Raw genomic sequence first — 288,358 nt, forward strand, 5'->3', positions numbered from 1 at the left:
AGAAAGAGCTCGTTACACCCAATAAAAATAAAAAAAAAATGCTCCCGATTTCAAGAAGAACCTGTTGAATCCGAAAAAAAAGTTTAATAATCACGTATTTTATCAAGTTTCGAGGTAACACAATTATGCTAGTAAAATTGGTATCGGTTGAAAGGCGCCATATTAAGATTACTACGGTAAGGAGAGGTTAAAACCGCGTGACCTTTCTCTGCCTCGTGACGTACACGAGATGAATCTGCACAGGAGTGGCAATTGGCCGAAAGAAAAAGTTAATCCCGTTTTTTCGTGCGTTTCTTTGAGGATGCTTCCCTAAAGCGATGTCCCAGAGGCGTCGCCTGTTGCCTGATATATCACTTAGGAAGTAAACATTGGTTAGGTGTCAAAAAATTTTGGATTAAAACATTTCTATGGCAAATTTCTTGTCAATTGTGTGTGATGCGAGAAACATTCTTGCATCACAAACGCTTAGCGGTAACCTCCTCTCAGTTCCCCGACGGCAGACGCGTACGTTCACGGCGCTCTTTATCAAATAGTTTAGCGCGTACCTAGTGTACATTTGATAGATGTTTCTGGAATGAAGCAACGTTACCGCTAATCGGGCTGATAAACCTTGAGGTCTTCTAGAGCCTTCCAAACTGTCGAGCTTCTCTCCCTCAGTGCGCACAGGTGAACGAGCTCCTCCTGGCCTACCCGTCTTATCACATGACCTCCCCTTTAACCAATCAGCGTCGAGCACCTCACTCATCCTCTCCCACCCGATAAGGACGATAATCTGTGCTGAGTCTCGGCTAAGCTTTTATCGAGCATTCACTTTTATCTAGGTTTCACGAAAGGCCAAACACCAAGCCAGAAAACGTTTCACTTTAAAACGTGCAACATGGTGTCAAGTTGCTATCCGCCGGAAGCAAAGCGGCAGACCCGCAGGTCTTTCCCGCAAATGGCACCTCAACTCACGGCGATGTGTAGTGACGTGCTGGAAAGACTCTTCGCTTAATAATATACGTGGCCTGGGTTCTATCTCCGCCTTCCGCAAATGTTTCCCAAGTGGAACACACCACATACTGCCGAGGACAGTAAATGGGGAGTATACAGGCATGTTGTCGATGTAACGAATTGTTTTCGAACATACAGTGTGGTTCATAGTTTGGAAAACCATTTAACTTGGCAAGCTTCAAAAGGTTAGAAGTTTCAAGACGAAAAGACTTGAAAGACACAAATTTGCTGAATTCTTCCATATATGTCTATGCCCACATAAAACCGATTTGAAAATAAATAAATAAGTAGGCTTGTTGCTGACTTCCTCGGTGTAACAGGAGCCTAAGGTTAAAACGCCGAAACTTCGAATTACCGTTGGTCGACACCCAAACCTTGGGTCCGGGAAAAGTCCACCCAACCTTTCTGTGTGACAGCTGATCGGCGTTGGAAGAACAAAGAAATATTGTGGCGTAATCGTCCTTCATTAAGCGAGCTATCTGAAACATTTTTGGTTGCGAACCTTCCGCAGTAATCGGAGAACCAAATTACGCAATCCACGAAGAACCAAATTACGCAATCAACGAAGGCTTAATCACAAAACGTGATTGCCAGACAACGCTGAAGGAACAAACAAAATATATGAGTCGCGGTTCTCGGGGAAAACAACACGGAGTATAAAAAGCCGTCGCCTGACCGCTTCATACACATTTTGAAATTCCCGTCCTAATAAGTGCCAGTTGTCTGGAAATAATGGCTTCACAGCAATTACGCGCACGAAAGAGCGGCAAAACTTTATGCTCGTGGCGCGCATGCTTAACTGCGCTTCGAGAAAGGCAGGGCACCCTTCAACTTTTAATGGTTATAGCCGCTGTCACGAGCGCGCTAACTTGCTGACAAGTAAACCCTGTCTTGAATTTCAATACGAAACTTTAACAAAAAACGTAGCAGTGACAAATAAAGAATTGCTTCAATAATAATATTAATATTAAAAACATTGTTTGAGAGTACATTGAATTCTCTAAGCAGATACGTTTGGTTTTCCCGAGCCAAGCGATTATTCTGCTATTAGTGAGGCACGAGTCATTGCGTCTTCTTGTTTTTACAGCGGAGTTGTTAAGGGCTAGTTTTCCCAGTATCCTGTCCGTCAGCACACAAATAATGACACTAAACTCTGGACAGCTACCGCCATCTATAGGCGTCGGCGGCAACCAGACAACCGGCTTTCCGCTCGTCTGGTTACTGCCGTCGCTCACAGATGTACCTCTCCAGCCTTTCCACTCTGGCTTGACGGCTTGCGACCGGCCATTACTTCATTCCCACCATAGTACAGCTTCGCTGGTCTTCCTTTTTCACCAGAATGGAAAGGTTGAAAGTTTTTCTTTGTTCAGATACAAATGAGAGGAATCAGATATTTCTGGTTCTTATTTTGCAGTGTTGGCCATCTATAGATGACCAGCGGCACCCGTATTTGGACGAGGAGCCAACCGCAGTGCTTTCTGGTATCTCGGTTTCACTTATGCACACCAGAAATCTGTGACGGACATATCAAATCCTCCTTACGTTTCCTTCGGTGGCACCACGACAGCATCTTTAATTTTGTACTCCGCTTGTCGGGTTCCTCATAAGAACAGTTCGTCTCCCCGCAGGGGGCACCTTTGAAAGCAGGTGTTTGGAGAGTGGCGTCTCCGCGGACCCCGAGCCCCGCAGGGGGCGCCTGCACCTTAGGTGCTTGGTGCTTGGTGAGTAGCATCACCATGGACCCCAGCCACGTGGGCTACCATACCCGCACGAAGCGGGGCACCTACTTCATAGTTGGTGCTTGGTGAGTGGCGTCACTACGAACCCCAAGTCATGTGGGTTCGCCCACCCACGTTTCGCAGTGCGTGGCTCAACCCGTGTCCTTGGAAAAGGGGACCCTGGTGGTTGAGCTGAGCCCGGGTTATGTTTGGACCCTTCGGAGCCCCCCGGGCGAGGCAATACACCGCTTCGGCCCCTGCTTCTCGTGGACGGGTATCCGGGCTTGGCCCGACCAGGATGATTCAGTCAGTCGCCTGTTCTACCCTGCTCTTCCTTCTTTCACGTTTCCTTTCACCGCTTTTTTCTTTTCTTCTACACTCTCTTCCTTCCTTTTTCACCTGCTTAGATGGCAAGGGCTAACCTTGGGTGGCGACAGATACCTTTCTTGAAACACACTTGGTTATAGTTACTGGGTAGCACTGGTAGTGCAGCACACCCAGCCAAGCCATACTTGCTATGGGGCTCGGTGGTGGGCAGTGCGCCACAGTTTCTGAAAACCTCCCCCTTTCTATGGGTTCCAAGTCAAACCAACCTGATCGGCCTCCCAAAAGAGGCCGTACCGAAGTTATCATCCCAGACAAGACTCTATGTATTCATTCAAATTACCCAAAGTTTTTGGTTATTCACTCCGAAAGTGGGAAACAGCTCTCAAAATTATCACCCTTCCTCGTTGCAAAAGTACTTGAAAGTGTTGTGGGAAAGAGCTTCAAAGCCAAAAAATGTCTTCTGGCGACCTTCTGGTAGAAATTGAAACCAGCGAGCAGAGTACGGCACTCCTTGCACTGCGTTCAGTGTCCGACCATAAGGTGGCAGTCACGCCACATCGAACACTGAATACGATCCAGGGAGTAATCTCTGAGGAGGACCTTCTAGAGACAACAGACAATGAAATTGCTGAAGGTCTTTCTGACCAAGGAGTCGTTGCCGCAAGGCGTATCTGCATGCGACGTGACGGGCAGGAAATAAGAACGAAACACATTGTTCTAACATTTGAAGCCACCACACTTCCTGAAGCTGTCAAGGCCGGATACGTCCACTGCAGGGTTCGGCCGTATATCCCTAACCCCCGGAAATGCTTTCAGTGTCAGAGGTACGGACATGGCTCCCAGAACTGTCGCGGGAAAGCCACATGTGCGAAATGCAGTAAAACTGACCACAAGACAGACTCCTTTACAAACAGCGCACACTGCTCAAACTGCAACGAGGCCCACCCGGCATACTCCAGATCATGTCGAGTATCGAAAGATGAGAAAGAAGTACTGACTCTGAAAGTAAAAGGAAACTTTCATACCTAGAGGCACGCCGTCGTTTTGCTTTCTTGCGAAAGGGCGGCTACGCGCAGGTGGTGCAGCGGGGACATGCACCACTGAAGGTTGCTGTGCAACCCAGACGTCCTTTCTGGACTACCAGAAGCCACTGCAGTCCCCCACGCCCAAGCTTAAAATCGAGCTGCCCGGGCGTGCAGTATCGGCTGGGGGTCTACTGCCTCCTCCAGCCAGACGACCACCCCTCCCGCTCTCACAGGGCAGCAGTCTGTCCCAGTTAGTGTGGAGGGAGCACAGACGGCATCCCCTTCACAGGTTGTGTTGGCAACGGCCAAGCCTGTCCGTAGCCCGCGAGCCCGTTCAAGGGAGAGTTGCCCACGCTCTCAGGAGAAGACATCCTCATCCAAGGAGCGGCATAATTCCTGTGCCACTCCAACACCAAAAGGACAGGAACAGGAAGTCTCTGGCGCCTCCCTGCCTTGCACCTCCGCTGCCTCTTTGGCTGGAGGTGGTCGTGGCCGACGCCTGGCTCCTCGTGGACAGAGTCTTTCTATACCTTCTGGGAAGGTCTCGCCACAGAACCCAGAACCTATGGATGAGAGTACCCAGGCCTCCTCTCATGCGTGTGACACAGACGACATGGAGTGGCAGACTCCCAAGGCCCGCCGTAAAAGTAAAAAAACAAGTAACACTCCCGAAGTAAGAATCTCCAACACACGGCTGCAACATTTCTTCAATGAAATTGCAGGGGATTACTTACTAACCTCGACGACGTTGAATACCGTCTGCAGGAACACAAACCTGCAGCCCTGTGTTCACAAGAAACACATTTAAATGCCACTGTCATGATTTGGAAAAAGAAAAGGAAAGAAGAGAAGGGAAGAAAAAGAAGAGCGGTATCGCGGGTGCGGGGGATTCGAAGCTGGACCAAGAGCCGCGACGGTTGGCTGCTCCAACGGTGCGCTGCCCGGCTCCGTCCCGGCGTCAGTGTGGTGCGCTACCCGGCTCCGTCCCGGCCCCAACGCGCTGAGAATCAACGAGCCTGGCTCTGTCCAGGCTGCAGGGAAGCTCAATTTCAACGTAACCGGCTTCAGCACGGTGACCAGCAGCGCAACCGGCTCCGTCCCGGGATCAAGGCACCCGTACCCGAGATAACCAGCCCCCTCCCGACATCGCCGCCCGCTCTACTTCACCAACGATCAAGGGGGCGAACCATCAAGGCACCAGCGGCCCGGGCTACGACCCCAGGGGTGACTATACTGCCTACCGAACGTGCTTGGACGGTCGAATGGTTTCTTTTCTTTTGCCTTTCTAACGTTGCCTTTTTCTTTTTAATTTTACTTCCTGACTTGAATATATATATATTTGTTTTTCCTCACGCATTTGTCTCAGTCTCCCGATCCTTCCTCTCACCACCCCGGACGAACCTGACAGCCACACACACAAACTCCCTCCGAAATTTTATTGTCTTCCGGAAGGACCGCGTGAATGCTTCCATTTCATCTAGAGGAGTAGCTATAGTAGTTCCAAGGCTGGCTGCTTGTACAGCCATACCCTTACGCACTTCTTTAGAAGCAGTGGCAGTGCGTGTTCCAGTTCGGAAAGCCATTTTAGTTTGTTCACTATATTTATCACCCTCACAAGCTATATCAAGTACAGAACTTCACTCTCTTTTAGACCAACTTCCAAAACCCTTTCTTTTGATGGGGGATTTTAATGCCCACAATACCCTTTGGGTGGGAATCGAACTGATGTTTTGTTAAAAAATAATCGAATCAGTTTTAACTTCTCGAAGCCTTTGTCTTTTTAATACTGGTACTTCAACTTATTTTAGCGCCTCATCCTTATCATCGACTCCCATCGACCTCTCCATTGGTAGTGCTTCGTTGCTGCCTGACTTTTCGTGGAGTGTAGACCAGAATCCCTATGGTAGCGACCACTTTCCCATTGTTCTGCGAAGCACGGTCTCCTTTAAGTCATTACGAACTCGAACTCCGCGTTGGAAGTTGGAAAAGGCTGACTGGGCTACTTTTAAAAAGGAGTCAGAGTTACACTCAGACACACTAGCTAGCTTAGATGTTGATAAAGCCTGTGAAGTACTGACAAAGGTAATTGTCCAAGCAGCACAGTGCTCTGTTCTAAAAACGTCACGACGTTTACCATTCAAACCAAACCCTTGGTGGAATGAGGAGTGTAGCCTAGCTCGTAAGCGGCAAAACTGTGCATGGACAATTGTGCGCCGTTACCCAACTCTTGAAAATTTCATTAAGTTTAAAAAGCTACGTGCTAACCCCCGCAATGTAAGACGCCAATCTAAAAAAAACCACGTGGACGCCGTATGCTTCCTCAGCCAACAGTTCCACAGGCATAAAACTCGTATGGGACAGGGTTCATAGAATTAGAGGGGATTACCGTGCATTTACTATCTCTCCCTCCACATTAGATGGCAGCAGTGTTCCCACACTAAAAGAACAGGCAAATATTTTCGGTGAACACTTCAAGTCTGTCTCGGGATCTGAGCATTATTCAGACACCTTTCTGAAATACAAGGCTGCCAGAGAGAAAGTACCAATAAAATGTACCGGTGGTTCTAACGAGGCTTATAATCAACCGTTTACCCTTGTGGAACTGATGATTGCCCTTGACAAGGGAAAGAACTCGTCGCCGGGGCTAGACCTTATTCATTACAGTATGCTTCAGCATTTACATCCTCCAACATTAGATACCATCCTATTGTTTTTTAACTCTGTATAGAGCAGTGGAGCTTATCCTATTCTCTGGAAAAGGGCAAATGTGATTCTTTTGCTAAAGCCTGGAAAGGATCCATCATTACCCTCCAGCTACAGACCAATCGCACTCACCAGTTCCCTGGGAAAAACGTTTGAACGAATGGTGACCTCTAGATTGGTGTATTGTTTAGAGCCGGAAAACTTCTTCGACAAATTTCAATGTGAGTATCGGACAGGGTGATCAACTGTTTATCACCTCGTTCGCCTAGAAAAAAAAACGGTCAGGGATGCCTTCGTTAACGAACAGAATTGTGTATCGGTGTTTTTCGATATTGAGAAGGCATATGATACCACATGACAGTACAGAATTTTAAGTGATCTACCTTCAGCTGGAATTCGTGGGAAAATGCTAGCTCTTATCAAAAGCTTCCTCGAAGAGCGCAACGTTCCAAGTGAGGCTGGGCACGACACTTTCTGAAACGTTCGTACAGGAGAATGGTGTTCCCCAAAAGTTGGTGCTCAGTGTTATTCTGTTCCTGATCAAAATGAACTCTTTTAAACAGGCCCTTCCCCGATCTCTCTCCCATGCACTCTATGTTGATGATGTACGAATTTCCTGCTCCTCGTGTAATTTAGCTATTTGTGAACGCCAAGTCCAAATACGTATTAATGGAATGACGCGTTGGGCCGATGAGAATGGTTTTCGTTTTTCAGCAGAGAAAACTGTCTGTGTTCTGTTCTCTCTTCGAAGAGGCATCACTACAGGACCCACTTTAATTCTGGGAGGCCATACCCTAAATCTTCATTCTGAGCATAAATTCTTACGGGTTATTTTTGATAAGAAACTTAGCTTCCGTAGACACATCTTGCAACTAAAACAGAAACGCCTACTAGCATTGAATATTTTAAAACAGTTCTTTCGCAGAAGTCCTAGGGTAGTGACAGAAGGTGCCTGCTGCGTTTGTATCACTGCCTCGTTCGATCAAAATTAGATTACGGTTGCATGGTGTACGGCTCGGCACGGCCGTCTCTTCTTCGGATCTTAGATCCTGTCCACCACCTAGGATTACGACTTGCAACGGGGGCTTTCCTTACCTCTCCAATTTCCAGCCTCTACGCTGAATCTAATGAATACTCCCTTGGAAAAAGACGTCTGTTTTTGGGCCTTCAATATCCCTTAAGAGTTCGCTCCACGCTCCACGCCCCGACATCCCGCACTCGAAGTGTTTTTGGACACGCGGTATGAAAGGACATACCAGAACAAACCCTTTGTTGTACCTACTTTTCCTCTGCGCCTTAAATCTAAGGCCAAGAATTTCGCAATAGACTTATCAAGTCCGGTAGCAGCGTTGCCCAGCCCATTTACACCCTGGAACATCACATCTATTTCAATAATTTTTTTTCTTTCCAAGTAGGACAAGAAAAATGTACCAGTGGAAGATCTTAGGCAAGAGTTCTTCCAAATCACCGAAAACTACAAGAACCTTGTACAGTTTTACACGGATGGAACGAAGGGGAGCAGTAGTGTTGTATGCGCTGTAGTCGGGCTGTCATGCAGTATTGTAAAGCGGCTCAACAACGAAGCCACCATCTTTTCTGCAGAGTCATATGCCCTACTGGTAGCTGTGGATACTATCATCAAAAGGAATATCAAGGCCGCCGTAATTTTCTCAGACTCTCTCAGTGCACTCCGTGCACTTGCATCCCTAGATAGATCAAAAAATGCTTTTATTCTGCAAATACGTAGCAAGATTGTAACTGCCACAAACTCCAACATCACCACTAATTTTGTTGGGTCCCTAGACACATCGGTATAGTCGGAAATGAGGAGGCCGATAAAGCTGCTAGAACATGTCAGGACATGGACACAGAGGTTACCTGTATCTCATACTTAGATTACAGGTCATTATTGAAAAAAGTCGATTAAAAAGAAATGGCAGGAGGAATGGGATACTGAAGTTTATAATAAACTCCATCGCGTGAAACCTGTTCTTTCTGAAGGGCGAGTTGCCGAAGAAACGAGCGTTTTTATGAAATTGTTCTCTGTCGCCCGAGAATTGGTCACACTCAACTCACACATGGCTTCCTTCTGCGAGCAGATGATGCTCCAATGTGTGAAGGATGTGGTGAAACACTCTCCGTCTTCCACATTCTCATTCAATGTCCGAAATATCATGAGGAGCGTCGCACCAACTTCTCAAGGTTTTTTAGAGAACAGATCCCAGTCCACCCTGCCCTTTTGCTGGGAGAGGAGCCTCTTGTTCCTCATACCCAAGTTTTAACATCCTAATGAGCACTGGCCTACTACAGCACATTTAAGTTAGTGGATTTTCTTTGTATTCTCTGCATTTCATGAAAGATTTTAAACCCTCGTAGCATGCCTCACTTTTAACTAAATAGCACCTCAGTTTTTTCTTCTACCATTGTTCTGGCGCACTATATCCTTAACAGCCGCTGCGCCATTAAAACCCAAAATCAATCAATCAATCAATCAACACTTCGTCTTTGAACCGATCAAATATAGTACACATTGTTTCCTTTACACGCAAACAACACGCGAAAGTGAAACAGAAAGAAAAGCGGATGACGGATGGATTCGATCGCTTTTCTGTACATGTAACGAAAGTTGCCACTCACCGTTAAAAAAGAACCTGAAAGACGTATTCAGAATATAAGGAAAAGAAGAAAAGACGACGACGGCTGCAACACTAACGACACAACCAGCAGTAATACCGATGGACGAGGAACATCGACGAGGGACGGCCGACCTACATTAGTTGCCGGCGAACAAAACAGCCATTCACCCACCGAGAGTATATACTATATATATACTATATATATATATACTATATATATACACGAACACGCCAACGCACGCACGTGAATACTCCCAAGAAAAAAAAAAGAGGCGAGACGTATAAATTTCTGTCAGCTGAAACCCACATTTTAGGCGCTGCTTAGAAACGCTACATCCCTCTGCTTTTAGTTTCTCGGATATGTATTCTTTCGTATGTTCTTTAAAGCAGTGCTTCCCACGCCAGGTTCCGACCTGAAACTCGAGGCTGCCGCGAAGCTTGGAAAAGGAAGGCCAGTCTCCCATCGAGAACCACTCAGACAAAAGCAGAGCGGCAGGAAAACCGCGTTATCCATTTCGAGCAGGTGCCTTCATCCGACGCCGAAGCTTTCGTCAGCCGGGCCGCCACTCGGCGGTGGCCGCTCTGGATAGTAACAAGTCAAATGGCCGCCCCCGTCTCCATCCACTCCCTAGCCCCGACGTTTCTTTTTATTCTCCCTTTGTGCGTTTTCGTTTTCACACCGGTTGCGCGGGAGGGAGGTCGAGCACTCCGTCATCTTTACTGCTGCGCCAGATTTTTGCTATCGGCTGTCTCGTATGACGCGAGCCGGGGAAAACGAGCGCGGTATACCCGGCGTCGACCTGCCATTTTCTTTCTTCCGTATCTACGCGGCTCGAAACCTGCAACTGCTGCACTTCTTTCTCGGACAGCTTTACGAGTAAACAAAGAGAAGAAGGGACAAAAAGGGGGAAACGCGTGGGTTAGATTGGGGAGAAGAGGGACGGGTCAGTCAAAAGGGACTGAACTTCACTCGGCCAGCGTAAAAATGAAACTACAAAAAGGTGTATCAACAGTAGTACCGAATGCCCTAAAGCCGGTGTTGATAAAATGCGCCGAAGGCCTGTTCACACATACAACGCAGCGCTATAGGCACTTTTGCAGCAGGTGTGCATGTGCGGCGCCATGAGCAACCTTCAGTTTATGTTTCCTCTTTTTCGGTTCACCTTACCTCATAATCATCTTAGCAAGCCGGGTTATTGCCATCTTGGATTCTACTGTGTTCTTCTACCAAGGATTGGCCTTTGTGGACGCTCTTCAACGCCGGTTTCAGTGGCTCGGTACCTTGGTAAAGCAAGAGAAGGTCAGCAATGGCGGCTGTAATCTGGAGCGTGTATAAAGCCTTGCTTGCTGACGGGAGCGTTCAGTCGCGCACCGGTCACCTAGCAGTGTTTGAAAATTCGTGTTCGTCCTTTTTGCCCTACTTTCCCCTTCTCCGGGGATTATTATCGCTATTGCTTGTCCAGTTCGCTTTGATCTTTGCATTTCTTTTGCGTTATCATCATAACCTCAAAATACAGGCGTTCACTCTTGCGGGTGTGGTGGCAGCTGTTAAAACAGCAGGTGGCAACTGTTAAAACCCGTTTGCTCTACTGACGTCTAACTACTAGTTAGCTCAGTTGGTAGAGCGCTCCACTGGAAAGACAGAGGTCTCTGGTTCGATAGAAGGACCAGGCGTATTTTTTCAGCCTCGTTCCGGTCACCTAACTGGGTTTGGAGATTCGTGTTTGTCCTTTGTCCCCCTTGTTCCCCTTCTTCAGAAATTATTATCACCATATTTGTATCGTACCGTCAGTACTGTTGCTAATAGCAGACGATAAGTAGCTGACGACACGTGAACAGCGCTGTATAAGCGCTCCAGTGCATGGGGGAACCGGCCTTTAACGTAGCATTTGGACACGTAGGTTCTTGTAGCCTGTCGTTTCCCGTTTCCCATGACCTCCGAAAAGCGCTCGTTTCATGGTTCGGGAGCCGATCCGATATCAGTAACATATCGCTGTAGCACCAACTGCTACCTGGTGCCTGAGAACCACTTTGATAGCTGTATCTAAAATCATATGTCTTGTTTTAGGTAGAGTTATATTATTATAAAAAAAATGCTGTCGTTACGTTTCAGTTGACTCAAGTAGTCAATCGGCATGCCGCTAGGTCTATTGGTGACTCCAGCGAAATCGAAGGCACCAAGCGGCTAGAACAGAAAGCTGTGGCGGCAGGCTCACTTGCCAGCCTTCTCGAGAGAATCAGATATTCACAGTGCCTGGCGGTCTGAAGTCGAAGCCGTGTAAGGAGTCTCAAAAACACGCGGGGAAAATCACCTATAGTTTTCCAGTGGATATCGCATTGGAGTCAATGAGCATGAAGGCCTATGCCAGGAAAACATTCATGGACGTAAGGGATTATTCCGTTTCTTCCTCTTACTCATTATCACCTGTCGTGTTGGGTGTTTCCATAGTGTGCAATTATCTATAGTCGACGAGAGCATAACAAAAGCAGGGCGTGGCATGTGGCTTATGGCGTTCTTCGGAGTTCTCTTCGATGAATGCCGCACTCTGATTGGATAAGGAGCGATGAGAAGATGCTCGGGGCTTGTCGTGCTCTCAGTTTATTAGGCTGAAAGTGTCTACGATAACTCGTCTGATTGGGACATTTATGAACGCTCGCAGCGAGTGAACAGAAAGCGCGGCCCTCTACATGCTTGCGTTCTATCCTTGTCGGTGTCCTTCGGGAACTGTATCAGGTCAGATTTCGGCTTAGTTCGTTTTTTTAGCGCCTCTTTCTAAAGTCACTAGTTAGTGTGAAAAGAACAGCACCTTGTGTTGTGTAAGAGCTTGTCACGTGTTTTGCTCTCCTCACTTTTGAGGGCCTTTGCTTTCAGTTTTTCACCCTGTTTGTCAAGGACGAGAGCTCTGCACAACTGCAACAACGCAAACCGAGGCGGCTGCAGTTAAGTGTTCGCAGGTCGACTTAGTGGGGTTTGAGGAATCTCTCCCAAAGGTCATCCCCCGGATGGGAACCAGAGCGCCGAAGTCGGGGGACGCTGGTACTCATTCAGACGGTGGGTGTCGGACGGTGTGCTTTGAACCGACCACCTCCCGTAGCCGCGGCGGACACTCCGTGCCACTAGGCCGCGGTTGCGGAAGATGAAACTAACATCGAACAACAAATAAGAAAATATTGCGGAAATCTCTATCGGTTCTTATATGCAAAGTAAAGGAGAAAAAAAATAGAAGGATGTGAGGAAGACGGCTGGCTGGTATCGCATCTCTCTGTGAAGGAACTCCACACCTATAGTTGATGACACAATAAAAGTTATGGTAAACATTTCCTACTTCTTTTGACTTTAGCAGAGCGGACGCTAGAGAGGAGACGACCTCATTTTCAAAGTTCTCTGTGTTAAAATGGAAAGAGAAGGAGGAGTTTCCACTGTACACTTAGCCTGTCACTAACTATAGTTGTATCGAGACTTCTACACTTGGCTTGCATGTGACGTCATCATATCATGCTTGTATTTATCGCTACTTCTTCTCACGGAGAAAAGCAAATGATATAGTATTAATTGGATTCTGCAAAAGGCACGTGTTCAGCAGCAGCACCATCACGAAGGCAGGTAGGTGATATCGCGTCAGTGCATCTAGTTTATTAGGTATGTTCCTTTTATATGAACCTCAGTAATTATACAAACTTGTTAATACAAACTCTGTTAATATGAATACCCCCGTATATAAACAACATTCCCCGATATACGAACTGGGAAAATACGTGCAATTTTGTCTCCTCTCGAGAAGCCTTTCGCATTATGATTTTTTTTACTTAAGAGGGAAGGTGGTAGTACGGAGGTGTCTATATTGTCACGGACGGAAACGACTCGACGAGTGCAATGTGAAAATAAAGGTTTCATCGGCGAACCTGTGCCCTAACGAAAAAAGAGTAAGCGTCGGAAACAGGAGCAGCGAGCGTCGCGGCGTCGGCGTCATAGCTGGCTAGAGCGAGACTACGAGAGGGAGTGCCTCGTCGTCGGGAAAGTGTGACTCGGCGAGATTATGTTCGACTCCTTATCTGCTACATTCGGTATCTCGAATATTCGACCTAGTGTGTTGGGTCACGTTAGCCTCCTTATATTTTAGACTCGGGGTAAGGGTAAACTCGAATCTTCTAGAAGTACGGAGAAGCGTTAATTCTCGGACATGCATGCGGCAATATTAAGGAGAGATCCTTTGTAACCCACTAGAATGTCGGACCGCAAGATGATTATCAAGCGTGGGTTTCCAGTGACCGCTAGAAGCATCGATAGGGAAATAAAGCCGTCAGACAGCCCTAGGAACAACGAGGCGTTAAGATAGTCTGAAAAACTCGCCACGCCACCAAAAAGGCGGAGTCCTGTGGCCATGAAACGTGCGAGTGCGCAGTTCTGCGTAATGCCCTCTCTTCACGGCACTGTGTGCAAGGAAAGCCGCTCCTGATGGGGAATTTAGCAGGTCGATTAAAGCGATTCAGAAGCGATTCAAGTTGGCGCATTCGGGGCAGTAACTGTCCTTCGCTCTTTCTCGCGCGTGTTGAAACGTGGTGGCGCCAGTGTGCAGATAGCCCCAAACCATGTCCGGTTCTGAACTAGACGACGGGTTTCGCAGTGCTCGCGAAATCAACTATACACGCTATCTTCAAGAAATGGCCACTTATAGCACTGTCAGACTTAAATCACTCTTACGATAAAACGAATTGCGAGGACAAAAATTATACGTGAACCAGAAGTGTGCCGGGGCTATCCGATTGATGTTGCGACTGGTGTCCCATGTGTGCAAGCGGGTGAAGCGTACGCGTGAGCGTGGCTTTGGCAAGCTTGCATTTGCGCAGACTCGTTCGCACGACCAGAGACATGGCGGCGGCCTGTCGCCACACTTGCAATCGCCTACAGCGCGCGCATACAGGAGCATAGGAAAGGAGCACGCCCGCGGCGTCTCCTTTGTTCCCTATGCGCGCGAGAAAGTCGTCTGCTTCTTTTGCAGGGGTTGCGGTGACGTCAGAACGATGACGAGTTCTGATTGGTTCTGATTGAAGGATAGTGCGTAGAGCTCAAAGCAAGCTGCCTTGAGGTCTATTATCCTTCAATCAGAGCCAATCAGAACTCGGAATCGTTTTGACGTCACCACGACCTCGGCAAAAGAAGCAGACGGACTTGCGGTCCGCATTGTTTGTAGAGAGCCTAGATTGCAGAGCGTGTCCAGCTCAAACCATGGGGACCATTTTCAGTTTAATGGCGGACGCCTCCATTTGAGATTGGTCGCAAGTGCGCATGCGCAGCGTTATTGCGTGGCTATGAGGAAAGCAGGCGGAAAGGCGGAGACGCTCGCTACTGACCAACGAGTTCGTCACCTGTATAGCTCGTATTGCAAACGCGGTCCATGAACCACGTGACCGCGATCGAGCAGTTGGACACTCTCTGTAATCCAGGCTCTCTGATAGTTCGCTGCCACCTAGCGGTTGTCGCCGCCTACTTGTCGGGATGCAATTGTGACAAATTGCGCGGGACTAGTGTGCCCGTCATTATTACGACGGGACTTAAGGTTCTTAAAAAACTGCGCAAGGATTTTCTGTGGCTCAAAAGTTGATCAAACGTAATCTGACTGCATGTTTGTTTGTTTGTTTATTTTGGGGTGAAGAGAAAGGGGGGAGCTAGGAGATACGTGGGCCTCCAGTCAGGGGCAAGTCGCTACCTGGCTTTTTGGGAGATGGGCAAATAAAGAAAAGAGAAAGAAGAAATGGTTATGTACAAGTTTGATCATCCGATGAATTGTAGTCCGAAAGCCAACGGGCTTGTTTAGAATTGGGCTTGTGAGAAAATGAGTCAACAGCGAGCAGGAAGATAGCATCCGCTGTTATCGCAGTGCCGATCCGAGATGGCAAAGTCCGTTAATGTACCGCGGAGGTTCCCATATCGGCTCCGCAGACTGCAGTTGGACTTCCCCACTCCACTGCCCAAGAGCTTTTAAACCCCATTGGAACGCGGGGAACCGTTGAAAAGGCCTTTCGTGCTCTCCTCCAATAACTCCGGGACAGTGAGCTCTCGGATTGACTCTGATGTTTTCAGACATAATCTGACTGCACCGACTAAAAAGGAGCTTCCGATGAAATTTGTACGTTTGCCGCTACGAGCGCTCTGGTCGGGGCTCGAGTTATGTTCGTTTTTTTTTTTCTATAGAGGTACCAACAAGAAAGAGCTCCGACATTGTTACAAATTGATCCGCAGAATTCGCTATTTTAGGCGCTGTACTTACGCTCTGCCTCCCATAAGAATGCGGCTATCTTTTCCAGTTTGCCTCTCATAGTTTAGTAGCTCCAATAAAAACGAATTTCGCCGTGAAATTTGCTTATGCTGGACCAGGCACGTATCCAGGATTTTGTTTCGGGGAGGCGGGGGGGGGGGGGGGGGGGGGGGGGAGCGCCCGTGAAAATGCTGTACGAGGGGGAGGGGGGAGAGGAGGCCCCAGCAATATGAAAGTATGAAAGATTTCAGGGGGGGGGCGGGCATGCCCCCCCCCCCCCCTGGCTACGTGCCTGCGCTGGACACAATCCTAAACAGTAAAAGTCGGCGCTCCAGGCTAACATTGGCTACTCGCAACCTTCAGCGATGGTGGTACCGCGATGTGAGAATCGCGCCCCCTAGCGCCTGTGTAATGAGCCTCGGAATAAAAAGGAGCTCGCTTACGCCTCCCTGACGCGGAAGTATGATGGAAGACTCTCATATCGCTCGAATTTCACAATATTAGATTTACTTACGGGTCGGAGATCGAACTTCGTACTGCTGTTCTTCGACGATCATCCAGATGACAACCATTTTGATAGGAACTAGAACGGCCCCTTATATGCCACGAACGTTGGGAAAATCAGCTGACAGCACCACAAGAGAACGGCGTTTTTTTTTCGGATGCCCGACATCCAGCACGCGTTCGTTTCCTTCGTCGTGCTTGGGCTACGCCTGGACGCTCAAAGCTGACAAGAGGCCGGAGCGTTATCGAAGGTGGAAGCTCTTGCTGCAGGCGGGACAACCAAAATCCCCCCCCCCCCCCCTTTTTTCAGCCACTCTAATTCTGCCATCGACTAGAGGAGAATGCAAAGATAAAATCACTCGTACATTGTGCTCGTGAAATCTGCGTTTCTCGGACGTTTTTGTACGGCGTCGATGCGGCAAGCAATCAAGAATCGGCAAGAAACGCGGTAGTGTTCTTCTAGGTCGACGATTGGTTAGCACCAAGCGACATGACCGACAATTTCATTGTATGTGTGTGTTGGTTTCTAGTCGTTGTAAAACGCACGACTTCCGCACTGAATCGTCACTGGCACAGCCGCCAACGCGCATGTCTCAACAAGTCGAAATGCCGCAGTACCGCGACCCGAGGGGTACAAACGCTGCGACAACTGGAGAACCACTAACAATAACGGATATAACGTTCTCAAATTACCTAAACGATAAACAACAATTCCTGCGCAAGTTTTACAACCTCGCTTTTGACCTTTCTGCCGCGCAACGGTCCCCGATCGACGAACATGTCTGAAGTTTTTAATTACTACACTCTTCTCTCGCTGGTCTCCGGAGGAAGGCGATTTCTCAGTCCTCTCCAATAAACGGTCGTCAATCTAGAAGGCGTTGGTGCGTGTGTTTAAGGGAGGAACACCTCCACCGAGGGACATTACGATGCAGCAATAAGGTAAAATGTCAGAACCCCAATCTTGTGAAAAAAAGGTGAAAAAAAAAAAAAAGATGCACAACGGCAGTGCAGCGGTGGGGCTCCACGGAGCTGCCGTGTTGACACGCTCCACCAGAGCCGGCAGAGAAGGAAAGCGTATCGGCGAAGGAGAGGGGTCCTCGCGTGATTCCCGGAGCGTAGGAGCGATCAAAGTTTCATTCACGAAGCGAGGCTTGAATGAACGGAAGGAAGGCAGCAGCGGGGGCTGGCGTCAGCCACCATCGATCGCCAGGGGCCGTCAGCTGGCGCTAGTGTCCCGCCAGAATTTCTGGTCGGTCGGCAGCTCTTGCTTCGCCATTGCTTTCTTTCCCTTGTCTCCCGCGTTTCCTCTTATTGCTTGAGCTCCGTTTTGAAAGCTCAACTTGGGTTTGCGTCTTCGCTTTTTTTTTTTTTGCTTGTTGTGATTGTTTGCAGTCGCGTCGCCGCGTAGTAGAAAAGTGTTTCGATAACGCCGCACCTCGGCACTTTCGTTCACGGTTTCGTTTCTGACAGGTTCGTTCCCTTCAATGAACAAGAATGGCGCACGCGGGGCTTGGTTGACGAGTCTGTCGCATGGACCAGCGCCTCCTGAAGAATGAGGCCGTATAGTGCTGAATTTTCAACGTCACCTTAATAGGCAAACGCGGGGCGCGAGTTAGACACGAGTACGACGGAAGCGTTCGGACGAAACTCGTCTTTAAACAAGGAGGAAGCGAGTCTGAGCCCCCAACTGTAACGCTGGGCTCGTGTTCAATCCATGTCCTGCGTTTGCCTTGGTAAAGGGTCGACCCGTAGAACCGGCTTCTGCTGGGAAAAAAATCTGTTCTCAGTTTCCCTCTTTCCCTCCCCCCTCGCTCTCGTCTCTCCTCCTGTCAAAACAGGAGCGGGTCTCTGCAACTGCTCTCAGCTGAAAGGAGGAGGGTTTCCCCCTCTCTCGAATGAAAAGGAGGAATTGAGGAAAGTGTTAATCCATTCTGGTTGCTCGTCGGTCCCGAAAGCCGCGGTGCGGAATATTTAGCATCACTCAAAAGGCAAAACCTGGGACGTTGATTGGCCACGAGCTTGTGCTGTGACAGCGTTCGATTATGTCTCTTTTTTAGCCAGTGTGGACGTAAGTTTCAGCGGAACGCCAAGGCCATTCGTGGGCAATTCGTGCCCGGTGTTTTCCTGTTTAGAAGACAGTCCTCCGGTCTTGTTACGTAGGTTCCCGCGACCCGCCAATGGGGGAGAAGAGGAATCAAAGGGGAGGCAGCAGAGCGGTCTGCGTAGGCTCGCAAACAGGCGCCGCGTTGCAATCGCTCCCCTTTTCGCGTCATCATTAGAAGCGGCTGGCCCCAACCCGTTCTCGTCCCTCTTTGTCCTTGCGTGTCCGCTTGTGCCTGCCTTTGCTTTAACGAGCCGCTCGAACGCCCATCAGCGCCGCTTTTACGGTTGGGCCGTTCTTTTCTATCGCGCTCTCCGACATGTGACGCCGACGGCGATGGCTACGCAAAAAAAAACGCGACTTAAATTTTTTTTTTTTTTTAGCAGAAAGAAAACGCTGTGCAACTAAGCGTCGAGAGATTCCTTCGCAAAATCACTCCCGAAAGAAAAGCAGCACTGACGGCCTGGGCGCAAAGATTAGACGTCGCGCGCAATTGCATAGGGTGCGACAGCCCTCGCAGTGCCTCATCATCTCAGGCGAAATAGACTGAAGAAACTAAAAAAAAGATACCTTACAACCACCATCAGCCTGCTTGTGTTTTATACCTGCCGTGATTACTTTCCGCCAAACCGCTGTTATAAACACGAAAACAAATCTGCGTTTAATTTTATTTCAAATACACAGAAAAAAAATAGTGCGTCATGTTTCGAATATGCCTGAATACGTAGGGTTTCGCCGTAATGAAACATTTATGAATCTGCTGCTTGGCTAGCGCTGTAATAACCGACGTGAACAGCTTGATTAAAAGTATAGAAGCTGGGGAGATATTATTAAAAAACAACAAAAAAAAAAAACATACGACGAAATTGGAACAAAATCACTCGCTCGCAAATTTTTCTTTTTGGTTGTATATTTTTTATTCGAGCACTTATTCTTACTAGCTCGAATGTATATATATAGTTCCAGAAATTTTCAATTTTAAAAATAGTTGACGTCGCACAACTGGCTTGAGTGTATCGCTTATTTTCGTTCTTAAAGTTTCGTGTCATATGCCTCAAGCCATCAAAAATCCGTTTCGAGGATACGTCCTTATAACGATGCCAACGTCGGCACTCTCCGAGGCGGTTTGTTAAGATCATGATATCGTCACTCAAGACTGTCGTTCAATAGGTCCGACAGGCCTCTATCACTAAAATTGCAAGTGATTTCAAGGTATAGGGGGTATTCACTGGACGCCATATTTGAGGGCGATGCTTAGGGCGCATGCTCAGAACGAGCTTACATTAATAGCCTGCTAAGACCGGCAATTTTAATGGTGTGGAATGCACGTTGCAAAATATCTGTGGAAGCTCGCCGTCAGCACGCGCTCAGCAACCACGCACACAGATATGGCCGCCAGTGAATACTCCCTATTGGGTGCGCCTATTTAGAAACAGCCCCAGGCGAGCATGCAAAAAACTATCGTGATCTGTCTCCGGCACGCGAAATATGGTGGCGCAGAAAGGCTGATATGCAACAGGCCCATAACTAATTATGTTCACATTAATCGACGATTCAGTTCAAACTTTTCTTTTTTTCCCCACGGGTCTCTTTTAAACTTTTATAGGGGTTTCTTTTTTTGCTTGTTAATCCTGCAAAGTGTTAGGGAATGCTCCCCCCAGCCATTCAGGCGTCGTATAGCCGAACTGTACGACTACAGCGCCCGAAGCTGCATTTACACAGCGGTGGGAGGCAGCATACAGAGAACCGAAACTTGCAAAATCGAAGCGATCCCAGTGACGTGGTGCCACGAAAAGCATCTTGGGTACCTCTTGTCCACGGTGTTGATTTCGATTTGCCAACCTCAATCACGACCAAAATCCAGTGCATGCATTTTTGAAAGTGTGACTTTCCTTATATTTATGGAGTTGCCTACCGATACGGATCGAATGCTGGGGCACGTTTTTGGGGTTCTCGACGGACAAGAGTTGGTGCGAGGGTAATCAAAGAAAGAAGAATTGAACTGGGCCGATCATCCCCTCTTTCATCGTCTCAATGTGCTATACGCTTCTTAAATGATTCGTGACCCCGGAAGGTCACGTTACGTTCTGGAGCGCTAGCCAGGCCGCCAGAAAGGAATGGGACGCGGCAGGCCTTACTCCTACTCCCACTCTAAGTCTAGGCAGGTCCTTATTGCCGCTGGCGGTTCGCATTTCAAGGGGGCTCTCACGAAGATGAACGGCTGCAATGCAAGTGAGCGTCGACTTAATTTTCATGCAGTTCTGAGATGCACGAGTTCGTCAACGGGGCAATCGAAATGGAAACCGTGCCACTTCTTTCTATGGTCAGAAAGGTCCCATAATGCAACGCGCGCAGTGTGTTGCGTACAGGAATTTGTGGAATTTGTCTTTTCTACGATAGCGGAAGCAAGTCGACCCATCGACGTATGGTCGAGAACATAGGTTCTCGGGGTTGGAGAGTCACTTAATAACAGTAAAAAGCAAATAAAAAAAAAACTATTATATCTAGGCTCGCTAAAAAAATAATTGTTTATTCTCGTGCTTGATGCGCAAGACTCGCGTATGATGTCATATGACTTGCTGCGTAAGCCTTGCTTATTTTGCGCTCGGCACGGCCTATGACGGTGCAAGTTTATAGTGGGTAATGGGGTCACTATTCGCGTTTCCCAACAGGCGGTTTCGGACCCTCATTGTGGTCTCCAAGAATGCCAGTGGAAGAATTTCGGAGGTCATTTCAAAGACCAATAAAATGTGCTATCTACTTCCCAAGACTGGCGAACGCGGTACGTTATACGCACCCCAAAACGTGAAACGCACACCGAGTGAGGGAGCGGAACCTAAATGTTCTCATCTGGCAGAGAACTTCTGGGACGCTCATCGCTTGCTCGTTAGCTCCCATTGATCATTCGCTATCAAAGCGCTTCGGTTCAGTGTTGTTTGTTTGAAGTAAGGATATCGGCAATCAATGACCCTCTGTATTTGACCACTCGAAGTTCCTGTGAATTCGATCGTCCTTTAATCGATATTGTACTCTGGATCCGATTTTCTAAAGAGTAAATGAGCAACTCGACCGAAAAGTACACGTCTACCGCATTTATATATGCCTTGAGTAATAAACATACACGAACTTACACACATTATATAAGCAATATATCAGTTCTCATACTATATTACATATGCTTATAGTTTATTACGCACATTTATATTACTTTTTAAAACTTGGTTACTGAAGTAAACTAATATAGCAAAAACATTTTGCGTGACCTATCAATGCCTATCTAATGTTAATCCACCTGTCACCAAACGACCCTTGCATTTTATTATCCAGGCAACCAAACGAAAAGCAAGGTTGTTCGCCCGCATGACGAAAGCTGCTTCATAGCTTTTTGGCATACGAGATACCTTCAGTCGCAGTTTCTTTGATGCATAAGCATGCCCTTGAATTTTGGGGACACTGGAGCATAATTATCGTTATTCACTCGGAGTATTTAACGCAATGTCGAACAATATCATCGTCAATTGTATTTAGAGCAATATGCTAAATACCTACGTCATGATGTGTTTGGAATATTATTCTAACTACTTTAGATGAAAAGTATTTTGAGTCGAGTACACATACTTTGCAATGTATTTCAATTACTTTTGAGTATGCTCATTAAGCTAATTATTTCGCTAATGCTTTAAGGATGAAAATAGAAAACGTACACTTCATCGTCTCTTCGCTGTAAATCACGCCCTGTGGCGAACTTTATGGTTAAATATATATATAAAAAACGTTTAGATTGCCCAGTGAAAGCACTGGCTACGAAGGTGCATAAAAGGGGGACAACCACAACACGCGTACTTGGCCAAAACCACCGCAGTCATACAAAAAAAAAATGCTGCCATACAATAAAAAAATTAATTTATGAGAAAATGCGCCCATGAATTTTAATCAAAAGCAACTGCAACGCTTTAGTATTTTTGTTCTCGTAGTTATACTTTGATTCATCTGTTTACAAAAAGACGCAACGTGGCGAGGCTTCCGTTTTCGGGATTGCACATACCTTCCTTCACATTTTTCACCATGGCCTAAGTCCTAGTTCAACCCCAGAAGCTCATTAAAATAGCTCTATTTTGGACGACAATAGAAAGTTTTATCACCACCCTACCGTCTATAGCGGTGTTGCTACCGAAGATTTCCGGCAGGGGCTTGGAATCATGCTCTCAAGCGCGTGCCAGGAACGGTTTATCATGCCCGTGTAATCCAGCGGCAGCGCGGTGATAAATCTCCGCGCTTCCGCTGAATTAATATTTTTAGGCCTGTAATTTATCCCTTTATTCGTGTAACAAGCAGAGTTTGATGTCTGTGTTTCGCGTGGGCAGTTTGTGAGCGCAGTTTGCTCTTGCCGCCTGCTCTGTTGTAACGTCTGTCGCCATGAACCGATGAAATGCTCCGTTATTGTTTTGTTTTAGCGCAGAATATGCTAGGGTTGGGCTTCGCGAGAAAAGCATCACGCTTGACCGACTCACGGGTGACGTGACCTTGGGATGTCACGTGACTTGATGTCAAGTTCGGGTGTCATGTTCCGTAAGGGAGTGACGTCATGGGACAACGTGACGTTAAATTCGGATGCAATACGACACACAATCACCGCGTGTGCCCGGGGCGGTTGGGGACGTGTGCAAATTCCTGGGTCCCTGCAGGGGGCACCTGTGAAAGCAGGTGTTTGGACAGTGGCGTCTCCACGGACCCCGAGCCATGCGGGCTCGCCCGCCCACGTCTGGCTGTGCGTGGCTTTCCCGTGTCTGGGGAAAAGGGCATCCTGGTGGTTGAGCCGAGCCCGGGGTAGGTTTGGACCCTTTGGAGCCCCCCGGGTGAGGCAATACATCACTTCGGCCCCCGCTTCTCATAGACGGGAGTCCTGGTAAGGCCCGGCCAGGATGATTCAGTCTAGTCGCCACTTCTTCTACTATCCCCTCCCTTCTTTCATCTTTGTCTTCTCCTTCTTTTCACTCTTCTCATTTCTCTTCTTTCCTTTTCAACTCCTTTGGCGGCAAGGGCTAACCTTGGGTGGTGACAGATACTCTCGTCCAGATCCACACTTGGTTATAGTTTCTGGGTAGTGCTAATAGAGTAACGCTTCCAGCAAAGCCATATTTGTTATGGGGTATTACCTATTCCCTCGTTGGGCTCCGTGGTGGGCGGCGCGCCACAGATTCCGAAGACCTTTTGCCTTTTTATGGCGCCCCTCTCTTCTCAACCCCGAGCAGAGCGACCCCCGAAAAGGGTTCGCCCCGCTGCCCCTACTTTTGAAAAAGCTAACGAACCTGAAAAATATCCTCGATTTCTTGTAGTTCACTCTACAAGTGACGCTGTGCATCTGTCAAAAGTTTCTCCTTTTGTGATTGCAAAGCATTTAGAACAAGTGGTTGGAAAATGTTATAAGGCAAAGAAGCTTGCTGGAGACCTCCTTGTTGAGGTAGGAAATAAGCCACAAAGCACAGCACTCTTGAAGATGACAAGCCTGGGAGACTACCCGGTTACTGTCACCCCCCACCGTACCCTGAATACTGTTCGCGGTGTCACTCAGAAGGTGACCTTCTCGGATGCAGTGAAGACGAGATCATCGAAGGTCTGCGCAAGAGTGCTGTCGTTGCTGTTCGACGAATCACCTTAAAACGTGACGGACAAGAAAAACCAACCCGCCATCTGATACTCACATTTGAGCTCCATGCTCTTCCATCCACCGTAAAGGCAGGGTACTTGAACTGTAGAGTCCGCCCTTTCATCCCATATCCTCAGCGGTGTTTCCGCTGCCAACGTTTCGGGCATGGTTCCCGAAACTGCCGCGGCCGAGAAACGTGTGGAAAGTGCGGTGGTACTGACCATGTAGCAGACATCTGCGAAAATGAAGTCAAATGTGTGAACTGTAGCGGAGCTTACCCTGCTTTTTCTCGCTCCTGTCCAAAATGGAAAGAGGAAAAAGATGTCCTGACTTTTAAAGTAAACCATAACCTTAGCTACCAAGCAGCCAAAGAACAGCTTGCCTTTCAGGCAAGAGGTTCTTATGCCCAGGCAGTGTTGAGGGGACCCCCACTGTCTACGGCATCTGTGGAGACACAGACGTCTCCGGAAGACCTGTCCTCTCCTCAGGGGTCCCTTTCCGAACCTCTGAAGGTGACGCACACTCAGTGACCTGCATGTACTAAGGGTGCTGTACCCTCCAAGGAGGGTACCACTCCCTCCAAGGTACCAGAGGTGCCATCAGCGGCCCTAGCTGGCCCTTCTTGCAGGGGTCGAGGGCTCTCTCCTCATGCTTCCTGCAGCCACCTGAAGCCCATACGGACAGAGCAACCTCCTCCTCCGCCCAAGGGCCCAAAGCTCTCGCCGGATGAAAAAATGGACGAGAGCCTACCGCTCTCTGAAGACGACCAGTCTCTCCCTGAAATAGAGTCTCTTCCTCTGGTCTCCTCTGAGGTTGTAGGACGACCAAAGGACACTTCTAAGAAAAAAACAATCCCACGTGTTGAGGCACCAAAAGCCCCGTAAATTTATGTTCTAGCTTTCTCTGGTATGTATATATTGATTTGACTTCCTTTTTGGAATATCACTGTCTCTTTTTCTTCAGTGGAACTGTAGAGGCCTCCTTCCTAACTATGACGATGTGAGCCAGCTACTAGATGATCACGGCCCCATTGCATTTTGCTTGCAGGAAACACATCTAAAAGCGAGCCACACTAATATATTAAAGTACTTCCAGGTGTTTCGCAAGGACCGGTTACAAGCCGTTCATTCATCTGGAGGCGTTGCAGTGGTAGTGCAACGCTCAACCCCATGTAGCGAATTGACTCTGCAGACTTCGCTGGAGGCTGTGGCAGCCCGCATTTTGCTAGATCGTTTAATTATAGTTTGTTCCTTATATATACCCCCCAGTTATCAGCTAAAGATTGAAGAGCTTGAAGACCTTGTTAGTCAGCTCCCACCACCTTTTCTGCTTTTGGGAGATTTTAATGCACACAATCCTTTGTGGGGAAGTGGGAGACGAGATCCCCGAGGGGCTCTCATTGAACGCTTTCTTCTTTCTTCGGGATTGTGCCTAGTTAACAGATATGAAGCCACATATTTTAGTTCAACAACTCACACTTTCACTTCCATTGACCTATCTATTTGTCACCCATCATTATTCCCATTGTTTTCATGGATGATCATCCCGAATCCTCACGGAAGTGACCACTTTCCCATCATTTTAGAATTTAACCATCTTCCCATGACAATCCCCACGCGCTCTCCTCGTTGGAAATTCGAAAACGCCGACTGGTCAACTTTCAAAGAATCGTCTCTTTTGGCATGCACATCACTTGGCGATCTCGATATCGACAGAGCCACTGAACATATCACTCACCACATTTTACAGGCTGCCATTCTTTCCATCCCCATGACGTCCTCGCATCTACCCAGGAGACCTAAGCCCTGGTGGAACAAAGATTGCCGTTTGGCCAAAAAAGAACAAAATCGAGCTTGGGGTACTTTTAGGCGCTACCTTACAACGCACAATCTTGTTGAATTTAAAAGGAAAAGGGCCCAGGCGAGGTGGATTCGAAGGCAAGCAAAGAAAAAAAGTTTTAGAGGGTATGCTTCCTCAATTAACAGCACTATACCTGCGAAGGAAGTCAGGGATCGCATACATAAAATTGACGGCTCTTACCGGGCATTCACTGTCCCACTCCTGAGTCGAAATGGAGTGTGTCCTGCAAGTCTTGAAGAACAGGCCAACATCCTTGGCGAGCATTTCGAGTATGTCTCCAGTTCCCAACATTATACTCAGACGTTTCAGCGACACAAGATAAATGCAGAAAAAAAAGCTGTTAACATATCAGGTGGCACGCACGAACCCTATAATGCTCTATTTACATTATATGAACTTCAAATGACACTTCTTTGTCCCAAACAAACTGATCCTGGAACAGATGGTATTCATTATAAAATGCTTGAACATCTTCATCCATCCACTATGGAGCTAATTTTGCACGTTTTTAATCGAGTTTGGCTCGAGGGCCACTTTCCAGCCTCTTGGAAGATTGCTATCGTTGTACCAGTGCTGAAGCCCGGAAAAGATCCCTCTTGTGCATCTAGCTTCAGACCAATAGCTCTAACTAGCTGTCTTTCCAAGACACTAGAAAGGATGATTAACAAGAGACTGATGTTTTTTCTAGAACGAAACAACTGCCTTGATAAGTTCCAGTGTGGCTTTCGTTCATCACGGTCCACTGTCGATCACCTCGTCCGCTTTGAGACCTTCGTACGTGAGGCGTTTGTCAACAGGCAACAGTGTCTCCCCATCTTCTTTGATTTGGAGAAGGCATACGACACAGTCTGGCGTTAGGGCATACTGCAGGATTTGTTCGATCTTGGTTTCCGTGGCCGAATGTTGAGTGCTATACAGAGTTACCTGCAGGACCGTACTTTCCGCGTAAGACTGGGGAAAACTCTCTTTAAGGAATTTTTACAGGAGAATGGAGTCCCTCAGGGGGGTGTACTGAGTGTCACTCTTTTTATCGCCAAACTTAATTCCATTGGCCGTGCAATTCCTCCTTCGGTACAATATTCTTTATATGTTGATGATCTCCAGATCTCCGTTTCATCCTGTAATCCCTCAATTTGTGAACGTCGCGTCAACTCGCGTTCAATAATTTGGTCAGATGGGCCGATACGAATGGTTTTAAATTCTCTCCCGAAAAAAAAAACAGCTTGTGTCAGCTTTTCTCGTCGACGTGGTGTTCTTCAGGAACCGTCTTTGAACATGTATGGTTCTCCTATTGTTTTAAAAAAAGAACACACGTTTTCGGGCCTTGTGTTCGATTCCAAGTTGACTTTCGTTTCACACATTAAGAGCTTAAAACTCAAGTGCCTTAAATCTCTGAACATCCTTAAGGTCTTGTCACATGTATCATGGGGCTCCGACCGACTGTGTCTGTTGCGTATCTATCGCTCAGTCATTCGCTCCCAGCTTGATTATGGTTGTATTGTCTATAACTCTGCTCGGGCATCAGTTCTAAAGATGTTAGATCCTATTCATCATCAAGGACTGCGATTGGCTACAGGTGCATTTCGCACCTCCCCAGTGCTTAGCCTTTACGCGGAAGCAAACGAACTGTCCCTTGAGTATAGGAGGTTTTCCCTGGGTTTTATGTACTCTGTCAGGGTGCGCTCTGTCGCGGAGCACCCCGTTCGAGATAATATTGAGACTATCAAGTTCCAACGTACATTTGAAAACAAACCTTCCATAGTCCCCCCTCTTTCTATGAGGAATAATACTGCAGCACCATCTGTTGGGATTGATGCAAAGCCTCAGCTGGTCCAGTACCACCAGATATAGCTCCATGGAACAACTGCCACATTCATTGCGACCTTACACTGACCAAGTATAACAAAAAGAATGTTCCACAGGAAGTCATAAGGCAGGACTTCTTTGAACTTCAGACCAAATATCACGAGCATGCCAGTTTTTATACAGACGGGACAAAAAAAGACTCGGTAGTAGGCTGTGCTATGGTGGGACCATCGGTAAATCAGGTGAAGAGAATAAATTCAAAAGCCTCTATACTAACAGCTGAACTTTATGATTTGCTGCTGGCTTTGATTACATAATCAAAAAACGACTTTCTCACGCTGTAATCTACACCGACTCTTTAAGCTCTCTGAAGGCAGTCGCATCAATGAACCGTGTAAAAAACCCACTGGTTTCTGAGTTAAAGCACAAGATTATCCAGGCTGCTAAGAAAAATCTTGACATAGTCTTATGCTGGGTTCCTAGCCATGTTGGCATTCCTGGAAATGAAGCAGCTGATTGTGCAGCTAGCTCTGCTAATGATCGAGAAATTGGCACACACCAAATACCCTACAAAGATTACCACAACTCTCTGAAACGTTGCATCAAAGCAAAGTGGCAGCTGCAGTGGAACAGCGAAACCAGCAACCAACTAAACGCAATCAAACCTTTTCTAGGCGAGTGGGAGACTGCCCGACATCGGGAGCGCTTTTATGAAGTCATACTCTGTAGGTTACGAATCGGTCATACTCGTCTCACACATGGACACCTCTTGAGCGGGGAGGATGCCCCTTAATGTGTGCACTGTAACCTACCTCTAAGTATTATGCACATACTCATTGAATGCCCTATGTATGACCAATGCCGGTATAAACACTTCTCACTGCTTTATAAAGAACACATTCCACTACACCTCGCCCTACTACTAGGTGACGAACCGCTCATTCCATACAGTTGTGTTTTTAATTTACTCACAGATATCGGCCTTCTACACCGACTGTGATTTTACTTTCTATCCTAAATTCATTGTCATATTGTTTACACTTATACACATTCATGTTCATGGTTTTATCATATATTTCGCTACTATAGCTCTTTCCTCTTCTTAATCCCGAATTGCTATAGTCTAAGCTTGGCGCAATATAGCCTTAGTTGCTGATGCGCCATAAACCCCCAATCAATCAATCAATGAAATTCTGGGTCTGCAATCGTCACCGTTGGCCTGGAAGCAAATACTGCACGTAGCGGGATTAAGTAAAACAAAAGTACAGAAGTGGTGCATTTTTTCTCGGTGCCTTTTTCTCATCTCCGGCCTTTTTGAAACAAGCCGCGCACACAACGGGATGTTGTTTACACCATATACTATTACAAAAGTGCTAAGAAGGCTGTTCGACTGTGACGACTACTAGTTTTAGTGCATCCACCATGAGCTTGCGTTCGGTAAAGTGTCGTGTGTATTTCATTAAAAAAAAGAAGTCAGTAAAATGTATTCGATGCAATAAGTACAAGATACGGATAAATGTAATTAAGACGAAATCGCTCCTATGAATGCATTTTCACACGACTAAAACACAGGAAAATTTGTTTTTCTATTTAGACTAACTCAATTAGTGTAACTCAGATGAGCGTAGACGTCATCGTGGCTTTAAAGAACTGCGCATAGTTTGCCTAATCCTAGTCGGTCATAAACCGGCAGGGGCCGCGCAGACGAAAAGGGTTATTTTAAATGCAGAAAAAGTCCGAAAACTTTGATACAGTCAGTGTATACTGAGCGGTGTCTTTTCCGAACGCCCTGCCTCCAGCACGCGCTCATTGCCTTCCGCAGTGCTTTGGCTGCGCGCGTGCTCACAAGACGCCAAAGCGTTGTCGAGGGCGGGAAGCTCGTGCTGGAGGCGGGACAACAGAAGCTCCTCTTCCTTACCGTTCTCATCGTGTCGGTGACTACGCACAAACCTCCAGAATAAATACAAAAGACATGCCTAAGATAACGCACCATTCGTCTTGGTACTGGTCAGCTGATGGGTGCGAATGTGAAGGCACGCGAGCAATAACCTTGATTTCCATTACCGGCTTTTGAGACATAGTTCGCGATGTCACCTTTATAATTTACTCCCAGTGTCTGGTGTCTCATTACGCCTCTTCTTTTTTCTGGGATAGACAGATCAGTATTGATGCAGATCGACCTAATTGTTTCTTAAATCAAAAAAGCGCATCGATCTATTCCCATTTTGCTTTCTGAGCACGCGACAGCATTTGGGCCTTTGAATTAAGTATACTCTCCAATTCGGCCTGCCATTATATTGAAAACAAAATAAATATACCTTATGTGTAATTTGATCTCAAATCGTCCATAAAAAGAAAAAAGAAAATATATGTGTGATTTGATTTCAAATCGTGCATGGAAAAATGATAGGTCCTCATAAAATTGCGGAGAAAATATATGCGGGTGAAAAATGTGTGACTAGAACAAAACTGCACATTAGAACTACGGAAGACGTTTTGTTCTTGAGTTTTGGGCTTCTAAATGGCAGAAGGTATATCTTGACATTTTTGTTGTTTTCACGAGTGACACAAATTGGAGTCTCGGCACTGTTTGATTATTTTTTTTTCACAACAATGATAACTTTTTTTATTGCTTTAAGACTTCGAATAAAAAGGTTAAACTTCTCTAAAAGTGTGTTTTGTGTCTTATTTTTATAAAATAAAAGATCTTGAATCTTGCAGCTTTGACAATAATAGGCCAAGTTTGAATGGAGCTAGCTTTTGAATAACTATTCTTTAAGACACAAGAAACATATCAAATCAAAGCTAATATCTAAACCAGTTTAAATATATATATATATATATTGTTAATTTAGGTGTGGCGTATATTAAGATAGAAGCAACACTGTAAGCTTGACAAGAAATTCTAAAAACATAAAATTCAACGTATTTAAAAACAACAACGCATTTTTCTTTTTTTTCATATTTTGATATGTAAAGTTTTTTATGTGTTCTTATATATGCAGTAAATTTTCTTTGACATACTGTATATGATTTCGTGATATTAAGCAGTGCATTTGAAAAGAACCATATTTTACCTTCATTCAGAGATGAAAAGCTGTGGGCCGTTTCCTAATTTGTTTACGTAATTAATATATATATATATATATATATATATATATATATATATATATAATGTGACCGTAGTACATATGATAACTGTTGTACCATTTAATAAAAATAAGGCGTGACTGGTACGTTATAATTCAAAAGAAGTTCATGCACATGTCCAGTTCTCTTATAAAATCTTAACATTCACAACTTTTCTTTAAATAAACTCATTGAAACATCTTTTTATTTAACAAGCTTAAAAAAATTATGTTTCAGAAACTTCTATGTCAGGTAATGAAAGGGCGAAATAATTTATTTTCAGAAGCCTAGCGGGTCGAGCGGGAAATTTCGCTTCGTTCATGCGGCCGCATTTTCACGTATACTGGCGAGGCTCGTATGAATTTTTTTTTTTAAATTTGAGGCAATATTAATGACAACAGATAAAAAGGGAAAATCTATAACAGTACATAGCATTTTTCGTATTAAGAGCTTACAATGACGTGCATGGTGATAAAAGAAAAAGTGATTTTACGAGAAATTAACATTGCTCCTGAAGATTGTCTTTTTTATGTTTTATCGCAATCCTGAAAACCAGTCTATTTTGAGCCTCCGTCCATAGGTGGCAGGATTGAATGTTTTTCACAAGACTCAAAAAAATATCCATTTTTTTCTCGTTGTGTCAGAGTATTGAGTGAGGCAAGCTGCTTTACTTTTGAGGAGTACAATTCCAGGCACTTTCGAGGCGATTACACGAGAAAAATCAGCAGCAGTTCCAATGGTTTCCAGTTAAGACGATCTGAGGTAGTGCAAGGAGGCTTGGTGCTTGAGGACTCTCCCCACGCCATTACACGCACTTTTGGCGTGTCCCGTAGCTCAAAAATTCAATTTTGTCATCTCTTGTTCCTTTGCTCTCTTGTACATTTGACACATATTTTTGAAATGACTAGCCTACCCATCAGAGATGTGTACAAGTTTTGTAAATCTCAGAATATTTTCTTCCAGCCGGCTTTCAACTTTGCGCAGAGCGAACAGTTCGTGTGCTGTTTTGTGCACTATGTCGTTGCTGACAACTCCCAAGCTGTAGATTTTGCGCTTCTTTGTAGCGACGCAGATGAAGATAGACACAATTTGGTTGTTCCAACGAAAGCATTGTTTCGCTCGCGGAAGAATGACACTCCAGTTTTCCGCAAAATCCAAATGCAATACGATGTTACGAGACTTGAGATGCGACTGATCTGAGCATACAACAAACGGCTGAGCATGTTGGATGAATTAACGGGGGAAGTACTTTGTTACCCACTTTCTGAGCTCAATGATAAATGCGTTCCTTCCCATTTGTTTCTACAGATCGCTAGATCACCACAAAACTACTTAGATTTATCCGTCTTCCTTCACTGGCAACGATTCCAGTGTTGATTCACCTCTTTTTGAACACACCTTGCAGTCAGCGAAAAGCCCTTCTAATTGGGTTAGCACAAAGACAAAATCTCTTAATCATTTCCAAGACTGAAATCTTGGTCGCCCACGTTTAAAATTGCTGCCACACAAAGAGTAGTTGCTTCTTATCTCAGTTTTAGTTAATTAACTGTGCCTAACAAACTTAGATGAGAAACCAGATATGTGGACAGCATGGAACCTGCCAGCGAAGCAAAACGAAAGGGAAAGGCTGCCGCCTTGGAAGGCGGCGGCACATGACCTTTAGCTCCTGTAGCGCCTCCTCGTAACCACAGGTTGTCTATAGCTTCTTCGTTTCTATTCCCTGCATGGATAGTCATATGATAGTCGTTTCTAATGTTCATAGTGACCCTGTCCGTGTTAAATAAGCAATAACGATACCTATCTAAAAAGGGGATGCGGCACTCGGAGAGTTAAAAAAAGTAGCGGCCTTGTCTATGCCCCTTTCGTTCTCACCTTCCGTTGAAAAAAAAAAAAAAAGCCTTTGCAGTTTACGAGATATCTCAAGGTACTTATATCTTAACAAGAATAAAAATATAAAAAAGGCGGAATTAGGGAACAGGCGCACATTGTAGAATAGCGAAAGGAAGCGTCGAAGCAGCGCCATGATATCAGAAGTGATAATTTCACCTTACATCATTCTAAGAGATTTGGAACATATGTTTAGTTTTGGAAACATAGAACTGCCAATAGTAAAGACGGAGATTAGGAGGTTTCAACGAGCCTAGCTTAACTATCGCCCAAAGGAAGTTGTTTGAAGAAAGAAAACATCATGCACGCTTATTGACGTGCTGGGCGGGCCATCACTATGAAATGTTTTTCCCCACAAGGGCTCTATGAACTCACGGAATACCTTTGAAACGTCGTTAAATATGTTTGTTAGCCTCCTATGACCATGCTTAAACATTATTTACGACAATTTCGGTCTCTGTAGCTTACTAAGTACGCAAAGTAAATGTGGGGAAGAACCCCTTATCATTTTATGCTATAAATACTATCTATATGTAAGTTTTGCCGAACTGTGTGTGGACTCGAGAAACAATAAAAGCTATGATCATGTTACAAAAATAATTAATACTTAAGTTATAAATGGAATGAAAGAGATATTTGTCATAGAATGAAGGTACAGATGTCTCATTTTATAACGCACTACTTAATTTGTCGAAACCATATATGTCAAAGAAATTTTTTTTTTCGCATTTATAAGAGAACAAAAAAATTTTCATAAACAAAAATTGGAAAAAACGTATATTTTTCAAAATTACATTAATTTTATATTTCTAGCTCTTCTTCTCATGTTTACAGTTATGTTTTTTTTTGTAAGCTATACTTAAATGAACAATATTATAATTTTTAAATGGGCTTAGATACATGCTTTCATTTGATAATTCTTTTATGCCTTATTTATTGTGCGTCGAAAGCTGGCTCAATTCAAACTTGGCCCACTATTGTCAAATGTACAAGATTCAAGAATTTGTATTTAAAGAATAAAATCAAAAACGCACTTTTAGTTAACTATAGACGAAGGGCTATAGTTAACTATAGTTAACTATAGCCCTTATAGACGAAGTATTGAAGTAGTAAAAAAGTCATCAATGTTGTAGAAAATATAATCTAAACGTTGCGAGACTCCAAATGTGACTTCTGAAAACTGCGAAAATAGTAAGACATATACGTCTGCCCTTTCAAAGCCTAAAACCTAAGAAAAAAAATTGCCGTAGTTCTAATTTTTAGTTTTGTTCTGGGCACACATTTTTCACCAACATACATGTTTTTGTTTTTTTTCCTGAATTTTTCGAGGACCCATCATTTTGTTTTGCACAATTTGAGAGGAAATCACCCATATATATCTTTTCATCTTCCTGGCAGTCTATAGGTGTCTGGCGTCCAACAAGCTTCCCTTCATCATTGAAGGACCGACGTTTATTACTCTCTACAGTAGCCTCCCACTTCCACGAACGCACGTAAACACCTGGCTCCGTCATGTATGGGCAAGAAAAGAAACAGAAGTGAAGCTTTTATGACCAACCTGGACACCGCCATGTCGCCTTAGCCATCGACCTCAGAAGATGGACGCCGCGATGGCAACACAGTCATGTCGCTCTCTGCCGCCAAGAGAGAAAAAAAAAGCAAAGAAACGTAGCAACACGACCACGCCATTTCAGATCTCCGGTGCTCAGAGCATCGGAACGATCAACGTCACGTCACAAAATGCAAGCCGGAAGAAGAAAAAAAAGTGGAAATAAAATACAGCATGGCGGTGATCCTGGTAAGGTCTCGGAGGGTGCAGCTTTATCGGGTTGTTAGCGGGAACCGCAGAGATCGCAATGGCGCCTATAAATCCCCAAGAAGTCTGGTAGTGCCGTCGATTCGGCGGGTCGTTCGCAAAAAAAGCAATACGCGTCAAATGTAACAAAAAGAAAAAGAAAAGGAGGGAGGGAGAATGTTACTCTTACAATAAAGGCAGGAAACGGAACTCAAGGTCTCCCTAAACTCGCAACAACTCCCTACGTTCTGACACGTAGACTAACCGCTCTTGTTATGTTTTTGTGCCCTCCCTATCTCCCCAAGAGAACCCCAGAAGGAAGCGGCGCACACAAAAAGCAAACGGTACAGCATCGCTCTTCCGCGTTCATCTTAATGTCTTTGACCTTCCGTCCTGACAAGACAAGACAAAAAAATATACCTCGATAGTCCGAGCTATACCTTTATTTCCTCCTTTAGGGTGCCATGGGAGATGCATGCGACGGGAACACGCGAAAAAAAAGAAGGCCGGGATGGTGCTGGATAACTTTATACGCTGGTGTGATGTCTCGTTAATATAGACACCTCCGTTTCCATAGGAAAGCGTCTGAAACGTGAGTTATTCATAATAACGAGACAAGATTGAACGTATTTTCCCAGTTCGTACCCCGAAAATGATATCTATACATTGGTGTATCCACATCAATAGGGTCTGTATTAAAAATGAATGACTGTATTCGTTTATTGCCTCCCCGGTCTCCAGTGAGGAACACTGCCTAATAACATTGTCGTACGGTGGTGACATATTTACAAGCTGGGAAAGGATGCATGCGGCTTCATTTGGGGAGAACCTAGCACGGCTCTGTATATCGTTTGCCGGACGAGGGGTCTGGCAAACAAGCCAGATGCCCCCGTCGGGTGACCTTCCGTGACAGGTTCTCCCGGAAGCGGTACCCGAACTGATGAAGGGAGCGCTGTCAGTACCGTCTTGGGGGAGGCGTATGTCTATATCTGTATGCTATATAGTATGCGACGGAGACACTGGTGGAGCGGCACTCGAAGTCTGCCAAGCTGGACGTTTTGGTTGTTTTGTGAGATGATCCTCTGGGTCCTACCTCATCATATTGAGTTACCTTGTCTGTGGAGTGCCGGATTTGTCCCTTACGCTTTCAGAGATAGGAATGTCAACGACAAAAAGGAAATCTTGGGTCAGAGTGAGGTGAGTGTCCGCGGGACACTAGCAACAAAAAAAGAAGTAAAAAAAAAGGTGGAACAGATTTGTCGGTGCGCAGGGAGTGCACATGTATCAAACATTGGGCAAACAAATTGGAAGCGATTTTTATCTCTAGTCTTATAACACTTGATGCAGTATTCATGGAGCGATCGTTTTAATTCGCTTAAAGGATAATGTACAGTCTAGTATAGTAAGTCCATTTGACATCGATATATAAAACAGTGTGTCTCGTGAGGTCGATTTTTGCGCTAAATTTAGCGGGCAAACAATAGTGTTGTTTTGGTCACATCAATTTCTTCGTCAAATTTAGAGGGGAAACAAAATTGCTGTATGGTTCAAGTGAAGTCAAGTTACGGGGTACCAATTTCCCCGCCAAACCTAACTGGGAAAGCGAATTTGTATATAGGTCTATGAGCAAGTCAGGAACCATCAATTTCCCCGCCAAATTTAGCGGGGATACTGAATTGGTGTATAGCTAATGGAACTTAAAAGACGTATTCACTTTGCCCCCTAATGTAGCGGGCAAACTATATACATTGGAAAAAAGGTCTCGTAAGGACTGGTCGCGTGACAGTAATTTTCTCGCTAAATTTAGCGGCAAAACTTAATTGGTGTATAGGTCACGTGATGTAAATTTATCTCACATGACCTGAAGTCACGTGGCCTCTACACCAATTCAGTTTCCCCGCTAAATTTAGCAGAAAATGCACAGACGGATGGACACAATTTTCGGATTGTTGTGTAACGTTAAAACAGCATTTCAAGCTTTAAAGGGGCGATATGCTACAACTATTCTACTTTCAGTAGGTGCAGCTTAGAATTATTTCTTCATATTTATGACCTCTAAGACACACGTTGCTTTTTTTTTTTTTCTTCTACGTAATGGCAGAAAAACAAATAATTTTTACCCTCTCAACTTGCAGTCAGAAAAATCGTTCAGCCTTTCCACTCTCGTGAAGAAGGAAGACCAGCGGAGCTGTACTCGATACACTGCGTGCTTCTTCTTCGTCGTCGTCTGTTTTTCGCGCTGTTTCCTACGATGAATTCCCACCAACGCGCCCAACTATCCATTCTTCTATTATAGCTGGAAAGGTTGCCGCCATCTACGAGCGACGGCGGAAACCACACCGGTTCTGTGCTTGCCGCCGTCGCTTATAGATGGCTGTAGCTGTCCAACTAGGTTTGTGTCGACATACACGGACACGATCCTGGGGAACCTAGCCCTTAACAGCTCCGTCGTAAAAATCGGTCACGCGATCTAGGGGCGATTACATGCCGCCAATATTGTAACAATAGGGAGTATTCACTGGCGGCAATAGCTGTGTGCGCAAATGCTGAGCGCGTGCTGATGGCAAGCTTCCACAATTCTTTTGCAACGTGCATTCCGCACCATCAAGAGTGCCGGTCTTAGCAGCCTATTGATGTGAACTAGCTCTGAGCATGCTCTCTAAACAGCATTCACAAGTATGGCGTCCAGTGAATACTCCCTATAGCCACGTGTTAGGGTTGGCAGAGCACAGGGCGCACGCTGAGTTGCACGCATTGTTAAGGTTTGGCTGTTCCCGTTATCCCAGCGATTGAACACGAGCCACTACCCGAACGTGTGCTGAGACATCGATTGTCACGGGCCAAAATCGAATGCCTACGTAGACTTGTTGTCCACTACCTAAGCAGCATTTCAATATTGACACAGGGGGGTCGCAAAGCTCGATGACGCACTCCTGGGGATCGCATAGTTGGCGTTGTTCCCCCCAGGTCCGCCATCAAGTTTTGCGAAGGAGACACTGAAAGAGAAGGTCCGCTTTTATCCTTGGAATTCCGCCGCGACGAAGACGCTTGCTTGTCTGTGGCGTTGCGTTCAAGTGTTGTACAGGGGGAACAGCGCACCCGGAAAACAGTCACTCGAGTCAACATACACACTAAAGAAAGAGACACTTACGCAGCGTTGCGTAAGTGTCTCTTTCTTTTGTGTGTATGTTGACTCGAGTGACTGCTCTCCAGTTGCGCTGTTCCCCCTGTACATCTTGAGCAGTGTTGTACGGAACGCCGTTGCAAGGAACGACGTTCCTGGAACGCGTTCCTTTTAGAAGGAACGAAGGAACGCCGCCGTTTCATTTTGCATTGGTGGAACTGGAACAGGAACGCGTTACATTTTTACTGGAATGGAAAATGGAACGGCGTTCCTTTTTTTCGTCCAATTTTTTTTTTGATTTCTAAGAAGGAAAACTTGAATTCTAAAAGTATAAAAACAATATCTTTACGAAGAGCAGGACCTCGTTAATTTTTTGGTTACTTATCTTATGGTTTATTTTGTTGGGTCTTCGCCTGGTAACAGTCGGGTGCAGGAGAGCTAGTGTACATCGATTCTTTTTTCAGTGTCCGAGACTGCGGTAAAAAAGCAAAACTTTTAGACGAAGAAAACTACACAGAAAGAGGGAAGTTTAAAACTCAGATACTTTCTTTGCTTCCACGAATCCTCACACACTCAGAAATCTAAGGCTGACTACAGCCATCTCTGAACTTCAGGAAAGATACCTACAGTTACAATAAAAGAACAGGTTACGAGACATCGAACACACCCCTGTATCCCGAACATTGGCCACTTAAAAGATACAGAAAAATTAACATTTATTCATCCTCCCCTTGTCCCCCACATTTAAACTGAACAACGAACCCCACAATTACAAAGAAGGACTTGTAGTTTTCAAGACTGATTTTCCAAAAGCCGTACCCTATTCTTCACTTGATCATCTTTCGGACAGCAACACCGAGAAGAAACTGTTGTTAAAAGGAAACTGAAAGACTTCTGTATTTAAGGAAAATACCGATATTGTCTTCATTGGGCGTCCAGGATCCCTAATATCGAGATTATTTTTCAAGTTGGTGCACGAAGGCTGCAAAATTTAACTTTAAAAATACCACTAAAGCCCCTTCTTCCCGGGGCGTGACGTCATATTAGGAGTTTTCGAGATCTCCACTTTTGCTCATCTTCTGCGCCTGTCAAAGATATGCACGCGCACTCTTGCTATTTTCACAAAAGGTCGAAAAGAGACGTCACTACTTGTGTCAATGCAGGGGAATCTGCGATCTGGCATGCTTGCAATTGCACACGCTGCCCACACCAGTGGCACGCGCTTGGCGACACAAAGATCCTATTAGGACGTCACGACTAGTCCTGATGTTTTTCGTGTTTTCTTTCGACCAGTTATACATTTGGGGAAAACGAACGGAATATTGAGATTCACGGGATAAAAATACACCAGAATTCACCTCTAGCTCGTTTTTCTTCAAGAAGCGTTTCAGCATCCCTTTAAGTCCGAACATGGGACTTTGTTAGGTTGCTGTAAAACGCTTGTACATTATGGGGTAACAGTACATTTGGCTCGTCTGAATCGTGCACCACAAACATGAATACGGTTATAAGATGAGCATTTTCAACTTGAATATGTCAAAAAATTAAACCCTGCTTCCGCTTGTTTTCTTCTCCTGGTGCTCTTCCATGACGGCATTCAAATTATTATGTTCCCATTTGATGGAATAGATAAGAACAATTTCCTCGATCTAACTATATATGGTAATCAGCAAAATACAAATGTAACGCATATGTAACGATACGTTCCATTTTTAAACTGTAACGGGGACGAGTTCTTTTTTCACATATAGAACTTGTAACGGGAACGCGTTCCAAATATCAGAAGCAACGAGGAACGAGCTTGCGTTCTTTTGTTTGAGGAACGTGTACAACACTGATCTTGAGCAACCAATTCGCCCGAACCTCTGTGCTCGAGTGTTCTTGGGTCCCACTATAGGGGGCATTCACTGGACGCCATATTTGAGGGCGATGTTTAGGGCGCATGCTCAGAACGAGCTTACATTAATAGCCTGCTAAGACCGACAATCTTGATGGTGTGGAATGCACGCTGCAAAAGAACTGTGGAAGCTCGCTGTCAGCACGCGCTCAGCAGCCTCGCACACAGATATGGCCGCCAGTGAATACTCCTTACAGTGCCAGTAAGCTGGTGAAAAGTGAGAAACGTAGCTACCCAATATCCTTGCAGAGCCCTTTTAATAGTAAATTTCTTTCATCGCAACAGTTGCATTATTGAAGGGGTTATGAAATATATCTTGAGACTGACATTCTTTAACTACGTATGTGCGTTAAATTAGAGGCCTATGGCCCTATGATGGCACGTCTACCCACGTCTCATCTAATACATTTTTGAGCAGTATTAGCGAGGGCATAAATGCAAGATCGCGCATTTTTGTGAAACGCTTCTCTTGCACGGGTTTGTCGTGCAAAGCAATCATTTCGCATAGCCGCTCACTTCACGGTTCTGCCCTTTTTCCCGAGCAACTTTAGTTTATCTCAAAACTTATGAGAGGAGCTGAATTTCCTAAATTTTCTCATGCGCAAACAAAGAAAGGAGCGGTGTATTTTCTTACTATACTATATTTTCAAAAAAATTAGTGACATCTTTTTGCTACTTTCTGAGTTGATTCCTGTATTCCGCAAAAGTAAGGCGACGAAACTAAACACGTGAAATAAACATTTTTGAGCATGCTCGGGACACAATGCCTCTAAAACACTACGCTGTAGAATCAACACAGCGACAAAACATAATGCGACAAAACAGCGAAGCTAATAAAATCGCACTGGCCAAAACAGCGCTGCGACAAATGCAACAGGTATTTAAATACCGAGCCATTTCGACATCATGCCTCACCTGAAAGACAAATTCAAAGGAAGCGATGAGAAAGTAAGGTCAGAGATTGAGAAATAGATTAGCGCGACGCCAAACTAAAGATTTGAGTTGAACACTTATTTGATGTATAAAACGCTCTACATACACACATACGTTACGTAGGCCCCCCAAAACGGTAATAGAAGGGTCTGTGACTACACCCTGTTTTATCCGACGACGGACTACAGCGGACGTTAGGAGCCACCCCAGCCTATATAACTTTGCGACCTAATCACGTGACTATGCGCACCGCGCGCCGCTGCGCCCCTTCCGGAAGTCACGTAACGTTCACGCTACGTGCGATTGGCTCCGACGGTTTGTAGCGTCCTCTGCGGTCCACCAAAAGGTTAAACGTGTAACAGTGAAACGTGACAGATGGTTTTAGCAATTTCAGAAAGCCTGCTCACGCGTACCCCGCAGTCAGACTGCTGACTTACGTATATATATCCGAACTGCATCAACGTTCTGCTGCATGTGACACCGCCTTTTTTCAGAACGGACACACACAACGCAGAGCTGACTTTGCACGAACACAGCGCTGCGCTGCATGTGCAGACCAGCCTTAAAAAAAAAAAAGAAGAAAAAAAAGCTAAAAAGGTTCTTTAAGAAAAAAGAGAAAACAAACGAGTCACAGGGAAATTTTAGCGTAGTTGTGTGACGTGAATGTGCAGGTCACAAGCATTTCACCTACACGTATCAATAAAAACGAGACAAAAACAAAGAAACAAAAAAAAAAAAAAAAAAGCCGCTGGCTGAGACGTCATACCCAGAGGTCTCAACTGCCTTGAGCGTGCCGCTTGTGCAGGGAACGCGTACAGAGCTTTTGACTGTTCGGGTAAGGCTCGCAGAAAGCGCGGGAACGTTGAGATCTCGGTATAATACGTCATGATTCAATCCTCGCACCGGACGCGACGGGAAGTAAGGGCTTCAGTGCTACGCTGAAAGCGCGGTGATGGCTACTTGTCCCAGCAGTCTTAAATATAGTTTTGATATTCGTAACCCTGAAGGAACAAATGAAGACGATATATGTTTTTGTTAATTATCAAATAAAGAACAGCTTCAAATTTTCTTTAAAAATACCAACCCCCCAAAAAAAAGGAGTTTTACGTTGTACAATATTTAGTGTTGTCTCACGTTTCATTCTGCTCTGCAAAGCACAAACAATGTGTTTTATACGAACAGACAGAGCGGCAGTTTTCTAGGGCCAGCAAGGAGCATCGGGATTAACGACAAAAAGGGCGGGATCAAGAAGGCACAGCGCCTTGCACAACGGATGATTTCATATTGCGTCTTGAGCGCAGCGTTGCCACTGGAGAAGTAGAGAACAGAAGTTTCGGGTTATGCGAATCATTAAAGCATCCCATCCGGGACTGAACCGGCAGGGCGGAAGAGATAGGATTCGTAATGCGACGTGAGCGCAATGCCAACCGCAGTCAAATTGATGACGGCGGCTTCGGGCTGCAGCGGGTATTTGTTACCTCCCCGCAGGAAGAAAACATAAGTCGCCTGCTTGCTTTTAGTAGCGGCCGTCGTGAGCACAGATTTGCCTCCTTCGTTGTGGAGAAATTTGGCCTCTTTCCTGCGGAGTTCTTGTACGCTTGGTTTTCATATCGCTTGTAAGGCAAGCAAAAGCAAAGCGACTGCTAGGCAAGAGGATCCGCTGATTCTGCTTTTTACTAAAGGAGTGTGGAGATTGCAGACGCTCGATAGTAATCTTCTGGCGATTGCACAAAAGTGGCTAGACAAAGCTTTGTATGGTTCGTTTGAGCGTCTTCTTACCTCAAGCTTTCATCACTGTAACTTTGCGTCATCTAAAAAGGTTCGTGAGATCTTTCTTGACGCTCCGGCCTGTAAACTGTTCAAAGATGCAAAATTTGTGTTTGGATGAATGTGAGCAAAATCTAAATCTTCGCTCCAGAAAGTAAACAAGGAAATAAAAACGTACCTCAGTATCAATGAGATGAAAGGTGTCTACATCTGGCTTAAACTCTCTTTTTTCTTGTTCAGAGCAATTGACTTTTTTATGGAAAAATTAAATTGGCTTCTACACATAGAAGGAGTAAACGGAAAACGTATTTCATATAAAAAAATTAGGGCAGGGGTCGATTAAATATTTTAACTCGATTAATCGCTACTCTTTAGTCAATTAATTGAGCGATTAATCGATTGCGTTATATTTCAGGCATGGTACCTGAAGAGTGCTAAAAGTACCTTTCTTCTCTTTCTTATTATGTCACTCATGACGAAATGTGCAGCCTCAATTAAAACCGCTGTACCACCCACACGCACACACGCAAAAAAACAACAACAACAGAGTATTTAAAACGAAAGTATTTTGCATTATTATGTAAACCTAATAATCACTTGGGGTTTTATTCACAGGGAATGCCAAAGCGTGTTTCTCCGGAATCAAACACTGCTGCCTTCTTATTTCGAAAAATGTGCACTAGTAGTAAAGCTAGCATTTTTTACTTTCTCGCCGAAATGAAGACCACACAAGTCACCGGTTAAAAAAGAGTATCGCGATTCAAGCATTAATCGATTTTAATCCGGAGGTTAATCGATCGATTGCCCAGCCCTAAAAATTATGCGGTGGTTCTGTTTCTATGCTGAAACAGAGTTAAGGATCCCGATAGCTTGGGTCATAAAATACTCGAATACCGTGTCACGATTTTCAAAGGAGGCAAACTGAAAACAACGTAACTTCCGAGTTGGGCTGGAATAACCTAAGACGCTGCAGATGTATTTCACGAGGGCCTATACACCGACATAGTGTTTCCGGGCAAGCCCGCTTTGCCCATACTGGGCGTGGTGGGCACTGCGCCTGCGCAGAAACCAAATGCGGGAGGAGGGAAGCCTTTGCGCATGCGCAGTACCGACAAGAGCGTCACCGCAGTGTTGTGACGTCAGCGAGGGAAGTTGGTCTAAACTCCGTTCCACACTAAGCCCGTGCGGAGCCCACACTGCAATTCTACGGAGACAAGAAAGCGGCACCGATAGTGCTTCGTCCCGGCCCTGGTCGTCTTTGTGCGCTTTCTGTCATTGACTCAACAAATCCCTCTAAAAAAAAAAAACACAAAAAAACGCAGTATTGTGTTTTATTTACTGTGCGTGATTTTCTCAACCTCTGACAGCAAATGCGCAAAGAGAAGGAGCACCGTGAGGATGTACCTTTCGCTCTGCTCGGTTGAATACATTCAGACGGAGCGTATTCTGCGCTGGGACTACGGGGTGGTACAGTGGAGAGTCCAATCGGAAGCCCGATCGGACATCGTCGGTTGTTACGTCCCGACTCGCGTAAACAGGCTTCCGGTTTCTGTCACAGGTGTTTACGGTGAAAGCAGCTTTGATAAAGTGCTGGACCTGTCAGGAACGAAGTCCCACGTACTGAGGGTGGAACAATGGAGAGTTTAGTCGTAAGCCCGATCGGACACAAGCGGTTGTTACTTCCCGACCCGGGGAAGCGGGCTTCCAGTTTCGCACAGGTGTTTACGGTGAAAGCAGCATTCAGAAATTTCTGCCCCTGTCAGTAAAAAAGTCCCAAGTTTAGTTTCGCCTGTATTCTTTTTTCACACAATTAGCATGGAACGCTACCCAAGGAACGGGTTCAGAGTTTATATTCGGAAAATGCTCTGGTCTTCACGACCGGTGGCACACGGAGAAAGCGCTTTCTAAATTCAGGTGATCGTTCCCGTCCTTCTTACAACATGACAAAACATGATAGCGCTTTAAGACAAGGACAGGGGAAGAACACACACCGCAGAGCGCTCTGTGGTGTCTGTTCTTCCTCTTTCCTTGTCTTAAAGTGCTATCATGTTTTCTGACGTTCGATATCAACTCGCCCAACAATCAGCACTTCTTACAACAGTGCTCAGAATTCTTACGTGTGAATTTGGTGAGAATATCGGCGAATGCGTCACTCTTTCCCGAGCAAAGATCTACCTCCATAGGAGCCCATGTAAGTGACTGCGCTCTAATGTTTAAATCGATTTTAAAACAGGGTGTCAATGTAGTGGTTTCCGGGAGATGCGCCGAAAAATCGTTAAACAGCCGTTAAATAAAAGCAAAATACAAAAATAGTAAGTCTCACTAAATCACCGCTAGATAATAATAAAAAAATATATAATAAGACTGTATTTATGCCTCGCTAAACTGCACCCTTTGTTTCTAACGAATTTATTCGTAAGGTTAAAGGCCGACGTGCATTTCGCGTCTTAAATTTTTCCCGACATCCTCCTTTCCTGTACCCTCTCCAGTGTTTACCTTGTCCCCAGTTGGCTCCCCTCGAAGCTTGAGAGAGGGAGACCACTAAGAGGATTTTCTTTCCTGCAGAAAACCGAGGTTGTTCGTCGGCCTTTAAGGTACATTACTTTTAACGATTAGCATTGGGTGCCATTAAAATAATTTGGCTTTCAAAATCGATTACGAATTGCTGGTTTAAGTTTTATTGTAGACAGTATTGCTATGAATTTAATAAATATTCATAGAATTAAGTTAACCTCTTAGAACTGGAACAGCGCCTTGGTGTTAAAAATAGGAAAATAACTAATTTCATTTTGTTTTTTGTCTTTGTCATAGTTTCCTTTTTTTTTGTTGTCCTTGTGCCTTCGACAAAGGCGTCAAAATCCTGTAAAGAGGCAATTAATCTATCAAAAGTTTTTATGCTTCCATTACCAGAACTGCATATTGTCCACCAAAAAATAAATAAAAGTAATATAATTTTATTTTATGGGGAAATTGAGGTGGGACAGTCAGGAGCACGTGAATATTAACGCACAGTGCGCCTCAAACTTAACACCGCCACGGCATTTGCCGTTTCTGACAGTTCCTGCGGTGGCCAAATGAAATATCTGAAGAATGTTTGGGTTCTTGATTTCTATCCCATCCTGGGAAGGCCTCCTGAACGTTTTTGGTGACAAATTTAACAGTAAGTAGCCGACACAAGCTCAATGATTGGGAGCACAGTGGTGGCGTTAAGTTTGGGGTGCACTGTACGTAAGCCCAAATGACCACAACATGTTCATGAATTGTCACAAATAAAACATATCGGGTTTCTCTACAATGTTCCTTGTTGGTGAAGATATAGGTGATAAGAAAAGCACTTGATCTTGCGCGCTGCAAAGTTCGAAGTACGTTCCTGTTAGCGCAAACCTATTATCTCCAGTTTTTTGTTTCTTCTTTTTTTTTTTTTCAGAATGTAAACGTTGTTATCAAAACTATTCATGAGAGGGAAAGTGCTGATTTGGAGGATTAAATGGGTAAATGTTGCTGCTTGTTTCTTTTCAAGCAACACAAGAAGAAGCTCCCATGTTGTGTTCCCGGAAATAGTGTAACTAAGAGTGCGTGCAACAAGGACTGAGTTAGGAAATCTTTGTATTATCGTAATTGCTGCTATCACTTTTATTTCGCCGTTTGGCCACCAACTGAACAATAAAACCGGCGCTCACCAAGCACAGAGGAGACCAAATTACTTTAATTTTGTACTTTAATTACTCGGTTAATTACTTTGTTTGATACAGTTCTTAATAATTTTTGCCTTGAATAAAAATTGTCAGAACATAAAATATTAAACTACCAATAGAAACCACTAAAGAAATAATGACATTACCCTTAAAATATTTTTTTCACCTCCTTACATAAATTGAAACAATCCTCACTTTATTGCTGGGGCCTCTTTATATTATAAATGCTTTATAAACATGAGCATAGCCGCCTTTATTCTAGAAAGCCTGTCAATTCCCCGACAGAGCCATTGAGCACGCGGCCGCCAAAAAAAAGGCAAGGAGCACCGCCAAACGTTTACCCACATGGTAGCGCAGAGCCACTGCTGGTGTAACCCTTCAGTCTGCTCCAAAAATAGGCGCAGCGTTGTATCCGCGAAACAACAACAAACCGCAACGGATAATAATTACAGGAGGCTACGGGCGCTTTGAGAAACGGGAGAGGTGCGGAATAGAGGGGAGGTGGGTTGATGAAAAATGTTCTCCTTTCGGGAGAAGAACAAAACAAAAAGGAGCGCGTCCGTGTTTCCGGATTTCACCGCTGGCGCATTGCTTGGCGCTGCCAGAGTGAGCCCCTGCGCGAACCTTCTTCTCTGATTCCCTTTCCCTTTTACAGCGGTCACGTTCTTTCGCAATTTGACGTGATTTCTAGAATAAAGGAGGCTATGACATAAGCTACTGTTTGGGTGTTCGCTGGCCAAGTGGGCTGGCGCACAAAAGCTGGGAGCACGTGGACCGAAAGCTTGCACTGCAGAACCCAGGGATCCTGAGTTTAATCCCCACACCTTCTCATTTCGATCTGGATGAGCATCGTTCCGGCGTGCGGTCGTGCATCAATATTGCGTGAAGCACGTTAAAAACCCCAGGCGAGCGGTTGAACTGCACTGGCTAAATTGCTCATCTAGAGCCGAGACACCGGACGGCCATTAAGGCTAGTGAACATCCGGCTGTATAAACATACACACAACATTACTGTAAGCTACTTTTCAAAGCCACTGACGTCGAGCCCATGAGCATGAGCATACGCTTCGCGAAATTGGTCGTGAGGAAGGAGAGGAGAGGTTTAGAGCTGGGAACTTTGACACTCACTTTTTCAGGAGAATTTTGTGAGCGGTTGTTGAACACGAATTCAGGTTATTCACTTTATGTGGGCATGCCAGTTAGTACACGCATCTTTTCTATATCTACCATGCCTTTTTGTTTTGTTTCTCGACCTATAAAATACTTAAAAAAAACAACAGCTGTTAGCGATGTTGTTACTAAAGAGCCTCAGTAATTGAGCGAATATCTTTTTCGTGGTTGATGTACCCTGATAGCGTTTTCCTTACCTATATTCCTGTGTCCTACCAATCAACGATTGAACACTCGACCCTGTTCAGTGAAGACAAATCGCAGCTTGTTTCGGTACTCGCGAGTCCATGCAGCCTCGCGACAGAAGCACCAGAGCACTATCGTCAAGCAAGGTCCTACCTCTGAATTCCTATTTCATGTTCAGATTTGATTTTAACACAAAAAATGCGAAACGCGTAAAACAGGGGAATAGACAAGGACACATTTTATGAAAGAAGTACGGAATGAAACAAACTCGTCTCTTGATTGTTTCAGATTGTTCGCATAAATGTTGCGGCCAGAACGCGACAAAAAAAATAAACTGGAGAATTGCGGTTTATTCACTGAGTGTGACTGGTTTAGCCAGTGATAACACAAAACCCCCAAAGATGACAAGCAGCGTAAACATGCACTCTTGGCTCTGCTCGATTGCCTCCATGGGATTCTGCGTAGAGCAAGTCGTCTGCTTCTTTTGGAGGGGTTGCGGTGACGTCACAACGACGCCGAGCTCTGATTGGCTCTGATTGATGAATAGTGGGTAGAGCTCAATGCTAGATGCCTTGAGGTCTACGCACTCTCCTTCAATTGGAGCCAATCGAAACTTGGCGGCGATCTGACGTCCCCGCAACCCCTGCAAAGGAAGCAGACGAACTTGTGCTCCGCATAGCGTGGACTGCGGTCCCATTCAAAGTGAAACGGAGTATAGGGCACTCGTTTAACAATTATCGGCTTGTTAAGAAAATAAAGAAAAAACGACATAGTCACCTGGTCACGAGTTTGGCCAATCCCAACCCTCCATGCAAAGAATATGGTCGACTGGAACCATTTTAGTTTTGGGTAACCTCGAGTATAAACGTTTGCTTCGAAGCTCGACGGAAGCAGCGCGCGGTGAATGTTTGGAAAATCCTGCCCTGCCGCATTGAACGCGGGGGATCGCGGTCGGGCGAGGTCGACAATTGAAGGGGCGCTACTCGTCGCTATAATGCTTGCACGCGGGGATCGAACTCCGGCGGTGACGCACTGCGTGACAGTTTGCTACCCGCCCGGCCCAAAAATAGCTTCGGCACACCGGCGGAGTAACCGAGTCGGCTAGAAAAGTCATTACTGAAACTCGACCGCGCAGAAGAGGCGCGGGGGCTTTGCAATTCGGTCCACTAATCCGCAATCGAGTTTTATTTTGTGTGAATGTTCGCGCTTAGACTGTGATTTTTGCGGGGCTCATCCAGGGTCTAGCTGTGTTTAGGAAGAGTTTAAACATTTAAGTAGAAAAGAGTGAACGCTCTGCCACCTAGCCGACAGTGCGAGAGCTTTCGTGGAAAGCTCCTGATTCCAGGAAATCGCGGTTCACAAAAGCCGGGGTCACACTGCCTATTAACCCTTTGCACACGCCCCAGATTACAGCGGCCATTGCTGACCTTCTCTTTTCTTACCAAGGTACCAAGCCACTGAAGCGGGCTTTGACGAGCATCAACAAAGGTGAATGCGGGGGGAGAAGGACACAGCCGAATCTAAAATGGCAATGATCTGTTCTGCTGTTGTACTGATGGAGCGAAGTGATCACAATACGAGAAAACAAAAACTGAAGGTCGGTTATGGCGGCGCCCATGCACAGCTTCTGCAAAGCGTCTATACTTCGTATAAAAGACGGTCTCCGAACAGATTCGAACGCGAGAAACCGCGAGATCCGCGCTTGGAATGCCGCATGGAAATGAGTTTAAGGAGAAAACGTGGGGACGTGGCATTCGAACCAAAGGTACTGCGGTGATTTGTGTTTGTCGACTGTGTTTTGTAGATGTCTGAGCAGTGTGATCCCGGCCTAAGGCATGTTTTTGGTTTCACTCGCACTCGTAACACATTTAAAAGTCATCAGTTCCTGGGAATTAAAGCCCGCGGTTTGTGTGTCCTGAATTAGCGTTGTTGAAAACCCTGAGCCCAACCGACTTGTATAACGAGCTTTACGTTATTAGCACCGCGGCCAGTCCATGAACAAACTCGTATATGAACAAAGTTGAAGGTTCCATTCCGTTCCCTTCACATTGCAGGGGGAACAAATCTTTCGACGCGTTGACGTTTATCTTCCATTCACTACAACAAGGCGTTTGCGTGCGGTAAAAAAAAGAACAAAAAAACTATATCACACGGGAGGATGTCGATAGCTTATAGAATGAGGTCGGTCTGCTTTTGCGATATGGCAACACTTGCTAACACTTTTTTTTAGCATGTGTTTGCTAGTTTAAGAGCTGCATAAGCTCAAGCTTTCAAGGGAAACTGATATATTCTTTACACTCATAGATGGTTCTGTGAAGTGCTATTTTTGCGCGTAGGCTCAGGTTACACGAGAATCGCCTGATTGCCCATACCGACAGACCCTACATCCTCTCGCCGCGGACAATTAAAAAGATATTTGAACTATGAGTGAATACACTGGCAAAACCGATTAATACGCTTCTCCATTGAAACACATTTTTATTTACATGTTGTCCTAGGTGTTTATTTTACTTGACCTTCGCGTGTTCTAAATACTCTGACAAGGGCTCGTAACAGCGCGCCAAGCGCGTGTCCCGACTCACAAAGGCGCTTTGTAAACTTCAGCAAGATTCCTTCAAATATTAGATTTAAAGGCTGCTCGGTGAAGGCGGGTCGTAGATTGGAGCGCACGCTACTACTTGCAACTAAGAAAAAGTTCTGACACCAACCTAATCGGAATGACTGGAAGAAAAACCTACTATGCTCCGCCTCAGTTTAAAGGGGCTACACAACGATTTTTGTGCTTCGCGCAAATACCTCTTAGAACAAATACCCGAAGTTAATGACGTTTGAAACACGTGTTCGTTTTTCACCACACGCAATGGAAGTCGCAGATAACAAAATAATAAAAAAATAAGCAGCGTTTTCCCTATCAACTCGCAGCCAGAACAAGCTGCCACGTGATCTGAAGCCAATTATATGCCGCCAACGTTGATCATAGCCACGCGCCGGGATAGGCAAAGCACAGGACGCGCGCCGAGCTCCACACATTGGTTTATGGTTCGGCTATCGTCTTCATTGCAGCCGTTGAACACGGGTCGCTACATCCGAGCGCTTGACGAGCTATACATTCGAATCGAATGTGCACATCGAATGTGCACACGCGATGCCTAATCGAATGTGCACACGCGATGCCCGGGCTCCCCAAATCTGTAAGCATCATTAAAATACCGTCACTGGAGGAGGGGTACAATATGTCGCTTTTCAACACGAGAGTTTCTTGGTCAGTGGCGTTGCGCGCGAGTGTACTTATGTCCCACTAGTCTCAGTAAGCGCGTATAAAGTAAAACACATTCCAAGCGAATATCGTTGCACGGCCCCTTTAAGCTGAGACAGCAGCCGAGGCGACAATCCTGTGGAGCCGTTCGAGCAGCGCCAAAAGTGCCTCGTCACGGCACTCGTCGCTTTTGTGCCTTTCCTATCACCGACCAAACAAATCATTCGTAGTAGATGCATCGCGATCCTGTGATTTTTGTGTGCGTGCGATTGTTTTAGTCTATGATAGCGAACCTACTAAAAACAATGAGCGCCATGATAATCCAATATTGGTGCGGCTTGATTGTCTACATCGAATCGTATGCGGAGTGCAAGTTCGTCTGCTACTTGCACAGGGGCTGCCATGATGCCAGAACGCCGAGCCCATTTTGGCTGATAGAAGAACGCAAATAGTGGGTAGATCTGGAGGCATCTAGCATTGGGGTCTACCCACTATCCTTTCAATCAAAGCCAATCAGAGACGGCGTCGTGCTGACGTCACCCCAACCCCTGCGCTAGAAGCAGACGACTTGCTCTCCGCATAGCGTCGGCTGCGGTCAAACTTAAAGTGAAACGGATCATAGGCGACATTTACAGGGAAGGCGTATCTTTACATTTATTTATTTTTTTCTTTCTGAATACGAATTATATGGCTGTTTATGAACACTGACTGCGGCGCAGAGCGAGGCCATAATCTCGTGCTCCTAGTTTTGTGACTTGATCTTCAGTGCTCTTACCTGCTGACGGCGAAAATTTATTGACTGCGGAGTTGTAATGATAGGCTCTGGACTCGCCACACCCAGGGTTTCTTAAAGAAAAATGTCGAGGAAAAAAATATTTGATTAAAGGGCGCCGAATGAAACACTTATCTACAAAAAATAAATCTACAAAAATATTTTTTTCGCGTAATGCGCTGTTAGATGAAAGTTAGGTGGAGGTCACAGCCCTCTCCAAGCCCCGCCCACGGAGCAGTGGCCCCGCCCATCACTAACGAACTGGCTTCGCCGCTCGACCGAACAGGCTAGCAACCGTAGTGTCTCCGTTCCGCGTCGTCGAGTGCGTCTAGTATGGAAGTCTAAGACCGCCTGCTAGTCGCGTGAGGAGACGAGTGGCGTCGTCCGGCATCGTCTGCTACTTCACCACCGTCTATCGTCATCTGCAATGCAGTGAGACGCGGATAGGAAAGCTGCGCGTCGGCGTCTGTTTTCGCCTTCGTCCGTCTGCTATTAATCCGCCTTCTAAAAGCCTCTGAAACGCTCAGTAAACGCGAGCATGAAAGCGGCGTTCTAGCGTTCCATCATGCGCGAGCCGAGGTCCTATAGAAGCGTATGTCAGCGTCTATCGATGTGCGGTAACAAGATACCGAGATAACTAAGAAAATGTACAAAATAAATATGCAGTATTTCTAGCTTTACCATTCTTGTTATTTTTTCGTATGACATCCACGAGCAAGGCGGGTGAGGGTCATGACGCACAATTAAAACGCGACGTAAAAATATTCGCTTCAGTAGGCCAGGTGCAGTGCAAAACTCAAAAGCCTGCCCTTCGAGGAGCAATGACGAGGACATACCTAGACAAACTTGTTGCGAGCCGAACGCCCGGTGGCCTCCAACCAAATGGTTCGTAATTTTCTTACCTGTGTAGGTATCTTCTTGGTATTGAAATCATGGTCGCAATCACGACGGTTGCGCAATTCACAGGGCAGCGAGGCTGCTTTTGCGGGGACCAATATCTTTATTCAGCATCAACACACGCAAAGAAAACAAATCAAGCCAAATCGATCACAATAGTTGATCTGGGACGCTAGGGTTAGGCCAGCCCCGCTACGAGACCAAGCATCCGCACGACGTTTTCGAAGCCGAGTACTCCACAGACACAGTCAGCCATGTTTGTTAACGTTTCAAACTAAGGCGGAAGAAGCAATCTCAGATTGCATTTGAAAACGATAATGACTCTATCTTGATTTTTATACCACTTAAAACGGATCCCTAACGTTAATGACCTATGAAATATGCGTTCGTTTTTCACCCCACGCAATAGAAGTCCCAGAAAAAAATTTAAGAAAAACGAGCAGCGTTCACCCCCTCAACTCGCAGCCAGAACAAGCGGCCACGTGATCTGGAGCCGGCTATATGCCGCCAGTGTTGATCACAGCCACGCGCTGGGGTTGGCAAAGCGCAGGACACGCGCTGAGTTCCAGACACTGTTATGGCTCCGCTGTTGTCGTCGTTGCAGCGATTGGACACGGGTCACAACCCGAATGCTTCTCGAGCTAGCAATTGTCACGAGCCCAAGTCGAGTGCCCACGCAATGCTCGGGTCCAATCTATGAACCGCATTCAAATATCGTCACTTGCGTACTGGTGTACTGCGAACCCCGAGTTACGTCATCAAATTTTGCAAAGGAGAGATTGAATGAAAATGATCACTTTTGTCCTTGGAATTACACCGCACCAAAAGAGTTTCTTGGCCAATGGCGTTGCGTGTGAGTATCCTTGAGTCCCAGATGTGCCAGTAAGCTCGTGTAGAGAGAAAAACATTCCAATTGAATATCGTTGCACAGCTCCTTTAAAGGAGCGGTGCAACGATATTCAATTGGAATGTTTTTCACTTGACACGAGCTTACTGGCACACCTGGGACTCAAGGATACTCACACGCAACGCCACTGGCCAAGAAACTTTTTTGTTGCGGCGTAATTTCAAAGACAAAAGCGATCATTTTCATTCAATCTCTCCTTTGCAAAATTTGATGACGTAACGTGGGTATCGCAGAACACCCAAGTGACGATATTTGAATGCGGTTCATAGATTGGACCCGAGCATTGCGTGGGCACTCGGCTTGGGCTCGTGATAATTACTAGCTCGAGAAGCATTCGGGTAGTCGCCCGCGTCCAATCGCTGCAACGACGACAACAGCCGAGCCATAACAATGTCTGGAACACAGCGCGTGTCCTGTGCTTTGCCAACCCCAGCGCGTGGCTATGATCAACATTGGCGGCATATAATCGGCTACAGATCGCGTGGCCGCCTGTTCTGGTTGCGAGTTGAGGGGGTGAACGCTGCTTGTTTTTCTTTAATTTTTTTCTGGGACTTTTATTGCGTGGGGTGAATAACGAGCGCGTGTTTCATAGGTCATTAACGTTAGGGATCCGTTTTAAGTGGTATTTGCGCAAAGTACAAAAATTGTTGCATAGCTCCTTTAAACATAAAAAAACATAGTCGATTAAAATATTATTGCGTTAAGGAGATACAAATTTACAGAAAACCTTTCACATGTCGATCATCTCTCCAGCCAATGAGAGATGTGAGCACCTTGTAAGCTCGAGGTGGGGTTTAGCGGGCTGCGACCTCCATCTTCAGCACCTAAATTGCGTCTGACAACCAAATATTTGCACAAAAAAATGTTTTTCTTTTAAAAAATTAAAAAAAAATTACGTGTCCCCTTTACGTTCTTTAATGCGTTTTTTCCTTGCAGTGTCCCTTTAAGTTGTTCATGATTGTGGCTCCTGACATTGACATACAAGGTGTACCAGGTGGACCTTCCGCTACAAAAGAAGTCGAAAAAAATCGGCGCCTGCATATAAAAAACCTCTAACCTTCATCGATTGCGCACTGAGCAGGGCAGTTTGGCCGTGTGGAACTTCAAAACGCAACTGCCTCCCTGCAAAAAAAAAAAAAAAAAAAAGGAAAAAAAAAAAGAAAACGAGAGGAAAACATTGCCCATACTCAAGAACTGGCGCGTTCGCAGACGATCGACTTAGCGGCGCTATTTACCTGTGGCGCCATCTTCCGATAGGCGCAGCGAGCAGACGACGCACTCTGTTGTCCGCTCGAAGAGCCTAGGGAGATTGCACCAGAAGTAAATAGCGTCGTTAACGCGGTCGTTTACGAACGCGCCCAACTTTGACTTTGGCAAGTTTTCTGCTTTTTTGTTTTCTTACAGGAAGCGAAACAAGCCTTGCAGTTTCACACGGTAAAAGTGACCTGCTCTTTGCGCACTCACTGAAAGCACGAGCCTTTCTATGTGACGGCGCCCATTTTTCCGGCTGGTTTGAGAGAGGGGGTCCTCGTGGGACATCGTATGGGGAGCCCAAGTTGGTCTGCTTCTTTTGCAGGGCTTGTGGTTACGTCAGAATGCCTAGCTCTGATTGGTTCTTATTGACGAATAGTGGGTAGACCTCAAGGGGCAGCTCGTTTGAGGTCTACCCACTATCCCTTCCATCAAAGCCAATCAGAGTTCGGCGTCGTTCTGACGTCACGACAACCCCTCCAAAAGAAGCAGACGAACTTGCTCTCCGTATACTACGGTCACCGACAGCTTGAGGAACGCAGGACGTGCGGTTCATTATGTTCACTTTTCCTGCTTCCTGATTGGGTTTTAGGTGTTCTCATCGGCTAATGTCGTAATCTGATTGGATAGGATCGACTGGGAACGCCCTGCAAGTTTTAAGTTGTCAGCGCCCATAGTTGCCGTTGATCGTTAATATACTCTGACAGTTTTGATTAAATATGTGCGAACTTCGTTCTAGTGCTAAAATGGCAAAAAAAAAAAGCATCGATTTCCAATAAAATAAACCGTGCGTGGTATTGCCACGGTGAGTAACTAAAGTGGCTGCGGGGTTACTTGGTTCCTTTTTGAACAAAATACACGATTTCGATCACCCTATTTTTAGAACAGGGTCGGCTATTTCTGGAAGGCAAGATGTTTTAAACACAATTGCCGTACGCATTATCGGGTTTTCTAGGAGAGCTGATTCAAACTCGATATTCCAATAAATCGATTCTCGAGCTTCTAAATTAAGGCTGCAACCTACAAAACCTAATTGCTGTTTTTGTTTTTAGTTCTTTTTTTAGTTTTAAATGAATCTCCACATTTTTTTTTTTTTTACCTTCTTACTAATTTGGCCGCCTGAACTGAGTTCGCCACATGTTTCAGCGTTTCATATATTTCGCAATTATAATTTTTACAAGTTTTTTTTTATAATTTACTGATTTTCTGCATATTAGGGGCTGGGGTGCCGAAAGCTCGGTTATATTGAGCGGGACACCGAACGCTAGTTAAACAAACCACACAAACTTCATAAATAAAAGGCACGCCGAATTGGAAGACTACATTGAAAAAACTTTTTTTTTTAAAAAGCAGTTTACTTACTTTGTCTAGAAGATAACCTTACCTGACTCTCAAATGGCGGCACTACAGTGATGCTGGACACCAGGTAAGGCGATCGCCATCGAAAGCATAGTACGGAAAGCGGGAATTGGTTCCAACTTGTTGCCCCCTATGTACGCATCCTTTGGTTCACAAAGCCGACGGTTCTTGATTTCGATGATATTGTTCATCTATCACCGTTAGTAGTGCAGACATATTGGAAATATTTATGGACGAAAAGGGTCTATAATACGCCACACGATTGCAAATATTTATCATTGTAACATACCTTGGTTGGTATGGTTTGGATAGCCCGTTTTGGGAGCTCGGGCTTTCTCGAGGAACGTTAAAAAAAAAGGGTACACTGGTCTTCGTTAACTACGTAAATTCATCGCTGACAACCGCAAAGCGGATGATACCAGCGAAAAACAATGCGTTCGATAGGGCAGGGCACTGTGTATAATTTCAACCGCTCAAATCAGACGGAATGGGCACAGTAATAATTTTACGTACCTCGAGTCACTCTCGACGAAGGCGTACATGCCCTTAATCTGCGAGGGGTTGCCGGAGGGTTTTTTATTGGAAAAGATTTAGGGCTCCCCGGTCCCGTGAGAGGCACAGTTAGTTGCAGAGCGTTGATCAAAGAGAGCTCATTTCATGATCGTATTTATACGCCCGCAATAAGGTAGGCGTTTTTCGCGCCGTATGGGAAGTGTTTATGCTGAACTACAATGAGAGAGTATGCTGAAAAATCGTGGAATTTAGTCTTCTGGCGTTCGCTTTGCGCCCGGCGTCAATATTCGCTTTTGAGAACAGCCACTAATAGCGCAGCCTGTGCTGTTGGCAGTGCGAAAGCAGCACAGGCAGTGCAAAAGCACAGCACTTTGCTGCGGCATAGTAAAAAGCCAATATGCCGGGAACAACCAAGTTTGTCGGTGGTTGGCAGTATATTCGCTCGATAAAGTCTAGCTTTTAAGGATTCATGAAAATACTTTTAAACCTTGTGGAGCTAGTGCTGGAACTGAACTGTCTTCTTGTTTATAAAGTTTGTTCTATGCTTTATAAACAAGGGGAGAATTAAATTTCAACACTCGCTGTGTCAAGTTTTATTTGCACTTGCTAGTGTTTCCTAACAAAATAATGACCAAGGTTAATTGTTTATCGACTACTTTGATTTGCTACGAAAAGAGAGTTCCGGTGCAGGTGACATCACAAGTCAGCAATGCAGAATGTGACCAATCTAACTTCCACGACGTCGAGTAGAGGACTCATTACAAAAAAGTCGCTGAACCTCAGACGCAGTAAAAAAAATGCACACTAATGCAGTCAATAGCTACTTTCACGAACAAATCGGTCACCAAAGCGTCTTTCTGCTGCGGTGATGGCGTGATTTTATTCTACAGAAGAATAGTATGTAGTTGTCTTTTCTTTAACCGTCAGTTTTTGTCTCCTGGTTCGTTTGAGAAAAAAAGTTTGCTTACTGCAGATTTGTAGCAAAGAAGTCCGACTGAATACTGACACCTTAAAAGGACGATACAACCATTTTTGTACATTCTATAGGTACAGCTTAGAATAACTTCTCGACCTTTATAGCCTATGAAACACACTAAGGGCCGGTTGCACCAACGTCGCTTAGCGCAAAGCGGAGCTTAGCCGGGAACTTAAGCTTAGTTTCGGTTTCGTTCGGTTGCACCAAACTCGCTTATCGCTAAACCTAGCACTAAACTACGCTTAACTTAAGCGCTCAACATTGGGCGCTTTGCTTCTGGTTGTTTCTAATCCTGGATTAAAAACATGGCGGCTGGTTTGTTACGGTCGACACGGTGGACGAAATTGGTTGTGCAAAGTGTTTTAGGCTACATCAGCGTGAAAGTCTCCACAAAATGACTTTCGATTGTGACAAGGATGCAAAATATTGTCGCGTGAAGTGTTGATCGACCCCTGTTTTCAAGTTGGCTCTCCACTTTCAGGGCGTGTTAGCCCTAACCGAGAAACGTACGGAGCTGTGGGGCTCACGTCTGTATTCCCGTTGGTTCTTCTGTCAACGAGCTTATTCGTATGTACTTACTAATTTTCGCATAGCTGTAACGTATTGTTATTTACCACCTTGTTTATCTACACTTGCAGCGCGTATCCTTCAATCTGATCAGCGCGTTGAATAGTGGCAGTACATTATCTCGGCGATCAGCTGATTGTCGACACCTCTGCCGTTTGCATTAGATTGCGGCGCTTTTAAGTAATAAAACAGCCAAAATTCAATTTCTTTCGTTTTCTGAGTTTTGAGACAATCTTCAGTGAATTTTCCTTATCTCGCGAGTAGAATCTTGGCTTCAGAAAACTGTATCGTTCCATAACTGTAACTTTTTTGGTGATCGCATTTTTTTTTTTTATATACTTTGCTTTATCTCTTTCATTCGTTTCCCGAGAACGAGATACTGTTGTTTCCGAGTTGTGCTCTGTGATGGTGTTTTCCCTTTACTTTTGTAGTTTGTTGTCATTGTGACGATGGTTGAGACTATATACCGAAACACGTTTTCAATAAAATTCAGTTGAAAGTTGCGCCTTGTTGTGTCCTCCGTAACTTTTTTGGTGATCGCGATTTTTTAGGAATATTTTGCTTTATATCTTTCATTCGTGGCGACGACAAATAGTAACGACTACTATGTCAGATTCGTGCATTGCTGTATCGGGGCAGGCTGGGGCAGGTGATGCGAAGAGACGACCGTTCTTATCGGCACGATGTGATGTACTAGTGGGAGTTTTTTTTTTTTCTGAACTCGACAGTGTGAAATTGAAGTCCGTTTGAGGCTGCAGCGGATGTTCAACGACGGTACAGTGCAGTTCTGTCACCTTGCTGATAGCAACGAGTACCGTCGATGCAAGGTCTAGTGATCTGACCTCTCGACGACTTCTATTCGACGATTTCCGGGCATTTTCGCAGCTGCCGTGGCGAGTTCGTCACTGTTTTGAACTTCATCGGTGTCAGGCTTGACTTGGTTTTAGTAGTCATCTTACCTGCCTACTTATATCCATGATGTTTTGTCTTCAGCGATGTAGCGAGTAGAGTGTCCTTCTCGCGTTCGGTGAGATTTGGGGCCCCCGATGGCTCCTTCGCCTCAAAATGTGAGCACGAAAACTACTACCACTGTCAAAATATCCTGTTATCAACCGATATTAAACACACAATCACAGATGTAAAGAGCATTAGGGTTTATTTGAAGCTTTGACTTCTGTTATTGAAAGTTAAACGAAAAAATGATTGAATTTGGAGACCTTTAATTTGTTACTCACCGAAGAAATACAGCGAAAGCAGACGCCGACGACAACTACTACGACAGTTTTTTTTTTTTTGTTTGTTTACATCACGTGATTCCTCTCCGCCAATCGTATTCGTCACTCTGAGCGTTCCCTAGTTTGCTCTGTTTGTCCCTAGATTCCCTACGCAAATCCAGCGTTTAGCTAGGGGCGCGTCTGTAAAGCCGGCTTAACGTTGGTGCAACCGGAATTTAAACCCGTGCTTACCTAAGCTCGGTTTAGGGCGCTAAGCCGGCTTAGGAAAGCGCCGCTTTGGGTTAAGGTAAGCGGCGTTGGTGCAACCGGCCCTTAGTGTTTCTCCATGCAGTGGCAGTCAGAGGCAACAATCCGAGATAAACCGAACACCGTTTATCCTCTAAACTCTTAGCCAGGAAAAGTGGCCAAGGGATTTTGAGCCAATTTTATGTCGCCAATGTTTTTACACAGCCACGTGCAGGAGTAGGCAGAGAATTAGCCTCCTTGTAGAGCACAAGGCGTGCGCTGAGTTCCACGCATTGTTAAGGTTCAGCTATCCCCGCCATCCTAGCGATTGTGAGCACCAGGCGCTACCCGAATGCATGGCGAGGCATTTATTTTCACGAGCCAAAATCGAATGCCTGCGTAATGCTCGTGTTCAGTGCATGAGCCGCAATTAAATATCGTCAAAGCGGGGATCGCAAAGCTCGACGACGCACTCCTGGGGTCGAATTGTTGGCGTCGTCCCCGCAGCTTCGTCATCATGTTTTGCGAAGGAGAGACTGAAAGACAATGTCCGCTTTCATTTTTGGAATTCCACCGCGACGAAGACAGTTGTTTGTCAGTGGCGTTGCGTTCGAGTTCTTTGGGTCTCACTAGTGCCACTAAGCTGGCGTAATATGAAAAGTACTTCTACCCAATATTGTGGCACGGACCCTTTAATTCGACGGGGTGGTGTGTGGTTAAAACCTTTGCGAAATTTCATCCTACCTAAGATTTCTCGCCTCCATGTGGTTTGTCTTCCTCTCTCAGCGTTCATCCTCATCAAACTGCTCGCATTTCCCAAGCCCGTGAAAACTTTCCATAGGTGAAAGAAACTTAATTCACTACAGGGCAGACACACACCACCACTCCAACAGCAACGAAAACAAACAAACAACAACAACCACATGGTGCCCGAGCTCAGTAATAAGCTCGTTATAAGGCTGAGCATTCGCGCCATCATGGCAGGGCAACGAATTGGCTGGAAGAGTGTTTAAATATAATCTGACTAAACGAAGCAAAGGGAAACAGTGAGCAAGAGCTCCAAGCTTTAAAATACGAATATAGAACCCTCAGTTAAGCCGAATTCACACTGGTCATGCATCATACAAAAGACAGCCTGCAAACACGAGTCACCTCAATATCCGCGGTTCGAATGCCACTTGGCAAGTTTCTCCTTGAACTCGTTGCACTGCGGCATTCGAAGCACGAATCTGGCGGTGGCTGGCGTTTAGAGCTGTATGCAGGCCGTCTTTGGACGATGTATAGGTATAGTGACACCGGCTTCATGTGTGTAAATAAGCTTCTTTTAGGGATAACAGCCTAAAGCATCATCACAATGGTAATACATCGTACAAAAGAGAGTGCGTATACATTGTCTGGGATGTGTTTCTTGCTTGAATGACGGTCATGTAGCGTTGGTCATAACAAAGCAATGTCTGCAGACATGATGTAAGCACACATGTGTAGGAAACAAACATGCTTTGAACACGCTTGAGGCATATGCTCGCAGATAACTTTGTGGTCAAGTCTGCAGTCAACATTATGTCTTTGGAATGATGCATGAGCTGTATGACTGCGGCTTTAGTTTTCCAAAGATTGCGGTTTACGGGCCACCTCTGTAAATGAAGTCCGCTGTTGATGTTGTAGTTGTTATAGTAGCTGTTTAGGTAGTAGTTGTAATTGATGTTGTAGTTGGCGATGTAGGGCGTCCGTCGCCGATGTTTGTCAAATCCACGAAAGTGATCGCCCCGCCGATCTAGAGAATCAAACCTAGGTCCTCTGCGTGCGAAGCAATAGCGTTACCACTAAACTACGGCGCAGCTTTTTTTTTTTTTTTATTGATGAGTTACGGCACAGCGTTAAGAGGATGCTTTAAACTAAAAGCCCCTACGCACAGTTGCGTTTGAGAGCGTTCAAGTACGTTTGACTGCGTTGCGGCTGCGAGAAACCAAGACATCCATGCTTCTTACGTCTCGTACCAAGCTATTCCTTGAATTGGATTCCACGCTTCATACAAAGCACAGATGTGCCAGTGAGTCGCTTTTGTTTCTCGACGCAACGCAGACAAACGCAACCAGGCGCTCTCAAACGGTTTGACGCAAAATGGTCAGATGTCTATTTTGTTCCGAACGCTTTTGCTCACGCACCCCCCACGATGCCCAACGACTTCACCGTGATTTGTCGCGGCTACCCCTGTGAATTAACGCAGTAATGCTCAATTTTTGGTTGGTTGCGAGTAGTCAGGGAGATCTGATATAATCAGGAGGAAGCCATTTTATAACACTATTGGTCCGAGATCATTTGGCATGCTTGAACATAATGCGGCTGCCACGATCTAACTGAGGGCCTCCAAATGTTACTTGTGTAGTGACTATGGCTTAGCCGTTGCTTGAAACTTTACACAAAAAGGCATTTGATTTTGCTGTCTTCGCTCGCCCAACGCGAAGGGAGCAAAATAAATAAACATTCTATGAACTCGGTAAGGAGCGCACTGTATTTATTTAGGCTAAAAAAGAAAAACAAACAAAAACAAGTGACATTGGCGGGTGCCATTTTAGCGCAAGCTACTTCTTGATATATGAGCAAGAGCCAACGCCAAAGTCTTCCCCCCCCCCCCCCCCCCCAAAACTGCTCACCCATACAAAAATAAAAAAGAAAAAAAAAACAACTGATGTATAGAATTTAAGGGCTTTGTATTTTGGCTGAACTTGTTAGAACACGTTTAAATTTAAGCCCAAAGAGAAGGTAAACCAACCCTTTTTTATGAAAGGTTTTCAGCTTCAATTACCGAGCTTTCCTTATTTTTTTGCGTGTGGTGGGTTTCACCGGGGGAAACCATAAATATAATAAATTTACAAACAAACAATATATCATAACCGTCCCTCTAGCAAATCCCGCACTGCGCAAAACTCCTTAGTTTTTCTGTACAAAATTGTAAATAGCGTATTTGAAAGTGCTTCGCTTTTACGTGATGTAAATATTCATGTCCCTCCTCGTTCCACTAGGACCCGCAGTACTTTCAGCATTTACACCATATGTAAACCATCTCCTCTGTCACGGATACAATCTACGTTTATCAATATTGACAATGCTGAACTTGATATATACAGTGACATTAAGGTGTTCAGGAACCAAGTGAAAGTGCTTGTTGCCGAACTGTAAATATTGTGCGTTTGTTGCATTGTGTTTGAAACCTGCAATCGTGTTCTTCTTCTCTTTTTCTGTTCCTATTTATATATTTGTGCAGCAAAGAGGAGACCTGCATGGTTGTTTTTGGGCACGTAAAATAAAATAAAATAAAAATAGAATAAATAACTCGGGAACATTATTCTCCAGTGCGCCCACGTACTATCGATGACCAAACACAATTTATGATACGATCATCTCGCTCTTTGTCCATTTACAAACATATTAATAATTATATAACGACTCGGCATTCCTCAGCTTGCAAAGATAACGTTCCAAAGCGTCTCACAAACGATGCAGTCACGCCACATGGGAATAGGCTGGAAGTGTCCCTTGTGTTCTACCTGACAAACACTAGTTGGCCTCTGTCCATGAAGTTCTACCTGGCAAACACTGTGGTGCCCAGCCGTGCACTTCAAATAACGCCTATTTACTTGAAGGGGAGAGGGGAGGGGGAGGGAGGGGGTCAACCAGAAATCTTCGATAAGCCAAGACGCGTCGCCATGTAGTTGACCGAGTGTGTCTCCAATCGCCCGATGAAAACAATCGTCATCTTCAAACGAGGTCTCGGCTCCCTGTAAAAACCCCGTTTCACACTTACGGCAGACCGCAGCATATGCTACGAGCCAGCCCAACCAATCCGATGCTTTGAATGCATCACGTGACGAATCGCTCCCGCGTAACCGTTGCGCCTCTTCCTGTGGTCACTTGAGACTCACATGGCGTTGAATTGGTTCCGGAGGCTCGTAGCGTCCACTGTAGTCCATCGCATGATGAAACGGGGTGTAGCTGGCGAGAGAAAATTGTAGTGACCTTTCACTCGGGCCCCCTTGACGACCACTCCTCTAGATCCCGATGCCCCTGGGGCCACATCCCGATGAGTGCTCGAATTGCGAAGTTAGCTCGGCGCAAACAGTTTGCTAGCTCGCTCGGGCTACATCCCTCTTGGTTGGCGCAGGGAAGCCCAAAATCGGAGCGTGATGATGAGTCGAGCCCTCGATTGCCTTTCCTACGCTGCGCTGACGACAAAGTTGGTCACTGCGAGACGCGGGGAGGGTGGGTGGGTGTGCGTCGCGTAGACGTGTAGAGCCGTCTCCCACCCGGCTTCTGTCGGGTGGGCTTTGTTTAGTTGACGAAGGAAATGGCGAAGGAGGCCACTAGTTTTCTAATATCCGGAGGCGGCGAGGCACTCACTAGTAGTTTTTTTTTCTAAGTCGCGTTGCTTCTGTTATTTGTTTCAGGGGACGAATAAGTAGTATGCCTACTCCTGTACCGTCGGCAGAGATTTTGAGAGCAAGCTTTAAGCGAGCTGAGGTCGTTTGCAACACTACATGGTGCATGCTCTCTTCAACTTTACATTACTTGTTGACGTTTGTTTTTGCTGTGAGCTCCACCAGCGCGCCCTGAAACGAGCATATAAAATTGAATGAAGGAATGCGTTAGTATGTCCCTTGGGTAACGCCACACACGTCCCGCTTTGGGAAACGCTAATGCTGCCCCCTTCACGTCTTCTGTATTTGGCCTTCTCTTTCGATTCTTCCATTTTTTGCTGCCTCTTCTTGGCTTCGTTACGGGGTCAGTGTTAGCGTTTCCCTAAAGGGGAATGTGTGTGACATTCCCAAAGGGTCATGCTAACGCATTTGCATAGGATCCACCAATGGACATTCTTTTTTTTTTATTGCCGTCTAGAATTTCTACTTCGCGCATGAGCGGGTAGATGGGGAGTACATGCTCTCTCTTGAAGTTGATCACGTCGGTTACGAGGGAGCTATGGTAGCGGAGTGTCGCGGTCTCCTTTCGGGCTCCGAAAGGCTCGGTCTCTAGCTCGGCTGACCGCCTTTCGGTCACCCGAACCTAGGCGCTGCTTCCGCTCCTCTGTCTCGGTCGCCCTCCTTGCACATTTAGCAGCGGCATCCGTTGCCTGACGCTGCTTTCGCTGTTCACCCGTTTCGGCAGCCCGTCTTCTTCGCTCACCATCCGTCTTCTTTTGCCGCCTACTTGGACCAGCGCTGTAGTCAGTCACAGGTTAAGTAAAGTATTCGAGGGAAAGGATGGCTGGGGAGAAGGAAGCGAAAGGAATGCTGGCGAGGAGAGAAGGAACCCTTTTTTTCTCTCTAGCGTACCGTCTGCTTCCTCATCCTGAGCCTTCCTTTCCCTCGAAAACTTTTCTTAACCTGTAACTTACTACAGTACTTTGGTTCACACTCCATTTTGTAGCACAAACCAAGGAATACGCGCACTGCACACCTGCAACTTCAGACTAGCCCCAGCATCCGCGCCCGCATTGGCTTCCGCCTCGTGACATCACCTCCCTCTCGCCTTTGTCCTTCACTACTCTCTTCCTCTCTACGCGGCCCGCTTCCCTTTCTACTGTTTTGTTCAATGACGGACGCCTTCAGCTTTTCCCTGTCATGTGGGTACTAATGCTTACGCATTAATAAGAGTTCGAGCGGCAAAAATACCGTGACCTAAAGGTCAATGCTGGGCGTTCGCGCCGAAGCGCCAGAAATACTGCACTTTAAACAAAAATAACGTTCTGATGGTAAAAAGGTTGAGTCAACACAACTTTGCAAAAAGTGCCTGGGTACCTTATCACACCGTAACATCGAATATCACCTTGACACACTTAGCAATACCGACCGTTTTCGCAGCTGTAGGTATATTTAGCGAGCCAATATCAAATGTCAAATCCCTTTAGTTTTCAATTGGAAGCCCTTTGAATTCGAAGTGATTGTGCCAGTGGCTCCATGTCTCCCCCGGATTTCTTTTTATCTCACTATGCAATAAAATTTAATAATTACGTTTTTAATAAGTTCGAAGAATCATGTTGGTAATGCAGTGTTGAAATGCAGTACACTGGTGCTGAAATTTGACACCAAGCTATTGCTCGATTGGAGTGTTCAGTGCCAGTGTAATCTATTTTAAGTTTTGGGGGTGTAATAGATAGTTTTAATTGTTGCTCAAGTATTGCAATAATTTTTTCGAACAAACAATATTATCCGGTTTTAACAAGACTCGTTGCAACAGCAGAGCACATATCTTGGGTCATGCTTTGTCACCAGCATTAGAGAAATTTAATATTGCTTTAATTTTCTTACCTGGAGCGTTTTTCCTATAAAAAGTAAGTGCCGGGAGCGATAAGGACCCACGAAACATTACTTTGGTATCGCAACAGACAACTAAAATGAAACTGTCTTTGGTGATATAATGCAACCGCTGGAAAACATCATATTGCCCAAGTCAGAAAGCTAAAAAGCCCGCGTTGAGAGTTTTAGTATATCGTCCAGTCACTTCCGCAACTCTATAAGCAATCCGTTATCGATATGGCCTCCGCTATATGTACCGTAGCGGAGCCGCGTTTTTATGTTTTAGAGAACGTTTGCAACCTGGTGCAGAATATAGCGTTACGAGAGCTAACGCAATGCAACTATTTCGGACACTAAAGCTAAAATAAACGTTTGTAGAGCAATTCTTAGTAATCTTCTATTCATGTCGTTACCTAAATAAAACGTTAATTTATCATCGAGAAAGTTTATGTTCATCCTTGCTTCTTTTAAAAGCCCGTCCAGTACGTTTGCGACGAGTAGACTTGAGATCCACGTTGTTGGCGCCGGGTCGGCTTGGTCGCGTTCTACAGACGGCCCGCGCTCGTTTCGCGACTCGAGAGCAATTGCGCGATAATGGACTAAGTCGGCCGCATAAAAGAATACACAAGCGCAACAATTTTCTTTTTTGCTTTTTTTTTTTTTTTTGCGAGTGCGTTATTTGATATGTAGCACACAGTATCAGGGGATGCCGCACAAACTAAAAAAGCGGCGGTGAACCGTCCGCTGTGGTGAATCATCCGTTCCTTCAAGACTGTGGATCCGACCTCCCTCCCCCACTTTGCCCTACAACCAGAATGGAATATCTGTACTACTCCAAGAGGACTCTTCCCAAATGAATGGTTGACCTTGTTTCCCGCATCCGTTGCTTCGTTCCTTCGCCGAGTCGTCATTTTAGTGTCATTTATTGTGCAAGGCTATGTATGGTTTTTGAAAAAAAACAAAAAAAAAAACGCCTGTTCCCGCAAGCCGCTCATGGTCCCGATGTTGACGGACTACGACGTTCGTCGGACGCAGTCGCTCGCCGCAACGCAGCGCTCGTTCCTATCGACTGGATATGCTGTTCTGTTTTACACAGCACTGAAATAAATGCCACACGGATTACCTTTCGCTGTATGGTACGTGCGCTTTATTTCAAGGGTATACGTTTCTCGCGAAGGTGACGGGGTTAGGAACGTCGAGACGCGTCGACTCGAATAGAGCAGCGACCTTAACAGCTACGTGATCACGCAAAAAAAAAAAAAAAAATCCAAGATCACGAAGGTTTCTTTCTTGTGCGCCCTGCTTGTTATTAAAGCAAAAGCAAACAGGCAGGCGAGCTGGTTAAGGATAGATAGACAATGTTGTGTCTGTTCGTCCTTTTTTTGTTCCCTCGCTCCAGGGTTACTATGTCTACTTGTCATGTAGCAATTAACGCGACGAAAGTGGTCGTACTTGCAATGCCAGTGATAAGACGTCACCTGTACTTATCGCAGCTGCAGGGTTTCATCCACCATGAACAAGCGCGATCTCGAAGCGGGCACATACGGCGTGATTCTCGGGAGACACACGCCGCGCTACGCGCCTCGCTTTTTTTTTTTTTTTCGTTAAAATTGTGTACCTCCGATAGTCCCCACAGCTCCGCTTTTTCTCTCCTAGCACCGCGCATTAGCAGTAGTGGGATTGCTCTCGCTGTCTGTATCCAAGCCCTCAAGTTGCCGTCACTGCCATTGAACATGTTCGCGGCGGCAGCGGCGGTTCGACCGCCGCTGCAGCCGCGAACATGGGGGAGGATCTTTTTGTCCCTTTTTCAAGCGCCACCAGGTGGCGCTGCATCTAAATCAGTGAAATGGAAGAACGGGCGCAACTTCTTCCCTTCCGGCTGGCGACAGGGCGGAACATCGCTTTTCCCTCCATTTCTCCTCCCTATTTTTTTAGAGTGTACTTCAAACAAGGTCCCAGGGCACCAACGAAAGCGTGACCAGCTTTGTTGAGGATGCCCTGCGTCTAAGTGCCCGAGCCGATCCCGAGGCCACCGAGAAAAAGAAACTTCAAGTCCTCATGCGTGGCGTCAAGGCAGAAATTTTCGGACGTCTGGTCCGCAACCCCCCGACGACCGTCGATGCTTTTGTGAGTAAAGCGACCAACATCGAGCGCACACTGACGGCCCGAGCAAGCCACTACCACCGAATCGCCGGCGCGCCTGCTGCTCCAACTGTCGCTGCTTCCCTTCTGGACCTGAATACCAGCGGTGTCGGCAGCCTTCGGGAGATCGTCCGTGAAGTCGTCCGGGAAGAACTCCGCAAGATACTTCCCGCTGCGGATCGCATCAGGTTCGGCTGTTGAAGTCGCCAAGTTTTTCATCGAGTCCATTGTCCCCCGGCACGGTGCCCCCGAAGTCCTCATTACAGACCGTGGATCATCGTTCATGGCCCAGCTGACGCAAGAGATCCTTCGTCTCAGTGGCCCCGGTCATCGTCGAACCACTGCGTACCATCCGCAGACAAATGGTCTAACAGAACGGCTAAGCAAAACTATCGCCGACATAATCGCCACGTATGTCGACGTAGAGCACAAGACATGGGACGAGGTGTTACCCTACGTACGTTTGCTTACAACACGGCAGTGCAACAGACCACAGGAGTAACCCCGTTTCAGTTGGTGCATGGCAGAAAAGTAACGACCATGCTCGACGCGATGCTACCCCACAAACCAGCTGACGATAGGATCCCCGACGCCCAGGTGGTTGCTCAACAAGCTGAAGAAGTTCACCTGCTCGCCCGACTCTGAATTCACGATCAACAGCGTGTCGACGTTACCCGGTACAACCTTCGCCGGATCGACGTTCGCTTCAAACTCGGAGACCGGGTGTGGGTTTGGACGCTGATACGACGACGCGGTCTAAGCGAGAAACTCCTAAAGCGCTATTTCGGACCCTGCAAAGTACTTCGTCGACTCGGGGATCTGAACTACGAGGTGATGCCCGATGGAACGCAGACTTCATCACGCCGACCTCCACGACCGGAAGTCGTCCACGTCGTGCGCCTCATGCCGTACTACAAGCGATAAGACTGCGAACTGTTATCTTGTGAAACACTTGATAGGATTGCGTTTTGCCAGCCTCCGTATTGTCCCATTCTTTCGTTTCTCTTGCTTTGTTTTGTTGCCCTTCACGTAGCATCAAGACGATGCCTTTTCAAAGGGGGGGAGTAATGCCACGCGCGTCGGCGAACGACCGCGTGCGTGGCCGAGTGGTTACCGCGCTTGACTGTAGCGTGAAAAATCTAGGTTCGATTCCAGTCGGTGCTATGTTCTTTTGTCTATTTTTTCAAAATTGCGTTCTCGTGAGTTCCAGAACATTCTCGACTGATTGAGTTCCGCATGTTCTAGTCACCGAACGTTCTAGGTCGATTGTTCCAGAAGCCAGGGGGATCGGTGGCCGAGTGGACTAAAGCGCACACCCAGTTCGACGCGCGTGGAGCGAAAGCTCGCGCTGCAGAACCCAGGGATCCTAGTTCGAGCCCACCCCTGCCCGTTTCGATTTGGATGAGCATCGTACCGGCATGCGGTCGTGTGAGCTGCGCGAGCATGTTAAAGACCACAGATTAGCAGTCGTACTGCACTGGCGAAATGGCTCGCAGACCGACCTTATGCTGTATAAATCACTAAAACGTCCAATTTGACTTTTGTTCCAGAAGCCAACGCGCGTACATAAGGGGCTCCGCGTGGCGCTCTGCAGTCAGTCTCGCCTTAGCGTTCGATCCTGCTGTTTCGCCGCCATCGACGCCTGCGACGCTATCTTTTTTGTATTCCGTTTTTGGGCACAAGTTCACCACATTAAACGTTTCTATCTTTCTGTTTATTTATTGTTCTTTGGGTCAACACCTTTGCAAAGAGCTCAGGCTAGTGACCACATCTGACGCAAACAGCCTATAAAATAAATTCTACATTCATGTTTTCTTTAGAAAATATCTATCAAGAACTGTTGATACAGATGAGTCAGCGTATCTGCATCCTGGGTTGAAGTATCACCACAAATATACCTAAAGACACACACACACACACACACACACACACACACACACACACACACACACACACACACACACGCACACACACACACGCACGCACACACACACACACACACACACACACACACACGTGCTGGCACGCACGCGCACACATAAAACCGATACTCACACAAGCGAATGTGCATGTACCCACGCACGCACACGCACGGATGTAGGCACGACATTCGGCCCGTCTGAAATGCAGCTGCACTTTAACTTCATAAGCATCGCGATGACGAGTGCATCCACCCGTGACGGAGATCATCCATACGCAAAACGGCGACTGGCCGGCTTCAGAGCCCGCGTCGCACCGCAACGCATTCCGCACCGCATGTGTAACCGTTGCAAAGACAATCGCGTCTATTCCCGGCCAACTCTCAGGGCGACATCTGACACCGTTGGGGGTAAAAGGGATCCCTAACGCTCGCACGCCACTCTACCTTGTTTTAAAATAGCCCGTCTTCGGGTATCGGGCGGGACGCATCGGTCGACACCTGTTTACGAGATCGAAGGACGTTCGCCCGCCAGCGACGGCGACCGAAGACAGAAAGTGTCACGGCGGCGCGTCCTGTCGGGACCGGAAACCCGCTTTTTGCGAAACCTCAATGAGCGCCGCGAAGCACTCAGGCAGCATCCGTCCGCCTACCAGTGCTGCCGCCTTTGTCCACGCGAAATCGATAGGTGTGTCGTCGTCGTTTACAAAAGAAACCCACGTTACGGAGCCCATTGGTGCGCGATGTCCTTTTTGGTTGTAGCCATGACGTTGTTGGAACGCGCTAATTGAGTCGCATCGGGCTATTAAGGGACACGGTCGAGGCCATGACAACGATAAACAGATCTAGAATGTGAGTGCAACTTTTTTTTTTCCTTACGTAGTTTTTTGGGGGGCAGTTTTGTTGGGGTTATAGTTGGTCCTCTATCATACATGCCTGTAGCGGAGTGGACACGGACCCATATGTCAGGATAAATGCACTTTACTCTGGGCCCGAGAACTGCACTGCGAAGATCGTTTTTTATACGCGCCAGGATCCGGATCTCTCGATTCACGTGAGCCCAGCATGGTCTTATGTCTCGAGTCTTTCTCGTCTTCTACGCTACTACATTCCTCCCTCCTCAGACGAATGTGAAGACATCAGGTGCTTTGCGTAGTCTGGTCGGCAACCGACGAACCGCAGTGGACTCGGACGCATCAGCTGATTGTTGCAGAGTTGAGTCCGATGCATCTGCTTCTGCTTGCGGTGGTTCAACTGCGCAAAAGTTGTCCACCGGCGTTCGGGCGCACAATGCGGTCCAGTCTTCTTCGCAGATTCGTTTCTTTATCTGATCTGCGTGCACCCGGTGTCGCTTGTGATCTTCCGTCAGTACTTCAAACATAACTCATTCTTATTCTTCTTGGCTGACGGCCACACCTTTGATCCAGTGGTTCTTTTTTAACCTATCCTGCATCTAGATTTTCTGATTTATTTTAAACGTCCGGTCGCGACCTCTCTTTTCGTAGTTGCTCTTTTGGCGAGCCCGCTCACGAGAACCTTCGGACGACTGGCTTGTCTCGGTTAAGTCTGTCGTCGTTCTGTAGTGTCGCTTGTTTAGCATCTCGCATGGGGGTTGTCCCGTCGTAGAGTGTGGTGTCACCCTATACTTGAGGAGGAACATTCTCAGTCCTTCCTGTTCTTCTCCCTTCTTGGATTTTCGCAAGGCAGAAATGTCCTCACAAAGTTTTCGGCTAAGTCGTTTGACTGAGGGTGGTACGGTGGTGTTGAGATGTGTCGAATTCCTTGTTCCTCTAGAAAATTCTTAAAAATGGCACTAGTATACTGTGGTCCATTATTGCTGACAGTCCTTGAACAAGGAAGATTTTCTTGAAGTCTTCCACCGTCCGCTCAGCCTTGGTCTACGGCATCAAAGTGACTTCAGGCCACTTGCTTTACGCGTCGATCGACACCAAGTACATGGTGTTCTGGTATTCTGCGAAATCTGTATGGATTCGATACCAGGGTCGTTTTGGCACTTTCCATTGGTGTAGGGGAACGTCTTCGTTCCTGTCAGAGACTGAAGCACAAGCTTCGCAGGCCCGACTTTTTGCTTCAATGTCTTTGTCCATGTTCGACTACCACACGTAGAAACGGGCAAACATCTTGATTTTTGATTATCCAAGGTGTCCTTCATGTATTAAATCCAAAAGACTACGTCGAAACCTAAGAGGGACCACTGTGCGCATGCCCCAAACTAGGCAGCCATTTGCGACAGTGAGTTCCGACTGTCACGATGTTTATGGTGGCATTTCTGCGTCGCGTTCAGCTGATGGCCAGCATTCCGTGACGTACCGGTAGACCTTCGGCAGTGTCTTGTCTTTAGCAGTCTGCGCCGCGATGTCGGATGCCATGACTGGAAGTTTGGGCATATTTTCGTCAACAATTGCCATGATGTCTCAAGAAATGAAACTCACAACATCGGCGACTCCATGTCGAACTTCGGCGTCAAACACCCCATCAGGTCCTTGAGATAGTCATGACAAGCCATCAGCGTTTCCAAACTGAGTTGTTGCAGTATACGTAATGTCATACGAGCACCCTTCTAAGATCAAGGGCCACCGTTGAAGTCTGTTGGCAGCCGTCACAGGGATTCCTTTCACTGGAGCAAAAATCACCGTCAATGGTTTGTGATTCGTATACAAGACAAATCTTGTTCCCCACAGATACGGATGAAACTTTTTCACGCCAAAACTTATGACTAGATTTTCTCGCTGAATCTGGGCGTATCGTTTCTCCGCGGAAGTTAGCGTTTTCAGTGCATGCGCAATTGGGCGTTTCTTTCCTTTTATCTTGTGGAAGATAACCGCTCCGATGCCAACTGATGAAGCATCAGTCGCGAAATAGACTGTGTCGCTTGGATCGAAGTGAACAAGAGTCTCCATGGACGTTAGACGCGTCTTGATGTCTTCGAAGGCTTCTACGCAAGGCAAACTCAATTGCCAAGGAACATTCTTCTTAAGTAGATTACTCAGCGGTGCGTACAGGTCGACTAACCCTGGCAAATACTTTGCGTAGTACTGAAGCATGCCCAAAAAGTGAAAGCTGTTTACAACTTCCTGTAACGCCGAATTGGAGCGCAGCTCTTGAGGAGGAGGAGTGGAGGGTATATTCCTCCTCCTCCCTCGTGATCATGCCTGCTAGTCCTCCTCCCCTCCTGCTCCCCCTCCCTCTCCTTTACCACCTCCTCGTCCTTCAAGCTCCTCCCCTCCCCTCGCCTCCGCCTCCTCGTCTCTCCTCCCCCCCTCCTCCACCTTCGTACTGCTTTCCTCCTTGCCACTGAAGTCATGTGACCCCCTCCCCCCGAGGTCACGTGACCCCCCCGAACCAGACAATGAGGGGAGGAGGAGGAGGGGGAGGAGGAGGAGGGCAGAGGTCCGGGGGATCACGTGACCTCGAGGGGACGGGATCACATGACCTTGGGCGGGCCGTCACGTGACTTCGGCGGGGGGAGGGGAGTTACCCCCGGGGTCACGTGACCTGGGCGGGGGAGGAGGGGGGAGGAGGAGGAGCGGAGGGGGAGGAGGAGGGGGAGGGGCGACGCCGACGCCGACGCCAACGCCGACGCCGACGCCGCACAGGCTGGAAACGGGTCATGTGACCCCCTCCCCCCGAGGTCACGTGACCCGCCCGGACCATACTACACAATGAGGGGAGGAGGAGAAGGAGGGGGAGGAAGAGGAGGAGGAGGGGAGGAGGAGGCGGAGGAGGAGGAGAGGGAGGGGCGCGGTTACGCCGACGCCGACGCCGACGCCGACGCCGACGGCGACGGCGACGCCGACGGCGACGCCAACGGCGACGCCAACGGCGACGCCGACGCCGCTCAGGCTGGAAACGGGCCCCTAAGAGCTGCGCTCTAAAATACCCGTAGGTCATGTAGGTTAGACGGCGCCGGCACGTTCAGTATGGCTCCAACTTCCCCTTTAGAGGGACGTATTCCTTCCACTGACAGAATCTGACCCAAATATTCCACTCCTGGAGACATAAACGCACATTTCTCTTTCTTTAGCGTGAACCCATAGTCTTCGAGTCGTAGGAACACGAGCTCCAAGTCCTTCATGTGCCGCTGATCAGTTTCTCCGGGTGACGATTATATCATACAGGTAGCATGCCACGCTTCCCAGGCCAGCGGTTACTTGTTCCATCGTTCGCTGGAAGATGGCAGGCACTGATGATATGTCAAAAGGCATCCGGTTAAACCGGAACAATCCCTGGTGAGTGTTTATGACGAGATACTTCTTTGTATCCTGCGCCAGCTCCATCTGAAGGTATGCCTCCGACAGATCGAGTTTCGAGAACTTCCGCCCTCCGTTGAGTTTCGAGAAAAGTTCCTCGGATTGTGGGAGCGGGTACTGCGCGACGTTCAACTGAGGATTGGCAGTCACGCTGAAATTTCCGCATACCCTCACGGATCCACTGGTCTTCGTGACAACGACGATCGGAGTCGCCCACTGCGCTGTTTCCACTGGAGTCATACGCCGTTGGCTACTTGTCTCTTCAAGTCAGCAGAGGTCGGCATTTTAGGTCGCCCTCACTCACCCTCACCCTCACAGCCACACTCACCTAAGCCCCTCACTCACCCTCACCCTCACAGCTACACTCACCTTCAGCCCCTCACTCACCCTCACCCTCACAGTCACACTCACCTTCAGCCCTTCACTCACCCTCACTGAACCTCACGGCCCTCACGCACTCACCGCCCTCACGGCCCTCACGCCCCTCACGGCCCTCACGCCCCTCACGCCCCTCACCCCCCTCACGGCCCTCACGCCCCTCACTCACTCATGGCCCTCACGCCACTCACCGCCCTCACGCCACTCACCGCCCTCACGGCCCTCACCGCCCTCACCGCCCTCACCGCCCTCACGGCCCTCACCGCCCTCACCGCCCTCATGGCCCTCACCGCCCTCACCGCCCTCACCGCCCTCACGGCCCTCACGCACTCACGCACTCATAGCCCTCACGCACGCATAGCCCTCACGGCCCTCACCGCCCTCACGGCCCTCACGCCACTCACCGCCCTCACGCCACTCACCGCCCTCACGCCACTCACCGCCCTCACGCCACTCAGGCCAGCTTCAGATGGGGCAATTTCGCCCAGAAACTTTACGTCGCAACACCAGCAACACGCGCCGCCCGCGATCACACACAGCAACCAATTGCTGCAATTTGCCATCGTCATCATGAAATTTTATTTTAGAGCGCAGCTCTTAGGGGCCCGTTCCCGGCTTGAGCGGCGTCGGCGTCGCCGTCGCTGTCGGCGTCGGCGTAACCAAGGTCATCCCAAGGTCACGTGGCCCCTAAGGTCATCCCAAGGTCACGTGACCCCCAAGGTCACCACAAGGTCACGTGACACCCAAAGTCACGTGACCCCCTGAAGTCACGTGACCCCCCGAGGTCACGTGACCCCCCCCCCCGAAGTCACGTGACACCCCCAGGTCACGTGACCACCCCCAGGGTCACGTGACCCCCGCCGAGGTCACGTGACCTCCCCGATGACGTCATCGATGACGTCACCGGCATCCGCATCGTCATCATCACTGATGACGTCATCAGTGACGTCACTGATGACGTCATCAGTGATGATGACGATGACGATGCGGATGCCGGTGACGTCACTGATGACGTCATCAGTGATGATGACGATGACGATGCGGATGCCGGTAACGTCATCAGTGACGTCACTGATGACGTCATCAGTTATGATGACGATGCGGATGCCGGTGAGGTCATCAGTGACGTCACTGATGACGTCATCAGTGATGATGACGATGACGATGCGGATGCCGGTGACGTCATCAGTGACGATGACGTCCTCGGGGAGGTCACGTGACCTGGGGGTGTCACGTGACTTCGGGGGGGCATCCGCATCGTCATCGTCATCATCACAGATGACGTCATCAGTGACGTCACTGTTGACGTCACCGACATCCGCATCGTCATCGTCATCATCGCTGATGACGTCATCGGAGTCCGCATCGTCATCGTCACTGATGACATCATCGGCATGGTCACGTGACTCCCCAAGGTCACGTGACCCCCCCAGGTCACTTCACCCCCCAGTGTCCTTCCCTCCTCCTCCTCAAGAGCTGCGCTCTAATTCGGTGTTACAGGGAGTTGTAAACGGCTTTCACTTTTTTCTTGCACTATTCAGACACAATTACGCGTTATAAACGTGTTGTTATGCATTTAAATCTTGTTAAAAATACTAATGCACCTTTCTGAAACAGTTTACTTCCAAGAAACGATCGATTTCAAACGAGAACCAAGTCTTTCGGTGTCATCATCACCGGCACGAGGTATCACGTAAAAATTTTGCGTCCCTGATTAGATGCAGCCGCTTCAAACGTATTCGAATTGCTCCGAGTTGCTTGCTTATTTTGAGCCGGACCCGATCTCAGCAATTCGTGTCGATCTAGGAAAAGCTAGAGACGAACCCGCCATTAACACCAAAATTGCTGAGAAAGATGCTCGATCTGAAGGGGGCCTCACGCACTCACCGCCCTCACGGCCCTCACACCACCTCATGCACTCACCGCCCTCACGGCCCTCACGCCTCTCATGCCACTCACGGCCCTCACGCACTCATGGCCCTCACACCCCTCACGCACTCACCGCCCTCACACCACTCACGCACTCATGGCCCCCACGCCACTCACCGCCCTCACGCCCCTCACGCACTCATGGCCCCCATACCCCTTACCGCCCTCACCGCCCTCATGGTCCTCATGGCTCTCACGACCCTCACGGCCCTCACCGCCCTCACGGCCCTCACCGCTCTCACCGCCCTCACAGCCCTCACGGCCCTCACCGCCCTCACAGCCCTCACGGCCCTCACTCACCCTCACACTCATGAATTTTCCTGGCTCAGAAACTCACTCACGCTCACCTCACCTGTGAAGATGAGGGTGAGTGAGGGTGAGTGAGGGCCCTCATGAGTGAGGTTTGCCGAGGTGTGCAAGTCAGACACCGCTGCTTCGCGCAATGCAAGCGGTTGTGGTCTTGGCCGCATGAACTCAGGGATGACATTCTCTTTGAAGTGAAGTTGAGCCTTGATCTTCGTGCACCGACCAAGTTCGTTTCTGAATAGTGCTGCGTTATTAGTCAGCAGCGTCTTGAGGCTCACTTCTGTTTTCACAAGAGCGACGAACGAGTTGTTGAGATCCAATTTCAGAGTTCTCACCCACATCCTCCCAACAAGTTGACTTGGCTTGTGTTAGTAAAAATAGCCTCTAGACAGTACCTCTTGCCTTCAAATTCACCTGAAGTTCACATTTGCCCTTGACCTTGATGACCTCCTTGCTGAAACTTTGCAGTTTGTACGGAGTTTCGTTCATCTTCGGTTTTCTGAGGCGAAGCCAAGTCTTAATGTCCAGTAGGTGACTTGTGAACCCCTGTCTATTTGGAATTCCACTCGCTTGCCTTCAATCTGATATTTCAGAAACTTGCCGTCTCAATCGAAAACGGACTGAACCCCGGTGATTACTTGCACCGTCCCTTTCCTTGTTGATCGAGACTTGCCAGACTGTCTTTTCTTGCACATCGTGGCAATGTGCCCCTTGGTTCCACAAGCTCTGCAATCTTCAGGCTTGAACCGGCACTTGTATTCCACATGGTTTGTATTCCCGCAACGGAAACATTGTCTAGCAGACCTCTGTAATCTCTCACCTGGCTGACTGCGATGGGTGATTCTGCGACACTTCTCAATTGACTGGACTTTTCTTCCGCTCGAAGAAAGCTTTCCGACAATCTGAGTGCAATGTCGATCGATAACTCTTTCTCTAGGACGAGACGTGCCCTCAAGCGTTGATCTCAAAGTCCAATTATAAAAGCAGTGAGCAACGAACATGCGCGAGCATCGGCTTCGTTCTTATACCCGCAGTTGCAAATGACTGATCGTAGTCGTGCTAGGAATTCGGTTGGACTATACTTACCGTAATGTCACACACGTTTCTTCGTCCACACGTACGAACGGGCAAACATCTTCATTTTTGATTGTCCAAGGTGTCCTTCATGTATTAAACCCAGAAGACTACGTCGAAACCTAAGAGGGATAACTGTGCGCATGCCCCAAACTAGGCAGCCATTTGCCACAGTGAGTTGCGACTGTCTCGATGTGTATGGTTGCATTTCTGCGTCGCGTTCAACTGATGGCCATCCTTCCATGACGTACCGCTAGACCTTCGACAGTGTCTTGTCTTTAGCAGTCTGCGCCGCGATGTCGGATGCCCTGACGGGAAGTTTGGTCATATTTTCGTCACCGATTGCCATGATGTCTAAAGAAATGGCGCTCACAACATCGGTGACCTCATGTTGAACTTCCGCGTCAAACTCTGCATCAGGTCCTTGAGGTAGTTGTGACAAGCTAACAGCGTTTCCTAACTGAGTTGTTGGAGTATACTTAATGTCTTACAAGTACCCTTGTAAGATCAAGGCCCACCGTTGAAGTCAGTTGGCAGGCGTCACAGGGATTCCTTTCACAGGACCGAAAATCACCGTCAATGGTTTGTGATCTGTATACAAGACAAATCTTCTTCCCCACAGAGACTGATGAAACGTCTTTACTCCAAAAATTATGGCTAGAGCTTCTCACTCAATCTGGGCATATCGTTTCTCCGCGGAAGTTAGCGTTGTCGATACATGCGCAATTGGGCGTTTCTTTCCTTTTATCTAGTGGAAGATGACCGCTCCGACGCCAACTGATGAAGCATCAGCCGCCAAATTGATTGTCTCGCTTGGATCGAAGTGAACAATAGTTTCCATGGACGTTAGACACGTCTTGATGTCTCCGAGGACTTCTACGCAAGGCAAACTCCATTGCCAAAGAACATTCTCCTTGAGTAGATTACTTAGCGGTGCGCACAGGTCGGCTAACCCCGGCAAATACTTTGCATAGTACTGAACCATGCCCAAAAATGCCCGTAGGTCATGTAGGTTAGACGGCGTCGGCATGTTCAGTATGGCTCCAACGTTCCCTGGAGAGGGACGTATTCCTTGCGCTGACAGAATCTGACCCAAATATTTCACCTTCTGGAGTCATAAACGCACATTTCTCTTTCATTAGCGTGGTCGACGTCACTTTGATGCCGTTGACCAGGGGGGCTATGTTGCGTTTTTTGCACTCCCAGGAGACTAGGGAGAGGGAAGTGACGTCAACGACTCAGCAAACGCAGATTGGGTGTTGATTTCGTTTTCTTCTGTCAACATCCAATCTGCTTTTGCTGTGTCGTTGACGTCAATTCCCTCATCCAAGTCTCCTGGGAGTGCAAAAAGCGCAACATAGCCCTCCTGAGCTGAGCGGACAGTGGAAGCATTCAAAGAAATTTTTCTTGTTCACGGACTGCCGGAGCGGGTAGTCAGTGATAATGGACCACAGTATACTAGGGCTGTAGCAGAGTGGACACTGAGCCGTATGGCAGGATAAATTCACCTTACTTTGGGCCCGAGAACTGCACTGCGAAGACAGCTCTTCATACGTACCAGAAACCGAATCTCTCAATTCACGTGAGGCCCGCACGCTCCTATATCTCGAGTCTTTCTCGTCTTTTACGCTACTATATTCCCCCTTCCTCAGGCGAATGTGGACATATCAGGTGCTTTACGAAGTCGTGTCGGATACCGGCGAACCGCAGTGGACTCAGAAGCATGCGCTGATTGTTCTAGAGTCGTGTCCGATGCATCTGCTTCCACTTGTGGCGGATCAACTGCGCAAAAGTTGTCCACCGGCCTTGAGGCGTACAATGCGGTCGAATCTTCTTCGCAGATTCGTTTCTTGACCTGATCTGCGTGCACCCGGTGTCCTTTTTCATCTTCAGTCAGTGCTTCAAAGATAACTTGTCCTTCTTGGCTGACGATGATACCTTTGAGCGAGTGGTTCTTCTTCAATATATCTTGCATCCAGAATTTCTGATTTACCTGGAACGTCCGGTCGCGACTTCTATTGTCGTAGTTGCTCTTTTGACGAGCCCGTTCACGAGAACCTTCGGGCGACTGGCCTGAGTTGATCACATTCATCGTCGTTCTGTAGTGTCGTTTGTTTAGAATCTCGCATGGGGGTTGTCCCATCGTAGAGTGTTGTGTCACCCTAAGCTTGAGGAGGAACAGTCTTTGTCCTTCCTTTTCCTCCCCCTTCTTGGATTTACGCAAGGAAGACTTAGTCTCCTCACGAAATTTGCGGCTAAGCCGCTTGACTGAGGGTGGTAAGGTGATGTTAAGAAGTGTCGAATTGCTTGTTCTTCTAGAAAATTCTTAAAAATGATAAGACGGCGAACTGTTATCTTGTGAAACACTTGATAGGATTGTGTTTTGTCAGCCTCCGCATTTTCCCATTCTTTCGTTTGTCTTGCTCTGTTTTGTTGCCTTTCACGTGGCATCGAGACGATGCCTTCTTAAAGAGCGGAGTAATGCCACGCCTGTCGGCGAACGACCGCGTGCGTGGCCGAGTGGTTACCGCGCTAGACTATCGCGCGAAAAATCTAGGTTCGATTCCAGTCGGTGGAATGTTCTTTTGTTTATTGGTTCAACATTGCGTTTTCGTGAGTTGGAGTGGAGAACATTCTCGACTGATCGAGTTACGCATGTTCTAGTCGCCGAACGTTCTAGGTCGGTTGTTCCAGAAGCCAACGCGCGTACTTAAAGGGTTCCGCGTGGCGCCCTGCAGTCAGTCTCGCCTTAGCGTTCGATCCTGCTGTTTCGTCGCCATCGATGCCTGCGACGCCATCCTTTTTCTCTTTTGTCTTTAAGCACAAGCTCGCCACTATTAAACGCTTCTTTCTTCCTGTTCATTTATAGTTCTTTTGGTCACCACCCGTGACAAGATACAGTAAGCTACTTTACAAAGAGCTCAGGCTAGTGACCACATCTGACGCAAACAGCCTATAAAATAAATTCTACATTCGACGTTTTCTTTAGAAAATATATATCAAAAACTGTTGATACAGATGAGTCAGCGTATCTGCATCCTGGGTTGAAGTATCACCACAAATATACCTAAAGACACACACACACACACGTGCTGGCACGCACGCGCACACAAAACCCATACTCACACAAGCGAATGTGTATGAACCCACACACGCATACGCACGGATATAGACACGACATTAGGCCCGTCTGAAATGCAGCTGCACTTTAACCTCATAAGCATCGCGATGACGAGTGCATCCACCCGCGACGCAGACCATCCATAAGCAAAACGGCGACTGGCCGGCTCCAGAACCCGCGTCGCACCGCAACGTATTCCGCACCGCATGTGTAACCGTCGCAAAGACAATCGCGTCTATTCCCGGCCAACTCTCAGCGCGACATCTGCCACCGTTGGGGTAAAAGGGATCCCTAAGGCTCGCACGCCACTCTACCTTGTTTAAAAATAGCCCGTCTTCGGGTATCGGGCGGGACGCATCGGTCGACACCTGTTTACGAGCTCGAAGGACGTTCGCCCGCCAGCGACGACTACCGAAGACAGAAAGTGTCACGGCGGCGCGTCCTGTCGGGACCGGAAGCCCGCTTTTTGCGAAACCTCAATGAGCGCCGCGAAGCACTCAGGCAGCATCCGTCCGCCCACGAGTGCTGCCGCCTTTGTCCACGCGAAATCGATAGGTGTGTCGTCGTCGTTTACAAAAGAAACCAACGTTACGGAGCCCATTGGTGCGCGATGTCCTTCTTGGTTGCCGCCACGGCGTTGTTGGAACACGCTAATTGAGTCGCATCGGGCTATTAAGGGACGCAGTCGAGGCGGTGACAGCGATGAACAGATCTAGAATGTGAGTGCAACTTTTTTTTTTTTCATTACGTTGCTTTTTTGGGGAGGCTGTTTTGTTGGGGTTATAGTTGGTTCTCTATCATACATAACCAAGACCCGAAACCCAAGAAGCAGTGACATATTTTAGTTGCGTTTTGCGTATTATCAGCGCGCCCGCGAGCTACTTTATCTTCTCTCTGTCATGATCACCGATTTAATTAGTGCAGTCGAGCTGAGTTAATGTAAGTTCGCCGCTTTATCAGGTACGGCATGCCGATGACATGAATAGGTAATTACGTATCAAACGAAATGAGAGGGAAAAAAAGTGTAAGCTTTGTTTGATCTTTATACTGCAGCATGCTTGATATTTGCTTGCTTAGACAGATGTAGCTAGAACATAAAATGAAACCAGAAAAAAGGTGGGGGGATAGATAGAGGTGATAATTAAATCATTTGTCTCGAGCTAATAAGCACTCGACGGAAATAACCTTTGCTGTCTGTAGTACGTACCTAACCAGGAGGTGCTACACGCAACCGATCACTACTGCCACATCGTGTTGCTAGAAATAATGTAAAGTGCGTCTCGCTGAAACGGGACAGTGTCAGGCTCGATCCTTCAGTCTCTGTCACCTAGAGGTGAGCGAGAAACAAATGAAGAGGTAATATGAAATGGAATTTCTATACTTCAGCCAAAAGCAGAAACAGAAATGTTGGAAACAAAAGTTCTCAATAAATATTTAATTTAGGATAGCCTCATTGTCAGTGGCGCGCGTAATGCCACAAAATATGTAATAGTTACGACCTCTAATATATTGAATTCGCAAATCACGTTTCTAAATATTTGTCTAAGCCTATTGATTTTAATAGAGGTTTTTAGTCTGTCAACGAAATATTTATTTTTATATATAAGATAAATAAAAAAGTTGGCTCTGGGATGTTCTGTGTGTATCTAGGTTTTCTGAGGTACTCGTGTCGAATTTGCAATCATAAGAAAGGTTGAAAGGACCGCATCTAAAGAGGCGTCAGGGATAGACACGCGTGATCAGATAAGTGGACTTATATCTCTAGATATGAGTCCACTTATAATTGTTTGTTTAAATTTGTTTATCTGGAGACAAACTAATATTCTAGCTTCGTGCCTAGGTATTTTGTCAGGAACCTACGATTTAGAACACCAATCTATCTGTTGTTCAGTTCCGAGTTAATACACCTGCAGCTTAACAAGTGAGAACAAGTTACTTGCAAAACGTATTAAACTTAGAGCAACTGATACTGGCGCGTGAATATTTTTGATAACATACAAAATTACGCCAAGGACTATTTAAAATGGAGAAACTTAAGTAAAGGACTTCAGTTACGTAAAGGTATAGAAAGTTGCGAAAATGTAGCAAATGCGACGAAGTGTATTCATCACGCAACAACAACGAGGCAAAAGAACCGGTGTTGCGCCGTTAGATTGAGCGTCATAAACGCACCGCAAACAACGACAGCCGCTATGAGTTGTCACGCGATCTTTTGCCGAGGAGAGGGTCGCCACCGGCACCTATGGGACCTATCAAGCGACCTTCCACTGTTTGGTTAAATATACGTGTTTTTTTTTTTTTTGCAGGAGACCTTTTGAGAACTTTTAACACGTAAAATGGTAAAGAGAAAACTATGACGTGAGAACGAAATGTAAGGTGACACACTGTTTCAATAGTCTTATGTCACGGAAAGTATAACGTCTTGAATAAAGGGAAGCTGAAACACCTTTCAAGAAAACTGAGTTTGGATCGGGCTTCCGTAATTTTTACCTCGTGAATCCCATTTCCAAGCTGTATTTGGCGGAAGTGGACGTAAACTCGTTTTATTAACAACAACAACAACAACAACAGAAAAGAAACACGCAGGGGTTTGGTGCAGGGCATGCAAGGGCGTGCGGCGAGCCTGTCTACCGTCGGCATTTTGAGACAGCTTAGTAGAGAGCAAGGGTCACTTGACTCTGCCGATGACGTCAATTTCGGCCGTTTTTTCCTCCGCTTTCGTGTTCTCCTGCGCTCGACTCGCAACCGCAAACGCGGCAGCTACAAAGAAAAAAAAAAAAAAAAGAGAGATAAGAAAAAAAAATTAGACACACATATTTTATGCACTTTGTAGATGAAAACTTTGGCTTTTTTTTTCAAATTCAAAACCTATTTAGCTTAGAAAATTTCTTTTGGCTGTAGAAAATTAAGTTTCAGTTTTCTTTGGGTATATGTTAAGGTCCTAGATTTCAAAAGCCACCATCGGCGATGTTGAAGGGGTTAAGAAAGAGGAGGGGGGGGGGGGGGTAATTTTGTTTATTTGCATGTGCTTTTATGGTTTTTTTTATATATATTCCAACCGCATATCTCGAACTGCTTTCAGCTCCTGTTGTAACGAGATAAAAGAGTCTCAGTTTGTCAATATTCACGTGATCAATGAAACGTGCGCAGTGTAAACTGTCACGATCAATTAAATTTTCTCTTAGCAGTCTCTTTGTTTGAAGATTTTTGCGAAACTGAGTAAAATTTTTTACCTCACCAGAAGGAAAGCGCCTTGTTATGACTAATGAGCTATATCGTCTATCGAACAGTTTGGAGTGTTTGCCAGAGACAGGGACAAACTTATGAAATATCTTAGTCCGCCTGCACAGGACAGTGTGGCCAGCATTTTTATTTTCAGTCTTATGACAACCTATCGCAAGGTCTAACTTCAGTGCTAATGCTTCCCAAACTTCGTCTGTCACAAACACACACGCACACACATACTGAATTTGTATCGCTGTATCGATCTCCGAAGACGTGAAAAGACCAATGACGAAGTAATATTTCCCTTCTACACCCGAGTCTATTCTCATACGGAGAGATTATTGTCTTCTCTGGAGTTTTTTTGCGGATGTTCGTACTTCAGAGCAACCTTTAAGTACATTTCATCAACAAGAGATCTTGAAAACGAAACCAGCGAGACCCCAGAAAACACGAAGCCTGCATCTAGAGTTTCTTTTAAATGAGCAACGCTCCAACAGGGTTATAATCTACACATATTTTGAAAATAGCTTTAAGTTAAACCTGTAAAGTTTCTTGACAAACAACTAAGCTTGAATATGACAAGGTGCCCTTACTTGGAGAACGATGTTGGTGCCAGATAGCCATAAACGTAATCCTTTATGAACCTTGTATACCGACGAGTGTAAATCTTCGCAGCGTTTATTTTTATTTCTTTCTCTCTTTTTTTTGTTAGCGCCTAAGTTGGCGCTTTCATCGCACATGGAATATACTTAATTCAAATAAACACATATTCCCCGCCACCCCTTAATTGCCACCACCATTGTGAAAATAAATATCGTCTTTCTTGAGCGTACTGACTCATCATGCTAAGCTAACGTTTTTTGTCAGGCAATTCCGGTTTTCGCGTTCTTAGCAATACGACACAGACGCCATTCACATCAAGTTGTTTTCGTGCATGCAATTTCGCGGTCATCCGACAGTAATGAGGTCGGTTTTCATTTCGTGCCTCTCTTAACCTGAGCGGTAGCTGCACCGATGTGGGTATATAGACATTTTCAAAACAATCCCAAGACACCTCGCGGTCGTCCCACACTGCACTGCTCGGTAAATGGAATTATGGGGCTGTTAAGATATACGCCCGGGGCGACTCGGACGCTTGGCATATCAAGGAAGCGGCACGCTGCATTTTCTTTTATATTTTGGGGGTTCGCGAAGCACGAAAATCCAAAACTTAAACAATAACAAGGACATGACGTACTCCGTTCTGTCTTCCTTACGCCTTCTTAGAGACTTAAATCACAAGACGTCAACCAACGTGGAAGTCGTCGCCTATTCTGGACTAATATTTCATGGAGCGTGTATTGTATCATCACAAGGCGTGAACCAGGCGGTAAGAGCCCCGACGCACGTATTCCCGGAGTTGACTATTGAAGCCTGAGTTGCCTATTGAAGACTCATGGTAGGAACCACGTGTACGTGCGCACTCAGAGTTGAATTTTCTCAGTGGTTAGATATAACCACGGCGCCTGGATTGCGTCTTTCAATGGGCTATTTGCCGTCCTACACCGCCCGTGCGTCGAAGGTTGTCCCGAGCTGCATGCCAGATATTTTCGTCATAGAAGCCTGGCTTGTCATACTTGTTGGATGTCCCTCCTCATCATGGCGGATGGCGAAAATGGAGAGTCGACGCAAGGGTCCCTGCGTAGCGGAGTCTCATCTCGGGTGCGCTTTGGCTTCCGTAAACCGTAGGGCTGGAGACGGAGCGACGTAAAGCGGAACAGGCTTCTGCAGTACCCGCCCCCGCTGCTGCACCACCACCAGGATTGCGGCAAGGAGCAGCCCGACACTCTTGTGACGTCATCGGGCAGAAGCCGAGGGACAACGTTTGGCTTTCGGGTGGACGTGGTGAACGCACCAGTCGGAAAAGACATGCTACAAGCACCCCAGAATGGAGTCACGTGACAGAAAGACTGGAGCAAACGTCCGAGGGCCTTTTACGAGGACAGAAGGGGAGGGGGATGTCAGGTGCACCCCCTAGTTTGTGCATATCGGGGTGCTGGATCGCGTGCGGAGTGCAATTTGCGACGTGTACGAGATATTCCGAGAGGGAGCCCCGTCCCGTGCACTTGCGGGTTCGCTAGCCAGCCGTTCCGTATGGTCAGCCGGCGTCTGTCAAGAAGGATTCGAAATTGATTCCTGTCAACGTCGGGGACAGCCGCGTCAATATTCTTACCTAGAAAACTGCTCTTCTAGACTGGTAGGGCCGATCGATATTGCCAAGAGCCCTCAAGCGAAGACGTCAAAGAACGTTCTAGAGTTTCAGCCAACGAAAATCTTTTGTTATGACTTGTTTTCGTTTTTTTTTTTTTTAAATGCTATCGCGGCTTTTTTTTTTGATAGACTAAAATCCTTCTGCTTGGTAGAAATAATCCCCCAAAAAATTGTGACCTGAAACTGTCATTCAGTTTCATGTCCCAATCTGTCATCTTTCATTTAAAAAAAAGTGCGCGAAAAACTAAAGTGGTATTCATTTTCACGTTCAAAAAAAACGTACAGTACAATAAATAAAATCTACGAAAAAGTTGCGTGAACACTGCTTTCACCGTGCATTACAACCAAAACCACACATGATAAAAATTTTAAAAGTCGGGAGTGAAAACGTTTTAGCCGCGTGTGGGAGATGCATATTAGAAGGTAACGCTTCACCACAAGGGTCACCGCCAACTTTGGAAACGCATTGCGCGGCAAGTTCCGAGCCGGTTATTCTCACTTCGGACACATTATCACATCCCCGCATTAGCCGTAAAGCACGCTCGAGCAAGACACGACGAAGCAAAAAGCGTATCACGATGAGCCTTTCGTTTTTTGAACTGTCAGTGAATACGGTCTTACAAAGCGCTTAATAACTGTCAACTCGCAAAGCGCAGGGCGTGGCTGATTACGTTCCCGCTTTCTGATTGGTTCCACGGCGTTCTTATCGGCAAACGCCGTAACCTCATTGGCCGCGGAACATGGAACTTGCCACGCCCTTGCGCTGTCCGTCAAGGTCAAACATGTACACGTTACTCCCCCCCAAAGTACCTAAATACGTTACTCGTTACCGATTCTTGAAAAGCACGCGCTACTTTACCTCAAACGTAACAAGTGAACCTGTCTCGTTACTTTGACGACCAAATCGACAACTGCTTTTGTTTCATGGTTTCTTGTTTTCTTTTCAGTAGTCGTGGCACTTAAAGGCCGACGTACGACCTCGGTTTTTCTGGAGGGAAGCTAATCCTCTTAGCGCTCCCCTCTCCTAAGCTGCGAGGGGAGCCAAGTTACGGCGAGGTAATAAAGTGGAGAGGATATAAAAAGGAGGAGGTGGACAAGCTTGGGAAAGCGCGAAGTGTGCGTCGTCCTTTAAGCAGTTGCTGCCTCTCCAAGTTTTTGTCGGTCGTGTTTCCCCGCTTCCTTGAGAAAGGCATCTACGGCGACGCTGAAGAGTCCTTCTACCGACGTGCTGGAAAAAACGGCGATGTTGCGCTTCAGGAAAACCTGGTGAATCTGGGATTCCCCTTTCTCTTCTGTTCTATCTGCTTTTAAAGTTCGAATTTGACAAAGGGGTTCCGTGCCTTCCCGTGTTGGCAACGTCCGGGTTTACATTCGGTCTGTACACAATTCCAGAAGATTCAACCAACGATTCTTATTGTGTTTGCTGGGTGAAGGACATTCCCAGTTGTTGGGGTCGGCTGACTTGCTTAGCGATAAACGTTGCTATACTGTCATACTGTTCAGTCGTTGATTGGGTCGCCCTTTACAAATCTTTGCAATGCGAAATTAGAGCGCAGCTCTTGGGGGGGGGGGGGGGGGGGGGCGAGGGTACGGAGGGGGAGGGCATGCCCCTACTCCCCCTCCGTATCCTCCCCTCTTGCTTCCTTCCTCCTCCTCCAATTCCTCTCCCCTACTCCTCCGATTCAGTTTCCCCGCCAAATTTAGCGGGGAAAATGACATCACAAGATTTGGTGTCACGTCAACTAAGAACAAAATCAGTTTCTCCGCTACATTTAGCTGGAAAATTGACGTTACGTGACATCACCACCATTTCAATTTTTAGCTAAATTTATTGGGGAATTGAATTGGTGTTGAGGTCACGCAGCTGGGAATGGAATTGGTGTCGAGGTCACGTGACGTCAATTTTTTCGCTAAAGTTAGCGCAGTTAAGCCGACGCCGACCCCGCGAAACACGGAAACGGGCGCCTAAAAGGTGAGCTCTAGAAGTAACTAAATACGTTACTCGATCGTTATCGCAAAAAGTAACTAGGCAGAAATAACTTCTGACCAATAACGTGGTACGTTGTCACGTTCCTGAAGTGACGGTGTAAGCAGAAGACGAAGAAGGGGGCAAGCTCGAGCGAAAGGGAAAGGATAAGCTCGAGCAAAAGGGAAAGGAGAAGCTCGCGCAAGACATTCGACGACTGAACCTGAAGGGCGGCAGCTGACACGCGAACGCTCCCGGCAGCCAGGCTTCGCTCCTGGTGAACCCTGGCTCCGCTCCAGGTCTTCTCGCCGCCATCGAGCCGGAGCGACGTGGTGCCTGCTGCTCGCACCGGAAGCTCGGAGCATCGGACTTTGAGCTCGAAGGCGGACGCGAAGGGGTGGCCTCGCAACACTCCTGTCAACCCAGGCCGCGTACCTGGTCCGTCAAAGGATACCATCGAACCGGTGCTGGAAGGCCTAGAGCTCCTAGCAAGCTTGGATCCACACCCGTAACATCGAGGAACAAGGCCGCGTTCCGTTCCAAACAAGTTCGACGCTCGAGACTGTGAGTGTTCTCAGCGCGCGACCGAGATTGTCTGTATTGACTGTAGCTATTTAACCACTCTATTTTTTTTTTCCTTTCACTTCTGCTTATAATTTTGTTTTCTGTTCTGCTTTCTTTTGTGCTTGTGAGTAAATGAATTTTGTTCGTCTACTTATGTGTCGCTTCGTCTTTCGACGTGCCCTCGTCCCCGCGGAGGAACATGACAATTGGCGAGCCTGCCAGGATCTGTGGCCCATTCTGACGTCTTGTTCTTCTGAGAGGTAGAGGAGCGTCGGAAGGCGAAAGGCATCCAGGGTCATGGAGGTAGAGAAATTAACGGCTGTCGAAAAGGAACTGGGCTATGCTGGGCCAGAGTTGAAGAAATCTGTAGACGACGAAAGAGCATGGATGAGAAAAGATGACACACTCAATAGGGTAACGAAACTCGGGCAGTCCTTGGAAATGGACGAGGTGTCACTGAAGAAGTGGCTAGAAGGTCACCTTTTGTTCGTAAAGCAAGAGCGGGAGCTGGAATGTGAAGAATGGGAAATGCTATGGCAAGAGACGGAGAATGGAGGTGAGGGAGATTCCTCAGAAATGCAGAAATGTAAAAGAGAGACGGCCGCACGACTGTCGCGTCTTCAGGCAGAATCTCGTAGCCTGAAAGAGATGATCGGACTTTTGGAAGCCATAGTGACTTCAGCTCAAGATGCGATGTGCGCATCAGTTGAAGAGCGATCCGTTGATGGGAAAGTTGAGAGTGACTTGATAACAGTCCCCCATAGCCTGAGTGCAGACACAGAGGCGCCTGCCAGGGAAATGAGATTACTCGGGGAGGCTTTTAAACCTTACGGAGGTTTAAGCTGCGCCCCAGAAACGGCGAGAACTGAGATACCGAGCGTGCAGGACGCAACCAATGCATTGTGGGTGGGGCTTCTAGCCGGTGATGCTTCGGAATCCCGACAACGAGATAGCGGCGAAAAGTCCGAAATAAAGAAATGTCTGACTAAATCTCGTCGAACGAAACGCAGTATGGTTTCCGCGGGAGGACCACAGAGTCAAATGCCTTACGCAAAGCAGATCAGAGAGGGGCGGAGAGAGCGCTTCAAGGTACGCAAGCTTCGTCGCCGAACAGGAATCACTGGGCTGAGACAGGACGCACGCCAGATAAGCAGGCGTCAGAGACGAGCGGTCCAGAAGATGCGGAAGCAAGTTCGGATACAAGAACAAACCGGAAGCACTAAATGCTCAGAGGTTGTGTCCGATTCGGCTGAGACCAGCCTAGCACAGATTGAGTGTGACGCCAAGACGCGGTTAGGTCCTACGCCGAGCTGGTCAGCTCGAAGGCCCAGGTTGGGCGGTTAGCTAATTTAGATTAAGAAGGCCAATTTAATACTGAAATTATGACAGGACTTTGTACACAGCATGTTTGTAGCGTCTGCTGCAAGTCATAAGCTGCGTCGTTTTTGATTGTTTTTCGTCTTTGGATTTCGCACTGTTGTCATGGCGGTTTCAGTGTTTTCTTTTTAAACTTTCACTTGGTAAGTGAGTTATACGTGGTATTCGAACTCTAAACAAACTTCGGGTTTTCGAACTTTTGTGATGATACTTCGCTAGTTCCAGGCCAGTTATTTGGAATCCAGTTTGTGACTGTTCGTTTTCTTGTCTTCTTGGACTTAGTGTCCAGTAATAGCTTACAGTATAAATTTAAGTCTCTTTTGAACAGTTCTTCAACTAGGGAAGATATCACCAGATCGCAAGGATTCAAGTTGTTGTTGTACGGGAGAACTTTCAAGGTACACACGACCATCAGCCTTTGGACGTTGCAAGATCAAAGTTTTCATGTAGAGTATATTAAGGGTAGGGACAACGTGGGGGCTGACTTTATGAGTCGCGTGTGAGGAGTCGTGACTAGCTTATATAATGCACCGGGAAGCTTTGAGTTCATTTGGAACAAAGTTAAAGGAAAGTTACAGTAATGTTTCCAGAAGCAGACGTCGGGCCGAAACTTTCAAAGGATAAACTGCCAAGCCTGAACGAGCGTTATGAACAGTGTTAAGACTGGTGCGAATATCAAGGTCTTATTTTGTTTTTATGCGTATGTTGATGTTTTGATGCGTGTGTGTGTGGTGAGCGTTGTGAGGAAGACCAGCGACGCCAACGACGTGACGCACATCTCATCAGAACTTTGACCGCTATTCGCCTCAGGAAGTGAGGCTCTTGAAGAAGGGGGGAGTGTCACGTTCCTGAGGTGACGGTGTAAGCAGAAGACGAAGAAGGGGGCAAGCTCGAGCGAAAGGGAAAGGATAAGCTCGAGCAAAAGGGAAAGGAGAAGCTCGCGCAAGACATTCGACGACTGAACCTGAAGGGCGGCAGCTGACACGCGAACGCTCCCGGCAGCCAGGCTTCGCTCCTGGTGAACCCTGGCTCCGCTCCAGGTCTTCTCGCCGCCATCGAGCCGGAGCGACGTGGTGCCTGCTGCTCGCACCGGAAGCTCGGAGCATCGGACTTTGAGCTCGAAGGCGGACGCGAAGGGGTGGCCTCGCAACACTCCTGTCAACCCAGGCCGCGTACCTGGTCCGTCAAAGGATACCATCGAACCGGTGCTGGAAGGCCTAGAGCTCCTAGCAAGCTTGGATCCACACCCGTAACATCGAGGAACAAGGCCGCGTTCCGTTCCAAACAAGTTCGACGCTCGAGACTGTGAGTGTTCTCAGCGCGCGACCGAGATTGTCTGTATTGACTGTAGCTATTTAACCACTCTATTTTTTTTTTCCTTTCACTTCTGCTTATAATTTTGTTTTCTGTTCTGCTTTCTTTTGTGCTTGTGAGTAAATGAATTTTGTTCGTCTACTTATGTGTCGCTTCGTCTTTCGACGTGCCCTCGTCCCCGCGGAGGAACATGACATACGTACACATCGCGACACTGTTAGCGTGAACACGACATCGGCGCATTTTCGCATTTTACTTCTTAATAGTATTAGCGAGCACGAAATGTTTTCGCTTACATTATAGAACTGAATGAGCTATTTCCGTTGTAATAATAACTTCGATGACATCCCTTGGTTTCAAAGAGAAAAACTGGAAAAATCGGTGATCGATTGTTCGCGCTAACAGTGTCGCGCTCTGTACATGTCTGGTCACTACATTGAGTGGAAGTTCGCCTGGTCCTTGTGTAGCTAAAGCCCCCATATTCTGGGAAAAGTGGCGCCGTTCATTGTCGTGGAAATGCCCACAAGTGGCGCGCGACAAGCGCGCCACTTCTGGGAAGAACATGGCGTCTGAAATCTAGCTCAGTGCTGCGCTGTGCCCCCCTGATCTTCCCAATTGCTGCACGTTGCACGTGCCTCGTGCAGCGACGCACCTTGCGCTACTTTTTCACATGGAGGGGCTTTATGTGTACCTCGTGCGGTTGCTTACCCGCCAAAATGCGACCACATGCTTTCCTTTAAGCCCCTCGAGCTGGACCATTAAAAGCGCGCGCTTGGCTGACTCGTCATCGCTCGCTCCCTGCTCGTTAATTATCCATGCTGCCCCCTGATTGGCGTGACCCTGCTTACGTTCCTATGCGCCAAAGACGCACTTCAGACCACTTGCTCGGCGTAAAGAAGAAACACCCTTCTAAATCTTAGCGTCGTTTCTGCTTTGCCTGCCTGAATGTTGTCGTCACCCGATGTTTTCAGAGATCCTGATCACAGTTGCTCAATCGGTATCACTTCGTCCCTGTAAACGGCCTGACTCTCATCGGAGTTAGTCCAGCAAATGCGCTGCAGCTCGTGAGTTCACCGCAGGAGTTAGTGCGGAATGCGAACAACTCAACGAATGACTGCGGGCGGCCTCTCCAGCGGCGTCACGGATCTCCAAAGTGTTTTTTTGGAAAAGGTGTATGGCAATATGTAAACTCGATCTTTGTAGATCGCGGTTGCAGGTTGAAAACTATGTTTTTCGCTAACTGATGTCTTTCTATAGCGGAAGAGCGGACTCTTCTTTCCTTAGTGCCGGGGCGTTTAAATTATGGTGATGTCGTTGCCGCGATGTCAACCCTAGAGGACAGATCCACGTTCCTCGTACCTCGAGCCCTTTCTTGTTGTTCTTTTCAAACTATCGTTTGGGACGATGTAGCGCCACCAGGCTCAACTTGATTCGCAGCGGCCGCTCTGAGAACTTGGGATATCGCGGGAAATGAGTAAAATAAAACAGGCCTTGCCAGGGGGACAAGATAATCGAGCGGTTGAGCTCCAACTGCCACGCGCGTGTCCAGCAACAATATTAAAAGAAAAAAAATCTGATCGTGATCACGGTTGCTCGATTGGTGTCGCTTAGCGGCAAAACGCTACCATAAAAGAAAATCACAAAAAAAAACGGTGAATTTTTTTTATAAAACTGCATGAAGTCACGAGTTGAAATACATACACGAATGTTCTTTACAACCAACAAAAAGAAATCCGACGGCATTTACGCTATCACGTAAGGAGTGTCACAACATCCGTGTTTTGCAGTAACAGCATTGGCTTTCTTTGTGCTTGGGTTTTGCGCGTGAACGTTCGAGGCTCACAAGACACCGACGCGTTATCGAAGGAGGACAGAAATGGAACATATACCAGCCGACTTTAATTCTCGAAATTTCGATTCTTCGATAGTCCAGCCGGGCTGTTAACTCTAAAGTCGCCGGATACTGGGAAAGTAGTGCCGTTTCCTTCCCTGCCTGCTAGCCGGGCACAAACAGATACTGACATACAGACGACAGAAACCTCGAAATGCGATTATCTTATCGGTCTCAGTTGCCACGGCAATCGCCATTTCGATCTATTCAAATCTTCGAAGGTTCGAAAAGGTCCTCCTGAAACAGTCGTGCCAAGATCGCCATGAAGCATCATCGTGCTTCAAGCGTTCTTCTCCGATATAAGCGTGCTTGGCATTGTGCATGCAATGCACTTGTCAATCACCTTCTTCTCCACAGATCTTCCACGATGGTTATGTTCTCGCGTTTCTAAAGACAAGAAAATATTTTCAATGCCGCCGAGCACCGACGCCGCACGTAATGGTGGTGCCACGATATGCGCTTCCTTTGGCCGGTGAGTGGAAAACTAAATCTTGGTATTCAAGAAATGTCTCGATAAAGAAACTCATTTCCGGTAAGTTGGATCGGCTCACCATGAATGGCGGGGTCAAGGAGGAACTGCTCATTCCACGAACCAAAATGGCGACCATGCGAGGGATCTTGGGGCTACTTTCCCAGAATCCAGTAGCAATGGTGGACTCTTAGCGGAAACAATTGCTGTCACCTTCATGGGCAGAAAGTGAGGGAGAGGAGAAGACGAGAGCGCGCTTGGACGTGAGAACGCCGAGTTCTGGTTGGAGCGATTAGGGGGTAGACCTCAAGCTAGCTGCCTTCGTCTCCACTGGGCTCGACAAACACGTTAGAACATAGAACGCCGGTGCCTGCCGTTTGGCCGTTGAGTTTAAACTCGTTCGGCGAGTGCATTGGAGACTAGGGCAGCTAGCTCTAGGTCTATCCACTAATCATGCCAACTCGACTTTCTGACGTCACTGCTCTCGTTTCCTTCGCTCGCTCATTTTTTGGGCGCGTTAAGCAGACGAGGTCAGTAAAGGCCATATGATTAGTTTTAAAAGCTATCGTACACGGTTATAAAGGACATAATTCGCGCTATTGGCGGTTGATATCAATTGTAGTGTTCTTAAAGCAGCATTTAATCTGTAAACAAAATCTTTTATGAGCATACTTTTTGTTTCCTTTGAATTGTTTAATCTTGGAAAAAACATATTCGCGATAAATCGCCGCATTTAGGGTGCTTTTCTCCAGTTGTTTTGTCCTAAACAAAATTTAAACTGAGGAACTCATCGGGGTTTTACGAAAGTTTTCACATAAATACACGGAAGGTTCGTATCTGTGTTTCAGACATGTGTTAAATATTGATTTGGACATTTCTAGGACATGTAACGTCACGGTAAAGGTGTATTTTATGCTGAAAAAAAAAATCAAGTCTTCGTGAAATTGAGCCGTTGAAAAACAAATTTGCGTCAGAGGAAACACTCGAATTCAATGTCGAAAATAATTTAGAAACACCAGAAGTAGTTAAAAAAATCTATTGGGGTAACAAACATCACAAATTCTGGCTTTTAACTACAGTAGTCATTCCTCGGCTCTTTAATTGAACTGACATTAAAAAAGGGGACAACAAAAATAGCGTGCTAGCACAAACCGCAGACGATTATTGTGTCTGAAATTCGAGGCGTTTCTTGGAGATTAAAGTCTAAGCAGAAACGCGGGGATGCGAGAGGCGGACCAACTTTCCCGATACAGGCCTGGCATCAGGTGACTTTCGTCCAGCGGTAGCGCGCCTCTCCATTTACCTTTCCTGACGGGCGATGAGCGACACCTGCCGGCGGAGCAGAAGAATTTGGTTCGTGGGCAAAAGCAGTCCTGGTGAGTCTTGCAGGGATGCGTGAGGACCGTGCGTCGACACCACTCCTGCGATAGGAGATAAGAAAGCGCGATAACGCATTAAGTATGCTTGGGAGAAGAGCGTGTTGGTTCAAGTCATGGATGAAGAAAGAATAAAACAATTAAAACAGGGACAACACATCCACATCTTTCATGAAAGATGTGGTTGTGTTTTCCCTGTCTTAATTGTATTATTCTTCCTTCATCCATAAACGCATTAAATTTTGCTATTCCCTAGAGGCAACGAGCAATGTTGCAGATAACACTTATATTCGAGAAAGATGCTAAGTTTTATTATTGTTTTATTTCGAAACAATACCCGCCCAACCTTCTTGGCATAACTGCTGTCAGATAATCCGAACCGTACCTAGAAGAGACGCGTTACTGAAGTACGTTACCTCGAAATAAAAGGAACGCGTTTCCGTTACCATTACCATCAAAAAGTAACGCGAGTTACTTTTGTGCTACGTTTTATTTATGAATTAAGACGTTTTACTGTTTTGACGTCACAGGTTTCAATAAGTGATGTATTTCAAGAAATATTACTGACTTTTAGCAAACCGTTAACATGTACCGCGCTGCTGAAGCCTCTGAAGTTTGCTTTTAAGCGCGCGCTCCGCGGTCGCGGTATCACTCCGTGGTGTTATGTCATGTTACACTAAAAAGAACTATTTTAAGATAATAAAGGTAATTATCTTAAGGTAATTAACTATAGGCAAACTTTTAAAAGTACGTGGAACGAGTGCAAGAATCCATGCGACTTGGTGCTAAGAAACACGAAAAAATGTAAGTAATTTTGTTTATGCTCTGGGAAGATTTAGCGAGTATTGAAACTATGTTATCCGTTACTTGAAATGAGTACCGTAAGTGCGTTATACGTCAATCTTCTGAAAAGTAACGAGTAAGTTACTTCGTTACCGAAAACACTAAGCAGTACGCACACACAAAAAACATACCTAAAATTGTAACACAAAGACTATTACGAGATCACTCGTACCGCGAATGCCCATTCGGAGTTTTGAATGTCTGCACAGCGCAAGTATTGTCTGCTCATGATATCTGGTAATAAATACTGGTGCCGTACCGCAGAGGGGTCATTTGACTGGGACACGACGACTGGGGCTTTTACTGTTTATTGCTGAGTAGCGAAATCACGTCCGCACGTGGATGCAATGATTATCTATATCAAAATTGGCAGGGGAAAGGATTGAGCCCACACTGCCCGTCATGCAAAAATGTCAGTTACATTACTCATGCTGCACATAAGCCCTTGCCAACGTTACTAGACTAGCACAGTTACGAAGGCACTAGCAGTACCTCGCTTCGCCCTTTTCAAGACTGGCCTCCCGTCATACAACGCGCCACCGATTTTTTTTTGGGGGGGGGGGGGGGGGGGGGGGGGCGGTTGTGACGGTAATTGCATTGTATTTAATGGAATGCTTATGTTACGAAGCACAGCGTCTAGATGACGTTTCGCCATACTCTATTCAACCCAGTTTTGCAAAGAAAAACTAGATGGCGCTTCACACCACGGGAGGCGGCCTGAAGGGAGCGAGGGCGACTGTTACGATTCGAAACTAAGGCTACTTGAGCTTTAGATAGTGTACAAAAAGCTCAGCTCGCTCCGTCGCGGACCGCTTCAACATTTATGAAGGACGAAAACGCGTTTCTCGCGACTCAAAATAATGCTCCAGATAAATGGGAACAATAATGTTAAGCACTCTAATCACTGAAGGGAAGCATATCGTATTTAAGGGCTCTAGAATCACCTTACAATTTATAAAAAAATGCCACTTAAAAAAAGAATATACAGCCTTTTTGTTGCTGCGGCTTAAAATCCTCAATTCAGTGACCCGACGGAACCTTGGTTTCTTTGTCCCGGTTGTATATGAAGAAAAAGAAGAAAAAATCAACGAAAAGAACACCTTAATTTTAAACGGCTTTTTTCACAAAAAAAAAAGAACAACAAAACGAAGCAAAACAGATGTTTTGCTGATGTAGCTCCTATTTGCCCGCTTCTCTTGCTCGGCGAACAGAGAAACAAAAAAGCTGCAAGAAAAGAAGTAAAAACGATCACCACAGCGAGTTTCTGCTGTCATTCACATCTGCCTGTGACTACTGGCTGGCCCTTTCGGAGAAGGCCTGCTTCAACTTGCGCGGTCGGGGCTCTCACATAACTCGCTTGGGGCAGGCGTGATGCTTGCGAACTTTCTCCGCCCTTCCCCCTCCCCCTCTTTTTTGTTAGAAGAATATGAAGCAGTGTTGCCAAGCTCCGCGGTCGTTCCTTCCCCAGATCGTATATCAGATTCCCTAGAGGTCCCTAGATATCTAGAAAATGTCTTAATTCGCGTTATTATTGAGATTATCGTTATGGAATAGCTTAAGAATAGATTCTTGTTGTTGGGTGGTTATTTAAAGGTTAAATTTGCTTCGATGAAACCTTTTTACATAACTAAACTTTATTACTTTGGCCTTGTGGGGGCCCCCCAAAATCGCTGTTGTTATTACTGGAGATAATCTCTGGCCTTGGCAATTTACAAAGAAGCCTCTTTCCCCGCTGCACTCGGCCGACACGAGGAGGAAAAAGGGAAGGAACGTTTCTCTAATGCCCTCTGATATCCATTAAAAACAATCCCTAGATTTGAACACATTTCCCTTTGCCCCTGAACGATGACTGAAATCCCTAGATCCAGGGAAAACTCCCTAACGTTGGCAACACAGTTTTAAAGTCATCGTCTATACGAATGCTACCGACGACTGAGGTGCTTCGGGGTGGTTTTCGTATCGTCTGAGCGAGAAGAAAGCGCGCGTTTCTTTCAGATGTGCAAGGCTGCGCCGATCATGAGGTTGTTTTTGCCGCTGTGGCAGTTCGTAGCACCGTCCTCAGCGGAGTTTTTAAAGGTTCCTGTCTAAGATCATCATACCCGTGCTCTGGTTTTTAAAGAACCGTCGCGAAGGTGCAGCTTTGGCCGCAGACACCTATAGGCGCCTGCAATCACTCTTGGCACCCACCAGACATGCACAGAGATGTAGATAAGCTTTCGTCATTGTTGAATTGGTTACGCTCGGATTTCGCCATCTACTGAAAAGTAGTCGTACAGAAGTTTTACCGCAACTTCTGTTTTAGAGCGCAGCTCTTAGGGGCCCGTTTCCGGCTTGAGCGGCGTCGCCGTCGGCGTCGCCGTCGCCGTCGGCGTCGGCGTCGGCGTCGGCGTAACCGCGCGGTGCATCATGGGAAATGTCCCATAATGCACCGCGCGAGCCCCCCACCGGGGTCACGTGACCTCGTGGGGGGGCACGTGACCCCCCCAAGATCACGTGACCCCGGTGCATCATGGGAAATGTCCCATAATGCACCGCGCGAGCCCCCCACCGGGGTCACGTGACCTCGTGGGGGGGCACGTGACCCCCCCGAGGTCACGTGACCCCGGTGCATCATGGGAAATGTCCCATAATGCACCGCGCGAGCCCCCCCACCGGGGTCACGTGACCTCGTGGGGGGCACGTGACCCCCCCCCGAGGTCACGTGACCCCCCGAAGTCACGTGACTCCCCTTAGGTCACGTGACCCCCGCCGATGTCGCGTGACCCCCCAATGACGTCATCGTGACTGATGACGTCACCGACATCCACATCGTCATCGTCATCATCACTGATGACGTCGCCGGCATCCACATCGTCATCATCACTGATGACGTCACCGGCATCCACATCGCCATCGTCATCATCACTGATGACGTCACAGACATCCGCATCGTCATCGTCATCATCACTGATGACGTTACCGACATCCGCATCGTCATCGTCATCATCACTAATGACGTCATCAGTGACGTCACTGATGTCGTCACGGCATCCACATCGTCATCGTCACTGATGACGTCACCGGCATCCGCATCGTCATCGTCATCATCACTGATGACGTCACCGGCATCCGCATCGTCATCGTCATCATCGCTGATGACGTTACCGACATCCGCATCGTCATCGTAATCATCACTGATGACGTCATCAGCGACGTCACTGATGACGTCACCGACATTCGCATCGTCATCGTCATCATCACTGGTGAAGTCTTCAGTGACGTCACTAATGACGTCATCGGTACCCGCATCGTCATCGTCACTGATGACGTCAGTGATGACATCATCGGCATTGGGGGTCCCGTGACCCCCAAGGTCACGTGACCCCCCAAGGTCACGTGACCCCCCCTGGTTAGTTTAACCCCCCCCCCCCCAGTGCCCTTCCCTCCTCCTCCTCAAGACCTGCGCTCTAATTCGGCGTTACAGGGAGTTGTAAGCAGCTTTCACTTTTTCGCTAGGAGAATCACCTATGACAACTGAAAGTCAAGTTCCTACAGAAAATGTGACAGCAGCTCATGATGCAAAGAGGTCTAAATTTTTTTAGGTAAGTTCCTAGAAGATTTAAGATATTCGTTACGGAACACTTTAATCGGCAAGTTTATAAGGGTTCACTCAATCACGTCTCATTGGCGCAGGAAACTGAAAGTCGCAGGGATGTTTTTCTTGCGGTCGCTCCATGTGAAACGGCTTTCAGGCATGGATGCACATCACTAATTATAAACCTCGCTATTTTCAGGATCACCCTTCAACACGACAGTGTGCACCAGAGCCGTGCATTTCGTTCGGAACAGCAAAGGAATTCATTTTATGCAGCAATGACCTCGACGAATTCATTACTCTTCGGTAGACGTGCACAATAGAAAAAGCGATGGTCCTGTGCCGAGGCGTCTGCTACTTAAAAGATGTGACATACCCTAGCGCGTTTACGCAGACAGTGGGGCTTTTCTAGCGTCTCGTAAAAGCCGTGCAATATTTTCTCCTCCTATGAATGTCATTGAGGTTAGTTAATTATGTTGCGCGAGATAAGAATGAGAACGTGAAGTAGCACATAGTTGACTGGTGTCTCCGGAAGGGTGCATACGATGCTGTTATTTGGTTAATCCTCTTAAATCTCCGCTTTTTATTGTTTGGTGTACTATGCATAAACTTATTCGTTTATTTTAGATATGAAAATAATAAATGAAATAGTTTTCAAGTACTTTGATAGATCTCGCAAACGAAAACTGCGGGACATAAAGCACGTCGCCTAACACAATTTTGTATTACGTGTTCTTGTTGCGTACATTTTATTTGGGTTTGCGGCTCCGGCTTTCAACTTTTTTTTACATGGAAAAAATGAAGCGCTTTTCTTGGGCTGTACAGTTCACCAGCGCTTGCATCTTACACTCTAAGAAAATGACTGTGAGTTCACTTGAATATATAGGGTGTCCCAAGTCACCAGGATTGGTCTAAAATTGACCGTAAAAATCGATGCATGCACATAGCAGTCTAAACTTTTTGTCAAAGGTGAATTTCACAGGTCGTTTTTTTTCTTGTAAAATTGAAAAGCGCAGCCCCTTTCTGTAAAAAAATGGAGCCAAGAAACTTGCCACGGTCAATGGCGGGCAGCTACGCAAATGACCATGTCGAGTTGCAGGCCGCGTTTGGCGCTCGTATTGATAGAGGGTCCGATCTCCTTAACAAGACGGCTCGCGACAACCGTGGTTTATTAAAAGAAACATTACCTTTTTGTAATGTACCTTTGGTTCAAAAATAATCGCAAACAATTAAGCCAAAACTTAAAAAAAAAATGCATCTGCATAACTACAGCGCTTTTTCTTCCAACGAATTTCGTCTGCGAGTCGCCTGCTTTCTTTCGCTGGTCGGCTGCATTTTCCGACGCTCCTCCTGACGCCATGTATCAATACGCGCGTCAAACGCACCCCGCGACTCAACTTGGTCGTCTACGTCGCCACCCGCCATTGACCCTGGCAAGCTTCTTGGCCCTTATTTTTAGAGAAAGGAAGCTTTCTGTAATTTTACAGTATTTCTAATGTCTAAAAATCCTCAGCCCAGCGTGCGATCGCCTCAGCCCAGCACGCGCATGTTTCATCGCTTCGCAAAGCGAGCAAATCACGCGCCGTACGCACGAACAGGGAAATGGAACCGACCAGGAGCTCTTTTTTTGGAAAGCTCTTTTAGCAGCGAGATGTTTTGGTGGCTCTCTCCTACGGCTCCCTCTCCTGATGTCATTACCTTTTGAACAATAGGGTGAATGTTGTTAGTGAGTACAATTTGGTAGTATGGTGGAAGCCTGAAATCACCGCCCTCTCAAAGCAACACTGCCAACACCGTCAAAATTAAAGTTGTCACATTTGTCTTATTTGCGTTGAGTAGAAATACTTCGCTTACGTCCTGGTCAGCATCCGGAGAATCGTGGCAGGCCGACCGCTTCGATGCTTGCGATCGCACAGGTCGCAAATAGACGACTGCAAGCAAGGTGACTGGCCGCCGCCATATCTCTGCTCAAGCGGACAAGCCCGTGCAATTGCAAGCTTGCAAAAGCTATGTTCGCGCGCAAGCTGCAAGGGCTTGCACGCATAGCGCACCAGCCGGAACGCCATGTTTGCTTTCCATCTACACTCCCTTTAACCCCAACTCTCTCTCTTGGGCATTAAAAACTTTTCAAACCAAACAAACCTTTCCCTCCAGGTGCGTGCAATCGAATTCTACGGCACTGGCATGTTGTCATGAACCAACATTACTTGTTGGTCTTGAACTTCCATTTCACGAGCGCGCGACCATGACAGGGTTCACTCAAAGCGTGGCGCTCGCACTTACAGTGAAGCGAAGCATGATACCGGCGAAGACGGGGCGAAAACTAACAGCGGCAAAACCAAGAGGCGCTGTGGAACAGACAGCTCATCAATCACCACCCGAAGCCCGTTTATTTCGCGGGAACGAAGAACGACCGCGAGCGTATTCCAAGTGGCCCAAGAATATGCCGGGTTATCGGGGCCATCGGCAAAAACAAAATGATAGTACGAGCTTTTGACAAAAAAGAAGAAAAAAAGACAAATTCAAAAATCGGTTTGTTTATGGCAAATAAACAAAACTAAAATACGTTTTTACGAAAGGGTCGCGTTCTATTATAAGAATCATTTTGAATGGTGGTGCGTAGACAGAAGGTGAAGCAACGAGCATGGTTGACCGATTTTGATTTTGATGGCCAAACGTTCTTTTGATACACCTACTTACTTTTTTTCTTTTCAGAACTGTTGGATGTGTTTGTCAAGTTTTGGACGGAAAAGGTTGGATCATAATTTCGTCCATGGTTGCAACGACCCCACCTGCTTTGGGCCTTCTTTTCATCGACACCCCACTACGTTTCAGACTAAGTCCGAGCAGGGGCGGATTTATGGATCAGGCTTGGGGTGTGGAAGGGGTGGGTACGGAGGGGAGGGGGGGGGGGGGTGGCAGAGCGATCTGACGTCAAGGACGGATGTGACGTCATGGTCAAAGCGTTGCCCTAATGCACTTCGTTGGCCTCACAATTGCCAGTACACTAAAAACTAAACATTTCTAAAAAAAAAAAAAAAAAAAAAAAAAAAAAAAAGCTGGACGGTGGGACGGTGGGAAGCGTATTTTGCGGCTGAGGTCGAATATTCTTGAGCTGTATTTGGTGTGAAAGAAAATATTTTTGAGAACACTTTACCGAGTCTATTGTTAAATGACCTCAAGAAGTTCTGGAAGACTTATAATATGAATGGAGACGGCTTAATGTCTCTTAGCGATGAATCTGGTGCGTTAATTCCTCCGGCAGAATATCCATCAGTGTTTAATAATCTTTTCTCAATTAGTTTTTTTGTAGTTGATGGGAATGTATTTTATGACGTTCCACGTTGTGAGTTTAGCCCGATGTTTTCCATTGCTATGGAGCCTACTGGAATTGTAAAGTTAATTGATTTTCTGAAAGTATCATGGTCATGTGGAAGTGATAATATTACCTAAAAATATCTTAGGCAAACTAAAATGTACTCGTCCTTTTTTCTGGCCCAAATTTTCCAGCAATGTCTTCAGTGTGGAACGCTTCCAATGGGAGGAAGACTGCGAAGGTGGTTTCACTGTTTAAGTCCGGTAACAAGCATTCTCCATTCAATTATCGACCCATTTCACTCACAAGTATACCCCTGTAAAATAATCGAGCACATACTGTACTATCATATGTTTAATTACCTAGAACCAAACTCATTTCTTGCCCCTGCTCAACATGGTTTCCGTCGCTCATTTTCTTGTGAAACGCAGCTGCTTTATTTCACCCATTATCTACACGCTATACTGGAGAAAAACCAGCAGGCTGACGGTATTTTTCTTCATTTTTCTAAATCATTCGAAAAGGTTATTCATAAGTTACTTATGCTCAAACTTTCTTCATTGAACCTAGATCTTAATTTGTTAACCTGACTGGAATGCTTTCTTACCAACCGCTTACAATATGTATCTCTAACTGTCAATAATTCATACCTGACTGATGTGCCATCGGGCCTACGCAAAGGTTCAGTTTTAGGCCCGCCTTTTTTTCTAATATTCAATATTTATTTACCAAGTTGTGTTTCTTCCTCCATGCATATATACGCATATGACTGTTTGATTTACCTGGAAGTTCATGACGATGATAACGAACGCCTTTTGCAATCTGATTTGAATAATATTACTCTTTGGTGCAAAAAATGGCGTATGGAGCTACACCCTAACAAATGCAAACTAATGCGGGTGTCTCGGCAAGGCGCGCGCCCTTTAGGATATACACTAACCGACATTCAACTTGAATCTGTAATAGACCCTTTCCGGAATTCAGTCTGGCCACTTTGATCGCTATCATCATCTGAAAAATGGCATATTTTCTATACTAAAGGCGGCGTTCTGTTTTCTGATAAAGGAAGATGTTGAAGATGCTCCTAAGCAGATGATTTGAGGCCTATACATGGTAGACGTTAGAGCGACTTGAAGCAGGCATTGGAAGCAAGAGCTGCGTAAACGTTCATTTCTAACTCGGGCCCAGTCAATAAGTTCGTAGCACACACTAGGCTTCAAAGCCCTTGTGTATATAACTCTATTAAGGCATCTATGTGGGTTGGCGCTTCGTTCTGACTGGTTGCTTCTATTTCGCCGTCTACACTGAAAAGCATTGAAAAAGAACTGTACAGTAAAGCGCACATTCTCGTTTACCGTTGACTTGCGAAAGTGACGGTGCCCCATAAAATACTGCGGACCACAGGGGTGCTATGTTGCGCTTTTTGGACTCCCAGGAGACTAGGAAGAGGGAAGTGACGTCAACGACACAGCAAACGCAGATTGGATGTTGACAGAAGAAAACAAAATCAACACCCAATCTGCGTTTGCTGTGTCGTTGACGTCACTTCCCTCTTCCTAGTCTCCTGGGAGTCCAAAAAGCGCAACATAACACCCCAGGTTCATTGCCGCCATTAGTACGGTAAAAGTCAAACTGCCATTTAAGTCACCAGATGGCTCTGAATTCCGGAAAGGGTCTATTTCATGCCGTTATCTGGGTGTTACTATATCAACTTTAACCTGGAAACCTCATGTAGATATAATAATCGCCAACGCTAACCGCATGTTAGGATACCTACGACGAAACTTCAGAACGGCCCCAGTTAACTTAAAACTTCTTTACAACACTCTCCTACGGTCAAAATTAGAATATGCAGCCTCTAGTTGGGATCCTAACCACGCCTTTCTACATAAAAGCTCTCGAACTAGTTCAAAATTACACCGTTCGTTTCATTCTGTCTAATTATAATCGAACAACCAGCATATCATCAATGAAGTCCAGTTTGTTATAGGGAGTATTCACTGGTGGCCATATCCGTGTGCGCTGCTGCTGAGCGCGTGCTGACAGCGAGCTTTCACAGTCCTTTTGGAGCGTGCATTTAGCACCATCAAGGTTTCCGGTCTTAGCAGGCTATTGATGTGAGGTCGTTCTGAGCATGCGCTCTTAACATTGCCCTCAAATATGGCGTCCAGTGAATACCTCCTATTACCCTCTTTGTCATTGCGTAGAAAAATATTTTTTCGACTTTGCCTGTTTCATAAAGTGTGTCATAATCTGATGCTGCGAGACCATTTCTTTATAATGCCTAACTATTCCTCTCCCCGCCTGGACCATCACAATAAAGTTGAATTAACACGTTGCCAAACGAACACCTTTTTTTTATTTAGTTACCCCGCTTGCATCAAACGGCTGGAACCACCTTCCGGTAGATATCGCCACTATACCCGATTATTTCCTTTTTCGTCAATATTAGTTTTCATTTCTGTTTGATGAGCCGACTTGAGTCATATAATTTTGTTTGTTTTGTTCGTAGCAGATGTTTCTTTCAGCTTCTGACAATCGGAGTGTATTCCTGATACTTTGAATGCCTCGCCGCTTCTTTTTTGTTTTGTCAATTTGTTTTATTTTTGTTTGCTTTATCCTTCCCCTCCACATTGCTTCGGCACTTGAGGGTATGTACAATAAATAAATAAATAACTACATTAGTAGCAATAATAATCTCCGGAGAGAGTGAACAAAGGGGACAAAAGACAAACAAAACACAAATCTCCAAACAGAATTATAGGTGACTGGTGCGCGACTTAAAATATACGCCCGGTCCGCGTATCGAACCCGGGACCTCTACATTTCCATTGGAGCGCTCTACGAACTGGGCTAACCGGGGGTTAGACGTCGGTAGAACAAACGGGTATTATCAGCTGCCACCAGTCTAACACCAACAAGGTCACCTAAAGTTGTCTTTGGAGATTTCTGTTTGTCTTTTGTCCCCATTTGTTCCCCTTCTCCACGAATCACTATTGCCATTTTTGTACAGCTCGCTTGCACCTTTGAGTTAATTTCATCTTAATCATAACTGGCTTATATCCTTTTTTTTTTTGTAAAAGAAATGCCCTCGGGGGCTGGGCTTACCCCCCTCCCCTGTCTTAAATCCGCCCCCGAGTCCGAGCCAACGTTATTAGATTAGCTCAGTTACGGAACTGCTCATAGACGCCGCATGCACGAACAGTACCCTCCCTCACTCACCACGACTAGCCAAGCGTCGCTCGACGTGTCGCCAGACGGCTGCTTTGGTAACTGAATAAGGATACGTACGTTTCAACGTACTAGAAACGTAAAAAACAACGGAAAAAAACCCTTTTGGTAGTAACATTTATTGGAGTTGAGTACAAAATGAGGGGCGCGTGATGTTTTCTAAAATCTTTAGTTTGCAAGGTATTGCTGTACAATTAATATTGTCTTAATACAACCATGCCTCAGCGGGGATTTCAGGTAGCGCGTCCCGACCTAGGCTCCTCTTAACTTCGAGGCGAATTCGCCGCGCGTCCGCTGGGGAGACAGAGCTGGCTTCCCTGTACCTCTTTCCACTGTATCTGTTTCGGCTGCGAAATGGCCGATCGAAGCCAAAATGGTTGTTACGTTCAGTTCCGCGAGTGACCGCTGCAGGATTAATGGCGGCGCTGTGATCACCTTTAGGCGCTTCAGCTGGGCTCTTTGGAACGCATAGTTATGAAACAAAAATATAGATGGCGCTTCGAACAACGCTTGGCTAGGGTGCCTACATGTGTGTATGCAGGCACTCTACGCTTGGCGAATTGAAGTGAGTGAGGGGGGGGGGGGGTACCTCCCTCCGGCGGGAGTTCCACAACTGAGGTAATCTAATAACGTTGGTCCGAGCGGAGCCGACACCATGATTTCATGGAGCAATCTAAGCAGCACCGAGAGTGCATCTTCACGGCACTGGTCGTCTTTGGGAGTTTACCATCACGGGCTAGACGAATCACGTGCAGGAAAACGCAGGATTGATTAGGCTAGGTGGCGCAAGCTACCGACCGTTACGAAAGGTATAGCCATTATCCATCCGTCCATCCATCCAGCATAGGATCACGGTGCATTCACTTTTTGTGACTGGTTTGCTCGGTGGTTGAAAACGCCTGGAGATGACTAACGACGTGACGGTGCAATATTGGGCAATATTGGTGCGAATTGAATTGCCTCCATCGGATTGCAGCATGGGCTTCGCTCGGAACCGGTGTGAAACTACAGTGCCCTATGATTCTACGCTGGATGCATCGAGGGATGGATGGATGGATGCAGAATGGCTATACCTTTTATAACGGGCGGTAGCTTGCGCCACCTAGCCTAACCAATCGTGCGTTTTTCTGCGCGTGAGTCGTTTCGCCGGCGACGTGATGTGCTGGGGTTCCTACGTTGCGTTCCAATCAGTCTCCGCCCCTAACATTGATGGCGCTCGAACGTTGTCTACGATATCGGTGCTCTCACAAGCGGTGACGGAGCAGACGGCCGTACTGTTTCGTAGTTGAATTATTTCGTCCGTTATGTTTTTCACAAATTTTGACAGATCTATCGAAAATGCAACGATAAAATTATGATGCACGTATACGGGAGCTTACGTAAATATCGATGGACCTAACCCCCTGTTGTACACGTTTAGCTCCAACACTCTGCGTGGGAGTCTCGGATCTGTCTTGTCATTTCCTAGCTTTTGTACGCTCTAGTACGCAGATGTGTAAGCATAAAGAAAAATAAACAAAAACACTGGGGGTCACACCCGCACCTTTTTTTTTTCCATACAGATCAGGTAATATAAGAAAAGCGCGTGAGATTAGTCAGTTTTAGTAGACCATTCCGCTAACTCGAGTGATCGATGCACGTTACTACACCAGAGCCTTTGCGTACACGTCGTGTAATTATCCAATATCGCTATCGGAGCGAAAGAAACGATCTACAAAGCTCACTATTGAATATCTACCCCACTTGCGTGCCTTGGGATCGTTGAAGGGGCAACTAGCCAAACCTATCCAACAATTTTACGATTGGCGTGGAAGCGGCACAAAATCGAAAATGTATACAATTATTGCGTTAAGCCTCGGATGTCTTAAATGCATAGCAATTACAGGGCCGGCCTTAGCGCTTTTGTGTTCACGGGTGTAGCCTCGACAAAGTGTTCGGTCGCTGATTGCACGTTCCGCGTGCTATCCGCGACTGCTTTTGGACAGGAGGTACTGGTGCACTCGCTTGCGTGGTGTGAATACCACCAAAACGCCGCAGGCGCGACGACGGACGGTGCAGCAAGGTGAAGAGGCAAGCGACGCTGCTGCAAAAATAAGAGCGAGGGGCTCGGTCGCGACGGCAAGCCAGTTGCCGCTTTTCGCGGTGAGAAGCTCGGGAGGGGCGCTTCTGTTTTCCTCACTAGGGGTAGCGCACACGCTAACCCACGCGGTTATGTTGTAATGTTCCTAGTGCATAAATATTTGGCATTAAAGCCCGTTCACACACCTGCGTTCGGAGCGACCACTATGCTTACGAACCAATGCTACCGCTGCGACTTCAACGACAACTGTGCGCGACGTGTACACACACATGCAACCACATGCAACCACTCGGATCAACAGCCAATGAGAAACGAGCTTCAGCTTTTGCTCATAGCCAATAGTAAGCAACCCAGCTACGCTTATAAACGTGGCGAACGGTTTCGTGCCCGACGTGAGGTCTTCACCGGAGCAGCTGGAGGTTACGGCTACGGCGTACAGTCACGAAGATATGCTGTGCGCCTACAATAGCTTTGTAAAGGCTGGTTCAGACATCTGAAACGAACTCGTCATCCACGTCTGCGTCCGTTGTGACCGTAGCGACCGGAACGACCGCTCTGCGCTGCGCGTACGCTCATGCAACCACTGCAACAAGCGCAGCGGGTCGGCAGCACGGCGACCGCCTCTCCGCCGCCGTCAGCTATTTCAGCGGTGCCTCTAAAAAGAAGGACACGCGCTGCCACTCACTTGCGTAACAGAAAATAGACAGACCGTCTCCTATGACCTCAAGCTTTATTTATTTTTTCAGGATACGCTTACAGGGTAGTGCATTAAAAAAAGAAAGATGCAGTACGCCGTCTTGGACGATCAAGACTCTAATACACGACTTTGCCAACAGTACAAATCTCGCCAAACGCCTTTTCTACGATTATAAAAGACGATGTCACCTTAGCAGCGATACAGCAACGTAGAAATATAATTTCGTGATCATATAGACGTTGCGAGCGTTCAGGATTGCTAACACTAATCACCTTTCTCGGGTGATGAAAACGCGTGAAAATTCGCATCCTTCATACGGTACGCACCAGTAATACCGTGAACTTGAGCACACGCATGGGATGCGCCAAACGTGAAATTCGGTTGATGTTCGAGCACACAAATGCTAAGAAAGCACAACTGTAGTTGAAGTAAACAAACACGACGGCACCGGCGTTTCTGCTGTCTTGAGAGTGCCGCCACGAGATCGCCGCACGAGTAGGTGGATCTTCCCTTCTAGTACGTGTGCTGGGTTATCGTAACTACACACGACGAAACTTCACAGCCAAGGATAGCGCTTTTACGCGGAACGATGAGCTTCCACCGCGCCGTCCACGTCGACGATCACCACTGACGCCATGTTAGCAGATAGAAGGAGGCCGGCACGACCGGCATGCAACGCGCGCGACCGAGCTCTCCTCGACCTGTGATTGGTCTGTCGCTCCCGTCGATCCCGAACGTAACGAAAAAGTTCAGCCCGGCTCAACTCCTTGCGTTGCGAACGAACACGAACGAAACGACCGTTTGGTGCTTCGTTGCTATGGCAACTCGTCGTTCCAACCGGTTGAATTCGTTCGTTAACGTTGTGGTCACTCCGAAGGCAACTGTGTGAACGGGCCTTTACACGTGCTGGCACAAGCAGAAGAAGCTGAAGTATCCTCACTCTGCGTCGCGAGAAAATTCCAGCAGGCGGCCATATCCCCTAACTCGTCGCCCGCGCATATACTCAGCGTTCGATGGGCAGTACAAGCGCCAGTTCACGGACGATTCGTTCGGTGCGGTGTGTAAAGTGCGCGAAAGATTGTGGCTTTCAGTGGAGGTGAGAAAGAATAAAGGAGTTTCATCAAGTGATTCGTTCTTGGGCGTTCAATGATGAGCTAATGCCGTAGCCCTATTGAGCGAGAATTTGTTGATTTGCCACGCCTTTTTTTTAAAGTTGTCACGTGATTGAATTGTTAGTCATTCAGAATAATTTTGGGAATTTCTAAAGAAACGGACAATTTCTGTTTTACTTCTTGTTCTTTGTAGGCCCCTATAGACGCTTTACACACGCGCCAAATTACAGCCGCCATTGCTGACCTTCTGATGTCTTACCGAGATGCCGAGCAACTGAAACGGTAGTTGACGATCCTCTACAAAGGCCGATGCTTTAGGAAAGGACACAGTTGGATCTAATATGGCAATAACTTGGCCTGCTATGGTAATGATGAAGTGAAATAAACGAATAAGAGGAAACAAAAACTGAAGGTCAGTTATGGCGGCGTCCATGCACAGCTGCTGCAAAGCGTCTATATTCGCATAGCCTTTATCTTTCGCTAAATGGCGCGCACACCAAAAAGAGACGTTTGGTAGTTTCGGGTTCTGAATTATCCCCTCTAGTCTAGCCGCCGTTGGCGCTTGTTAGCCGGCGAACAAAAGAGCGACGCAAACCGGCGGGGTCAGGCGGCTTCCGCCCATCCGGGCGAGAAGAAATGACGCACTTGGGGACCTGCGAAGGAATTTGGAGGATGTTTTATAGCGCACTCGCGCCCCTGGCTGGAACGTGATAAGAGCCCGCTCACTGTTATTATTATTGTAAATATTATTTCGCTCGTGCTCCCCGATGAACAGTTTATAAACCGTGACCTCCCGCCCTATTGTTGTTTTCTCCTTCTGTTGTCCTAGCTTGGAATTTTCGCTGCGTGCAGCCTTCCAGTTTCACCTGGGGGCGCGATGCCAGCGGGACTTTTCGATGTCTCAAAAAGTGGCGGTGCTATTTACTTTCAAGTTATTATTATTAAGTTAGTAGCTTGGCAAGGTAGTGTGTGTGTGTGCGTGCGTGTGTGTGCCTTTTGTGTCTGTGGGTGTGTGCATCTCTGTGCGTGAGTTTGTGCGTGCGTGCTTGCCTTCGCGAACGTGTTTTTATGTGCGTATATGAGTATGTGGGTACACGCGTGCGTGTATGTATGCTTGCGTGCGCGCGCGTATGTTTCTGTGCGTGTCTGTGTAGTATGTGTGTGTGCGTGCGTTACAGGTATGTGTGTGCGTGCTCTTTTTTTGAGTCTGCCCCCTCCTTCCGTAGTCTATGTTTAGTTATATTTATCATTCATTAGTTGGCCCGATCATTCAATTTTTTTTTTTCTGCGCAAGGCGTTTCTTTTTTTTTTTATGTTTAGGGCAATAAAATGCTTAGTTTTCTTATTCTGAATCGTGGCTAATTTTTAAAAAATAATAAAAACCAAGCTTTTATTTTTTTCTCAAGGACACGAGGTTGATTGAATGCGCAACGAGGAACAACTATTTAGGGGTGTTCTAACAAGCGTCACAAATCTTGAAACTCCGTGCTTTCGCGTTTTATTATGACCAATTAAAAAAGGTAAATCATGGTCACTGACAATTATAGCCGACTGCACATTATGTACGTTTCCACCGTTTACAAAAATCACAGTTCCCACGCGCTAAATCACAGTCCAGCCTGCGCTCGCTCGCAATTGCGGCCAGCCAGAAAGTGCGTGCACTCTAAGGGATGCCGGCGCGTCTACTTACCCGCAATACACTTGAAGAGCTAATCTATGTGATCTACAAAATCAACTCAGCGAATAATGATGCGGGACATCCGTTTAGACCTCAAAATTAAGTCTGCGCTGTGGCAATAAGCAATGCAAGCATGACGCTTTGTATTGCGTAATGCCACGGCGCAGACTTCATTTTCAAGTCTAAACGGATGTTCCGCCTCATCATTCGCTGAGCTGATTTCGTAGATCGCAGAGATTAGCTCTTTCAGTGTTTTTCGGGAAAGTAGACGCGCAGACATTTCTTAGAGTGTGTGCACAACACACGAACACAGCAATGAACGCGCCCTCATACACTTTTATTAGAAGGTGTATGAACGTTTTCTATTTCCTGTCGTTCTTAGTCACGCGGGTTCCGTATCTGGTGTGCGAGACGAAAAACTTAATAAAGCATATCACCCTGGAACATGCGAGAAAATATAGGTGAGTCAAAACAAGTATGTGTAACAATCACGCATTTTTCGTGAACACCTTCCACCCGTGTGTAGAGTTTAAATTTGCTTTACAGCATACCACAAGTGACGACGTTCAAGATGGCCGCGCACTTGTGGAAAACGTGTATAGTCACCGGTTTTTTCCTCATCCTTTTCTCGGAAAATAATGAGGGAAATCACGCGGGCTTTTGATAGCACTTTTTGCATCGAAGGGAGCGAGGGCGCGCGGAGGATCTGTAGTTTTAAAGCACGCGCTCTAAGAAATCCGGGGCGTCTAATTTTCCCTCAAAGCCCCCGGGAAAGCCCATAGCTGCAATCTACTGAAGGATCACGGCGAAGGACAACAGCATCTATCGGGTCCCTCCCAGGTGCTTGGCGGGAAAGCAGACACTGAAGATTTTTTTATCTTGCACGGAGAGCTTTATTACGAAAGTTCGTTGTCCGTGAAAAATTTCCCCTTCCGTGCGCCAGAGCGTCCGTGCAAACATCGTGCACGCTACGTCAGGTGAGACCGTGACGTAAGGTGCCGGTAGCGGTCGGTGTGTCTCTCTTGCGCACTCCCCCGAAGCAATGGGAGGCTCGCAGAAACACTTTTATTTTGATGTCGCTGTGAGGCTGCCTCCAACCGAGAGTCAAGAGCCTTTGTGCGCGAGTAGAGGAAGTCGCTTCGTTGTTAAGCGTAGACCGCATGGCGCGTTTTTGCTCGCGATTCAGGCGCGTCGGCGTCAAACTGACGTCATTTCCTGCGCGCGGGCGCGCGTTTTCGCGGTAGCGTTGGTTTCTAGCCGACCCAGAAAAAGACGCGCGCGCCGAGGCGTCGAAACGGCTCTCGCCCAATGAGGGTCGGTCGAACTATCACGTGATCCTGCGCAGTACGCTGTTTCGTATTCAGCACATTTCAAAGTGTTCAAAAGCATTTTTATTTTCCATATAAAAATTAAAAAGGTGTTTCTTTTGACACACACACCCGTTTTATTTAGTTATTTGTTTATTTAATTCTCATTTAGTAGTTTTGCGTCAACATTTACATCGCGTGTTGAGAATTCTGTTATCTGGCAACGCTGATACCGCGCTGCCGGCGGTGCTTGGCTTTGTCTGCATGCGGGTGCCCCCGCGTCAGCTTCCGCGCGAGCGTTCATAGCGCGTCGCGTTTTCGCGTGTAGAAAAACACGCCATGCGGTCTGCGCTTTAAAGGGCCTTTCGCAGCGTAAATAAAATTCTTTTCTTTATTATGAAAGAGCGTTTTGTGGTGTTGTGTACTAAGCAGAAATTTAAGCAAAAATTTTTTTTTTGTGTGTGTGTTTAAGGAGTGTCAGTGTTTCCTATTGGTTTTTTTCTTACAAATGGTGCTGAATTTGTTTCTTTGCCCTGTTTTTGGAGTAATCGCTGATATCAATTTATAATATTTTACAGCCCATATTTTGTAAAACTCCTCAAAGGGATAATCAGTATTAGAAAATAAATGAATGAAACAAATGCACTACAATGCCGGGGTCACACTGCTTATGTCTCATACAAAAAGACGATCTGCATAGAGAATCGAGCGCGTGTCACCGCGAAATCCGTGCTTCGAATGGCGCATCGAATTGAGGTCAAGAAGAAAACTCGGCACGCGGCATTCGAACCACGGATATTGCGCTGACTCGTGTTTGCAGACTGCATTTCGTACGATGCATGACCAGCGTGACTCCGGCTTTCGGAAATTTGGGACGACAGAGCAGCGGTGCCATTGTAGGACGAGGGTCTAAATTCCGTAAATGGTCATTTCAAGAATTGGGCGAAATAAGGTCATGTATAGCCATATTATATGTATCTGGCCGTACACGGCCTTATGTACTTGCCCAATGCTCGATGTGGGCATATAGAACTTTTCTTGCACGAGGAAGTACCCTCTGCTTGCGTGTACACCACGTACTCATTCTGACTGAGCGCATGAAGGCTGAACTCTATGAAGTTAATAGGGAGCTTTAGCAAACCGTTGCCGTGCTACGCGTACCGCACTACCGGAGCAGTTCACTCTACCGGAGCCTTTGAAGCATGCTTTTAAGCGCACGCACCGCGGTCACGGTACCACCCGGGCGCGCGCTTAAAAGCATGCTTCAAAGGCTCCGGTAGTGCGGTACGCGGAGCACGGCAACGGTTTGCTAAAGCTCCCTAATATCTGGCGAAAAACCGACTAAGTTCATCGTCGTCACGTTCGCTTTGTCGCACTAGTTTGACGCCACACTCACAGGGAACGCGGCCGGGCGACATTCGTCGTCGGCACGCCACTGGTCTGACGGGCGAACGCGGACCCGACGGGCGAACGCCGTCAAGCGAAACTCGTCTCCCATTTTGCACCCATATGGAGCCCAGCCTTTATACTCATCGGGCTTAGCATCCCAGATTTACGGTCGTTCGCCTTCAATTATGCAGAAATTCGTCTTTTTTTCTTTTTTAAATCTTCTTCAGCTGTGTTTAATCGGTCCCCAGTCCGCGCCCTATTTGCCACGAACACGTTTAACCTTCTTACGTTTATCGAAATAATTAGAAAGGGGGAAAGAAAAAAAAGAAACACGTGAAACCTGACAGCTGCGGAGCAATGATAGCGCTTCAATGCACACGTCCTCGGAAGAGAATCTTCGAAATTCGGAGGATATTCAAATGAACGCTCTCTATATTATCCAACCGGGCAAAGGGATTTCGCTATACCGACTCTGACGTCAACTGGAACCTCTTCGGATCGCGCGTCTTTTCAGTCGATGGATTTATTTAAAGTTTACAACAATGTCTGGCAGCGTCATAGCGGGGCACACGTTTACCGGCAAGTTTAAAGTAACTTAAAATCCTCCTCAGAGAAAACAAAAACAAAAATGTGTTAGGCACTATTTACGCTGAGAAAAAAGTTTATAGTTAGGCGTGATTTCGAAACATATTTTTCTTTCGAAACCTCGGCCCTGGAGTTTATAAAATTATGTTTTTGAATCTATCACCCCTGGAAATATGTATCGTGACATCAATATTGTTTTATTATGTGTTTTTCGTTAAGGGAACGTTTATTTTTAGACACACATCTTTAAAAACATGTTGATTTGTTTGTTTAGTGTTTATTTTAAAGGATATATTTTTTAAATATGTTCCCTGGTTGACATACAAAGATCGTCTATCCTGAAAAAACTTGGCCAACCGCAACTTAGCTCGTGAATTTCCCGACCCTCGGTCGTGGGAAATATAAGCCTATACTGGGTTAACCCTTGGTACAGGCTTTGGCAAGCATCACGCCTTATTCACATGGTGCAATTTCGCGGCTGCGACGTTGAGCCCCGCAGAACCCACGACGTGATTTCTGCCGCACGAGCGCCCTTGCAATGGCGAACTCGCAAGTAAAATCGTATCGTGTGAAGCGGGCATGGAGCGACAGGGTCAACACCTACCTACTGAAAGGCCAGCGTCGCGCTCCATCAGAAATATGGCGCCCCGCATTCAGCGAGGACAAGCGTTTAGATAATAAATCGCATTCTCAGAAAAAAAAAAGAACAAAGAGAAAAGAGAAAGCATTATTATGCAAAAATGAGATTGCTCCAATCTTCGGTCACACGCTACGCCCAACTCCTACGTGCGCACTCGAAATTCGCGGTCGACCGGTTCGCGTCGCAATACATTCCATTCGGCAAATCGGCGGAAGACACAGAGATTGAAAGCTGCAAAGCTTCTCCCTCTCTTCGGCCGTTCGCGTAGAAAGCCGCTTAAAAGTCGATTCTTTTTTCACAGTCCGCCGCTCACGAGCCATCTCGTCCGAAAAGGAAGTCTCGGCGAAGTCCGGTGAAGGGAGTCTTTTTGCTCGATCCATACTCCTTTCATCCCTATGCTGACACTGTATACGGTGGGAGCCATGCGCGGTCGCCGGACCCATGATCCACCTCTCTTTCTTCACCTGTTTCAGCTCCCTACTCGTAGGTGTGAGCGGGAGCGTGGTCACGTGGCACGATATAGACGTACATGACCGGCACGCCGAGCACCATGCATCCACGGCACTGTCAGCTTGGGGGTGCACGGAATATAAAAGGGATTTCGGGTTTTTCTGCTGCTCAAACTCTCTAGCTATGTTTCGGTCGATATGCGTGTGTGGATGGCACCTTTTTTTTTTTTTTTGTCGCAGTTGGAGTGGACAGCCCTCTGACGGGTATTAAAAAGACCTCGGACCCGACCGATGTGTGAGCTTGGCACGGGCGTTGACTCGGCAATGTGGCGGACGGCGAAAGCCGCCCTCGCGGTGCAAAGAGCCTCGGATAAAACGAGAGGAAAATAAATACCCTGCAGTGACTCGGGCACTCTGCGCGCTGCAATCACCGAGGGGCACGCGTACGAAGCGCAGGTATTCTCATTCATTGCGATGAACGAAGTCAGTTAAAGTGGCACTTTTAGCGCAATTCAAAGGAAAGTGGTCATACCTCTATTTTTTCTCTGTGTGTGTGTGTGTCTTGGCGGTGAAGAGAGCAAGTCAAACTGGAGGTAGAGGGACCGACCCGTTGGTCGTTTATTTTCTTCGTGCGGAGTTTAATTGAGAATGTAAGAACACGGTGTTCTTGATTGCGTATTAACGTTCTCTCGATGTTTTACCACGCAGCCTGTTACAGGTGCTTGTACACAATGTTTGATTTTTATTCGAATAAATTGGTTTCAAAAGATCCGCGAAATGTACACTATTGTTGTTTGTGCTGGTGATGGAGGCGGCCAGGGGGACATACAATATGGAAATCATCCTTCAATGAAGTCAGATAATTTACTAAGGTTCGTTAATGAACTCTTAATTAGTGAAAATAAACGTAGGGTTTTAATTTAGCACCTGCTGAGCGTCATCCAAAACAACCAAATCAGTCAAGTTTTGATGGACTTGAAGAACGCGGGAAGCGCACGGCGTTGCTCCAAAGGTACGACTCGCAGTACAGTAGGCTCAAGGCTGGCTATGAAAAACTCGAATGGTGTTCTTATCCGCGTTTTTTTTTTTCGCATCGCCAGCCTTGCGTCTGGATCAGGAGGGAAAACTTTAGCGTACCCCCATGCTTCACGCGTGCTTTACGTTGTTCTAAAATTGACTGAATTAGGGGTTTTCGATGACGCTCAGCAAGTTTCTAATTGAAAACATGTGTTTATTTTCACTAATTACAAAGTTATTAGTGAGTTGGTGTTAAGTATTTTGCTAATTTGTATGTTTTTTTAAAAATCCCTAACGTTCATAGTGGCTGGCACTTTGTTCCCGAAAAAACATATTTTCTTTAACCACGTCCTGTCGGTAGGAATTGTTTGAAAATCATCGCTTAAACATATCCGGCATAAGAAATATGCTATATTGAAAAGTATAACAATATCTATGTTTAGGAGTATTTCTGAAGACGAAGTATTTTCAACGCTAAAAAGTTACAGGCTGGTTAGTTTGCCCATATAGAAATGATTTCTGACTTTTTATCGAAAACATGTTAATTTATTGTTGACTCTGACTATTTTCTTTTTACTTTGACTTCCTGTCGACAGGGTCAACAAAAAATTTGTTGATTTTGTGTTAAAACATTTCTGATGATTTTCTTCAGCCTTAGTCAAGGGAAAGGCTGATGACTTCATATTAACTATACGTTGATTTCTTTCTGCCGACTTCCTGTTGACAGCGTCACCAGAATGACTGCAGGCGTTCTGTTTACTTTGTGATGAAAATGTCCCATTGACTCTCTGTAGCCAGTGTCAATAGAAAAGCTAGAGACTTTCTGTTGACTTTTTATTGAACATAGTATATCTTGACTAGATATCAAAAGTCACTTTCTCAAAAGCCTCTGACAAGGTGAGAACTGTAGGGAGCAGCTTCAGTTGTCCCGCCTCCAACGTGAGCCTACTACCCTTGGCAACGCTTCGGCCTTCGTGCACGTCGAGCGCGCGCGTGCAGTTAAAGCATGATGGAAGGCATGGGGCGCGTGCTGGATGCCAGGCGTTCGAAAGACACGCCCTTCCGCTTTCACATTTTAAGTTACTATAGTTACTTTAATGACCACGTTAAACTAGTCAACCCATCCCCAGAAATCTGTGCCATCGCATGCTAGCGCCATCTCTTGGCGGATTATGGCAACGCTCCCATAGAAGCAATGTATTAAATATAGAAATACGGCAATATTTGCTCAACATCACATTTTTTCAGATTTGCCATGCTACCCGTCCAATCTCTGACACGATCCAATCCTTCCGCAAAAAAGTCAAGATTACAGCGCATAAACTGCAGGTTCCTCATTCGAGTAAATTATTTGATGCCTAGCCACTATGGGTGGTATCAGGATTGATCGGTTTTTAAAATATATTATTAGGTGAGTGAAATAAATTTTAATTTTATATTATAAATACAACCCTCCCCCAATCATATGACAAAGTTTCGTGATTTGTATGATATTTTGTAATGCGTAGAAAAAACATCCTTCTGGGGCACCTCTCCCAAACGTGCCACACAAAGTGATTTTCAAACCTCCCTAATTTAAAAATATAGAAAGATACGAGATTTGCCGTATAACTGCGACAAGGCAAAAACATCCAGGAAGCGTAGTGTACGCTCTGTCTTCTCTCAAACTTATTTGCTCGGGTTCCTGAGACCAGTTTGTCGAACCAGGCGCATAATCGATCAGCCAGCTCTTCAGAATCGTTTCCTGCATTCTGCTGCTGGGATCACTAAACTACCAAACAAAGAAAGCAACTATTTGTTTTTTCATTTAGAAATTTTATCATGGCTAAGAAAAGGTATAGAAATATTGTTATTAATCATTAAGAAATTATTGACCATGGCGAAGCTACATTTAGGGCGAATAAAGTGGGAATATTGAGTGATAATTTGGCAAGGAAGCTGACTGTACTTGATGGTCTCTTCATGACACGTCAAGCACATAAATTCAAAATATCAAGCAAAAAACATGTCGGTCGATCCAGTGAGGAGAACATTGGAAAATTAGAACTACCTAACGTCCTCGCTTGAACGCCTTTCCCATCGAGGAGGTTTATTTTCAAGGATATGCAGTTGTACCATGATTGATTTGATGGACTTAAATTTTATCATTTTTCCCAGTTAAAGACCCGAATGTTCTAAACAAGTTCCTTGTGGATGAGCGGAGGCCCAAATTTGAAAAGTTGGACGAAGCCGTCAAAACGGAAAAACCAGGTCTAGTTTGAAGCGGTTTTTCTCAAGACAGATTTATTTCCAAGTATTTGCCATGGCACCAGCATGTAGTAGAGGGATGAAAATGATATATTTCGCCCAAAATGGGTGCATGAGCCGTGCTCCAAAAGTTCCCTGTGAAGGCGCGGGTGCTCAAACTTTAAAAATGGGACGAAACCGTCGAAACGGAAAAACCAGGTCCACTTCGGAGCGGTTTTTCTCAAGACAGATTTATTTCCAAGTATTTGCCATGGCACTAGCATGTAGTAGAGGGATGAAAATTATATATTTCGCCCAGATTGGTGCATGAGCCGTGCTTCAAAAGTTCCCTGTGAAGGCGCGGGTGCTCAAACTTTAAAAATGGGACGAAACCGTCGAAGCGGAAAAACCAGGTCCACTTCGGAGCGGTTTTGCTCAAGACAGATTTATTTCCAAATATTTGCCATGGCACTAGCATGTAGTAGAGGGATGAAAATTATATATTTCGCCCAGAATGGGTGCATGAGCCGTGCTCCAAAAGTTCCCTGTGAAGGCGCGGGTGCTCAAACTTTAAAAATGGGACGAAACCGTCGAAGCGGAAAAACCAGGTCCACTTCGGAGCGGTTTTTCTCAAGACAGATTTATTTCCAAGTATTTGCCATGTCACTAGCATGTAGTAGAGGGATGAAAATTATATATTTCGCCCAGATTGGGTGCATGAGCCGTGCCCCAAAAGTTCCCTGTGAAGGCGCGGGTGCTCAAACTTTAAAAATGGGACGAAACCGTCGAAACGGAAAAACCAGGTCCACTTCGGAGCGGTTTTTCTCAAGACAGATTTATTTCCAAGTATTTGCCATGGCACTAGCATGTAGTAGAGGGATGAAAATTATATATTTCGCCCAGATTGGGTGCATGAGCCGTGCTCCAAAAGTTCCCTGTGAAGGCGCGGGTGCTCAAACTTTAAAAATGGGACGAAACCGTCGAAGCGGAAAAACCAGGTCCACTTCGGAGCGGTTTTGCTCAAGACAGATTTATTTCCAAATATTTGCCATGGCACTAGCATGTAGTAGAGGGATGAAAATTATATATTTCGCCCAGAATGGGTGCATGAGCCGTGCTCCAAAAGTTCCCTGTGAAGGCGCGGGTGCTCAAACTTTAAAAATGGGACGAAACCGTCGAAGCGGAAAAACCAGGTCCACTTCGGAGCGGTTTTTCTCAAGACAGATTTATTTCCAAGTATTTGCCATATCACTAGCATGTAGTAGAGGGATGAAAATTATATATTTCGCCCAGATTGGGTGCATGAGCCGTGCTCCAAAAGTTCCCTGTGAAGGCGCGGGTGCTCAAACTTTAAAAATGGGACGAAACCGTCGAAACGGAAAAGCCAGGTCCACTTCGGAGCGGTTTTGCTCAAGACAGATTTATTTCCAAGTATTTGCCATGGCACTAGCATGTAGTAGAGGGATGAAAATTATATATTGCGCCCAGAATGGGTGCATGAGCCGTGCTCCAAAAGTTCCCTGTGAAGGTGCGTGTGCTCAAATTTGAAAAGTAGGGCGAAACCGTCAGTACTGAAAAACCAGGTCCACTTTGAAGCGTTTTTTTTTTTTTTTTCAAAATAGAGTTATTTTTAAGTATTTGCCATGATACCAGCATGTAGTAGAGGGATGAAAATTATATATTTCGCGTCGTCTACCACTTAAGTATAGAGAGACCAAGGTTCGAGGAGATATCATAGAAACAACATCTGAACGGATGAACACTGAAACCTTTCAGACTCGCCAAACTGCTTGGCCCATGGACAACACGACAACGCCCAACGAGCCTTCAAAGCAATTCTAAAAGCGCAACGTGCGCGCGTGCGTGCATCGTGTATGCGGACGCGAAGTGATAAGCTAAGCTATGTTTTTTCTTTAACACTAACTTTGATCTCCCCTTTCCTAACAAAGTAGCCAGACCCTCAGTCTTTGTTCAATAAAACGGTGGCCGGAAGCGTACTGCTGTAGAAAATTATGTTAGCCCTGGAATAACGAGCATTGAGAAAGAAACGGGTATTACTCTGTCTCAGTCACAAATGAACAGAAAGGTACTTCACGAACCTCGGAACCAAAGCAACACAGAGAGTGCGCCACGTGATCAGACGGTATTGCGCAGCAGTGCGAAAAATGTAAAGTCATGTGGCACGCTCACCGGGCTGGGTTGGCTGGGATGAATCGTAACGTTTGCTGCGGTTCATTGAAAAGAAAAATTAGATATAGCTATAAATAAGAAATTATAAACCAAATCGTGTAGGAGATTCTCATGGAACTCGCAGCATTTTGCACCGTCGTTTATGGCGTAAACGCTTCTTCGTTAAAGTGGTCTGGAACTGTTATGGAACCTCCATGAATCTTTGTCGACTTCCGTGAGGTCCTTTATATGGCTTCTTTCGTGAGTGCTTTTTTGGAATTCTGAAGATGCTCCGGAAGGGTACTGCGGGGGGATCACGTAGTGGTCGACGGTCACGCGTGACCCCACGGATCATGGGCACTTGACCGTGCGACCAGCAGGTTCGTTATTTCTAGTGTGGCTACGTGGTGGACGGAAACCGATGGGCCATGGTCACGTGACCCCCACCCACAATCAAACGACGCTTACGCATGAACATGTGGCCAGCAAAAGTGCGCTATTATCAGTATTGTCAGGTTGCTTCCGACTCAGTCACGCGACCATGTGTGGCCATCAAAGGTGCGCTATTTCTTATGTGGTCACGTGGTGGACGGGACCCCACGGACTATGGTCACGTGACCTCAGTGACGATGGACAGGTGATCCCTTATGATCATGATCACGTGTCCGTGCGACCACCGAAGGTGCGATATCTTATGTGGTTGCAACCACCACCCCCTCGACAGACCGACCGACGTGAAAACTGAGAAAGGTTTTTTAACTTTATGATGTGTGGGGGCAGACATTAACATAAGCTCACGACGTTTTTGTTAGAGTATTCGAAGGCCTTGAGGAACACAGGCTCTAATCATTGTAGTGAGGTCATGCTATGTGATCAAAATTTAACGACTGTGTCTGTTTAAAGCAATTAACGGAATAGGACCAAAGAATTGCATACTTCAGGAATATATCGCATATTTACTCGAATTAATTTTTATACTAGACCTCGGCGTTTGGACAAAATCAAAGATACGGGAGTTCCGCTCGTTTCAGCTGAATTTACTGTGGAGTTATAAAGTCGTTCCTAAATCGTCCGATTTCCACTTCTTACTAGCAGGAACCAATCTCGCTCGGTGGCCGCTGTGTCAGCGGAGTAGTACTCACGCATTAGAATAAGAACGGCGTTGCATTGCACTTTTGGAACTACCTTTCTGATAGGAGTATCAGAAAGTTACGCTGGAATTATGCGGAAGTGAAAAAGGCAATATCATTCATGTTGTTGACAGAACAACATTTGTATTTTTCCACACTTACGTGTTTTTGATTATATACAACGCACATGCGCAGCAGCCTGTTTCTTGAAATGTGAATAATCTTCACAATCTCGGTGCAGCAGTCCTCACTACTGCTCTTATGTCATGCTCCAAAAACGTGGTGGCGTGTGCAAATTTCTGATAAGTACTAAGAACTCCTGATATGGTCATAACGCCGTTTTGAGCTGAATTGTGGGAGTTTGTCACGTGGGCCTGAAAGCTGAGGTGAGGTATTACATAGCGAGCGAACGTCAAAACAAACGAAGTGTCTGGTTACTCGAAAAGGCAATCTCGAGTCCTCGGCCACATATTTGTGCGAACTTCTCCCCGCCATTTAAATATTAATACCCCAAGGCGAACTGTAGGTAATAAATAAACAAAAATAATAATGCCCCAAGGGCGAACTGTAGGTAATAAATAAACAGAAATGAACAATAAACAAATGTATTTCATGCATTTCCTGACTTTCTCACGGAAAGCGTAGCCACAACTTTATTTATTCTTGAGCGCTGAAAACGTCTGCCGCGGAAGAGGTATGTAGCACTAATGTAAACAGTGATGACATGTGAATAAGCCCAATAGTGACACACAAAAAACAAAGATACTGTTTAGAATATTCCTTCGACGGCAGACGAACGTTTTGTGATAATCGGAATAAACGTGCTTTGATAAGTAAGCCCTTGGGAGCAAGAACACAATGTAAGGGTTACAATAGCTCAACAACAGAAGAAAAAACTCAGTTTGTTGAGTGCCAGCCTGGTGGAAAGAAACTGTTAACCAGTGCACCGCGCAACTTTTTGCGATCTGATATGGTGTCAATTATTGTCGGAAAGATCGTTTGAGTTCTGGATGGCACGAGGAAGTGCTGAGGTTTTAAAAGGATGGATGCTGAACGAAATATTCGTTGGAAGCTTTCGCTGCTTTTTACGAAAAGAATCCGGTGGTTCTTAATAAAATAGAAAGAAAGAGAGGCAGAGAGAGAGAGAGAGAGACAGACAGAGAAAGGGGGGGGGGGAGCAACGCTATAAAAAATATCAGGATGGACTTAGCCTTGCCGTTGGAGCTGGCATTGCCCCGCTTGGCAGTGGTTCCAAAAGAGGTGAACTGGACTGACCGAAGTTTTGAAGGAACCGATGAAGTAAGCAAAAGAGCGAGATTAGTCGACGAGTCTGGAGAGGATGAATGAACTTACATTGCCTAAGATCTGACACGCTAATAAATCGAGAATGAGACTATATGAATAGCGCGGTACAGTTTTAGACGGGTTCTGAATGCGTAATTCTGTATGTTTGGTGATATCATTAAGTATTGTAGACTAAGAAAAAGAAGGTGCAAGCTTCCGGAGACTAAATAGACACAGAAGAAACTGAGAAAGAGGAAGGAGAGAGCGCTCGCACTGAAAGGATCGAGATGACGGTCGGGTACAGTTCAACGATACCTCCAAAATAAATAATTCATTATTTCCTTCTATTTTAACACAGTTCGCATAATTAAACCGGCTTTTTATTTTTATCGTCACCGTGGAGATCCTTCCTCCATTTACTTAATAAAGGCTTCTAAATATATTAGGCGTATTCCGGTTTCTGGGGCGGACGTGAGTACTATAAGTATGCTTCTGTGTTTTTGGACAAATTCGATAAAATCGAAAAAATACTTCCGGTAAAATATTTTAATATTTATATTTACCCAAAAAACTCAGATTTTTCAGACCGCCAACTGCTATGAATCCTACTGGTCTTAATATTTTCCAGGGACCTTCGAACAAGTTTTGCTCTACTTCTCTATATCTAATATTTATTTTCTTATTTGAAAAACTGCAGGCCTTTTTCAGGCCCTCGCAGTATCAACTTTGGTTTGTATGATCACAAAGAACTTCCGTTTAGCTTCTATTTTAAAAAAGGGGAATCGTCCAACACGTTTCTCATTGAAAAGGATACTTTTACTAAATTCACAAACTGCTGTTTTCAACCTTTCGTTCACTTCACCGAAAAAGCCGAAAAACTCTCTACGATGAAAGAAAGCTCCAAAGAACTCCGAATTTATGGTAAAAAATAAGCACTAAACAACACTCCACGATTTTAAGCAGAAATAAACTCCGAAAACGCAGAATCCTAATTATAAGCTGGATTTCGTATATGTTGGTGCAGCTTTTAGATTTCGTTATAACTTATAGGTAGGGTTCCGTATTTTTGTGTATTTTTTTTTAAATTTAAGGGTGTCATTGGGTGTTCATTTTTTCAAAGTTCTCTGTTTTCGGTATCTATTTCTGGTGTCGACCAGGAATCAGGGTTTATCAGGGCTTACGTCGTAAAAGCTATTGCACATCTATCGCGTTTTTACAACACACAATGCTATTCGCGCCAGTTATCACTAAGTGGCCCATGCAGAAACAATAATTGCAGCAGAAGGAAGCAGCCTCGCGGAAAAGGGCGGTTTGTTTTCGGGGTCAACAGAAATAAAGCAATTTTTCCAGTTAACCTGGGGTTTCATTTAATTCAAAAATTTCAGTTCGGAGTTTTTCAGTTTTACCAATTTCAAGAAAAATCCCAAGAAAAAAGGAAGCCAGACATCAGCACAGCGAGTGGTCATACCAAAGAGAATATTTCGCTCCTGATGACTTCAGCGGAGGCAGTGTAGCGATACGATGGTTGTGGAGTTCATGAAAGCCTAATTTAGGCAACACAAAATATGGATCCTTTTTGTTGTAGTTTACTCGACACACTCGCCAATCAGCAAACAACTTTCCAAAAATATCGCATATGTATTGTCGGGTAGTTTTTCGAATACTTGTTCGGAATTCTTCCGCAGATCTGACTTTTTTGCTTCCATATCGCTAGATATGAAAACGCGGAATAATAGTGTTATCGACTTCTTGCAACCGGGAGGCGCTGATACGGCGTGCTCGTCCGCTCTTTGCGCCCGTCTTGCGTTTGTTTGCCTCAAAATGCGCTCACAGGCTGCTTTTACACTCTCCCCCACCACACGCACACACACACGCGCGCGCGTTCACACGCACACGCGCACGCACGGACGCACGCACACACTGACACACACAAACAACCCGTCTCGTCGAATTAACCACCAACACTGGCGCGGGTTTTACTGCCGCGTCAGCACGCTCTCTGCGTGTTCTTTGTGCTGTCCATCAATTGATCTTCCCCCTTTCTGTAGTACTGTTTGAGAAGCTCTGATAACGTAGCTCTATTTTCTATTTTTCACAATTTTATTCATTGCACGCGGAACGCATTTCGGTTTGGCGGGAATTTGCACACGACGTAAAAGTTAAAGGTGAATACGCCACGTGTCGGTTAATAAGTGAACTAGAACAGCTTGTCACAAATTTCTGGCCATGGAAAAGAAAAGCGAAATAACTATTTTAAAGTGAAGAAACTGCCTTGACTCGATTCGTCCTGAGTGGTGCTCTGCAGAGAAGCGATAACATTTCTTCTATACTTTGTTTCAGCTTCCACAGGGGCATCATTTTCTAAACCCAACCCCCCCCCCCCCCCAAAAAAAAAAAGAAAGAAAGAAAGTGCACAGTGGAGAGCCGTAGTAAGCTTCCAAAACTTTGTTGAATGAATAGCTAATTTGTAAAAAAATTTTGTTTTTTTTTATAAACGGCTGTAGGTTTTCAATAGAAAAGCTGTAGCTTGTCAATTAAAAAGTTAAGGAAAAAGCATCTTGGCGGATACAGAAGGTCTGTTGACGTTTTTATTAAAAAGTAAGTGAATATTCAAAAGTAGGTCAGCAGAAGAGCTAGAGAAAGTCGGATGAAAAGCTATTGAAAATTTATATCCTCTGATGAATTTTTTTCAACAGCCTTTCAATTGACGATTGCCAGCTGGGCGACTGGCCGCCGCCATGTCTCTGCTCAAGCAGGCACACCCGTGCGATTTCGTGCTTGCCAAAGCTACGTTCACCCGCGCGTTGCACGCGCTTGCACGCATGGGGCACCACTTGTGGCGCCATGCTTGCAATTGTCTATAGGAAAGCACCACAGTTTTTTGTGAGGGGGGTTTACTCGGTGTGATAGAACCGTCGATTATACTGGTATGCTGTGCCGTGGCTTGAAGGTTATCGACGATGCAGAAGTATTTCCGATCGGCTATATTGTACATCGACTATCTAGATCGTCTCGACAGCGGTGGCGGTGTGCTCTGGTTTGTTTTGCATAGCCTACAAAGTGTCGCTTTAGGTACCCTTACCAGCGATATTGAGACATTATGGTCTAGAGGTTTGAATTGAATACTGTTTGCGGTAGCTACGTATAACTTACCTTCGAGCTTTCGTTTTTTTAATGCTTTAGAACCTCCCAAGATGTAGCACAGACTGTTTCCAATGATTGTGTTATAAAGATGTTCCTTTGCCCTGCTTGGAGACGTTGACCAGTGAAGCGTTTGCTACGACTGGTATCGTGTACCGATAGCCTTTAGATTTTGTGGCAGAAGTACTTTCCGGTCACACGTCTTTCAAGTAATGGGACACAACGTCCGTGATTTACAGTTATGTGGCCTGACAGACGTTGTGCACGCTTAACTTCCTGGTTTCTGGTTCCTTGGCCGGCTTGCTGATACAGCGTCTCAGCTGAAACTGTATGAAACAAAGCACCGCAAAGGCTGGGGTGCGGGAGCATCTTGAGGCGCGGTTTGAATCTCGTTCAGTTCGTGCGCTGACTTTGGCAGTGGTTTCTGCGCCACAGTCTCAGCTGAGGCGCTGTTTCGAGCAATCCGGCCCTGGTATTTGTGACGATAGATGTATTACAACAGATTCTGTTGGTAAGTTCACTAGTCAACTTGCCGACAAAAAGGCTGCCAGAGATGGTGGCGACTGATGTTATTTGTTTAGCTAAAGGCTTCGTGGAACTCTAAAAAAATAATAGATGTGCGGTATCGCTGGACGCTTAAAGCCGGGGTCACACTGCATATACATAATACAAAAGACTGTCGGCATACAGATTCGAAACGCAAGACACCGCGAGATTCTTCGAATGCCGCGTGAAATGCTTTGAATGCCGAGTGGCATTCGAACCACGGATATGGTGGTGACTCGTGCTTGCAGGCTGTTTTTTTCTGGGTGCATGAGCAGTGTGACCACGGATCAACGACTCTTGTGTGTTTCATTCGACCATTGTGGCTACGTTTTCTTTATTGACATCAACAAAGATTATAATTTACATTGGAGAAAGGTGCACCCAGACAATGTGTTATTAACTTCTCTTAGAATGTCATCGCTTTTCGCTTCCCGTACTCTATCTGATTTCTTAGTGCAGAAAGTGAGCCACTCTTTTACAGAGGCATACACCTGAGTCATTGAATAGACCTACACTCTAAGATAAGTTTGTGCATCTACTTTCCCGCACAACACTCGGAGAGCCAATCACCGCAACTTAAGAAGGCTACTCAGCGAATGAACATATCGAAACTTACGATTCGACCAAAAACGTTTTGTATTGAGCAATGCAAAACGTCACGCTTGCATTGCTTAATGTTACAACTCAGACTGCATTTTTTTGGTCTAAACATATAGTTCGGCATCGTCATTCGCTGAGCTGCCCCCATAAGTTGCGGTGATTGCCTAATCGAGTGTTGTGTGGGAAAGGAAACACAAAGAATATTTTTTTTTTAGTGTGTAGTGCTTGGCAACCCGACATTAGTATAACTTAAAAAATAGGCCGAGGCGTTGGGCGGAGCTATTTTAGGGTGGATTAGTTAACTCCTGGATCAACTGTATGCCCGAAAAACCATTAAAAATTTTCGGTTTCTTTTCCGGAGCTTCGGAAAAGAGTTCCATCTCCGACGCTGTTCCGCTGCCCTCATTTCGTGGGCGCGCATCATCCCCGTCTCAACTTGCCTGCCGACCAACAATTGTTACGTTTCTTCGTTAAGAGGATTAAATGTAGCGAGTTCGTTCAGAAGGAAGGGTTTATGTACAATATATACATGTTCGTTCCAGTTGCTGCCGGAATCACCATCGATCCCTCCGTTCTTGTCGTCGTCGTCTCTGTGCATCTTTTGTTACATCTTCTTCCTCTTTTTGCAATAATTATTCAACAAACTCGCCCAAAAATGAGAGAAAGCTCATTCTTACATTTCCACTGGATATAAGGAGTATTCACTGGGCGCCATATTTGTGGGTGATGTCTAGAGCGCATGGTCTGAAGGAGCCCACAATAATAGGTTGCTAAGACCGGCAATCTTGAGGGTGCGGAATGCACGTTACAAAAGAACTGTGGAAGCTCGCCATCAGCACGCGCTCAGCAGTCGTGCACACAGCTATGGCCACCAGTCAATACTTCCTATAGGAAGTATTCACTGGACGCCATATTTGTGGGTGCTGTTTAGAACGCATGCTCAGAACGAGCTCACATCAATATGCTGCTAAGACCGGAACTCTTGATGGTGCAGAATGCACGTTGAAAAAGAACTGTGGAAGCTCGCCGTCAGCACGCGCTCAGCATTCGCGCACACAGCTATGGCCGCCAGTGAATACTCCCTATAATACCTGTATCGGTTGGCAAAGTTCACGACCTCTGGGTGTAACTATCCTGCGAGACCGCACCTTGCCGTCCCCTCCTGAGAATGTCTCGTTGACCCTGCAGACTTTCCCCATATGTCGCGGTAGTCTATTGTCCTTGAGAAGGACCAGGGGGGCTATGTTGCGCTTTTTGCACCCCCAGGAGACTAGGGAGAGGGAAGTGACGTCAACGACACAGCAAACGCAGATTGGGTGTTGATTTCGTTTTCTTCTGTCAACATCCAATCTGCATTTGCTGTGTCGTTGACGTCACTTCTCTCTTCCAAGTCTCCTGGGAGTGCAAAAAGCGCAACATAGCACCCCAGGCCACCGGTTTGTATACAGCTTGAATTGCTGTGTTTAGCGATGTAGGCTGACCTCAGTTATAGCAAATATTCTGATCTCCATATGTTCTCCAACATTGATTCATAATGGTGTTTCAATATTTTTAACTTCGCGCCAAGCTTTTGGGGCTTGCATGATTTTCTTCTGGCATTTGATGGGAGGGGAGGTTGGTCAATTTGTGTCCCACCAGAAAGTGTGCTGGAGTGAGAGCCTCTCGTTCGTTTGCATCGGTAAAAATGAACGTCACGGGACGGGAGTTGACTACTGCTTCTACCTCTGTGAGGACAGTTGTCAGTTCTTCGAAATTCAGACTTCTGCGGCCTAGAACCTTACGCAGCGAAACCTTGACTGACCTCACTAGTTTCTGCCGGAACCTGCCCCACCAGGCAGCTCTCGCTACGATCGTGTTCCATCTAATTCTGTGGTTTGCAAAGTACGTTTGCACTTCCTCCCCTTAAATCGATTCAAACGATCTCTGGATTTCTTTGGCAGCTCTTTTGAACGTTGAGGAATTGCCGGAACAAATCGTTTTCGGGATACCTCTGTGTGCCACGAAGCGTGGGAATGCCAATAAAAAAGTTGTTGTCGTTAGGTCGCTCACCAGTTCAAAATGCACAACACGTGTCACGGCACAGGTTAACAGGACGATGTAAACCTTGCAGCTTCCGCAGTCATGTCGACAGATGAGCGGCCCAGCAAAATCCACCCCTGTTTTTTCAAACGGTTCGCACCTTAAAACTCGATCTGCTTGTAGTGGAGCTACAGGCTCGGAGGCTGGTGCACAAGTTTGCTTTTGGCAAGTTATACAGCGAAGTATGACCTCCTTTACGGCTTGCCTTCACTTTAGAACCCAATAAGTTTCACATATTTGCGTCAACGTGTCTTGAACTCCGGCGTGCACTAGCCGACGATGTTCTTCAGCGATGAGAAGGAACGTGAAATGGTGGTCTGCAGGTAAAATAATTGGATGTTTCCCTTTTTCTTCGTTGTCACTAAATCGCAATCGGGCACCAACTCCTACGATTCTATAATTGGGTTAAGCATCTTGATTTTTGAAGACATGTGAACTTGTCGTTGATCTCGCAAGAGTTTGATTTCCATTGAGAAGGCCTCATTTTGTGTGGTTTTTATTCAGAATTTTTCTGCTTCTATAATTTCATCGCTCGTTAGGAGACCATTCGTTGGCCTTATTGTTTTACGTTGTTTGTGAGACGTTCTATGCACGCCGTCACACAAATCAACTTAATAAATGAACTGTAGTTCTCCAAGCTCACCAGTTGATTATCTTGCGGTACTGTGATTTGTATAATAGCATCTTTCTTTTCTTCCGCGAGGTATTCATTGCATTCTGGTTTACCCTGAATTTGACTCGGCCATGATGTTTTGGAGCGATGAAACCAGATGGGTCCATTCCACCATGTCTTGCTCTTGACTAAAGACTTCGGCATAAGTCCCCGTGTTAGTAGCTCTGCTAGATTTTCTGTACCAGGGCAATGCCTCCAGTCCCTTGGTTCCTTCAGAGCTTGGATTTCCGAGACTCAATTTGCTACCGATAGCTTCCACCGGGTTGATGAACCACGAATCCAATACAGGGCAATCGTAGAGTCTGTCCGCAGATATACTTAAGTTCCTTCCAGTTTTAACTTGCTCGTGAGGAACTGCGTCAGTCGAGCGCCTATTAATGCCCCCATGAGTTCTAGTCGCGGTTAGAGTCAACCGCTTGAGGGGTGCCACTGTCGATTTCGCCATTAGAGCAACTCTTTTCCCATTTTTTTCTTTTGATGTCGGGTATGCTGCAGCTCCGTATGCTCTTGTACTTGCGTCACAGAAGACATGTAACGCCTTTTCTTTTTCGTCTTTGGAGAAGTCGAGAGCAATGAGTCTTGAGACCGCGATGTTTTTCAATGCTATGAGGTCTTTACACCATTCGTCCCACTCTTCGTAAATGTCAGTAGGTAATGTCTCATCCCAATCAACTACTCGCACCCACAGTTGCGTGGTTGCCAGGAGAAACGGACTTGATGTTGCTCCAAAGGGAACTCTGGTCATTCTCCACGTCGCCACTTGTGGTTGTTGATGTCCTTGGTTGAGTGTACTGTCATACCGCAATAAACGTAATCCGTCTCTGCCTTGCTCCGCCAAGGTGACTTACAAAAATGCCTTCTCGATGTCAGCTGTTACTGCGATGTTGTGCGTACGAAACGCGATCAGTAGATCGATCAATTCAGGGTTTAAGTTTGTTCCGCTGGACAAGACGTCGTTCAGAGAAAGTTCCCCTGTGGTGCTAGAAGACGCGTCAAATACAACCCTTAACTTTGTTGTTTGTCGGTCCTGGCGCACAGCCGCTTGATGTGACATGTAATATACTGGATTTCTGGCTTCCTCTGTATTTATGAACTTTTCTGCGAAGCCATTAACAAAGTATTCCCGAATTGTGGTGTCGTTGTCCCTCATAGACGCTCTGTTTTTCATGAGGCGTGCGGTCAACGACCCGAATCTTCTTTCTGCATTCTCCTTGTTGTCGTTCAGCTTTTCAACTTGATCATTCCATGGCAGGGAAACTTCATACCGTCCATCTTTATATTTTACTTTTCTCTGAAATTCTCCGAACAGTAGATTTGCTTTGGTCGGTGACACTTTTGCAGCTATCCCAGTGTGTTCCAGTTCCCAGATAGACAGCAGCTGTGCGGATATGCCAGTGATGTCAGCTGTAGTCACTTTCAATACGATGAGTGATAGCAGTAATAGCATAATCGATGTGTATATAGCAGTAGGCGAAGTTGACGACATGGGACCTTGTACAGCCCAGCCAAAGATAGTGTCGACGGCCATCAGCCCTTTTTCCAAGCGCTTTACACTTCCACTTACTACTTCCCAGTAATAGTCAGCTCCGATTAGAAGGCTGATGCCTTTCTCACATTCGTTGTTGCTGAAAGCGGTATCTGCAATGAGCACGTCTTCAGGTATGCTCAGCGCTACCTGTGGTAGTGCAACGATGATCTCGGTACAAATCTGTGGGACCTCTAAAGCTTCAATGCGTACGTCTTTCCTGCTGTGTTGGTTGCGCAGCCATAGTTCCACACATCTACGTTTTCCAACAGCTGTTGCTGCGCCTTCTACAAAAGTAAAGATGGTCAAGTTTTCCTCTCCAAGCACATTCAGGTGAGGTTTTTCCGCGATGTCCTTTGTGACAAAAGTGCGTTGACTTCCACCATCAATCAGGAGCCGAACGAACGCACGGTCTCGTTTTCCTTCTGCGCACGCTTTTGCTCTTTGTAGAAGCACTTAGCAAGGCCCTCTGTTTTTCTTATCACTTGCATTTAGAGAGAACTGGAGCACAATTCTGGTAGGTACTGCTTCGTTACTTTCCATCAAGGGCTTGTTTTTGCTTGTCCAATGCATTGTAGTTCGGGTCGCAGATTGTTGTTGCATGTCTGCTTGAACAATTAGCACACTTTAGTCACCTTGCGCTTTTGCAATTCTTTGCACTATTGTAAGGTTTAGTGCATCGAAAGCAACGATTGTTCCTTTTCAGGACTTCTTTTTTTCGGTCCCGTGGTATACACACCGAACAGTTGGCAGCTATATGGTCAGCTGATTCCCAGAACAGGCATTGTTTTTTGTTGGCGTTCGTTCCTGTCGCGAACATAGCTGTCGAAGATGGATATCGTCTAGGTCGTTCGTTTTTCCCTGTTGCAGAACTGGCCAGACTGGCAGTTGGTTGGACTCTGGTTTCCATGCTGAGTCGGTTCTCGACTTTTGATTTCGCTTTTCAAGAAGTTCAAAAACTGTTTTTGTTCGTTGCCTTCGTTTGTCGCTTCCGCTATTGTTTTTCGATGATATTCTAGTTCGAGGTCTGATGGTACAGCCTTTCGCAGAACTGTTAGTACGAGTGTCCCGTAGGTGCTTGAAGAGACACCAAGCGCCTCAAGGCTTCGGACTCCTCTATCAACTTCGTCATACAACAGCCTGAGCTTCTCCACGTTGTGAGAGTTGCTAACTGTTCTTACTGCCAGTAACCGTGGCATCTGTTCTTCTATGATCAGCTCTTTTCTCCCGAATCTTGTTTTCAGGATGTCCAGTACAACGGTGTAGTTTTCAGATGTCAGTTGCAAGGCCTCGATTGTTGTGGAAGCTTTAGCTGTAAGGTAACTTTCAGGTATATAAAATGATCAATTTCAGACAGACAGACGTTCTTGTTGATTGTAGCGTCAAACTGGTCCCAGAAACCTTGTCGTGACCTGTAAATTTTGCAATCTCCAGCTTTCGAAGTTTGACCGCTGCGTGTTCTTGACTGATGTGTCGTGTTGGTCTTGAACTTGCGCCTGGCATTGAGGTGTCCAACGTTATATTAGTCATTCGTTAATGCTCTTTTAGTTTCTGTAGGACCTTTGTTTTTGTTGAGCTAATTCTTTCGGCGTAGCCTTCTGCGCTTACCATCTCCTGTTCGAGCGTGTCATCGACGATGGCTCTCTCAATCTGATCGTCGATTTCTTTTAATGCAAATTCTTTGAGTGTCAAGATGTTAAGCTTTTTTTCCAGCTCCCCGAGGGACGTTGGTTCCATGTCCAGAAGTGTGACGATTTCGGAAATGATCCTGGTGGTCGCTGATCGAACCTCGGTTCTTCTTCTTTTGAGTTGATCGATGGCGGTTGATCCATTTTCGTTGAGGTAAGTCCACTGGGGTTATCGTTGGGTCTTACGATGAATGATCCAAGTCTTTCTTGCCTTTCCTTGACTCAGCTACTCCCGGGTTTCGGCACCATTTTTGTTACGTTTCTTCGTTAAGAAAATTAACTGTAGCGAGTTCGTTCAGAAAGAAGGGTTTATGTACAATATATACATGTTCGTTCCAGTTGCTCCCGGAGTCACCATCGATCCCTCCGTTCTTGTCTTCGTCATCTCTATCAATCTTCTGTTACTTCTTCTTCCTCTTTTTGCAATAATTATCCAACAACAATGCAAAGGACAAGACCGGGGATCAACAAAACGGCAGCCACGAAAACGTACCCATCGGCGCGCATTTCGAAAGTTCAACAACGACTTAAAGGGACACTGACGGGGTATTTATGCTCGCCGAAGTTTTTATTCGAACATGACGCATAAGATGCCCAACTTCCCCCCCCCCCCCCCCCCCCCCCCCACACACACACAATTTCAAGCTCGAAATTCGTTTTATTTTGCGCCCTTAACCAGCCGATCGAGAATCGGCCGGTTTCAGTCGCTCTCACTTCCGTTTCCATGGTCACGTGCGGTTCAAACTATGTGTAAAAGATATATTCAAAGTTGTAGGTTAGGTAAGACACACAATGAATATTAAAAACAGAAAAGAATATAAAACCCCTTTTTTGTGGCCTCCGAAAAACTGCGAATATGTTGATCGACAAAACACAAAAACAAACAAAAAAGATGTTGCACAGATCCCAGGAAGTACATGCACTACGTGATTCTCAATATGGCGACGTACTGCGAGCTTGACGACGCGATGGCAGCGAGCGACGGACCAACGTTGCAACGGACCTGGGGCGGCTACTTTGGAACTGTCCTTCGTGGTACCAGCCAGTCGATCTTCAAGCGCGGAACATCGAGCGGAAAAGATATAGACGCTTTGCAGCAGCTGTGCATGGACGCCGCCATAACTGACCTCCAGTTTTTGTTTCCTCTTATTTCGATTATTTCACTTCATCATTACCATAGCAGGCCAGGTTATTGCCGTATTAGACTCAACTGTGTCATTTTCTAAAGCATCGGCCTTTGTAGAGGATCGTCAACTACCGTTTCAGTTGCTCGGCATCTCGGCAAGACAAAAGAAGGTCAGCTATGGCGGCTGTAATTTGGCGCGTGTGTAAAGCGTCTATAAGTGCCAAACAATCGCACGACAAACGCTGCACGAAAGGTCGTCTTCGTCGTTTAATGTGTGAAATTCAAATGGGAAAACGCGGATAGTATTTTCGTCATTCGCGTGTTCGGATCGCCGGCCTTGTGCCTGCCGCATCAAGTTGTAAATTTAGCGCACCCCAGCTCCTCCCGCAATCAAGTCATCGTATAATTATTGATTTGGGAGTTTTTGATGACGCTGAGCAAGTTCCCTATTGGAACCATATGTTCATTTTCACAAGTTAGACGTTAATTAGCCAGTTTAAGGCTATTACTTCGCTAATTAGTATTATTTTTGAATTTTTTCAATTCCTGGCGTCCGCCATGGCTGCCAGTTTGTTCCCAAAAATATTTAAATTTTTCCTGAAGTTATTTTTAATTTTTTTTTTAATCTTTGCAGATACAGGAGAGCACGTACGTAACGTACCTACTCACCCGGCATGCATCAAAGCGCATAGCAACTTTGGCATATTCACAAAGGGCAGAAGAATAAGGAGAATGGTAAATGCGATGATGACAATATGCAACAGTTATGACATAGGACAGAAAAAACACAATATACATGGGAATGCAAACAAAAATAGTACCGTAGTTACATACATATGAAACAGGAGACTACGGATATTAATACTGGTGATGGTAATGTGCATTAAAGAATATGGCGAGAGAGCCCACGTTTTGATGCATTTCTTTCTCAATTTTTTTTTATATCTTCGGTCACAATTTAAATGCCCGTCACAACGCAATTTTTTAAATTTTTGTTTGCGCGCGGTAATTTTGAGTTTGCATTTGCGGGCCGCGGGCCGGGCGTCACTAGCAAGACCGCGACTCCGCTGGCTTGCAGGAATGCTCCAGCGGGCCGGATCGAAAACGCTTGCCGGGGTTCGTAGGCTCCAGCACTTGAGGCTTAATTCTTGTGTGCGCTTCTGGCCGGAGGAATATTTAAGGGGCAATTTATGAACGGATGTACAGTCAAGTAGACCGTAACCGTCAGAGTGAGGGATGATGGTTTTATCTGTATAGAGATGCATTAGTGCTATTTTTAAATGCAGCACTTCACAAAGCTAGGTCATGGGTGACGATTGGGAAATTTATTTCACCATCAGTGACGCCAACAATGGTCTAAGATTCGAATCTCATAAAAATAGACACTGAATGGCAAATGTAAATAGGTGAGATTATTTAGACAAAAAAGTAAAGTCAACCTTGAAGTATTGTTATGTGCTAACCGAACACCCATCAGAAAATGCGTTCAGACTTCAATATTTGGCTGTTATTTTCTGAGCGGTTTAGCATAGGACGTTGGTGTGGATCATTTTACAAAAATGTGAATATAAAGCTAATTATGAATGTGAAGAAAATTACTTACAACCTAGAACTAAAAACTATTATCTACGTAGCATTTTTGGAATATTTGAGTGCTGTACAGTCGGGAATGGTCCTACAAACCAAATATAAAAAAATGCGCAAACATTATATAAAAAAATGTCGGAGCGCTGTATTCATTTAAAATAAATACAATCAGCAATAAAAGCCCTACAAAAAATGTCAGCTCAATTCACATCTCATATATACGTGACAAAATATTCTAAGAAATAATATCTTGTACAACCCGCCCAGTCTCATCAAGAAGTGATTCACTAAAAGATGAGTGCTCACACATTTAGGTTTGAAACTTATCATGTCGATAATCATTTTAATTATCTCACTGAGATATTGTAAAATATTTCCTTTCGCATAATTTCCTGTAGCGCATTCATCTTACACTTTTCATTTTTTTAATGAAATATTCTCTCTACTGGAATGACCAATCGGGCGTAGTAAAGCTCATAAATAATAATAATAAACCATATCTTTTTACAGTGTTGTTTCTTTCGACAAAATACTTCGCGATTCCCCGCAAGCCCCTTATTTTTATGAACTCTCGAGATATTCTTCGAGTGTTGCCAAGTGCGGTTTCCAAATCACCCGAGGCATATCTTCGCTTCCTCTCTATCGAGCAGCCCAACCCCCTCTAGCGCGATTGGTTTCTGGGTTTCCCTCCACTCTGCTGATGCGCGCCGTCGTAGTGACAGTTTCCAAGTCATGACTCATTTCATGCATCCCCCCCCCCTCCCCCTCCCCCCCCCCCCTCTCGTATCTCTTGAAAGAACCCGCCTTCAGCATTCCCACCCGCCCACTCATCGCAGGTTTGAGAGCCATTCACACGAGCAAAAATGGGAATGAAATACAAAGACTCGCATTCGAAGCGATGAGCTCGAGTTTCAAACACTCGGCGAAAACCACCCCATACAGTCCGCGAAAACAAAATACAACAAACGTATAGAAACCGAAAACACACACGCACAAAAAAATAACAAAGAAAAAACACGGGTCATAAGCGACAAACGTCGGGGAAAAGATGCTGCATCGATTGTTAACTGGGGGGGCTCGCCTCCTTGACGTCAAATCAATGAGTGCGTTTTCGCTAAGGGCTGCGCTTCGGGACGAGTACAGGAGGAGCCAGACCTATAAATAGCCCGGCTCAAAACGACACCGCAGAATGGATTACGTGAGCGTCTTTCGGGGGCTCCTGTTCCGTACGTCGTGGTCCCCGGGAAGGAAAGGGGGGACCACCGAATCATTAGGGCCCGTTCATTGTGGAGCGAGACCGAAGAATAGGCACAGGCTCTGCAGCCCCGCGGGACTCCGTTTTGCTCTTCTTCTGCCTAAAGAGTCGCTTTCGGGATCCCCTTCTCATTTTCGTGTTTTTTTTTTTGTTTTGCTTTTGCTTTCGGGAGGTGCTTACTGGAAGGAGGTCGGAGCACCGGGAAATGTGTATCGACTGCTCGTGTCAAGTTGGATGCGTCGTGAAGATATTAAATAATATAAGCTCATTTTGTACAAAAACATAAAAAAAGCAGGATATATATATAAAAAAAAAAACTTAACAGTTGCGGCTTTACAGATTCCAGCGCCCGGAAAACAGATGTCTACGGACACAAAGAGACGAGAACACGAGTATGTACCAGAATTTACACGGAAATAAACTATTTTTAAGGTGTAATTTAGGGTAAGAATGAATATAAGCACCAATACACACTCAAATAAACTATTAAGCCTTATAACGTTGTTTCGATAGTACCTTTTACAACAATCAAAATCAAGAAATCAGAACTGTAAAAGCTACCCGTGAAAGGTAATTAAGTTATAGTTACCAGGCCGCTTTCTGCGTTTCCAGTATTTACCGAAATGCGCCAGCCAGTGTTTTTTTCTTTTTTTGCTATTTTCTCAAGTTTGGTTTTTACTTGGAAACTCCAAAACGACGAACACGAAAAGACTCTCAATAAAATCAACTAAAACCCATCGAATCAGAGCTTGTTCTGGTCAATCAAAAGGGATTCCAAAAAAACCTTTTAAAATCAGATCACCGAAAAACCCATCCCAAAGCAGGGAGGAACGATATACCTTCAATATGAATAAAATGAATACATTTTTTTTATATCGTCCGTATTTTTTTGGCAGCAACGCTCGCTCGCTTTTTTTAGAACGAAAGAATTCTCGTTTCGCATACGCCCCTCAAGCGATCCTTCTAAGGCCAAAATCCTTTCAAAATTAAATAACGTCGAAGTGCGCGATTATAGCTTCCCACGTATAAACACCATCCTCGATCGAAGAGTCTCGAAGTTACATCTTTCTTCTCTGTCGTGTAAGCGAAATATAGGTGGGTCACAAAAATTAATTAATTTATTTGCTTATGCATTTAGAGATACCGACTAAACAGATACTGACTTTAGAGACAAATAGAGACAGCTCTGGCTAAGCAGGTGGGATTACAACGGGCCCTCTGAACCCAAAAGCGGCTTAAATGAGAGCTTTCGCGAATTTAAAAAAAGAAAAAAAAAACTCCGTGCGCATTTCTTTTTTTTTTTTTTTTTTTTTTTTTTGCGTAGGCTTTTAAGGCACGGTTACACTGAAAATATATCGTACAATCGTACAGAAACAGCCTGCAGAGGCACTGTCTGGGGCGCCTTTGATCCTTGTATGACGCCACATTGGTCATGATAAACCGTCTTCAGTCATGTTCTCAGCATCCATGCGCATGGAGCAGTAATGTTTCTGGGACGCTTGAGGCGTGCTCGCAGATAATTTTGTCACCATGTGTTAGCCATTCTATGTGCCATGAAAGTCAGCACTGAAATACGCCTGCCATCATGCATTTGTACGTCTCTAGGAATGTGCGCCCGCGTCAGGCGACCGGATGGGTCTAGGGCTCGCTCCGAGTCAGTATATAAATCTCGTATTCTCGTCTTTAACTAAAAAAAAAAATTCAGTGTTTTTTTTTATTATAACAACCAAAAGTGGGATTGCAAACTACTGCTTACATTGATCGGCGACGTGTTTCGATGGTTCGACAAGGAGGACAAGGAGTCTCAACGCTGCCAGGCCTAACCCAAACCAGGCGTGTGACACAGTGAGAGCAACCCTTCGTTGAGACTCGAGACGTCCGAGAACTCGAGCCCAGACCTACAATGTCGAACAACGACCGCAAGCCCGACTCGTCAGTTGATGTGTGGAGAGTGATGGAGATGATGGCTGAAGCGTTACGCCAAAATCAAAAACTACTTGAACGACGAGTCGATCAGCACCTGCGGACTGGGGTTTTGGGGTCAGTTGGCGGTAACGCAGAGACAGAAGCCCGATAAATTCCATGATCTAGCGCTTCCTGAGTAAGTAGATTGGCCCCATTAGCTCATAGTGTTTGTAGCACTCGGTCCTAAGTATTATGTATATAACGTTGTGTGTATGTTTATACAACCGGAAGTTAGTCAGCCTTAATAGGTGTCTTGTGTCTGAGCCGTAGATGAGAAATTTAGACGGTGCAGTACAATTCCTAACCTGGGATCTTGAACGTGCACCACGCGGTAGTGATGCACGACCGCACTCCGGTACGATGCTCATGCAGGGGCTCTAATCTGAACTCCTGGTGAAAAATGACGGCGAGAAATTGGACCGCCGTGATTGGCCGGCCTCAAGGTCAAGGGAGGAGCCAGCCAATCCCAAACGTCGAATTCCTCGCAGACTTCTTCGCCATGGGTCCCGATTAGAGCCGTAGATCGAAACGTGCAAGGATTGACATTGAAACCAGGGTCTCTGGGTCCTCCATCCTCCAGTGCGAGCTTTCGCTCCACGTGTTCTAAGCTGGTGTGCGCTAAAGTCAGTGTGCGCTGGACCGCTCGGGTTCCGATCCGGTTGGATATCACAGTATAATTTTACCTCCGATTCTAGATATTTACGAATCCAGATGGCGCCACCGCTGTGGCTTTATAAAAGACGCTTTGAAAGCGAAGGCAATCTGACGTGCCATTTTTCGTTTTTTCCGACACCTCTTCCGCATGAAATAACCCCCATTCAACTTCTGCGTGGTATTCGTTCTTTGAAGATGTGTTGGCACAGTATCATCGGACACAACTTTGACTTGAAATTCATAAGAAGTGAAGACGGTGTGTGCATGGAATTGAGCGGCACTCGAGATGAACGTGCACTTGGCGGAAGCTTGGTTCATAAGAGCGTTTTAGTAAATGGTTTCCGTTTTCCACTCCACTCTGAGGGTGCCAAATTGCGCATGCGTGGCCTGCTTCGCCGGAATGGAAAGCGGAGGTCCAAAAACGCCTTATAAGGCTGAACTTTATGGGACGAACATGCTGCGAAAAATCGACGAATTTTGCCCGGCGGAATTCACTCTGCGCGTGGAATAACCACAGTGGCTGCTATGTCGCGCGCAAAGCGAGCGTGCCGTCGGGCGGCGTTCGTCTGTTATTCGTCGCATGAAGGCTGAACTCCATGGAGCGAATTATGCGACGAATAACTGACGAACGCGCCCGACGGCACGCTCGCTTGGCGCGAGACATAGCAGCCACTCTGCCGATACCACGCGCAGAGCAAAAGCCGCCGGGCAAAATTCGTCGATTTTTCGCAGCATATTCGTCCCATGAACTTTATCCTTAAGGCTGAACTCCATGGGGCGAATATGCTGCGAATAATTGACGAATTTTTCCCGGCGGCTTTTGCTCTGCGCGTGGTATCGGCAGAGTGGCTGCTATGTCTCGCGCCAAGCGAGCGTGCCGTCGGGCGCGTTCGTCAGTTATTCGTCGCATAATTCGCTTCATGAAGTTCAGCCTTAATTCGCTCCACGGAGTACAGTTTTTAGTAGACCGTTTTTTTTTTTCAGCGGAAGAGCGTTTCGAGAGCGTTCGAAAAATTATGTTCCGTAGCCACACAAGCAGAGGTTTATACTACTAGTAAGACAAAAATAAACGTTAACACCGATAGAGTGAAAAAGAGCGTGTTTGTAAAGGTAGTAAAGACGAAGGCGAAAATAATAAACACAAAATAAAAGGCACACCCTCAAAGAATATTAAGCTATAAAATATAAAAACAATCGTTCCAGCTTGTGTGCGAGTAAAGCCGAAGGTATAATCATGAGCATGTTGCTCTAAACGGCACTTGCAGCGCACGAGCGCGCGTGCTGGTCGAGGACGCTGAAAGGCCGGCACTCGCTCTTGTAGCTTCTGCTCCACTCGAATAGACCGATCTAACCAGCCAGTTTGGCTACGCCACCACTGCCGCAATGCATCGAGGGAGCTTTAAGGCCGGTTCAGACACTTGCGTTTGAGTGCGTTTGACTGCGTTGCGTCGAGAACCGAAACCGAGTCACCGGCACATCTGTGCTTCGTATGAAGCGTGGAATCCAATTCAAGGAATCATCTTGCCACGCGATATAAGCAGCAGGGATGTCCTGGTTTGTCGCAGCCGCAACGCAGTCAAACGCAGTCAAACGCAACTGTCTGAACCAGGCTTTAGTCTTTCTGCACGTGCGACAACCTCGCTGGAGCTCTGCGCGTGTGGAGCATGAGGCGGCACGAGCCGTCTTCGGCACTGCTGCCTGCCTCCTGCGAACCAAAGTTATGGCGGCGTCACGTATGCGCGGAACGCTTGGTGAGATCAAAATGAAACAGATTTACGTACTCGAAGTAGAAAAATTAAATAAAAGGACGAAGTTTGCGCATTGCAAGTACACCATTTTTCGAAGTACTAGTACAGTGTTGCACAAGGCTAGCAAGGCACCTGCATGATGGATCCCCGCTGTTCTCAAGGAAGGAGACTTCTACTAACGAGATTAAGCTGGCGAGACATCGAATATATGATTCGTATCAATCATGCCATGCAGCGCCGAAGCTTCCTTTCCGAACGTGGTCTGTTGGACATTTCCAACGTAGAAGAGAAATCTTTTAAGAGGCAATCCCGCTTCCAGAAGGACCTGGCTGCTCTGCAAGCTGGCCTCCAAATCCCAGCACTCGACAGATCGGCGCAGGGTGTTGCCGATCTCGCGAGACGATTTGCATGGTTCTTTGTCGGCTGGCTTATCCAAACCATCTGTTTGAACCTGAATGAGCGTTTGGCCGGACCTCGTCGGTGTTCTCCAGTATTGCGAACCTCATCGTGGGTCCCATCAACGAGAGGTTCGGCCACCTGCTCGCTGACATGAACAAACATAGGTGTTTGACCCTCGCGAAACTGGAGCTGTGCTCACAGGTGAGATCCTGCATGGTTTGTGTAAATTTCGCATTTCCATTGTTTCTAGCATAGCTGCCCTGTCTGGTAAAAAGTTACACTTTTTGATACGCCTAAAATTTACGCCTTTACTTTCGTTTCGGCACAGAAAAAAAAACAAAAAACAAGGTGTACATGGGCAGTGTCAGGACTAGTCACGACGAGCGCGTTCGTAATATGTGAGTATTAGTAGTCCAGGTTTATGCTCTACCTTACGCTCTGCAAGAAGCATCGTCCCCACCGCGAATGCGTGGCCCGTTCTGAGTTGGAGCGTATAGTTAGCGGAGCGAGCGTGCGCTCCGCTTCACAAGTTGCGGAGCGGACTGCCCTCAGCAACCTTAGCGTGACCGCTTACATCTCAATATGGCTGCTCTGACTCAATACGCGTCAATGTTTTTCACCGCGACTTCAGCCTAGAAGTAAAGCGAAGAATCAAGAAGTAAAGCGTACGCCCCACGCGTGAAAAGTTAACCATTCCATTTAAGTTCTATGTAAAACAAAAGAGCATAATCAAACGAAGCGAACGAGTATCACTTTGCGACCAGCACGGTATTGGTAAATTCGTCGCGTTTTTGTGGACCTTGTATGACTATGCAGTCAGATGTCCTGTCAAAAATGTCCTCCTGTCGAAAATGCTACTGAAAGTTTTCCACGCCGCATTGCGCTCGCAAGCTGCACCAAAGAAACCGTTCCCTCTCAACCTTATTTATTCACATTCGCGCTAAATTTTTAAATCGTTTAACTTTCTTCCGGAAATGCTCGCCTTTGGTTTTCTTAGTACGTCTAAAAATAATAGAGACTCGAATACAGCCTTTTTAAAAGTACACGGAATGCTGCCACTATTCTTCGAGGCCGCCTTATTTTGGCCAAGCGTCTAGGAAGCAAGAGAGCTGCCTCATTGTTTGCCGCGGATGTGACTCTAAATGTATTTGACACGAATGCTGCGTCAATGCTGGATATGAACTCGGTTTTAGTCACAAGTCTCGCACAAAAACGATGGCCCCCCCCTCCCCCCCCCCCCCCCCCCCCCCAATGAAAGCGACCGAATATGTTACCCGGCGGTGTTTTGAAAGGAGTTACCAAAAACGGTCGGAAGAATATTCCACGTAGAGTTTTTGTCTGGGGAAAACCACACAGGCATAAACAATGCAAAATTTAGCACACGCAACGCTGGACTTCAAAGCAATAGCGGTAGGTTAGTATGCTTTTCAGAAGTTTCATTTCGAATTCCGGCATAACGGGTCTCGCATGCACAGTTTGACGGCCTCAGAACTTAGCCGAATTAAGGAACAACTAAATCTTTCTTAATTTGCGATTCACATTTTCTTACAACCCTACCATGGAAATACGCCTTATCTTATATGAGTAACAAGTCCCATATCACATGTTTTGGTAGTGTTTAAATACTGCCGTGTTGTAAGAGTGCCTTTTTTTTTTTTATTAGGCCGTCAAAGACAAGGGAGCAACCCTGGACAACTGTTCGGGTTTCGTTGACCGCAGTGCATGCCCATATGCCGTCCATCAAAGAATCAGAAGCCATACTTTTCTGGTCACAAGAGGGTGCTCGTCGTGAAATTCCAGGCAGTGATGTGCGCAGACAGCATAATTTGTCAGCTGGACGAACCCTACGAAGCCGATGGGCATAAGGCAAGGAATCTAACTTTTGTTCTTGTTTGGCTCAGTATTAGAATGCCTAAACTGATCTCAGTGAATCATATCCAAGCTTTTGTACTCAGCGAAATACTTGTCCAACTAGGCTGAAAGGCATCTAGAGATATTTTAATAAAACAACATTTACTAACGACTGCCATTTTACCTCTTAGATGTGCCTGTGAATATTGCATCAAATCAAATTGCAGTATTACTGTTGACTTCAGCATTATAAAAGTAGCCTGTGTTGCGTGGCCTTTTATTGCAAGAAAACACCGTAGCATAAGTGGGGCTAAAACTAGGCAGGAGCTCAAGCCAAAAAACGCACTTTCAAAAACACACAAAAAAATAAAAGAAGTGTAGTCAAGCAAAATGGTTTCACGTCATCCCCCAAGGCGAATACGTACACTGCGCTACACTGTTAATACGAACACGATAAAATCGGTTTTATTTACAGTTTATTTCTTTGACTCTATTGAGAGAGCTGAAATTTTGTCGCTCAGATTAGTGTCCCAAACGAGCGCTTTATTCCAAGCAATAGGTTGATGTCAGCCCCTCGAATTTAGGGTGAAAAATAAAAACTGGAAATTCATTGATGCCGCTAATGGTGTCTCGCAGTGTACATAAACACCAAGGTACTCTACCACAAACCGAAGCATAGGAAGAAGAAACAACTTATTTCATTGGGAAAACAAAAAAGTAGAGATATAAATGGAGCACTCACTTTCGCTAATAGACCGATCTCACCAAGCGCTCGGCGCATGCGTGACGCCGCCATAACTTTAGTTCGCAGGAGGCACGCAGCAGTGTACAAGACGGCTCGTGCCGCCTCATGCTCCACACGCGCAGAGCTCCAGCGAGGTTGTCGCACGTGCAGAAAGACTGAAGCTCCCTCGATGCACTGCGGCAGCGGTGGCGTAGTCAAACTGGCTGGTGAGATCGGTCTATTTGCACTGTGTTGCTGCCTAAAGTAACCAAACAAAATGTCTGTCCGTTTGCCGACTGCTGGCATAAAAAAATCGAACCCGCTGACTTAGACAAGACGGTACCTCTTCCCACCGTTCACGGGCCGTGAAAGGATCGCGACCAGCGACTTCCAGAAGCAGTCAGAGGTTCTCGACTACCGTGAAACGTTTTCTGGAGGACGCCGTTTCAAACAAAGTCTGCGCAGCCATCATAGTGCAGCGAGGTTCATAACGGTCAAGTGCACTCCCAAGCATGCTTTATAGTGGCGAGCACCCATTCCAAATTCTCTTCCAAAAAATAAAACACCATCTACTGAAGCATTACTGAGAGTGGAGCGCGCTCCCTAAAATGGCGAGGAAAGCGGAGCTGACGGTTCACGCTCAAATTTCAGAGCGGTTCGCGCATGCCGCGATTGTGAGTCCGCTTTCCATAGAGCGGAGCGAGAAAGCGAAAACGGTCTACTAAAACTCTCTATTGTCCCAGAAAGCTGCCTCCGAACTGAGCCCTTGTCAGTTAAAAGCTTCTCGTTGGTGCCATTTTTAGCGTTCGCGCATATGGCGCGTTTTTACTTGCATTCCAAAGTAATTAGCACGGTCGTTCGGGGCTGTGGGGATCGCACGCTTCGCTAAACATTTATAGCCATACATCGACGTGCTGTCGTGTTAGTGAAGGCGAGGAATTATTCTTTCCTGGCTAGATTGGTGACTTCGCACGGGAACTGGTGCAGCCATATTCCAAGGGCAGCTCAAACTCCCGGTGCCGAAAGAAATGATTCCAGTAAATTATATATATTTTTTTTTCTTACGTTAGCTCAAATCGTCCCTGTGGCCATACCTAGACTTTCGGTTAATATTGGGGGAAAACTCTGCAAGACGTACCTGTTTAGGTTGTCAAACTATTGTGAACTAGCGACGTGTCGTCGTTTGGAATTTCGTCGAAGTGCAGATATCGGTTGACATTAACTTTGTCCGATCCAAATGGGACGTAGTCCTCGGGTTCACGTATGAAGTAAACAATAAATAATTTGCGGTGAATAGCTGGTAAACTCCTGTAGCCGAGCTTAATCAGGCCTTTGTAGGTCAATATGACTACACTTCGGCAACAAATGTCGACAAAGGCGTGAAATAGTGTTGTGGCATTAGGGGTGCCCTTGTCATATTTCGAACATTGTGATGATAAGCATCCTGCACAGATTAACTTGTGATACAATAAAATAGGTACACGCGTTTGTGCAAATTTAAGCTAATGCTGAACGCAGTAGAGAGTGGATATTGCTTGTGCAATGTTGACGCTTCGTCTGACTATTTCTCAGGACCGATTGATTGCAACCAATTTATTGGTAGTACGCGAAAATTCGGTCTTCGTGTAAATGTATCTGACAGGCGTGAATATGGACTTGCATGCCCACCAGCTTGCGATCAGGTTCTGATTTTATGATCCTTGTAATGACATCCGAATTTGCTGATATTTCAAATGGGAGGGTTCTGATATTCTCCTTGACCTTAGTAATCAAAGCCAGAGAGTGAATAAGCAATTAATATCATTTATTTTGTGCTGAAGCGACTTTTGCGGCAATCTGTATTTTATAAATCTACTACAGTGAGTGAGTTTAACTACGAGTTTAGGATAGGAAGATATGCTGCGATAGATTGATTTTCCATTTTGCGGATGAAGGATATTGATAACGATTAGGATATCTTAAAGTACTTCGAAATTGTTTAGCGTGTTGTAGCGTCGGTTGAGAGTGGTTGTCTAGTTGATTTTAAGTAGCAAGCGCGTGAAGCCATGTTGTCCACGAGAACAAAGCAGCAAGCGTACACGGTAGTAGCTAAACATTCTCATTTTGGGTCTTCTCGACGCTAACGCTACGCAGCAAGTTGATTTTACTGGAGCCGTGAATACTCAGTGACTAGATTTTAGCCTGGTGAAGAGGGGTGTATCTTTTCCCAAGCAAATAAATAGGCTTAAGTTTTAGTGAAAATAAACACCGTTGCCATGGAATACTTGGCGACAGCTTTCTGAAGTGTGCAGGCGAACATCCTTTTTAGGGGCCAATGCTTTCATGCACTTTAAGCGAGGTTTAAAGCTTAGCATGCGTACGCTTCCCTTCAGGGTGAAGAATAAAATTAAGAACATGATATAAATCATGATTCAAAGCGTGGTTTATATTACACCAGTATTGTTTGACGACTTAAATCGGCAAGAATAAAAAAAAATATATATTTATAGGAGGATAAACGTAACAATCAGTCGTCTAATTAACTACAATTTGTTAATTACCTTTTTAATTAATGATAATTGACATATGGTTTTAATTAGAAACTTGCTCAGCGTCATCGAAAACCACTAAATCAGTCATTTTCAGAAAGACTTTGAGCGCGTGAGAAGGGTAGTAGTGCACTGAAGTTACCACTCGTGGAGCAGGTACAAAGCTAGCAGTTGCGGTAAGACGCCCGCGCGATTTTTCCGTCTCTTATCTAGCCCCAGCCTTGTACCTGATCCACGAGTGGTAACTTTAGTACAATACTACGCTTCTCACGCGCCGAAAATCTTTCTAAAAATGACTGATTTAGTGGTTTTCGATGACGCTGAGCAAGTTTCCGATTGGAACCATACGTCTATTTTCATTAATTAAAAAGTTAATTAACGAATTTTAATTAATTACAACTGATCATTACGATTAGCCCCGTATAATATGTCCCCTGGCCGTATAACTCACCTCCACAAGCGGCATAAGTGTAACTTTCACGACCTTTTTAAACAAATCTGTTAAGGTTAAAAAAAAACAAAAAAAAAACACCCTGTATATATATATATATATATACATATATATATGGGTTGTTTGGTGTGTAACTTGAACCATCGTGCGTTTCGGTTCGCGCCCGAGCTGCTCCTGTGTTTCTGCTGGCTCTTCTTCGGCAACCGGGCGCGCTTTTGGGCCCACTTGATTTTGTTTTCTTCCCTTGTTTCGTTCTGGACACTGCCGAGCCCCAACGGTGCATAGCGGGAGGTTGTTTGGGGATGCATGCGGGGCCCCTTCTCTGGCCAAGGCCTTTGTCTACCCATGGTCGGTCCTAAGAAGTTTTTTTTTCGCTTTCCTCAGTGGTTTTTTTTTTCCGCCGCGTCAAGTGGCGGGCTTCCAGCTTTCACTGCAACATTAAGACCTGATGAAGAGCGGTCCCCGCTCGGAACGTCGTCCAATAAATACGTTTTAAAGCCTTTATCTCTTTTTTACGATATATATATATATATATATATATATACAGGGTGTTTTTTTTTATTCTTACACATTTGTTTAAAAAAAAACGTGAAAGCTACACTAATGCGGTTTGTGCAGGTCGGTTATACGGCCAGGCGGACATTATGTGGGTGGCTAATATTTGCGATAAGTTGGTTAATTAATTAAAATTCGTTAATTAACTTTTTGATTAGTAGAAATAGACATATGGTTCCAATTATAAAGTTGTAGAGCATCATCGAAAACCACTAAATCAACTATTTTTGGAATGATATAACGCCGGGGCAGCATTTTACAGCGTTCTGTAAAAACGCTGCATTCGGACGCGTTTCTAGATTTCGGTTTGTTCGAGCCCCACCCCTGCCCGTTTCGATCTGGATGAGCATCGTACCGGCGTGCGGTCGTGTATCAATACTGCGTGATGCACGTTAAAGACCCCAGGCTAGCGGCTGTACCGCACTGGCTAAATTTCTCATCTACAGCTGGGAGACTCGTTGCCCCTGTGAGGCAGACCAAGTTCTAGGCTGTATAAACACACACACAACCCAAATTTTTTAGATTTCGGTTTCTTATCAAAGCGCATCACCGCGCCCGCGGTCCTGCTCCCCAGTGGCTGAGACGCGCAACACAGGTGCGCCGTACTTCCCTCCATTCTACGAGGGAGGCGAGGAGGTGGCTTCGCGCCGCGACCACCGGGGAGCAGGATCGCAGGCGCGTAGATGCGCTCCGATAAGAAACCGAAATCTAGAAACGCGTCCAAATGGAGCGTTTTTACAGAACGCTGTAAAATGCTGCCCCGGCGTTATATCCTTCCAAAAATAGTTGATTTAGTGGTTTTCGATGATGCTCTACAAGTTTCTGATTGGAACCATATGTCTATTTCTACTAATTAAAAAGTTAATTAACGAATTTGAATTAATTAGCCGACTTATCGCAAAGATTAGCCACCCAAATACTGTCCGCCTGGCCGTATAACCAACCTGCACAAACGGCATTAGTGTAGCTTTTACGTTTTTTTTAAACAAATGTGTAAGAATAAAAAAAAAGCACCCTGTACATATATATATATATATATATATAGCTGAGGCAGAGTAGTTCGAGAACAATAGACCGGGAAAATGTACTAAGTCAGATATCCCTACTTGCGGAGTTGTTATGCTAGGAGTTTATTGTATGTATTGTCACGGGTAGTGACCAATAAACAAGAAATAAACAGGAAGGAATAAACGTTTAATGTGGCGAACTTGTGCCAAAAATAAAAAAGGTACAAAAGATAATAACAGAGCGTCGCGGGCGTCGAAGTCGGCGTAGCAGCGGAGACGAACGCTGGGGCGAAACTGACTCCGCTCGCCTGGCGGAACCCGTTATGTACCCTCGTGGGTTTCTGGCGTAGAAGGTTCGGCGCGTAGAACATTCTAACCTCGAATCAGCAAGATGATTCTCGAATTTACCAGAACATTACTTTACAGAGTCAACAAAAATGTTCCTCCGCGGCCAGGAATCGAAACCTGGCTTTTACCGTGGAAAGCAAGCGCGATAACCGTTAGGCCACGCGCGCGCTGCATACATGGCCAGCCGCACGCGCGGCAGTATTGCGACAGTTTCGCCGAGAGACTCGCCTCCGTCAGGAGATGGCATACCTATATACATACACAGGTTTTTTTTTTTTATTCATGTAATTTTTTTTTTTTAAAGCCATGAAAGCTACACTTATGCGGTTTGTGCGAGTGAGTTATACGCCCAGAGGGACATTATGTGGGTGGCTCATCTTTGCGATCAGTCGGCTAATTATTCAAATTTCACTAATCAACTTTTTAATAAGTGAAATTAGACATATGGTTCCGATTAGAAACTTGCTCAGCGTCATCCAAAACCCCTAAATCAGTCATTTTCAGAAAGATTTTCAGCCGTGAGAAGCGTAGTAGGGCACTAAAGTTCCCACTCGTGGGGCAGGTACAAGGCTAGCGGTTTCCGTAGGGCGTCCGCGCAATTTCTCCGTCTCTTATCCAGCCCCAGCCTCGTACCTGCTCCACGAGTAATAACTTTAGTGCGCTACTGCGCTTCTCACGCGCTCAAAGTGTTTTTAAAAATTGCTGATTTAGGAATTTCGGACCACGCTCAGCAAGTATCCCATTGGAACCAAATGTCTATTTTCACTAGTTAGAAAGTTAATTAGTTAATTTTAATTCATTAGCCTACTTATCGAAAAGATTAGCCACCCACATAATGTCCCCCTGGGCATAAAACTCACTCGCACAAACAGCATAGGTGTACCTTTCATGGCTTTTTAAAAAGAATCTGCAAGAATAATAAAAAAAAAAAGAAAACCCTCCATATATATATTTTTTGGTTACAGTTGAAAACGAGCGTGTTGGTTAATAGATACAAAACTTGAAAGTATAAAGCAGAGAGGATGAGGACGGGAACAGGACATCTTTCATTTAGCAACAGCATAGAATGGCACAACGATAAAACCGCCCCCCAAGGGTCTCAACGTTCTCAAAGAGGGAAAGGAGATACTAGTTATACAGGAAAGGGAATACACTAAAAGAAAAGTTTGAAAAGCGCATCAGTAATCAAGTTATTTTCGATTACTTAGAATTAACCTTGGTCATTGTCAGTGATAATGCGGAATTATTCTTGTTTGCAGTCCAAAAAGGGAATTGTACTATAAATATAAAGGTTTAAAAAGCTGTAGCGTCACGACGAGGTGTCAATATTCTAGTCATCTCTGGTGTTAAGAATTCGACCTCTGTCTTTGTCAATGATAATGACGGTGCAGAAATGTTGTTGTTAACAGTCCCCATGGCAAATGACTCAATGATTTCTCTCCCAAATCTGTTATTGTGCCCGCCCAGTATATTAGTATTAGAAAAATTAGGTGTACAGTCATCGCATGTGCGGCTGTGAATGACAATGGGGTGATACGACTCAGTTGAAGCCTTTGATGCTTCCAAGTTATGTTCTCTGAGTCGGTGGTTGACGCATCTCCCAGTCTGTCCAATGTACTGACTGCCACAGCTTAGTGGAATCGAATAAACCTTCCTTTCTTCGCATTCTACGAACTTTTTTGCATGTTTTACATTGCACCCTCGGGGACTGTCGCTCCCATTAACCTTTTTGCACATCTGTTTGAGGCGCATACGACAAGAAAAAACCACACTCGTGTCAAACTTGGACGCGATAGACCTTAAACGGTGCGCGGAATTGTGCATGTAGGGAATCACAGCGAAACGACCTTTCTTTTTTGAAACAACTTGCGGAAGTTGTGGTTTGATAATGAACCTCTCAAGGGTGGAGCGAAGTAGGTCAGCAGGAAAGCCTGCTTTTTCTAACCTCTGCTGCTGCAACTTAAGGCTACTTTACGAGAAATGCTTGCACGACTTGGAGAATGAGGACTTGAAAAGTGACCTTACTATTCCATGCTTAACGGACTTGGAGTGAGCACTGGTGAAAGGGACGACTGGCTTCTCCGACCTCTGCTGGAAGGCCCAACAAACACCTGACGATTGAGGATGCAATCGTAAATCCAGAAATTGTAATCCTTCCACTGAACGATTTTCCCGGGTAAAAGTAAGCCCTGCCGCACAGTCTTTGAAAACTTCAAAGATGCTGTCAGCGGACGCAGCATTTGGATAAATTACCAAGTAATCGTCAACATACCTAAAAACTAGGCAACCCTGGAAGGACTTTTTCGACTGATCGTTGATAGCCCTGTCAACAAAGAGAAGAAATATTTCACTAAGGACAGGTGCAAGGCAAGAGCCTATACAAACTCCCTTCTTTTGTCTGTAAATATTTCCTTCGTATTATACCAAAGTGGACTGTAAATAAATATCTATCAGGTCGATGAAGCCCTCAACCGAAACACCGGAGGAATTTTGAAAGTCGCAAATTCCGTGTTCATGGGTGGCATTAGTCACAGAATCTAAGATGAGTTTTGGTTCTAGGCTGTAATTAATGCGTTCACGCAGATACACGCACATTCAGGCCGGCAGGGACAGTGTTTGAGAGGGACAATCGAGACATACGTGAACCTGATCTTACATTGGCTAGCGTAAGCGTTTTGTCATATATATTCGTCCCACTTGTTTTATGAAATCACTGCCTGGCTAACATAAAAAATATAAAAGGGCGATTTGCAAACTATGTCTCAGTCCAAAGGCCACAATTCATTGTTGAATACTTTCTTTTGATGCTTTGGACTTCTGTATCGGCCAAGAGGCTGCTCATATTTTGCCCGGAGTGCACTGCTCACGCAATAGCCACAGAGGCGCAATGTGCAGCAAACTGGCAGAAAATGTTTCGACCGTTGGCTTTTAAGAGAAGTGAAAAGATGGTTTGAGGTTGTTTTGCTCACAGTTAGATTTTGTAACGCATTATAGCAAGTAATGCGTTATCATTAAGTAAAATAAAATCAGTCTGTTTCTGCTCCAACAAGACGTATGGCGGGGTTCGCATTAAGAATAGAAAGTCCTTAATTAAGCTGACACTCTGTGGCACATATACATTTGCAGTAATTTACTCTTCCACTTTCTTTTCATTTACTCAGAGCATTAAGCAATCCATACTCCACGTTAAAAACAACAACAACAACAACAACAACCATATTATCACATCCATCCTTTGGCAGATCGAGTAATTAAAATATTATTAAATTGACTTGAAAGAAATCGTATGGGATTAAAATAAATTTGATTTATATTCATAAAACATGATTGTGTGAACGTGTTTTAGTAAACTAATATTTGATATTTGATTTTATTTATCTTATGAATTCCACTTGTTACAACACCGTGCGGTAAATAAAATATGACATCTTTTCAAATTTTTAGAATATATTTATTTATTTGAAAAATACTGTCAACGCTCTCTTGAGGCCTATTACAGGGAGCGCATCCATCCTCGTGATGACACATAAAAAACGCAAGCATAAGAAATGGACAATGTAGCAGATACTGCTGTTCGAACAAGCAATGACAACAAGGCACAACCTTGGTCCTCTAAAGAAATAAAGAAATTGAACAAATTAACCCACATAATTATTACAAATTGCACACTTCAATGGCATCACTCTAAGCTCTCATTGCGTTAACAGCTTTGCAATGGAATCTTCAAAGGACACGGTTTCCAAATTTACAACATCACTGGGCATTGAATTCCAAGCCTCAACAGTTTTTAAAAAGAAAGACTATTTAAAGGCTTTTATATCTTTGACATGTTTTTGTATGATTCAGTCTACTTGATCGTTTTGAGCTTGATGGGAGAACGTATTTATTCGGGCTTAAGCTTAGTTTGTCGTTGATCATTAAACAAAGCAATTTCAGACACGCGACTTCTCGCCTTATGTGCAGGGGTTTAGCTCTGAGCATTTCCGTTGGGGATGCTGTCTGTCTGTAGTTAGAGTGAATAAAACGCGCAGCTTATCGCTGAACCTTTTCTAGCCTATCGAGGTCTTTTTTTTTTTGTATAAGGATCCCAGGCGACACTACCATTTTCCAAGATGGGCCTAACGTATGGTTTATAAACAACCGTCTTGATCTCTTTCGTTGTGTGTTTAAAAAAAAACAAAGCTTTTTATATGCCGATGTGCAGACGGTGTCAATATGCTTGGTCCAGGTTAGGTCTTTAGAAAACGTGACACCAAGGTACTTGAAGTGCTCTATAACTGACAAGAAGTTCTTAGCTCCAGACAACTGTTGTAGGATGAAATCTTCGCATCGTTTGGAAAATTGTGAGCCAAAACCCTTTTTTGAAACTTTTGAGTGTGTGTGTCGTTACCTGCAGTCCCGGGTTTGTTTAATCATTACCAATAACCTTGTTTATTTTTATGCTAACCATGAAAGATCCCCATCACACCTTGTGTGAAAATTTTAATAAAGTTATAAGAAACTTACAGTGACTGCGGTTCCTTCAGTTGCGCCTACTCACTGACACAAGAGTGATTGAAGATTTCACAATATGAACAAGTATCTAGTTCAGCCATGCACTGCTACACAAGCCCTGAAAGAGGTAGCAACAAAAGCGCCTGCGCTGTTCTGTAGCCCACGTATTCTCAGTTATGTTGGCATCATGTGCCATTGGCAGTATTGTGACTTCATATTATAGCTTATTCCCCAATTTCTGTGAGATTTTGTGCCACTAGTTTGTGTTTGCACACAAGAAAAAGAGAGAAAGAAGGGTCTATAGTTCCAAAATGTTGATACTCTATATCCATTCGGAACCCAGAAAGCAACGATCTTGGGATTTTTGAAGTTGTGTCTATTCGCTGTGAGAAACTCTCGCTAGGGGCGCTTCGGTTTGCTTCATTTTAGAGGTTTGGATATTCTGACTTGTCTAAGTACCACCATCGTTTGATCGTAGCGCGGACGCTCCTGTCAGATTCCAGCGATGCGTTGCCATTTTTGGCTCATGGCGCATCCCACATCCAAACGCACACGCTCCTATTGGTCTGTTGTGAGTGCCGGTGACGCGCTGCCGGTTTGCGAGCACGCTTCTATTCGTCTAGTGTAGATGCTGACGAGCGGCGTCGCCGCGACAAACTAGATTGGCGGCGACGCTCTGTCATTTTTGACGCAAGTGGGTCCCGTTACGCACCAGCTTGACGGTACTTGCTCATAAAATCCATCCAGCGCTTTACCTCACTTTGATTAGTGCACGCGCTACCCACGCGGTTAATTTTTTTTTTCTTAATTTTCATGGTGCATATTAGCTTGGCATTGGACGTGCTTACACCAGCAGAGGAAGTTGAAGTATCCTCACTCTGGGTTGCGAAAAACTTTCAAAAGGTGGCGATACCGAAGCCTCTCGCTGCGAATACTCCATTCAACCTTAAGCTCCGCTTTAAGCACGAGCTCGCAGGCTTTCGCAGTGCATTAGTTGCGCGTGCCTGCGCGTTCACACTTGTGTTAGCAAGGCCAGAAAGCTCGCGCAGAAGGCAGAGCTTCTAGCCTCAACTTAAGGGTGAACAGAGTATAATGTGCGTCCTTGCACGCAGCATGTGAAAGTTTTTTTGCATTGACCTCGCGCTAGTAGTGTTCGTTCTTCACTAAAATAAAAACAACAACAACAACAACACACTACGCCAGAAATAAATATACAGAAACCGGAACTTGGGTGACAACAAACTACACCAGAAATAAATATACAGAAACCAGAACCCAGGTGACAGATAAGTGTAGCCTAGAGCCACTAAATGAGCTACGCCTTGAGTATGGGTACTCTGGTCCCGATATTGTTGTGGACGCCGCCATCTCGGTGTTTGTTCCGAACGGAAGTGCCGATCGCCATTATTCAGAAGGGCGACTTCCTTAGCACTAGGTTCGGAGTTAGGAAACTCATGCAATATAGCTTTGCTCTGTCGCGAATTGTTTAATTATTTGTGGAGTACCGAAAAGCGTTCCTTGTGATTTCAGATAATGCTTCAGATAAATGGCTTCAAGGATTTTAAGCCACAAGGTGGGCAAGTGACGTTACTCTGAAGCATAGCTTATTTAGTGACACTAAGCTACGCTTCGAGCATAGGCACTCCGGTCCCCGATCTGCTAGTGGACGCCTCCATCTTGGCTCACAGTGCAGAGCAGACGCCACTGTCGATCGTCACAAAGAAAAAAAAAAGCGACTTCCTCAGCATTCCATGCGATGTTACGAAGCTCAGGTCATATTGTTTAGCTCTGTCGTGAACTATTTTAACAAGTCTGAAGGACGGAAAAGCGTTTTCTGCGATTTCAAATAAGGCTTCGAATGATTGGCCATCATGACTTTAAGCACCAAGATAGCTGGAGTGTCATTACTCTAGAGCGTAGCATAATTAGTAGCTCTAGTGTAGCCCATGGTGAAGACCAGGGGGGCTATGTTGCGCTTTTCGCACTCCCAGGAGACTTGGAAGAGGGAAGTGACGTCAACGATACAGCAAACGCAGATTGGATGTTGACAGAAGAAACCGAAATCAACACCCAATCTGCATTTGCTGTGTCGTTGACGTCACTTCCCTCTTCCTAGTCTCCTGGGAGTGCAAAAAGCGCAACATAGCCCCCCAGAGCCGTGTATAGAGATAGTTTGGTCAATAAGAGGCGCGGGCAGAGCATGGGCGTACACCAGACTCAGAAAAAGGGCTTGACACGCTCTCTTGACCAGTCAGAAGCCGAAAAGAATCCTCCAGCGGTTTTAGCAAGACACAGAGGAAGGAAGAAGAAGTGTTCAGAGCAAGAAGCTCGATTTTTCGCTCCTTCTAGAACCAAACGCTTTAGGCCAGTTAATTCAATTTTTCATCTCGAACGGAAACCATCTACCATCAACAATTCTGCTCGGCGACAGCCCGCCGACCGCAAATGGAGGGCCAACCTCTTCTGTGAGTAGCAGAAAGCGTTTGACGCCCAATCTGTCTGACAAGATGGACGCCATAAGCGACCACATAAATTCCAATGGCCAACAGGAGGATGGACGCCCGCTGCTTCACCCTCCTCAATTGATTGTTCAAGAAATAAGTGGAACAGTATCGGACGAGAACATCCCATCCAAACGAATCCGTACCGCCGATGTCGAGAGGGACCAAGGCGAGGATAACACCTCATTATATTCATTGAGGGACATAACCGATGAGACCGACAATGACGAACCGTACACAGTCGTGACATACCGAAAAAACCGGGCAACAGGAATTCCCGTAGTCTTCAAGCCGACAACACCAAACACGTCCTTCTGGCGTGTAAACCCAAACGTGCTTGCCAACGAGATCATAGCGGTCACGCAAGAAAAGATTGTCTCGCACAAAATCAACAAAGAAGGCAATCTCTCCGTAAATGTTTCATCCCTGGACTCGGCAAACAAGCTTCTCGCAGTCACCTCTCTCGGAGAGATTCAGGTAACTGCTCATATTCCGGAGACATATTCCAGGAACTATGGAAAAGTAAAACATGTGCCACTCGAATACAGCAACGATGAGCTCTTGGATTATTTAAAAGACTTTGGAGTCACGTCTTTTCAACGTCAAGTGGCCTACCGACGCCAGGACGACGGAATTGTGGAACAACACCCTTCAACTACAGTCGTCCTCACATTTCGGACGGACCGAGCCATGCCTCAGCGCATCTACCTCGGATTCACAAGCCATCCCGTTGAAGAATACTTTGGACAGGCAGTTCAGTGTTTCAACTGCCAAAGATATGGACATCTCGCCAGGAACTGTAGAGGAGAGCGTCGTTGCAAGGTGTGTGCAGGACCACACAGCCACAAGGAGTGTAGCTCCAGAAAAGAACCAAAATGTGCCAACTGCAGCGGCAACCATACATCCACATATTCCGGATGTCCGCGAAAAAAGGCCGCCACTGCTGCAAAACAACGCTCTATCATCAACGGAAGGCAAACAAGGCGTCGAGCTCCGTCACCAAATCCACAAGTTGTTCGCCGCCAAGCACGAGCAGAACATCCCAACGGAGGAGCACCTACAAAGAAAACCTACAGTGAGATCCTGAAGCGTCCTCGCAAGGTTCAAAAAGATCAAAGAAATACACAAGAGGACGACTTTCTTCCCTTGGAGGAGCGTCCAGGGCGGTCGACAATGCCAACACCCATACCAGCACCTCGTCGATCTCGGAAAACTCAAGCGCCTCCCGCTGGAACACCAGCAACGTACCCAATGTCAAACCAGTCACAGCATCCACGAAAACAAAAAGATCTTGCGCAGGTACTCCTACCCATGTTATTTGTGGCGTTAAAAGCTATCATACAAGAATACCCTGGGGCAAACAACATTCCAGAAGTAGAGGCTCTGCTTACTATGGAGCGATTGATAATTCCCATTAGCGATCACCGCTATCAGAAATAGCGTACGTCAGTACAATGGATGAACATTACAAGAAAGCCTCTATCATACAATGGAACGCAAGAGGTTTGCGATCACGACTTTCTGATTTTAGACAACTCGTTTATAAATATAGCTTCCCCATCATTGTAATCTGTGAATCGAACTTACCTAAAGACATTCAATTATCACGGTACGAAAAATTTGACTCATCAAGCACTAATAGTGCAAGTCGCGTGACAATGTTCATTCGAAGAGATCTTACATATACCGCACACGTCGTTTCAACCCACCCGACCAACGAATATGTTTGCGCGACGATCTCAAATGGGAAAATGAAGTTCACAACAATCGCAGCATATATACCACCAAAGACCTTATTTGACAGGCAGCATTTGGAGTCTATCCTAAATACAATGCCACCGCCATTTATTCTAACAGGTGATTTTAATGCCCATCATCCAATATGGGGGAGCATTCGGACAAACCTGCGTGGAAGGCACTTGGCAGAATTAGCCGACGATTACCACTTATCTACCATTAATGACGGAACCCCGACGTATTTCTACGGAACGGAAGGTAGCAGCTGCCTCGACTTAACATTTGTTTCGGCAGCACTAACATCGCAAACAACATGGTTTGCAGACATTGAAACTCGTGGTAGTGACCACGTACCCACATACACAATAATTAATGGGTTCACCAATGTCCGAAAAACAAACTTCCTACGACGAACCAACTGGCATATGTTCGAAGAAGCAATGACGAACGAATGCAAAAATGTTACTGAACTATCTCGATTTGAAAAGGTCATTGTATCTTGTGCAGAAAAAGCAACACGTGATTTTAACGTCCCGTCCACGCAAAAAACAATTGACGCAGAATACGAGCGCCTCCGCGCTATACGTCGGAGGGCAGAGCGACGATCCAGAAAAACTAAAGACATCAAAGATCTCCGCGAATTGCGCAGAGTGCAAAAGAAAATCTGTCGTCATTTTAAGAAGCTAGCTCGACATTGCTGGAGGACGCTCTGGGAAAATATAGATCCCAGAAAGCCATTATGTAAAATATGGAAGATCTCACGAGGTCTCAAATCTTCTCCTTCGCAACTGCACCCATTTCGCTCTCTGGCGCTTTCAAGAAATTGTTCAGAGAAAGAGGTGGCAAGCCAGTACTGCATTTTGTTGACAACATACACAACCCTTTCGAGCCAATCTCCATCTCGCATCACAGTCGAACCAGTACTTCGTGAAGAGGCTATGAACGACCTTTTCACAATGAGCGAACTCGATGCTGCACTGTCTTCAGTGAAACCTCACACCTCTCCGGGACCTGACGGCATACAGTACAGTTATTTGATACATATGGGGAAGGACGCGCGAAAGCTTCTTTTGAATATATTCAACTCTTCATGGATCAATGAAAATGTTCCTGGCTCGTGGAAAGAGGCAAGGATTGTGCCACTTCTCAAGCCGGGCAAATCGCCACTTCAATTAACTTCGTACCGTCCTGTCGCGCTCGCGAGTTGCATTGGAAAAATCATGGAAAAAATGATTCACCGCCGTCTAGATTGGTATCTTGAACAGCAAGGGATATATCCAGAAATCATGCAAGGCTTCCGTCGAGGAAGGAACTCTATTGATGGAGTCCTTGACCTTGTAACTTTCATACAACAGGAGCGAGCACATCGTAAATTCACAATAGCTGCTTTCTTAGACATCAAAGGAGCATTCGATAATGTCACTCACGAAGCGATATTTCAGGCTCTCAGCGAAATTGGGATTGGGGGACACTTATATAGGTGGATAAGAAGCTATCTCACAGGAAGATCAATTTTTATGTCTACAAAAGAAGGAAATACGCCTTCATATCCGGTGACCCGTGGTGTCCCTCAGGGGGGCGTCCTCAGTCCTATATTATTTAACATCGCTCTCATTCGTCTCGCCAAAATACTGCCCCCAACCATCCAGGCATCTTTCTACGCCGATGATATCTGTATATGGGCTTCTGGATCTACGCGAGTTCAAGCAAAGGCAAGGGTTCAGTCTGCACTAAAGAAAATGACAACTTATCTTAATACCCGTGGACTCGAAATTTCCATTGACAAATCAGCAGCTATTGCTTTCACCCGCCGAAGAATGGACAAATACCCACTTAAGATAGGCAAACGAACAATACCGTACGTTAAATGCCACACATTTCTTGGAGTAACCATCGATAGGGGTCTGACCTGGTCACCTCATATTTTGTACTTGCGCAAAAAGCTTGCCAGTTTTAGTGTCCTTGCCCGCTTCATCGGTGGAACCACGTGGGGCGCGACAGTAAGATCTCTATTACAGGTATACGTGGCCTTATTTGTCGGCTTACTTCGATATAGCGCTCCCATTTTACATGGTACGTGTCAAACCAACATCAAAGCTCTCAGAGCAGTTCAAGCACGTGGCCTCCGTGGCTGTTTAGGCCTACCAGCTTGTGCCTCGACTCTGGGCACAGTTGCCGAGGCACGCGCCACACCTGTAGAAATACTAATGATGCAGGAAACATTGAGAGTTCATCTGAGACATACTACTAATCATAGTCATCACTTACTGGCTGATCTTACTTTTAAGCGACCTCACTCAGAATATTCGATGGCACTATCAAAAATGGAGCAATACATCCCTGATGATATAAACTCGTTTACTCTTCCAACTATACCTCCATGGAGACTCCCTCTCCCCGTTGTTGAACTTGACATTCAAGGCATCAAGAAGAAATCAAATACACCATTGATAGTACTTAAACAACTCACTTTATCCACCATTGCCTGTTTACACGCGTCAAAAACTCACATATATACGGACGGATCATGTGTCAAAAATAGTTCTACCGCAAGCATTGTGATTCCATCGTATGCCACAACAAGAAAATTCAAGCTTAGCCACAAGACATCTTCAACAGCGGCTGAACTTGTAGGCCTACATCAAGCCCTTCGATTTATATTGACAAAGCCACCTCAGGCATGGACGGTGTTTACAGATTCTAAGCCTGCACTCCAAAGCATCTGCACATATCTGCGACGAAGTGAAAATGGGCAAATTATTTTCAAACTTTTATGCCATCTTCAGAAATGTATTGATAGAAGACACTCTGTCGAGTTCCAGTGGATTCCTGGACACTGCAAGATACCTGGAAATGAAGCTGCGGATGGAGCTGCGACTTCCGCCCATACCTTATACCCCAACGTCGAAATACCCTACTCCAGAAGCGACGTCACTTCATTGATAAATCTCCACGCCCGAAATGCAACACAAAGTCTCTGGAAGAGCTCTGCACACCATTACCCTCCTCTATATCTACTGGATCCTGACCTAACATACCGTGTGTCACGTAATTTACCCAAGCGAACGGAAGCTGTTATACACCGATTACGTCTGGGCGTTTCCTACACACAGGAATTTCTGCACCGAATCGGAAAAACACACACTCCGAACTGTCCAGGATGTGATTGTGTGGAAACTATATCTCATTTATTATGTGAATGTGCACTTTACGATGCAGAAAGGGTACTCCTAAAGAGGATTCTTTCACATCTAGACGACCGGCCATTTACTACGTCCAAAATACTAGGGGCCTGGGACTCACCACTTAAAGAGGAGAAGGCCGCAAAAGCCCTTCTGCGATTTTTATCAGCAACTCGCCTCGAGTTCTGTTTGTAAAAACTTATCTAGTGTTCATTATTTGTTGTCGTATAGAGGGCTATCCATTTTATAATTCCTGTAAGTGTACACGTGCGCAACTGGACTTCGCGCTGGCGCGTACAAAAACTCGAGTGTTTTGGGTGAACATTGGTGACAATCCAGCACGCACTTTCAGTCTCTTAGTTTTTATTGTCATATTGGAAACTGCGGTATTTTCTTAATTATTGATTCTGCCCTCACAGTGTTAACGTGAGTGCTAGTGTGTTACCTTTTTCCTCCTCTACTTTTTCTTTCCTCCTTCTTTTATCCCCTCATCCCCTTCCCCAACTCAGAGTAGCCAACCGAGGCAGGCCGCCTTGGTTAACCTCTCTGTTTTCTCCTCCTGCCCTTACCTTCTTCTTAGCAAGACACAGTTTTGATCATAAGTACATGATTTTAATAAGCGCGTAAGAGTTATATGTAGTAGCCCTTCATGGTAAAAAATAGGGTACGTGATGTTTCGATTATGGTTACGCAGAAAGATGTAAGTAAGGAATGTGCCACTTGAACTCTGTTTTGCTCGCACAGAGTGTGACCGCTCGGAGGGCAGATTCCCGGCCCTCGGCTCCTGGCGTACGTATTATGTCGATCGTTCCGCTAGTCGCTCCCCTCCACCAGAATTTTGGAGGACCGTGATTAAAACACCACGTGCACCATATTTTCAGACACCAAAAGCGAGTCCGTCGAGCTTATTAATTTAATTTCTCGCGACCACCGCCAGGGTATTATTTCCGGCTTTTGGATGGCCGCATTCGAATTTGTGAAGGCTCCCTGGAACATGCCCAGCCCGTTCTGGCGAATGGCACCTCCTCATTTGTCTCCCATACTTCTTGATAAATTCCCAAACTATCTATATATACGGCTCTGGAGGAGACGAAATATGGCAGAAGCTACGAGAGCGAACTCTGGACCTCCGCTAAGCACGCGCGCTCGTGTAGTGTATGCGTTTTTTATGGCAACATGCTCGTGTTTGTACCTTCATCCTTGCTCCCACATAAAATGAAACAAAAAACTATAGTAATAGTTACAGGCAGAGTACAGGCGCGTGAGCATAGATCTACCTGATGCTTTTGTTTGTACTGGGACGAACTGGATACGCGCTCGCTGTCTTACGTTCTCTCCAGTGAGGCGAACCAGCACCTATTTTTGCAAAGCGGCACTGGCACATAGTTAAAGCCCCTTGATGTTTTCAAAGTAGCGCAAGGTGCGTCGGTTCAAGAGGCACGTGCAACATGCAGCCGTTGGGGAGCTCATGGTGGCACAGTGCAGCACTGAGCTAGATTTCAGACGCCAGCTAGATTTCAGACGCCACGTTTTTCCCAGAAGCGTCGCGGGGCACGTGTCTCGAGCCTTTCCACAACAACGAATGACGCCACGTTTCCCTGGATAGAGGGGCTTTACACATAGTAGGCCGCAAGCGCCACTGGGCGGCCCGGAGCTGCGCCACAGCGTAACATTGGCCGCAGCGCTGCCGTCGGAGGTGTCGCTACTTGAATCCCGGACAATATTCTGCGGGTTTGGATGGAGCTGGAGATAGCGCCTTGACCTTTAGCCATGCTGTGCCAGACCATCCTGGAGCTCGCCTCCCGAGCTCTGCCCCGTGCCGTCCTCGTCTTCCCCTCCCATTACCCTCGCGGACCAAGGGAGAGGAAGACTCGAGGCCGCGAGAGGACTATGTCTCCTCGTAACCACGATCCCCACAGTAATATAATACAGACGCTTTCAGGGTGTCGTGCATGGGCGCCGCCATATCCGACCATCAGTTTTTGTTTCCTGTTATTCTGTCCGCTTCACTTCATCATTACCGCAGCAGGACAGGTTATTGCCCCTTTAGGTGCTACACTCTTAGAAAAAAAGGTATCGATAGTCCTCCCTAAGGGAAAAAACGGTCTTCTGTTTCATTAGAGAGGGAGAAACTTTTGTCCCAGAAGCAGGGGAGCAAATAGTTCCTCCATCACCTGCACCTCATTATGGCGGCCCCGAATCGAGCAAATCGAGCTCAATAAGGCTTAACGAGGACGCTACGTCTCTTGTACGGGAGAAGAGGAGCAGCAAATAAAAGCGTAAAACGAGCTTTCCTCGAACTGTGTTTATTTCCGAAGCCAGATTCCCCCGCAGGTACAGAAACTTCCGTTTTGAAAGCAGTTACTCAGTCTTCTCATCGTCAGCACTGCGATGTTAAACGGAGACAACCGATACCCAGTTACTTCACGCACTTACCTTTGCTGTTCCTCGAGTCACAATTCCTTTGTTAACCGCACATGACAGAGGAATGGAAAACCAATCCGCGAAACCAAAAGCCGCTCTCAAAAGAACAAACTCGAAGCCGCTGTTTATCGCGTAGCGTGAAAGAAGGTTAAATCGCTTGTCACCAGATGGCAGGGTCAAGCAGAGTAATTGCAATTAGATAGGGTAGGTGGCGCTAGGTACAGCCCCCAATTCATGTTCTACAAAATAATGTTTTATTTTCTCAGGCCAGCACTGCGCTTCGGGATGTCATGTTTGGGAACCTCCACTATACACACATGTAGACACATTACGCGTACTACAAGCATACATTAAGCGCATACACATACGTGGCACAGACCAACATCAATACAACGGCGCTCAAACCCGTGCACTACACCCGATCTCTGCGTTTCCGTCTTTTATACTGGTCGTTTTGAACGTAGAGAATTCCTCGGTGACTGCGTAAGGAATAAAAAATATTCCCAGCATGTCAGACCCCTGAGAGGATTTTGAATGGCTTAGGGGATGGATCTCTTATTAAAAAGTAAACGCTTGATCATGCGGTAACTACTTGAAAGCCAATAAATCAAGCCGCTCCAATGCGGTTTGAAGCCATGAGTTTGTTTCCCCGCACGGTCAGTCATAGCCTGTATTTCTATTGCAGCGTTTGTTTTTCTATTTGTGCCGTTCGCGCACGGCTGCAATTGCCGTCTCGAAATAATGTCTGTAGAGCGGATATTCACTCAGCTGGAAGTGATGCTTCACGGGCGAAGAAATTGCTTTTCAATCAACTTGAATGCAATCAAAGCCGCGACTTGCGGCAGGTGTGAAGTGTAAGGAGCTACGCCGTGGCGAGCTCTAAAACTTCTAGCGCTCGTCCCAGCGCGCCACTTGGAGGGCAGTTTCTCCAGGAACCGTAGTATATTTAAACAGCAAAATAAAGGGTAGCTCCTTTTTTTCCAATTTTACCTACTACTCTTTTTAATACTAAAATTCCACACTGTAAATATATGTAGTTTACGTCGTAATTTCGTACTGTTCAGTCCTTTCTGCAGAGCGCAATCCTTCTTGGGGAGGAGACAACCGACAGTCACATTGGCTACTGTACGATAGGAGCTTAATGTTGAGACCGGCGTTCCAACATGACTATCCGCACGTCGATTGATTGCACCGAATCCCTCAAGTGGTCTTAAACTTTTTAATGTAAAGCGGAATGTCAACCTGCGACACCCCGCCCCCTCCGATCACGGCCCGACCGGCGGCATCAATGCCCGACCAGTTTACGTCATCTCACTTTGTAATTACACCACTGATACGCGAACACACGGTCACATCGGCGATAATTCCAGTCTTCTTTTCACAGCGCACAACACCGCCATCATGATGTTACTGCTATGTTGCTGACACGCAGAAATACAGAACCACGTTGAACGCCGGTTGGCACTCGGCATTGAAAAACAGAATCGAACTCAGCCCGGAAAGCACCCAGGCAGCCGGCAGCAAAACATGCCTGTCTTCGACGGAGTCCCTGCGATTTCCATAATGTCGAAAGCGTCGACACAGTTCCGCGTGGTTCCGCTACTGTAGTTCGGCGTGAGTAGAGCACACTCTAACGTGGGTCCCGCAATCCGGAGATGGCCATCTTACACAGTGTATGTAGCGCTGTTGGCACTGCTCCGGAACTTCGCTGTTTCTAGCGGCTTCGTTTGCTCGTTTGATAAAATTAGTGATAAAAACGTCAATGCAACCGAAATGTTCTGCACGTTTGGACTAGAAGACAAAATTACAGGCGGCCTTCGCTGCCGCCTGAAGCTCAATCAACTCAACAACATTTATTTAACAACGTGCGCGACGTGCTCGAAAAACGAAACCGAAAGAAGATGAGTCGGGAGGACGAAAGCTTTCTCCCGTCCGCCTGGAGGAGAAAAACGTTTCGTTACTCCCTTTTTCTGATGTCCGCTTGGGGGCGCGTCAGTAGGAGGGAAGAAGACGCGCCGTTGCTAACTTTTTCCTCCATTTTTTCTTAAAGTGTCACTGAGTCCTTCTCCTCAACATAGGCCCTTGTGGAGGCTCGTCAACGCCCGCTTCAATGGCTCAGCATCTCGTTAAGACAAGAGAAGTTCGGCAATGGCGGCTCACTCCGGAGCGCGTTTCAAGCGTCCATGGGTCAGTGGGCGCCAGGTGACGTGGCATCAATTTTATCACCAAATATAGCGAGATATAAGGACACCTGAAGTTAATTTCCCCGCCAAATTATTAGGCAAACTAAATGAACGTATTGCTCACGTGGCGTAAGATAATGTGATATCAATTTTTCCGCCAAATTTAGAGATGTTTCTGAATTGCTGTATAGTTCACGTGAGGTGATGTTATGTGAGATCAATTGTCCACCTGAATCTAGCGGGGAGACTGAATCGGTGTAGGGGAAAGGAGCGAACATAACTCTATTCACGACCAGGACGTCCCTAGCGGCCAACAGATCATTTTCATCGGCAGGGCCGTTTCAGCCGCTGTACTCAAATTCCATGTTGAATTAACCCGAGACTGGGGTAGAGAAGAAACATCAAAACGTAGAAGGGACAGAAAATAGACAGAACGACGTTTTGCTGTTTCTTCTCTACCCCAGTCGCGGGTTAATTAAGCATGGTTAATATTCACCAGCTCACCTGGACCCTTAAGATTTTTTGTATATATACAAAAAATCTTATTTCTTTAAAAAATCAAAATTTTGTAATTTGTTTTTACAAAATACGCAATTTTTTTTTCTTTTTTCCTGGCTCAAAACTTGGGCGAACGGAATCTCAGTATACTGAGGTTCCGTTCGCCCAAGTTTTGAGCAACGAAAAAAGAAAAAACAGTTGCGTATTTTGTAACAACGAATTACGAAACGTTGTTCTTACAAACGAGGTAAAAACAGACTACGCAAGAACAAATTTGTAAGTACATATTACGTAATCATGAGCCAGAACCTTGAATCCCGCCGTAATAACGACGGGCACACTAGTCCCGCGCGATTCGTCACAATTGCTTCCCAACAAGTTGGCGGGAACAACCGCTAGGTGGCCGCGAACAATCAGAGAGCCTGTATACAGAGAATTCCCAACTGCTCGATCGGGGTCACGTGGTCTGATTGGCCGCGTTTGCAATGCGAGCTGTTGACGAATGCGTTGGTCGTCCGCCAGCGTCTCCGCCTTTCCGCCTGCTCTCCTCCTAGCCACGCGATAACCCACCGCATGCGCACTTGCGCCCAATCTCCGATGGAGGCGTCCGCCATTAAACTGCCAATGCTCCCTATTGTTTGAGTTGGACACTTTCTACCAATCTAGGCTCTCTACGAATAATAGGCGACAGAGCCGACGCCGCCGGCTTGCTCTTCTCCGAAACGGTGCGTACTGACAGGTTTATGAGTCTGACAGGTTCATGAGTCTAAGCCGCCTTAAAAAAAGCTTAGCAGTCTCAAAACTATATTAGAATTCGTGAAAAAAAAGTTTATCTTTAGTTTGGTATTTTGTGTGCATAATGTTAGTGTGTCTGATGTGTGCGTGTGTTTCTTCTTAGTCTGTGTTGTGACGCACCACCGAGAAGGCCTGTTGCTCTTGGTGGGCTTCAATAAATAAGCATAAGCAGGAACACAGAAAACGGCCCATGAAAACTGACGTGGCATCAATTACCCTGCCATATTTAGCGGGAATTGCACGAATGGATTGATGGACGGGTGGACGGACGGACGGACAGACAGAATTTTGGGATTTGAGGGGAAAGGCTACCGTTAAAAAACGCTTCATGCCTAAAAACAAAACAGAAAAACAACAACAAGAAATTGTTTTAGCACAGCCAGACATTTGCAACCACGAAAGTATACTAAATTTAGCGTATACTAAATTATTGCCCACTTACCGATACCTTCTTTGGTAAGAGATAAGGCGTACAATGTGAAGAAGAAATTCTTGCGCTTGGTCAAAAGCTAAACAACTAGCTCAGTCCAACAGCTCTCTTTTGCCAAGGCGTATTTAATTTCACCTAAAACTCCAAAGTCATAATAATCTCAGTACTTCGAACGTCAATACCGAGAGCACATAGTGGTTATCTCTGGCAATATTCTGAATGGAAATCTTTAGTGAATCTACGAAATTAGCATCTCATTACCCCATGATAAGCTGCCATTTCTGGAAACTGATCCCGTTTATGGATTTATCGTCATATTCTTTTTGTTACCAAGTCTACGCATGTTTTGCCAAGCAAGTTGAACCGTGCGGTTTCTCACTTTTTGCAGCGGATTCCATGTAGAAATATCCTATTTGAATATAGATTAACATTTCTAAGAGCGGAATACTGCAGTGTCCAAAATATTCCAAGAGAGCGACAGCAAAGGCGGCCTCAATATATCCATTATAAAACTTAGCGCAGCTTGGCTTAACTAACTCTATTCACTTTACATAGTAATTTATTTGTAAAAAGCGTAAATCCCCTCTGAAATAAGAACCAATTCTTGCTTCGCTTTGTCACGTAAGGAGCCGTCTCTGCTTAAATTAGCCTCCTAGTTTTCTTTAAAATGAAAAAAAAAAAGACAAATGCAAGAATGCATTGCAAAAGAAGAAAAAAGAACATGGCACGGGCCATCCTGCATTATGCACCAACTCAACCTCAATTACCTCAACGCTTTCCTTACACGAATTTATTTAGTGTTTGCTTGTTGTGGGCCTAATATTCGTTATTAAAAAACAAAAAACAAAACATTAATTCTAGAAAAAAGTGTGCCATCGTATTACCGGAATGTTGTCAACCTCATATGTTTTCAAACAAGTGATTAAATTTTTATTAAAAAGGGACTTCGTCAAACTTTGCATTGCATCATCGTTCCATTAATAAGGGAAATTTGATAACATTTATTCTAAAAGAGCTTTGCTTCGCATCTTTTTTTTTTTTAACGATACCGGCATTTGCATGAATATTTATAATATGTGGAGGCACCATTGGTCTCGTTTTTTCCCTTCCTTTTGATGTGCATCCGCGAAACTACAAATTTATTTTAAAAATGCAGCGCCCGGCCGAAAGAAAAATCCACAAAATAAATTTTAACGTAAATGCAAATATTAGCAAAAGCTGGGACAAACTTCAGGAGAAGGGAATTTTGTGGTGGGACTTCAGAACGACAGCTGTAATTTTGAGCGGAAGGTTTTAGCTGATATGTACATTAAGTAAATAAAATAAAACATGAAATATTCAATAATTTTAAAGGGCTTAAAGGAATGATCAAATAACCTTTTTACTTTTGCCAAATCATTTTAACATTAAACCTTCAATGTTCACTGAATGCCGAGCAGGCTTCCGTTTTCCCTTTCGGTTTATTAACTTCTACATAAAAAAATTAATGAAATATCGGCTTTTACTTTCTCTCCAACTGTTCTCAAAACAAGGGGTGGTTATCATTTGAGCCCGTTCTCGTTTCGACCTTCTCACTTGGCCCTTCTCAAAACAGCCATTCTCAAAAAGATCTTCTCTATTGGACCTGTCGCATTTGGTCCTTTCCCGTTTTGTCTTTCGCATTCCAACCCTCCTCATTTGGGCCCGTTCTCGTTTCGCCCTTTTCACCTGGTCGTTTTCAAAACAGCCATTGTCAAAAATATGTCGCTTTGGCCCCGTCGCGCTTCACTCTTTCTATACCAAAATCGTTTTTTAGGGTAATAATAATACAATGATATAATCTGTGTGTGTGTATGTGCCACACTACAGGCATACTCTCTCTGCTTAGGATTTTAGCAGTGCGTCGAGGTCGTGGTGAAGAGCTACTAGCTGACAATAAAACGGACCAAATATTTATCGCAGCTAGATCACATTCCGAAATGTCACGTTGTTTGAGGTCTCTCGACTTGGGACAATGCCACCACTTCTATAATGCAGCAGTTCTCAAAAGGGGGTCCGCAAAGCCCTTTCTCACCAGTCAGGCACGGCAATATTAGTTGTTTTTCTTCACGTTGAGAGGAAACGTTCCTATTTTCGGGAGAGTACTTTCGTGCGTATGTCAATAGGATAAGTCTACTTTGCATTAGCAATTAGTTATATCCATTTATTAAATCATTATCATGATAACCTATACCTTTCTACTCCCCCCACCCCGAACAGGGTCCTCCATCATCTCCGCCTTTCTGCAAGGCGTCCGCGAAACATTAATGGTTAAGAACCACTGTTATTATGTATGCTATTTCTGTTCAAACAAAGTTTCCAATTGAAACGGTCATCGCTTTTTTTTCTCGTTTGCTTAGAGGAAGGGAAGCAGGCGTCAATGTACGATTCTCAGTGCGTACCTCTACAGATAAGATATATCTGATGGTATGTTGGGGGCCCAAGCAAGGTAAGGCTCATCACAGGCACGTAGCCAGGATTTTGTTTCGGGGGGAGGGGGGAGAGGAGGTCCCAGCAAAATGGAAGATTTCGGGAAAGGGGGGGGGGGGGGGGGGGGCGGGCCCCATGGGCCTTCCCCCCTGGCTACGTGCCTGGCTCATTAACAAAGCCGCGAAGGCATAACGACATTAGAAGCATGCCGAACTAGTGCCATTTGTTCGTAGCGCGAACGGGCGAAATGCAAATGGGTCCAGTTGCGAAAAACACGATTTGGATCTTATGAGAAGGTTCAAACGAGAAGGACCAAATGAGAATGGGTCGAAACGTGCAAGGTTCAAATGCGAATTGGACGTTTTGAGATACACCCCAAAACAAGCTGCGGAATAATTTTGACGGTCGTGACCAGGGTGTAAGATAGACAGGTGGTGAAACGAGAGCCAAATGAGCGACCGGATTGTGTCCCCCTCGGTTTTCTCTTTTTCTGTGGCGCCATCTATGTGGAGCACCGCGAACTCTCACTCTAGGTGGGCGAACGCTGGCGACCGGTTGAACTGACGGAGAAAGTTTCTCGTGGATTTTCAATGGAGGACTGTCGTGCTCTCAGTTTATTTTACGCACTCTCCCATAGAGTTCCATGCAAATTCGATTCCAATTTTTTTCTTCTCGCCGCAGCGCCATCTGTCGCAAATCGGGGGTACCCGCAAGCCACCCGCAAGCAGACGAGTACACAATCCGGTCACGGCGCTGCGGTAGGTTTCTATGGGCCGTTTCCCCACCTGTCTATCTTACACCCTGGTCGTGACGTCCGCCGGCATTGGAACCTGAAGTTCTCTCGGCAGTAGGAGAATGGGAGCGTTAGCGGCGGCGAGTTGGCGGTGGGCCGGTAGGTTTTACTGCGCCGATATCGCTGATGTCACCGACATATTTTCTGAATCGGCGCATCTCATCGCCACAATAGCCATGGACACATCGCGGCTGAGAGAAGTACAATTAGATATGTTGCGCTACAGCCACAGCATGGGACTATTCCCATACGACGGTATGTCTGTTGGGAAGTGCTGCGAGTCTTCCGACGAAGACTCAAGGTCTTCATCGGAATCGGCGGAGAGCTTCTGGAACCTGCCCGCATTCACGGAGAAAATTGTGAATATGGCTGTAATCGCGCTCGGTGTCAAAATGTTCCGAGCATACACGAATGACCTTAGACCCGGGGTCCCTCAAACCGATGAGCCTGCACGAAGTGCTTCGACGTGGTTCATCGAGTAGCAAGCGGTGAAACTTTGACTGTTTTTCTTCGCAACTACCGGACTGCAGAAACTGTAATTCGTACACTTCGGTACACTGCAGCCTTTCGGCGTAGCGACCGAGCGATCGATCACAAACAATGTAAACCCTACCCGAGCAGCCAGAAAACGAAATTCTGCTCTGCGATGAAAGGGGGACCAGAGCAAACCCGTTCAGCGGACGACGCTCATGGGTTGACTGCGCAGGCGCAGTAGGGTTTTCCTCTTGCTTCGTTTGCCACACGATAGATGGCGCCTGGCTCTGAGCATTATAACATTCGGCGATTTTCGTCACATCTATAATTATTCTACAAAATGTAGATCAGAATATTCTTTAACAAAACTTTTAGGAAACATTCGCCGGCTATTTATTGTTTATGATAGCGGTGCTAGTGAGGTAGGCTCTTACTCAATGGGCGACGTGGATTTGGCTGACGTGCTGTGGTTCCGCGGATGCGTCGCAGTGAAAAGGCTTTTGAAAGAAAGCAGGTGTAAAAGAGACCGGTTTTCTTTTAAAAGTTCTATATCGAAGAAATATTTTTTTCGCTCTCTCATTTGCGTTCTTGGGTTTCTTTTGACGCCTATTACGACGTGTGGTAGATGAAGTTCGATTTCACAATCGCTGTATGGCCCCTTCAAAGACTTGTTGCACTCATTTAGATCCTCAATGCGAGCTTGCGATCAACACTAAGGCAATATCTACTGGAACCACACGAAGCCAAACAAAATGGCCCTGTTTACCTAACCTTGGGGACTTTTAGCAAACTGTTACAGTGTTACGCGTACCGCACCACCGGAACCCTTGAAGCATGCTTTTAAACGTGCGCCCGCAGTCACGGTACCACTAGGTCGCGAGCTTAAAAACATGCTTCAAGGGCTCCGGTAGTGCGGTACGCGTAACACGGTAACGGTCTGCTAAAAGTCTCTACTTTCCCTGGCTACAGCGGATGATAGTTGGATACGTGTCACCGCCTGCACTGAGCGTGTGTAAAGACAATATCTCTGTTATTGTCGTGGCTCATAAAAAATGTCCGTTTTTTTTTTCGATTGCCTTTTAATACAGGTAAATTCATGGTCTCAAACTTTCGCGTTCTATCCCCAACTGCCAGCGTTACATTCTCACGGAGCTTGAGCTTTCCGCAGCACATAGTTCATTTAGCCGGGCCGAAAAACGCGGTGCTGTTCTCTCCTGAACTCCCTGTATATATCCCCTCGAACCAAAAACTCCCCTCTCAGCTCTCTCTCTTCGTCTCCCGCTCAAGCACACAAACACATACACCCACAAACAAACACAAACAAGTCCACGCACACACACGCGCAAGCGCGCACACTTCCTCACACACGCAACGCGTACACCTTTCAGGCATTCCTGCAGGCCAAATGTCAGGGGCCAGTCAACCGACGGTGAATGGCGGGTAGAGAAGCGCGCATGCGGTGTCCGGGGCCCCCTCCTAAAAACGGCAACATCGCAGACCCCGGCTTGCGCACCGCGAAACCGGAGGCAGGAGAGAGGGGGGCATCCACCACCGGAGGCAATCACAGAGCAGCCGAGCGAGAATGAACAAGCAAGCGCAATGCCGCGGCAGATTCCATCCACCGGTTGCCGGGGCCGGCAATAGCCTGCGTACGAACCCCGCCTCCGCCTTCCTTACTTTCGCTTCCGTACACTATACGGGGAGTAGTCTGCGAGCTGCTTGCGAAGGGGCACACCGCGGGAAAAGCGCAGCTTTGGGGGGGCCTCTATCGCGCCGCGATGCTGGAAACCATCCCGACCGGCGCAGCGCGACTTCGCCAACCCGAGATAAAAGCGGCTCGGAGGAGCGCTGAGAGAGATTTCGGGAGATGGGTCGCACGAAGAAAAGAGGAACTAGAGCAGAAGGCTGTTTTCGCCTAGTTTAGTATCTTTATTATTTTTTTAATTGTTCTTCTGTCTTGTACTAAAAAAATAGGTTTTTTTTTTTTTGATGGAGCTAATGAGATAGGCCGAACTTTGCTCCATGTTTCGCAGACGCTTGAAAAGCATTCTCGGTGAAAGAAATGGCGATATGGAGTCTGCGCCTGCCCATCGTCCTGCGCTGGTTGGCCAGTTCTTTGAAGAAGTTTGTTCTAAAAACCTCTAAACTATAGCCGTGAAGCGACTCTATTATTCTTACCACGGAGACATTGACGTTTTTTTTCTTGCTCTTCGCTGAAAAGTCTTCCAATGATGTTGATATTCGTGGCACAACTTCCGTCTTGCGTGACAACGTCGTATCACGTAAAATACTTTTTTTTTCAGTTATTAAATCTTGGCGCAGTTTTTTTTTAATGTGCCGAAACTCATAGTGCGCTTTTTCACAAGAACGTCATTGGTTGTCGCTATGCACCTTGATCACTTTACGCCAGCCAATCAGAGTGAGCTGTCGCCCGCAACACAGCCGTCTGCTGCAGCGGCGACACTACATATTTATTTTTCTTTGTTCGTAATGTTTTTGAGTCTCGGTCCTACTCTCGCGTCTTTCTTTTGAGTCTTAAGCAGCGGCACCATACCTAATACATCTTACAAAAGCAGTCTGCAGACGTGTTTGAAGCATGCTCGAAGCCCGCATGGTTCGAAGATGCTTGAGATGAGTCTCGAGATAATCCTGTCATAGTGTATGCAGCAAACACCGTGTCTTTTGCATGATGTATACAAACAGTGGGTCTGCGGGACTTTACGTTTTCATCAAATCACCTTCACAAAAAAAAAGTATTTTATTTAAGAACAAGTTAAGTCTTCGCAAATTAACCTGTATATCTAACCAGATGCCACGACGTCGCGAGACCTCCCTAGTTACAAAGGACGAGTTATGAGGATATCATGAGTTCAGAACTTCTTAGAGAACTCGAACATTGAATGCTTGATCAATGCTTGCTGAGGTTAAAAAATTTCGCGAAGACAGACGCCTTCACCACAGCGAGGATTCTTGAAGGGAAAAAAAGCAGCGCCAAAGACGGAAGACGAGTTGAAGAATAGCCTCCTATATACTGACAAAGCCTGGCGGATCGCAACGAGAAGCGGCCGACGAAATGGAAAAGGTTCAGCGGCAAGACTACGGATGAGAGGAGAGTCACGTGACTGGCGCCCCGCTGCGGCGAGACGCGTAAACACACTTCTCCCGAGCGAACAAGTGTGTTTCGGGTCCTCGCCGCTGCAAAAGCTGTGCGCAGATGTCCAGGTTCTACGAGAAATGACTCTTTGATGCTCTGTGCTACCAGATCTTCTCGCTCCAAATCTGCGACCGGGTACTCTATGGATTTGTCGTCAAACTGCCAGGCTTCGTCAGTATAGAGGAGGCTATGGTAAATATAGCACAGACACCCCCCCCCCCCCCCCCCCTTCCCTCCATTCCAACAACCGCCCACCCCCTCAAAAAAAAATAAAGTGCTGTTTTAATACCAAATATAAAATATGCAATGGCGAACGCTCATTTTTCGCCCGAACGTCACTCTAGAGTTCCGAATCAGATACCAAAATATGAACACAAACCGATGCCTTATATAAAAGTTGTAAGTGGTTTTCTGTAAATTTCAATGGAAAAGTTGGGTCTCATTTTCGCCCGTTTTCTGTTTCTAGCGCCATAGAGCTTGACGTACTCGTGAGCCACCATTTTCCAATTGAAATTTTCACAAAATCTCTTAACTTTTGAATAAGATTCCGCTTAGTGCTCAAAATTTGGCATCTCGTTCGGGCCTCTCGCGCTATATTTTGTGTAAAGAATGAGCGTTCAACAATGTGTAATTTAGTTTTGTAAAAAAAACATAAAAAATATGTAAATTAAAAAAAAAAAACACACACACACAGGTGAGGCTATGGGTGGGATTGGTCAATCTACTCCCCGATAGCGCAGAAGGAAAAAGTAATTCGAAATGTTAGTATCGCGTATGGGAGCAAACGCAAGTGATGTGCATTTGCGTTTGCGTTGCGTACTCCACGCTGTGCATGCGCGTCCTCGCCATACGGGAAGGACCGCATTTCGGACTCCGCGCACGCGCAGTGGGGAACACGCAACGGAAAAGCACAATGCTTGCGTTCCCTCATATACGCAATACTAACCATTACTCTTTAGTGCTAGTGTTCTATGTTTTTGTAGTTTGTTCTTCAAGAAATGTTTGAAAATTTATATTCAGTTTATATTTCGTATATAGAAAGTTCGGCGTTTACCGTGTTGAGCCATTCAAATTTTAACTATATGTAAATCAGCTTTTATCATCCTTTGGTGTTAGTATAATGTCTTGAATTCTGTAAACTTACTAATAAAAAAATATTTTATCTACTAGAGATTCTGCGAACCTCCGTGTGTTTGGATTCGAAAGGTTTCCAATATTTTGAAGCCCGTTCAGGTTCGAAATCTAAAACTTCACAATATTTGAAGCCCCGCCGTGGTTCGAATTTGCAAGGTTCGAGGATGTGGAGGCTCTTAAAAGTTTGCATTCTATTATCTCAAATTTATCAACAAAAAAAAAAAATAAAGAAAATAAAAATAAAAAAAGATTTGAAATATAGAACTTTTTTTTTTAAGTATTGAAATGCGAAAAGTTAGAAACTTTAACTTTTTTTTTTTGCGATGTACGTTTTAAAAGGTCGAGCAAAGTTCGATGTGTTCGTATCTTACAAACAAATATTTAATTTTCACAATTAAAAAAAAATTGATGAGTCTATCTTGGGAAAATTCCAAAAAGAGCAACTATGGCGCGTGCCGTACTACTCAAGTTGAGGCTTGAGCTAGTTGGTACGACATATTTGTAAATTAAAGCGGCGCAAAGGACGAGGGACCAGATAAAGAAGAAACACACAGACACAGCCCGGTACCACTTGTTCTTTGTCGTAACTTGCCAAAACAAGCGTCGATCTGTGATGCCTACAGATCGCGACTCCGTCCGGTGTATTTACCGCGTCCCAAACGGTGGTCTCTCGACTTCTGCCCGATGACGTCATAGAATGCTATCGCTGGCAGCGATCCTGGCGGTGTCAAAGTAGCCTTGAGTGGATGTGACAGACGCCTGCTCTGCTGCAGGTTTCTCTTCAGTGTGGCGGTCCACGGAATCTGCGGCGTTCGATAGAAAGGACGCCACGACGACAGCGAAACTCACGTTCGCTGATGTGTTTTTTACCGGGACTTGTGTAGCACCAACCGCCAGGGTCGGGACATCCGACAGCGTGACACTCCGGCTCCTGCGACGTCGTTTGTTGCCACTTCCGGCGCACTTTTGATGTACGGGCGAGATTTGTGGACGCTAAACACAGCAGTCGGAGACGCTTTCCACGACACCGCATTTGAACGGTTCACCGAAACGCCTCGAAAGGGCCAGAGGAACGTGGTAAGCGTCCTTCGTATATATACCTAATTGGTAACTGGCAGCAGCAGTTCGATCGAACGCCACCTAATCACGATGCTGAGATGAAGCAACAAAATAAACGAGACCCCACGCGTGCACATAAAGGAACCAAATGCACGGCATTTCGCTCTTCGCAAATTTTTCGTTGCTTAGGACGTGTATCTCCGGTGTGATGATCCGATGGATGCAGAAAATGCCGAGACGCACGGACATCGGCGCGGGACCCAACACAGTTCGACGTCGAGGAGCACGCAGCCATACTACTTGGGGTGCCCTCGGCCCCGAAAATAAAACTCATCAGGTCACGACCATTAATTGCAAATCTATCTCATCGGCAGTTTCTAACCCTATTCTTGTTCAGTAAATCATTAAATAGGCGGAGTTGTTTGACATTTTATAATGCAGTCGGCTATTTCATTCTCAATAAATCAAACGCTAAGGGAGCAAGCGCCGATCAGTGTTTGCTGTCGTGCGTCGACGTCGTGCAATTTGCGCGCCTTTTCCCGACCGCGGTAAGGCGAACGAACCGTTTACATGAGGAATTTCGTGAGAAAAATAACGAAGATGCTCAACGACGCCTCAGCGAAGCGCATCGACCGGGTTTCGAACCTGTAGACCAGGAACCCGTATTTCCGAAAACTGCCTCAGGGGGCAGAATATGCGGTTTTATGCGGGAGAGGCCGAGAGCCGAAGGAAAGCATCTCACAGCCAAAGCTATTCAAAGCAAGTTGTTTGTGGCACAACGTAGAATCGGCTAAGTGAAGCTTCAGTCTGATGGGCATAACTTGCATAACTCCCTTAACTCTACCTTTTGGGGTCTTCTAGGCAATTTTGGTTCCAAGTTCGTCCAACCTTTGTTCCGAAGTTTGAAGTTCGTGGAACCTAATTTTTAACTTCGCAGGTTCGATCATTCATAAATCGTAAAATTCGCCAGCGTAATAATTTCGAAAGTTGGAAAAATGTTGAATCTCTTACCGCGACAACTTCGAGAGTTTGAAAATGCTATTAAAGTGCATTGGTTCCGGAATTCAAATGTTTAAAAAAACCTCGATTTTAAATTGTAATAAGCTCAAAATTTCGATCTCTGTAAACCTCTCCAACCCCTTGTGTGAATAATCCTCAAATCTCGGGCTGGAAAAAAAAAAAAAAAAAAAGGAAGAAGCTTGTGGAACTTTTATTTAAAAACACATCAAAGACCCAAAAAACTCATTTTAATTTCGAATACCATTTTCACAAATTTTTCGGGTAACGAAGGTAAAAGTACTCGATTCTCTTTCTGGTAACACGCTCAAATAATAAATTATGAACTTAAAATTGGAACGGTAGCTAGCACAATCAAAACTCGGATTCGGCTTGACGCACGTGGTCAAGTATTTCCTTCGACAACTAGAATACTATCAACCCTCTTTGAAATACACCTCCTCAGTTTTCACCTCGGTTCATTACAAGCCCGCCGACTCACACAACTACCTTCACAACTCTTCTTGCCACCTCAAACACCAAATCAATTCCATCCCGTTTTCACAATTTCTCCGCATCCGACGCTTACATATGCAGTGACGATGATGATTTCCATAGTCACGCCCTCTACCTTCGCCCCATGAAATCTGGGGTTGGCCAAGAGAGTGAAGAACCCAGAATCGTGTGTGCTGCATAACCTTTATCAATACCTTTATTAATTTGTGCAATATCTCGTGCATCCTTGTTAATGCATTAGACGGCGTTATCCACATCTCCCATTCCGACACCCTTTTCTCTCCACCCAGACCGAAAAATCCCACCAACCCTCTTGTCATTACATACCACCCTTATCTCCCTAAACTCACCCATCAGCTTTTCTACGCCACCGACTACCTACAGCCTTCCAGACACATTTCTAAAGCCCCAACTGCCGCCTACCGCCGTTCCCCAAACCTCCAATCTCTCTTAGTCTGAATTGCCGTCTTCCGTCCGTCGCCCCTAAATCCCCCCCCGCCACAACAATCACGCAGTACCACACCGAGCAACGGCCCTAGATTCCTTAGCTTCAAGCATGTCGCTCCTCCTCCCCCTAATTTCATACACAAAACTCCTGACCACCATACCTGCAAATCTGCTGACATCGCTTACGTAATTTCTGCACCACATGCCCCGACACTTTTTTTCTTGACGAAACTGATCGCAAGCTGCGTGCAGGTTTTCGTGAACACCGCGGCCGCGTAACCATGAAGCGTAATAATAAACTAGATATTAAACTCTCTACGCACGTTTTCGATCACTTCTCTAAAAATGGAGTCAGTGAATTGAATATGCGCGTCTGTGTCATCAAATCGGACTTTATTTGCTTGTGCCCTCGTAAAAAGGAAGAAAACCGCTTGATCTTTAATCTGCGCACTGAACTCTCTAAAAGTTTAAACAAGACTCATCTTTGGCTACTAATGCTTCCACTCTTTACTCTAAAGTCGACCCCTTCTTCTTCGTTCCCCCGACTTTCCCCGACCCTGTCGGTGTTTACCTTTAAGGGGGGGGGGGGGGGGGGGGTGCAACGTTTTCCGGACTTCGGTCAAACTTTTGTTGTAGTTGCCCTCTGACACTTCTGAAGTAAAGAACAGAAACCTGTTTTGGCCTGCGGGTCCTACTTGTGAAGTAAAAAAAAAAAGAAAAAAAAAAGATGAATATTGGCATTTCGGGCACCCCTCAACCCACTCCCAGTCTTCAGAGTCACACCTTGTCGCACTCCTAGTGACGTCATTCGGAGTGCCTTGTAGGTTCCTGTGTGCTCTTTCCAAGGACCTTTCCTCTCCCTCTTTCTGCTGACATTAGCGGGCGTTATGCTGCAGCTTAGAGCCGAGCGAGGTCACGTAATCTTCTCGCCGCAGTTCCTTCGGTTGCCACTTGCGGCTGCAGGTGGGGGAAGAAGCTCGACTTTTGCTTTGCGATTATGCAGCGGAATCGCGACAATTATTAATGAAAGGTGTTTTCTCTATACCCCGGGACACGATAGACAACGTGAAAATGTCGAGATGCAAATTCTTTTAATCATAAAATCGTTGCAACCCCCCTTTAAGCGCGACCAAAACCAACGCGTTTTTGCGCGCGCGTAAGCTTTGCGCTTTCCGGAAATTGCGTATTTCGTGACGTTTTTGTTGTTTCTAGGGCGCTTTCTGAGTCACAACCATGCGCGTTGGTTAGGACGGTGCTGCTTCGCTCAAGCACGCACGCATGATTGAGCGCACTCTAACGGTGAAATTACGACCAATTGAAATGCAGCTTCGTCGTTCCTCTGCGCCTCCGCAGCAGTCCTCTTTTCGGCTGCAGAAGTCACCTTCCTCGCATCAGAAACAAGGGGAAAGTTCATAAACGCAGCCATACTTGCAAGCAAGGAGAGAGCATCTGTGCCAGACGGCGTAGAAACGCGGAGTCGGAAGAACTATTGCCCTCCACCGATTGGCCGGGAGGCAGGAGAGCCCTACGAAACGACGTCACAGCGCGTTTTCTTGCGCATTCAGAAAAAGTTGAAATTATCCAACTTTCTTATGCGCTCCCGGAAAACGCACGGACACAGCGCGACGTCATGAAATACGCAATTTCCGGGAGCCGCAAGGCCCGCATGGCCAGCTTTCTGAGGCACGCTGTTTTAGTTCCCGATTCTCACGACACGTGGCGTATCAACCTTGAGCAAGATAGAGTGCCGTCATACCTACGCGCGCTTTTGCTTGAGTGGTGACATCTCAGTCATTTTTCAGCCCAATCGTTTTATATGCATTTTGAAGAGCGCACAATCTGGTGTCACTCAGCTCGAGCGCGTAGCTTTGGCTAATGCATAGACGCCATTTTTCCGCCCAAGTCGCGCACCGAGTGCGCGAGAGAATCACGCGCTGGCACATTCAGGGCGACAATGAATGTCCCACCCTCAGACAGACAGACATGTAGGCACCCTAGAGCAAGATAAACGGAGAATTCGAAGCACGCGACCGCTAGCTGAACCTCCTCTACTGTGGATCTCTCCGGCCTCCAACCCTTTTCACCGTTTGCTCCCGGCCAAATACTTTACTAGGGGGAATACATTCCAGTCCGCTCATTAGCATTAGACAGAACGCCTACAGCGCCGAATCTAGCGCCGAATCTAGCCCCGACGGAGGAAAAGTCCGCGCCGAGTTTTCTTTTTTTTTTTTTTTGGCAAATAAGCTATTATCATCACCAGTCGCAGACATTTCACGAATACGCGCTATGCTACGCCGGCGATCGGTGCGCCAGTGCAAGCCAGTGTCTTGAGGTGTGAAACAACGTCAAATGTGTTGCGTGGTGTTTTCGATTGATACTTTTTCGAAATGATGCACACGATATACCCCGAGTTCCAGCAAACATTAGTTTAGTTTAGGTTTCTGATTTTGGCTTTTGGAAACAAAAAATTTGCCCAATTATGTCTATTTTACCGTTTTGCTTTCAAGAGAATCTGTTATTTTCTCTATTGCGTCTGTTGTTCCAGTGATGAGCCCCACTAGTATGGTGTAGTTTTGGAATTCGTATCCTCTAAACGAGGAAACACTATTGTTCTTTCTTTTAAGGCGCTACCGGCTGTTGGTCAGCAAAGCATTTTGTCTTTAGTCCTTAGTTTTTAGTTTTTATTTATTTGGCTCTGGAGACGCGTGGCACCGCGGAAAGGCAGCAGCCCGTACCATCGAGTCCCGCGGTGCCGCGTCTAGTGAACATGATAATGTGATGAATATATACATGCATGATGACGACGACATGGATTGTTGGTATTGGGGAGGATGGCAGTCCGATTCGCAGAAGTCCAGATTTTGTGGAAGTTGGTTGGGCGGGTCAGCAGCAAGCCATGGGGATCTGGCACGCCATTCGATCGGTGCATGAAGAAGCTTCAGGAACATGATGGCGCTGTTTCTCACTGGGGTCCACTGGGGTCAAAGCATCAGACTCCAAGGAGGTAGCCCAGGCAAAGTAGAAGCTGCCGCTTCCTAGGGACCAGGGGTCAGATTGAGGCACCGCCTCCGTCCGGTGTGTCGTCCTTCCAGGCTTCCTTTCCTTTCAACACTTCTCTCTCTCTCTCTCTGAACGTCGTCGTCGTTGTGTTCTTTATTTATACGCGTATATATGGATAAATAAAATAAGATAGATAAAAAGACACACAATTGAACGGCCATCGACGCGCTGTTCTAGTTATATTTCTAGTTATTTCTAGTTACACACGCCTGAAAGAATTTTTCTCAGTTTGTGTCTGAAACCGAGCTAAAACTTTACGTACACAGGCAAATTCAAAGCAAACTGTATACAATGCAAGTGTTTCTGACCCTACATAACAATTGCGTATATTTGAAATCCAGGGCCCAATTTTTTGCTGTAAACATCTAATTATTATATAATCATATTAACCGCCACATTCTTAGTCAATATGCTGCCACAAACGCATCGTACAAATCTTTTTATCGATAAGCCCATGTACGGTAGCTTGGCCGCAAGCTTCTCGGTGCACGGCGGGGTGCTAACTCTACAGGGGCAAAAAGCGGGCCGCGTTTGAAAGTCTCGAGGAATCAAAAGTATGAATTAAAATACCGAAATTTTAACTGCGGTGTGTGCTATGAGTCGGCAGCTATTATATTCCTCGGGAACTTTACGGCTCTTTATTTCAGTGAGAAGAAATTTAAATTTTGTCAAAGTGGCCCATAGGACCCAATGCAACAATATTATATCGGACCCAGGAATAAAAGTATACAATCCTGAGGTTCAAGTAGGTATTAAATAAGAGTGTATTAGTGCCTTCTATAGATATCCCCGGGGAACTTAAGGATTTCTGCACGAGAACTCGCGTAAAAATACATGTCTCAAAGCCAGGAGAGCGTGATAGCTCCAGACTTGGGAAGTAATCCATTACTTTTTTAAGTAATTTTGTAATGGCTACATTACTTTTTTTATATGTAATTTGTAATTTAATTTCTGTAATTTTGTTACAAAATATTTGTAACAGATTACTCTAAATACTCGTTACTTTTTTAAAAATATGAGCATAATACAGTAACTAGAGAAACACGAGCAGATCATTCAGCAGCATAAAGAGAGCAAGTTCAACAAAATATAAAACATCAGAAAGGGGAGAATAGCCGAAAGTAGCCGCACCCCCTCGATTCGCGGGTTCACAACTCGCGTAACAGACGATGTAGCCTCGCGCGGAGGGGTCGAATTCTCTTTGTCTTTGATGTGCGCTACTTTATTCTAGCACGCTCTTGAGGCACGGTTGAAAAGCGCCCGGCGCGAGGCTGAGATCATCCTCATCGAGGGTACGGACGAAAGTTCTTGTGGTTTGCTTGTCTTGGCATGGTGGTCGAGTCCACTCCTCACATTACAGGGGGGGGGGGGGGGGGTATAGCCATCTAAAGAGTGCTGACATAGAGAGAGAGAGAGAGAGAGAACGCGTAAAAGTGGCGTGATCCTCTATTGTTTTGTGAGACCGATGGCCACCGCTACTCTCACTCTCTATGCCCTCCCCTCCCCTGGCCTCCACAAAATTTGTATGAAAGTGAGAACCGATGAACGATCGGTAACTCGTAACCGCCACTTTTTCTCTGACTGGTCGAGTTTTCGATCATGAAGTGTACGTCGTCTCCATGGCCATCTCTTAATGAGATGTTCAAAAGTCAGGGCATTAAAGAGAATGGAAACCTAGAGTTACAGCGCATACTTTGCTTACCCCCACCCCATACACACACACACGCACACACATATTGTCGTCAGCAAGAACAACAAAGTCTAATCTACGGAGACACATCAAGGTAAGCTGGGACACCTGCATTCTGCATTGACTATACATTGTTAGCGTTAGAACAAAGTTTTTCTTGTGAATAACAGGCGAAACACCCGAGTCAAAAGGGAGCTTTCGTAGATCGCTTCTTTAGCTCCGAATCTCGTAGCGGAGGTAGACGCTGCTGCTGAGCATGCACACCGCTAGATGTGTCTGCACAATTCCAGGGATCATTTCCGGAGGCCGTAAGCTAACGGGATGGCGGGTGTGGTGGCACATTTCGGTGTCTTGTCAGCTTACAGTTGAACGGAGTGCACTTACACTTTACAATATTTTATTTTTACAAAGACTACCATAATACGGGTGTAAGAGAAATGAAAAATAGTGTTGCAGAACAATTTTGAAAAATATCAAAATTATTTCTAATGTTTTCTGGATAAGTGTACGGAAAAAGTAACGTGAAAGTAATTTGTAACCTAACGAGTAAAGTTATTCGTTAACTTTCAGTAAAAGTAATTTGTAACGGTAATCCATTACATTTGGGGGGTGGTAATTTGTAATTGTAATCCATTACATTTTTCAAGTAACGAGCACAAATATGTCTAGTTCGCGCTTGTGGCTTTGGCTACAGTTTCAGATTAAGGGTGAACAGTAACGTTGGGGTGAATGGAGTAGATAGGAAGTGAGGCTGAATTGGAGAGGAGCGACCTCATTTCCACAACGAATTTTCTCGTGAGCGTCGTTTTCCCCTCGCATTGTCTTTCTTGAGTTTTATCTGTCTATACTCCGTTTCACCTCATGCACGTACCGCAGCGAAGGCTAGAAGCACTAGCTCATAGCGCTGGCAGCTGCACTTGATGCACGAGGACTTGTGCCGCGGACATGTTCCCTAGAGCAAGGAGCTTCCGCATGTAAACTATCCGACGATACAGCGTAAGATGAAATAGAACTCAGTTACGGAACTACCCATAGACGATGATTGAACGATCAGTATACCTCCCTTCTCCACCCACGGGTCGCCTCCCGTAAAGCCCCTCGATCTGTCCGCGTTTGTCTTGCAAATAGCGTCAACTGCTCCAATGCACGAAGACCAAGTTCCGAGCGGCCCTCGGAAGCCAATGGCGGCAGAGCACTGAAATTAGCGGCCCTTACAAGCGAATGGAGGCGGAGCACCCGCTCGTGGCATGTACGTGTCTTGCGTATTTCCACATCAAGGGTTGGTAGTACTTGTAAAGAAACGCCTTTATTGGCAGGCTTCAGCCTCCCGTCGTTCGAAACGCCACCATTTTAGGGGACGGCTGCTACCGGATAACATATACAAAAGGAAAACGTTTGTTACGAAGCACAGCGTCTAGATGGTGTTTGACCATACACTCTATAGGGCACAGAGGGTTTAAGACGAATATCTAGATGGCGCTTCAAGCGACGGGAGGCAAACTGAAGAGAGTGAGAGGGGTACCCTCTTCCCATGGGAGTCCCAGAACTGAGGTAATCTCCTAACGTGGGTCTAAGCGGTTAGAGTTTCACTAAGAGATGCAACGCGGATGCTGTCCTTGGTGGCGCAGCCAACCAGCTTCCAACAGAGGCTTCCAAGGCTCTGTTCCGAGGCAGAGCGACGCTTCCCTTTTAGATGTCGTACACCCTCCATATTCTTAAGGAACACAGAGTGTTATCGAGGCCCGCGCATCGCATTATACATCTGCAGCCCACGATATTGTGTCATTCGCCGGTAAGAAGGCAAAAGACCGAATCGCGTAACAAAAGCTGTTAAAAAAAAAAAAAAGACCACGCTACATGTTTTTGAGAAGCGCATGATGGTCGCTTGAATCAAAGAACGCGGCATTATTCCTCACGCTCAGAGCTACCGAGTTTACCCTCGTTCACCACATGTGAGAACGCAGTCGTAGACTACAAGGCATAAAAAAAAAATGCGAACGCGAACGCGCACGCGGAAATCTATAGCATCCTATATACTGACAAAGCCTGGCAGATCGCCATGAGAAGCGGCCGCCGAAATGAAAAAGGTAGAGTGGCAGACAACGGATGAAAGGACAACGACGTGACTGGCGCCCCGCTGCGGCGAGACGCCAAAACACTCTTCTCCCGATCGAAGAAGTGTGTTTCGGGTCCTCGCCGCTGCAAAAGCTGTGCGCTGACGTCCAGGTTCCCCAACAAATGGCTCTTTGGTGCTCTGTGCTACCAGATCCTCGCGCTCCGAATAGGCGACCGGTCACTCTATGGCTTCGTCGTCGAACTGCCAGGCTTTGCGAGTATAGAGGAGGCTATGTAAAAACACAGTCCCACGGCGCATTCACTGCACTCGATCGATTTAACCGATGTGATTATACGGCTTGATGTCGAGCTCTTGCCGTTGCTTGAGTGGTTTACGATCGGCCCGTAGTGTTGGCTTCGTTTTGGCCTTTAAACTGAGGCGTATTGTCTAGTGCGCACTGGGGAGTTTATCCAGCGGAAGGACACAGCGATGTGGCGGGATGATGTGCGGATTTCGGCTCTCAGTCCGCCGCGCTTCTTCAAACGGGCGGAACGTGACGGTACGTGAACAAAAAGAGTTCGATATAAGGACTTAACGGCTGATATTTGGACGAGCCTTACATCAAAAGCATATTTATTACGTCAAAAGCATATTACATCAAAAGCAAAACTCGAAATTTAGATTTCATTCAGTTTTTTTTTTCGCGGTTACACGGAACTACATTACCGACGGGCCAAAATGTTGACGGTTCCAATTCCAGTGAGCTGTACAAAGCGGATTCACAGTTGTCAAAGGAAAAAAAAAAGTTATTTTTTTAGGAAAAACAGGTAGTTGGTAAGGAAATGGCATATTAGCCTTATAAATTAGTGTTAAAAAAAGAAGCGCTTCTACATTACGTTTTATAGATGTCTAAGCCTTATGAACGCAGTCTGTTTTCGTTCCCAATAAAAATATTATATGACTCTTTTAAGCTATGCAGGCTGAAAAAAAAAACCAAACAAAGGAACCGCAAAGACCGTAAAATTCGGATTTCAACAGGCTGCTACGCAATAGAAAAAAGAAAAAGAAAATCCGGGCCTTCTGTAATCCCGGCTCTGTATCATTTTGTATAATGCAGAAGGAACAGCTCCGGCCGACAATATAAGCGAGGCTTAAACCTCTGAGAGGTGGTATTACAACAAATTCCCCTCTTCATGAACCGCCAACACCAGAAATAAAAATCCATCTTGGGGCGGAAATGGAAAAGCGCGGGAAAGACGACTCACAGTCATTAAGGCACGGCGTACGCGCGCGACAGCGCTGCGTTTCCATATCGCGGACGGCAGTTGCCGGGGCCTCGTAGGTGGATGAAACGACGGTTACGATTCTATAAAAGATGCACCCGTTCCTTTTAATGCGACCACTTTTTTTCAGCACAAAATAGGAAACGCATTTTGTAGACACAGCATTAACTAACGCCTCAGTTGTCATCAGATAGCTGTCCCTTTTTAAAGCCTCGCTCTGCTCGTAAAAATTCACTCGAAAGCAGCTTTGTTTCGCAACCACTGTGAAAGAAAAACACAACGACGAGCAGTAGCTATTTCGGGGTCGCGTTGCTAAAACCCAAGTTACAGATCAAATAATAATTTTAAAAAGTTTCTCTACGAGTAGGTTTTTTTGTTTGTTTGTTGCTCTGGCGGTGTAACGAGAACTAATTGTAGACGGGTTGTGAAGGTTTGCGCTACTGGATCGAAATAAAACTCAGTGTATTCGGAGCGAGAAAGAAACAAAAGGGGCCTTAATGAGGTGGGCTAAGCGTAACGAATTGTTCCAGTTAACACGCATATATTAATAACGATTGCGTGACACTCGGCACTGAAATGAACGCGGCATCTAAAACAGGAAGTGGTATGGACGGCCACAAAGGTCAAAGCGGGAAAGCACGCTCGCTAAATATTAACGCTCACGCATGTCATAAAAGTAATTCTATCACCCCCGTGATGGTGGTTTTTATATATCCACGAAAGCTGTAAACTCAAAAGGTGTAGATGCTGAAATTTTACGAGCTATATCCTAGGGCTAGACGCATGCACCCTAGGCTTTGACAGCGCTGCACGCAACAAAAAGAGTCCTATAGGGCTGCTTTTGTTGTGTGCAGTGCTGTTGTCTTGGGTTTTTCGATGTACCGGAAAACCCAGTATAACTTTTCACTATCTGGATTATAGAACTGGACATCTAACTGAAATTGTTTCTGGAAACCTAAAATCCAGATTGCATAAAAACGAATACTTTTTTGAAAACCTGAAATCCAGATGGAATCCGGATAGATTTCCAGTTGCATTAACCAGATAGCGAAAAGTTATACTGGGTTAATCGGTTGGGAGTGATTTATTTTTGGAGGGTTTCCCAATCGTTTGAACTTTACTTCGCGTTTCTGCACTATTCCATTGGCTAGTTCAGGGTAGAAAATGTTGCCCTTCTTTTTTATTTTATGTACCGTTCTGGCGAAATAGCGCGAATGCATTAATTAATTTTGGCACCAAGGAGCACCGGGGAAAAAGTAAATGTGTTTAAAGACCTCGCAGCGTTCTTTTCCTAAGGTTTAGAGATTCTGTACCAATGGAGACCAAACGGCGCATGCAGAAAAATAAAAACACAAGCCGTTGCCTGCTGTTGTGCCAAGTATATCATAACACAAAGGATTATTAATCGTTGCAGAACACGGCAATACCTTTTCAGAAAAATCCGCAGTTCTGGGCAGAGTCAGACATTCAGAAACTCACTCGCCTTCTTTGTAAGCGATTTTGTCTACCGAGCTTTAAAAAATTAGCAAACCGATAGTTATATAAAACGCAGTCCCGAATGATCAGATGAGTTTGCTCAAGATGTTTCTAGCACACCTTTAATATCTTGGGGTTGTGTTTGTCTTTTCGCTCCACCTCGCACTCTCACAGTAATTTACGAGATTGCTCTTCGAAACAAGAAACAGCAACGGCTTACTCTAAAGGGGTGGTGCAACAATATTCAATTTGACTTTTTTTTTCACTTTACACGAGCTTAGTGGTACTTCGCACAACTTAATAACGTAGCTGGGTGGTCCAGTACAGCCCAGTGACGATATTTGAATGCGGTTCATAGATTAGAACCGAGCATTGCTTGGGCACTCGAGTCGATTTAGGCTCGTGATAACCGATAGCTCGAGAAGCATTCGGGTAATGGTCCGTGTCGAACCGCTGCAATGACGACAATAGCCGAACTATAAAAAGTTCTGGAAGTCAGCGCGTGTCATGTGCCTTGCCAATCCCATCGCGTGGCTATGATCAACCTTGGCAGCATATAATCGGCTCCAGATCACGTGACCGCTTGTTCTGGCTGCGAGATGAGGGGGGTGAACGCTGCTCTTTTTCCTTTAATTTTTTATGCGACTCCGATTGCGTGTGGTGAAAAACGAACGGGTGTTTCACAGGTCATTAACGGCAGGTATCCGTTCTAAGCAGTATTCGCGCAAAGTAAAAAAATCGTTGCAGCGTTCTATTAATTCGCACACTGATTGCGTGATAACATGAGTAGCACTGCCTGCGTCCAGAAGCGAAGCATTGCACCTTAAAATCCGGACACGCAGTACCATTTGCTTATGTCGAGCTATGTTGCGAAACCTTACGTCCGCTTACGATCTCGAGTAACCGGGACATTTGTTCTTCGTATGAAGCATGGCAACTAGTTCAATGAGTACACTTGCATGCACATTCGAAGCACGGATGTAAGAAAGCGTAAGCAAGCACTCTTGTGTGAATCAGTTACATTTGAAGGCGGGCCACGGGCCACTACCCGAATGCTTCTCAAGCTAGTAATTATCACGAGCCTAAATCAAGTGCTCACGAAATGCTCGGGTCCAATCTATGAATCGCATTCAAATATCGTCATTTGGGTGTACTTCAATCCCCACGTTACGTCATCGAATTTTGCAAAGGAGATATTGAATGAAAATGATCGCTTTTGTCCTTGAAATTACATCGTAACAAAGGAGTTTTTTGGCCAGTGGCGTTGCGTGCGAGTATCATTGAGTCCCACTAGTGCCAGTAAGCTCGTGTAAAGTGAAAAATATTCCAACCGAATATCGTTGCATCGCCCCTTTAAAAAGATGCTCAACGAAACATTTCAGCGTTGCAAACAAACTCGAAGCCGCTGTTACAGGGTAACCAGAAATTATCGTGTAGTGTGAAACAAGGTTAAATCGCTTGCCACCAGATGCCAGGGTCAAGCAGAGAGTAAAAGCAGTGCAACGGCGATGCAGCAACTTCTCTACATATGTGCTGATGAGGCTGCCGTGCTTGGTCTCAAGTACAACACATCCAAGTCCGCCGTGATACAATTCGCGGGCACTGAGAAAGAAAAGCTCGATAGCCTCAGATTAGGGCTTGACGTATTACCGGTACTGAATAAGTATAAGTACCTAGGCGTTGAGTTGTCCAACGAGGCAGACTACCTGAAAGAGCATTACGTCCACCTCCGTCAATCCGCCACACGGGGAGCTAACATCCTCCGTAAGCGCAGCCTATGGAGCTGTAATAGATTCATAGTGAGCCGCGAAATGTGGAAGGCGGTGGTGGTGCCAGGTTTGACGTTCGCCAACGCAGTGGTGTGTGTACCAGGTGACACAAGAACCGCCTTGGAGCGCAGACAACGAGAAGTGGGACGCCAAGCGCTGGGATGCCATGGCACGGTGGCGAATGAGGCAGTGCAGGGGGACCTGTGCTGGTCGTCTTTCGAAGCGAGGGAGGCGACAAGCAAGGTTTCCTATGACGGGCGGCTTCGACTCATGGACCGGTGCCGCTGGGCCAAGAGGTTGTTCATATACATACATATGACTTCTCTGCAGAGCCGTTGGCGAAAGCGCCTCTACCAGCTTGAGAAAAAGTTCGGCTTCTTCACAGAACCGGTGGAGGCGACCACAGAGAAAAAATGGGAGCCTGTGGTGCGGAAGAGGGTCCGCGAACAGGAGAATGTGCAATAACTGGAGGCTGCCCGGACAAAGTCAACCCTTACCATGTATGTATGTATGTATGAAAAACTTTATTAAAGGTATATCATGAGGGAGGTAGTTTGAGGTGGCCCGGAGGGGGCCATCTCTCACAAGCACTAGGTGGACTCCTCAGTACAGGAGCCCATTGGCGACTGCCGCGGTTCGGGCTCGGTCAACCAGGGCCTCCTGGCCCTCCAGGTCGGAGCAGTCGAGCAGGGCTGCCTCCCAGTCCTCCCGGGTGGGGTTGGGTTTTGGGACGAGGTTCGGGGTTGATTGGCATGCCCACACCATGTGGAAGATGTCCGAAGACTTCTCCGCACAGTGCGGGCATTTTCCTGTATAAGCAGGATCAAAGTGTTTTAAAACTGCCGGGCACAGCAGGGTTTTGGTGTAGAGACGGAGGAGTGTGCGTTCCTCCGCCTTTGTAAGGCCCTTACAGGGCTTAGGATAAATTGCGTGGCCGAATCGGTATAATTGAGTAATTTCTCGAAAAGTGAGGGCTGGATCGGGTTCGGGATCCATTTCAGAAGGGTCTGAAGGCGTTGCCCGGAGAGTGAGCGCGCGGGCGGCGGCGTCTGCCGTTTCGTTGCCTTCGAGGCCCATGTGAGCAGGAGCCCAGACGATCGTTCGAGACGCGGGGGCCCCGAGGTAGTCACTATCTTTAAGGATGCGATACGCAAAGAGAGGAATGTACCCCTGTTCAATATTTCTGCAGGCCCCTCTCGAGTCGGTGATGATGACTCTCGAGTCCTGGTCTGCGGCGGCTAGAGCGATGGCGATCTCCTCCGCATGTGTTATGTCTTTAGCTCTGAACGTAAGGCCGTTCACCAGGACGTTTTGGTGGACGACTGCAGCCGTGTACCTCCCCCCATGGTGAGGGCCGGAGGCGTCCACATAGAAGATTCCGGGTTTGGACCCATAGTGGCGGGCCAGTGCCTCCGCCCGCGCAAGGCGCCTGCCACTGTGGTCGTCACGTGTCATGTTGGCTGGAAGAGGGCGCAAGTGCAGGGCGCATCTCCAGACTTCGGGGATGCGTACGCGCTCTTCTGTCAGTGTTAGGTGATGGATGTGTAGTCGGGCTAATAGGTGGCGTCCCGACGACGTCTTTGAATGCGGAGTTAAAACAGCAAATCACGGCAGAGACGCGGCTGTACGACAACAGCTTGGGAAGCCGCCTATTGTTCGAGGCTCGTGCTGGAGCCCTGCTCACACTGGTGTACAAACAGCGCTTCGACAATAGTGTGCAGTCGACTGTATGCCTAGTATGCGAGGGTGAGAGCGAAACCGCAGAGCACACCATACTCCGTTCTGGCGGTATCCGACCTTCTGCCACTTCTGCCACCGAAGAGGCGAACCGACTACACGAAGGTGTCCCGCCTCTAGCGGCAGCGTCGGGCTTCTCCTCAACAAGCGAGACAACCAATACTACTGAAGCCTTTTGGAAGACCATCGAGCAGACGAAAAGACGACTGGAGGATTGGTGGCATCATACACAACACAGGGGGCGCTGAATTCACCCCCAGGGTTGGGCACGATTATTCGAGCCCGCCCGTTATAAAGGGAGCAGCCGCAGTATCATCATCATCATCATCTTTGCAAGTAGCTAGGCTACGTGGCGCTAGGTACCGCCCAATTCATGTTCTACAAAAATATTTTTATTTGCTCACACTACCATTGCGCTTCGGGATCTTCGGAAACCTTTATCATACACGCATGTACACATATTGTGCATACTGCAAGCATCAGATGAACATACATTGAGCGCATACACGTACACGGCACATACAAACGTCAATACAACAGCACACTAACTCGATCACTAGTTCCGAGCTCTGTGTTTCCGTCTTTTATACGGGTCGTTTTCAGCATACGGCATTTCTCGGTGACTGACTAAGCAACAAAAAATATTCCCAGCATGTTGACTTTTTCCCAGCAATGTCATACCTCTGAGAGTATTTTGAATGGCTCAGTGGATGAATCTCGAAGTAAAAAGTAAGCGCTCAATAATGCCGTAATTATTTGAAAACCATTAAATCAAGACACTCCAATGCGGTTTCAAGCCATGAGCTTGCTTCCCCGCACGGCAAGTCGTAGCCAGTGTTCCTATTGTTGTGTTTGTTTTTAAATTTGCGCTGTTCGCGCACGGCTGCAATTGTCGTTTTGAATTATTCTCTGAAGAGCGGATATTCACTCAGCTGGAAGCGATGCTTCACGGACAGATAATTCGCTTTTCGATCAACTTGAATGCAGTCAAAGCCGCGACTTGCGGCAAGTGTTAAGTGTACGAAGCTAGGCCGTGGCGAGCTCGAAAACTTCTAGCGCTCATCCCAGCGCGCCACTTGGAGTGCAGTTTCTCCAGGAACGGCAGTATATTTAAAGGAGCAGTGCAACGACATTCAATTGGAATGTTTTTCACCTTACACGAGCTTAGTGGCACTAGTGGGACTCAAGGATGCTCGCACGCACCGCCACTGGCCAAGAAACTCCTTTGTTGCGGTGTAATTTCAAGGACAAAAGCGATCATTTTCATTCAATCTCTCCTTTGCAAAATTTGATTACGTAACGTGGGGATCGCAGTGCACCCCAAGTGACGATATTTGAATGCGGTTCATAGATTGGACCCGAGCATTGCGTGGACTCTCGATTTGGGCTCGTGATAATTACTAGCTCGAGAAGCATTCGGGTAGTGGCCCGTGTCCAATCGCTGCAACGACGATAATAGCCGAGCGATAACAATGTCTGGAACTCAGCGCGTGCCCTCTGCTTTGCCAACCCCAGCGCGTGGCCATGATTAACATTGGCGGCATATAATCGGTTCCAGATCACGTGGCAACTTGTTCTGGCTGCGAGTTGAGGGGGTGAACGCTCCTCGTTTTTTTTTTCAATTTTTTTCTGGGATTTCTATTGCGTGGGGTGAAAAACGAACGCGTGTTTCATAGGTCATTAACGTCAGGGATCCGTTCTAAACGGTATTTGCGCGAAGTACAAAAATTGTTTCATAGCCCCTTTAAACATCAAAATAAAGGACAGTTTTTTTTTGTCGATTTTATTTACCAATTTTTTTTAATGCCGAATTTCCAAACTGTATATATACGCAATTTCCGTCATATTTTTTATAATGTTCAGTCCTTTCCCCAGAGCGCAATCACTCTCGGGGAGGAGACAACCGACAGTCACATTGGCCACTGTACGATAGGAGCTTACTGTTGAGACTAGCTTTACAACATCACTATCCCCACGTCGATCGATTGCACCTAATCCCTCAAGTGGTCTTAAACTCTTTAATGTAAAGCGGAATGTCCACCTGCCAGCATCAGCTCCAAGCCCGAGCTGGTGTGCGCTAGCCCACTCGGCCACCGATCTCTCATGCTGACACTGCTCAGGGTCTTCACTGTTTCTAGCGGCTTCGTTTGCTCGTTTGGTAAAATTAGTGGCAAAAACGTCAATGCAACCGAAATGTTGTGTACGTTTGGACTGGGAGACGGATTTACAGGCGGCCTTCACTGCCGCTGAAGCTGAATCAACTCAACAACATTTATTAAACAACTTGAGCGACGTGCTCGAAAAACGAAACCGTAAGAAGATGAGTCGGGAGGACGAAAGCTTTCTTCCGCTTGCCCGGAGAAGGAGGAAAACGTTTCGTTCCTCCCTTCGTCTTGTGTCCGGTGGGGGGCGCGTCAGTAGAAGGGAGGAAAATGCTTCGTTGCTACCTTTTCCCTCCATTTTTTCCTAGAGTGTACCACCTTTCCCGCCTTGTTCCTCGGCTTCGACAAGCCTGTTTGCCAGAAATCCTTCTAGTCAAGTGAACTGCGCAGTTCCACGTCTCGCTCGCGCGACTTTCAACATCGTCCCTCTTCACTGGCGCCTTTGTAAGTGGCCGCCGCTCTTTCCACTGCACCTCCGATAGAACACTGCACTCCTGTATAGAGGGCGGGTTCCGGCCGCTACTGCAAGTTGCTATTACTCGCGGCTGACGGCCTCAAAAAAGCGAATTTGTCGAGTTTTTGCTACTGGAAGATTCAACACAAGCTCTGCGTCACGACATTCGACAAAACAATCGGACACTCGGGTTCCAATTCGGCTACAATGAATGTGGCCGCAGTAACTCTCAGAGTTCAGAATAAAATCGTGGTATAAGCTGTTGCAACGCCTAATCTTCTATGGGAGCTTTGCCTCTTACACAGGCTTGTTGCATTCCGTCCTTCTCTGACTGCGCGTGCTCACGCGATGTCGAAGTGTTACCGAATGCCAAAGGGTCGCTTTGGAGGTTGGGCTTCACTGAATACCTTACAAAAATTGGTGTGTGTGTATGTCTATAAAGCTTAGAAATTAATCCGCCTAAACAGGCGACGGGTCTCCCAGCTGTAGATGAGAAATTTAGCCAGTGGAGTACAACTGCTAGCCTGGGGTCTTTAACTTGCATCGCGCAGTAGTGATACAGGACCGCACGCCGGTACGAAGCTCATCCAGATCGAAACGGGCACGGGTGGGATTGAACCCAGGATCCTGGGTTCTGCAGCGCCAGGGTTCGCTCCACGGGCTCCGAGCTGGGGTCCTAATCTGGACACTTGGCGAAAAAGTCGGCGAGAAATCTGGCGGCCAACTCCGCACTTGACCACGGCGCCTGCCAATCAGAGCCGCTGGATTTCTTGCCTTCTTTTTCGCCAAGTGTCCAGATTAGAGCCCTGCTCGTGTGTGCCAGAGCCGTATATGTAGAGTGTTTGGCCATTCCTTGGGAAGTAAAGGAGACAAATGAGAAGGCGCTATGGGCTGAAAGCGGGCTGGGCGTGTTCCAGGACGTCTTCACAAATTTGAATGTGGCCAACCAGACGCCGGAAATATTACCCTGGCGGTGGTCGCGAGAAACGAACTTGATAAGTGCGTCAGAGTTACTCTGGGTGACTGAAAATAGGGTGCAAGTGATGTTTCAATCATGGTCATCCAAAGTCATGGTGGAAGAGTGTAAGTACCAAAGCGATCGACATAATTCATCCGTGCGCCAAGCGCCGAGGCCTCGGAATCTGCCGTCAGAGCGGTCACACTCTGACCGAGAAAAACAGAGTTGGGCGGCGCATTCGTTTCTTACACCTTTCTGCATGATCATGATCGAAACATCAGGTGCACCCTATTTTCAACCATAAAGAGTTAGTACACTTCACTCTTGCGCGCTTATTAAAACCATATACCAACATATACCTTTGACCAAAAAAGTTTCTCGCTATTACCGCTAGGGGATTCTTTTAGGCTTCTGGTTGGCCAAGGGAGCGTGTCAAGCTCACTTTCTGTGCCTGGTGCACGACCTGGTTCTGCCCGCGCCTCCCATTGACCAAACTCTCTGCAGACACGGCTCTGCTGTGCGCTAGCCCGCCCGCGCTTTTACTGAAAGGTGTATAAAGGGGGTACTCGAACCTTGTATTGGGAGAGTTTGGCCATACATTGGTTGGAATAGGCGAGCATCTGGAGGCCAACCACAGGCTGCGAAACAAACCCTAGCGGTGATCCTGAGCTCTAAATATGCGACTCGACTAATTTAAGCCGTTTTAGGGTCGCTTGAGTAAAATGTATAACTCTTGATGTCTGAAAACTTGGCGCATGGGAGGTTTTCGTCACGTCCACAATCAACGGTAAAATAAACGAACATGTGCTCCAAACCAGGGCCGAATAGCTAGAAACAGCGTCTCAGCTGAGACTGGGGGAAAAAAACACGGCCAAAGCCAGCGCACGAGCCGAGCGGGACTCAAGCCGCGTCTCAAGAGGCTTGCGCGCACCAGGCTTTGCAGTGCTTTCTTTCGCCCAATCTCCGCTAATGGCGAATTCAACTGGGCGTTTTGGAGCGCGCCGGGATCAGTTGACCAGATCTGGACCGGAGCACACGATCCGAACGGGGTCGCGCCGCCTACGGATCCCCAGTTGAACATGACCACTGCTCCGGAATCGGCGGATGCCTTCCCGTCATTCAAATGCCCGCGAATCCCCTTTCCGCGGCCGCCGCGGTCGTTTCAAAGACGTTTTCGCAATCGCGGCGCTAACACGTGTTCGACGCACGTGCGGCAGGAATGGCTCAGGCGCTTCTAGCAAAGATTGCCGGAGTACCCGTAGCGCGGCAAATGCCTTCTCTTCTCCTTCCTGGAAAACGAACCGGCTGTCGAGCCAAGGGGTAAGCAAGCGGCCAATACGAATTCTTCTGATGTCGAGACAATCTAGGAGCCCAGCCCGCGACGTGCTTCTTCTTCTTCTGAGGCGAGATCAGGCGAGATCACTGGCGAGATGCCCCACGAGAAAGAAAGTCACGTGTGTGTGCCAAGGGCTGGCCCGGCTGGATTCCGGTTGAACCCCCCGAAATCGTGGGAGCGACTTTTCTCGGATCCAGATTGAGATCTGGAGCGGGAGCTAATCCAAAACGATCAGTTGAACACGTCAGTCTCGATCCTGATCGCCCAGTGAAATATGCTCGCTCCAGAAAAGTCAATCCCGGCGCGCTCCAAAACGACCAGTGGAATTCGCTATATGAGGCTGTTCTAGCAAGCTGGCCCAGAGCAAACTGCCACCGAGACGCCGAGATTGAACGCTCCTATTTCGCGCTTTAAATGTTGTTTCCAAAATTGGGACGTCGCGGTCTGCTGATTGGTGGACGCTGTGTCGCACCATTAGTTCACGCTCTAACCGCGGGGGGTGTATTCGGCGCTGACGGCGGTTTTTGCTTACCTTTGCTCCGCCCATTGACCAAACTCTCCCGGTACTCGCTGGCGGCCACATATCGGTGTGCGCGGATGCTGAGCGCGTACTGACGGCGAGCTTCCGCAGTCCTTTTGAAACGTGCATTCCACACCATCAAGAAGGCCGGCCTTAGCAACCTATTGTCGTGAAGGAAGAAGTAAACGTGCTGCGGCGCGGGCTGCAGGCACTTGCACTTGGATTTGCATGGCGTCTGGTTCGATTACGACAACTGGCGACGAGGATGGGATAGTTCGCTCCTCTCCCGTCGAGTCTGTCGAGGCTGTCCTCTTGGCCCCGAGACCGCAGGACGTCAAAAGCCTCCAAAGCTACCTGGGCCTTATTAACTTTCATCGCAAGTTTATTCCCCGACATTCTGCAGTACTGCACCCGCTGAATCGTCTGCTGGTTCCGGACGTACCATAAACCTGAACGTCATCTGAAGAGGAGGCTTTCTCCCAGAGTAAGTCCTTACTGGCATCAGCACAAATGTTGGCCCATTTTGACCCAAAGAAGAGAGCTGTGTTGGTCACGGACGTATCTCCGTGCGATCTCGGTGCGGTTCTTGCACAGAGGGAGGCGTCGGGAGAAGAGCGACCTATCGCATTTGCGTCGCGGAGCCTGGTTGCTGCCGAGCAAAACTACAGCCAGCTTGACAAGGAGCCGCTTGCTATGGTGTTTGGAGTGACGCGTTTCAAGCAGTATCTTTGGGGTCGTTCGTTTGAGGCAGCCACTGACCATAAACCACTACTGGGTCTGTTGGCAGCTGACAAGCCCATTCCCGAGTCATGTTTGCCACGTATCTTACGCTGGGCATTGTTCTTGTCGGGGTATGGTTACACCTTGAAGCACAGGCCTGGCCGACAGATTCCTCACGCAGACGAACTGAGTCGGCTGCCCTTACCTACAAGCGAGTTTTAGGTCGAGTGCCCTCCAGAGGTGTTCATGCTCCAAGGATGCTACCCCAAAGTATTGTCAGCCCAAACGGTTGCAGCAGCTACGAGCAGAGATCCGTGCTTGTCACAACTGCGAGCAGCACTGTGGACTGGTCAAAGGCCGCCGTGTGGACATCCGTGGAAGCCATACGAATCACGGTTTCAAGAGATGAGCGTTCAGAGTGGTTGTATTTTACTTGGAAACCGAGTGGTAGTCCCGACGTCTTTACAGGCAGATGTACTCCAGTTGCTACATGAAAGTCATCCAGGAGTCTCCAAGATGAAAGCAGTGGCCCAGAGCCATGTATGGTGGCCAGCTCTGGATGAGCACATCACGGCAGCAGTGGAGGCATGCCGTACCTGTCAAGAACATCAGCGAGCACCAAGATCGGTACCAGTAAGGCCATGGCCATTTCCGGAAAGGCCGTGGTCTCGACTGCATGTAGACTTTGCTGAACCCCTGAGAAACACCTACCTGTTCATTGCCGTCGACGCTTATTCCAAATGGATCGAGGTATTTCCAGTAAGCACATGCTCGACGTCTGTACCAGTTGATTGTCTGCGGAAGATGTTCGCTATTCAGGGGCTGCCGGATGTAGTTGTATCAGACAATGGACCGGCATTCGTGAGCGAAGAATCCAAGACATTCTTACGGAAGAATGGCATAAGACAAGTGCTGGTGCCCCCGTACCATCCCGCGTCCAATGGAGCGGCCGAGCGAGCAGTGCAGACGATTAAGCAGAAGTTGAAGAAGGCCGGATTAGGGGACCTTCATACGCAAATAGCCAGACTGCTGCTGTCATACAAGACGACGCCGCATGAAGTGACGGGCTGTAGTCCTGCTGAACCTTTGATGGGTCGGAAGCTCCAGACTGCGCTGGACTTGCTGCGACCAGATCTTCGAACCACAGTAAACCTAAAACAGCTCCAGCAGGACGTGCGCAAAAATGAACCATACACTAGGGCCACGGATATTAAGCCCGCAACACCAGTCTTTGCTCGAAATTTCCGACCCGGCCCTAGGTGGGTGCCGGCTACTGTAGAGTCTGACCAGGGATTCTTCATCGACGGTGAAACTGCCAGATGGCAGAGGGTGGACAAGGCACCACGATCACATCCGCGTAGAACCGAGACACCACAGTTTTACTGGTAGTGCGGAACTCTCATGAACAGCTTGTCCATGCACACCAAGTGGCGACCAGCCCCATGTAGGCACAAACGCTGCTGACACCACCCCCTCTACGACGGAAGTCTCTCCGGATGTGGGCACAAATTCAACTGTGATTTCTGGGGACGATGTGCACCAACCCGCCCAGTCCAGTGCAACTACTGGCCTCGCAGTCAATCCGAACGCTGCTGACATCACAGCCTCGACTACGGTGATACATCAGCAGACACCAGTTCGTCGAGGTACACGAGCGCGGAAGCCCGTGGTGCGGTTTTCGTCCTAAGCAGTGGACGAACATTTCGCTGTGCATCATTTCTGCATATTTCTTTTTGTTGTGTTCTAACAAACATTTTTCCGTGCATGTTTGCTCGGAAAAATTATATATTTCACTACTCCTCGCGAGAGGGGAAGAAGTGTTGGGAGGGAAGAAGTACACGTGCTGCGGCGCGGGCTGCAGGCACTTGCACTGGGGCTTGCATGGCGTCTGGTTCGATTATGACACCTATTAATGCGAGCTCGTTCTGAGTGTGCACTCTGAACATCGCCCATAAATATGGCGTCCAGTGAGTAAGGAGGAGTTCACGTCTTTTTCTTTCTGCTTTGTGTTGTTTTGCTTATCGGTACTGTCTTCACTAGAAAGGTTTTCTGCAGATCGTTCCGATGACTCTGATTACGATTCCCGATACTTTGGGCACGCATCGTATTGTTATCGGGTGTCGTTATAAGAGGTATCGGAGATATCGAAACGATCTACTAAAACTTCATACTATTTTCCTTAATTTTGTTCTTTCTAGAACGTCCTCCTTGAATGAAGAAACGTTTCTTTACTCACGACCTCATTCCAGTGACTCGATGGACGCAACAGATAGGAAGAAGGATGCGTCTATTTGATATTTTACTCATTTTTTTTTTCTCAAATCCAGAACGAAGCAGTTAAAAACACTATGCGTTCATTCAGTAGGAAATAATTTTATTTTATTGCGCTTTACAAGATGTAATTCAAAGTCCAAATAGCACAGTCTTTTCTAGTCAAAGATTGGTTTTTGTGTTGCGATTCAGGGCCCCGAAAGCACGACGACGAACGTAAAACCAAACTCGACATTCCTTTGTTAGAGTCTAGGTCTCTTGGTGCTAAACTCCCAAAACACTTAGCTGCTGGTTGTTCGGTTTTCAGCTGCCAACTTTGACTCTTGCACGGAACTGTGGCGAATCTGGCAAAAAGCCTGAGTTTTGGCCTTTCTCTAGCTAGCTAGTCAGGGCCGAGGCAAAGTATCTTGATTCTACCTTACGCCTTGCAGCAAAAAGGTATTTGGCACAAGTTGCCAAGTTATGTTTTTTTTCGACGTGCTGCTTGGTGAGGTATGCCCTGGAAAAGGGAGAAAACAAAGCTGGCCCTACGGTTTGCGACGAAGAAGTTCCCGACACAATTTTCCTCGTGTCCCCAGTCAGCGCAGAGCGATGAGCAAGGATTACAACAAGGCGCGCCATTGAAGAAGCTGTTGTAATCTCGCGCAGATTCGTGGCACAAACATAAAAAGTAAACTACATACAAGAAATATTCCTGACAAAAAAACACACACACACACACACACACAAAAACGCGTTTCTACAAAAAAAAAAAAAAAAAAATACCGAAGCGGAGAGGAAAGAAAAAAAAGAAGGGGGGGGGGGGGGGGGTTGGCAAACACCACACTCCATTGAGTCATACTGGATCCCCGGGAGCTCGAGGGCTATACGCTATGCGCTGAAGTCTATGAGCCGTGGCAGGGGCGCCATTATTCCGCTCTTTTCCTTGGCTTCCACGGCGCGTCTATTTCCACGGCTCACGGCGACGGTAAAGGAAAAAGAGGAAGTTCCCAAGACTCCTGAATGAGCGTTCCCGTAGGCAGTAGCCTACGCTGGCATTCCTGCAGCTCTGTTTACGCGCAGCAGCGCGGGCACACGGACACGTTTTTGGCTCGGCAGCGGCGTAAAATACTTAACTCGTGAAGCTAGGCCCTTTGTCTGTTTCTGAATGGTTTTTATTTGTTTTTACTTCGATGGTTGGAATTTGAGCACAACTCTCATCGCGTGGCGACTCGTGAACGCTGAGCTGGTATGAAGTAAAAGAAAAGCGAAAAACTGCCAAGGCAGATTTTCTTTTTTTTAATAAGAGGGACTGGTCGTCAGCTTGAGGAGAAGTCGACCAAAATGTTGTATTTGGATGTTTTGTATTTATGGATGTTTGTGGTGTAAAATGGATGTTTTGTATTTATGCACTTTTTTGATCCGCACCTTAAAAAATAAAGCTCCGGTCGATAGCCACGGTGATTTTTGCCTGGAAAAAAATTACATGCTCTATCTGTCACGGCAACTCGTGGCCAAGTTAAATTAATTAAGGTACGGAAATAGCTACAAAAAAGCATGTCTTTTTATATCGTACGAGGCGACATGAGAAAAACGTGCAATAACAGTAAAGCATGCAATAATATCCAAGCTGGCGATCACTGCTTCAGCCCTGCCTAATCTGCAGTGGTGATATCTAAATGCAAATGTCGTCAAACTACAGGGTGATTCAAGGAGAAGCCAGCCTCTTTAAATTGACCGCAAAATTCGGTTTCTTAACCTATCGCGCTATGACTTTGTGCAGCGTTGCCCACAGATGGTGCTTTTTTTTTTTTTTTTTTGTAAAATTTGCGAAGAGCAAGCTTACCTGAGAAAAAAGTAAAGAAAGAAAAAGGCTTAGCTCCTATGGAAACGCAGCGAAGCCACCGGTCTTCAAACAACACGGCGCCGTTTTGCACGGGAGACAAGAAATGGCACAAGTGGTCGCGACGCCAACTGCCGCCAACGAACGAGCGTACGACGCCGAGAGACGGCGTCTTTAGCAGACAAGAAACTGCAGTTCCTTGTTGCCACCGCGCCTGTTTTTGTTTCTGCGACTGTCGCCGCCTGCGGAACGCGCGCCGCTTTTGAGTCGAAAAGATCGTATGTTAAAAACGCCGGCTCTCGGCGCCGTATGCACGTTCGTGGGCGGCGTTCGTTGCGCCATCTCTTGCCTCTCGTGCGAAACGGCGCCGTGTTGTTTGGAGACCAGTGGCGTCGCTGCGTTTCCATAGGAGCTAAGCCTTTTTCTTCCTTTACTTTTTTCTCAGGTAAGTTCGCTCCTTGCAAATTTGACAAAAAAAAAAAATGCACCATCTGTGGGCAACGCTGCACAAAGTCGTAGCGCGATAGGTTAAGAAACCGAATTTTGCGGTCGATTTAAAGAGCCTGGCGTCTCCTTGAATCACCTTGTAGATTGGCATGTCTACCCGTGGTCAAGATTCTGGCAAGCGACCTAGGAGACTAGCTATGACGATATTGAGAAGATCCCATATCATGGAATCTTATCTTAAAGTTGGTAAAATTAAATCCTTCGAGTAAAATGAAACAAAAAAAAAAGAAAGTACCAGCACCGGCACGCACTCTCTTTTTTTGTTCAGTCGCGCGCCGTTAGGAGTCTCGCAACCGAGCAGGCGGAATTCTTGTACTTGGTTTTGGATTACGCCAGAGCGCAGTCAAAAGCTAAAAGGTACGCCAACACAAAACATACACAAAAAAAAAGCGTTGTCCCGGTGATTTCTATGAGTGATTTAGCCGCAAAATTAAGCTCAAACGAAAGATGATGATAACCTTCAGATCGTGCTGTCGGCGTTGCGCGACTGGCTACATCGATCGGCCTCCTAGTTACCGTTGTGCCTAGAGATGTAAAATTTCAGGAAATTTTGAACAGCCTAAAAAGAACCTAAGTTTTTGCCAATTTTTTTTTAATTGAAGTTTTCGAGAAAATTGAAGTATGGGGCCATTGAACTCGTATATTTGTTTTCCAGAATCTTTAAAAAAAATGAATTCGGTAGTTATAGCACATAATAACATCAATAATAAAATAGATATCAACAAATTTACAAACAAAAATATCGTTTCTTGGTACAGCTAAAATAACATGATTTGCATTGGCTCCAAATCACTGGGTTATTTTGTGTCGGTTTCGCATTATATAGAATCGACATAACATCTCTCAAATTTGTTTTCACGTTGAGGTTCCAGTGCACATAGATACATTTTCGTATACGTTCACACGCGAGCCTGTTGCGCAGTTTAGTATGTACATTTCCAAATCGAAACCAGTTCCGTTCACACATGTGGCAGACGACGGGGGAATGTGCACCAGCTGACATGCGAGGGGTGCCGATGCCACCAAGTGGACGGTTCCAGATTCTTTGCAGACTCCCAAAAGTGCTTCCTTGTATCAAATTCCTGTAGATGTCCTGAATTTTGTGACGTTAGAAAGCAATTTTCCCAGGTTAAGTGAAAGGTGTTCCGCTCGCTGGGAGATCCAGTCAAATGTGTCCGGCTCTGTATCTTGCATCTAGAAAGTTAGCAGTAACGTGGATGGGCCGCAAACAAAACCCTCGCGCCTGATGATAATCTCTTTTGCTAGGGCGTGTCCTCCGCATGTCAAAGTACTTGTCACCAACTTCGTAATCACTTCAGTCTTAATAGAATAAGGAGCCTCGAGAACGACCGACAAAAAAGGTTTGTCAAATTACAATGCTGTAATGGCCGAGTAAATAGGCTTCACAAGTTCCGAACAGTTGCGCTGGGCTTTCGAAAACCAATATTCGTCCAAGACAGCATGCCACAATGATTTGTTTACTTTTGGATCCTCCAGTATCACGGTCTCTTGAGTGCTTCTTTGTTCCTGAGCAAACCTTGAAGTGAGAAGGTAGCCCCATCCCATCTTGTTTTACTGTGAAGCTTGTGAGTCGTAGAGTTTCGTTTGCCATATTTTCACTCCTACATCTGTTGAAACGAAGGAGAAACTACGCGAATCTGCTTGACATACCAGATCCCTTCTTTAGACATCTGATAAACCTTCTTCAGAAATTCGAGCTTCATGTGATCATTCAGGAGCAGCTTCAGCCCGTGAGCGGCAAACCTAAATGACTTAACATGTGGATATTTATCAGAAACCACTTGACACGCATTTTGAATGTTATTAGCATTGTCAGTGACCAAAACTACCGCTTTTTACTTCAAAACTATTCAATGACTTTACAGATTTCTCCACTTATGTACGACGCAGTGAGCGGTTGGTGCCTGTTTCTACTGATGTGTAGAAGACTGGCTGCGGCGTAGCCACGACGAAGGTCATCACTGCGTCGCCTCAAATGTTCGTACACCCATCAGTAAGCAGCTCAAAGCATGTAGCGCTGTTCGAGGTTTTCCCCACGTGATGTTTAACGGGCTCGTGCTTGATATCAAACAGATGTCCACTCAGGAGATATCGATTGAGCGGTGTGCATGACGGCCGAAGAAGCTTGAAGGCTCCAAGCCAATACTGATTCTTAACCAAAGAAAATGGAGAGTTGGATTAATACAACGCTCTAGACACAAACACACACACATAAATTTCCGCTTGCAGTTCAGGCGTAATCCTATCAACAAACGAAGAAATAATCGTGCATATGTTAGACGTCGGCGATTACCTTACTCTTGGGCCACCTTCTGAGTAACTTGATGTGGGTTCTGACTGGCTTCCAGACGACGTTTGTCATATTCTTTAGAACACACTTCCTTGACATCTTGTGGACACTTTGTTCAGCCAAGAAGATGCCTCGCAAGGAGCGTGGCATACGAAAACCCGTGATATACATGGCAGTACTTCCAAACTGTCTGCTTTTAGCCTGCATTCGACGATTGGCACACAGTAAAGTACTTTCAGACGTTAGACCGCGGCCGAATAATTTTTTTAGCCTCTCGGGAAGTTACGAAGCAGAGCGCCAAAATATGGAAGCGCTATTTTAAAACGACGATGGCAATCTCTGGCCGGTATTTCGCTAAGTTGCGTTTCGGTTCTCTCAAAATGAAGCCGAAAACTGCACAAAACAGTGACTTCGTAAAAAAAAAAAAGAAAAAGAAAGAATCACACCTTGAATTGTTTTTTTTTTTTTTTTTTGTGTGTTTATGCCATTAAAATTAATTTTTCCTTTAATTCTCTTGGTTTTTTTCTTCAAGCCGTTACAGCTCTAAATTTGCTCTGACGGCATAATAATTTTTCTTACCCATGCTCTGCCGCGCACTCCCTTTTTATTTATACACTTGATCTCTCTCACAGATGCAGTACGGTGCATGGCGCAGACTGAATAGACCCTTCCCGAAATTCAGTCTGGCCACTTTGATCACCATCATCATCATCGGAAAAATGGCATATGTGTCATACCAATGGCGGCTTTCTATTTACTGATGAAGGAACATGCTGAAGATACTCCTAAGCTGAGGATTCGAGGCCTATACATTCTAGACGTTAGCACGTTGCAAAACCGGAATTGAATGCAAGCGCTGCGTAAGTGTTCATTTCTCTAATTCGAGCCCAGTGAACCTGTTACTGGCACAAAATAGACTTCGAAACCCCTTGACTTATAGAACTTTACCAAGGCGTCTGTCTGGGTCGGCGCTTCGTTCTGACTGGTTGCATCGTTGTAAGAATCTACACTGGAAGAGATTATCCAGAAAAACCTGTATAGCGAAAAGTTTATTCTCGTCTGCCGTTGACATGCAAAAGTGACGGTGCCCGATAAAATACTGCAGGCTACGGGTTCATTGCCGCCATTCGTATGGCAAAAGTTAAACCGCCATTTCAGCCACCAGATGGCGCTGAATTTCGGAAAGGGTCTAAAATAGCAGGCAAGATCGTAAAAATAATGGCGTTATTTTATTTATTTTTATTTTACGGCAGTTAGTTCGGACAAGCGCTCTTTAACGTGTTATGTCGGTGCTAATTTATATCTACCATAGCCTCCTCTATACTCACAGAGCCTGGCATTTCGACGACGGCGCCATAGAGCGTCCGCTAGCAGATTTGGAGCGTGAGGATCTGGTAGCACAAAGCATTTCCCGGGGAGCCTGTAGTCAGCGCACAGCTTTTGCAGGGGCGAGGAGCCGAAACATGGTTTTCCAAACCCGACGAGAAAAGAAGTGGTAGCGCAGGATCGCTATCTCTAAACTTGCCAATAAGTTGACTCCTTCATTCTCCAGTGTCAATAAACGTCTTTTCACTCACTCACGCGAGGAGCCCGAGCGAATATTCCATCGCTCGGTACAAGTATGTTTGGGCGTCTCGCCGCAGCGGGGCGCCCGTTACATGTCTCTCCTCTCATCCGTTGTGTGTCGGTCTACCTTTTGACTTTCGTCTCATGGCGATCTGCCAGGCTTTGTCAGTATCGAGGAGGCTACGCATCTACTCATGTTCCGCAAGGAGCCATGTTTGTTCATGTCACCTACACAGGGCTGCGCGGGTTTCGGCATCGTCCCCAATTCTGGATTGTGTACAGATCCACTTGTTTCTCATTCAGGACATTATTTAGAGACTTAAAGAGACCATGAAATGAGCTTTAAAGTTCTTTCTTCCTCGCTTTCCTTCTCAACTCAAATGCGAAACGAGAAATCACGTGGTCGTGAAGTGTTCGGGCACCGGTACGATGACTCCTAGCTTCTACCGTTATTTTTAAGCACACCGTGGAACTTTTCATTTGCATGCGATGATAAGTGCCGTCACAGCACTCACTGGCCACGAACGCGAGTTCAAATAATCGCCGAGGGATCGATTGTGAACGAGCGCATACGCCCATGTGACGCAGTTGTCCAATGCGGCTTCCTTCACTCGGCTAGGAGAACTTCCGATTCGAGCAGAGAGGCATACTTTACGTCAGGGACACGTGTATTTACACGTTGGTGGCTGAGTCCCGTCCAGTCGAGGAGAAAGGCAGACCCGAGTTTTCATCTTTGCTTTTTTGTACAAAACTGGACGCACTAGAGCGAAAAGAGATTCCTGCTCGGGTTCTTTAAACATTCAAAACTATTCAGATCGTCAGGCAAACACCACCACCACCATTTAGAAAAAAAATAAAAAATAAAAGTCATTTTATGGTTTGTTCAAAAAGGCTCTGAAAAGAAAAAAAAAATGTTTTCTTTTATAAGGTGTGGGCGGGACACGCGTGTCGAGAAATAACGTTTACGCAAAAACATAAAATAATTTTAGAGCAATATTGACAGACAGAGATTTATTTGAAATTCTGCGCGCAAAAGTTCATGAGGTCACGGAAGGGTCCTACCCTCTTTCCATCTCAACGTAAAAGCGAAGCCGATCTACTCGCCTCCACGCGCGCGAAACGCCGAGAGAGAGAACCGGTGGAAAAAAGGTTATTATACCGGTTAAATCGCGACTCGCGCCGTCAATATTGGTGTAATTTTTTTTTTTCGCGTAAACTTAATTTGTTTGACACGCGTATCCCAACCAGTCTAAATATATAAAAAAAAAATATATATATATATATATATATTTTTTTTTTAGCTTTTTAAGGGCGTTTCGCACACTCGGGTCGAGTCCGACCGCGTGCAACCACGACGGCTGCGCAACGTACGGGTTGCCATGGTAAAAGCTGCGCCGGCTCCAACAAAACCGTTTTATATTCCGTTTTGTTGGAGCCGACGCAGCTGTTGCCACAGCAACCGTACCTTGCAGTCGCACTCGGACGCACTCACGCGAGCGTGTGACCTGTATCCTCTCGGGTAGGAGTGTCACATTATATACACAGTTTCACTTGAAGTCTGGCCGCATCCGACCCTACGATTCGATATAGGAGCCAATCCAACAGCACCAAAAGTGTATCGTCACGGCGCTCGTTTCCTTTGTGGGCTGACTATAACCGGCTAGACCAATCTCGTACAGCCTAAAGTCCCTCGATACTCTTTTAGAAGTAACGACAACCAACACAAATGACCGAGCACATTCCGTGGGAATAAAATGGCGTCATTCGGTTCAAACCTCTGCTGCGCTCCGCCCATTCGCTTCCTAAACCCTGCACTGTCACGCAGTCGGCGCTTTAAAGAAGGTCGCTACTTGTAGGAAGCTCTTATCTAGGGTACAGTGGCTAAAACGGGTAGTGTAACGAACGAAACCGGAGAAGCGGCACAGCGTTGGAAGACGGCCGCGGGTGGGCACTGGCGCTTGTAGCACCGTCGTTCCGGCTATGGCTCCGGCTTGGCCGCTTGGTCAGCTTGGCTCCGGCCAACTGCGGCCGATTCGCAGCTGCCGACTACACTGTCGCCTGCTAGTTTTACATTTTATTCGCCTACGAACACAAACCATGCCCTTGAAAGTTCACTTGAAACAAATTATTGTTTTTCAGGTATTTATATTAGTTATGAAGCGTGTTAGGGTGCCTCTATCTGGCGGCCGATGTAGGCACCCTAACGGAGCTGCGGATCGAATCGCCACCTACACCGTCTTCCAAGGAGCGGCCGTTCCCGATGCATGGTGAAGGCTACGCGGTAACTACACTACCCCCTTTAAGCCACTGTATCTAGAGACTTTAGTAAAGCCAGCGTTGAAGGTGTTACCGAAAAAACAAAGTAACGAAATGCGTTGCTCGTTACTTGCAATATAAAGAAAGGAGTTACCGACCTACGTTACATAAAAATAAAAAGAACGCGTTACGGTTACATTATAAAAAGTAGCGTGCGTTTCTTTTGCATTACCTTTTTCTTATAAACTGACGTTAACGGCGTTTTTTTTTTCTTGTGGCGACAGTATTTTTTGACACTGGGACAAACGGCGTGGGCGTTCTTTTTTTTAAAGTGGGATTTTCTTTGAGAGGGGAAAAGACGGGCACAATTTTAAAAGTGTATGAAAAGAACGCAATAATTAACGACTTGGTGCCTATACCACAGAGTAATATAGTAAACGTAAAGAGGAGGACACAGAAGCCGATTCGCGGCCCAGATAGTGTGTCTAATGTCCTCCGCTATGTGGCGCTTTTCTGTAATTTGGTTAATATTAATTAGAACTCTTTCTATGAGAAGCATTAATTTTTTTAAGTTGTTATGCTTTAGAAATATTTAAAGTATTTAAAATGAATAAATAGAGTTAATCAAATACGTCACAAAAACCACGTGATGAATGGCGCCCGCCATGGCCTGCCTGCCTGCACGCCGTCGCCTCTGCATTCAACATTCTGCATGGCCTCTGCTCGTCCGTCCCTCGTTCGTCCGTGCCGTGCGTGCCGTCCATCTGCGCTTTCTGCTGCATCATGTTCGGTCGACTTTGCATCAAACACGGTGACGCATGATAGCCCGCGTGCTCGCATGCTCGGCGTGAATTTGTGGATCCGATCGGTTTGAGTTTCTCGCGCTGTTGTTTCCGCCGGGCTGTCGGCCCTTGATCGTTTGTGTATCTTCATTTTCGATGAGATTGTTTTAAAAAAGAACTTAATTCACGACCCTGCACACGACAATGTCCATGGATTTACAGAAGACGGTGTTGAACGAATCTTTAACATTGCAGTAGAGCCTTGGTTGTTGTGCTCTCTGGAATTTCCAGGAGGTGGGGTGGGCTTGGCCATTTGCATACACTGTTGGGCACACTCCAACAACTTCTTCTGTTAAACGCAGTCTCCTCAGTTCTCTCATTCGGAAGCTTAAGACTGTTGGCTTCACAGTAAAGGCTGTGGTCTGTCATTTGGGGGCTTCAAACGTAAGCTTGGCCAACCAATTTGGTGTGTGTGTTGATAAACCATTTTTTGAAGTTGACAGCGAATATGTTTACTTTATCTTTGATGTCCCGCACCTCCCTAAAACAACCAAGAGCAATGTCCAATCACACAAACTTTGCATTTAAAATGAGGTCATTGAGTGGTCCCATATTGTTGAATTTTATCGTTCTACCCATGAGATGAGCTTGCCATTGGCTCCAAAACTTACTGAGAGAAACATTTTTTACAAACCTTTCAGTAAAATTGAAGTAAATCGTGCCGCACAGGTACCGAGTGCCTCACTCTTTCTTGCAATCATATCCCTTGTTTATATCAAGGAGCTTCCTGAGGCAGCCATGGCTACAGCCTATTTCTGTGATAGGAGGTACGCACATTTTGATTGTCTAAATAGCTCACAATTCAAGAAGACAGCGCAGAAGTTGCGTCATACCGTTCTGAACGGAGAATCTGAAATATTCGATTTCCTTCACCAGCAACTCGGATGGATTTCAGCAAAGCAGTTCCGAAGTAGGAGGCAGCCACAAGCCATCATAGGGTGGCAAGTTACTATATAAAAAGTGTCCTCATGCTCTGGGATGAGCTTTCAAACAGTCATGACTTTAAGTTCTTACTTACATGACGCCTGCAGCAAGACCCACTTGAGAAACTTTTTGGAGCTATAAACGACAAATGCTGGGCTGCAACACAAACCCAAATGTGCATCAGTTCACCTTCGGACTAAAACACATAGAAATAATGAATCTGTTCAAACTGTCGAACAATTAAAACGTAGAGGATGACAAGGTTGACCTCCTCAAGGAGTTGCCAATATCTTCGCACCATGGATGTTCAATTTCAGACAATGTTGAATGTCGACCTTCCAATTGATAACTTCCCGCCACTAGAGGATATTTCTGAGCTGGCATCAGACATCAAGTATAACGTAATTGATGACTCGTCCACTTATTACGTTTGGGGCTATTTTATAACGTTTGTGCTTGAACAGACAACCCATAGCTGTGGCTGTTCTCAACTGTTATGAGATGAGTCTGATAACTCGACCAGGCCTCACCAGTACTTTCTTGTGCTTAAAGCGTACCACGTGCCAGGAAAACTCTTCGGGAACTTAGTAGTACCATCACAGGCTGCCTTTAATTTCATTCAGCAACTAGAAAATCACTTTCTTCCTATAAAAGAGAATGTGGCACATGTTCGAGGAGTGTATGCCGCTTCGTATCGCCCATTTTGAGGTCTGGGTGGTTTTAGCCTTCGCTCAGAGGAGTGCCACAAAAGGTTTTTAAAAATGTTTTGCAGAATACGTTTGTGTTGGCATGTTCGATTACTTAACCGGAACTTGGACAAAGTTAGGTTGCACTATTCAGTGGCTGGTGAGCAACTAGACAGGTTTAATTGTTAATAGTGTATTAACGGAGGCAGTTGCCAAACCAAAAACTGAAAGTGCTTATTAATTGGGCGGTGCTGCTTGCACTGCTAACATTTGTTTCCCCCTTTCCATCAAATGAGTATCACGGCTCCATATCAAAAATACTTATTCACTTTCTACAGAATTTTTATAGCAAATAATGAATTGACGCTAAAAATATTCGAAATAAAATGTATCCACTTTCGTATCCACTGTCCATAGTTTTTTTGCCGCTTTTTTCCGAAGCCACACTTCTTTTCTGGAAAAATTAGGAGAATGTTTAGGGATGTTGAATCTTGTCAAATTTCGAATAGAGCTCTCATTGTTTCGTAATAGCTTGCCCGCAGTAAGTTTGAGGCTATGCAATTTGGTGTTTTTTTATATTAGCCTGAAATTGGGAATCTGTACTATCCGGTCTGTGCTTCGCACTCTTATTATACTCTTATGACTGGCAATGATAGTGATGTCTTATTTATTTCTGCACTTACTTCCCGTGCCCTAGTCGGCGTGAAAGTGAATGGATCATTTAGCATGTTCTCTGTGGAAAGTTTTTGTTAACTTGGTTCCGTTAAGAATTCATTACGAAGTGTACGATATGCCGAACTCCTTCATATTAATTAATTTTTGCGAGTATCTGTTTCGTATAAAACATACAGAACTTCTTAAGTAAATCATGTATACATGAATGTGGTCCAATAAAATGTTTTCAAACCACTTACTTTTGTTGACCCTAAAATGCTCCACCAGCTAAGAGTCAATGTGGCGATTGTGTAACTTCAATGTTTTTACAATAGGAAAATAACAAGAAATACACCTCTGTTTCGTGAAGTAAGTTGAAATACTGTTTGACACATTTGGCACGGATTTTATCGTAATAATTAAAATAAGAGTGTGTCAGTATTAAAAAAAAAAACACAAAAAACAGCGGCTTCGGGAGTCGAGGAGCTCCCGAGAGCCGAGCGAGGAGCGAGTCAGAGAGGAAAGAAAGAAAGAAAGAAAAGAGAACCAGAACAGAACCGCCCAAACCGAAACCGAAACTAACTTGACGGGAACCGGAATCAGATTGTGCTTAATGCCGCCCGCTAGGAGCTCTACCTGTTACTGGTCTATCTGGGCCGCTGGGACCTATGGCAGTGTCCGCTCTTTACCCTGTGTATATTACTCTATACCTATACTTCGTTCCCGCTTAAGTCCGGACGCAGCCCACACTACGGGCTTATGGGACCAAGCAAGCGGCGTCAAAAGCACAAGTCACTGGGCCTTATATGTACCATTACGAGAAAAGGCGTCGGCGTCGTGCCCAAAAAATGGTCGCAGCAATTCGTCATCAAGCATTTTGAAATCGTCATCCTAACTTCACGCCATGGTTTCGCCGGATGAACACCCACCTATATTAATTTGCTTTATCGCCGAAGAACATTTCTGGCATAATGAGCGAAAACGAATCGTTGTACTGTTTTCATGATCAGCAGTGTCATGTTCATGTTTCTACGCACCGTCCTGGCGTCACGTGACGCCTCAATGTCACGTGACGTCATGACAACACCTGCCTCACGGTATCGCCTGACGTTGTTAGGTCGCGCAGCGTCGCTGTGCGACGTGACCCGACACGACAATGTGCACGTCGTGGTGTCAGCTCACGCCAGCTAACAGGTGACGTAAGCGGCGTGACGTCAGCGGCGTGACGTCAGCGGCGCGACGTAAATCTGGAATCTTTTGGCGGAGTGCCGAAAGCGGCCCGCGTCGATAGGGAGCGCCTTCGACGGCGCGAAACCCGCCAAGTGTCCCACCAACTGCTATCGCAGTACTAACAAGTGCGCGCCACGGGAAACTTGGCGTGCCGAAAAGCCGCTTTCCCGCAAGAGCCTTGGATCGTTTCTGTTCACGTGACTTCTTGTCCGCAAATGAGGAGTCGGCGACAAAAAAGAAATGGAATGCCATATTCTGGATCCGCCAGTTTAGTTAGTGCAGGTTGAAGTGGTTTCCCTTGCCGTTGAGGAGGTGCGGGCGTAGTCCGAGGCACGCACGCTCCTCTGGCTTCATAGACTTCGCCCACGACTATACACGTGTGGCTAAGTATAGTGCCGTCGCCGAGGATCGGATAGCCGCAGCTTGGCTTGACCAGGACGACTCATATTACAGTCACTTCCACCTGACGCGTGTCCGTCCGCGAACGCGTAAACACGGGTCGGTGGTGGGTAGGCGTTCAGGGGCGATATATATGATTGGGCGGTCCATCGGGTTTCTTCAATATACCTTGCGCCATATCGACGCGTTGAGTCCTGCTATTGAGTGTTTTATTTGACTGACCTGCCGTTTTGTTTGTTCGGGTTTGCGAAAGTTCGATTCGGGAAATCGCCACACAGATATTAGTGCTGCGGGAATAAACAATCTAGGAGGGGCCCAGGACAGGGTGCGCCGAACGAAGGTCGTTCAGCGGGTAACTGAAAGGTTGCCTCAGAAACATAACAACGGCCTACGATCGCCTGTCGAAAGGATATTCGCGCTTCGAAAGGATTCATCTTGGTGTCTCGCAGATCAATCACACAAACTGAATTTCTATGATTGTCTTTGGATCATTATTATTTCTGTTTGTTTTTTTCAGCAATGTTTTGCGACTTAACAATGAACAGGCAATTGATCTAGCTACCATTAAAATGATACGAATCTACATTCCGAAAAATATCTCGCACAGGAATTGTAGAAGTGAGCCTTATTTTTTGTTTTTATGTCATGAATTACTACTGAAATAAACGTTTTTTTTATGGTTTGCTCAATACACATATCAGGACTCCTACAAATTATATAAGGTGTATATACAGTATGTTATTAGGGCACCTAATACGCTCTCATATGTTTATTGGACATATTCGTATAAAGATTTGTCACGAGGGAAAGCGATTTTTACACTTCCTTCGGTATCTTGGAGGCATCTCCTCTTCTTTCTCCTCCCACTGCACAAAAGAAGGAGATATTTCGCACCAACCGTGACGAATTGACCGTCGTTCATTTTCTTTTCTCCTAAACGAAAAAAAAACACGCCAAAACGGGGGCATAACTAAAAAAAACTGACGTTAAAAAAAAAAAAAAAGAAAAACACGCGGTGTTTGGAGAGGGCAAAAAGATATGAATGATGTCAAATGAGCTCGCCTATCTTGAAACAAACACTCAAATGATACGAAGCGCTCGCCCTTCCGAGACTCCGCAATCTATCATCATACTGTTACGTTGCGGTATGGAAGCGGCTAAGGAAAACAACGAGAAAGTATAACGACCCGGTATACGAGGAGGTGAGCATCAACCCGAGAAATTGCTAGCGCCCCAAAAAAAGACCCAATTTCTGACAATATTTTATCTTTGCGTCTTTTGTCCCGTTCTGGGGATACAGCTTTGACTGAGGGCAATTGAGGTTTCTATGCTGGGACCAAACGCCTCCTGGCAGTGGAATTCATTTCAGTTCTATACAACCTTATTTCCAACACGGTGCTTATTCCTCAAAGAAAAACCTGTCACAGGCACCTCGAGTGTATAACCAAGAGGGGCCGATCGAAACAACCAATCATGGTTGCTTTTCAGGAAGTATGACATTTAAAGGGGCGATGCAACGATTTTTGTACTTTGCGCAAATACCGCTTAGAACAGATCCCTGACGTTAATGACCTGTGAAACACCCGTTCGTTTTTCATCACGCGCCTTAGAAGGCGCAGAAAAAATTGAAGAAAAACGAGCAGCTTTCATTCCCCCAAATCCCACCCAGAATAAGCGGCCACGTAATATGGAGCCTATTTTACGCTGCTGAGTTACAGACATTGTTATGGTTCGGCTATTGTCGTCATTGCAGCGATTGGGCACGGGCCACTACGCGAATACCTCTCGAGCTGTCGATTATGAAGAGCCAAATCGAGAGCCCACGCAATGCTCTGATCCAATCTATGAGCCGCTTTCAAATCAAATCACTGGGCGGTACTGCAACCGCCCAGCTGCGTCGTGAAACTTTGCGAGGAAGAGATTGAATAAAAAAATGAAAGCTGGTTACAACTCCCTGTAACGCCAAATTAGAGCGCAGCTCTTGCAGACAAGGAGGGGAAGGTACGGAGAGGGGGCTATGCCCCTCGTCCTCTCCCGCTCGCCCCCATTTAAGAGAAAAGTTTCCGCCAAATGTAGCGGTAAAAGTTCCCCGCTAAATTTAGCCAGAAAAATTTTCCGCTAGATTTAATGGGGAAATTTTTCCGCTAGACTTAGCGGGGAGTTTTTCTGCTAAATTTAGCGGGGAAAATTTTCCGCTAAATTTTTCCGCTATATTTAGCGGGGAAAATTTTCCGCTAGATCTAGCAGGGAAAATTTTCTGCAAGATTTAGCGGGGAATTTTTTCCACTAAATAAAGCGGGGAAGATTTTCTGCTACATTTAGCGGGGAAATTTTTCCGCTAAATTTAGCAGGGAATATTATCCCGCTAAATTCAGCGGGGAATACTTTACGCTAAATTTAGCGGGGAAAATGTTTCGCTAGATTTAGCGGGGAAATTTACCCATCATGCACCGCGCGGTTACGCCGACGGCGACGCCGACGCCGCTCAAGCCGGAAACGGGCGCCTAAGAACTGGGCTCTAAAATGCTCGCTTTTGTCCTTGAAATTACAGCGCAACAAAGGAGTTTCTTGTCCAGTGCCGTTTTGTGCGAGTATCCTTGAGTCCCACTAGTGCCAGCGAGCTCTTGAGAAGTGGAAACATTCAAATTTAATATCTTTGCACCGCCACTTTAACCTGAGTATGCGAGCCGATTCCTTATAAATTACGGCGATAACAATGGTGCTTTTAGTTTTCGATATATTGGTTAAGCTTGAAGGCCGATCGCTTTACTTTTCCATCGAATGTATTACGATGCACTCATATTCCTATGTATTACTACGTGCTTACTTGATCGCTGTAACCAGGTATTATTCCTTAATACAAAAAATAATCTTTTTATCACTATCCGTTTGTTTGTCCTCTCACTGATGACAATGCTGGATATCAGGTATGATCAGATTGTCTTAACACGTGTGTCATGTAAAATTGCTTAGGATTTTTTTCTCTAATCATTAAAAGAACATGGTTGCGTATTTCCTACACTGTTTGCTGACTATTCCATATACCTGTGGCACATTTCCAGGGTTTCGTCACACACAAAACATTGTAATGGAAATGTAAAATGAAACAAAGAGACACATTCTTTCCCTTTCTTCGATCGATTCAACGTATGCTCCAAGAAAGTGGGAGAGAAAAAGAGACGAGAGCGGTGGCGTCAAAATAGCGAGCTCTGGTTGGTAGGATTAGTGGGTAGACCGAAAGCTGGTTGCCTTTGCCTCCAATCCACTCGTCGAACGCGTTAAAACGCGGAATGCCGGCTTCCGGCGTTTGGCTCAAGCATTCGAACGCGATTGACGAGTGCCATGGAGACGAAGGCAACCAACTTTAGGCCTCCCCAATAACCATTCGAACCAGAGCTGGAAGTTTTGACGTTCCCGCGCGGTCTCGTCTTCTCCTCTCTTTCAGTTTCTTATCGCAGTAATGGGGAATTGCGTTAGAACAGAAGCTAACTCAGGTTTCCCAACTGTATAAGAAGCGTGGCGTAGTGCAAGGGTAGAAGGTAGCAGAGCTGGCTACCTGCCAAACATCTGCAGCGCCAACAACCTGCCAACTTCTTTCAGATGTTTACACATGTCACGCGTCACCATGGGACAAGTCACCCGTTCACAAGGAGGTTATAGTGGGGAGGAGCTGGCTTCCGTATTCTCCATATATGAGGCGAAGTGTAATTGAAATAGGCGTTGCCACGAATTCTGCCGTTAGTCTCTTGGCCAATAAAAAAATTGGTTAATGGGCGCCACCATATACGTGTAGGACAAACAACCGCGTTGCCACGGCATTCCGATGGCAGAGCGGTTGTTTCACCATATTTAGAAGGCGGCGTCCGCTAAATCTGCGCCGAACAGGTGGGATTCAGAACCCAACATTTGCGTGGCCAGAAGGAAGTCGGCGTGCGGCGGACAAGCCTAGACGGCGCGCTAAGAGCTAGGAGCGTTGTCAAGAGCCAGTCGCCATGGTGCGACTTCGGAAAGCGAGCATATGCGGCGCCGTAGGCACGAACGCTGAGCTGGCATCGGGTTGAGAATGCCGTAGAAGCTTCCAGCACGGGTTCGTTCTCTTTCGCACTGCTGCGACCGCGATTGCGCGTCGAAACTTTTTTGGGTGCGCCGATTGTATCGAAAGCCAGCCGTGACAGTGGGCAGACGGAGCAGACTGCAGGCACGGAATAGGCGGAGCCTAAGCCTAACGCTGCCCACCGAGCCGACCCAATGACCGATCGGCAAGCAGACAATGAGAGCAGCATTGGTGCGCAAGGCAGTTGGGGATTTATTTATTTTCTTCTTTCGGCGTCGATGAGCATGACGTCATGCCGGGTCCTGGGGTATTTAAACGTTCTTGCCGTACACAATGCTCTGTACCCTCACTCTGTGAACCCTTCGTGTCATCACCAGAGAGAAAAAAAAAAAAGAAGAAAAGTAAGAGGTGGGAGAGAACGATGAGGCGACACTTCGAAAAGTGACATGGAGGTGCGTGCCAGGAAGGCGAATATTGAATCCGAGCGTCGGATACGTCTCTCATAAAATGCAAATATGCATATCAATGTTTGACCGATATATCAAGATATAAGAGTGCATTTTTTTCTTCCCCAGTATGGATAACGGTTGGTCATTTTTTTATATTACCTTAGCACCAAGGAGCATGCTACGAGTGTAGCTATTCGAGCTGCACTTGCATACGCCTGCAGCGCAAACTGTTCCAAAGCAAAAGCCTAAAACAAAAGATATCTTACACGCGCGTTAGTACGCGTCATTTTTTTGTTATTTACTTTAAATATTTTATACGGGGAAGGCGAGCGTGTATACGTGAAACTAAAGGGTGTCGCTCGTCTTGTTCGCCATTCCTTTTTGTCCTCGTCTTTGTTAGCGCTTTTAAATTTTATGTCATGAACCAACTCGCCCGCTTCGCCACTTTAGTATCGCTAAACGTTTGTGATGTTAGAACGTTTCACTCATGCAAAAGAATTGCCTAACAGTTTGCCATACATATTTTTTTTGGATGTTCGTTCATTGTTAGTTGCTCGCGTACATTATCGGGAAAACCCCCTCTCCTAGGAGAATGATACAGCTGGTGAGAAAGGCCAAGACACCCTTCCGCGAGCGAGGAGTAGGTGTCTTCATAGGGACGAGTCTTCAAGCCTCGTGGCTAGGGGCGCGGGGGGTCGGACGGGAGATGTCCCGAGCGCCGGTAGCGGGCGTCTGTCATCCGGTGCAGTGTGAATAAATGAAAATACATTCAAGAAAGTCGTCTTTGCCACTGCCTCGCCATCGATGTAAGCTGCAGCGATCGGGGAGATAACTTTCGACACTTGGCGCAGTTCCCCAACGCAATATGAACTCTAAAACGTGTACGACACAGAAATGGTACACGAGCACAAGCCGGTACGGTGCTCATCCAGGTCGATACGGGCAGGGGGCAGGATTTTTACCCGGGTTCTTGTAGCTTACAGCGCTGGTTGGGCACAAATAAAAGAGCGCCGTGACTACTCCAACACACAGGCGCTCACCAGTTTCTTGTCGAAGCTGGGCGTCCGGGAGTCCGGGTCTTCAGCCAGTACAGTGGCCGCGGCTCTGGAGGCCGACGACGTGGCGTCCCCGGGGAAGGCGCCCCAGACGCCGAACTCGGGGTCCTCCTGCTGCCGCCTGAGGTGCTCTTTCTCGTCGGGACTTCGCACCAGGGTCCCATAGGAGCCGAGGGCCGCCCTAGGAAGTGGAGTGTCCGCGAAGCGGCCCACGGGACGGGGTCGGACCTTGGTCCGCCCGCGCTCCGGCTTGCGGACGATCTTGCCGAAGGCCGCCTTCGAGTTGCCGGGGGCCCCTGGGTAGAAGTAGACGGCCTTGTTGCCCACGTCGGGTGCCACGTAGCCGAACGGATAGGCCGCCGGGAACTGCGGGATCTCGTTGGTGAGCTGACTGTGGCGGGCCATCCGGTGCATCTGGCGCCACATGGCCCGTAGCTGGGCACAAGAGGGCTCCGGCAGCGGCGCGGGGAGCTGCTCGATCTGACGACGGTCGACGCGCAGGGGCCCCGAGGGGCCCAGGGAGTCGAAGACGGCCGCGGCCGGGGATCCGTTGCCCAGGAAAGAGCCCCAGATGAGGAGCAGAATCCGCAGGAGCGGGACCGGGCAAGTCATCGGGATCGATGGGGTTGGCGGCGGCGAGATCCTGCTCGAGCTGGCCCAAGGTTCTGGAGGGGGTCAGCAGCGACTGTGGCACTTGCTGCGATAAAAAAAAGGGGACAAGCTTAGGTCAAGAAGCGGTTTTGTGAGGATGTGAATACGACATAACGAATCGTAAATGTAGCGCCACAAGTTTTAATAGCAGACCACGAGGCTGCTTTGATATGTCGTTCGATATATAGACGCAAGATATGACACGGATAAAAGCAAAACTTTCAGCCTTTCCACTCTGGTTTAGAAAACCAGCGAAGCTGTACTGGCTCCTACTCCACCTCTGGGCGCAAAAAAAAAAAGTTGATCTGACTGACTGACTGACTACTATGGTGGGAATAAAGTAATGGCCGGCCGCAAGTCGGCAAGTCGGAGTGGAAAGGCTGGAAAGGTTGCCGCCATCTATGAGAGACGGCGGAAACCAGAGAACCGCCAAGCCGGTTGTCTGGTTGCCGCTGTCGCTCATAGATGGCGGTAGCTGTCTGGACTGTCGTGTCGACATTGTTTTGCTGGCGGAAACGATCCTGGGAAAACTATCTCTTAACAACTCCGTTGTACAAAAAAAAAAAAAAAAGAGGTTTGATAGTTGCCGCAGCGGTTTGAGCGCCTCGGCTGAAATCTGTACGGCTGACGTTGGTGCAATTTGTAAAAAAAATACAAGACACACAACTTTTTTTTTTACACGAAAATTGAGGCTTTTTATGCTGGCTGATCAGATATACTGTGGTCGTAAGGGCTGGACACCATAGGGTGAATATGTTGTGAACACATAATGAATTTCTCTAACGGCGTTCGCTATTCTCGTAGCTTCAAAACAGTGTCTGTTTAACAGCGCGCAAATCAAACTTGACGCCGGGCGAAGTTCGCCGGATGTCCGCCGCATATTCGCCCTATTAGTCGAGTGCAATTCTCTGAATTGGCCTTCGTTAATGCATTGTGGAATGTTGTCTTTAGGTGTTCTTGACTAACGATGAGTTGCAATTCCAGTTGCTGGTGCTAAGGCTAATACACAAATACATTCACGACAAAGCACGACAAAGTCATGCCGGCGTTAACAGTCTTCATGACGCAGATGCTGTTGCTCCTGTTCACGGCTTCACCAAGTACCTCGGACGGCAATGGGGCCTGCCCTTCGTCATGGTCGGGGGAGCATCCGTTCAACACCGACTCAGCAGCGCAAGAGGAAGCTCCTGCTGCCTCACTCCTGACGTGGCCAACGTGGTCCCTCACCGACAACAACCGCAGGATGGCGCACCGTGGGACGTTTCCGTTTCCGTCCGTCGGCTGCCTTCAAAAGCATCTTCCACCGCTGCAATCACTGGGGCACGACTAAGCCATGCCGGCGTTAACAGTCTTCATGACGCAGGTTAGTTACATGCAAAACGCAAATTGGAAACAACCAAATAACACCCTACCTTTTGAAATGTCGTGCCCCATCGACATGAAGCGCCTACTAACCCTTTCGTGCGACGCAGTCATTTTTGTATTTTCATGCTAAGCCTGTACCGAGTTTCTTAGAGTCTTGCTGCTGCTTTCCGGCGACGTGGAAAGGAACCCAGGCCCTATGTCTCTAGCCCAAATAGAAGAATTCAATAATCTTAAAGACACTGTTACTAAACTTCAGGCGAGTCATTCTACGCTTCAGCAGGAAGTCACTCAGCTTATAGAGCAACAAAAGCAGTACGAAGCGACCGTTTCGGCCCTTGAGGAACGCGTAGACCAGCTCTCGAGTGAACTGAATTCCCGGAAAGAAACAGGTGATTGCGATATATCTACTGCACCTCACCTTACGGAGGCTTTAAACGAGCTGTCTTAATTAAAAGCGCGCTGCGACGACGCGGAGGGCAGATCCCGCCGGCGTATTGTGAGACCCCCCACGGCAGAGCCCCGCGAGAGAGAAAAGAAGGAGAGAGAGGAGGAAAGGGAGGAGAGAAGAGTACCGCGATTGGCTGGCGCAGTCACGTGGTACGCGCGCGCTACGGGCTGTTCTAAGCTGCGTGCAGCCCCCCTCCCCCCCGCTACCGCCGACGCGAGCAGACGCCCTGCCGTTTTGTTTTGGAGCACTCCACGCCCCAGTCGAAAAAGTGCATTGGTGCAGTCCTAGATATTGGAAGGTATCGTTAGTGTGAAACTGGATAACATACGCGCACAGGTCTCAATGCTGACTGGGCAGCTACGCTACGGCCGTTTTATGCTTTCTGCCGTAACGTTCGCGTACTCCAGGGCGGAAGGGTGTGTTTAGGCCTAAGGACCCGTGACCGCTGCCAGCGTTCCGAAGTCATTTACGGCCTGGAAATAAACCCAGCTCGTTTGGCTTTCGCTAAAACGTCCAGTGTAGCTAATGTTTTATTTCATTCGAACGACGCGTTGCTGCGGTGTTGTGTAGTCTGCCCTACAGCGATGCCCAACTCGCCGCTTGGCAGCATTATTCACGGGTGTAACATCATTCGCCCGTTGCTGGCCTCAACAGGAATCGCGCCAGGTACGTATGAGACGCCAACGGAGCACAAGCGGTGATCTGGACCGCGAGTGTACGTCTGAATTGTGCTTTGCATATACACTGTCACGCCTCTGCAAGAATCAATCGCGCTCCCCGCAGCTAGTCGAAATGGAAAAGTGCATTGTCAAGCCTGTAACCCTGCGGCGAAATTGATCTATACCCGATGTCAGCTGTTTTGTGCTCCACTGGAAACGGTACTAAAGCGTGAACGCAGCTGCTTCGACCAGTGCCTTTTTTTTTTTTTTTTGCGCGATCACTCGAGGGGTTGAAGCATGTCCGCGGGCAGCGTGCACGCACTCGTACACCCACAGTGGAGTGACGCGAAGTGACGTAGCGATTGTTACAAATTTAGCGAAGGAAGCGGGCAGTGAGAAAATATTCCACAAGCCGACTGGCCATCTACTGTCATCGTCCTCACCTGCAGCGACGACTGGGCACGTGTGTGAACGAATTGGTTGATGTCAAGGGTCGTCCTCGCTGTGCTTACCAATTAGCCTCTGCAATGTGATATGCCCACATGCCCACTGTTATGCGTACGCATGCTGCAGACAGCAGGTGTCAGATTTGTCCTAGCCATGCTTACCTCACAATATCTTCAAAGGATTGTATTCACACATGTCCGCAAGCCCTGGATAGTTTTGCCCGAGTGACTTGGAGCCTGTGCTCGACACAGGGGGTCTATGTTGCACGTTTTGGACTCCCAGAAGACTAGGGAGAAGGAAGTGACGTAGGTGTGAATGAACGTGTCTTGGCAACTTCTGCAGATACTGTCATCAGCGACTACACCAATCAACATCCAGCGAGCATTGTTGACGTCACTTCCTTCTCCCTAGTCTCCTGGGAGTCCAAAACGTGCAACATAGCCCCCCGGTGCGAGGGCTGGCTTTGCCTGCCTGACCTCCATCTTTCTTTGCGACTACAAAAAGCTGGCCAAACTGGCACCTGGCATTGGTGAATAGGTAGTCTAGACATAAAGGGAAACCGAGGTCAGCCAGCGTGAACTTTGCTTCAGCAACAGGGTTTCAAAATGCAGCCGCAAAAAGATGCACTACATGTTGGGCACATTGCCATTGACGTTTCTGTTTCCAGCAGCTACAAAAATAAGCCCTCTCATCTCAGTTTGTCCTCTTTTCCAAACTTGGTGATGTTAACCACTTGCGAGGTTCCATCAACCCAAATTTCCACTACGGAATACTGACACTTCTCGCTGCATGACCTCCACTGGGCCATGTGCAGTCAAATCATGGAATGCCTAATTTTTCTGAAACCAGTAGGGAAAATATACGAGGCAAGACATTCTCAGATGATCAGCATGGTCGACTATATATGCAGCAGACCCGACAACAAAACTCCCTGCACACAACTTTAGAAATCCATCCATTTATTTCAGGCACATTGCACTTGCGAGCAGGCAAGCACGAAAGCAAGTTTACATCACGAGCACTGGCAGTGCAACACAAGGCGTGCAAATACACCCAACAAAAAATATGAAGCATAACGAAAAAATAATGGTTATCTCATTATTGAAGACGGCAATAGAAACAAGGTTGTCGTGATTCATGTATGTGCACTACACAGTAAACAGCGTCGTGACAACAGGAAGGGCACAAAAAGTGCATTAAAAACAAATCGCAATAAGGAAACCTTGCACTCTATGCAACCAAAAAAAAGAAGAAAGCCTAATTCCTACCAATAAAATCATACTATTTTAAAATAAAATAAAATACTATTTTCTATCAAAAGAACAGATGCGATGCGAATACACGAGTCTTGGTCAGTCATGTATCGGAGCCGCTTCTAGCATCTCCCTTTCCACTTCCTTTCCTACGCCTTGCCACTTGCACACCGTTCAATGCAGATGAACATCCATAAGCTTTGTAGTGCATTGGCAGGTGTGATCCATAACCACTGATAAGTGAGGCCGCACTGATTACCATGCCTCTTACCACAAACCAGCAACTTAACCTTTGGTCCCGAGCATTGCAGATATTGGAGAACTTGCAAAGGGTCGTAATGATGACAACCACACAGAATTTGGCTGCTACTCTTTTCAAGCTGTGCAATATTTTATGTACATAAGGCATGACTTCAATTTTTTTGTGATGTTTCTTGAGTACAGTATTATGGCTTTTAAGTTCTGAAAGGGACAGTGACACCCCCCAAAAATTGCTTTTATTTTTTGCCAGGCAATACATTATGGTGTCGGAAGACTACCCTATCAATATTTTGCGACAGCGTCACATATATTTTTTATAAAGTAAAAAAATGCAACTGCTTGAAACCGAAACTGGACTGGGGAAGAAGAAATATAGAGAAAGTTACCAAAAATCACATGGTTTTGCAACTTTTTTTTTTTTCATTCAACATAGTTGCAGCTTTTTACAAGCCACAAAAAATGGGCATCATATTTTATGTCTATATTTAGCATCGGGTGTGTGCCTTCGATTACCCACGACTTTGATTATCTTTGGTGATTGTGTCTCAACCATAGAAATCGGCACGTGACCATGGAGAAGAGGGTGAGTGCGACTCAAACCGTCCAGTTTTCGAGCGGAAAGAAAACTAATTTCGAGCCGCAAATTGTGTTGTGTAGCCGCCGCATTTGTTCATTTAATGGAAAGAGTGTGATTTTATCAAGAGGGATTAGGCTTTTTTCTGTTTTGGTTGCGTAGAGTACAGGCAGTTTCCTTGTTCTGGTCTTTTTAATGCTCATTTTGCGCCCTTCCTGTTACATCATGACGCTGTATTTAGTGCACATACATGGATCACGACAATTGTTTCTATTGCCACCTTGAATCACGAAGATAACTTTGTTGTTGTTTATTTATTTATTTTTTTTTTCCGAATGGGCTGTGTTGTTATCATCAAGATAGCTATGGCATTGTGCCACGTGTGTGTGCACTAGGTATGTTTGCTCGGCAGAATTTTTCAGTAAACCTTTTAGTTGCAAGTTAGCGCTCGTTTCGCGTTCTGCTTCTTCTGTGTCCCGTCTTTCTTGTGCTACTTGTCAGCGATCCGGAAAAACGTAATGCCGCGCTCCTTTCACTCCTTGCGCACCATCTTAGGACTCTGTGAACAAGAGTGTGACTCTTTTACTTTGGAGCAGCGTGCACAGAAAGTCGCTTTTTGCTGTCTAGTGGAAAGAGCGCAAGCTCGTTGACTCCCGGAGCCGCTACTGAGCGCATCTAATCATCATCTGCACTGGGGTTTTGCACCAAAAGTAGTATAGCCTCATTTCACTAGGGCAATAAACAATTGTTCCACTAGTGCAACAAAACAGCAGCCGTTCCACTAGTGCAACAAACAGCAACCAACGAAAACAAGCAAAAGAGTACACTGGATAGATTACCTGTTTGTCGGAGCTCACCAACCCATCTGGCGCACACGACGTAGAGCACACTGAATGCATATTTGTTTCTCTAGAGGGACCTAAGCTGGCAACAAGACTATGAAATAGACAAACAAGCAGTGTCGGATGACACGGCTTTCGTGTTTAACTCCCTGGGCGAAATACACACTGACAAACGCAGTATCGGTAGAGGGAGTTGGTTTTCTTGAGTAAGGATTTTAAATCAACCACTTCTTTATGTGTTGTTGACTCTTCGCGTGACCAGTGTGTTCACAACGCCATTTTACTCGCACCCCAAGGTATCTCTTCCGCCAGTGTTTGCAGACATAATGGTATGAAAGATGAAGAGGATAAACCATAGCAAATGGGATCATTGTCACTTACAGGTCTGCAATGTTACTAGAACACTCAGTTGGGAAACTCGCCGTCGAAACTTGGGCCGCTGGGGTCCACCGAGACCGAGCTAAATACGACAACAGCGCCACTCTTTATCATTTGTCTGTACTGTGGTCACCTTGAGCTTTTAGAAAGCATGTTTTTGCATAAAAACAAACGGAAAAGACTCTTTTTGTATGAAATTTATTGGAGTTTAGTACCAAATGATGGGCGCGTGATGTTTTTAAAATCTTTAGGTTGCAGGGTTTTCAGCACAATTAATATTGTTTTTATACAACCATGCCTCACCGGTGCTTTCAGGTAGCGCGTCCCGACCTAGGTGCATTTTAACTTCGGTAGTAAGTCGCGGTGCGTTCGCTGGGGAGACGGGGGTGGCACCCCTGTAACCTCTTCTGCTGTATTTGTTTTGGCTCAGCAACGGCCGATTAAAGCCAAAATAGAAGTAACGTACAGTTCCTCCAGTGGCCGCTGCGGGAGAAATGGCGGTGTTGTGTTCGTCATTAGCTCGGTTCTTGAGGACAGATCGGGGCCACTTTTTCAGATTAGTCTCTATGGCAGTTTTCCAACTGAGCGTTTTATGGCGAATTCCACTGGTCGTTTTGGAGTGTGCCGGGATCGAGTTTTCTGGAGTGAGCCTATTTCACTGGGCGATCGAAATCGAGGCGACCCCGTTCGGATGGTGTGCTCCAGTCCGGATTTGGTCAACTGATCCCGGCGCGCTCCAAAACGCCCAGTGGAATTCGCCATTAGTAACGTTGCAGGTCTGGTTGTGGAAGGGTTGAGAGGCTAGTCATTTTTTGTGGCTTGTGACATAACTGGACACTGGAGTATCTACAAATGGAAGCTGACTGGAGTCATTGTCAGCACAATAAGTAATTGATCTCACGTTTCATTGTATGAATATTTAATATTAAAAAAAAAAGTTTAATAGAGTATTAATAGTCTCATCGTGGTCCTCAGTACAAGTTAAGGGAAAATAAACTTATCGTCATATATGAGCCAGCCACAGTTCTGAGTGCGAAAATATTGTGCCCAAACCTCGCTGTCAGCGTTCTTTGGTGGGACTGCCGCTCTGCGACTGCGACAATAAAAAGTCAGATGGGCCTATTTTGTGCCTGTCAGGCAATTGACGTCCTTTTTATGTTGCCTTTCTCTCTTGTGACAGCACGGCGCTATGAGGTTTTAAAATTAATACAACACGACAAACAAGGACTTGTTCGTCGTCAACCGTTGATCGGAGTTTGTGGTGATACGTCAATGTCTGAGGTGTCCAGGAAAAAATCGCTGTTGGGCGTTCCAGTAGTACGACACAATTAAAAACGACCAAGGACATACTGACTTTTGGTTTGCAGCTAATTAACATGTATAATTCCTGAGCAGAACGTAAGACTATGACGGGGAATAACAGTGAATAACCTTAATAAAAACATCAGCGCGATATCCACCACAATGAAAAGCGATCAGACTGTACCAAAACTCCAGAAGGACAAAAAACAGGACCAGTACCTCTTTTTTTGTGTGTAGAGCATGTAGAAGTTAAAAGAGACGGACAACGCGAGAACGAACCCGAAGACTGTTCGAAGAGCACCGACTCCGAGCCAAGGAGGATTCTCCGAAGACCGAAGATAACGGCGCCATTTTGTCCATATGGTGGTGATGATGATGATGGTGGTGGTCGTGTGTGTCGTTAGCGTCGTATTTGCGTGTTCCAAAATGCACTCGATCTTACTCTAGTGTTAGGTGTTTTTTTTTACTTAGGCGTTCTAAAACCTGACCACGTCCCACCGTTACTAGACCCGCGTCCAACGTTTTTAATTGTTTTTGTCAATTTGTGATGTCACGTGACACAACCCGCCAGAGCACTAGTGCGCCAGAGTAACTCGAATTCATTTGGAATACGGCCTTGGTTTCGTTGTTTCGTAACCATAGCGTAATTAATTATTTAAAAAAACTAAAACATTTAAATTTAATTACTAACACTGTTTACAAGCGTTTATTTGATTTTGAAATCTACTTAGGCGCCTTCCAATCCACAAAAAACTGCACGCACATCGACATTATCAATGGCGGCCGTCGACGGTTAAGCTGCAGCTGCGCTCCTCTTCTGCACTCTAAGGTTTGGAGTGTGTCTTCTACATATACGGTTTAATCGCCTAGTCGTAAAGTTTGCTCTGGGGAAGGTAAGAGTGGGTGCCCATTGTCCAGGCAGGTGTTTCCGCTTCTCGAGTGCTCGCGCAACGAAAGCAGTGGACGTAGCTTCATGTACGTACGTATGACACCTTCCCCAATAAAGCTCGCGCGCACGGACGCACACAATATTTTGTTTGAATTTCTAAAAAGCTTTGAACTCGCGCCAAGGGGTGGGGGATCATGGTAGCTAGCGTGAGCAACGCAAAAGGAATAAGTCTCTTAGCGGAACCTTATATCCCTTTTTGAGGCTTCTACGAATTTCCTTTACAATTTTAGCGCTGTGCCTACTACAAGAAAAAAAAAAAAAAAAAGAAGAAGAGAGAGAGAGAAGACATCTGAACAAATGAGTCAGTAAAGAAGAGTGTGACATAATTTTGTTGACATTAAGGGCTTCAAACTGGGAGAGGCAAGAGTTGATAGTACACTGAGTATACTGAGCACCTCTGCAGTTTTAAGCGTTAAACGTGTGGTGTAATGAACAACCTGACAGCACTTGAGCACCTGCTGTGCACCTGCAGCTCCCACATAGCTCGCAAGTGTCGCCATTGCTGGGTACTGACAGATTGTTCCAGTTAGTGGTTTCTTCAAACTACAACTTATGTGGTGTGAAGCTGACACGACGAACCGAACGCTCGCGGCGCATAAAATATTGGCATGGCTGAGAATGACGTCACATGCAAGCTGTGTACCGTAACCACAGAAACATCCCAGGTACAGTCAGCATCAAAATGAGGTGGAGCGACGACCAGATTCAGCTTACCCCTGACGGGATAAGCCGTGTAGAGCAAGACTGGAACAGGCTGCTGTGATTTTATGCAAGGGGGAGGTTAATGGTAATGATAAGCTGTGCATTTAGCCAACAACAACTGATTGTAAACAAAGAAAACATGACAGGCGTGATGATGCATCAAAACCAACAGCTGGCCCTGCAACGAGTTCTCCCAACCTTGGAGCCTCGCCCATGCATGAAATCTCGGTGGTCCGTTCCAGCCTCGCTCTCAGTGCTATCGCGACAGTGGCACCACATGTGAGATTTTTGCCACTCCGGCCGGTGTGGCGACAAGCCAGCTCATTTTGATGCCGCCTGTACAAGAGCGAATCCAGCCAACGTGTTGAAAGCCCATTGAACAAGCTGACCTAGCAGAGACGATTGTTGCACCTTTAGCAACAAATACAAAAATCGCACAACCGAATATGCTTACTCTTTGGCCTCCCATCAGCGGGAGGATGGTAGGACTCTTTGCTAAAAAATCACACTTCATTAATGTTACGCCCTCGCTAGCCCACACAAAAGCTGGTTACATTTTGAACAACATATTACTCTGATCATATCCAACAAAACTGATGTACACTGACTATTTACACCTCCACCCGCCCGCTAAATTTACCAGCCGTGTTTATTGTTTTTATCATGCCCTAGACTTGGAAGCAAGCCCTATAGGCTCCTTGCACTGACGTCACATCGCACACTTTTGAACACCAAGTAAGAGGAGGAGAGGGAAGCTGCTTTTGTAAGAATTTTGAGTGACAGGTTAATCTTCTATAATCTTCTGGGGGGAGAATAGCGACGCCTGTACAAATCCGGGAGGTACAAAGGAGGGTCCTGATAAGAGGGGAGCTCCTTCTTCCCCTCTTCTTTGGAGGGCAACGGAAATGACGTCCTGTGCAAGGAGCCTATAACACCTTCCATGTTAAGACCCGAAATCACAGCATGTGTGTGCTTACGCTAACTTCCTACCAGTCCAGACGAAAGATAGTTGCACTCTTAAAGGGGCCCTGCAAGGACTTTTTTTACTGGTTTTTAATTTGCACCGAACCTGAGCGCATTGAACGTAGTAACTCGAATTTCGCTTTATTTTAGAAGTTATAGGCAAATTAAAATTACAAAAACAAGCAAAAAATAACCTCCTTCATGATGTCCTTGGTCGCTTGAGTGGCCGTGAACTAGAGAAGGGGTAGCGAGCTCAGCGAGCGCTCACGGCTGCCGCACTCCGTTTTGACGGCTCAAGAGGACGCCACTAAAGCATATTCTGGATATGAAGCGGGCAGCCAGGGTGGCTCGCAATACATGTGCTGCGCAATTAAACACTAATTCGGCATGACATTTCATTGGCCACAAACGACAGCAAACATACGGTAAAGATCAGTTCAGAACAAGAGCCACTTCGCGCTGCCATACCGCGCAATGGCCAAACCGCAAGCGAAACCTGCTTCGAAGGCCTTCAGAACGCTCGGAACCGGTTGTATCCTCGAGCCGGTATACAACCACAGCGCCGCCGCATACATCCGGGACCTTTGTAACTCACTGCTCGTTCGTGCCTCATCCCACTACCCTTTTCTAGTATGCGCAGCCTTTTCCACTGCTTGGTGGCGGGTATGTCGACGGGTCATTTCTTGTTTCCGTACTTTATAAACTGCATTTGTTTCTTTTCTGATCTAAAATACTGAACAAAAGCTACTTTCATAAGTGATTGAAACAGTTGCCAAGATTGGGAAACCACAAAAAAGGTAGATGCTTAAATATGATTGCCGGGCCCCTTTAACAAACCACAAACTCTTACAATAGGTGAAGAATTCATTAGATGCCTCTGCCACAAGTGTTATGCACAGGCTTAAAGTCGCTGGTGCAAAAATGATTTCATACAGATGCCCCTGTGCATTGTCTGTTTCATGACATTGGCTGAGGTGGGGGGAGGGGGCATACCATTTTGGATGGTAAGAGCGACAACCTCTTCTGTCACCCCACACAAACCCTTGCGAAGGAAAGCAGATAGCGCTATGACTTTGCTGCGTAACTTGAGGCAGGGGCTTGTAGAGAAGCAGAGAGTGAAGTGTCTTCCAATACCAGCTACGACACTACCATAAAACACTGATAAGAAACTACAGCAAACAAAACCACATATAGGCATGACTTGCCAACATAAACCCGTGTACCGTAAAATCCTGAGCAAGCGCCCACTCAAAATTTCTAGACATTTCCTCAGAATTTAGGGATGGGTGCTTCATAGGTCATCAATATGCAAAAAATATGTGTTCAACATATGGAAGGTTACTTAAAGAAGGGGATGGACAACAATGACTTCCAATGGACAATATGCGAAATTGTTTGAACGCCTGGCAACACTCTGTGCGCTGCCATCTTTGTTGCGTCGAGATTTCTCTGCTGTTTGTCACTTTCATAGCGTTGTCGGTAGCAATTGAGGCCTACTGCTCATTCTCATCGCTCCTCATTCACACCTGCGAGCTAATGGTTAGTATTGTTTGACGCCTTTCTTGCGCATGTACATGCTTATTGCCACACCGGTCGCTGGTTTCTCGCCGCAACCAACATGGCGGACATACACTTCAGCTTGAAATTTGGCTTTGAGTGCCGGCAAAGGCGCGGGCACGGGCTTGGGCTTCTGGTTTTCGAAAGCGCTTTCTCTGCGCGAATGTTTGTGCGAGTAAAGGATTTTTCAGAACTACGCTTTTGCACCCTGGCCTTTGCCAGCACCGAAACCAACTAGTGAGACAGAGCATGCTCTTCGGCGCCTCACTAAATGGCACTATGCATTTCGCATATTGTCTATTGGCAAATGCATTTACTGACCCGAAGTTCACATATATAGGTGAAGGAGGGAAAAGGGGAAAGTGAAAGCTGCCACAGTGATAAGAGAAAAAAAAGTAATGTTTCACCCTCACCTCTTTTTCCTTCTCCTATATATGGTAACTTCAGGCCAATAAATGTTGTTGCAAGTTAGATTCTGTCATTGTTGTTGTCTGTCCCCTTCTCTGTGTTACCTTCCTCATGTTGGATACTGTTATCAAATCGCTTATTTTGTACTTAAAGGGGCCCTGCAATCATATTTAAGCGTCTACCTTTTTTGCGGTTTCTAAGTCTCTTGGAGTTCGGGCAAGCCAGCGGGCACGGGGAGAGTAACTAAATATCAGTGCGCCATATTTTAACCGGACGACGCGGAAACCTCCTTCGCCGACGGGAGCGACCCACAGTACCGAAAGCGCGCAAAATGTGACGTCTTTGGTCCTGGGCTTACTACTGGTCAGAGCCACTAAAAGCTTCTTTTTAGTCGAAATACAAAATGTAAGTGGCGCAAACCGTTTTAATTATTTATAAAAATAGTTTTTGTTCAGTATTTTAGGTCAGAAAAGAAACGAATGCAGTTTATAAAGTACGAAAACAAGAAATGACCTGTTGACATACCCACCACCAAGCAGTGGCACCGACACGGAAAGGTCCCGGATGTACGAGGCGGCGCTGCGGTCGTATGGACAGGAGGATCCGACCGGCTCCGAGCGTTTCGAAGGCCTTCGGCGAGAAGCTCTGTCTTGCGGTTTGGCTGTTTGGCGGTATTGCAGTGCGAAGTGGCTCCCATTCTGAACTGATCCTTACCCCATGTTGCTGTCATTTGTAGCCAATGAAGTGTCATGCCGAATTAGTGTTTAATCACGCAGCAAATGCAATGAGAGCCGCTCTGGCTGCCTGCTGCGTACAACCTATTCAGAACGTGCTTTAGTGGCGCCCTCGCGCTGTCGACACGGAGTGCGGCAGCCGTGAGCGCTCGCCGAGCTCACTACCCCTCCTCTAGTTCACGGCCACTCAAGCAGCCAAGGACATCATGAGGAACGTTGTTGTTTGCTTGTTTTTGTCATTTTAATTTTCCTATAACTATTAAAATAAAGTGCATTTTGATAAAAATAAAGTTTAACTAAGTTACTACATTCAGTGTGCTCAGGTTTGGTGCAAATTAAAAACCAGTAAAAAAGTCCTTGCAGGGCCCCTTTAACTTTGTACAAAAATATCCTTAGCCTATTTTGCAAATGTTGCAAAAAGTGGGGGTGGGGGGTTATTGTTGCATGGGCAGATTCTTAATATTTCACGGTAGGTAAAGAGAAAAAAAAAAAGTGTCTGTGAGAAGTTGAGGCAGCTATGGTCGGAGGTGACAACAGTGTTCTTGCCAATCTCCTGTTTAGTGTCCGGTTCCGTGGTACTTGACGTGAGGCACCCACTCTTGATGCGGAAGTGCAGGGCATGTACCTGCTTGCTCCTCTTGGTGCCGGAGCCTTTGGAAGGGCTGCCGGCGGACACTGGACCTGCGCCTCTAGTGATGTCTGGTCGACACCTGGCAATCTCTGTGGGCTGCACCTTGATGCATCGCCCGTGCTTCCTGGCACTGCTGTAGGCCGCTTCCAAACCAGGTGCAAAGGAATCGCCTGCAGCTCCTTGTGCGCTTCATTTCTAACAGCACCTGCTCCAGGCAATGGCACCGCCAGTGTTCTTATTGAATCTGCTGCAGTACGTCAGCAGCATCCTTTGAAAGAAAGTATCATGGTGTATCTTTTACTAACAACCCGTTCAGGACCAGCTAATATTCATCCTTTCTTTGTTCCTCATGTGTCACTACTTTCCTCTCCTTGCAAAGTTCCATCCTCTTTTTCAACTACTGCCTGTTAAAGAGACTGTAACAGATATGTAGATAGATAATTGACAGTTGCCAAGGTGCTGCAGAACAAAAACATTGTGCAAGTTTTAGCATGTACAGAGAATATCATCCCATGAGTCGACTATGCCACGCTTTCATACGATCCGAGGGCCGTTTTGAGGGGGTGCAGCAACCGCAGACGAGCCTGGAGGGGCCTCATCACGACCAGCATGTGTCAAAGGAACCAATTAGAAGTTCCTAATGGTGGCCGTGTAACCCATTAACATTCATACGATATTAACACAAAGTATGGTCTGTGACATATGAGCAGGGAAAGTAGGCAAAGTTTTTCCATTACCTTGTTGGGTTAGGAAGTTCCCAGTCCATGATCCATGACATATTCGTAGCTTGGAGGTAGCTTTCCAGCCACTGGTAAGTATCTCGGTCACTAGTGAGAGTGACGCGAAGCACGTCGATGTTGTCAATGCAGTTCTCGGTGTCTCATATCTGTCCACCTCGCACGTAAAAAATCTCAAAGTCCATCATCATCACAGGTAGAACAAATAACGGAATTCAGCTGCTGTAATGCAAAACCTTGCAATTTTCACGCCCTCGTGTCGGTAGGCACGAGTGTGTTCGCTGCTTGTAGCGCGCATGTTTAAATTTGCAAAAATAAAAATGCATGTGAGCTTATTAGTTGTAAAGGCTGAACTGCAAATTGTGCTAGAACTCGGATTGTATAATCTGTTTTCTTTAATTGAGAAGTTCTACTGAGGGGCGTCTGCTTTTTATAAATGGCGGGGCGTGCTGGCTGTAGCATGTAAGACCTTGCTGCGCAATCACGTAGAAATACAAGTTGAACAACATATTTAGACTTGCTTTGGTGTTGTATGATATGCTTTACTGGTGCGTTATCATAAATTATGAAACAATGCTTCCCACACTTGCGGGAACAGAATCTGCTCTAGAATCTGGTTAAATAATGCATACTCATCGATATCAGTAATGGTAACAACTATGAAAATAGCAAGAAATAGGAGGCGACATACCAACTCAAGGCGGCCAAACAAGAAAATCCCAAGTGAAGCCAAAAGTAGAGCTCGCGGTCGGTGGGAACGCCCCTGTGGAATTAGGGAAAGGACTCATTGTTTTTTAGTGTAACAGAACATGGTTTATTTCGAGTGAAAACTGATTTCAGTAAAGCAAGCGAAGGCACGTCCACCTTCGACCGTCGTTTGAACAAGAAGGGAGAAGTGGCCCCCAAGCGTGGGTAAAGAGGGGGGCTCGTCATTTATGACCCCGCGGTGGGGCGCGCTCTCCCTGCGGCTCCCCGTCCCTCTTCGCAGTTTCCTGAAAAGGGGCCGGTGCCTCAATCTCGGGTCGTCCTAGTCGTTTGCCGCCCTTTCTTCCCTGCTCGGGCATCTCCAAGTTCTCTTCTTTTTATTTTACAACACGTTCCCCCCAAAATGACAGCGTCATTTTTTTTTTTTTTGTCCCGTTATGCGATCTCAAGAGGGTGCAATAACTGTACTATAGGTTTTTTGAGCGTTGACCCTCTGGGCATCTTGAGCAGGCATGATCATACTTTGCCGTCTCTTCCCGGAAACACCTGCTGGATCCTAGCGAGTCCCCACTGCTGTCGGGGTCGCAGGCCGTTGCGAAGAAGAACCAGATCACCCCCTTCCAGCAGTTTTTCTTGGCATTGTTTCTGGCTTTGCACATGCCTCAGTTCCGCCATGTACTCTTGGCTCCATCGGCGCCAGAAGGCTTCCGTTGTCATCTGTCGGTGGGTCCAAAACCTGCGAAGGTTGGTGTGAACACCTTAGACATCTTTCCTCCCTATGCTTGGCAGCGTCGTCAGTCGTCTGCCCCCTAAAAAGAAAGACGGACAGAGTGGCACGGGCTCTTTGGGTTCAGCAGGGCAGGCAGCTGTTGCACGGTTTTTTCTTTGCAGAAGAAACAGCTATCAAGTTTCGTTCATTGATGCAGTAATGCTGCGGAGGATTGATAGCGTTCTTCAGGACTTCCCTTCTTCTCGTTTTTCTTCTCTGCCCTTAATCCACGTGGCTGTTGCCTCGTGCCTATAGCTTGTTGTGTAGCTAGGTTCCCGCGGTTCTGGACTTCCGACTCTCAAAAAGGCAAGCAGTCGTGAGATTAGTGGCACGATACCTCGTTCAATGGTGCTTGTCTCCATCGGCCGTTCCCGAGAGTCCTCAAATCTCGTGGACATCCCACCAGCTGAAGCGTCCAGCGTCGACACGTCTGATGCCTGCTCGTTCACGATCGTTCTGTTAAAATTCAGCAAGATTTCTTTTGTCAGTGCACGGTAAACCATTGGAAACAGAGGAGCACCAAAGGTCTGATGCTTCTGTCCGAGTGCCTCCAGCCTTCGGAGATGGGAGATGATGGTGTCGTAGAGTCAACGGAGACCCCGGACGTCGTCGGCGTTTCGCACTGGCTGTAGATCTAGGAGCTTCTGCATGTGTGTCTGAACGAGGATGTCCTCATTTCTGAAGCGTTTCTTCAGCAGAAGCACCGCGTCCTCGTAGCACCGTGATGTGAGAGGCAAACCCCTGATGGCACTTGACGCCTCGCCGGTCACCGCAGCCCTGTGGTACCCGAACTTGTCGAAGGTATTACTTGCTCGGACTGCTCCCAGAACTCTTGCCAGGAGAAGCTTTTGCCGTCATACTTGTGCAGCTCGAGCTTCAGGTGCTTCACTCGACAGGCAGTCGTTGTCGCGTTTCCGTTGTTGTGCATCGCCGATGAATCCGAATTTTGTGGTGCCCTTGCTCAGACTTCCTTCAACTCTTCCTGAAGTGTTGCAATATAGGTGAGGACCTGATCATTGTATTCAATTGTTTGCACAAAGTTTTGCTCGGCTTCTTCCGGCACCAGTGGCTCGATGGCGGCGTCCACCTCGTTCAGTTGGGCTTGGAGGGCACCAAGCCTTGCGGAAAAGATGCTGAGGTTCTTTTCGTTTTTCTCATTGCTTTTGATGTATGAATCAATTTCAGAAAGGAGTTTGGTCACCTGTGTTTGCAGGGCAGTTCGTTTCCCCTTGAGTTGTTCCATGGTCCGGAGCTCGTTGCCTCAGCCGTTGGCGAATCCAAGATGGCTCCTGCCTTCTTCTCGTTCGTCTTTTTCCCTTTTCTGTCGTTGGATGTTCTGCGTTGAAGTCACGTCCTAATTTCCTTCATTCCCGGGTTTCGGCACCAACTTTTTAACAGTGTGGAATTAGGGAAAGGACTCATTGTTTTTTAGTGTAACAGAACATGGTTTATTTCTAGTGAAAACTGATTCAAGTAAAGCGAGCGAAGGCACGTTCACCTTCGACAGTCGGTCAAACAAGAAGGGAGAAGTGGCCCGCACAAAGCAAGGTCCAAGAGGGGGGCTCGTCATTTATGACCCCACAGTGGGGCGCGCTCTCCTTGCGGCTCCCCGTCCCTGTTCGCGGTTTCCTAGAAAGGGGCCGGTGCCTCGGTCTCGGCTCGTCCTCAAAGTCGTTTGCCACTCTTTCTTTCCTGCTCGGGCATCTCCAAGTTCTCTTCTTTTTATTTTACAACAGCCTCTAAAGGCGTCCTTTCTTGTCTATGGAAGTAGGAAGCTTCTGGAGGCGACATGAGGTTACCAGGGGTGAAGCCAGAAGCGTGGAGGGACACGCCCCCAATGATAACCAAAAACCAAGAGATGCTATTGGACAGCTGTTGAGCCAGCTCTCCTTTTCGTCCACAAGCGTCTCTTGGTTTTTGCTCATCGTTGGGGGCGTCGTGTCTCCTCCACAAGCTTCCTACCTCCATGCGAAACGGCGCTCTGTTGTTTGCAGACCAGTGGCGTCGCTGCATTTCCATAGGAGCTAAGCCTTTTTCTTTCTTTACTTTTTCCTCAGGTAAAATCGCTCTTTGCAAATTTTACAAAAAAAAATGCACCATCCGTGGGCAACGCTGCACAAAGTCGTAGAGCGATAGGTTAAGAAAGCGAATTTTCCGGTCGATTTAAAGAGCCTGGCGTCTCCTTGTATCACCCTGTAGAATGCTTTCTTGCTGCACTTGTGAAGACAATTGTATCTGTTTTTGTATTTTATCCTCGCAGTACATGTATTGCAGTATTTGTGCTCCAGAATAGGTTTTCGAGTATATCTGACCAGCCCTGGCTATCTTTTTCCTGGTGGGCAGCTTCTATATAGCATACAGGCGGTCTTCGTCCCAAATTCAAAGGCTAGAAGTATTCGATTTCATGTGGCAGACTACCTACCGAGCAAGTGCCCACTCAAAATTTTGAGATAGTCACAAACCATTGGGGGATGGGTGCTTGTTAGGTCATCATATTAACATGTATATATGTGTACTGTGCACATTTTTTTTTTCTTTCTTTCAAATGTTATAAAATTTGGGGTTGGGCACTTGGAATGGGCAGACGCTCTAAGCACTAGAACAGCGACCACGATCATCATTCTTGACCCCAAGTACACTTGGTTTAAACTTTCAATGTTATTTTACACTAATAGGTATGGGGATGGGTTAAACTAGTTGGTACGTGTCTGTTATATGCATTGGCTTGTGCAAAATACACAAACACACACAGGAAGGAATGGGGCTCTGACCGCTGTCTACAAACTAAGGTTTACTACTCCTTCCTCTTCATTCCTGTTTACTGGGACCACTAATAGTGTTCACTTTTTTGATGGCTACTTAAAAATGATTACCCCTCTCATTGGATTCATATGTGCAATGTTTGACAAGTAGTGAGCCTGCTTAAAAATAAGCAAGCACATTAGAAAAGAACCATGCCAGTATGTAGTTTTACTTTTCCCACATCATTTTAACAGCAATCCATCGAGCTTGGCATGTTGTAAAATTGTGAGCCACCATTGTCGAGAAACATCACAGAAAACTTGGGCGATGTGACTTTCCTCCAAGACATTCCAGCTTGTCTCACTACCTGCCCCGCAGTTCCATGAATGTGACTTAGAACTCTTATGCCTTGGCACCCTACTCACTGGATCTGGCACCATCGGACTTTCACCTATTCCCTGCGCTCAAACAAGATCTGTAAAGACAGCCGCTCCAGCAAGGAAGCCGTCATAGACGCTGCACGTGAGTGGTGTGAGGACCAAGAGAAATTACTTCTTTCTCAGTGGGTAAGCTCCACTAGAAGTGCATAACACTCAAAGGAGACTTTGCAGAGAAATAATAAAGGGCCATTTGCATGTGACAGTCCCATCAAAAATAGGCTCACTACTTCTCAAGCTTCCCTTGCAGACAGGTTGTGTACCAATCTTTAACAACTTTCTACAGTACTAGCCCACAGTTCTTCGTTATGCTTCATATTTTTTGTTGGGCGTATTTGCGCGCCTTGTGTTGCACTGCCAGTGCTCGTGATGTAAACTTGCTTTCGTGCTTGCCTGCTCGCAAGTGCAATGTGCCTGAAATAAATGGATGGATTTCTAAAGTTGTGTGCAGGGAGTTTTGTTGTCGGGTCTGCTGCATATATAGTCGACCACGCTGATCATCTGAGAATGTCTTGCCTCGTATATTTTCCCTACTGGTTTCAGAAAAATTAGGCATTCCATGATTTGACTGCACATGGCCCAGTGGAGGTCATGCAGCGAGAAGTGTCAGTATTCCGTAGTGGAAATTTGGGTTGATGGAACCTCGCAAGTGGTTAACATCACCAAGTTTGGAAAAGAGGACAAACTGAGATGAGAGGGCTTATTTTTGTAGCTGCTGGAAACAGAAACGTCAATGGCAATGTGCCCAACATGTAGTGCATCTTTTTGCGGCTGCATTTTGAAACCCTGTTGCTGAAGCAAAGTTCACGCTGGCTGACCTCGGTTTCCCTTTATGTCTAGACTACCTATTCACCAATGCCAGGTGCCAGTTTGGCCAGCTTTTTGTAGTCGCAAAGAAAGATGGAGGTCAGGCAGGCAAAGCCAGCCCTCGCACCGGGGGGCTATGTTGCACGTTTTGGACTCCCAGGAGACTAGGGAGAAGGAAGTGACGTCAACAATGCTCGCTGGATGTTGATTGGTGTAGTCGCTGATGACAGTATCTGCAGAAGTTGCCAAGACACGTTCATTCACACCTACGTCACTTCCTTCTCCCTAGTCTTCTGGGAGTCCAAAACGTGCAACATAGCCCCCCTGTGTCGAGCACAGGCTCCAAGTCACTCGGGCAAAACTATCCAGGGCTTGCGGACATGTGTGAATACAATCCTTTGAAGATATTGTGAGGTAAGCATGGCTAGGACAAATCTGACACCTGCTGTCTGTAGCATGCGTACGCATAACAGTGGGCATGTGGGCGGGAGGCACTCACTTGATCGAATGACGTTTTAGCGAACGCCCACGTTTCATCGAACGACACTTTAGCGAATAGTCGGACGCCGCGAAGCGGCGTTTTCGGGTGGGCCAAGTGAGTTCATATTTTTGTAATGAGTTGCCGCAGACTGTCGCCGCGAAGCGGCGTAAAGCGCAGCGCGACGGATGGGTTAACGCGCGCCCCCGTTATTCGCTAAAACAACCATTCGCTCAAATGTCGCCGTTCGCTAAAATGTCATTCGCTCTTGTGATATGGACCCGCATGTGGGCATATCACATTGCAGCGAGGACGACCCTTGACATCAACCAATTCGTTCACACACGTGCCCAGTCGTCGCTGCAGGTGAGGACGATGACAGTAGATGGCCAGTCGGCTTGTGGAATATTTTCTCACTGCCCGCTTCCTTCGCTAAATTTGTAACAATCGCTACGTCACTTCGCGTCACTCCACTGTGGGTGTACGAGTGCGTGCACGCTGCCCGCGGACATGCTTCAACCCCTCGAGTGATCGCGCAAAAAAAAAAAAAAAAGGCACTGGTCGAAGCAGCTGCGTTCACGCTTTAGTACCGTTTCCAGTGGAGCACAAAACAGCTGACATCGGGTATAGATCAATTTCGCCGCAGGGTTACAGGCTTGACAATGCACTTTTCCATTTCGACTAGCTGCGGGGAGCGCGATTGATTCTTGCAGAGGCGTGACAGTGTATATGCAAAGCACAATTCAGACGTGCCACTCGCGGTCCAGATCACCGCTTGTGCTCCGTTGGCGTCTCATACGTACCTGGCGCGATTCCTGTTGAGGCCAGCAACGGGCGAATGATGTTACACCCGTGAATAATGCTGCCAAGCGGCGAGTTGGGCATCGCTGTAGGGCAGACTACACAACACCGCAGCGGCGCGTCGTTCGAATGAAATAAAACATTAGCTACACTGGACGTTTTAGCGAAAGCCAAACGAGCTGGGTTTATTTCCAGGCCGTAAATGACTTCGGAACGCTGGCAGCGGTCACGGGTCCTTAGGCCTAAACACACCCTTCCGCCCTGGAGTACGCGAACGTTACGGCAGAAAGCATAAAACGGCCGTAGCGTAGCTGCCCAGTCAGCATTGAGACCTGTGCGCGTATGTTATCCAGTTTCACACTAACGATACCTTCCAATATCTAGGACTGCACCAATGCACTTTTTCGACTGGGGCGTGGAGTGCTCCAAAACAAAACGGCAGGGCGTCTGCTCGCGTCGGCGGTAGCGGGGGGGAGGGGGGCTGCACGCAGCTTAGAACAGCCCGTAGCGCGCGCGTACCACGTGACTGCGCCAGCCAATCGCGGTACTCTTCTCTCCTCCCTTTCCTCCTCTCTCTCCTTCTTTTCTCTCTCGCGGGGCTCTGCCGTGGGGGGTCTCACAATACGCATCCCGCCGTTCTAATCTAATATTTTTCGGAATCGCTAACACTGATAAAGAAACTTGGGCTCAATCTGAGGGCTTGATCACAAGCCCGTGTTCCGAGAAACTCGGTATCGAAGTTTTATCTTCCGGAATTGAAAGAGCTCACCGTTTAGGAGCATTCCATCAGCAGGAAATTCGTCCCATCATTGCCAAGTTTTCATCGTTCAAAGAAAAAGAGGGCATTCTTGGTTCTGCGCACAAGCTTAAGGGCTCACGCGTTGCAATTAGTGAAGATTTTCCACTTTCTATAAGGCTCGCACGACGTCGTCTTCTTGATTTTGCCAGACCAAAGGGAGCGCTTTTTCGGCTGCGTCACGATAAACTGTTCATAGATGGCAAGTGTTTTGTGTTAGATGACGCTATCGGCTCGGTTGTTGAAAAATGTACGTAGCAATGCCGGCGTTCTTCGCGTTTGCCCACTCAGAATCAAACTGCTAAACCCCACGTTATCAATAAGATATCTTCTATTCATTCTATTTTGTTTACTAACATTAGAAGCCTAATCCCAAAGAGAGATGATGTGAATTCCTTGATTCAAACATGCAACGCCGACTTTATTGTTCTTACTGAGACGGTGGTTGAATCCCGACATATCAGATGCCTGAATTGTTTTCTTCTTATCCAAACTTTCGTGTGTACAGGTGCGACAGAATTACTAGAAAGGGGGGAGGCGTACTTTTGGCTATTAATAATCAAATCACGTCTCGGCTCATTCCACTTTCTACCGCACTAGAAGTCGTATGGGTTTACCTCCCTACGGAGCCCTCTGTTGTACTGGACGTATGTTATAGGCCACCTGATAGTAATAAGGAATTCACCTTTGAGCTTAATAAGTGTCTTTCTGAACTCGCTACTCAAAATCCTAACGCTTCTGTTGTACTTCTTGGGGATTTTAATTACCCGAATATTAATTGGTCTACCTTCACATCCACTTGCACTTCCTCTCAAGAATTTATAGATCTTTGCCTAGATTATAACCTAACAAATATTATCACACAGCCTACTAGAATTGCCGACTGCTGCAGCAATATACTCGACTTGTGCTTAAGTCAGGAGTCTTCTCTTTTTAGCAACGTTGCCTACTTAACAGGAATCAGCGACCATCTTGTCATCGACATAACACTCTCTCTCACTCTTCCTCGGAAATCACATTATTGCAAATACATTCGCGACTACGCGAGGGCCGACTATGTGTCTATCAACTCATGCCTCGAAGACTTTTACCAATCATTCTCTGTTAATCTCGAGGAAAGAACCGTCGATGAAAATTGGACGCTCTATAAAAATAAGCTATCCCACTTAGTTGAGCGCTTCATCCCATTGACCCGCATCATATCAGATAACTGTCACCCATGGTATAACAAAACGGTGCATAGTCATGCTAACAAGAAAAAGCGACTTTATAAACGAGCGAAATCTGTCAACAATTCAGCCTCGTGGGATGCATATCATGAGTGTGCTAGAACATACAAAACCGCCATCGCTGATGATAAAATTAAGTTTTATACTCACGACCTCCCCAACATTTTAACAAATAAACCCAAAAAGTTCTGGAAAGTGGTCAACCCAGCTCTGTCTCTTCCATTGCAGTTCATAAACGACAACGGCATCCCACTTTCAGACGAAGATAGAGCTCTTTACCTTAACAATTTCTTCACATCAATCTTTACTAAAGAAGACTTGCTAAACGTTCCCGACTCATGCCCATTAACTCACCCCCAGATGAATCCTATCATAATTGACCACGCAGGTCTATTGAAAGCAATAGAAAACCTAAAGGTTTCCTCGAGCTCTGGAGACGACCAAATTAATTCGAAGGTATTAATAAACACTAAACACATTTCCTCTGTTTTTCTCTGTGACATATTCTCACAATCGCTCACGCTTTCCATAGTTCCACGTGACTGGAAAATAGCTAACGTAATACCTGTTCACAAAACTGGTGATCGCCAACTAATAAGTAATTACCGTCCCATCTCTCTCACCAGTGTTCCATCTAAGCTCATGGAGCATATACTTTACTCAAATATAATAAACTTTCTTGACTCTCATAACCTTCTTTTTGAACATCAGCACGGATTTCGTAAATCTTACTCTCGTGAAACCCAGCTAACCGCCTTCCTTACTGATATTTACTCAAGCTTTGATTCGAATATTCAGACCGACGCCATTTTCATTGACTTCTTCAAAGCATTCGATAAAGTACCCCACCAACGTCTTTTAACCGATATTAATATTCATCCCTCTGTTGTTAAGTGGATTTCTGAATTCCTAATTAACCGTAAGCAATATTCCTCCGTTAACAACGTAAAATCTCCCACCTCTACCGTAACGTCAGGTGTCCCCCAAGGAACCGTACTGGGCCCCCTTCTGTTCCTAATCTATATTAATGATCTCCACCTTAATATCGCTTCTTCTGTGCGCCTGTTCGCCGACGATTGTGTCATTTACCGACCCATTCTTTCATACCATGATCATCATGCTCTCCAGGAAGACCTAGAGTCTGTATACCATTGGTGTGAAAAATGGCAGATGATATTAAAATTCAATAAATGTAGATCCCTATCAATTTCCCGCAGTTCGCGTGCCACACCATTTTCGTATTACCTCTCTAACACTCAAGTAATAGCATGCTCATCTCATAGTACCTGGGTGTTCATCTCACCTCTAACCTATCATGGACTACTCACATAACTTCTGTTATTTCTGATACTAACCGTTCTCTCGGATACTTGCGCCGTAACCTTAAACTTGCTACACCCTCCGTAAAACGACTAGCGTATACTACTCTTATAAGATCGAAATTAGAATACGCCTCATCTATATGGTCCCCATGGCAGTCCTACCTTGCAAATAATCTAGAATCCGTCCAATACAGAGCCCTTCGTTTTATCTATAACAACTACTCACCATATACCAGCATATCAGGATTACGCCAATCAGCTAACCTTCATTCACTTTCCCTTCGCCGCCGAGTATCACGCCTTTCTCTCCTCCATCGAATTTTTTATCACAATAGCCACCTCAAAGAATCACTGCTATCACCTCCCCATCGTATTTTCCCGCGTCTAGATCACCTATGTAAATTACGTCCAATTCGATCATCAACTGTTTCTCACCAGACTTCCACACTACCATTCACCATCGAGGATTGGAATTCACTACCTCATAACATCGTTTCTATTAAGAATACTACTAAATTTGTTGAAGCCATTACCTTCTCTTTATCTAACCTACCTACCTAGCTTACAGTGTTATAATTGTGTTTACTGTTCTATTTGTTTTTGTTCTATTGCCACCCCCTTGTATAATGCCCCACGGGCCCTCAAGGAAAATAAATGATGATGATGATGATTTGATCTTTCTTCACAACACTTGATGGAAACGAGCTCTAGCTGATCAAAACCTAACAGTCGGTGCCAATAACGACAGTCTTGAAGCGTTCCTAAGGAGATGCACGCTGCAGAAGCCTTGTGGAAGCTCGTCATCAAGCAGTGTCCGCTGTTTAACCTGCGGCCAGTTCTCTTTTAGTAGTACCCAAAGCTTCGGAGTCACCCACAACTGTTTTTTTATAGGCAAGCGATATTAAATGTAACATATGATACCGAGGGGTATATATGATACGACACGCGACATATGATACGACACGCGACGAATAGCTTCCCGAAAGGGGAACTTGGTCTTAGTCCTTGTGTCCACGATTGAATGGTATCCATTGCTGTGGAAAGCCCACGTCACACACGTGCGTCCGCAAGTACTCAAGTCTTCAAGGTAAAAAAATAAATAAAATGACGGTTGATATTGCAAACCGCTAGTCGGCCAAACCTCAGCGGGCAGCGAAAACACGCCGCGGGTATCCCCTTTGGTTCATGTTTGTTTTATTTTCTTGTTGCAGCGAACCTTTTAAATCAAAGGTTAAAGGTAAAGGTTATAGGGCTTGGAGCAATGTTGTTAATTCATTGCAGGGGTTTCAGGTTCCAGCCTTTCTCAATATGGCGACGCCACACTTTTTGTAGGAGTGCCATTTTCCAGACGAACCCTGTGCTTCTCAGTAATATCGGGCGTTATAAACACACGTCTGCAAGCGCAAGGCCACGTGATATCGAAGGTCACCTTGAAAATACGGTGGAAAAGAAGTTAAAATGTGTCATGTCAACGTTAGGTAAACGTTATTATGTACACATAGATGATAATAACACGCGTGTGTTGTGAATTTATTTGTATACTTTTTTTGTTTGTTTTTCAACAATCGTGAGGGCAAATTAACTTCAAACCAATGTATATAAAAAAGATTCTTTTGGAAAAGGTAGGTGTCAGTATCTTACTATTTCACAGCGCATAAACGTTTCACAAAAACAGGCACTCACTTGATTACAGACACAAAAACATTAACGCAGCGATGAAATCAACTAGCCGAAGCTGCTGTGTCAGTATCTGTTGAGCTTCTTAATTTCGCCAGGGAGCACGTTGCGAATAGTCCCGATCAAAGGACTGCTTTGCGACCGCAAAATAACGCAAGTAGTACAATTCCTCGGGTCTGGCTTGGGCCAGATTGGCGCGAGCTAGAGCCACCTTGGCTCAATCCTGGCACAAGGTTGCGACAAAGTGGCCCCTGTTATATGCCGGGGAAGTTTGCTGCTAAAGAAGGTACCTCCAAGCCGTTCACACTTCCTCATACTTTCGATGACACCGAGTACACAGTAGCTCAGCTCCTTTCACATATGCACACGCGACATTCGCAAAGACGGTGAAAGTCCATCAGATCTGATCCTGCAACCGGTCGCTGACGTGCGCTCCGACGAGGGACGAAACAAGCAGAAGCCTCCGGTTTCTCTATTCGCAACTCCAACGGCGTGCAATTAATCCCCTTTTCTCCATTTCACGCATCGTACGCCAGGCCGCGCCAGTTTCCGCCACACACTTGGAAAGGTGGTAGCTGCCCTCTTCGCCCCTTCACATCTTCTCCGCAGCTGTGGTGTCGCCTCTTCCAGAGTTGTGAATGAACGGTGCTTTTCAGATTGTCCGAATAGAGCTGTCGCTATAGCTTTCGTTGAACCTCGAGCTTCAGCTTGCTCAGCAAACCTTCGCACTGCCGGTCAAACTCGACGAAGTTCCACTTCTGTGACCATTGTTGCCCGACTTGAGCGCAAAAGCGAAATTTTGGGAAAGAATGATTTACACAAGGAATCAATTACGATGATTGTCTATTATCGCACAACATAAAAGCAGACGTAAGTAATGATCAGATTTTGCCTTATTTAGTTTTTGTCTTTTGCGGCGAAATGCGTCCAGTAAATTTTGCACCTTTCTTCCACCAAGCGGTGTCAGCTAATTCGGTAGTTCCGCGCATTCACATAATAATCAAACTCCAGTCAAACGTTTTTCAAACTTAACGTCAAGAGGTCGAACCTCGGCAGATTGCAATCCCTATACTACGGTTCATTATTCTCTCATCTCCGCGAGGCACTCAAAGGCACGAACACACACAACCACAAACACGCGTACAAAAAGCGCAAAGTCGCGACGCCGTCCCCGCACATGACTAGTTTCGCGAAGATGGAACATGCACCGAAACATGACAAACGCGATGACATTGCGCGTTTGACGCTCTTTGATCGGCTCCATCGGATGGTGAAGCGAAGTACCTTTGCCAAATTTAGCACAACCTGCCGACGGAGCGACGGGCTGCTCGTCAAAGCCCGACTGAAAGGCGGGCGCGCCGTTAGCCGGCCGTGGGAGGCGCCCGCTCGGTTGCTCAGTAACGCACTTGCGACTGAGAAACATAGGGAGGGGTAAACAGTCATGTCGCGTTAATACGGACACCTCCGTTCTAACAAAAATAATAAAAAAAATCCATAATGACGAGACGTAGATGCATGTATTCACCCAGTTCGTCCCCCAAAATCTCGTTTCTATTCGGTGGCATCCCATTTCACGGGCTCCGCATTAACGGGACATGTCCGTACAACGCCGATCTTCTGAAATTCCTCGGGAGCACAGATGCCGGATTGTATTGAGCTTACCGAGAGTCGCTGTCCCTTTCACTACCGACGTTAATACATCTAGCGGGATTAAAGTGAAGTTGCGCACCGGCGTACTTTGTTTCAACGTGCGTCGGAGCGCAGTCGAGCCTAAGCGACGCAAAAAAAAGTGTACGTAAAGAATGCACACTCCACTCGCGGCTAAGCTGACACCGTGGTGGAGGCCACGATCTCGTCGGAGCAGTCAAGCGCCTTTCATTCGTCACGTGATCATGCTCCCTCCCGCCCACAGCCACGTGCAGAGAGCGGGATCAGGGGGTGAAAGAGGCAGGGATTGACGGGTCAGGCGTGTGCGTATCTTCTACCGGATCTGTCAGCTTAGGGGTGAATGGAAGACGTTGACTCCGGCATAGCCTAAAAGCCTGAGGTCGCTGTCCACCTGCGGAGCTCGATAGGATTAACCAGCGATGACACGCGTGCAGAAGCGTCCATGAATGTCGCGTCGACGCCATCTAAAAGGCCAGTAACACCCCCCCCCCCTTCCCTAAATTTTTAAAATTGTTTTGATAGGTGATTTTTTAAGATGTTAGAAGACTACGCAATCAATATTTTGCTACAGATTCACAATACCTTTAATAAAATTAAAAAAAAAAAAACGAAAAAAAAAAACCGCAACTGCTCGAAACCGCAACCGAAACTGGACTGGGGGGGAAAAAAGAAATATAGAAGAGAAGAAAGATACCAAAAAATCACGTGGCTGTGCAGCTTTTCTTTTAATCACGGCATTTTTAGTTGTATAGAAGCCAGAAGAAATGACTATCATGCATTTTTTCCATTTCTAGCTTTGAGTGTGTGTCTCCGATGACCAACGACTTTGGTGATCTATGGTGGTTGCGTCTAAACCATAGAAAACGGCACGCCACCACGGATAAGACAGTGAGCGCGACTCAAACCGGCCAGTACTCGATCGGAGGTTTTCGGCCGGAAAAAAAAAAAAAAAAAAAAACGAGTTTCGAGCCGCAAATTGTATTTTGGGTAGTTGGGCTCTCGTATGTCATGCACAAATAAAAACCACGGCGAGCATAAGTACCCTGACGGTGTCCCTTTAAGGCGCGGATTGATGGACTCCGGTGGCTGGTAGTTTACTGCTTTAAAGCACTAATACAGTGATTTCCCGTTAAAGGGGCCCTCCGGAGCGTTCTGCGATGGTCTATTTATGGCGGTAACTCAATCCACAGGCCCTAAGGATCCTAAAAATCATAAAATTACGGTAATGCGCGGCGGATTTCCCTACTAAAATTGCTATCAAAGTCCCCGGCACGCCCCCCTTTCTGAGATGACCCCGGAAAACGGGAGGGGCATCTCTTTACGCGTCAGCCAATAGCAAGCGAAGGATTCCGGCGTCACTGCGCGTCACCAACGCGGCCGACCGCCGACCCGCGGAGGAATCTCTCGAACACGCGCGGACCGTCGTCAAGGGACCCGGACTTTGTGCTCGGCAGTCGTCGTTCGTCGCACCGCACCGTCGCGCTGCTACTGCAATACGCAGTCGCATCCCACAGATGACAAGAAAAAGTTTGACTCGTTGACGTGGAAGGATAGCAAAGCTGGCTTCGGAGTCGGGATCCACGGGAGGAAGGAACATGTGTACCGCAAACGCACGCCTGCAGACGCCCCGGGAAGCAGACGAGCCGACGCGCCGACGCATCACCCCCTAGCAACAAGCTTGCGGGGAGAAAACATAGTTCGCTGGGTTTGGAGCGATAATTGCGGACTATGTTTCCCGCACCACAATCAGTTTACGTTTTTCTCAAACTCTAATTTACAACAAGCTTAAAAAGTGTTGCAATAATAACGTTCGCATTCACCGCGAGATGCAGCATTTCCATTGGTCAAGTTTTAGCGATGGGCAGGGAATGGGGGATTGGCTTCAAAGAGAAAATAGTGCCGATATATTTCTTCTTCCATCTGCTTAATAAATGGTTTTGTCATCTAAAACTTTGTATACATATTAACTTGCACCTACTACGCAATATAACAACATAAACAGACGATCGCAGAAAGCTCCGGAGGGCCCCTTTAATGTGGACACCTCCGCTCCTCCAAAAAATCGTCCATAATGAGAGTTGTCCGTAATAACGAGACAAAGTGCATGCATTTTTCCAGTTTGTCCCAGAAAGTGGTGTCCATATAGAGGCGTATCCATATTAAGGAGGTCTCCATTAACGAGGCATGACCGTAGATGTTTCAGCTGCAACCCAGAAGGCAGCCGACGGTACCTCGTAATAGAACCAATAGAACCGCGGCAAAAACGCGATTCACTCGATTTTTTCTGCTTATGTGTGTCTCAGCAATGACAAAACACGTACAGAAACTTGATGTAATACCACGAGGGTGCACTTATGACGTTGTCTGCTTGGCGCCATTAGTTAGTGGCATCGGCTGCGTCTGGACCTTCGCTAAAACGTAGTATACACCTTTGCAAAAATCGCCTCCTGCGCGCTGCCATCTTTGTCTGTTGGGCTGTCAAACGCCTCCTGAGCATGCGCTGTAGCTCCGTTGTCCTGTATATTAGACGCTCCGCATTCGTCCACAGCTCAGTGACTCAGCATTTTTCGCCCGAATGATAAGCGACGCAAACGTCTATAAAAAATAAGCTACGGGGTTACTAGAGTTCCTGTATTAGCGATGTGCTCGACCAAAGGCGTCGCTGCGGTCAACTTTCCACTAGAGTGCCTTCATACACACGCGCGCTTTTGCTTGAGTGGTGACATCTCAGCCATTTTTCCGCCCAGTCGTTTTTTTTATGCATTTTGAAGTGCGCGCAATCCGGTGTCAGTCAGCTCGAGCGCGTAGCTTTGGCTAGCGCATAGACGCCACTTTACCGCCCAAGTCACGCACCGAGCGCTCGAGAGCGTCACGCGCTGACACATCCAGGGCAACAATGGATGTCTTCACCCTGAGACAGACAGACATGTAGGCACCCTACTTTCCACGATTGGCCAAAGCATGGGGACATGAGCATTGTCAGATTGTCAACTTTGACGGTGTTAGTTTCGGATTGCGATGGCTCCTAGCTTCCACTGTGCTTTTTAAACACACCACCGAACTCGTCGTCGGACCTGATGGTAAGTAGCCAGGATAACAACTGGTGAAGTCACGGCGAGGCAAATCCCATTCGTGACCTCACGGATGGAAACTACGAGAGGGCGCCACCGAAACATCTCTGCGCTATACGGGAGCCAGAGATGCGCGTTCATCCCCGTAGCGCCGACTTTCCTGCATGACATGTTGATCCTGCTCCTCACATGACTGAGTTCGGCGAGTAGCGGCGCCACGCTTTCGAGGCGCGCGGCGCGCTCAAATGCAGGGGAACGTACGCCGGGACGCGTGGAACGTCTACTTCCCTGCACGTCATTTCAGTCTGCTCCTCACGTGATCGAATTTCGGCGAATAGCGGCGCAGCGGCGCCTGGAAGATAGACGGGCAACTCTGGCTTCCCTAGGAAGCCTATACAGGAACTCTAAGTGCAACGACACTCCAGCCACCCTGGCGCCAAGTTGAAATAACAGTTACCAGTTATCTGAAGACCTGTGCGAAATCGCAAGAAGGCGCTTTTCCCGTATACTCCAGAAATGTTAATAAAACAGTTTGCAACCGAACAAAACGAGATCTCCTGTGCTTCCTGACGCCTCGTTTAAAGCTCGGGAAGTCTTATCTTTGAATCGTAACTATCATCATTTTGTCAATTTTATCTTAGCTATCGAGTGAGTGTGAATAGAATGTCAATGTCAATGCAAGTCGAATCGCAAGTGTCGTCTATGCACGAACAAAAGAAAAAAGGCGTCGCCCACTACACACGTTAAAGTAGGGAGAATGCGGATACACAAGGGCGGAGCTTATTGCCTCTAAGTGAAGCGAAACATAGATACCGCTTCAATCCTTCCGTTACAATGCAAAAAGGCAGCATCTTCTGTGCGATGTTATTTTTGTTTTTTGTTTTGTTTGGTAAGATGTGAAAATCGTGCTGCGCATGCGCTGCAGTTCTCTTTTGCGATATACCGGATGCTGCGCATGCGTACAGACCAGTGATTAGGTATATTTATTTTTCGCCTGAATGACAAGCACTGCGAAGGAGTAGGGAAGTTTGGAAATATTTGTGAAATGTTTTAGTCATGATGTAAGAAGCCGCGTTCTTTAACTAGTGTAAAAAATGTAGGACTTTTGTGCAGGTTGTACTAAATGTTTGCCACGGAAATATCAGGATGGCCTTCTTAGTAGTTGCACCCCAAATCCCACGAACAGCTACTAAAACATGGAACTGTTATCTAAGAAGAAAAAAACAAACAAAAAAAAACATCGCATTTTACATAGGAGAGTTCAGTTCTGAAGATGAAATTCGTTGGACTGATAGGCATTTAGATTAGTTGCTGTGACTTTCGGTGACGCTTTAAAGGGGCCGTGCAACGATATTCGGTTGGAATGTTTCGAATATTACTCTACCTTATTGGCACTATTGGTATTCAATTATGCTAGTACGCGATGCCTCTGATCAAGGAACTTCTTGGTCGCGGTGTAATTTCAGGGTTAAAAGTGGACTTCATCTTTTATTCTCGCCTTCGCAAAATTTCTTGATGCAGTCGTGAGCTCCATTGCTGACGTGAGGAACCCGTGGTGACGATAATCAAATGAAGTTCCTAGATTGGACATGAGCTCCGCGTAACACTCGGCTTGGTCACGTGACGATGAATGTCACGGCGACCATTCGGATAGTGACTCGAGTCCAATGGCTGCAATGACGGTAAGAGTCGAACCTAGAGCCACTAAATAAGCTCCGCTTCAGAGTAGCGACACTTGGCCATATTGAGGCTTAAAATCGTGGTTGCCAGTTATCTGAAGCTTTATCTGAAATCACAGGTAACACTTTTCCGTCCTCCACATATGTTTAAACAGTTCGCGACAGAGAAAAGCAATATTACATGAGCTTCCTAACACCGAATCTAATGCTGAGGAAGTCGCACTTTTGAATCATGACGATCGGCAGTTGCGTCTGGGCTGCACAAGCACGAAAACGGCGGCGCCCACACCAAGTCGGGGAATGGAGTGCCGATACTCTAAGCGCAGCTGATTTAGTGGATCTACGATACCCTTAGCGAAGCTCATTCAGTATCTCTAGTCGATCGTTATACTCCGTTTCACCGTTGGTTTCACCTAGGGTGCCTTCATGTGCGCTTTGCTTAGGGTGGAGACATCTGGCCATTTTGTCTCATACTTTTGTTTTTATTTTTTGTTCAGAAGCGCGTGAAAGAACGTGTCCTTGCACGCGCTCGTGGCGCTGACTGTGCTACGGCGACATTTTGTTTTCGTCGATTTCTTTGTATTTTACCCGTGAGCGCGTGCTGTCAGCATCGGGTACTACAAACGGTGGCATCCCCCTAAACAGAAGGACATTGAGGCACCCTAGTTTCACCTTATGTTGTACCGCAGCGAAGGCTAGAAGCGCGACCTCATAGCGTTGGTAGCTGCCCTTGGTGCACGAGAGCTTGTGCCGCCGAGATATGCATTAGAGAAAGGAGCTCGCGTTTGTAGCCTTTCCTGCGGTGCAACACAAGATGATACAGAGTATAGCAATTTGCCTCGAGATGCGATCGGCACGGCTCATGTGCTGATAGACAAAACTACGCTTTGTTTTACACTTACTTGGAGCACAACGAATACAACGCACGCGAGGCCGAAGCCATGGAAGCCGCCAATGCAGCGCTCGCGCACTGGAATCAGCTGGTGAGAGCTCGTGCTCTGTACCCTTTCCCGTGCTCTGTGCTGTTAGTGTGGATGCTTTGTCTCCACCCCCGACCTCAAGCTAGCGGTTCTACTGCACTGGCAAAATTGCTCATCTACAGCTGGGAGACTCGTCGCCCCTTGAGGCAGACCAAGTTCTAGGCTGGATAAACACACAAACAACCCAATTTTTTGTTTCCACTCGCATTGTGGACAGATAGAATCACCACGTGCCTCATAGAGGACCATGAGTGAACAAGAGCACGCTTCCCCTAATTTCAATCTGGGTCTCGAGGCCAATATCTAAAGATCAACGCACGCCCTGATCTTTACCAACCCCAGCGCGTGGATATGACGAACATTGGCGGCATATAGACGCTTTGCAGCAGCTGTGCATGGACGCCGCCATAACTGACCTTCAGTTTTTGTTTCCTCTTATTCCGTTTATTTCACTCCATCATTACCATAGCAGGCCAGGTAATAGCCATATGAGATTCATCTGTGTCCTTTTCTAAAGCATCGGCCTTTGTAGAGGATCGTCAACTACCGTTTCAGTTGCTCGGCATCTCGGTAAGACAAGAGAAAGTCAGCAATGGCAGCTGCAATTTGGCGCGTGTGTAAAGCGTCTATAAGTAGCACCAAATCACATGGCCGCTTGTTCTTGCAGCGAGTTGAGGAAATGAACGCTACTCCTTTTTATCTAAATTAATCTGCGACTGCGATTGCGCGGAGAAGGAAAACAAATATCTATCTCGTGTCTTGTAATTAGTGAACGCCAAGGATTAACTGAAAGTGGTATTTACTGAAAACACAAATATTGTTTCACTGACACTTTTGACGCGTTTTCGTTAACAAGTAGCGTTTTTTGAATATTTTAGCCAGCAGGGGATGAGAGAAGATGCCGAAGTTAATTGCAACGTTTTTATAATGTACCAATGCTTTCCATTTAGAATAAGGATGGTAACCCTACTTTTGTTTAAATGTAGAAACATATGCTACTTTCTAAGAGAAAGCCGTTATATGATTGCGTCTAATGGGCCATATAAAATAGCATTCACGTATATATTCCTTTAAACTTATAAAATTATTATACCTTCTGTTATGTTTTTTTGACAACAATCATAAGAATTTCGATTATATTCAATAAGGTTGTTTTGTAGCTAAAGCAATAAAAATAATGTTTTCATAATCCCCCTCTTTATTCGAACACTTCAAATTTCGTCGTTGTCACAACACAGTGATATTATTATGGGCCTCCGGTAGCAGTGAGCGCTAGCCAAGCACTTGCACTATAAATATACGTGCAGCCTTAAGCAAATAGAGAAAAACCACAACTACAGGCTTGTTTTTGCTTCTACGACAGCATCGTATCGAAACTAGTGTTTGTTTGAGAATAATTCCACTCAATTCTAAACATTTCTTAATATTAAGGTTGATTTCAGGCTTAGAAGTACCAACCCAGGCAGAACACCAGTGAAAAGCCACACTTGGCACAAACTTGGAATCCTAGTGGGGAAGCGCCTGGGTATAATACGGTTTTGCTCCATTAGTTATAGGGCAGAGTACTTTTTTCGTTTTTATGGCCTTTCTCAGGCATGACACATAATTTCCGAAGTACCGGATTTGAAGCAAAAAATGCTACGTATGAACCGAAGTACCTAACCCTGGCACTTGTTTGGGGCTTCAGGAACAATTAATATACCCAGACTTTGCCCAAAGAGGGTCAAGCGTGGCTCTTCCTCCGCTTCTTCGGGTCTTTTTAAAGACCTAAATTGCCAGACAAAGACCAAATATTGTTCCAAAAAGCCGTACCACCTGGGAATAAAGGACCCAGTGTCTCTTTTCTCAAGAACAAACATATATTGTGGACAGACTTGGGAAGTAATCCGTTACTCTTTTAGGTAATTTTGTAATTGTGACATTACTTTTTTCAGAAGTAATTTGTAATGTAATTTCATTACAATATATTGGTAACGGATTACTTTAACTACTCGTTCCTTTTTTTAAATATGCGCATAATACAGTGAGCAATACAAGCAGAATGTTCAGCAGCATAAGGAGACCAAGTTCAACACAATAGAAAACATCAGAAGGGGAAAAATAGCCAAAAAGAAAACACGATTTTTTATGTCCGGTCACTAGAACCACTAGAAGAAAGGGCAAAGCATGTACAAATATACGAAAGATAAAGATCAAGATAAGGCCAAGTGGGCTCTGCGTCGCCTTCCATCATATTTTTCTTCTTCTCCCGGACAGGAGAAAGCTTTCCGTGTTTATTTGTTTTTCGTCTTTTGCACCGTTTCACCCTTTCCAACTTCTTCAACGTCTCTCGCCGCCTGCACAGACACCAAACGCGGGTCCGTACCCCTTCGGTTCGCGGGTTCACAACTCGCGTAACAGATGATGTAGCCTCGCGCGAGTGGGTCGAATTCTCTTTGTCTTTGATGTGCGCTACTGCATTTTAGCACGCTCTTGAGGCACGGCTGAAAAGCGCCCGGCGCGAGGCTGAGAGCATCGTCTTCGAGGGTACGGACGATACTTCTTTTGGTTTACTTGTCCGAGCTTGGTGGTCGAGTTCACTCCTCACTTTACAGTCAACTGTCAACAAAAAGTGTGTGTGTGTCTGTGTGGGGAGGGGGTTAGGCCATCTAAGGAGTGCTGATAGAGAGATAGAGAGAACTTGTACAAGTGGTATGATCCTCTATTGTTTTGTGAGACCGATGGCCACCGCTTTTCTTCCTCTCTATGCGGTCCCCTTCCCCGGCCTCCAGAAATGTTGGTATGAAAGTGAGAAGCGATGAACGATCGATAAACCGTAACCGCCACTTTTTCTCTGACTGGTAAAGTTTTAGGTCATGAAGTGCCCGCCGTCTCCATGTCCATGTTCAAAATTCAGGGCATTAAGGAGAACGGAAACCTTGAGTTTCAGTGCATACTTTGCTTGCCAAAAACACACATTGCCGTCAACAAGAACAACAAACTCTAATCTACAGAAACACGTCAACGTAAGCTTGGACACCTGCATTCCGCATTGGCTATAAATTGTAACGTTAGAACCTAGTTTTTCTTTTCTTCTGAATAACTGGCGAAACACCTGAGCCAAAAGGAAGCTTTCATAGGTCGCTTCTTTGGCCCCGAATCTCGTAGCGGAGGTAGACGCTGCTACTGAGCATGCGCATCGCTAGCTTTGTCTGCACATTTCAGAGATCATTTACGGAAGCCGTAAGCTAGCGGGATGGCGGGTGTGGTTGCAGCTTTCGGTGCCTTGTCAGCTTACAGGTGAACATAGTGCACTTACACTCTTTCTCTTAGTTACTATACTTGATTTTTACATGAACTACCATAATGCGAGTGTATGAGAAATGAAAATTAGTGTTGCAGAACATTTTTAAAAAAATATCAAATTTGTTTCTATTCTTTTCTGGATGACTGTAGAGAAAAAGTAAAGTAAATTAATTAATAACATAATGAGTAAAGTAATCCGTTACTTTTAAGCGAAAGTAATTTGTAACGGTAATTCATTACATTTGAGGCTCGGTAATTTGTAATTGTAATCCATTATATTTTTAAAGTAACCAGCACAAGTATGATTGTGGATACGCAATACACATGTCTAGAAACCGAAAAAGAAACTTTGGTTGTGGCAAGCGATATAGGCCAGGCCTCGTCACCGACATGGAGCAGTCACGTAATGCAATCAGCCACGTGATCTGTTATGAGAAAGAACGTGGAACGCATATCGCCTACGTCAGGTGCTTCGCTGCGTTCGACAGCGTCTGCACCACTTCAAGCCGCGCCCTTGTCGTGCAGATCGAGACGCAAAATTAAGCAAGTTTATTTGCACAATCGGTAGAAGATTAAGTTTTTCAGAAGTATTTACTGGACGCCATACTCAAATGAAGTGTTCACTGGCATATCTTAAAACGAGCTCACACTTATAGGTTGCCAAGCCCGGCAATCTTAATAAAGTAAAATGCAAAAAATAAAAAAATCAAAAAAAAATCACGGGATGTGTTTGTCAGAACGCGCTCAGCGATCGTGGATTCTGCTACGCCATGAGCATTTCCTATCGGCGTCCCCGCCCCTGCCTGTTTCCATCTGGATGAGCATCTTACTGGCATGCGGTCGTGTATCACTACTTCATGATGTACGTTAAAGACCACAGGCTAGCGGTTGTACTGCAATGGCTAAATTGCTCATCTACAGCTGGGAGACTCGTCACGCGTTGAGGCAGACCAAGTTGAGGCCGTGTAAACATACCTAATCCCCCCCCCCCCCCCCCCCCCCACACACACACAATTTTGTTGCCTTCCGGTGGAGGGATCAAGCCAGTTACTTTTTCTTCGCGTGAATTAAACGTGGTGGCGCCAGTGTGCAAACAGCCCTCAAACACTTCCCAACTAGCTGGCGGGTTTCGTAGCATATACGACATTAAATCCACGCGCTATTTTAGGAAAATGGTCGCTTAAGCCACTCAGTCAGATGATTCACTCTTATGGTGAAAGAATGATGCGCAACAATTTAGAAAATATACTTCGACTGAAAGTGTGACAGGGCTACCGGACAGGTCATACCTCTAATTTTATTGCCAAAAAAAGAAAAAAGAAGAAGAAAAAAGGGCCAATAAGGGGCGCTATGTTCAGCTTAGAGCCACTAAATAAGCTACGCCTCAGAGTAAGGACACTTGCCCATCTTGGCGCTCAGAATCATCATAGTTGCCAGTTATCTGAAGCTTGATCTGAAATCACAGAAGTCGTTTTTTCGCCCTCCACAAATGTTTAAACAGTTCGCGACAGAGAAAAGCAATATTACATGAGCTTCCTAACACCGAGTCTAATGCTGAGGAAGTCGCACTTTTGAATCATGACGATCGGCACTTGCGCCTGGCCTGCACAAGCACCAAAATGGCGGCGCCCACAACAATGTCGGGGAACAGAGTGCCAATACTCTAAGCGCAGCTCATTTAGTGGCTCTAGTCCAGCTTGCTTTTACCCAGAGTTCTGGGTCTACCAACGCAAGCCATATGCACTGAAATTCATTAGTTCATCCTTCTTGATTGTGCGCGAGGCAAATATTGGGCACGATTCGTGACCAATATTTTTCCCACGCTTAGTCGAGAAAAATAACGAAAGGAATCTACGACGGCTGCGTTCGCGTTCGGGTTCACTGATTGAACACAAGCCACAAACCTAAACGGTGACCTAGCGTTCGGCTACGTGCAACGAGATTATATCTAACAACGTTGGCTACGTGGACCGAGCCCTGCGTAAAAACACAAACAAATCATACACGTTGCTGTTTTTCCCAGAATCGTTTATACTGGGAGAGCGTGGCCAATGGGCGGAGCTTGTTGCCTGTTCGAAGCAACGAATTTCACGATAACACAAAATGGCATTACTTCTTTCTCTTCTTTATTCCAGAGAAATCGCATGGAATTCGCATGAATGAGCGCCCCAAAATGACGGACGGAAGGAGTCCTCCCCCGGTTGCCAGATTACGCGGCTGCGGTTGCGAGACTGTCAAAATCTCCATAAGAGGGCCACACTCTCTCATTATAAATGGCTCTGGTTATCCCTACTGGGGGAGCGACGGTTAAATATTTGTTTTTACAATAATACTGCTACGAATATGCATGAAAAAAAAGGAAAATACACTGCGAAATTTATCTCGAATAAATGGAGTGTTGCGTAGTCAACAGCGTCGAGGTTTTGATTGCCGCTCTTACGACAAACTTTGTTTCAGAGGTATTTAGTTGCATACGGCTATCCGAGTTTATTATACTCTTATGATGCCAGAAAAGCAGGGGCTGGTGCCCCAAATTTTTAGCTACTCATCCGAAAGTGTGGGCTAACAAGCGCAGATATTGTTTGTAACATCTTCGCAAAAAAGTAACCAAAGAGATCGTTTGGCTACGTCATAGATACGGGCAGCCGTCTCAAATGAATCTTTCTGAAAATATCTTATCTTTTCTGCAAATACGCAGTTCTCAAGCTTGGTGATTTTAGGGCAATCATTGAAAATCATTTTCGCTCGTTTGCAATATTAATTAAAAAAAAAAAAAAAACTCAAGCTACACCTAAGCATTTTTTATGAGTCGTGACTGCGAAAGCAGGCAAGCCACTCGTCCGCTTCCTTTGTTGTCTGCTCGTCCACTCCCTTTGTCATCTGCTGCGTACTAGCGCGCGTGCGCTTCGAAACCTTGGAGGCCATGGCGCAACAGCCAATTGGAGCATCGTCGACGAGCGCCAGCCAATGAAACCGAAGGCGAATCGCTCTTATTGGGATCGCGCGTAGACTAGGAGCCGTTTTCACGCTTCAAATGGAAGACGTCAGCTCGCTCCATGAGACAGTTAATGCTTTCGCATTAGTATTTATGCTGGGGTTGTCAGTGGCCCCCTAAATACCCTTGACGCGTATGCGTTTGCAGGTAGCGTGAAATGCGCCACTCAACGAGGCGCATGTTCCGTGCAGGCCCTGGAATCTAATTGCAGTGACCCGCTGAAATGAGTGGACCTTGGAAGTCAAAGGCGGTATAGCACTCGCTTATGACACGTGTCTTGCCCGTTCCCAGAACGACGGTTGGCGGTACTTGTCAAAAAACTCCAAGCGTGACAATTAGATATTAAAAGACTTTATGCCTGCCCTGCTCATTCTCTCACTCCCCAAGATTGGACGGACGGCTCTGGCGCTGATCTCGCAGGGTTTCTCCCCATTAGCGCTGACATGTTTCCGTGCCACCCTGTTATGGTATCCATCCATGACGTCACGGCCAGGATTTGCCTCGCCGTGACGTCACGAGTTCTTGCCCTTGTTACTCATCATAAATTGCGACGACAGGTTCGATGGTGCGTTTCCACCCTCATCCAGTCGGCCTCCCATGCTTCTTTTTATGTCCCATGTCCCCTACTCCCAAAATATTTACAAAAACCAATATATAGTGGGGAACGCACCAGGAGGTGTGTCACCTCATATTTAAACGCCAGCAAGTGAGGATGTAGGTACCAGCTGCTCGTTTAAAAATACCCGCTATTCACCGAAAAAAAAAATAGAAAGTTGGAGTAGGACGTATATCTCATTTTATTAAATCTCGTATTACAACCGTCGTAAGCGACGAGATAAGCTAAACTTATACTTAGCAATGTTTAATTAGCGACGGAGGAGACAAGCATAAACCGCGCTTGTTGGTCGAGAATGAAAGACAATCTGACCTATATTCTTTTAAATTGGGCGTTTCGTAAAACTAAACTGATGCGGTTAGGTTGTAGCACAGCCCCACATTCAAGAGAAATCTGATATCGTCTGCCACGTAAATTGTTTTTGAAAGTCAAGCGGCCGTTTTGTTGTGCAATGTAAAACACGTGAAAAGCAATATCTACAATATAGTTGTAGATATTGCTTCCCATCCAATTTGTTCCCCAATTTTATTGATATGTTCTCATGGGGACGTGCGAGAACAGTGAGATTCTTCCGTGTTCCCATTGAGCCACAGCACTCTCGGCGACCCCGGAAGTTAACAGGCCGCAGCTAACAACAGAATAGATTCCATATTGACGACATGGGAAGGCAGTCAGGCTATGACGCAATCAAATGCAACTTAAACGAGAGCACCTGCTGCTTAGTGTTAATTACCAAAATGAAAAAAAAAACTACCAGTGACTTTTTTCTTTAATGTCGCATAATGTAGGAAATTGAGTATTTACGTCAGGCGCATTTACGTCAGTTTCAAGCCCGTGGTGTCTCGGAATACTATGACGTCACCTGACGCACATTTGACCTAAAGTGTGCGGAAAAATGAGCGGATTAACGAACGGCCGAACAGGCGGGGGCCAGATTTCTGAGATGAGGGGGTTCCGTTAAACAGGGCCACTTCATGCTTTAATATACCCCGTTCCAAAAGACCATCCGGCAACATTGACAGTCACCATTGCTGTTGCGGTGCCCTCCCCTTCTTTCTCCCCACTCCCGGAGGGGGGAACGGATTTGACGGAGCGCCGGGGCTTGCAGACGAGAGTGGGAGAATGGATGATAACCGCAATTTACGAGCAAAGTTGAGGTTGGAAGACTGGTGGAAATTATCTAGGGGGAATTGAATAACATACACCGAGGCTAGGTGGCGCAAGCTGCCGCCCTATACAAAGGGTACATCCGTTAGCATCCATCCATCCAACCATGGGTACGAAGCCCGTGCTGGGACCCGAGTTCACGCCGAACGCTGACGCGGGCCTTGAATAAATATGCTCAGGGTATGTGAGCAAGCAATGTGGGACAGGCGTTGGCGCGGACGTTTGAAAAGGGTCTATTGTCGATTGCTTGGCGTCTAGCGCAGCTCGCAAGTTGTTTACAGGTTTCCGGTCTTTGGGCCTCAAAAGCGTAATCGAGCGAGGTAGGACATATCCCCGTAGCCTCGCGCTCATACCTGCGACCCTATGTAATGTTGGACATAGCTCTCGGGATGCAGTATCCGGCAAATGAAGCTTACTTATCGAGAAACTGCTCCATAACCACTAGCGCCTACGCTTTCACTCTAGATTTGACATCCCTATCTATAGTCGCTTTATCGAAACTGCAAGAATTTGTCGAGTAAGGCCCTCAATAAAGAAAAAAAGAAAAAAACGTGCTTGGAATCGCCCAAGATCGTGTCGCGTCGTCCCTGAGCTCCATTTTGCTCAACATTGGTCCGCATTAAAAAAAACGTCGCCAAAGATGTTTTAACGTCGGAGCTTTTCGTTTCGTCGTGCGTTGTCTAGATAGTTCCAAGGAAGAACGCATGTTTAAAAAAAAAAACGAATGCATTAAACGTGAGTCCTCCATCGTATGCATATAATACCGAATGCCCCTCCCCCAATTGAATATTTAATGGTTAGCTTTAGATAGCGGTCTACCCAACGGTTTGTGTTCTCGAAGCAGCTTGGGGCGTCGCACTGCACCTGCGCAGAACTTCTGCCCACGCGCTGTGCGATGAATTAAGCTGCTCCGGGGACCTTAAAGTGTTGCGGCCCCCTATTCTTAAACAACAGACTGCTGGGGATTGTGACAATTGATTCAACAGAAAGAAAGAGAAAAAAAGAGAGAGGTGGGTAGAGAGCTCGAGCTAAATCATAAATCGGCGAACATCACTCACCCTCACTCACCCTCATCTTCACAGGTGAGGTAAGGGTGAGTGAGTTTCTGAACAAGGAAAATTCATGAGTGTGAGGATGAGTGGGGGCCGTGAGGGCTGTGAGGGCTGTGAGGGCTGTGAGGACCGTGAGGGCCGTGGGGGCGGAAGTGCGTGAGGGGTGTGAGGGACATGAGTGCGTGAGGGGCGTGAGGGTGGTGAGTGGCGTGGGTGGCATGAGTGCGTGAGGGGCGTGAGGACCGTGAGGGTGGTGAGTGCGTGAGGGGTGTGAGGGCCATGAGTGCCTGAGGGGCGCGAGGGCGGTGACTGCGTGAGGGCCATGAGCGCATGAGGGGTATGAGGGATGTGAGGGCGGTGAGTTCGTTAGGGGCGTTAGGGCCATGAGTGCGTGAGGGGCGTGAGGGCGGTTAGTGTGTGAGTGGCATGAGTGCGTGAGGGGCGTGAGGGGTGTGAGGGGTGTTAGGGCTGCGAGTGCGGTGAGTGCGTGAGGGGTGTGAGGGCCATGAGTGCGTGAGGGGCGTAAGGGCGGTGAGTGCGTGAGGCTCCCTTCAGTCGGAGCAACTTTCTCGGCAATTTTGGGGTTTCCTAGCGGGTTGTTCCCTAGCTTTCTCTAAATTGACACGAATTGCTGAGGTCGGGTCTGGCTCGAAACAAGCGAGCAATTTGGAGCAATTCGAAGACGTTTGAAGCGGCTGAATCCAATCAGGGACGCGACCTTTTCACGTGATACCTCGTTTCGGTGATGTTGACAACAAAAGACTTGGTTCTTGCTTGAAATTGGTCGTTTTTGAAAATAAACTGTTTCAGAAAGATGTATTATTATTTCGACGATATTTAAAGGCATAAAAAAACGTTTATAGCGCGTAATTGTGTGTCTAAATAGTGCAAGAAAAATAAGATTTCATGATGATGATGGCAAATTGCAGCAATTGGTTGCTGCGTGTGAACGCGGGCGGCCCGCCGTGTTGCTGGTGTTGCGACGCCAAGTTTCTGGGCGAAATTGCCCCACCTGAAGCGGGCCTGAGTGGCGTGAGGTCCACGAGTGCGTGAGGGCCGTGAGGGGTATGTGTGCGAGAGGGCGGTGAGGGGCATAACGGCCATGAGTGCGTGAGGGCCTGGAGTGCGGTGAGGGCCACGAGTGCGTGAGAGACGTGAGGGCCGTGAGGTTCAGTGAGGGTGAGTGAAGGGCTGAAGGTGAGTGTGACTGTGAGGATTAGGGTGAGTGAGGGGCTGAAGGTCAGTAGCTGTGAGGGGTGAGAGTGAGTGAGGGACTTAGGTTAGTGTGGCTGTGAGCGTGAGGGTGAGTGAGGGCGACCTAAAATGCCGACCTCTGGCTCAAATGCTTTTTAACACTTTCCCCCAAACCCAAAAGTTTGTACCTCCGTCTGTCCGTCCGTTCATTTGCCGCCAAACTTAGCGGGGAAATGTACATCACGAGAACTAGACAAGAATCCAGTTTCTCAGCTAAATTTAGCGGGAAAATTGATGCCAAGTGACCTCCATGTCACGGGACATAGACACCAATTCAGTTTCCCCCCTAAATTTAGGGGAAAATGTTACGTCACGTGACCTAATAACCAATTTAGTTTCGCCGCTATATTTGGCCGGAAAGTGGCGTTGCGTGACGTCACATGACGTCACGTGGCGCCGCGCTATACTTATACGTTATATTTGGAGGGAAAAGAATCATCTAGCGACGCACCAATTCCCTCACTAATTCCCTGTAGCGCATTGCATGCATTGGAGAACTTTGAAGGTAACCAGCAACAATGAAGCTGGACCACATAGCAGTGCTTCAAAACATAACGTGCTCTGAATGAAATCATAATTGAACCCAGAAAGACGAGGAAAAACAAATTTCATTTCATTTATTTGTTTGAGTCCTTAGGATTCGGAAGTAGCCAGACGGTTGGTGGCCAGTTGAAATTCGGGAAGGCGTAGCCAGGGTTGCTGGTGACAGCTCAAAGAAGTCGTCGTGATCATGTTCCGTCACGTCAGCGTGTATAGAACTAAAATAAACACTGTAAAAGGTTTGATTTTGCCAAATCCTTCGCAAAATATGTGGTATGTATTGCACAACTCTAATGTCCCTGTTTATTAAAGTGAACTACTTCTGGTACAAAACGTCGACAATATACCTGACGTACTGACGCACTACCTGGTGTACTAGAAAACATATATATGCTTATGTATATATTTTTCTTTTAGAGTTCAGCAATTAGGCGCTCGTTCTCGTGTTTTGCTGCGTCGGCGTCGCCGTCGGCGTAACCGGAAGGGAGAGGAACGGGACGCTCCCCTCCTCCTCCTTAGATAAATATTATTATGATAAATAAATACATAATACACACAGAATATATAAATATATATATATATATATATATATATATATATATATATATATATATATATATATATTTATATGTATATATAAATATGTTGTGAACGAGAAGGGGAGAAGGTGATTTTTGAATTTATTTCATTAAAGTTAGAGAAAGGGAAAGAGAGATGGCGAAAAATTGGGCCAGGAGCGGGGTTTGATCTCGCAACCTTCGCCTGTCCGGGGCGACGCCTTATCCGATTAGACCAACCAGGCTTTTTTTCTTTTCTTTATCCAGCGCATATTTACAAACATATATTAAAAATCATGCGGCCCGAGACTTTCAGGCAGTTGCACACTGAAAATTGTTTCATTTTCACACGGATTTCTAAAATATTTGACCATTCAGGCAAGGACTGGTTGTACTCATACACACTCTTAATTTGAGCAATAAACTCAATGAAAAACAGGTCCGTAGATTTTGGAGGCTGTTCAGCATGTCTGACGGACATTCGGGACTTCCACAGACTGAAAAGTCCAAAAACCATAATCATGTCATACGGAACACAGCCCTGCGACTCGACAGGAAGGAAGCGTATTGAATAAGACGTGATACACAAATCCTTTTTTTTAAAGTTCGCTTCAACACATCCCAAAGAAAAATGGCTTCCCAGCAGTACAGAAAGGAGTGTTCTATCGTTTCAGGTTCTTTACAAAGAGGGCAGTTTACACCACTTGGAACTATGATACCTCTTTCTCCAAGCCAGAGTTTCACTGGCAGAGTACCAGTGTGCAAGCGAAAAAATAAATAGTTTGCTGCTGGAGGTATTGCCATTTTCCTCACCCGGGTCAAGACATCCTGGCCTGGCCCATTGCCATACATCACACGATAAACTGGTACTGGAAAGACGTTATGAAGCAAATCACGGTACAGTTTTCTTCGACTAACCGAAGCCAGATAATCAAGAGAAAGCCTGGCAGTCACAAATCTAAAAGCTTCAACAACCTCTTTTACTAACCCAACCATTCTTGCAGGGGGACCGATGGACGAGCTCACAAGGAAGGTTGGAATATGGCCCATGAGCCTTGTTTGAGACATTACCTGCAATACAGAATGTTTCAGATCGCGTAGATACAAAAAGCGTGAAACGACTTGTCGGATGAACAAGTGTAGCAACCCAAGCCCCCCCTTGGAAGGACGTAAAAACAGATTATCCCATCGCATGGGCTCACTTGCACAGTTCCATATGAACAGAGCAAAAACTTTATGCATCTTTTGGATCATACTTCGAGCGCAGTGCACATACTACACTCTAGCAGTCAGGAATATATTGCAGACCCTAGCTCTCGTAAAAATAGGCATATAGCGACCTCCCAATTTGCTCGTTCGCTCTTTTAAATCATTCGTGACGTCCTCCCAATATTGCGTGCTCTTCTTTAGGTGCTCTAGTGGTGCCCCAAGGTACTTCTTTGGTGTGCAGCTCTACTGAATACCCTAAAAGAAACCGGAGTTGTTGCCAACTCGCCTTGCCAGACTCCAAGACGCTTGTGCATTTTAATTTTTACATGTTCGCTTTTTATGATACTTCAACAAAGAGGCTCAAGGTAGAGACTAAACAACAAGGGTGGCAGAGGACATCCCTGTCACACGGAGGAACATACATTTATCTTTTCAGACAACGTATTATCTATAACGAGCGTACGCCGTTCTGACCCCTTCGCAGATAATATTTTTCCCAACATTAGCTTTAGCCAAAATCTCCCACAGTACTCCATGGCTTACTCTGTCAAACGCCTTTTCCTGGTCAATTTCAATCATTTCCGCCTGACTAACTTAATCATTTGCGCTTTCGAGATTTGTTCGTGCTACATGAATGCTGGCCTGAATTGCCCTGCCTTCGATTCCCCATGTCTGGTGGTCCCCTAACAAATCGCACACTACATCCTGGACTCGTCGTGATAAAATTCTTGCAAATATCTTACAATCAACGTTCCTTAATGCTATGGGTCGGTACCCCGTCACCTTCGCCGCCTTTGAAGTACGTCATTAGATTTAGGTATCAGTACTGTATGGGATTGTAAGAAGGATGGCGGTAGTGCCTTGAGCTCGTAAGCTTCACGTATAACTTCGCAATAAAAAGGGCAAACTCGGGCGCGGAAGTGCTGATAAAACTCTGCGCAGAGACCATCAGGACCAGGTGTTTTGTGGGTGGCGAGGCCTTGAATGGCTCTTTCTATCTCCGTCAACGTGATGGGTACTTCTATCCACTCTTTCACACCGGAGCAATAGCTCCGGTGTTATCTGGAGAAGTCCTTTGATGGCTGTCATGTCCTTAGGCATATCTTTGCCTCCGAACAGCTGGCTATAGTACGTCACAAACGCCCTTTCAATACCATCTCTGTCATTTATGACAGCGCCGTTTTGTTCCACGGCTGAAATCTCTTTTGCAAGCGCAAACTTTCGGTCATCAGCCAGCGCACGTTTCGTGGGCTGGCTGTTCAGCAAGGAGGAACTTCTCGGACCTTGCCCGCACTACCGCTCCACGATACTTTTGATATTGAAAAGCTTGAAGTTTTTCTTTCACTTGTTTTATCTCAGTAGCCGTGCCCCTGGCTTATCACTCTCGACCTAGAGGAGTTGTAGCCAGCGCTGCTGAATAATTGTTTCTTCCTTTGCTGCATTGCAGTTAAAAGTAGACGATCGTTCTAATACTAATTCTCTAACTTCCTGCTTAAAAAAACTCCCATTTCTCAATATAACTTATACTAGAATTCTCAGTCACTTTCTTTAGTAGGTTTTTAAGACCATCTGTAAACTCTTCGTCGTTTAGCAGCGTTACATTAAATTTCCAGAATTTCGAGTTGAACTTTCGTGTCGCCTTCCCTCTTTCTCCGACAATCACAGTTACGAGGCAGTGATCGCTGAAAAAGATCGGTTTGACAAAGTATCCCATGGTGCATGTGCTAACTTCTGTCTAACCGAGCGTGTGATGATAGCTGAAACTGAGTAACGCGCAAATCGCTTCGCAAACCTTGCATTTCCGCGACGTCCTTCAACTCACATTCATCTAACATGGATTTTAAGAATGGAGCGCTTCTGTCGTTTTGTGAAATTGCTGATGACCTATCTTCTGGGTTACATACGCAATTAAAGTTTCCTAGTGACACAATAATCCTATACACTTTAAGCAATCTTCTAATTGGCGAAAGAAAGATTCACTCTCGTTAATTGCGTTAAGAGCATAATTGCGCAGCGCACGCCACAGTTGATTTTGAACACAGAAATCACAAAGAACAACTCTTACTTCGCCATCTGTCGTGGTTTTTAAATCGGTCAGGCCAATTGTTTTCGCGAGAAACAAAAAGCACACTGCCAACACTCCAGTGGCTTGACTGACACGTATTTCATACCTGTTCAAAAAAGGTTTTAAGACATATTGAATCTGTTCACTACCGTCAATTTTAGTTTCCTGAAGGGCTAGAATGTCTATAGTTTCATCACTGAGTAGCCGTTGAAGTTGATACTGTCTTTGTTTCGGGAATTGAACCCACTGACGTTTAAGGTGGCACATCGAATAGGCGCGATAGGTTCGAGCGTGATGTTGTATTAAAGAGAGAATGTTTTCAAACTCACCCAATATCACCTTTTAACGGTGCCTATCACCCCGAAAAGGCTCGGTGAATGCAACACACAACGAGTCTTTACATTTGCGGTCGTCCCGAAGGTCTCAAGGCTTGGTCACGATTCACGACACGGCTTTTCTTGGGTCCCCGCACCTGCCACGGTGGCTCGCCACCAACCGTGTCATGGGGTGAGGCCTTGTGTAGTGTCTGGTCCCGTAGTCGCTTCCCGGTCTGGTTTACGTTGATGTTCGTGGGTCCTGCCACTTCAGTCTCGCTGTTTAGGGTATCCCTACCTTTCACAGTGTTCATCCCAAATGTTTCACCCCCGTGCATTGGTTTGGGGGACAATGGACCTCTTGTTCCTTGTTACCGGTCGCCTGGTTTGCTTGTTCTGGCTGACTGGGCTGAGAAGTCTCCTCAAAGTTGTCCTGGTTCCCAATGGAGGCGTACCGCCGCCGTCATTGGCGCTAGGGAGCGGAGGCCCGGCACCTCCCGTCACAGCCTCTGCCTCTAAAATTCAGTCGACCCTTCGTCTTTGCGCTGTTGAGCGATTGACGGGTAAGTACGGACGCAATCGCTGGCTTCGTGGCCGAACTGGTGACACCCCTTACATCGGGGAACGCGGCAGTCCCCTCTAATGTGTCCTTTGAGTCGACACCTAAGGCATAGGGGGCCCTACCACGTATGAGGACGAGGACCTTGCAGCCGTCGACACGAATCTCATGCGGGACGCCGTACACGGTGACTCCTTTGAGCGGCATTTGTACACTCCGCGTATTCGTTCCGACATTCTCAAACCCTTTTTCGCGGAAGAGGTCTCTGCTGATGTCGGACACTTTAGCAAAGCGCTCGAGTTCTTTACGAACTTGGCAGTTGGGGACGTCGCAGGGAACCCAGTGCAGTTTAGCCTCTACTTCTGCGTCGGCAGGATCAAGCACGAGGCAACGCCTCCTTTTGCCTTTGCAGTTCTTTCGCTTCCACCAAACGCTGCTTTGCGGCGAGTGAGTGCAGACGTAGCATCCAAACGTGATTCATTTTGTGGGCGCCTGCCGACGCAATTCTAGAAGGACATTTAGTCGCTCCGGCTCCTGTTTGAAGTCTTGGGTTCGGTACGGGCGGTTGCGTGTGTCGCAGTGCAGGAAAACGGTAGTAATCACGACGTATCCGGTAGGCAGGGGAGGAAAAATCATATTGTAATCAGTTGGATTTTCAGAAACAGATATACCGCGGCCCGTATCGGCCGTTTCTGCCCGTCTCAGGCGAGTGCTGTAAGCAGACCTAGACCAAACCGGCGACTGGTTTCGGCGGACTCAATCTCCGACCAGCTCTCTGTACTGTTAGTTTCGAATTCGCTTAACTGGGTAGACGACAGTTCTTGCTGAGTCAAGGCCCGAGATAGTTCCGAATTGCGGCAGTGTCGTGGCACGTCATCTCAGCTTGCAAATGTCGGGAAGGGCCCGTCTTCCAAGCTGTTTAGGGAACCACTCCTCCCGATAGGGACAGGCTGCACCGTATACATAATGGAAATGAGTGAAGATTGACAAGTGCAGCCGTACTAATATCGTGAACGAGGAGGGGAGAAGGTGATTATTGAATTTATTGCATTAAAGGTATTCAAAGGGAAAGGGAAAGAGGGCTGGCGAAAAATTGGGCCAGGAGCGGGGATTGAACCCGCAACCTTCGCCTGTCCGGGGCGACGCCTTAACCGATTAGACCATCCCGGCCACTGGCGCGACGTTAAGAATAGCAACGTCAACCACGCTTTTTCCGACGCACAAGAGGAGTCGCAACTGCGAAATGGCAAGTGAAGCCTAAAGGCTGTTTCACATGCTGCGATTCTCGTTCGAAATCAGTGCGATTTCCAGTAAATGTGCGATTAAAATCGTAGTCGCACTGTCACAGCGGCTCTGCGACTGGTTTCCACTAAGTTGGCATTTTGTCGCAAAGACGGTGCGATATCGCTTTCCCGTCAACCGAAAAGCTCCCAGCCGTTCATTAGCCAGCTTTCATCCACGATAGCTGCGTATTCGAAAATAAATTTGGACACCCAAAAGCCTTTGGTTTAATGCTTAATTATTAGAAATATTAAGTTTTATATTGTAATTGTAAAACATTTCTGTTTATTAAAAAGTTTCTCTTGTATTTTAGGCAAAGTCAATCGCGTCGCGTCCGTGTCCGCTGAAATTAACCTTCAGTAGAAGAGCCGGCCGCACCGAAAGAAATCGCGTGGTTGTTGGAGCATTTGAAACCAAACATTGATCGCACTCGCTGCGTCGGCTGTCGCACCGATATTCTCGCGAAGTCGCTGCATGTGAAACAGGCTTAATTCACAGGGTGCGATTTTTCTTGCGATTTCGCAAGTCTGTTGTTGAACCCCGCAGCCTCAACCACGATTTTCTACCGGATGAGCGACTTCGCGACTAAAAAATCACAAGCAAACTCGCAGCATGTGAATCAGGCTTCTTACATATCATCACGAACTATAACCTTACCTATCCTCACGAACAAACCACTGTTTCAAGGTAGGCATCCCTCATTGTAACACATCATCATTGAATGACTCCTCTTTCCCAAACCTCAATAGATTGTAATCGCCTTCCCGCACCCGTAGTCTCAATAACTGAAGCTGCTGACCACAAGGCTCTGTCTTATCACCAAAACTATTTAGCCTCGTCATGAAGGATCTTCCTCACAAACTCTCAAAGGTTACTGGCCTAAAACATCCCATTTATGCAGACGATGTTGCCATATCGTCCTCACCTGGCAGCCAAGCAGAACAAGAGAAAACTATCCAGACAGGACTCAACATCATCCGATGCCACGCCTTTAGCAGGCATCACAAGCTCCCCTAATAATTCTGCTTATGTTGTGGTCTCCAACGATGACGCTAAGATAGGACAAGCACACACATGATGAAAAAAACAGCCTCAGGTAAACAGGGACGAAGAACGGGTAAATATTATGACAGGACAACCGCTGACTCGCAACTGAAGCTTATTGAAAAAAAAGTGAACCAAAGAAATTTGTTAAACAGATTATGCACATATAGATTAAAAACGCACGCCCACCAGACGACCAGATGTGCAGATACATCGCCTCAAAACTTCACACTCATGTTCGAATGCAGATGCAGTACCTCCTTCTGAAATAACGCCCCCGATGACTCACTGACACATCTGTCTGCCATTGAAGAGATAATGCTTCAATTATCTCTCGAGTTATTTTTTTCCCGGTGTCTGCCCACAACAGTTCCGTCACCAAAACAGGGGAGACAAAAGTAATCTCCGCTATGTAGCGGTATATAGAAGTCCCCCTACCGTTGCTTTAAGAGAGTACGTGTACTCTTTTAGCCTGTCAATCAAACACCTTCCTGTCTGACCGACATAGGATCTTCGACAAGATAGGGGTATTCGGTAGACGACACCCGTTGGATGAGAAAGCATACCGCAACCTCATCTAACTGCGTATTGATAATAACCGCATACCCTACCGCAACCACATCAAGATAATTGGATTCGTCTTTCAACATGACGGCCGAAGCACGGTCTGGGTAAAGACCATTCTAAAACAACTGGAGCAAATTCTTCATATGCTCCGGCGCATCACACGACCGAGCCACGGGTTAAGCAGCACGAGCTTCGGAAAGTGATCGAGGCACTCGCGTACACCCGACTCATGTATGAGTATCCATATCAGACCCTCACTACCACCCAGAGAAACAAAATCGATGCTCCCTTCAGCAAGTGCACCCATACTGTCCTGGGAGTTCCCGTGTATGCTGTCAATACCAAAATAGCCGACACTGCACTCTTCAACAAACTTGAAGAGAAAACAGTGGCCCATTGCCAGGCAGAGATACATCGTCGCTCAACGATAAAACAGGGAAGGGAAATTCTTCAAAACTTAGGCCACTTTACGGAGCACCTGCCCCCCATCCCTTCGCCCGATTCCACAAAACATGGATCCAGATAGAAACAAGACGCGCCGTCCAAACTATGCTCACTACCCCCCGACGCTATTTCACGACACATATTACACACACGCTGACATCCAACTTGATCGGATCATCACTACAGGCATCGGCCCCCACTCCACATCTACCCGCCTACACTGCGGCGTCCGTCCCCCCTCCCCCTGCGGCGGAGATCCAAGTGATCGAGGAATCCATCACCCTTCATGAGCGCTCCACCTCGACTATCACTATCAAATCCGATAGCCACGCTGCACTACGACCATTTGAATGTCAAAGCCTGCCGGATCACACCCGCACTACCCTTCAGGACTTCATGGACACTAACCCTCAACTCCACGCTCGTCTCGAATGAGTTCCCGGCCTTCAAGGCATTCCGGGAAACAAGCGTGCACACGCTCTGGCCCGCGCAAGCAGTCCTCCACGCTCTGCGAAGCCCTGGCCGGAACGGTACAACCCCCGAGAAGCTCGCGCCTCCAGTCACACGGAACGAAAAGAACATCTCCGGCTGCTTCAACACCAGCGGTGCACCCTCTCATCGTTCTCCACCCTCTTCAACAGATCAGACGCCAGCCTCATTGGCCAAGCACAGACTAACCCCTTACCCTGGAATCAATTACAATCACTACATACAGGGCCACCCGGACAGTTTTAATGCCAGGTATGTGGGGGATACCCATCGATTGAGCACACCTATAGTGTCTTTGTCCAAGAGCCACAAGCTCCCCCACTAACCCTCCTCTTCTGAAAACCGTGCCCCCCCCCCCCCCCCCTCTACTCCTGGGTAAACTGGGCCGCTCCTCCGCCTAACCTAAAAAAAACGAGCTCTGGCCCCTACTACTTCTTGATGTGCGGAAGATCCTAGACCCTCCGCCACGAAAACCCTAACCCAAGTTATAGAGGACAATTCCTCTTCCAGTGGGGAAGATTAAGACGGCTCGGAGTTGAGCTTTTGAATTTTTTTTATCCTCCTCCTTCCTACACGAACCACCTTTCCGACATCGCCACTCACGTCGCTAACTGATGGTTGCTACACGTCGTTTTCTAATTTAGCTTTTTCAAAATCATTTTAAAACCGAATACACTGCTAAAAAAAAATGGTACTGAAAAGTGACGCGTCGTTTGAACACGAAGAAAGGTCTCAAAAAATACTGTCGCGGTTAGCTGGGCTGCAAGTACGTGTGCCCATGAGCGATGAGAGGGAGAGCAAGTGAGTTAAACGACACTTCCTGTTTGAAGCCAAACAAAGAGTCAAAAAGTGAACCATTTCGCAAAGTCATAGATACGGGCGGCCGTCTCAAATCAACTTTTCTGAAAATATTTTATCTTTTCTGTAAATACGCAGTTCTCAAACTTGATATTCTTAGGGCGATCCTCGGAAATCATTTTCACTCGTTTGCAATATTAATTTTAAAAAAAATATCAATATTGGGGTTGCCAGTGGCCCCCTAAAGCCCCTTGACGCGTATGTGTTTGCAAATAGCGTGAATTGCGCCACTCTACGAGGCGCATGTTCCGTGCAGCCCTTAGAATCTAATTGCAGTGACCCGCTGAAATGAGCGGACCTTGAAAGTCAAAGGCGGTATAGCACTCGCTTGTGACGCGTGTCTTGCACGTTCCCACAAGAACGGTTGGCGACATTCGTCAAAAATGTCCAAGCATGACAATTAGCTATCAAAAGGCTTTATGCCTGCCCTGCTCATTTTCTCGTTCCCAAGATTGGACGGACGGTTCTGGCGCTGATCTCGAAGGGTTTCTCCCAATTAGCGCCGAGATGTTTAGGTGGCGCCCCGTTATGGTTTCCATCCACGACGTCACGACCAGGATTTGCCTCGCCGTGACGTCACAAATTTTTACCCTGGTTAATCATCATCAGTTGCGACGACAGGTACGATGGTGCGTTTCCACCCTCATCCAGTCGTCCTCCCATGCTTTTTGTATGTCATGTCCCCTACTCCAAAGAATATTTACAAAAACCAATATATAGTGGGGAACACACCAGGAGCTGTATCACGTCATATTTCAAAGCCAGCCAGCGCGGATGTAGGTACCAGCTGTTTGTTTAAAAATACCAGTGTGTCGAACCGAAAAAAATACGGGTTCGGTTACGGTTCAGGTTCAGGTAAATTTGTTTTGTTCCGGTTCAGTTCCGGTTCGATTAATTCGATCCGCGAACCGGTTCGGAAATTATAAATGACATGTTGCATCATCAAAATAAGTTACAACTAAAACATCTGAAATCAGCACATACGAAACGGGATACATCGTAGTGTAAGGCTCAGGGATTTCTACCAGGAATGGTTTCTTTATGTGCACTCAAAGGTTACCTCACCGACGTTTACGCATTCGGACTTCATCTAATTGGGTCCGACAGAGTAGCTGTAAAATCCGCGACCTCCTTACAAACCCACTTACAAGTAGAACTCGCTAACTATCCCGCCACCTCGGCGTGTAAGCAATTGAAGGAACAGTGGGGAGAAAATACAGCTTTCTTTATTTGAACTAGCCTTCTGTAACTCAAATTAGACCCTTAAAGAAGTTTTCATTAAACAAGATACGGAATATGAAAAACACTTCACCGAACGCAACGCCAGAAGGACGTAATAGGATAAATGTTAAAATAGAAGAGTTCGCTGTCTCACAAATATGTTAGCTTCTAAGTGCCTATACGAAACCGGATGCATTATTATCAAACTCCACAGCCTTTTCTTTTCTCATTCCGATGGAAGCAAGCTTCAAGAACTCGCGCGTTCTAGAAACGTGTTATGAAATGAGCACACAGCAGCATTTAGGATTTACGAGATTGTAGAAAAATAAAATCCCGTGACGCGATTTTTTTTTTTTTTTTTTTGCACAGCCTTTCAATTCTTTTTCTTCCGTGCAAGCCGCGACCAGCGCAATACTGGTTCCTATGTCAAGATTCATAGATGCAGCGTTTGTCAAGATTCATGGATGCAGTGTTTATATTCTAAGACTGAGTGGAGAAGAAAAATATGTAAGCGAGGTGTGTGTCAGTTGACGGCACTTAAAAAACAAATGGCGTTGATAGCACATTCATTGTCAACAGCGCGTGGCCGAACCGTTTTGACATGAGCCGGTAACCGTTATTTTTTCTCCGGTTCAGTTCCGGTTCGGGTTTATCGCGATAACAATATAACGGTTCGGGTTCGGGTTCAGTTCCGGAAAAAATACCGGTTCGGTTCCGGTTCGACACTCTGAAAAATACCTGTTTTTCACCGAAACAAAATAGAAAGTTGGAGTATAACGCATATCTCATTTTATTAAATCTCGTATTACAACCGTCGTAAATGACGAGATAAGCTAAACATATACTGTAGCAATGTTAAATTAACGACGAAGGAGACAAACACAAACCGCGCTTGTTGGTCGAGAATGAAAGACAATCTGACCTATATTCTTTTAAATTTGTCGTTTCGTAAAACGAAATTGCAGAGGTTAGAATGTAGCACAGCCCTACATTCAAGGGAAATCTGATATCGTTTGCCACGTAAATTGTTTTGGAAAGTCACCCGGCCATTTCGTTGCCCAATGTAAAACTCGCGAAAATCAATATCTCCAATATATTTGCCCATCCAATTTCTTCCGCAATTTCATCGATGTGTTCTCCTGGGCTCGTGCGAGAACAGTGAGATTCTTCCGTGTTCCCATTGAGCCACATCACTCTCGCCGACCTTGGAAGTAAACAGGCCGCAGCTAACAACAGAATAAATTGCAGATTGATGACATGGAAAGGCAATCAGGCTATGACGCAACCAAGTGCAAGTGAAACGAGAGCACCTCCTGCTGAGTGTTAATTAACAAAATGAAAAAAAAAAAGAGGTGCCAGTGACCTTTCTCGTTAATGTCCCATGATCTAGGAAATCGAGCATTTACGTCACGCGTATTTATGTCGGTTTTAAGTTTCAAACTGCCGTATTTACGTCAGCTTCAAGTCCGTGGTGTCTCGGGATACTATGACGTCACCTGACGCCCATTTGACCCCTATTTTTTGGGTCAAAATACGCGGATTAACCAACGGCCAAACAGGCGGGCGGACACATTTCTGAGACAAGGGGGGTTCCGTTAAACAGCATTCTATGCTTTAATAGACCCGTTTCCAAAAGTTCATCAAGCAACCTTGGCAGTCGCCATTGCTGTTGAGGTGCACAAGGCTTGCACCCGCCCTCCGGCGCGGGGAACGGATTTAACCGGAGCGCCGTGGTTTGCAGACGAGAATGGAAGAATGAATAATAAGGGAATTTTAATAACAAAGATGAGATTGGAAGACTGGTAGAAATTATCTAGGGAGAATTGAATACCATAAACCTAGACTAGGTGGCCTAATCTGCCGCCCCATATAAAGGGTACAGCTGTTAGCATCGATCCATCCATCCATGGGCACGAAAGCGCGTGATGGGATCTCATTTCACGCCGAACGGTGACGCGGGCCTTCAATATATGCTCAAAGTATGTGAGCAAGCAATGTGGGACAGGCGTTGGGGCGGACGTTCGAAAAGGGTCTATTGTCGGTTGCTTGGCGTCTAGCGCAGCTCGCAAGTTGTTTACAGGTTTCTGGAGTTTGGCTCTCGAAAACGAAATCGAGCGAGATTGGACATATCCCTGTAGGCGCGCGCTCACACCCACGACCCTATCTAATGTTGGACATAGCTCTCGGGAGGCAGTATTGGGCAAATGAAACTCACCGAGAAACTGTCCATAACAACTTCCGCCTAAGCTTTTATTCTAGATTTGGTTTTATTGTCCTCGAGATCGACCTAGAGGTGGCGCTACAGTCGGGCTATCATCATCATCAAAGCGGGGATAGGAGAACGGCCGCCCCAGAGGCTCTCCATGTTGGCGCGCGAGACGGCGTAGATCCTTGCGTTTATTTTGTCGCATACTATCGGTGGGAAGACAATTCTAGCGGAAAAGGATGCGGTACTGTTCGGTGCTTCAGTGAAGATCGAATCGTGTTGCCAGTGTGCAGCGTAAATTTATATAATCGCTTCTGTGGGTGCGTCGTCTGCTCTAGGCAGAGGTTGGAAAGCATGGATTGCCACGACTGATGCATGTCTCCTGCTGAACTGGAATATTTATGTTAAATATTTGTTTCTTTTAAAACGGATCTATCGGTTCATCAACGTAGGAATTGAAAAAAAAAAACAATAAATTCCAACCCAGATAACATATAATACTGGTACTGTGGGCTGTGAAATCGTAGCTTTTATGTGTTTTTTTAACTTCTAGCTTTTGCAGTAATATAAATATTTAGATTGAAGATAAGTTAGCGCCGTATTGGAAATTACCATACTATTGAGTTCTCTGCCCTTTTACTTTGGCATATTGTGGGTAAGTTTTTTTTGGAGTCTGAACAAATCTACTGCCTTGTGATGAGGAGAGTGTGTCTCTTATAGTTAAGATCTACAAACTGCACAGTTGGCCGGACAACTCAAACAAGTGAAACAAACTGTTCTAATATATCTGCCGTGACCATAATAAACGAGTGTAACCGAGTAACGCAGCACTGGTCTTGTTATTAAATGCTTTTCTCGGTAGTGTGGGTTCACCCACTTCAATTTTCTTGGTGAGGGCCGCGGATGTCAAGAGGCTTACACTATACATTTTTGGCTAAATAATCGTGTATTCAAACACAGTAGACTCTGCAACCCCAGCAAACGACGCGCACCACGACACATACAGCATCGGCCGCAGTGATACTCTTTTACTGATGAGGGCTAGCGACCTTCATGAGACTTTCCGATCAGCCTCCGCCCTCACCTAACGTATATCGGGACTGGGCAGTTCATCGATTAACTTTCAGATTATTCAATATTGCTTTATTTGCATTTTTTTGCCGGTTAATTGGAGTCTTGTGCTGGGCAAAGTCAACAAAGAGTAAAAAATGCCTGCTTTAATATTTTTGACGTCTTTATTTCTTTTGTGACACAGGCTTGCACTGTAAACCACTTCAGCGTGCTTAATGAAAAAACGGTTAAAGTGCAGGCGAGCTGGTGTAAGTTATACATGACGTTGAAAACCTGAGAATGTGGTTTGAAAAACGAAAACTCGTGAAGTAGAAAGAAAAAGGGACAAACAACGTCTCAAACTCAGCTAAAAACTTTATTGCCTCTACGCCATATATACACCTCCCCCGGACGTCGAACGTCGCCACCACCACAACGGTTGATCACTGAACTACAAACAATACGCCGGAATGACTATACACCGAACCGGAAACCATACATACATAAAAAAAAAGTGTTATACAAACAGAAACACAAGGTCGTCACTACCGCACCCGGAAGGACTTCGACGCGGATAATGTAACACCAGCACTTGGAAACACAAGAAGACCGTCTCTAACTTACCCCCCCCCCCTCCCCTCTGCCCCCGTGCTTGTCATTTCGCCGAGGGTGATTATACTGTTTAAATAATAACTTCAAAAATACTTCATTTGAAAAGGCTTCCCGTGTTCATATTTATCTAGGACTCACAACATGAAGTTTAGAATGGGAATGCAATATGGCCATTTATGACATAGTAAAACCAGTAAAAAAATGTTAACCATTTTTTTACTGGTCGCAATCACTACATTATCATAAAAAATGTGTAGTTTTAACGCCTTTCACGCAATATGACCGGCAAAAAATCAACATACGAATTTATTGATTGATTAGTCTATTAAAGGATAGCGATCAGTCGTTTTAATTTTCTAATCAAACCACAGACCCACTCAACATTCAATGCTTTATGAAAGTCACAGTTTGTGCGAGATAACAAAAATAGGTGGGACCAGCGATTGTATACGTACCAACACACCAAGATTATGGAAGCTTCCGACTTAATAATAATCGCTTTGCTGAATTTCTACGCATTAGAAACGATACAACACAACCTTTAGTAAGAAGAAACGGCAACAAGAACATAAAATATTTAATAAGGAATGTCAAGCTCAGCCTGAAACGGGCTTGCGTCGTCGAGATTCATGCTTCTGAGCGTGCGGCCCGTAGCAGACGGCGCACGGCGGTATCCCCGCTTTCGCGCGTTTCCAATTTCGGCCGCACGGTGGCGACACGATTCGATCTAAAAGAGACCGTCACCAGGCTCGATCTAAAATAGACCATAAACATCGACACCTGCACGTAGCCATCTAAACTTTTCGTCAAAGGAGTATTTCACAGGTCGGTTTCTTCTTGTAAAATTACAAAGCGTAGCTCTCTTTCTGTGGAAAACAGGGCCAAGAAACTTGCCAGAGTCTACGGCGGGCGGCGACGTAGACGACCAAGTCCAGTAGCGGGGTGTGTTTAGCGTTCGTACTGATAGATGGCGTCGGGAGCAGCGTCTGAAGGTGCAGCCGACCAGCGAAAGAAAGCAGACGACACGCAGACGAAATCCGTTGGCAGCAAAAACGCTGCCGTTATGCAGACGCGTTCTTTTTACTTTAAGTTTTGCTTTTATTGTCCACATTTATCTTTTAACCAAAAGTACATTTGGAAGAGATTGTTCATTTTAATAAGCCACGGTGGTCTCGAGCCGTCGCGATGTCGCGATAAGGAGGTAGCGCCATCTATCAATACGAACGCCAAACACACCTCGCTACTGGACTTGGTCGTCTGCGTCGCTGCCCGCCGTAGACCCTGGAAAGTTTCTTGGCCTGATTTTTTTATAGAAAGAGAGCTACGCTTTGTAAATTTACAAGAAAAAACCGACCTGTGAAATACACCTTTGACGAAAAGTTTAGAGTGCCAAGTGCAGGCGTCAATTTTTATGGTCCATTTTAGATCGAGTGTGATGACTTGGGTCACCCTATAGATTCCAATGTGCTTACATTTTACCGGAATTGTTCGCTGGGCCTACTTTTCGCGAATTGTAGGCGATTTATGATATTCGCGAGAAATAGATACTCGCAAAAATTAAGTTCTTTAGAGAATATAGATAATTTATATTATGTAAGCAGCAGTACCAGGTCTATATTTGCACATATAGATATTTCCTCCTCAAATTCTTTAGTACGGTATATCGCAAAATTAAAATACATCAAGAGCGGCTCTCTAATTTCATATTGCAGAGATTTGTAAACGCCTTTCATTTTTTTATCTTACGTTAATATAAAAAAAAGATATTAAAACAGCTTGCCTCTGTATTTGGTGAAGCAACAACAACAACAAACAACAACAGAAACAACAGAATGCCATAAGTTACTTTGACTTTTTCTGTTAGTTCACCAAAGGTGGGTGATAACTGCAAAAAGAAAAAATGACAGTAGTCTAATAATCGAGATAATTAAGTAAGCATGGCAATGCAAAAAAAAACAACAACACAAAAACAGTTGATTTTCAATAATTAAAAATTAATAGCTTGATTATCGTGGTACATACTTAACAAAAGCATGTACCATAAAACTAGGTATACACTTCACAAAAGTGAAGTATGTACCATGTTTCACTGTGGTGAGTGTTTAATGTTTTGAGGCCTCTTGTTAAGTTAGATCAGTGGTCCGCGAAGGCATTCTAGGTGTCCGTAAAGCCCTCACTCATCAGTGAAGCCCGGCAATAAAAGTTGTATCTTTTTTTCAGATTGATAAGATATGTTCCTATTTTCGGGTCAGTTTTTTCGTGTGCACGTCAACGAGCGAAATATACTTCCACACTAGCCCTTAGTTATTCCTATTTTTTAAATCATAATTATAATTAACTTATACCTTTCACTTCCCCTCACGTGCACGATCGTGTTCCTTCATCATCTCCGCCGTCCACTAGGGGTCCGCAAAACATCAATGGTTCAGAACCATCGAGTTAGATAATTGTTAATTAAGGTTGATATATTCATTTTTTGCGTAAGATCGCTCGAGCAGTGTGCTAGTATAGTAAAGTACTGAAGAGTATGAATTCAAAGATTTCCGAATTTTGGTAAATGCAACTTGGCATCGAACAGCGTGTTTGTAAGTACTTTACGATGCCTCTACTTACCCCAATAGATGGCGAATCATTGAATGTGAGGGTAGCTTCTAGAAAAGGATAGACAACCCCAAAAGAAGGAATGCTGTAAATACAGCAAAACAATCCGAGTAAGGCATGTGACCGCGACAGAAATACAAGAATAAATGAAGCCACAACAACCAAAAAAAAAAAGGAGAAAAAAAAAAGAGCGGTGTTCACCGGCAACCGAATGCGACGAGGCGCATATTCGGCCACTCTTGCGGACGCGGACACGGAACGGACATTCCGGCCGCTTGTACCTCTCTCGGAGGGGGCGGCTTCAACCGCGGGCCTCTATTTATCTCTGCTTTCCCATTGGGGACGGGACAGGAACAAGCGACCGCATGTGTCCGCTCGGGAGGAACAAGACCTGTGCGCCGCCGACATCCGCCCGTTAGTGAATTCGCTGTCGTTTCGGAACCTGAGGGGAACAAGCGTTAATTACGAGCTCATTTGGCGGCAAGATACCTTTCTTTTGTTCTATTACTTCGGCAGCATTCGATTGTATTCTGGCTGTCAGACTTCTAAGGCCCTCCCCTTCTTTTTTTTTTCTTTTTTTTTTCTATGGGTATTTTTGTATCTCTCCTTCAGTTATTTCTGTATATATATATATACGTATATATCTCCCACATTTGTGTCGCAGTGTTTGCATTGATCTACCTTTTTTTTAAATTCTTTCCTCGGTTGTCCTTCACCCTAAGAGATCTGTTTTGCGATGTTTGTCTTTGAAAAGGTTTTTTCTTCTCTCTCGTTCCATTTCTTCGAAAGACGCAGTTTTTATTGTTTTTTTGTCCTTCGTTGCGGATCCTGTAGTACGAAATATTATTTTTTTTTTTTTTGCGCCAGTTCATCTATGGATACTTAAAAATATTACTCAAAAAGGAAGCTATAAACTCATCTAAAAGTTACGACAGGAGGAGGCGTATAATTAAAATATTTATATATATGTAGAATATAGCGCTGGCCATTTGAATGGACCTACGCAGAATAGGCCTTCTTAGGCGACCTGTAAAATAAAAAAAACGGGGGGCTTGCAAAATGTGTAGTTTAAAATATCTCGATTGCGCAAAATATACGAGATGTAATTCCACAAAACCCTAGTACACAGTATTTATATAAACATATGAACGACGTTTACAATTACCTGCTTAGGATGAATGAAAGATGTAGTTGTGTTGTCCCTGTTTTAATTGTTTATTCTTTCTTCATCCATTACAATTACCTGTACTGCCGAATTAGAGCGCAGCTCTTGAGGAGGACGAGAGGAGGGTATCCTCTCCTCCTCCTCCTCCTCCTCTCTTTGTCTCTCTCGTGACGACACACCTGACGTCACGTGTGACGTCATTATGGGAAACGTCCCATAATGCAACGAGTGGTTACGCCGACGGTGACGGCGACGCCACTCAAGCCGGAAACGGACGCCTAAGAGCTGCGCTCGAAAATATTCTGCCTATATTATTGTATCAGATAACTAGGAAAAATAAATATATATATCTTTAAAAAAAAGGGTTGCCTCTAGTATACGCGTCCTCGTCTTTGAAGCTTCCTTAGGAATCTCGACAGACATTCGTTAAGACAAAGCTGTCACGAGCAGTTGGCTAATAATCAAATTTGTAATTACTTGTTCCAGACAATATGATACGATTGTATGTTTAAGTGGACAGCATAAAAAATCAGTTTTAAAAGTAGCGGAAAGCACTGTGTTTTGAGGTATTTGATAATAATAATTTTAATATACGAATGATCTCAAACCGAAATAGCAGTTGCAATGTCGCTGATGTCTTTTCTTCATTATTTTGCTTTCTTAGCATTATTTCGTTTCAGTTTTTTTTTTCCTTCCAGTCCTTATATCGGCCAGTTTATAGGGTTCACAATCAAGGTAAACGGAGCCACTGAAGCGTTTGAACGTTTTCCAACTCCAGAATAAAGCGGACGTCACATCTGTAAACCTGAAGATCACCCTCCCCTTTCCTTTTTTATCACTATCCTGTTCCATGTCCTTGGTTACGCTCGTTTTTATCATTTTCTTACTTTACACTTGTTTTCGGTGTCTTTTTTTTTACAAGCTCTTACACAGTGAACATACGCTCACGAATTCAAAACCCAATGCCTTTTTGTTTTATTTGTTTAGAGATAGCTCCAATGGGCTAAGTCTATCAGAAGTTTTGTAGAATAGCGAACGTCGGCTGACACTTATAGGCGTCAATCTCTTCCTACCCGCTAATTGCCCCCATTGTTTGAACAACGCTAAAGCGAATGTACCAATCAAAGTACTCACCAGTGCGCAACTGTACTTCCGTTCACCCTTAGGCTGCTTGCTGTGCGGAGGGAGATACTTGCTATACGGAACAGTGAACTGTCCAGGTCCCCTTCGTGCGCGTGGGTACAGCAGCGCCTATATAGACGCTGAATACTCAAGAAATGCAGTGCCTGACACGATTATGTACACGCGTCTTACTTCGCGATTGGTTTTTTGGCCTTATTATCGGCTAATTCTACAAGCTGATTGGCTGTGAAGCGGTAATGAGATGCTCTGAGATCGCCACGGCTTACGTTTTTTTCCTTTAAAGATGTCGGTGGTTATAAACCAATTAATTGCTTCCAACAGCGTTTCCTATCATTCTAAAAAAGAAATCCCGTGCGTCTACTTTCCCGCACAACACTCGCAGATCCCATCACCCCGACTTACGGAGGCAGCTCAGCGAATGACCACGCCGAAACATATGTTTGGCTCAAAAAAACGCAGTATGAGTTGCGACGTTAAGCATTGGAAAACGCCACGCTTGCGTCGCTTAATACTGTAAAACCCTTAATGTTCGCGAGCCCTCAGTTTTCGCGAATTTCACGAATTGAAGAATTCGCGAAATTTAAGGGCGCGCGAAAATTTCGGTCCTTAAGATTTTCAATGCAGGCGTCTGGAATTCGCGAAATTTAGTGGTCGCGACTATGTCACCTGTGACCGATTCGCGAAAAATAGGGGCCGCGAAAATAAAGGGTTTTACAGTGTCATAAGTTAGACTGCGTTTTTTTATTTCAACATATTTTTCGGCATCCTCATTCCCTGAGCTGCCTCCGTAAGTTGAAGCGATTGGCTCTCCGAGTGTTGTGCGGGAAAGTAGACACACGATATTTTTCTTTTCTTTATTAGAGTGTACCTCCAAGAAACACCATCGCACTCGAATGGCACCACTTCGGCAACCAGGCTCGAGCCCAAAGCCGTGCGTTTTTCGACTCACTGACCCGACACGAAGGCCCGGCCGAACTCGACGCGGAACCGGAGCCCCAAGCAAACACAAGGCGGGACCACCAAGTTGGAAAGAGAGACCGGGACGTCGCCGCCAGCTGCGATTGGCCGCCGCTCCGCATCGCCGACCAATCGCAGTCGGCGACGACGTCCCGCGTCTCTTAGGTTCCGCTCGGTCCAGCCGTGAAGCTTAGGTTCCCCCGGTGTCCATTCCGTTTCCGTGCTCGACCTCACTCCTATGACGTCTGAATGCTACGCGGAGCGTAAGTTCGTCTGCTTCTTTTGCGAGGGTTGCGATTATGTCAGAACGCCAGCTCTTATTGGCTGATTGAAGACAAACAATATAATGGGTAGACCTCGAGGCATGTAGCATTGAGGTCTACCCACTATCCTTTCAATCAAGGCCAATCAGAAGTCGGCGTTGTTCTGACGTCACCGCAACTCCTGCGCAAGAGTCCGACGACTTTCTCTCCGCGTAGTGCGTGGGCATTTGTTTCTTCCGAGTGATGTTGGTGAATAGGGGTGGGAGCACCACCACGCGACAAAAGACAGACGTGTACGGGTCCAACGAAACCACGTAGCTCGTACCTGATTGTCAGCTTAGTAGGGGGCGCGAACGGTGCTTAGAGTCTGTCCTCACGCGAACACCTCGCTATTCAAAATATGTAACCGTGCGGCGCGTGGGCCGGTCGTGACGAAGGACGTCCAATTCCAAATTCGTGAGGTTTTGTGTCCCCAGGGTGGTTCCCTCGATACTGTAAGTACGCCGCCGGTTATAGAAAAACCGCCAGAGATGGCGGGCGCCGAGAAAGATGCACTTTTGTGGGCTTGATTGGTTTTATTCGATGCTGGCGCCAGCCGCGGCGGTCGCACTTAATTGGAAACGGAGTAAAGAGTGCGACTTGGCAACCCTGTTCGTTAAACTGGGTTCCTAGACAACAAAAAATTGTCGTCCGCGTAGAATATAACTAATATATGTTTATTATATTAACACCTTGGTATATTATAACTTACATATTTTTATTATATTATCGTCTTCGTATATTACAACTTCTATTCTGCCTAAATTATAACTCGCGTATATTACTTTACAAAAACAAAGGAAGGGGGGGGGGGGGGGTTGCATCTAGCGACAAGGAGCATGGCTCCTCGCTATTACTCCTACAGTTATCAAGCATCGTTGGTGTTTTTTTATCGTCATAAACACATCTTGCCTCTTAAAACACGGTTATTATTATATAATTCAATATTTCACTCACATATAAATTATGCCCATCTTATATGGGCAACCATTTCATATACCAATCTTCAAAGGATATTTATATGATCAAAATATATCTTGAAGCATTTCTTATCTTACGCTGAATTATTCATTGAACGCTGTTTTCAGTCCTTGGAGTAATGAAAACTTTTGATTTATACAAATATAGTTTTTGTTCGAAATACACGGAAGAAAAACATCAATCTCAACATTAGACAGTTTTAGTGGACCGTGCGCTATAGCTTTGCGTACGCAAGGAAACTGCGGGTTGTGAGTGCGCATGCCCAGCACGAAATCGAAGGGCTAGCGTATGCGTACGCAAGCAACGCTGGGAATGTTGCGTTGCGGGCTAAGGGGTTTTGCGGGAAGCTCTCGAGAGATCTCGGGCCCAACGAGAGCGCCAGTTTGAAGATGGCGGTTACCTCGACTGGGCGCCGTGGTGTTCTCGGAGTTCTGTGTTACGTGAACGGTAAAATAACGTAGTGTTCAGCGCGGCAATCCTTTCCGGGACGTACCGCGGTCGAATCAGATCGCCGTGCAGCTGAAGAAGTGCACCGTGAAAGTGTTCACCGCTCGTAATCTGAGTCAACGCTGCCACCTGCTCAACGCTAAGCGTGTTCGCACACTTCATCGCCGAAGGACGAACGACTCTTCAAGAAATCGGCGAAGTTCTTTCTATGCACTGGACATCAGTAGGCCATAGATTTTATTCCGCGACAGCATTGATGAAAAGGGATGTTTCCACGGGACGAGTGACGGATGCTCCGTGGTCGAATTTGGCTACGCACTCGTACTCGTAGCCTCTGTACCCCGCAGAAAAGCGCGCTGAACGAGGCAGCTGCGGCTTGGTTTAACTTGGAATAAAATTATTGGACACATTTTCATTTTCAATATTTATTATCAAGAGCATCGTGGTGCTATAAGCACACGGAAGTCTACGGCTCTGGCAAATTTAACCAAGCTCATGCGAGCTGTTCACTCGGAAACGTAACGCACAACTAAAATCGGTCCGAGCGGGTCGTTTTTAGCGTACGCTATACTATTGCGTATTGCGTACGTAAGAGCTAGCAGAGCTTCACTGAAACTGGCTATTATCTCGAAGCCTTAAAAAACCTAACAAAAAAGGTATATGCGTATCCAACGCGGACTGTACAACCATGGGAAGCACCAGTTCTTATAACTAATTACGGACAATACACTACATCATACACCCTTCCGACGACACTGAATCAGTTCAGTAGGAAAAATACAGAACTTAACAATGTGTCGGTGAGCAGCTTACGGGAATTCATCATACTCATCTCAAACCGAACCTAATAGAAGCTAAGTGTTGATATACTCATCTGAAACCAAAACAAATAGAAGAAAAGTGGTCCTTTTTGAAGGTTGAAGTTGTTTTTTGCCATGTTTTGCCTTCTAATGTTCTAGTTTGTTCAAATTGAATTTGCATTATAGGATGACACTAATGAATTTTTCAAGGGTAAAGGATCTCTTCATGTTTTCATTTATGTCCTAATCATATGTAAATAATTTGGTGCCCGCGTCTCAACTGCTGTTTGGGTGGCTCGGGACTAGTCAAGCTGTGTTACAGCTTTTTTTCCCTTTTCACCTTCAATATGTAAACTTTGACGAAAAAAAAAATTCATTTGCTATTATTACTATATTTTACGTAACTATAGCAGGTGGTTAGTCACGAAGGGAGAGCGCGGAAACGATGCGAATGAAAGCTGAAACTACTCTTTGCTTACAAGGGGGTGATAACTGTGTTTTCGACGATAACACGCGATGCGGAAAGCGACGTGACCGTTTTATAGGCGCATCGTCATCGCGTTTTGCGGACATTCCATCGCTCGCAGTACGAAAATACTCAGATGCGCGTATCTGGCGCATCAAAAAGACACCAGGGCGAGATAACGGTGACGCCGTTACTCGAGCGATATACAAAAACACGCTCGGCAACTCGCCGTTCCGGAGCTTCCGAGAAGTCGGGAGATGCAATGAGTAGACTTTCCTCCGGTCCTGTTACAGTTCGTTCCACGCGCCTCGATCCGAGTTTAAAGGCAGCGAAATCGCCAAGGTCGCACTCTCACACTGCCAATACATCATACATGGTCAGTCTGCTGTACTGCTGGTGAAAAAAGAAAACTATGTTTAGA

At 46.3% G+C, this 288,358-nt stretch overlaps 2 protein-coding genes across 2 annotated transcripts; both read right to left on the reverse strand.

The window, feature by feature from the left end:
• Positions 1 to 94,744: 94,744 nt before the first annotated feature.
• Positions 94,745 to 220,280, reverse strand: LOC115329097. Its single transcript, XM_040218027.1, has 3 exons — positions 219,654 to 220,280; positions 94,907 to 95,024; positions 94,745 to 94,773 (listed from the first exon to the last, which is right to left on the reverse strand). The coding sequence occupies exons 1-3, from the start codon at positions 220,278 to 220,280 to the stop codon at positions 94,745 to 94,747; spliced, it is 774 nt and encodes a 257-aa protein (XP_040073961.1).
• Positions 191,270 to 192,225, reverse strand: LOC120846314. The gene has a single exon (XM_040218038.3). The coding sequence runs from the start codon at positions 192,208 to 192,210 to the stop codon at positions 191,359 to 191,361; it is 852 nt and encodes a 283-aa protein (XP_040073972.1). The 5' UTR covers positions 192,211 to 192,225; the 3' UTR covers positions 191,270 to 191,358.
• Positions 220,281 to 288,358: the final 68,078 nt, after the last annotated feature.

The sequence above is a fragment of the Ixodes scapularis genome, unplaced genomic scaffold (genome assembly GCF_016920785.2).
Source record: "Ixodes scapularis isolate PalLabHiFi unplaced genomic scaffold, ASM1692078v2 PGA_scaffold2__306_contigs__length_199485367, whole genome shotgun sequence".
NCBI lineage: Eukaryota > Metazoa > Arthropoda > Arachnida > Ixodida > Ixodidae > Ixodes > Ixodes scapularis.

Coding starts and splice junctions, on each gene's coding strand:
- LOC115329097 (XM_040218027.1), bottom strand. CDS start 220,280: ATGACTTGCCCGGTCCCGCTCCTGCGGATTCTGCTCCTCATCTGGGGC. Junction 95,025..219,653: donor CCAGCTTCGACAAGAAACTG/GTGAGCGCCTGT, acceptor CTCCTATCGCAG/GAGTGGTGTCGACGCACGGT. Junction 94,774..94,906: donor CTCATCGCCCGTCAGGAAAG/GTAAATGGAGAG, acceptor CTCGAATTTCAG/ACACAATAATCGTCTGCGGT.
- LOC120846314 (XM_040218038.3), bottom strand. CDS start 192,210: ATGACACGTGACGACCACAGTGGCAGGCGCCTTGCGCGGGCGGAGGCA.